This window comes from Eleginops maclovinus, chromosome 9 (genome assembly GCF_036324505.1).
Source record: "Eleginops maclovinus isolate JMC-PN-2008 ecotype Puerto Natales chromosome 9, JC_Emac_rtc_rv5, whole genome shotgun sequence".
Lineage (NCBI taxonomy): Eukaryota > Metazoa > Chordata > Actinopteri > Perciformes > Eleginopidae > Eleginops > Eleginops maclovinus.
Window position 1 is genome coordinate 1,229,253 of NC_086357.1, and position 218,931 is coordinate 1,448,183.

Sequence of the window (218,931 nt, forward strand, 5' to 3'; positions counted from 1 at the left end):
CCCACCATCCTCTCATGTGGTTTGGTTGGTGCCCTGAGTAGAGGATGGGAGCACTGGTTTACTTGTTTTCATATCTGCGACCACACCCTGTGGTAAGCTGCTTCATGAATTTTCGCCAGATATTGATCATAAATGCAGCCATTAAACAGCTACAGATAAGGCTGAAAACAGTGAAGTATTCCTTTATCTAACAGGACGAGCAACGAGTCCATTATGATTATATTCTGGCTGTGACCGCAAACTACAGGATGTTCCCTGCACTGAGTCGGCTCTGCTTCCTGCTCATCATTAGAAGAACGCCTCCAAAAGAGCTAAAGGTCTTTACCCTCCACATTAACAGCATGGCCGGTCTGATAAGCTGACAGACTGCAGCAAACAACAGACTCTCTTAATACATCAGTAAAGTCAAAATGGCTTCAATGATTTCCACAAGCACAAGCTGGCCTTCCATTGTTGTTTTCATCTCTGTCAGTCTCTCTGGAGACAACATCCGTAAGCATAAGCGGGACAAACTGTATATATCATTTAAAGAGTCAGGAATTATCACTTGTTTCATTTTCATCACCCAACAATCTCCCAAATGTTTAAAAGCAGGTGCATTTTGGGCAGAAGGAATTTTGTGTGGAATAAAATAAAGACAAAATTATTGACGTTCACTAGTCTGACAATGTTGAGTGCTCTTTTAAAAATAGCAGAGTTCAAAGTAGAGATCAATTGTGTGGCTCCACGGAGATTTTGAGCACTTTAAGGACTTTTTTGGCTTCAAGGTTCAATAAAAAGCTTATAAGACAAATGAAACATGTTGCTTTTGTCAGCTGTAATAAAAGTGTCTTCATTGTTTGCCAGGACCAATACTAAAAGCTTTCCGTGTTTCATGTCAATCGGACAGATTTTGAGGGTGTGTTTGCTCTCTCCTGATGGAGTTAGTTCAAGGCTGTCGTTTTTAAATGGGTTGGTTTGGATAGGTCCTGCCCCACGTGGTCTTTGCTGATGTAGTGCCACTTCTTATCTTGTTTCTCTTAAGTTAAACAAGATAATTATATTTCATAACAAAATTGTACTTTGTACTTCTTTCCCCCCTGCTTAAAGTCTCCCTGTACTGATATCCCTCTTCTGATGATATGTATGATATGTTCTGATATGATGTAAAAAATGATTGAATTGTTCCTTTAACTATCAGTAAAAGGACTGTCCTTTGTGCGAGCAGCAGCTGTATATTTCAAATGCCTTTCCTACCACTTTACTTGACAGTTTAATATATTCTTGAACATAAGTGGGCTTAAAACTTTACAAAGCACAAACACAACAAACTAAAGCAAGCACACGTTGATCCTGCAGAACATCTGTTATATTATGTCCATGTCAGTCCATACTGATCACATTTATGCACTTTTGAAAAATGCTTTGTGTTTCTTTCCACTGTAAAAAGCTTTATGACAAGTTCTGTGTCCAAGAGGTCACCACATCCTCCCTGTTACATCATTTTGGCTTCAGCAATATTAAAATGTCTTTACTCTGTATGTGGGGAGCGCTGGGGCTGCAGGAGGGAAATAAATAACTTTACATTCCAGTTTTTAAATTGTTCACTTACCTTGGAATGAAAATGTCCTCAATGCCTTTTTTTTGGTCATGCACAATGTCATGTCATTCTCAGAACAGATAAGTGCTGTCACATGGCAGGTTTGCACCAAATATTACCTTTGCTGGATATGAATTGGAATTTACGCGGAAAGAATTTTGAAAGCAGTTGTGAATTTCCAGAGAATGTTCCTTAAACAAGTTCTTCATTCATAATAATACTGCTCCTTATTTAAATAGCACATTTTAAAACATACACATTGCTTTACAGTAAAATGTAATAATAAATAAGACAAAATTCAAAACGCAAGACAAAATAACATTTCAATCATTTCAGCAGGTATTATCAGTTAGACAAATCCAAAAGAGTAAAGTAAGTTCTAAAAAGAAAAGCAGGTGAAGAGAAGCTATATAATCATGATTAATAATAATAATAATAATAATAATAATAATAATAATAATAATAATAATAATAATAATAATAATAATAATGAAATGATCATGAATAATGCAAGCCTGGAGGAGATAAAGACATGGATAAATATTCAGATATGCAAATGACAAAAGCAGTGTATCACCAGTGTAAAAATGAAATTCACTATTATGTCGAATCATGCCCAGGGGCAGCATGTATTTAGTAAATAAAAGGGGGCCCAGAATAGACCTCTGAGGGACCCCAAAGTAGATTTATCATTCAAGTATGTTTTGCATATTGTATTTCTTGTATGTTGAACTTTGTGTTTGCTGCCAACTCAACACTCCTGCCTCAGATCAGGTCCCAGCAACAGGAAAGAGAAGGAACTATGATCCAAAACAGTCGAGCAAATCAAACAAAGCTTTCAACATGTTGGTAGCTGCCCACAAACTTCTATACACTCAACTGTTGTGCATTTCGCTTTAAAACAAATCAAAAGTTGGTATATTTAATCAAAAGAAATGTCAGGATCACAAACATGTGATATCGAAAAGTTCATCACAAACACAGTAGGGGGGCTTAAGGTTGTTTTTTATGGCTTTTCTTGCTGAGTTTTTTAGAGGACAAACTGCTGTGACCGTCCCTGACGCTCTGTTCTATGACTTCACATCTGTTTTGAGGGTAAATGGAACTTTTCTCATGTGAAGGAAGTGATTGAATTAAAACAGCGCTGTTGTACAGAAAATATCTCTGTTTCTTTTATACCATGCTGATGAAAAACCTCAAACTAAATATTTCACAACTAAACTTTTATGAAGTTCAGTCTCATCACAAATCGTCAATATTGTTAATGCAAGATAAACAAAAATCACATTAGATATAATATTTTGTCTTACACCAAATATTTTCAGGACAATACTCAATTAAACCGTTTGAATACCTGTGTGTTCAGGGATTTAGCCCTGAGCTGTGCCTCGAAGGCAGAAAGACTTTTTTTTTTTTTACAGAACAGGCATTCAAGGCACGATGGTCCTTCAGAGCCAGGGTTCACATCCGACCCAATGCCCCCACACACTCTCTCCCCATTTTCTATCTTCATCTTTAGCTTATTATGCTGTGGTGGTGGTGGCAAAGTCGGTAGGGTCTTAGCTAGGGAACTGGAAAGCCCCTAAAACTAGGTCAAATGCAGAATGTGAATCTCCCCTCTGTGGGACCAGTAGGGTTCCTTCTTCTTCTAATGAAAATATCTGTTAAAGAACAAAATACTTTTGACTATGATCCAATCCTCAGCCCTTCATCAGGTAAAATTCACACAGAGAAAGTGAATAAAGTGGAACAGTTTTTCTTCTTTGCATTTTGTAGTTTAAAAAAATGCTGTTGTTTATTAATACCCAGATGGGGGAATGGTTTTGGGTGTAGAACACTGACAAATTAGAAATGACCCAGAGACAATTACATTAGTGCGGCCCAGGAGCCCAACTAAAAGTGTAAATGATGCACCTAGACGACTGTCAAACAGACCATACACAAATCCAACCCACGTAAGATACAACAGAATATGAAATCATTCACACGCTTCAGATTCTAACAGTCTACGACATCAAGGTTTATCAAATGAGTGTTTTCATTTACTATATGTTTTAAGGAAAAGAGATTATTCCTATGCACTTACTTTAAAAGAAAAATCAAAAGGCTGTACCCGTAGCATTGCTTTAGAAAATCATTTGACCACTGCGTGGCATCTGGTCTTCAGAGTCACGTCAGTGTTATTTTGTTAACATTTGAAGTATAGTATATGTTGTTCTCAAAGTGTGCAATTTCTTAAATTTTTATTTATCAATTGTTTGTATATTGATCTTGTGTTTCATATAAAATCGTGATTTTTAACATTATTTAGGTAGAATAAGCCTAATGGGTTTTTAGCCTCTTCCTGTACAGTTTCTCATTTCTTATCTGTGATGTTTGTGTATTATTAAATTGTGCAAAACCATCAGAACCTTAAAAACATTAAACCTTCTGAACTTTCCTCCAAAGCTTGTTCCACTGTATTAGTGGTCAGACCACTTTTATCGCCAACCTTCTTAAAATTCTTGTTCTTCTGTTGCAGCCATTCCAAGTGGAGCTGTTTACCTCCACCTGACGATGTGTGAGGGCCAGTGCTGCCAGCTGCTGGCTGATGTGTCACAGGGCTGCTTCCTCGATGGGTGGAGGCTGAGGAAACAACAGGAAGCTCTTACACTGTGTTGCAGCCTCACAACTCCCCATCCTACTAATCTGTTTTGGTAATAACAGAAAGAAAACTGACAGTGATACAAATTTGACTTTGCTAATGAAAAGTTTAAAATATACTTTTACGATTTAGTAATTTCATTTTTCTTCTTTTTTGAGCTCCTCCATTTCTGTTGCTTTGTGTGATGATGGTCTCTAGAGACAGTGGTGTCAACTATTTTTACTCCAGCACTTTATTTGAAGATCATTTTGAAGTATGTTACTTTTTTGCTACTTCATATTTGTACTTCGTTACATCTCAGAGGCAAGTACTTCTGCAATACCTTTGTCTGATGGACCGCTTTCAACACAACCCTGGACAGCAATCAATGTTGAGATCTATTGTGCTTATTTTAAGTGCATGCTTTTAAAACTTTAACTTTATTGTTAAAACCAATATAATGTGGGATTCCTTATTATACATTCACACATATATGAAAAATAAAAAGTGCTCTGCCGCCATCTTGTGGTCTGCAGACTGAACATAAACTGTGAGCTGGTAACATGCTGAGGGTATGTGAGAGGCTCTCAATAAAAACATTGCATTATGGGAAATGAAGGATCGAGAATTATTAAATTCAATGTCAGGATTTAGCTCTCTGCTGCTTTTTAATGTTTCCAACAACAACTCCTGACATGTAATACATCTTATGTGGTACAGTGACATACAAACAGTATAAATCCAACCGTTTGTACCGGATGGATGTTTCAAATTATGGCCAGCTGGGAAGACAAAGTAATAACTTTTAAGTCAAATTTTGAAAGCCTGCATGAAATGTTACAGTGCTTGTGATTCCGTCAGATAAGCGGTCACAGAATAAGCTCTAATTGTGCGGTGCGTGAATGAATCCATGCTGCTGTCCGTGGTGCTGAAGCAGCAAACTGAGTTGTATCCGCTACTTTTTCTCTGAATCCTGCCCATCAAACTACACTCGCCTCTATTATGCTCACACAAGCAAAACGTTGGCCGAGGTGCTGTTGGAAGTAACCTTTCGGGTCTGGTTGAATCGGTATGCTCTTCCTCGTCCTGTGCCCTGTCGGTTTCCTGTCACCTATCACCCCTTTTATACACCTTGTACAGCTAACCCCAGCCACCAAGTGTTCAAAAATAAGATTGCACTCTAAATATAAATTAGACAAGCTGACATGCCAACAACACACAAAATGGCTCCTACAGTTCTGTTTCTGGTGTTGATTGATATAATGTCAGCCTGGCACTGAGGTGGAACAGGGTCAGGAAATGAATTCAACTTCAGGACCAGCTGATTGAGGAGACTCTTTTCTTTACCCAGCACTTTATGGTGATAAAAGATGGGGCCACCATTTTTTTAGATGAAGCCAAAATGTAATTGCTCTTTTTAGAATTTTCAGATGTAATATGATTTGGCCTGATTCCGCTCTGCAGGCATTGTTTGTGGTTATTCTGTGAGAGATCTCTCTCTCTGAGGACAGTGTCAGGTCTGATTGTCAGTAGGTGCCAACCAAACACTTGAAAATGATTCTACTATACGACTTAATAGGACTCACCCAATATGATACATTTTTTTCCCCATGCGTACATAACTCTTAGTAATGAGTAATTAATAATGTGTTTGATCTGGCAAAGCCACAGTTCAGTCCAAGCCATGTCCCCCCCTCCACCACATTACAAACTATCCACATATCTGACAAACTGAGCAATATAGCAATGAGTATGAACCAATGGTTACAAATAAGGAGGAGTGAAAATATAGAAGCAGCAGCCAGTAACAATAAGTCATTTCATTAAAAAAAAGTGTCATTGGCACAAGCAGTGTTATTTCAACAGCTTTTAAAGTCGTGAGAAGTTTTATGACCATCAAGGTTGTTGTAATGGCGTGTACAAACTGAATATGCTGCCAGTCGTCCGCTGGCTTCATCGAGATATTAGACTAAAAATATCTTAAACTGTTCAAACATTGGGAAAATATCTTGGTTGTTAAATGTCACCTATTATGCAAAATAGCACTTTTTGATGTCTTTTATTCATAAAGTGTCAGAAAATACAACCCTCTCTCTTAACCTCCTTAACCATAACTCTAAACACGGAGGTACAAACGAGCTGATCCAGATTTGCTGCCGATATGACGTCATATCGGAAATGTGGACTTTACATTGAACTCCTGGCAACAAGTTCAGCAGGATGTCTGCTGGAGGGACTTAGAGTAAAGTTGTTGTAAATATAACTCATAAAATGTCACTGTTCTAGCGGTAAACACTGGTGAAAGAACAAGCCACAGTATGTGCTGTATCAGAAACAATGCGCCACATCCACGGATGATGAACAGGTCCACGGATGATGCCATCTCCCTCACCCTCCACACTGCCCTCTCCCACCTGGACCGGAGGAACACTTATGTGAGAATACTGTTCATTGACTACAGTTCAGCATTCAACACCATTGTGCCCTCCAAGCTCATCATTAAGCTCAGGGACCTCTGGCTCAACAGCGCCCTCTGTGACTGGATCCTGAGCTTCCTGACGGGCAGATCCCAGGCAGTGCAGATGGGGAACATCACATCCTCCACCTTGACCCTCAACACCGGAGCCCCTCAGGGTTGTGTGCTCAGCCCTCTCCTCTACTCCCTGTTCACGCATGACTGCATGGCCACACACAGCTCCAACACCATCATCAAGTTTGCTGATGACACGACCGTCATCGGCCTGATCACAGACGGCGACGAGATGGCGTACAGAGAGGAGGTCAGAGCCCTGACATCTTGGTGCCAGGACAACAACCTCCATCTCAACGTCAGCAAAAAAAAGGAGCTGATTGTGGACTACAGGAAAAGGCAGAGAGAGGCACACACACCCATCACCATCGACGGGACTCCTGTGGAGAGAGTCAGCAGCTTCAGGTTCCTCGGGGTAAACATCAGTGAGGACCTGACATGGACACATCACACCAGGGTCATATCCAAGAAGGCTCGACAGCGGCTCTTCTTCCTCCGCCGGCTGCGGAAGTTCAACATGGACTCCAGGATACTCTGCAACTTCTACAGGTGCACCATCGAGAGTATCCTGACTGGCTGCATCACCGCCTGGTATGGCAGTTGCACCGCCTCAACCGTAAGACTCTACAGAGGGTGGTGAAAACTGCTCAGCACATCACCAGGACGGAGCTGCCATCCATGGAGGACCTCTACACCCAGCGGTGTAGGAAGAAGGCTGGTAGGATAATAAAGGATCCCTATCACCCCAGCAACAATCTGTTCTGTCTGCTGCCGTCTGGCTGACGGTCCTGCAGCATCCGGACCAAGACCACCAGACTCAGGGACAGTTTTATACCACAGGCTATAAGACTGCTGAACTCCTGAGCTCTGTGAATGTCTACTCACATCTGTTTATAGTACACATATCTATATATTAGATAGAAGATAGAATCGGAGGATGAAACCCTTTTTATTGTCACATACAGTACATGCACACAGCAGAGCACACACAGTGAAATTGGTCCTCTGCATTTAACCCATCCTAGTACTAGGAGCAGTGGGCAGCTATCGTGCAGCGCCCGGGGAGCAATGGGGAGGGGGGATTGGAGGTGTCCGGTGCCTTGCTCAAGGACACCACAGCAGGGCCTAGGAGGTGAACTGGGACCTCTCCAAGTAGCAGTCCACCTTCCATATTTTCAAGTCTGTTCGGGGACTTGAACTGGCGACCCTACGACCCTTCGATTCCCAGTCCAAGCCCCTAAACACAGCAGCGTTTAGCTGCGTTTCTCCTAGGGGTACGGTCGAATTGTCTAAAAAACAGCTCCTATCGTCTATTCGTATCTACTATTCCTTGACCTTTGTGTGAAACGTCACGGGGTTAAGGAATAGTGGACAGGAGAATTCAAAAGGACTTAGGAAAAGTGACTGCAGTGCTTTGAGAATCCGACTGCACTTACACTATCCCACATACCTATTTATGATGAAGGACGTTATAATATGCCTCTGCTGTGGGGGACTACAGCTTCTATAAAGCGGACTACTGAAAGCGCATCTACTCTGCACCTTGCTCTCTGATGGTGCTGTGTTATGCTTTATGAACGAGGACAACAGAGAGACATATATTCTTCATTACAAAGGCTGGAATTGAAATAAAAAAGGAAAGTGAAACTTATGCTTGTCACCCTCACCCTCCGATCCACACGTATTAACCCACATGAATCCCAATACGTATGATTTTATGAAATTATTTAAAAAAAAACACTAATGTGTTTATAATAAACTAGTTATGCCAGTGGTTCTCAATCTGTGGTACGCATAACCCTCTATAGTGGTACGTGGAGTATTTCCGATTTTTTAAATATAAAGTTGAAGCAATCGTTAATAAATAAATATGTATGTACACACACACTAAAAACATAAGCCACACGATCTGTAAACCCTGGAATTAAAATTAAACTAGGCTTTAATCTTCCTGTACGTATGTTTGTTTTTTGCGTTTATCCTGCTAGCTCTTCTTTGGAATATTAGCTATGATGTTAAACCTGCATTGACTACTCTACTGTGATGATGAGTGGGGGAAGCAAAAATGGTGCAAAATCGTTGGAATCCTGGCTCCAAACGGGGAATATTAGGATTAGAAATGAGGTGATTGTGTCAGGCAGGACAGCACAAGATGAAGTTGCTGACAGTGAAGGTTTTAGTGATACTCGTGCAAGTGCTAATTGCAGCAATAAGAGCAGTGCTAGTGATGCTTCAGCACCGGCTAGCAAACGACGCAAAACTGTAAGGAGATACGACTCAACTTACATAAATGTTGGATTTTTTTGGAGTGGGGCTGAGGATGAACCAAGACCACAGTGCGTTGTGTGCGGAGATGTTCTCAGCAATGAATATATGAAGCCAACACATCTCATGCGGCATCTTTCCACAAAGCATCCATCACTGAAAGATAAGACAGTTGTCTTTTTTCTCAGAAAACGTGATGAGCTAAAACAGTCCAAGACAACAATTCGGCACAGCGCTACACCCGTAACCAAAGCACAAGAAGCTTCCTATTGTGCCAGCCTTCGGATAGCTAAAGCTGGTAAGCCGCACACGATTGGAAAAGAACTATGTTTACCATTGGCCAAAGAGATAACGGGCATTATGTGTGGGGAGAAAGCTGCGAAACAACTGAGCTTGGTGCCGCTCTCTAATGACAGTGTCACGTAGGATAGACGCAATGGCATATAATGTTAAACACCTTCTGATTGAACAAATTAAATGCAGTACTTACTTTTCCAAACAACTTGACGAGACCACAGATGTTGCGGATTTGGCTCATTTGCTTGTATACGTCAGATACGAATATCAAAGTGGAACTCATGAGGACTTTCTGTTCTGTCAGTCCCTTCAGACATGAACCACAGCTGAACACATCTTTTTTGAGCTTGAGAATGCATTTTTCCAAGATAATGGGCTAGACTGGAAAAAGTGCGTTGGTGTCTGCACAGACGGCGCAAGGGCCATGACAGGTTGCCACAGCGGAGTGGTAGCCCGAATCCGCCAGGTGGCACCTGATGTACAATGGGCTCACTGCGGTATCCATCGCGAAGCTCTCGCAGTGAATAAAAAATGCCCGAAGAACTTAAGGCTGTGGAAACAGTACATTTCACCAAAGCCAGACCGATGCATTCTCGCCTATTCCATGTTCTCTGTGATGAGATGGGCAGCGACATGTCCAACTTCTGTTGCATACAGCAGTAAAATGGCTCTCAAGAAGGAAGGTGTCCAGGCTCTTCGAATTGCACAGAGAGTTCCAATTGTTCTTACAGGACAAACACTTCCCCAGTCAGTCAGCTGGCCTATTTGTCACACATTTTTTCCGTATGAATGAGCTGAATTTGGGACTGCAGGGACTCTCTACCAGTGCCTTTGATGTGCAGGACAAAATCAGTGCAATGCGGAAAAAGCTGGAATTATTCGAAATAAAAATAAGGACTGGTGAGCGTTCCCTAATCTGGACACTTTTCTCCCTGACAATGACCTCAGGCTCGCTAATCAAGTCAGGGACAACATTGCTGAGTACCTGAACTCTCCGACAAGAGTTTGCTGAATATTTCCCTGCGATTGCGCAGGGGAATAACTGGATGCGAGATCCGTTCTCATTAAGGCTTCTGGCGTCCTGGAGGAGGACTTATCGGCTCTTGAGAAGGAACTTTTAATAGAACTGTGCTGTGACGAGACATTGAAGTCTGCCTTCAGAGGCCAGACATTGCTGGACTTTTGGATGCAGCGACGCAACAAATATCCTGCGCTTTCGGACAAGGCCGTGCGCTTTCTCATTCCATTTGCGACCACGTATTTGTGCGAGAAAGGCTTCTCTTCCCTCGCCTTCATTAAGACAAAATGTAGAAGCAGGTTGGATGCTAAACCAAGTCTGAAGCTAAAGTTAACCTCAATCGACCCAGACATTTCAGAACTCTGTTAACAGAGCCACGCACACCCTTCTCACTAAACATGATAGAGTCGCCATTACCAATTTCTTTTTTTATTGTTATTCTTATGGGTACATTCCCTTTGAATGCATTACTTGAGAAGGTCACAGTATGCCTACTATTCTTAATTTTCAATGTGTACAATGAGTAGCCTACATTTTCAAACCTTCACTAGTTACTATTCTGACCTTATGGCTCTTACTGCAGTATTTTTAATACTGAAGATGAAATATTTCCTTTGTTTTTCTATAGTACACTTGATCTTATTCATGATTGTTTGATTACAGTGTTTTTGGTGTACACATTATTTCTCTCTTTGCTGTGAATGATTAATGCACTGCAATTGCTTATAACAGGATTGTTTGACTCCAGTATTTGAATATTCATGTTCAATTCTTTGAATGTTTTGATGCAGTACAATTTACCTCACATGATTGGTTGACTCCAGTTTTTGAAATGAATATGCAGTGCTGTGAATGTTTTAATGCAGTACACTTGTTAATAACCTCACTAGATTGACTGGCATTTTATATGCAAGATGATATCCACATTTGCTGGGTAGGCCTATGTTTTGATGCAGTAGTTGTTATATTGTCACTTGTTAGTGTTTAAATACAATACATGAGTTTGCATATGCACTTGGTTGCTTCAGTCAAGTAAAGTTATGTGAATAATAAACAATATTCTTAATATTAATGCCTTCTCTGTAAACTCTTAAAGGCCAACGCTACTTTATTTTATTTCCGGTGGTACTTGGAGAGCCAAATCATTTCTAAGGTGGTACTTATTGTAAAAAGTTTGAGAGCCACTGGTCTAGAACATAAAGCAAATCCTGCAGAGCAAACAGGAGGGTCAGAAGTGCTGGAAGAACACACAGAAAAAGGGGCGCTGTGTGACAGAGAAAGCAGAAGACTAACACTCTGGCAGCAAGCAGGTTAATCTGACGGTGTCCCGGGTTGTAGTTTTGATTTAAAGAGGAGCAATATTGTGTAATAACAGAAATATTACAGGATTAGTTAACGATTATTTTACTTCTTCCTGCTTACCTCATTTTTAAAATGAACATGCTGCATGTATGTGTGTGAGTTCCGTCTATATTTGGTTTATATAAATATAGACAGAACGTAATTTGTAAAAAACAAACACTATTTGGAAGGGGGTTTACTAAAGCGTGTTTAAGAATAAGCCTCGATCCTTTTTTTAAGGAACATTTCTATGACCAAGTGCTCTGGCTTTCTGGCATGGCGGCAAAAAACGATTCATAAGAAGACAAAATGTGTATCGAAAGAACCAAAGACTCAGACAGGAGGAGGTTGCCCAAGACAAGAGAAAGCTTATCCTCAATCCTGAAGAATCCCACACTGTACTCACAAATATGTCAATTTAACAAATATCTTTTATTTCTCTGTGTTGCTTTAGATCCTTCAAGATGTCAGCCTCGTCTTTGGAACACAATTGGCGCATAAACTGCTTGAGAAATGGTACTTATGCTAAAAAGGGAAGATCATAAGAGACGCAGAGAGCCTTACTGCTACCCCAGTTCTCCAGAGTTTGCTGAAGTCTACCAGGAGAGCTCATTGTGAAGAGTCACCAGTGGAGGGTCCAGGTATGGGCTTATAGTCTAATAAGCCATGGACCCTCACATGTAGTTGATTAGATTGCTTTGAAATGTACTTTTCATATCTTACTGAGTGGGACAGTGATATGGCATCTTTCCTGCTGCATATTCTTCCACCAAAGCCAACGTTTTTTAAAAAAGAAAACACAGAAGATCAGCGCAGCATAGCCCCAGACCTCTAGTAATGCTTCACAAGGTGTGTGTCAGACTACATCCAGGTGCTTGGCCAGCTTCTGATGTACTTTTCAAACTGCACTTTGTTTTTGGTGTAAGTTATGTTGACCCTTTGAGTAACAACTACACATTCCCTCAGACAGCTGTGTACGGATGTGGACACCACAAAGGAAAGTCCAACAGTGAAGGAGTTCGGAGGTAAATAAATGAACAGTCCGTAGAGTACTGTAAGTGCCACAAGTTGGGGTTTTCTTCATTTAAATGTTCATCACAGCGAAAAAAAAAACTAAACAATGTTTCCTTGCTACGTTTGTGGTTTGTTACATCCTGCACCAAGTGTGCTAATTCAGCACCTAACTTTCTTTGGTGGCTTACCCTGGCAGAAAAGTTCTTGTAGTTTGTGCCCAGGAGGGATGTTCACTACAGGTCAGAGGTTTTGCAGGGTTCACAAAGCATCTCAACAGTTGTCATATGTTAGTATTGGCCCTAGAGGTAATGTTAATAACCCGACAGCACATCAGTCAGTCTCAAATAAACTCAGGAAAGGCCTCCGACATGGACTTTGATGATAAATGAACCTTCCTTTTCTTGTATATCAAAACACCAGGAAAAACAAATGCATGCTTCAATCCGTGAAATGACAGGGCAGCGGGGCTGGTAACATTATAGGTATCTTATCTAGTTGAATCTAATTATTTTTTTAATCAAACACAACAGTGTGCTCAATTCTTTGTCGTACTTCAATGTATCAGATGACTCTGTGTGTGACATCATGCATGACATACTGGAAGGTACATACAGTCAGGTCCATACATATTTGGACATTGACACAATTTTCATTATTTTGGCTCTGTACCCAACAACAATGGATTTGGAATTAAACAATAAATATGTGTAGGAATTACAACACATTTTATCCAGGGTATTCCCTTTTTAAGGGACCAAAAGTAATTGGACAAATGACTGCTCAGCTGTTTAATGGCCTGGTGTGTTATTTCCTCATATAGTGTGTTATTTGAATTTGGAATGTGTTGCTGTGAACTATCAATGAAGTCCAAAGAGCTGTCACTATCAGTGAAGCAAGTCATCATTACGCTGAAACATTAAAAAAAACATCAGAGACATAGCAAAAACATTAGGTGTGACCAAATCTACTATTTGGTACAATCTAGAAAGGAAAGAACACAGTGTTGAGCTCAGCAACACCAAAAGACCTGGAAGACCATAGAAGACCACTTAGGTGGATGACACAATAATTCTTCTCCTGGTGAAGAAAAACCCCTACACAACAGTTTACCAGATCAAGAACAGTCTCCAGGAGGTGCGTGTATCTGTGTCAAAGTAAAAAATTAAGAGAAGACATCACCAGAGTAAATACAGAGGGTTCCCCACATGATGTAAACATTAGTGATCCTCAAAAGCAGGAAGACCAGATTAGAGCTTGCTCAAATCCATCTGTAAGAGCCTGTACCGACCTGGAAAACATCCTATGGACAGATGAGACAAAAATCAACTTGTACCAGAATGATAGGAAGAGAAGAGCATAGAGAAGGGAAGGAACTGCTCATGATCCAAAGCGTACTCCTCATCAGTGAAGCATGGTGGTGGTAGTGTTATGGCGTGGGCATGTTTGGCTGCCAATGGAACTGTCTCCCTTATATTTAATGATGATGTGACTCCTGACAAAAGCAGCAGGATGAACGCTGAATGGTTTCGGGCAATATTATCTGCTCATATTCATCTAAATGCTTCAGAACTCATGGTGCAGCACTTCACAGTGCAGATGGACAATGACCTGATGCATACTGCTAAGGCAGCCAAAGAGGAATTTCTGCAATGGCCAAGTCAATCACCTGACATGAATCCAATTGAGCATGCACTTCACTTGCTGCAAACAAAACTGAAGGGAAACTGCCAAAAGAACAAGAAGGAACTGAAGACAGCTGCAGTAGAGGCCTGGCATAGCATCAGCAGGGATGAAACCCAGCGTCTAGTGATGTCTATGGGTTCAAGATTTCAGGCTGTCATTGACTGGAAAAGATTTGCAACCAAATATTAAAAGTGACAATTTTATTTATGAGTATGTTACTTTGTCTAATAACTTTTGGTCCCTTAAAAAGGAGATACCGCGTGTTTTCATTCCTACACCATTCATCTGATTTGGATGTAAATACCTTCAAAATAAAGCTGACAGTCTGCACGTAAAGCACATATGGAGTTTTGGATTTCAAGTCCATTGTAGAGGTGTACAGAGCCAAAATAATGAAAATTGTGTCAATGTCCAAATATTTATGGACCTGACTGTATGCATTCAACTATGTCTTTATGGATAAAAAGAAGCATCCATCACACATACAGTACATCTGTTTAGCTCTGGCAGTAATATTGGAGTTAATGCTAGCCAAACATTATGGATCATGAGGAACCCACTGATCGTTGATGTTATCCCTGAGAGTGGCAGGCATTGGCAGTTGTTCTTAATTTTATTGCATATTATAAACATATTTTGTCCCCATGTATTACAGAGGGAAGGACAATTTGGAGTCACAGGCTGTTCACAGTTTTGGATCATCAAAAGAATTTGCTCCCAAAACATCACTCGATGATCCGTTATCCTGACTCTATACGCCAAACTGGACCTTTAGTTCCTGTTTGGAGTATGAGGAATGATGCTAAACATACATTCTTCAAGTCCAGTATTAAACATTTAAAAACATTAAAAAATCCCTCGCCAGAAAACTCTTGGGAATCTCTTTCTGCAGAAGGTAATGTGTCTGGACCGGTCGAATCAAAAACACTGACTGATGCTGAACATGGTGATTTGATATCAGAGCATTTTCAAATGGATATGGCGAGTGAAATACAGACACTTTGGGTTAAAATTCAACACTGGTCTTGTTTGCACAGATTTCATGAATGAGATGCCAGTGTTTAAGAAGACTGTATTATTTTGTATCAGAAACTGAGACATCTTTTGTAGAACATGTACTTGCCTTTCATGTTGTTAACAAAGAGCTTGATCTCTCAGTGATTACCCATCAGAACTTGACTTACTATAAGCTCTTGCTATACTTTTTGGGCCGATTGCTGCTAAAGCACAGAGCGTGTGCAGCGAGTTAAAACCTGTGCTCCTGTCCCCCCCTGAGGGGGTCTCCGCCGGTGATGTGTCCAAGGCTGTGTCCCACAACATCTGGTAAAAGGCCTGGTAAGTAAGCTAAAAACATCTGGCTAAAGGGACCGAGATTGACTTTGTTAAAAACCGTCATGCAGGTAAGATTATTATTAAGTGATAAATAAAAACATAAAATAGCTTTGTAAAATAAGTGCTGGTAAAAAAATCACATCAACCCAAATTACATTAAATATAAAATATATAAAATATAATATACAACTATAAAATATAATATATAAAGTATAAAATATAAAATATGTAAAATATAAAATACACACGGGTTAATAGGCACATAGTGTGGGAAATATTTTAAAATAAATTAAACCAAGTGTCGCTAAAAGTGTTTCAAACCCAGGCCGAGGTTTATAGGTGGTGCAGGTGAGACATGGGACACGCTCCGGATGATGTTTAAAAATACTTTATTTAAGGGATTGTTTCAGGGTGTTTCTCTGCGGGAGGCTCTGACATCCATTTAAAATAAATACAAATAAATAGTAATAAAAAAAATAATAATAAATAAAATAATGTAAACTGTTTAAATAAGAAACCGGGGATTAATAATATATAAAAAGATATATCCTCCTCATTAGGAACTTATTTAAATAAGGAAAACATGCAATAAACCGTGCAATAATATGGAATCAAGTATAACATGTGAAATATAAATATGATTTACCACCATTGGCACATCGGTAAATAAGGTGACATCACCGATGGCAGTCGCCGATGTTTATGTTTTGCTACGTGACCGGGAGAAGTCGCATTAGTGTCGTTGTTTTTAAATCTGACGGACCAAATCTGAAGTCATTTTAAAGAATTAGAACAGTGGGGTGGGGGGGTTGGGGGGGACTTCTGCCCCGTGTACCGGGTGTCTGGTATCCCCACTCTCTCTCTTAAAGGGACAGGCTGCCGTCTGCATTGTGCTACTATTACAGTTCAGCGTTAATGTTGGCAGCTATTTTAGATTTAGTCTTAGCCTTAGTCTTTGGACGAAAATGGTTATTAGTTTTAGTCACATTTTAGTCTCTCTATAAACTAATTCAGTTAGGCAAATACAGGTATCTGAAATTGGAATCAAGTTGACAGTATTAAGGAGGAGGAGATAATAAGCCTGAGCTGAACTGGTGTGGGTATTTACACACCAATAAACATTTGTAAATTAATTTCCATAAACCTGGTGTCCTGTCCCTAGATCTATCAAATTAAGACAAGCAAGCTCATGTCTTAACAAAAGATGTTGAACGTGCTAGAAGTGAGTCTAAATAAGTGTAATGTCAAGTTAAATGCATTCATATTAAGGATAAGGATAATATAAAGTCATCTAAGGACCAGATGGGTTAAATGCAATTACAAAGGGTTATCACAAAAAAAGTGAGGGAGACCATTTCAATGGTTGCACGAGACAAAAAGGGTTGTGGACCACTGACCTATGGAACTGAATAAAAACAAGACGTGTCATTTTTATGGTTTTGGCATCGACTTGGTCCAGAGTATCAGTTCTTCTGACATCTGTAGCTAGCAAAGTCAGGTCATTTGAAAGCAGATTTAGTTTTCCATAACAACATATGTTGGTACTATATTTTATAGTTGCGAGGGTGAGTGGATTTGAAGTTTCTCCAAGTGTCTCATAGCACAGTGGCAGTCGGGGGACTGCATTACAGGACTGCAATGTAAACAACAAGCCTCTGTGCCAGCGACACTTCCACGTTCACTCCTTCATGCTGTCTGTGTTCACTGCTGCCACGGCAACAGATGGAAACATGAGAGGTGACAAGAAGGGAAAAGTGCCACACAATACAATTAATGGAGTTGGATGGGCCCTGCAACCAGCATTCCTGACAGGGGCAACATATTTACCGGACAATGAGCCACACAGATGTCAGAAAAATGAAAACCGTGACTTTAGGCTGCAAGGCAAAAGGAAGGAAAAAAGGAAAAGGAAAAAAGCCCGATATCCGGGATAGCATATCAATGAGGTCTGCAGGTATTTCAGAGAGAAGAGAAAGCTGCATGCTACACCAGGACTGTTAGAGTGTCTAGCCCGATTAGTCTTATGTTCCTCGCCCCCCAGCAGGCCTGGTTGTTAGCTAGGGTCATCTTACAACACAATCAAGCAACACAACCACTTTGACCCATGAGGTTAACTAGGAGACTTTCGATGTGATCTGAAAAGATACAGCATATCCCTAACAGAACTCCTGTTGAAGGGGCAGTGTTTAAACATGGCCAGGACTTTGGATACAAATCCTTTAAACAAAAATAACAGAACGTGAAGAGGTCACAGCGTACGTTTACATTATTTCAAAGACATTTTTTATTTCGAAAATATGTCTACTGACATGAGCATGCTAACCTACAAGCCTCAACTTTTCCGGTCTAGTTATAGCACAATCTGTCACGATCTGTCACACCAGTTTCCTGCTTTATTTAGACAATTCTTCCCCCCCGTTTCATGTCTATTTTCACTTCCTGTCTCTGTGTTTTCCCTCTTGTTTGATTGCCTTATTGTGTTCACCTGATGCCCTTGTGCTTTTCCTTCCCTCCCCAGCTGTGTGTTTCTTTGTTATTAGTCTGTGTTTTAAAGTTGTGCTTTTCTGTTGGTGGTTTTCAGAGAGAGCATTTTTTTTGGGGTAGTTTTTCATTTGAACCTCTGTCTGTCTGCATTTGGGTGTGCTCTGCTCTAAACCTTGAAACTATTTCCTCAAGAGGCGACAGAGTGTCACTGCAGCGTCCAGTCTGAGAAGACGAAGAGGTGGAGCTGCCTGAATGCTTTCAATCATAGAAGGAACAGCAAGCCCTGAATCCAGAAACACTTTGATGTTTGGAGTCAGCTTGTTATCCTGCCAGGAGTTTAATTGAGGGTCATTTCATCTTTGCTGTGAGGTTTGGACCAGGAGAGTAATGTACACGTTGACCTCTTTTTTCTTAACACCTCAAAATAATTTCATTATTCATTTGTTGTTATATACAGTATATAACAACAAATGAATAATGAAATTATTTTTGCTTCAAACTGAAGGTATTCATGTCTCCAACAAACACTAGGTTGCGACTCAGGTATATGTTTTATCATTTCATACAATACGTTAATTGATGCGAACAGAGTTTAGTTCCTTTCCAGGAAGTACATTTAATTTCTTTGCGGGTTCATGACCAAGTCTTTGGACCTGTGAAGACTTCACATTAAAAGCGTTCAACTGCCATCACTCACATTAAAAACTGGGATTTGTGTTTGTCACTGAGGTTAGCACGGACCATGATAATTTCATCAAAAAAAAAAGAATCAAATGAAGCTCAGCGCAAGTTCAGGCAGGACCACTTGGTAAACATTCATCCCTCCACAGCTGCAGATCATCAGCTCATCATGGCGTCCACTTAAAGGTAGTTTTGGGCCAGAGGCATACTAGGCAGCGGTGACCGGATATGGGCCGCCAGCTCTAACCACTGAGCTATCCAGTGGCCCATGGGTGTCGACTTAAACCAATAACATTTCACCACAATTTCCAGCAGCTAATCACTGTGCTGCAGTCAAACTTTAAATCTGTTCTCCTCTCTCCAGCAGTCAGCTGTGATTTCAGGCGTTAATGCTTCACTCATAATCTACAGATTTTATTCCACCACAAAGGAAACAGAACCAAATATGCAGGCCTTTATTTTTCTTGTCTGTCACAGCTCAACAGAGAAACAGGTGATGCCAAAAGAGGCAAAGCGACACTCAACACACAGGCACTGTATGCACTGTAATAACACACTTTAGATGATAAAACTAAAGCATAATATGTGAATCTCAAGGGGCTGAGAGCATGGGAATGAGAGACAGAACAAAGGTCCCTTTGAGAAAGAATCAGATTAGCATATGACTGAGGAGCCAACACAAAGCGCCTTGAGAGCAGCAGGGGATCCGGTGCAGAGCCGTGTTAGACGTGGATACTCGGACACCACACTCTGGTACAAACAGTGTGGGGGGGTATGCAATCCTCATACAGAACATCCTGAAAATCCAGGCTTCAATGTGACACTAAACACAAATCTAATCAAAAACAATCATCCTTATACAATTTTAAAATAAACTCTTTGTGAACAAACGTATCTACAACACAACTATCGTATACATGCAGACGGTTAGAAGCCAATGTTTCCTCGAGCCATGCAGTATCCCAGTTTGTTCTGGTTCCCCAGGAAAGACATGATGCCCACGTAGGCCTCGATGTGAATGAGCTGGTTCAGGACCAGGACCCCATTGGCCTTCCCAGGAACTGGCTTCACAGCGTGGACTTTCTGCGCTGCATCCCTGAGCTGCTCTTGGAACTTCTGGATCTGTGGGAGGTGAGAGGATCAGGAAGATATCAGACAACTCTTTATTTCCTGTTTACAGAATCATGTCTCTTCAAATCTTCTCCATGGTCAGGTGTGGTGTATTGGAGGTCACAAGATCTTATTTCAGAGTAATTCTAACTTATAGGATGAGTAATAGTGTCAAGAACCATCTGCATTACATCTTAGACTTGTTTTAAAGTAACTTTAAAAAAATTGTATTGACAAGGAAACACAACTAACCAGAGCAAGGCATGGCAGTCAGTCATGTGGAGAAGCTCGATAGAAGCCTAAATAGACAGATTTGATTTCAAAACGCCTCGATAGTTTCTACAGTGGTCACCAACCGGTCGATCGCAATCTTTAAAGGTCCCCTATTATGCAAAATGCACTTTTTGCTGTCTTTTATACATAAATAAAAGGAGACTCACAAAGTGTCAGAAAATACAACCCTCTCTCTTTTCCTCCTGACCCACATCTCTAAAATCATATTGGAAATGTGGGCTGGCTTTTCGCTGGATCCTGGCAACGTCCCGCCCAAGTGACACGTGTCAACCTATCATCCCCCATATACAGTCATGGGCTGAATCCCCTCTGCACCTCTGTGTGTCAAAAATATATATGAAAAATATATGGAGAGCTGGGCCACTTATAGAGGTGGATATGCCTCATAAGTTAAGTTATAAGTTAGCAAAACAAATCAAATGTAGGTGCGATACTTTCAAATGGTTTAAGGAAAAAACAGCCTACATCCCATCTCTTTATGGTTTCAGCTCATTCCTTAAAACATAAGCCTCAGATTGCTTATAATAACAGTAAATATAATACATAATTTCAAGCTCGTTATAAAAATAAGTTATTGGGCTTTTTTTTTATCGACTAAGATTTGTTAGAAAATGTTTTAAATTCTAAATGACTACATTTATTTGAAAATTGGGCTCATTCATACATTTTAATATATAGATTTGAGAAGTACAATATAAGACAAGCAAAAGGTTAATTTGCGGGCCATATTGCATTATACTTTTAGAATTTGCTGAGGGCCCATTCAAAATGGCCTGCGGGCCGCATTTGGCCTCCGGGCCGTAGTTTGGACACCCCTGATTTAAAGTTACAGTCACAGAATCAGCACTTCAGACACAGGGCTGAAATAGAGGGGGATGAGGCATGCTACAATGTGGGATCTGTTTGGTATTTTGAGAGAAAAACTTCACATATGTATGCATTGTATAGATCTGGCCCTACAATATATTGTTCAAATATAGCATAATAGGAGACCTTTAAGATATTCCCTGTCGATCCCGAAAATAATAGAAACCTGGATACACAAATACATTATGAATTATTAATGTTTGTTTTAACGAGCTCCCTTGAATCAGCCAATTTTTTTCAGGGTAGCAATGTGACCAATTAGAACTTGTAAGAATTGTGTTAATAACTAGTTTTAATGTGAAATGTTGTAACTTGCATGAAGCTTCAGTGGATAAGCCTCACAGCTGAAAATCCGCTCACTGCAAGACGTTATTTATTTCTTTGTGTTATTTAATAATTTGCTCATTCATTCAAACAAACAGAAAATAAGCTACATACATTTATATTAAGGATTGTATGAATTAATGAATGGAACTTTAAATGATAGGTATGATGTAAATATATATATATATTAATCCTTTCTGACATGTTAGTTCTGTTGTGTTCCTAGTTTAATCAAATTGGAAGTTGCATCAAATGATTTTATGTAATTTACTTACAATTAGCCTAATTTAAAGGCCTGAAATTGGAAGTACTGTCTTGGATTTTCACTCAATTCTGCAGTAGTTAGATCGCGCCTTTCACCAAGGCCAAGGACAGGGATCTTGGGCTTTTAAAGGTTGGTGACCACTGCTCTACAGTATGTTTCAGCATTAGAGTGAGCGATTCAACCTTTAGCTCCAAACTAAAAACTAAAGCAATAAATATTTCACAAGTCCTCTAGCATCATGTCATTTAAACTCACTGCATTGTAGTTGTTTAACAAAATAAAAAAATTGTGGCAGCAACACGGATCTCATGCTCAGAATCATCAAAGCGGCTCACACTCGCACCTCTTTGCTCCACACCAGGGAAAAGGCAGGGGTAAATAAGAGAGTGTGTTCTTTGAGGATTGAGTAAACTGCCAGCGGGTAATCTCTGGCGGATGGACTCACGTCGCAGAGAGCAGAGAACGAGTCGCTGATAGACCCGACCGGGTGGTGGATGAAGGTGACAAATGGGAAGTCCGTGGCGAAGGGGTTCCACTTGGAGGTGAAGGAGGGCTCTCGCAGCCGGTCCCAGAACACTCGCACCCCCTCCCCTTCTCTCCTGAACACATGGAAACACAGGAACACACATGAAGACAAAGTGTCTCTTTGTCAGTGACACATTTAAGTCAAACATGAGACAAACGTCAGATTCCACAGTTCGTGTTGTCACCTTTTCAGTGGCACTGCTTTCTACAAACAAGCTTTTCTTGAGCTTCCCACAGAGAACGATTCACCAAACACTGAATATAAATGCTTCGTTTGCCTCCGGCCACATCCACAATAGCTGCAACTTAAAGGCTGTCATTCAGAAGTGACACTTATGTGGATTATAATTTATTTTTTCGCAAAGAACTTTCATCCCAGGCATCATGAAAGAAAGTCATCATGTAATCATAAACAGAGCTACAAACCAGACCAAAGTGCAGCTGTGTTGCCGGTACGCTGCTCAGACTAAAGGTATCTGCGCCAGAACTCTCAAAGTGAGTTGAAACCTTGAAACCTTGTGAGACCGCTAATCAAGTGTATGTTAACTATGATCCCTTAAAATAACAGCTCCAAAACCATGTTCCTGCTACACTCACTTCAGAATCAGAATACGTTACCTACACTATATAGACAAAGGTATTGGGACATTCCTCTTAATTATTGAATTCAGCTGTTTCGTTCAGTCCCAATGCCACAGGGGCATATGGGGGTGTTTTTCTGGGGTTGGCCTCGGCCCCTTAGCTCCAGTGAAGGCGATTCTTAATGCTTCATCTTACCAAGTCATTCTGGAGAATTCTATGCTTCCAACTTTGTAGAAACAGTTTAGGGAAGGCCTGTTTCTGTTCCAGCATGACTGTGCCCCAGAGCACAAAGCAAGGTCCATAAAGGCCTGGCTGGATGAGTTTGGTGTGGAAGAACTGGACTGGCCCGCACAGAGCCCTGACCTCAACCCCACTGAACACATTTGGGACTATCTAGAACGGAGAGCCAGGCCCTCTCGTCCAACATCAGTGTCTGAGCTCACAAATGCTCTTCTGGATGAATCGGACACACTCCAACATCTTGTAGAAAGCCTTCCCAGAAGACTGGAAGCTGTTACAGCTACAAAGGGGGGGCAAACTGCATATGAATCCCTGAGAATTTGGAATGGGATGTTATAAAAGCTCCTGTAGGTGTAATGTGTAGGTGTCCCAATACTTTTGTCTATACAGTGTATCTCAGTGTTAATTGGGTTTTGTAACAGTTGCTCTATTTTAGAATCAAAACACAATAAAAAGCTCAAGTATGAATGTACTTAAAGTAATTAAAACATACAATACAAATATTTAAATAAACATAAGAAGTTATGGTAAGAATTTTGAATAAGAGATATAATGAAATAAAATAAAATATTTACTTTATGACCCTGTTGCACTGTGTACCGTTGGTCAGCGGGTACAACCAACGAGGAGGCGTATGGTTTTACAACACTACCAGAGTTAGACGAAACTAACTGGGTACTTTCAGTGAGGACATCATGGCAGCTGGATGGAAGAGAACGTTGAAGGAGGAAGACAAAGAAGACTTATGCAATCTGTAAATACTGTCCTCAAAGTAACAAATGACCTTTTCTGCATCAGATAATGGAATTGCCTCTATCCTGGTTCTGTTTCATCTGAGTGCTGCCTTCGACACTATTGATTACAATACTACTACAAAGATTAGAATTGTTCATAGGTATAAGGGGAATGGCACTAAGCTGGTTCAGGTCATATCTATCAAAACGGTCTCAGTTTGTATCTGTAAACAATGAATCCTCGACACAGACTATGATCAGCTCGTTTGTACCCTGTTTTTAGAGATGTGGGTAAGGAGGAAAAGAGAGAGGGCTGTATTTTCTGACACTTTGTAGGTCTCCTGAAACACCGGGGACACATATTTATGTATAAATGACAGCGAAAAGTGCATTTTGCCTAATAGGGGACCTTTAAAGATAATTTTACCTTGGAGCTTTGTACCAGTTTCGGGAGAAGTCTCTTATATCCCCCTGACTGGATATGGACATTATTTTGTTTAGTGGTTCTACTGATGCTGCCTTTGTGATCCACTGGATCCATCAGAATAGGAACATATAGATACATTTATTAATTGTCTGACATCCACAACGACCTCCATGTCATGCTGGAAAGCAACTCCAGTCATATATAACTGGCCTCATATTCATGGAGCAAAGATACAAGTAGATTTAAACCATCACGACCACTTACTGCCCTCCACTTTCCGAGTAACAGAAAAATAATCAACCACTATTTTTGAAAATCTATGAAATAAAAACAGGGGTCTAACTCCACACCGCCAGGTTAACTGTGTATTATCATCGTGGGTCATCAGCACCAACAGACAGTCAAATCACATCACTTAAGGACATTTATCAGAAGTCATAAAGCTCCCACAAAAAGCTTTTTACATCCTTTTGAATCATGTACAGTGGTGCTCTCAGACATTGGCGACTTAATAAAATCACCTTGAATGACAACTGTTCAAAATTACATCATTACATCGTTGAAAGCTGTTAATAGGGTTAAAACTATTATTTTTTGAACAAAGTTAATATAATTTGTAATAATGGGACATTGTGCTGACTTTACAGATACAGTTCAGTTTACTTTATCAGGAAGAACTATACTCAGTTTTTATAAACAGATGTGTGATTTGATTCAGTCTGTAGGATCCAATATTTATCCAAACTATATATGCGGAGTATGGGTTGTATCTCATTATATACAGTGACAGTCTGTGACGGTCTGTGTAACCCGCAAGGTGAAACTCACAGTAAAACAAACTGCTTCAGAACTCTGACTACCCAGCAGCATCAATGGTGAGCACTAAAGGTTGACCCACTGACCTGGGAACTCACCCAAATACTGTTTTAGAGTTTGATGTGGTTAAGGAACTAAGAAAGTAGTGACAGTGCTCATTTACAGAGAATTAGTTGTGTGTGACAATCATTATGAATGCTAAAGGTAGAAAAAGATTCCTTTACATTTAACATATGGAGCTCTGACTGAAACAATGCCTGCTGAGCTGCTCTGCTGTGTACTGACTGCCCTCTGCTGTCTGAGTGTGTGAACTCGTGTTATAGTACTGGAGACCTCTGCCCACACCTTCACACACACTCAAATATCTTGGAATGAAGATGTCGGGGAATTCAACGATAATTAAATTTAGCTACAGAAACCACAAAAATGTCCCTCATTTACTGTTTGTAAATGAAAAGAATCCCTTTTTGAATATATTTGATGCGGTTAAATTGATATCTTACTGTTTGTTTGTCGGTCTTTTTATGATGATGTGGATCTTTCACATCAAAATGGTCTTCCACATTTTACTGTAAGTGTATTGTGCAGTGTTGGATTCACACTAGTCTGGTTCCAGTCTTGATTCGGTCTCACCCTGCCTTGGTCTTGGTCATGACTTGGTCTCGGTTATGGTGGTCTTGACTACAACATTAGTGTGAACTGGTTTGCGTGTGAGTGTTTGGAGTGACTGTTGTAAACCATGTCTAAAGGAACTCATGCCACGACTGTCTCAACTACAGATTTACACCCTCCTGATGCTATACTAAAACCATGGGATTATTTCCAACCTTTGTAAAGATATATACAGCATATCCTAACTGGAACTGAACTGGAACTGCCTCAGCACGCATCTCTCTCAGACAGGAACAGAGAAACAGACGATGTGCTGGGTACGTTTGTCTAGACAGTTTGGAAAGAAGGCTCTTAAAACACATCCTTCCCCACAGATACTTTTCATCTTGGGCGCACCTGGAGAACACACAATGAGAAACAAAGCGTTAGCACTAAAAAAAACTGACGCGCACTTAAAAAGCTCTGCTGGCATCATGCAGATTGGCGAGACTGATGCAGCCGAGAAGATGGTCCTGACGGAAAATCACAGGAAGTCTTTTCTTTGATCTGAAGCTAGTTTGCCAGGGGACACTGGGGTCAAATGTTCACCAAAGTGCTGGTTGCACAGTGGAGAACAATATTATCAATTTATTATAATTATTATTATCATATTCTAACAAATGACTACTTAAAAAAAACTGAAGGGATAAAAGATCAACAACCAACGGATGTGAGCAAAACGTCCATCAAGGCTGCTGTAGGGAAAAATGCTTTGTAACAAGTGTTCAACATTGAATTGAATTCCTAGATGTAGCCAGAAATGACTCCACTTTTCAGACATAACTGTGAAGATTGGAACTCTCATGCAGCCCATACAGAGCACTCTCTAGCAACAATGATAAACGCTTCAAACAGATGAAGAAATGTGATGGCTGCTGCTGCCAAGAACCGGTTCCAGCGAAGCTGCACGCTGACATGGAGTGGTCAGGTGACTCCTGCTGGCTGCAGATGTGTTCTCCCAGTCCAATGTGCACAGTAAAAACAAGTGTCAAGAAAAAGCAGCTTAATATACAGTATATTAATGTAGAGAAAAGGAGATTCTAAAGTTGTAGTTATATTTATTTGCTTTTAATAAGCAAAGGTACTGTAGGTTATTTTATCACTGTCAGCTTTTTGATCAGCTGAAGAAATCTTTAATTTATCCTTTCTTTGTATTTGAAAAGTCATATTGCGGCCTTCTTTTACGTCCTTTGTAGATAAAACCACAAGCCTCAATGTGGAAGATGCAAACAGACACATAGACACTCTCAGATTTCACATGCCTTGACGGATGAGTTCAATCTTTCAGGGAGTGTGCTCATTCCATTTAATGCCGAGGCTGTGGCGGAGCTCAATATCGCAGAATCAATACTGAAATCACAAATCTACAGGGGAACTGAATCAGGGCGGGGCAGAAATCACAAAAGGTGGGAAGACGCAGAGACAGGAAGTAGAATCAGACAGGACACAAGGAGAGTATTCTAACAAAGTAAAAATACATACATCAGGACCATGATATAATCGGCTGCAAAGATGTCACAGCTCTTCCTCTGACTCATGAGTAAAAAAGAAAAAAAACTAACCTGTCATTAGGGTCCTTCCCAGAGATGGCAAAATACACACATCCTTTACTCAAGTAAAAGTACAGATAATGGTGTTTAAAAGTAAAAGTACTGACTAAACTTCTTTACGCAAGTAAAATAAAGAAGTATTGACTTCCAAATGTACTCAAGTAAAAAAGTACCGATAACTACCAACTGTTTTATACAGTACCTGGTAAATGGACCTCACTTTATATTAATAGAAGCTCAAAGATCTTCGATTTCAAATTGTAATAATGTCATTGTTAGCTAACGAATGTTTCAACGGTGAACAAACACCATTTAGAACACAAGCAAAGAAAATCAGAGCGGGGACAAAGGACAAACGTTCCTGGGTTTTGGGTCGTCACAATTCGCATCACATTCTCCATGAACGCTTTTGTGCGACTTTAATAACGAACATTTCCCTCACGTATGGCCATGGGTGAGGGTGATTAATATCTCCGCTGCTCTCTGTATATTCACTAAATTCCTTCCCCTTCTCTGCCTCTTCCGCTTTTACCCTTTCGGCCGCAATTATTCTGCTAGCTGTGGTACTGGTACTGGTTGCTTCCGGTTCAGAGGACGATGGGAATAGCCTCAAGTTCTCATTGGTCCCTCTTCTTTAGAAAAGACCGGGGGCCTCATCTATAAACGTGGCCTATACGTATGCCAATTTCTTTTTTGGACTGCATATTTATTTATTTTGTTGACAATCGACTTTCTGAGGCAGCAGCGTTCACAGAGTGCTCCACATGCTGCAGCTCTTTGTTATCTTCAAACTGCATCGACCAAACAATATGATTAACTTGTCTGCACCTCCCCAACAAGAACCAAAATCTTATTCGGTGAGAAATGGGTTTTTATCTGTTCTGTCGGTATTTCCTGCGATCGATCAGGCAGTCAGTCTAAATGAATATTCATACGGGGCGTTTCTTTGACTATTGATAGGCAAATATGGGTGAAGTCCGCAAAAGCTGCGCCGCATTTCGAGTTGATTGGGATTTATAAAGCAAAACCGGCGAAGAAAGTGCGTGCGCAGTATTTTATGAATCAGAATATTCTTTTGCGTATTTACTTCCGTTGTTCGGATTAAAAGTGGATTTGATTTCAATCGTCCATTTACATTCCCTACTCGGAACAACATCATACGATGTCCCTGATTGATAGTCAACTCTTTATGTGCTTATCGATCTACCTGATTCAAATCACTGGCTATGACACAAGAGTCTATGATTTAGCTCTGTTTTAGAATAATTGATAATTGCTGTGGTTCATTGTGTGTAGTCGTTCTGTGTAGTGTGCGTGTTGGTTGGCGTGCTCTCCATGGTACTGAAAGGGCACTGACACCACAGACACACTAGGTTGAGATAGAAACGTTTCCGATGGTATTTTGGCCAATTGAAGAAATCAATGGACAGAAGAGAGAGTCTTATTGTGCCTTAGTTTTTAACCTTCCTGAGTAGCCACAGTATCTGCGTGCAACTCCTCATGGTGATTTATTCATACCTACTAAACTAAATATAAATTATTTTATAAGACATAGACATAACAAAAGGTCAGCAGGTGGAAGGAATCAGACAATCACACAGGCGGGAAAACACAAAGACAGGAAGTGAAAAGGGACATAACACAGGGGGTGAATGATTTTCAAAATAAAAGAGAAAACAGTGACAGATCATGACAGATAGCAGCTATAAAAAAGTTCTAAAAAAGACTTCTCCTACTTTCCTCTCATAATGCCTTTTGAAAAGATATGCACTATTGCAGCGGCGTATAATATACCCATGAACTTTCCTGCAGATCACTTTCTGTCAAAAATTAGACAGAATGACCTAGACGCACAAAAGGAGACACTTCCTGTGGGAGAGACAGAGAGGAGGAGGAGATGAAGAAAGAGAGGAAATGTTTGACTCTTTCTCATTTGAATCCGTCTCTTTACTGTTGGGACTCCCGGGCGGCTTTCACCAGCGTTTTATGTATAATTCAGCGTAATGTGCAGAGATAAAGCCTCCAATAAAGGCCGAGCTCTCTAAGCTCTTCACAGCGCATTACGTTTTATTCATCAAATTAGTTTTAGTTGGTTTGGTATCCCCTGAGCCGTCTTTAAAAGGTTTGGATGAAAGGACTACATTAATTTTGCCACTAATCAGTTAAGCAACAGCTCCAAGTGACAGCTATGCACTCCTTACCCTCAAAAAACTCTCTGCACACTTGTTCTACTGCCGTGCCTTTTTCAGGCTGTTCCGTGTGTCCCCAGTTGCACCCCCCCCCTGCATGTGTCCCCTGCACAGCACTGCCCTCAGCATCGTGTCACTGTCAGCCCTGACAGCTCCTATCACTGTCAATACTTTGAAGTAAAGCATACATACTTTATGCATCATTTCCACCAAGTCATTAAAAAGGCTGCATGTTCCAGTCCTCAAAACACATTTACCTCTTCCCAAATCCCTACGTATGTGCTGTATGATACCTTTCTGTAGAATAGTTATGAAGCAAATACATACTAGCAGGTGATGTCGGCAGGTTTTGTGTTAGAGATTGAATGGCTCATGATGTTTGATTTGATGTGTTTTCTTTTGTGAAGCAAATGAGGGCACAGCTCAGAAAAGTGAGCGAACATTTGTAATTATCAGAGTACGGTTTTTCCTTTTTCAAAAAAATTGTCCAATGAAAAGAGCTTGCTAACAGTTTCTTAAAAATGAGACGGGCCACCAGAGATCTAAAGGTTTCACGAGGACAAGGAAGCTTTGCACACTTTCCAAAGGTCAATGAACATGTCTCTATCAGTATCAGAAGTTCCCTGGTAATCACCACACATTACAGGACAACACTAACCCTGTGAGGGTAAAGCTGATGGGGGGGAGACTTACTGCAGCAAGGAGTGCTTTGGGAAGCTGAATTTGCCGCAGGAGATGCGGTCCACAAAGTTGAGCGGGATCCTCTGGATTTGTTCACAGTTGAACATGACAAAGTCGTACTTGAAGACAAGGAGAGAGCTGTCTGTGATGAGGACAAGGCGCTCTCTCTCATTGTTCCAGTGATCCACCCTGAAACACCAAGAGGGACAGACAGTTGTTAGATCAAGGGGAAAATCATGTCCATGAGTCTATATTTTAATGTTATTTAAAACTTTAAACTACAACACATTTCTTAAGCATGCTATACGTGTCCCGTGGTTTGAACACGGTTTAACCCTCTGCGACCCGGTCTTTAGAGGTGGTACAAGTACTCAGATCTTGTACTTGAGTAAAGTAGAAGTACTCAGATCTTGTACTTGAGTAAAGTAGAAGTACTCAGATCTTGTACTTGAGTAAAAGTAGAAGTACTCAGATCTTGTACTTGAGTAAAAGTAGAAGTACCAGAGTGTAGGAATACTCTGTCACAGTAAAAGTATTCTAAATGTTCCTCCAGTGAAAGTAGAAAGTACTCTCATCTAAATGTACTTAAAGTAGCGACAGTAAAAGTAGTCATTGTCTGATTGGTCCATTTCAGAATAATATCTCTGATATGTTTTATAATTATTGATCATTAAAGTGTTCTCAGAGCTGGTAAAGGTGCAGCTAGTTTGAATGGCTTTGTATACTGCAGGGTAGCTGCTGGATTTACTGCAGGTGAACTAAAGTCTGATTTAAGGGCTGATTATATTTACCATCATTAATGCAGATCTGTAAAGTAACTAAAGGGATTAAATACATGTAGTGGAGTAAAAGTACCCCATTTACCTCTGAACTGGCAAAGTAGCAGAAAATACAAATACTACAGTAAAGTATGAGTATCTCAAAATTGTAATTAAGTAGATGTACTTAGCTACAGTCTCTAAACTGTTATAATTCTGCAACGGTTTGATAAAAAACATGCCCTCTTTCCTCTTTAAATACAGAGAGTGAGCCATTTACTTTCCGTGAATAAAGTGAAGACACATACAGTAGTTGTTAAAGATGAGGATACTCTTTTGCTTTCCTTGGAGGATTTTCTAAAGCTATCCATATGCACATTGATGCATTTTCATCCAACATCTTTGTTGTAGATGTTCTCAATCAAACATTTCTGTTGGCTCTACTGTGTGCCACACACACATCTGAGCTGTAAATATAAACAGCCAACAACAACAGAGGGGAAACGGGAGAGAATGAAAGAAGCGAAACCGAAGCTTTGGATGTTATTTTGTGATGGAATGAGCTTATATCACCTATCACAGTGTTTATTTATTGTATAGTCTATTTATATATATAGTTTAGTAAGGGAGCTATACACTACTACTACAACATTTCAATTTTACAGCATGAAATCTAAATGTTATAAGGTATGCAAAAGTGAAAATGTCTTAATGTGGGTCTCAGAGGGTTAATTGAGGACATTTCTTTACTAGAGTGATGTGAGTGGAGCTGAGGATGGCTGATGAAAACAAAAGGAATAGGAAATACTGACTTATTGACTATTTGACATGTGACTGTTTGTGTCTTCTAGTGTGATGTTAGTATTCTGCAGGAGGTTATTAAAACCAAAAGAAAAACATGTTTAACAAGCTCAATTATGTACTGTAAAAGCTTCGAACTTCCAAAAAAAGCCCTGGGAAAGATCAACCAATATGCATGTCATCATTTCTGAATCTCTCAAAAGAAGTGTGTTCAAAGATGTCTGTAATATTATATAAAGTCACCAGAAGTATCACATCACACATAAACACACACTTTGTCCTTCCCCATCGTGCACACTACTGATTCGTGGTGCCATGGACTCCCTTCTTATGGCCCTCTGAGCCCGGATCATGCGGTCAAATCCAAATAAAGCGTCCTGAGTGCCATGGCAGCCGCAGGTCACAGAGAGACAGCCCAAGTGAACAGGCATCATGGGAAAGGTGTGGGTGAAGAGCTTTGACTGTGCTAATGTAATGAGTTAACCTTGACTGGGCACGGCACTGTGCATGGTACACAGATCCAGGGTCAGTCTGTGGGTGGGCTGAAGAGTTGCTTGCACTTGGCTTGACACAACAACACAATGGGCTGTGCCGGGCCGAGCTAACCGGCTGTTCTGAAGCTTCATATCAAGCATACAGACACGAAAAGGGTGTCTGTTGAGGAAAATATTTTCCATCAAGTTCCAGTTATACCGTGTTTTCCATTACACACTGAAAAAACTAAAAAGTTGACTTTGATTAAATGTCTTATGTCAATGAATTTCACATAACTTTATTAGGTTAGTTGAAAGCAATAATTTTATGTTTAAATAGGTGCACTTACTTAATATTATTACTTTTAACTAACCTAATACAGTTATGTGAAATCTGTTGACATAATGCATTTAATTAAAGTCAATGGTTCAGTATTTTCAGTGCAGTGTCAATATAAAATAACTGTCAGCAGGAAAGTGATTTATTGTTTTCCCCGAGTATCCCGTCCAATGATCTAGAATAGGGGTGTACAAACTTTTTTTACTGAGGGCCACGTAGAGAAAAACATAAGAAGGTCTGGGCCCCTCACTAGAGGGGCCTCATAGGTTAAGTTATAAGTTAGCAAAATAGAACAAATGTAGGTTGGGTATATTTCAAGTTTTTATGCAAATAACTTATGAGGCTTTTTTTTATGAACTAAGATTTGATAGAAAATGTTTTCAACTTTAATTGGCTGGATTCATTATTTCAGAAGTATACTATAAGACAAGCACAGGTTTCATGTGTGGGCCTTATTAATTATACCTTTTGAATTTGCTAATGTAATAGATATGACAAGTCACGGTTGATGACCTTCCGGGCCTGTCCAGCAGAGGGCGCGTGTTGCTTACCACTGGACATGAAGCCAGAAACAACGTCTCTGCTTCTTCCCTGATATTTTCCCCATATTAAGTGAGTACAACCGTGACAAATGTTACATATAGATTGACTGTGTGTAATAATAATGTGATAGTTGTTAGAGGGTCTTTTTCGAGAGTTTGTCTGGGTTCTGTAATTCTTGCAGCTGGGTTATGCTAGCTTTGCTAGCGCAGTTTAAAAAGGGGATTTTGTGTGTTAAATTGGATATGTGTTTGCAGTCTGCATTGTTAGTGTTTGCTTTGTGTCAAGAATCTATGTTTTGTATTACACAGTGTGTACTCTATGTGTACCATGTTGTTGATGTGTTAAAAAATACATTGGACTTGAAGCCAGTAACAACGTCTCTGCTTCTTCTCTGATATTTTCCCCATATTAGAGGCAATTAAAAATGGTACAGGCCACAGTTGGCCACCGGGCCGTAGTTTGGACACCCCTGATCTAGACCATCTTCAGGTGTTTTCAAGTATCTTCAGCTACCTTTTATCTTTTCTTAAATAATAAACTGTAACTGCTATTTGTAGGAAGCCTTATTTTATGTTTAGATTTATTTTTGGGCAACCTACAGTGACTTTATTACAGAGACAGACATTTTGACGGAGGGAGACAGCTCATCTGCCAGCGCAACCACATGAGCAATACGACGGACCAAGGCACTTTGTTCTGGTCTTTCACATTAACTAAACAAAATGTCTCTTGTAATAATGTAAAAGATATCCTTTCTGATAAACACAATCACTGAAAAACAAATCAAGGGCAGATATTAAAAACAAAAGAGGACCTGTCTAAGTAATAAAAGCAGATCAGTTCAGATCTCCTTGCTTTTTTTAAAGTCAGCGGCAGTCACCAGCAAAACCAGATTTTAGGATTTTCTTTTCTGACATCAGCAATCCTGCGGCTGCCTTCTGTGGTGACGGTGACTGCGACCAAATGTAGGACAAACTTTAACGTGAGTTGGACGGAGCTGCATAAACGGGATGTATTATTCATCCTCACATGGCCAGCCTTTTAAATGTTTCCTGAACGCTTGTGCAGGAATGATACAATCCGACATCTGTAAGTGCACTTGGCAAATGTCCTGCAGTCACTTCAACTTGCTCTGCATTCGAGGCAGAGAGTTCACTTCCACTGCTTTGACTTGTATAATATTCTAATGATTTCTGTATAAAACATTGATATTTAGCTTAATAATGAGAAGGTCTCATCATCATGCTGGACAAAATGGCCTGTTCTGCAGTCAATCACATGTGTTTAGAATTTAAGAAGAAGGAACATCTCTCCTTATGCACAGGAGGAGTTTCCATGGTTATAGTACATGGAAATGATGGATTATGGATGAACAACATGATACAAACTGTGAATTTATTGTCATCACTCATATCAGAACCTTGTAACTCCAGTTAAGAGAGCGCTTTAATTTTATTAAGCTGAATGATCCCAGATTTGTAATTATTTTTGAAGAATTTCTCTGACTGTTACCCCATTTAGTATAGGCAGTTGATGAAGATTAAAAAAGGATTATAACCATTTCTGACAGATAATGTGACAGAATCAAAATTATTATTTGAATATTTAAAGTATACGTTAACTAGAACTCAAACCATTAGTTGATCAGAAAAAAAAAAGAAATTACAATGAATTGATAACGGTGTAAAACCAATTTCTTTAAGGATAAAATGCTAAAAACTCACTCTGCCATCAGCCAGACCCCATGAACACTGCCATCCACCTCTCCATCCACCAGCGCTTCAACGTCTCTCATGGCCTGACTCAGAGTTCCAGGCTGAGGAGACAAATGCACGGCGTCACTTTCTAATTTTCCATTGTGACAATAACAATGAGGCACACAAAAGTGAAAAGATAATCTTTGAGGCAGAAACGCAGCTGGGAATTGTACTCCAACAAAATGTCAGCATGTCTTTGTGTCAAACAAAATTACTTTAAACAAAAACACGAAGCCTCTGCTGCATATGAAAATGATTGCAAATGAAGAAAGCTGACTTTGCAGCTACTGTGTATAAATCTGAGAAACTCCAGCGTTTGAGGAAGACACAAGAGAAAGCTTCTGTACACAATACACCAAACATCCAATTGTCAGCTTTGAGATTTCCATTTGCTAATAAGATCTACACTCAAACTGTCTTATAACATACTATCTTTGCACGTTTTATTGTTTAATGGCAGGTTAAGAACATTAGGAGTTCATAGGTTCAACAGCAATGTGAGCATGGTGCTGAGCTGCCAACATGGGGCCAAAAACCACCCAACACCAGCCTGCAACCAACACTACTGTGTGGCGCTCATAGTATATCAAATGTTAATGATGTGTCATATAGGTGTTTATTAATCACTATGGATAATTGATCTATAGATAACACACTATAGTGTATAATATAGAGGTTTATCAACATATGTTCTGACACAGCTCTGTTTAAACATGACAGTCAGCATGACATGCAGGTGCAGTGCTAGGTAAATTGATTTGAAGGAGAGTGCAGTTTAAAAAAACAAAAACATTTGCATTGTAGTCTACAGCATTTGCCTATGTTTATCAGGGTTTTTGTAATAAACGATGGGCAATTCCTGCGGGAAAAGTGAAATCTTTCGTTCTTTGGATACCTTAAAAAGTAATGTAGCTTTATTTACAGAGCAATTACTCGAAAAATGAGCGCGCGCGCGTGTGTGTGCGCGCATTTAAAACATTAGCTTTAAGATAACTATGGTACAATATATCGTCACGCTGCATAGCTTTAGTAACATCCTTCTAGAATGTTCACACATTTCAGCTGCACGTGATGGGACAGTTCTAAAACTGGTTTCGTTTCACCAACAAGAACCCGTAGCAGGAAGTGTTTACCCTCAACACGAAGAACTTTCTGATCCTGAACTGGTCCAGAGGGAGCTCCGCAGTGATGTCCGGGTGCTGGGGGCGGGCTGCTGCCACCTCCTCTGCCCGCTCCTCCGTGCCCTCTGTGGGGGCAGCAGGCAGACTGTGCTCCGAGCCCCCGGGAGAACAGCTCAGCGGGGGCTGCTGCTCCTCACTGGGCGCTCCTTCCTCCGCTACGTCTGTCATGATGGGGCTTAAAAACACCAACAGCACTGTAACAGACGGCTTAGTTCTTTCAGTACATTTAACTGAACTGCAGGCAGGATTTAAACGACCTGTCAATGTTCTCCTGTGACTTCCCTAGCATCGAAACATCAGTTCCACTTGTATTTAATTTCTCAATCCCTTTTAGTCAACATGTTTTAAACTTATTGTAATATAAAGTATTCACTTACAAGAAATGATCTAGGTGGCAGAAGGTGTTAAGATAGAAGTAAAGAAGCAGCGACAGGTGTAGCATTAACTTCCTGTTCCGACTCCAACGTTTGTTTAATGGGCGTGCTCATCTCAGTGAGGCACAGCAGGCTGCAGCTGTTATTGCCCTTACATACCGTCTGTGTTACTACCTTTATATAGTCTATGTTATTAACCTTATAGTCTGTGTTACTACCTTTATATAGTCTATGTTATTAACCTTAAAGTCTGTGTTATTACCTTTATATATGTTATTACCCCTACATACAATCAGCACCTTTATATTTACAGTGTATGCTATTACTCTGATCTGGTTTACAGTGGGCCAAACCAGAAACATTCCACACTCACTACCGCCCGTGCTGCCAGTTTGGAACTCATAATGGTTTGTACGCTCCTGAACTAATATAATGTCAATTTTTATTTATGAATGTTTAAAAAGTGGTAGGGACTTTGACTCCATGCACATAATGCTCAGTTCACTATTTCCATGTGCTACTATTGAATGACTGGATTTACCGGTTAGGTTAGAAGCCATGGACCAAAAATCCCAACCCCCCCACCCACTTAAGAACCTGTTTGTTCCTGTGTTTGAGAACATTTGATTTAGATCTACATGCACAGTCACTTTAGAACGTGACTTATTAAAATAAAAATAAGTCAACAGCAGTCTTTGGTTTCAAAGACAGCAGACAAAGTCAGCATATAATAATAATGCTTCACACTGTAGTTCAAGACACAGATATTTCTCTGTGGAGTTGAGACAGAAAATAAGTGTCAAACTTGGACTTTTAAATAGTTAACTTTACAGTTTTAAAGTTTGTTACAACAGTTTCATAATACACAAATGTGTCTTTTAGCCCCTGGTTACCGAATATAACCATTACACTTGAAATATTTAATGGCCACATACAAATATGTTCCTTTAATTTACGCAATGTACGTACATAACCAATAACAACAAAGAACAAGCAGAAAACAGTACACCATGATGAATGGATCCAACTGTGCAAAAACGAAATACTGCATATTTTTACAAATATTGGCAATGTTTACAAGTTAAACCCAAATCTTACCAATTTAAGCAGCCATGTCTTCTAAAAATGATGTTTCCATAAAATAAACTCACAGTCACTAACATTTTGAGGGAGTTATTGGATATCCCTTAAGCACCAGACATACTTATTATAACCAATACCATGATCTTTCACTAAACATCGGTATTTTTTTCCAATACACAAACCTTAACAGTGTATTTAACTGTAAACACACAAGTGTCCTGTGTAAAACGAAATGTCCGCATGACTCAAGTTAATTTATTTAACATACTTCACTTGCTTGACTTAATACTCATTTGAACCCAAACAATTATCTTTTAACACAAATGTTACCAAATACTTTGGTATTAAATCATAATGTTAACCGGATGTTTAAAACTGCAACCGTTATCTGAGATAAATATGTTTCCCTCGAAACGTTAATTAAGAATGCAGTTTCTTGGATTGGAATGCATTTTTAATGTTGTGGTAGGCATGTGTCACATTGAATAGGCATACCAGTTAAGTTCACTATTATCAGATTGTCCTACGCTGTACAGTGAGGTTCAGGTCTAATCTAATTATTATTTCAGAGTTTATTTCAATCACAGTTCTGTAAACACAGATCAAGACCGATTACAAATATTCATATATTATACTATTTATTCATATATTATACAGATTGGTTTTGATTTTGTGAAGCACTTTTCTGTTCATAGATTTTTTCCGCTTTGATTTCCTTTTCAAACTTACGTTCCTGTCTTGACAGCTTTTCCTAAAATACCAGTGAACGGCATTCATGATTCAACTGGACAATAACACAATCAAGCAATTGTGGCTCATTATAATTCCCTCCCACAAGTCCTTGAATAGCATCACCATTTAAACATCAGTCTGCGTGTAAGCTGATGTTTTCTGACATAGCATACTGTAAGGCCACTCATCCTCAATCACAACTCTGCCAGCTCTCCGCTTTGTTGGAAGTTTAAAACCAATCCAGTTGTAATCTGCAGCCGTCAAATAAATGTAAACAGATTTCTAAAGGCGTTCTTTCTGCACAGTTGCTTAGCTACTCCCACGGACCACAGGCTGAGATTTCCATCCTCTTTTGTATTGTGTGAATGGCCAGCAGCTTTCAGTCCACATCTCATTTAGGTTGTTTTTTAGTCTCCAGTCATGTAATTACGTCTGATCAATCTAGAGCTTTTGCTTTCATGATTGTTTAATAATGACTTTTCATAAATGTTCCTCTGCTGAGATATAGAAGGTGCGGGAAGCTGTATACAGTATCTGTATATATATCCCTGCTGTTCTTCCTTTATTGGATTCTCTGATAACTTCAAACCAAAGACCAGAGCATAATTATATATCTCTAACCTGGTGGTAGTTTAATGGAAAATATAGCAGCATGACAGCACCGGAACATGAGATTGCCGCTGCTATGCTTTACGTAAACCAGTGAACTTAGAAACCCTTTGCCCTGTGATGCGTCACATCATTCGGAGAAGCGCGGATAAGAATAATCCATATTGTTGTATCTAGGCCAAGTAAATCAACACTGCATAACTGGGACTGTTCACTGTTGCTACGACATAAGCGTTCAGTTGGTATCTCCTTTGGTTTATGCTTCAGTCTCTCCGTGCAGTTTTTTGGTGCTCTCCAAAGACATATATGTTTATCACCGATGGAATTTATCATGCATTAATGATGGGTTAAATAATGTATGTCATATTTCCAGTGGATGTTTTAGATGAAACAGTGCTGCATGTAGTCCATTATGCTGCTTGGTGAGCATGTGTTTCCGATTGTAGCTAAGTGCAGTTAATGTTACCTAGTAAGTTAACTAGCCTTCATAGTTGATGTATCTATTGTTGCGTTGTGGTAGTATGTCAACAACGTTACTAGGATACTGTATGTATGCACTGTGTAAACTACACTCATACAGTGAAGGAAATAAGTATTTTATCCACTGCCGATTTAGTAAGTCTGCCCACTTACAAAGAAAGTAAAAGTCTGTAATTTTTATGGTAGGTTTATTTTGACAGTGAGAGACAGAATATCAAAAAGAAAATCCAGAAATGTAGATAAAAAAAAGATATAAATTGATTTGCATTTAATTGGGGTAAATGAGTATTTGATCCCCTTACAATCACAGAGCGGTTAAATAAGTCCTCTCGCTTTAAGAAAGTACTCCTGATGTCAACTCTTTACCTGGATAAAAGACACCTGTCCACAGTCAATAAATCAGATTACAACCTCTCCACCGAGGACAAGACCAGAGACAGGTCTTGTGATCATTGTGGAACTAATTTATAAGGACATCAGGGACAAGATTGTAGACCAGCACAAGACTGGAATAGAAGACAAGACCACCAGCAAGCTTTCTCACCACTCGGTGAGAAAGAGACAACTGGTTTGATTATAAGAGAATGGAAGAGGCACAAAATGACCATCAATCGCCCTCGGTCTGCGGCTCCACCATCTAAGATCTCACCTCTTGGGGCATCAATGATCGTGAGAAAGATGAGGGGTCAGCCAAGAACTACACAGGAGGGACTTGTTAATGATCTGAAGGCAGCTGGGACCACAGTCACCAAGAAAACTATTGGTAACACACTGCGCCGTAATGGATGAAAATCCTGCAGTGCCGGCAGGGTCCCCTGCTCAAGAAGGCACATTTACAGGCCGTCTGAAGTCTGCCAGTGATCCTCTGAAGGATTCAGAGAAGGCTTATGAGAAGGTGATGTGGTCAGATGAGACCAACATCAAGATCTTAGGCATCAACTCCATATGTCGTGTTTGGAGGAAGAGAAATGCTGCCTATGACCAGAAGAACACCGTCCCCAGCATCAAGTATGGAGGTGGAAACATTATGCTTTGGGGGGGGTTCTCTGCTAAGGGGACAGGACGATTCACTGCATCGAGGGGATGATGGAGGGGGCCATGTACCTTAAAATATTGGCTGATGACCTCCTTCCCTCAGCCAGGACAATGAAAATGGGACATGGATAGGTCTTCCAGCACGACCATGACCCAAAACATACGGCCAAGGCAACTAGGAGTGGCTACATAAGAAGCCCATTAAGGTGATGGAGGGGCCTAGCCAGTCCCAGGACCTCCATCCCATAGAAAATCTGTGGAGGGAGCTGAAGCTTCCAGTTGCCAAGCATCAGCCTCCAAACCTTAAGAATTTTGAGAGGATCTGCAGAGAGGAGAGGACCAAAATCCCTCCTGAGATGTGAGCAAACCTGGTGAACAACTACAGGAAACATCTGACCTCTGTGCTGTCCAGCAAGGCTTTCTCCACCAAGAACTAAGGCATGTTTTGAAGGGGATCAAATACTTATTTCCCACCATGAAAGGCAAATCAATTCATATCTTTTTTTAAATGTACATTTGTGGATTTTCTTTTTGATATTCTGTCTCTCACTGTTTAAATAAACCTACCATTAACAGTATAGGCTGTTCAGTTCTTTGAAGGTGGGCAAACAGACACAATCAGCAGGGGATCAAATACTTGTTTCCCCCACTGTATATAATGTATGACTTCATCAAAAATCATTAAAACACCATTTGCCATATACTCCAGAATACCTCTAATGACACTCAACTTTCACTCACACACACAGGGTTCATGTCCTGTGTGAAGACAAGGTTTATTTATTAGTAATTGCCACTTCTAGTTTCATAGAATGCACAGAGAATGAAGTAATAATTATGTTTAATATATCATATGACAGTTCAATGACAATATCTTGCTATTTGTAAAGTGAAAGGGCTCGCTTAAACCTGATCCAACAGAGAATGATTACCTGACCATACAGTTCAATCAGGAGAGACTTCATTTTGTTTGAAGAAGATTTATTGACACATGTTCCATATGATAGAATGTTAATAGTCTTTGGTGATTAGACCCCGATTCTGATATCGGATATCTTAAGGGGTAACTGGATTTGATGAGGAGATGGGATGAGGAGGAGGTGTGATGAGGTATTGGGATTAGCTCTCCTGGGCGCTGGATATGATGAATAGAGGTTGATGGGGTGGAGGCGGGTCTCAGCAGAAGCACCTGAAGTCACAGCTGACTGCAGGAAAAAGGAGATTGATTTTAAAGCTTGACTGAACGTATACCCGGTCTTCTTGAAAGAACTTGTGCTGAGCATCATAGAACGATTACCTGACCTTACAGTTTCCTAAAACTTAATGGAGTATTTTTGTATCTTTCAGCTTTGGTTCTCTTCTCAACAATTCACTGTTTTGGTTCACTCTGATTGCTGTCTAAGTGTAAGAGGCAGCTGCTTTTAACATGAAAAAGCCCTCAGAACACACTGTGCACCATCTCCCAGGCTCCATACGCACACAGACAAAATAATCACCCCGTAGCTTGTGAACATTAAACAACTTCACTCAGGAGTTGGTGGAGGCTGAAACATAGCTGGTAGAGAGCGAATATAGGAATAACAATAATCCATCGGCCAGAATTGTGACTTCATGATTAAATTGTGCCTGTGGGGATATTTTCTTAATATAACTTGGAAAACAAGAATAAATAAATACAATTTGAAATACGTAAATGCTGTATATTACAAATCTATTTCTATGTTATGCATGCAGTACACTTAACCGACATGGGTTGTTTAAATCTGGGCCAAAGCAGCCTATCAAACATGACATCAGTTGGCTTAACAGCTCTAACATACACACAAACATGGCCAGGGGCATCCACCCTTCAACTTCAATATTCTTGGTGGATGGAAATAATTCAATTATGCTCCAGCATGTTTGTGTTTGTTTATCCATATCACAGCAAAGCCTGATTGAACTCTCCTGAGATATCACACAGGATCAGCAGATGTTGCATCGACTTCTGTGACCCCGTGAGTTCCATAGTCATGATCTTTGTGTGTGTGTGTGTGTGTGTGTGTGTGTCTGTGTGTGTGTGTGTGTGTGTGTGTGTGTGTGTCTGTGCGTGCGTGCGTGCGTGCGTGCGTGCGTGCGTGCGTGCGTGCGTGCGTGCGTGTGTGTAGTGGCTTGCTGAGGCGTAGCAACACTGGCAGCTTCTGTTTCCCATGCTTACCCTGTGAGTAATGTTCAGACCAGAGCACGGGGGCTGGGCCATGCGGGGTTCATTAACTCAGCTGAAGCCTGATGAGCTGGAAAACTCCTAACCTTCAATGTTTTAGCCCAACAAAAGCTCACAGATGACTTCTATTTTACCCAGCATGGCAAATTGCTTGAGTTTATGTTAACAGCTTTTTCATTTTTGACAATACATACAGATTATTCAAAAACCATCCAAAAACAAATCTGCATTGTTGTCAGAGCATCCTTATGAGTGCCAGGATTTGGATATTATGCCATAGTTCTATGAGGTGACGTGGCATGAAACTAGTTCTGTTTCAAAAAACAAATGGATTCTTTTTGGTCCAGGTACGGACATATCCAGAGTGAATCTATCTGAAGTTAGCTTTTGCATAATAACTGAACTACACTTAATTCTTTTAGACATCATTGTGCATCTCAGGACCGGTGTTTGTCTGGAGTTGACAATGATGTGGCGTGGGAGAGCTGCACATACTGACCGTGAGCTGACCGCTGTGTTTACCGCCCAGAGGCTCCACTTCCAGATGACTGAAGACAACTGTTTCAGTTGACCTTGGTGGTTATGACCGGCAGGCCCAGACCTGACCTGACTGCTCCGGTTCACAGGGACGTTTAAGGTCAGTGATGGAGAGATTCAGGAGAGTCTGCCGGGTGCCTGCTGAGCCTGAAAGTGATAGTATACTCAGAAATCAGTGTGACATGTGGCTGTCATTTCTCAAAGATAAAAGGTTCAAGGTCATGATCCTCTTCGTCCAGACCCAAGACCGTTTCAACTGAATGGCTTGTGGTTCATTCCTAGCATTTGGGGTTAGTAGATGATGAGGTGAGGTGATGTGTTTGGCAAACCAGCAAGGAAAACAAAACTAACATGTAAAACGTTTTTAAAAGCTTGTTTGAAGGGGGAGATTACCATTTTGGAGATTCTGCTTATTTTCTTGCTTGAGAGTTTGATGAGATGATTGATACCATCTTATGTCTGTCTTTTAATTGAAAACTGGAAGTGTTAGCTAGAACAAGGCCACGGTGAGCATCAGATAGAGACTGCCAATTGGTAGAAAGACACATTGCTAAAAAAAAAACTGCAATAGTTTGTAAAGGCTCATTTGATTAGGCCTGTTATACGGAAAAATAAAGCCCACTGCTCTGAAAGTCCATCCTGGAGTTCGATTCAAGTCACGTCCGGCCGTCGTACTTTCCATACTTCTTAACATATTGATACATTTACAAGACTGCTTATCAAATAAAATCCTTAAATCTAAAGGAAGACTTTTGTTTGAGATTATATTTTACTTTAACAGCTCTTATACTAAAAAGTAAATACAAAAAAAAGGCAGTTTGTTTTCACTCAAATATGAACTTTCAGTCCAACAGGACATTACTCGCTGTCAGACAGATGGCATGGCACCGACAGGAAAGCATGCAGCGGGGAGAATAAAAAGCCTGGCTCATTCAGAGTTCAAAAGGACACCAGCACCTCCGTTTAGGGGGGTCACAGAAACATTCCCAAATCTATTTTTTCTTTTTCTACATTCCTTCATTTATTTCAAATCAAATGACCATGCAGTAAATGTGGGACAGTTTCTAGCACAGGAACACAGTGGTCAGCTGAGGCCCCCCAGCAAGGCTGGCACTGATACTGCAGGGTCAACCAAGGACTGATTGCTCAAGCAGAGCTATGTCAGAGAACAGACAGTTTGATACACAATTGTATTTTGAAAATGTTTACATAGTTCCAGAGGCTGAAACCTAGCAACCGTGAAGTTAGAAAAGTTGGTAAGTAGGCTTAGCAAGAACTGTGTAAACACCACTTGTGTAATAAAAGATAGCATGTTATTAAATCATAACAGCAGAAGGGGGTATACAAGCAGCTCAAACAAGTCTGCCGCTACAAATTCCTTCCCCATGCCCCACATTTAAGCATTTCCCCCAAGGCCGCAAACCTCAAGTGATCCTCATGAGTTCAGTTATGGTGCAAATATCACACAGGGCTGAGAGCTGTATGAGTGTGCTTCAGCCAAGCCTGCAATGTTTTGTCCAGAGGGAGAGGGGGTGCAGCCACTGAGTGGCAGTGTTGTTCCACTGATGACACAACCCCGGCAGAACAGAGCGGACTAGAGGGAGCACACTCATGTTACATGTGTGATTACAAGATGTTTAACATGGATTCACTCTCCAGCCAAACTGCCTATTAGCCAACTAACTGACAGGGAATGCTACGTGGTCTTTTTTATACAGTCTATGGATGTGATTCATATTGATCCTTTACACTCCAGCTCACTGTGCATTTGAGTCAACATGCCTTGACTGTCTTTCCTCCCTCTCTGCCATCCTGATTCTGTCTCATCTTCATCACATCACCTCTGACTATAGAGTAGACAAGCCCTCCTGGCAGATGTCATTACCAATCCAAACGGTGCTCTTTGACAACTGTCACATGGGACTGACTGCTCCCACTTGGCCCATCCACGCAACAGGAGGCACCAATATCTGATAATTCATGATAAATATTGTGATGTTTCTGAGTCATCTGAGGAGCACTTTAGCCTTGAGCTCAGAGTGTGACTGGCACGGAGAGATCGCCAGGAAACAAATGCTGTGATATGTTCTACTAACAGGAGGAGGATGAAAGCCAAATCTGAGCTGATGAATTAAGGGTGGCAAGTAACACATTTATTCTTAACTGCTGCCTTTGAGCAAGGCAGTCTATTTTGGGTTGTATTAGTGTCCTGCCACACTCATTACATAACCTCAGCTCTATTGGAATTCCATACAAGCATAATATTATTTTACATTTACTACTCAAACAACAGAAGTGTGAGAGTTCCACACTAACACCGAGGTTTACTGGACTTTACATCACAGGAGTTTTCCTCAAGGTGAGGAATATAGGTAGAGATTCCTGGAAACATACCAACTATGACTAGAAAGAGGAAGGCTTTAGACTGGGGAGATTATGAAACAATGGGCCCCTGGGAACCGACATGCAGAAGGGCCCACCACCTAAGGAGCAGGACACACAGCATTCGAAGGGCTTAGGGTCACAGGATGGGTCGGGACCCAAAAGCTTTTTCCCCATGATGTTGTCTTTCTGTGTGTTTCACACTTGTTTTGTGTGTCTTTGTAGTCAATTTGTGTGAATTGGTTGTTTCATGTCTCTTTGGAATTGTCTCGTCTTTTTCAACAATATTTTGTCTGTCGTTGGTTTGTGTGTTTTTGTTGTTGTTTTTGTTGTTGTTTTTTGTTTTCTGTAGTCTTTATTTTATTATTTAATGTGTCATTGTGGTTGTTTTGCCCCTCTCAGTGGTCTGTGTGGGGAAAGGCCAGGAAGGCCCCTGATACTTGTGGCCCCTTGTAGCCCACTGCTGCTGTGGTTCTACAACACTAATCTCCCTCCTAGCACCCAATAGCTTCACAGATTCCCTCCGGTCCTGAGGTTTGAGCAGCATATAAGTAAAGTATTTCAGTCATTCCTGTGAATACTTGCTCTGCAAAGTGCCAGCTCTTTCTTTAAGCATCAGCTACATTCCACCTTGGTTTGATTTCAAATTTAAACGTCAGTTGAGGACCTAAAAAGTGCCATCATTTGTTAATGTTTCCTTTGCCTGAGGTGAAGCAGCCATTCAGGAATTCCTGCAAACAATGCTCCATCTCTACTTAGTGGAAGTTCACAGATTTGTCATGCAATGCCTGTAGGAATACAGTGCATTTTCTGCTCTGCTGCAAAATCCCTTTCTGCTCCACTGACATTCTCTTGCCGTGTGTTGGGGCAGCGCACAGCCTCATGTGATTTATTGAGCTTGATTGCAATATGAGCAGCAATTCAGTGCTGTCCCCACCATGATTAACAGTGTATAATCCTGAAACAGACCTAATTTTTATTTTACCCTTGCGCTCCTTCCTGAATAAATAGGGTTTTCTGCTCAGATTTGAGTTCCAACATTTGCTCTGTTTGGTTGACAAACTTTTGCGCACAATTGTGGAACATTAATCCTGTAAGGTGCATGTGAGGATGTTGTCTCTGCTACGCCTCCATCACATCATCGCCCACAGTGTCACTTCTAACACTGGAAAAGGCAGCAAACACTTCCCTTTCAAGTACTTCCTATCAGAATGAAAAGCCGATATGAGAGAGAAACCGAGAAAACGAGGAGGAATTACAACAAGGTAGCCACGCAAGGCAGCGGCACTTGGAGATGATGAAACAGAAGCCCACTTTAGAACAGAGAGCCCAACAAATCTTACAAGTTCCCTGTTTATCAAAGCCAATCCAGGAGGCAAAGCACCCCCCCGTCACTCCCTGCCCTCACTCTGCCTCATCTCCACAGGAAGATGATCTTTGAATCCAGATAAATAGTTCACCCCATTTACTGGCAAGATGAACACCTTCATTCCTCTGCATATTTGTTTTCAATGAGACGTTTCATCCAGAATGTGTGCCTTTGCTTGTTTGTAAAAAGGGGTTTGCAATGGCTACTAAAAATAGCTGCATTGACCCACTTTTTAATAGGACTCACTGGCATTGTTGAAAGGGATAGATCGGATCACAAAAGACCTATAATAGAAACATCCAGTCATCCTCTTCTCAGTATAATGTTGAGGATGCAGTGACATCACCTGCAACATGCTTTCTGCTATTTAAAGTCAGCTAGGCTCTGGTTTCATTTGATTTGCTACAAAGGTCAATCTTCACTGTAGTCTTTAAACACAGATATGACTGCTTTGCAAAGTAGCCGTTATTAAAAGCACCTACCATTTTTAGTATAGAATAATACAGATTGACATCCAACAAGGATATGCTTTTAGTTTCTTTATTGTGTTTGTGAGCATGTTTTTGGGAAACTCTTGGCCTGATTTTCATGAAACTTGATGAAAGGTTGTAGGCTAGGACGAAAAAGAAGTCATTACCTGTTGGAGCAAAATCACATCACAAGGTAGATCCACGCAGAGCAGAGTCGGCCTGGTTCTGGTCTTCTTTTCCAGCAATCAGCTAACCACAGGCATGATTCAGTGGGTTTGTAGAAATATTGTTGAGTATTCAACTAGTTAAAAAAAAGGATTTCTATGTTTGTCCAAATATTTGCACCATGGAGGAAAACATCAATCTAATAAAAGAAACTAGCTGTCATAATCTCTGGAGCTGCAGCTTGGGTCCACATGAGACAAACTGGTGATAAGGCTGCAGAAAGAGTTCAATGATTTATTAACAAAATCGACTTACAGTCTGAGACCCCAAAAGTCAAATGAAACAGCAGTAAATCCAGAAAAGCACCAGGAATGCTAAACACTGCAAACACCTCACACTAGCAACTAAGGCTGCAGCGTTGAGCAAGAATGACAACCTGGCAGAAGGAAAAGGGAGTCTGAAGAGATGACAGGGACAGGTGGACACATCAGGACGGGGTGGGAAAACACACAAAGACAGGAAGTGAAGTTGCGTGGAGTACCAAAGGACCAGGAAACACTAACAATGAAGTAATTACACTAGACAAAAAACAGACAGAAACCCAAAAGTATATTATCAAAAATAGACAACTTATAACTTACCAGCTACAGTTCTGCAAATACACACCTCCACCAAGTCAGTAACACCACGAGAGTGCTTTAAAGGGTTACCGAGCTAGCAGAAGAGTCTAAACTCCAGGTGAACAGGTGAAAGCATCGGCAGAATGGTTGGTATTTGAACGTTATTTATATATAGTTCAAGAAAATAGCTAAAAGCATTGGATGTTTAAATACTTAGCTAAATGTAAAACCTTTGTTTGTAACTCAAACCGCAGCTGATAGACAGATGCTTGATGTAGTTTCTATTATGCTTAACGGTTGATGTAGGGATACTAACTTGTCGAAACACTGAATATTGCGTTGTACAAAAACAAAATACTTATTTTTGTGACGTCACTTCACCCATGTTATTGAGCTGAGAGAAAACATTTGTAACATGAACATGTTGGAGATCAGATGATCCTCAGGGATTCATTTTGTGCTGAGGAAAGGTCCACAGCAGTGCAGGTCAGTGAATGGCACATCCAGGAAGTACTGATTTATCTTTTTAGGTGTCTTTGACCTCTTCACTGGTGGTGTGACAAATGGAAAGCAACAAAGGGGAGCTACGAAAATATATATTTAATATTCCAAAACAAATCAAGGCATGTAGATGACAGACGACATGTGCACTTTACATTGAACACAGGAGACAAATCTTGTCTTCCTATGCTGTAGTACATATATGCTGTTTTATTAGGATCTGCTAAATCCACATCACTCTGTACTCTTGAATGGATGTGCAGTAATAAAGACATTCTGAACAAAACATTTTCTCCAAAGTGACGGCAAGTCATCTAATGGAAGCGATGATAAGCGTAAAATCCTGGACAACTCCCCTGACACCTTCTTGTAGATCTGAATCCAGACAGTGTGCTCTGAAGTGCTGCACTTTGATGGGAGAAAAAAAAAAGACGCCTGCTCCTATGGCAACAGAAAATCAGTTAAATGAAGACAAACAGCAGGCCTCTGAACCTCCACCTACGCGCGCACTAAAAAACACAACCTCCTTTCACAAATGCATCACTGCGGTAACTTTGTAGACTCGCTGAATGCTAATGGCTCATAGCATGCACCGTTTAAATAGGTCACGACTGGGAATAATTGTATTAACTGCTGTAAATAGAAATAAACAGGGGAAAGTGAAGAGCAGTAATGGCTTGTCAGGATCTTTTTTGAGGATTTCCCAGAAATGGCAGAGGGGTCTTGAGGGAGACACTCAGTGTCACAATTTGGCTTTTTGTAAAAACCTGCTATCTCCTGAAAAAAGCCCAATTATGAACACAGAGACGGGAGAGCAAAAAAGAAATCTTTAAGACTACAAGCTTACATCTGATAAAATAGTTCAGAAAATGAGTTTCAATCATGTTCATTTATATCTGAAAAACACAGACAATATGACTTTAGAGCTCTTATTCTACTGCACCCTACATCTCTGAACAATTACACTGGATGCATTAAACGGTGATTAAGTGTTCTGTTATTCAGAGTGGGACTATGAACTGATAGATTTAGCTGTTTCAGTCAAGGCCACTTTCTCTGTGTCTTTGCATCTTCCCTGAATGTTCTGTCTGGTCTTGAAACAAAATGCCAAGAACAAGCTGTTCCCTGTGCGGCCCACAAATATGTGTAGCAGAGGCTGAAAACAGCAGGAAGTGGATCAATTCTTGAATCAGCCCAAAGTTAACTCAGCTGGTCAGATGCACACAATTAAATCAGACACGCTCTTCAGTAATATCCCCAGGTCCTGTGCGTTTTCTAGGAGTAGTTGCCTTTTATTTCCTGGCTTGTCTCAAAACAGATTTCTTTACCCTTCCACTTGGGAGCTACATTTTCTCGACAGCACATTCTTAATGTTTGATGGTCAATCTGCTTTATGCTCTCGGGCTGGTGAGAGCAAGGTATTTTTTAAATGTTTGAACAGATGGCTCCCAAGAAGTCTGGAGGTAAAAATAAAAACATGTGCGTGAGTCTTCAGAGCTCAGAATGCCATCTATTCTTCATCCCTTATCTCCTCTGGGATCCCGGCCTGGGGGCTGATGGTTTTGGAAGCACATGCACACTCGGCCAAAAACAACAACCAACCAGTAATATATAATTCTGAGGTGGCCTACAGTATGAAAGCATTCCACTATAAGTGTTGGATGCAAAAAGCATGACTCCTATTTCCATAACTGTAAAGTAATAGAGATCTCTGTAGCAGTCATTACTCTCTGTGTTTAACCTCTTAATGGTGCACCCAGAGAAATAGATGGATGAACCCACTGAAGGGTTCAGATGTCTCATTCTGCAGGAAGTCTCTACAGCTGCAGGCCTGTGGATGTTTCACTCACTGTGCTCAAGAGCCAACGTCTCTCTTTCTCATATCCCAAATCATCAGGCTGCCCAAACTCTGCCCCGAACAAAAACATTGGACAGAAACAAAACATAGATCCTCCAGTTTTTCAATGTATGCCTGGGGAACATGCAAGATGAAGACACAGTGTGAAGGGTGCCATGTATAAAACATAAGCAGATTGGGAGAACGAGCTGAGCACTGCGCATTGCCTTGGAGGAGAGACTAAATAGAAAGTGATTTATGACCCCCTAACCTTTTAACCTGAAGATTTTGAGATGTGATTGTATATTTTGAACAAAAGAGATGTCAGTTGTCTTGCATCCTAATGTTCTCTCCGCTTCTTTCTCCTAAAAGAGGATTCAGTACATCCTTCCTCACAGCAGAACCTCTTATGCACAGCCAGCACATCGTGTTAGCAGATAGACAAGCTCCTAGTTCTTTCTTTTTGTAATGCAAATGTGGAATAACATAGGAATAACATTTGTGACATTCCATGTTCGGATGGATTTTTTCCATTTACTGTTTCTGTGAGTAGCAACGGAACATTATCTGCATTTTTGGAATCCCACGTCAAGCCACTCAAAGGATATGAGATAAGAGAGCTGACAGCTACACAGGAAAACACATTACTATTTCAGTTGGCTTTGCTGCTTCCGTGTGGATCTGCTACCATTTTGAGTCATCCCGTTCTCCCGCTCTTAATTGTTAATGATTTCTTCAAATGCGAGCCGGCATCGCTAACACTTTCCCTCGGAAGGTGCCTCATTTCCAAGATGTAAATCTGAAGGTAATCCACAAATTAGGTTTCTGCTCGGAGCATGCTTGGATACTGTGAGTATGGCAGATCGTGCCAGTAGCATGAGTGTGCTGTCTACCATGCAGATCTGAACCACTAACTTAGATCTTAAAAAGGGCTTTGTTTATGTAGTTCAGAAAAATACACCACTGAATGGAGTGCATGTGAAACACTCATGGCCAGTGAGGGATGAGGAGGCTAATGCTAACATGGAAATAATGGTTATCATCAGAAGGGCTTTTTAAAATGTAAGAATTCAGTGGGGGAAGGGATCTTCTTATGGGACATATCTGAAGGCTATAGTCAACTACATACCATCAACAACTTACATGCAGGCTTACACATGAGGCTTAATGTCTAAGAAACTTTTTAGGCACATAAAGCTACATTTTAGGCAGCCTGCAAACTATGACATACAGTTAAGGAAGTGTAGTTTCGCGGATTGTTTGCCATGAAAGGATTCAGCGAGTATCACGTTGTGGAGGATGATGATGATGATGATGATGATGATGATGATGTATGAAAAGCGTATGCAGTGGAAACACACTGTTTGTTTACTATGTAGTTGCTAGTTTGGGTTTTAGTTAGTGAGTTGGATAAGAAGAAGTGTTAGTTGAGCCAGTTGGCAGATATACTGAAATCACTTCCTTTACTCTAGGAACAAAATGCAGGAGATCCTTGGATGAATTAGCATACTAGCTTACAATTTACAACATACAAATATGTATTTTTGAGCTATCCCAATGAACAAACACAGCACACAGAAATGAATCGGTCGTCACAGTTTGTAATTTGTTGCTAAGATGTTGAATTTCTCTCCTGATTTCAGGGGACAAAGTGCATTCTGGGATTCCTTACAATAGATAGGAAACAGGCCACAAACAGTGACATTTGATGGATGGTCAACAGATTAACGGATAAGCTGTTATGTTGATAACTGGTTGGAATCAATGCAACACTTTAGATCCTGATTTCAGTTTCACTTCCTTACAGAGCTGCACCAACGAGCTGTCTTTAAATTTAAAGAACATTTGGACTCCACTCAGCTGGCCGCAGTGTCTTCTTCACTGTAATTACCTGGAATAACGACAGTGAAAAAGCAACAGGTTGCTAGGAGACTGTGGCAGAAAGAGCCCAAGGAGGGGTAAAACTGACCTTTAGTTATCACAAGGCAAGAAAATGATATGGTGTATCATGTATTTCATGCCACGGATCAGATATTTCTGAAAAGTGACATTATAGAAATAAGTGTCTCAACCATCACAAATAATTGAGAATTGAAATTGAAATGAATATTGCAGGTTGCTGTTTGGTACTATCATCAGATGCTTGACTCACTGTTTCCATGCTATAAACAACAACACTTAACACTGTGTAGTAATGCATAAAGCTGGATTACGTTCCCTGAGTCCTGGGATGAATCTAAAATGTGCCTCAGAAACACTGACTGTTGCTGCAGACAACACACACATCCTCATATTGAACATAGCAGGAGATTTTCCATGAATCCACCAGTCGTGTGTGTGTGTGTGTGTGTGTGTGTGTGTGTGTGTGTGTGTGTGTGTGTGTGTGTGTGTGTGTGTGTGTGTGTGTATGTGTGTGTGTGTGTGTGTGTGGTGTGTGTGGTGTGTGTGTGTGTGTGTGTGTGTGTGTGTGTGCGTGTGTCTGTGTGTGTGTGTGTGTATGCGTGTGTGTGTGTGTGTGTGTGTGTGTGTGTGTGTGTGTGTGTGTGTGTGTGTGTGTGTGTGTGTGTGTGTGTGTGTGTGTGTGTGTGTGCAGATGGACTCAGGCCTTGCAGTAAGAATTGTGTGGCTCTTTCGGATTGGAAATATATCATTATTTGTGTTCTTTTGAGACTGGCATGTTGCAAACTATTGGTTGTGTTTGTATGCCATGCACAGCTGGTGTTTCACCACCAGAGTCTCGTACATTGTCAATTTTCTTTTGTACGTATCCAACCCTGTTCAGGTGTCATCAACACTTAATGCCTGACATGTCAAGCGCACAATATTTATGGTTTTGTTGAGGAATGGAAATGTAATGTATTTCTGAATCAGAAACCGAACCCGAAACAGGTTTATCGCAAGGTGGTTAACACATAGGAGGAATTTGTCTTGGTGCTATGTTGCATACATGTACATACATAAAAATAAAACAAAAATTGGAACTGTGATAAAAAAACCAAGATAACTAAAATAACATTAAAAATATAGCAATATTTACTTAAATAATATAAATGTAGGTGTACCCGTAGAGTTTTGAATTAAAATTGGAATAAAATATGTACATTTATGATGTGCAGAATTCAGGGATGTGCATTACGTACAGTATTATAATGAAAACCAACATATTATAAACATTGTGTGCATTAATGCAATGCATAGAGTCTATGATGTGGCTGAGGGGTCAGTGTCAGTGGGGGTCCCTGACATTTAAGAAAACATGTTATTTTTCTTTCCTTGATTTAAGCTCTTAGTGCTTCAAACATGAATCACTCATTTGGTGGGACCCACAGTGTCAAAGTCTGGTCACATCATGTACCAGAGTGGATCCAGATCAGGTGATTTTGCGTGGTGATGCTGAGGGGGTGCTCTGCAGGGCTGCCTGCTGTGTTCCTGGGAAAGAAAGGAGTCAACTTTGATTCACACTCTCAGAAGGATATCCTGATGGAACGATGGTGAACAAAACAAGTAGGATTCACTTTTTAAGACTGCAGCTTTGCAAGAGAGAGGACATCACACTGAATCTCTCAAATGGCCTGTGTAGGAGCCAAAATGCTTGCCATAGTTTATTATTTATATTATTATCTTCATTTCAGTTTACATCACGTTTAATTCCTATTGGTTATCACTCCCGGCACTTGTCACATGAGTGTGGTTTATTGGTAGTTAGGTCATCTGTTTGATGCCAGTTTGATGGATGACAGAGGAGAGAGCGTGCATTTGCTCCGATACTTTCTGTTGACCATGTGGTCTGGAGTTAAATATTGTTTTTTTTGTTTCTTTATTAAACACCGTGAACTCTAAATGACTAAGGACTCTTGTATGGAACACGTCACAGCAAAGAGCAACTTGTAGCCTCTCAGTAGCATTACTCATAGGGAGTTATTGCCGCTATAGCCTGTACTTAGGTGATTGATGGGTTGCCATGGCTGCATTTCGTTTACTGCTTCCAGGAATCTATTTATATCCTGGGACACATGATATTTGAATAACTTCACAAAAAAACACACTTTAATTTGAACTTTTTTCCTTTTTAAGCTATCAAACACACAGGTTATACCATGAAAGAGTTTTAGAGATGCATATAGGCGTTTTGTTTATCCTTTGGAAGAACCATGACACCAGAACACCTGCTTCCATTCTGTGTGCTAAGCTAAGCTAACTGGCAGATGGCTTTAGTTTTTAACGCACAGACATGTGAGAGATATCGATCTTCTCATCTAACTCAGTAAAAAGGTACATTTCCTGAACTGTCAAACTATTAATTTAATAAGCTTTAAAATGATATCTGCTCAGGTATAAAGATATCTGCACTGCCAACTCAGATGATAAATGTTAGAATACATGTTTTAGCTGAGACATTTGTGTCATAGTTCCCAATGTATCGAAGGGAGAGTGACAACATGTAATTAAGACATTAATTATGCATTCAAATTATCTCTAAGAATGTTTTGATTGGGCAAAAAATTGACATAAATACAGACAAGAATAGGTAAAGACTTTATATTGCAAGCCAACACTTATTACAAATAAACCCACAAATAGCTTATATAAAAATGTCCCATTAAAATAATAATTAACAAAAGACATCTCAAGGTATTAATTAAGAGTTCATCAGCTTGCATGCTTAACCTGATCTACACAAAGTCATGTACGTTTATAAAGTCCTATACGGCTTTCGACTGTCGTGAATCTTCTCACCAAAGATCTGAGAGCACAAACGGCTGTTCATTAAGTGGTGATGCATTCGTGGCTGCTACACTCTGCCATGCAGACAAAATCAATAATGTTGACTGCTCCAAAAAACACAGAAGAGCAAGGAGATAGAGAAAGAGTAAATAATATCTTATGCAATCCCCAAAGCAGTGTAAGAACTGGCATGCAGTGTCTGATTGAGTCCATTTCTTGGCTTTTCCTGCATTTTTATAATTGCACTGAACCATCACATTTTTCTACAGCTACAGAACCCACAACAAACAATAATAATAATCCACTCTGTGAAGTGAATGGACTCGGTCATGAGAGTACACAAAACCTGTGACATTCAGCTGTTTATACACAAATGTTGAAGTGGTAATCCACAAAATCCCCCCCACAAATCCCCTTAATCACAGCTGGCTGATCCTGAACAAAAACACTGAATCACTCAGTCAAAGCGTTTGATAAAGTGGAGGCCTCAGCCTGACAGAGGGTGCAGGTTAATGGAGCGGCTTAACACTGTTTACTGTAAGTGTAACGCCCCGCTGAGTCATCAATGCACTGTCACACTTCAGATCTTTGTGTCATGTACATGTATGTCGTGTATACGTCATGTTGTGTTATTGTAATGTCACTATATAAGCTATGCATAGGACAGCCGCCTTTTTATTCCCGCCTTCAAGTGTGGCCATTTGGAACTGCCGTAAAAACTGTTCACATGAGGTTAGCAGACGTATGGTTCACACTGCGTCTTTTCCAGCATCCCTAAACTAATGTTGAAAACCTTAATGCACTAAAAACAATGAATGAAAATGATCTTCATAACCAAGTTTGACCCTAACTTGTGTTCAATGACTGGAGAGCACTGGACATCAGCTGATCCATCACTACCTCCCTCTCACACAGCTGATCCATCACTACCTCCCTCCACACAGCTGATCCAGGACTGATGCTCTGCTCTCGCTCTCCAGCTGTGGTGAAAACAGCGGAAAGGCATTTTGCAGAAGCATGCAAAGTAGAGAGAGATATTGGACAGAGTCCCACTGTAGGAGCAAACAGAGCTGCAGAGACAGCAGCAGAGACAATCTGTCCATCATACAGAGGGCAACCACCTCTCTGACAGCAGCTTTATCCATGATGTAGCTAAGTGTTGGTAATCTGTTGGACTTCATGCCAGTAACTAAGAAATCCTTTTATTTTAAACTAAAAAACTATGGCATTTTGCTGACCAGTTTGTCATATATTTCTTTATTACAAAACCACACCATTCATCCATCCATCTTCTCCCGCTCCTCCGGGGTTGGGTCACGGGGGTAGCAGGTTCCCTTTCCTTTCCCTGGCCACATCAACCAGCACTGACTGGGGGATTCCAAGGCGCTCCCAGGCCAGCGAAGACATATAATCCCTCCACCTGGTCCTAGGTCTACCCCTCGGTCTCTTCCCAGCTGGACGTGCCTGGAACACCTCCCTAGGGAGGCGCCCAGGTGGCATCCTCACTAGGTGCCCGAACCACCTCAACTGGCTCCTTTCAACACGAAGGAGCAGCGGTTCTACTCCGAGTCCTTCCCGGATGACTGAACTTATCACCTTATCCCTAAGGGAGATGCCATACCTGCACCATGGTCCTTTCCGGATCCCACACCGACTCTCTCTCCCAATTTCCTGTCACTGTCCTATCCAATTAAAGGCAAAACCCCCCCAAAAATATATATATATAAAAAAAAAAATACTAGAAAATGGTCAACGCATGGTGGGTTAGAGGACAAGTCAGAAAAGCATTATAATACATCATCTGGGAACCATGAATCTCTGCACTGAAGAATAAAGGTTTTATATTTTCACATTTCATAGATACGTGAAATCTTTAAGCTGCATGTGGTGCTATAGAGAAGTTAAAGAACTCCATAGTGGGTAGGATTCATGCTACAGGCATGAAGGTGCGCTCCACCTTTAAAGGCGATCCATTTTACATTGGTTTAATCTAAGTGTGGGGTGGAAGCTACACCAGCAGCTCCAGACTATATAACTGATGCAAACTGGAAACTTTTTGTTATGAGTTGTGCATTTGGCCAACACAATGTAAATACACGGAGCGGGCACCAGACGATGTAACAGATTGCATAAGGTTGGCAACATCAGTTCAACAACACCATAAAAAGAAGGCACAGACGACCGTATGGGAACTTTGTGCAGTAGTTCAGCAGCTCCAGTTTCTTCTCCAGTAATTCAAACCAAACAGGCTGGAGTTGAGTGGATTAGTTTGGAGTGTCTGGGCAAACAGTGATGGGGGAAGGAGGGGCGACAAGTTTGATGTGAATAATTTATCACTGATGTTTCCACTGCCTTTGTTCTGGGTCCAAAGGATTCACTTTTTCAGTGTTGTGGCCGGACTTATTACGTGTGATCAAAAAAAAGTCCTGGGATTAATCAAATAATTATTCTTTTTTTTTTTCTTTAATTGAGGCCACATGGTTACAGACATTTCTCTCTACCCATCACCCTCTGCTTTAGCTATTGCAAAACATACAGATGTGTTCCAATGACTACACACTCATCACAGTTGTTGAATCATTCATGGATTTAAACATTTACTTTTGTAAAAGTTGACATTATTAAGCCTAGCTGGAAACAACAGATGGATCCAGTAAGACAGTAAGTTACACTTGTTAGTTCTTAATCTGTCTCATAAGACTCCGTGTTTAATGCTGTGTGGTGAAAGGAGTGCTCGTCTATCCTTATACAACCTTCTTGCAAAAATGTTGCATATGTTATATGTGTTAACGCTTGAATTAAACCACCCAGTGGTAAGAGAACTAAATACTACAAAGATAGAAACACTGTTGTATAGTTTAAAAATATTTTGGAATAATTAGAACTGATTATCACATGAGTGATGAGTTCAGAGAGACATTTAAATGCACAATACAAAAGCTGTGGTGATCAAGAAGCACCTTTTTTAATCAGAATCTGGGGTTAACAGTTGCACTCTGAAATCTTTACAACTCTATCTGCATTCTGCACTTTAGAAATACTTCAGGGACCTCAAACAAACAACCACTATAAGCTCATGACCTCAGGGAGAGATTGCTAAATTGCTGTATGCCAGCTTCAGCAAAATAGTTACTTCTCTGGCATTTCACCAGAGGCAGAAGTTGAATCATACTTCTTGAGAAAAAAAAGGAATCTTATCAGAGTTTAGAAGCTGATGGCCAAATCTAAATCAGTTCAGGTCTGATTGATCAGAATGATGCATCACCTGCTCGCTGTGGATTCCTTAGCAGGGGAACTTCTGGAATTGCCGCAGGCCACATGGTCAAATTGAGAAGCTCAATTAAAAAGAAAGTAAGACATTTCAATTTTATCCAAATAAATAAGTTAGTTTAGGGTTGGGAAAATGACAACCCGAATTTGGGTTATGGTGATCTTTCAGTAAATGTGTCAAACTGACCAGTAGGCTACCTGCTAACAGGCTGACAGCACAGTACCTCCCAGCACTTGTATTCCATGTGGTCTTTGTGAATAAAGAGAAGTGGATACAGTATCAGGAGCTGTCAATATCTATCAGCTTTCAGCTGTCACCCGTCAGATGTTTATAATCAGAAAGGATTTAAAGTATGCACAAAATAAAAGATGTCCTCACAGAGAGAAGCTCTGGATGGAGGCAGAGGAGTGTTGTTTAGGAATGAATGAATAGAAGAATGGTCAAAGGATCTTGACACTGTTCCTGATGTTGGTGCAGATCTGCTGTTTGGATTTAGTGCCAGTCTGCATCTCTCTCCCTGTTGCAAAAGAATAGAACGTAACCCCATGATCCTTTATTTTATTTTCTTCGAAGGTTCAGGGATTGGCTGAGCAACATAACAGTGCCTACCGTCTATGTTTAAAAAGTTTAAATTCGAGGCATAGTGCTACTTCGCTGGCCCTGCTGGTTAGTCATGAGCGCTGGTACCCTTCAAAGATGGCAGACTTGCTGTTGATGACGTCACATTACCATTCACTATAGAAAGTACTGAAAGTGGCAAGATACAAGGTGCTGATACAATCATGAACAGTAGTCCAAATAATTAGCTGTAAGTAACATTAAGCTGTTGAAACTGGTTGCTTGTTAAAATTATAAGCCAAAAGTAATAGATAAACAGCTGATATAGTATCTGCTAGTTACTTCTAACAAGTCATTGATAGAAATGATCATGTTAAATACTAACGTTGTGAGTCCAGTCTGCCTCCTTAAGTGGGATTAGCTTCATGCTAAGCGCATCAATGTCTGAAGATGTTTTAAAAGCAGTTTGAAAAGTTTGAACTGTTATTCAGCAACTGTTCAGATATGAATATCATCAGCCAAATAACAATATTATCCGTAACTTGAGGATATAAAACCATAGGATATGTTTCCATAATGTGTCACAGGAAGAGGACAAGCTGAAGCTGGCAACACAGACACACACCCCTCCTCCAGTAAGAATGTAGCGTTGACCAAACTGACCTGATCAGCTTTTAGATGACGGGTGGTGTTGAAGGGGGATTGTTCCCTCTGGTAGGGCTGTGGGTCAATCAGGCAAATGTAATAGCTAACGAGTTGTTCAACCATATTAATAGGATATTTCTGCATTAAAAGTGGCTCTTGTTTGCACTATGATATAACAGCTACGGTCCTGTTTGTGAAAAAGCAGTCTTGTTCACATGGAAACACGTGGCTGGTGGATTCCTGTTAAAAATGTATCCTTGGAGGTTCAGGTATAATTGGTCGCACTCAACAATCCCACCAACTGTCAAGGAAACGAGAAAGTGGTATTCATTTTGCATCTACTGTTCTAGCATTCACCTTCAGCTGCTTTAATCTGCCGGCCTGCTTTAGTGTGAGAATGAGGGTTGGTAGTGAAACACAAGGTTTTGCATTAAATCCAGGGACGACTCTCTGCCTCTTACCCTTAGGTCAAGAGGTGACAGCTCAAAGAGCTTTAAATCATGAGAACTGCTTTACCTTTCAGTGGAGCTGCAGATACGCACCTACACTAAGTCAGTAAAGTCTGTGGATTTATCTGGATCTGAACCCCCCCCTGTGCTGCATATAAATCAGCTGTGGCTGCTGTGTGAGCCTGACAGTCAGGATGTGGCAAGAGTGGCGAGGGTGAGTGATTGGGGGGGGGGGGGGGTTGTGGTGAGACAAAGGGCAACAAGCAGCTTTATTACCCTTCAACAGTGTAAGACACACAGTATATAAAGTCAAAGACACAAATAGCTCAGGATCTAACTCTGACATCTTGCTGGAGTTCAAAGTCATTATAATAAAATCTCCTCATAGCACAGTTATCACAGTTTTAATCCACATTATTTACCTACACTGTGTGATGTCAATGTGTGTGTTTCGTTAAGTTTTGGGTTGGGCGGATCAGAACCACCAGCCAAAAAAACAAATAACGTTTTACTTCCATTGACATTACGAAAGGAGGATATCTGCTGCATTCATTTTGTGTTCAAATAATTGGGTAATACAGACTAGGAAACATTCTTGTGAATGTCTATTAAAGTTGGAACAACAAGTGGAACACATGTTTAAACACACTGAGCAATAACATACACACATCATCTTTGGAGTGTCCCCGCTGTTTCAACGGGCTGTGGAGGGAGCATGGAGTGAATGCACCAAAGACTTCTGCAGAGGTCTGTGCTCGTCCAGTGCCATCCTGCTTCACTTGGGATCACATGTATCTCTGCTCGTCCAGTGGCTTGTTGTTGTGTTTCTACAGAGCACACATCAGAGGTATTTAATGCAGATCTGTATTAAATAAGTCATTTTAACAGTGGGAGTTTGTGTGACATGATTTCTCTATGAGCATTAGTTAGTGATACTGGAGCGTCTCCAAAGGATCTCAGTGATGAACAGAGCAATTTAAAGACATATTAAGATAAGATAAGATGGAACTTTATTTATCCCGTGGGGAAATTCAGGAGTTTAAAGCAGCAACAGGGTCAGAGTGAAATACAGGACAGTACAGATTCACACGTCCAATAAATACAAAATAATATAGTAACTGTTGAAACAAGATATCACGGGAAAACGTTGATCATTTGAATGGACATATAAACATATTTGGATTGTTAAATATATTTACATGGGGTGTGAGAGCAGGTTAAAGTCTTGTACAAACTGTACAGGTTCTATGTTGTACTGTCCTGGTTAGTATTAACGGGTTACAGGGTTAGCCCCTGGTTGTGCAGCGTGATGGCTACAGGTGCACAGGAGTGTCTGATGAGGGATGAACGTGCTCCTCATCTTCACTATTATTCAATACTCAATATTATTCAACATTGTGTAACATATGCAATGACAAATGGACAGTTGTAAGTGACAGCACGATACCATTCCGTTCTCCAGCTGATTTGAAGCCTGTACCATCACTAGCAGCTTAGCGACTGTTCACCCCCCCGGCTTCAGTCAGTGACTCAGGTAGCATGAACTCATTCCTCTCAATGTCTGCAGCTGGCTCCTCAGTAAATGATGCTCACATAAGGACATCTGGACTACAGTTCTTTTTTAATGAATGATACTATTTGGGTATTTCCCCTTTATGTATTTCCACAACAATTGTGTTGTGTAACAGAAGCCCTGAGCTGCAGGGGGCTTTTTCTTATTCTGAAGATCAAATTTCTAATCTGATAAAAATGTTGTTGAAAATGTCGATTCATTTTCTACATCCATTATTTATTATAAACATTGATATGTTCATAATAAGACATGCTAACACACACAAAACTCACATGTTGAAGCCCCATACGGAATATGGGGCATAAAAGCAGCTCAAATGTTAAAAACCATCATATTTAAATGATTTTACCTGTTTCATATATGAAATGCTTTAAGTTATAAAAACAGGAGAGAAAAACATTTAGCTCAGACTGTTAACATGGACCCAGCATTTGTAGTTTATATTCTATTTTTCAGGTTTGAATGTTCAGGATGCATGAACCCTTCATAAAATAAATAAGCTGAAATATGTGATCCTAATTTTAGATTTGGAGCATCACTAATTCGCAGTTGGCGCATTCAAACAAAACAAAGGGTAAGAACATTTTTGTTGTTGAAAGCACATCTTTTACAGATGCTCTGTAACAGGCATCACATGTGTTCCCTCTGATCTGACATGTTTGCACAAAGAAGCTTCTGGAACTTTAAGGAACAAATCTGTAAAGTCTGAATCACAGTTCCTGAAGTTATTCGAGGTAGTGCTGTAATGCCTGGGTGGCAGGAGGATTTGTTCAGTTGTACCTGACAAACTAACAGTCGATCTAGCGGTTTTATGTAGCTGTATTAAGGCCGAGCAATGCGTCAAGCTACATGCTAAAGTGAGCATGCTTCAGTGCTATCATCTTGATGTTGAGCTGCTGATGTTTAATTGGGAACTATAAAGTACACCTTATCTTATCTTATGGACACTTTCACATAATTGCACTTTTGAAAATATAAATTGTACAAAATGCTGATTTAATAAAACTGTTTAGATTATATAACTGGTCACATTTGAGGAGAATTTTTATTTAAATTAAATTAGTTTTAATCTTTTGCATCAGTAGAATGCTGGCATACACAGAGGAAAGTGTTCATTCAGTTCAGTATAATAGTGATTTAATTGTCATTCTTTACATGAACAACATGCTTCAAACATTATTTAACCAACACATCATTGTGTTTTATTAACTAATTGAACATTTTAACGCAAGAAAAAGGTTAGTTGTATAATTATTATCACCATCATCAAGTAGATTATGTTTTCGTTTTGTCGGCAGGATAAAATAAAAACCTCTGGCCTGATTTCCATTACACTCAGTGGAAGGGTGTAGCATGGGCCAAGAAAGAACAGATTTGATTTGAGGCATTACAACATTATTTTTTACTCTCTGCTCTCAGAGTGCCCGTTAGTAATAAATGTAGCTAAAAACATTCTGCAGTTCAGTAATATAAATCAGTATAGCAAAAAATCTGAGGAAAAACTTGTTTGACAGAGTGATCCCCAGAGTTAGATTAACGTTTTAAATTGCAGTTGTGTTAGACACCATGCTGCATGGATACTAACACTTGAAATGTTAATTTCTCATTTGCAAATAAGTCATGCCACATTGAGCATAAGGGTATAAGGAGAAGTAAGTGTTCTGAGTGACCTCTACATGAGTAACTTCTGCTCTATGTTACATTACTCTTTTCTTTTCATAAGTTCTGAATGAGAAATGTACTTCCATAGGAAGTATCACAAACATTTAGTCATAAAGATGGGGGCATGCTTGAACTCTGTGGGCAGCTTGGATGCTCACAGAACAAGGCACTAAAGAAGGTTTCATAAAAGGTGCACAGTGGAATGGTTTGGATTTGTGTCTCAGAGTGATCTGTCTATGTTCTTCAGAGAGCAACACTGACTCAGTGATTACATCACTGCCTTTAGCCAACTCAAGGACGCACAAAATCAATGCTCCTGATGCAAATGCACAGTGGGAATTCACTTTAAAGCTAATAACATTAAGCTGGGAGCGCTGCGATGTCGGCCCACATTGTAATGTTATGTAAATCTGACCATATGACAGCTTCATTTAAATGGGAGTGTGCCAGATTATGCACAATAGTGGCCCGTTTTGCTCCCTCCTGCTCATCTCTGCAACCCGGTAAATAACTCAGGCAGTAATTCTGCATATTAGAATACAGGGGGAAAAAAAGCCAGAAATGCAGAAGCAGGCCCCCGGAGACTCGACGCTGGGATTTCATATAGAGGAAGAAATTGGAGAGTACACAATGTTGGCTGGAGGGCCCATCACTCAGTTTGTTGGTAAACACCAAATTTATGTTCAGTAAGTCCTCGGCTAAACTGCTGAAGGGCTTCGCCCTCCCTCCCTCCCTCCCTCCCTCCCTCCCTCCCTCCCTCCCTCCCTCCCTCCCTCCCTCCCTCCCTCACTCACTCACTCACTCACTCACTCACTCACTCACTCACTCACTCACTCACTCACTCACTCACTCACTCACTCACTCACTCACTCACTCACTCACTCACTCACTCACTCACTCACTCACTCACTCACTCACTCACTCACTCACTCACTCACTCACTCACTCACTCACTCACTCACTCACACACACACACACACACACACCCTCCGGATATTTAGGAAAAAATTACTAGGAAATCAGAGAATCAGGGTAGGGTGTGAGAGTACGCCGCTGCATCTACTGTAAGCATCAGGTTGGCCATAGTTTAATATTTGTTTAACAGCACTGGTGCTGATTTGTTCCTGACAAACAAAAGCATTTCTTGTTTTGTCCACAGACATCACTTTGCCTGCTATAACATTTCAGACGGCTGTTTTAATTTAGCAATCTGCAGAGGAGAGAATGCTCAGTGACTTACTGCTGATATGCAGCACACAAGTAAAGATGACAAATGGAAAGGATTAAGACTAAAGGGCCTTTGGAAGGCAACAGTATCAAAAAAAAACTTTCAGTAGCTCTTTAAATTATTCTAACACCTCCATCAGGCTGATCCCAGCAGTAAGCACACTTGAGTGCATTAGCTGAACATGGCCACAAGAAGAAAAAGAGGAGGAGGAGAATGCACACTGCATGTCTGTAATTACACGTCGTCCCAGAGGTACACTCAAACACCAGAGCCCTGTGGGACTTATATCAAGCAGGTGATTGTCCTGTAAAGAGTGTTTGGGGTGCCGCAGCCTGACATGGGCTACGAATCGAAGCTGTGTGAGCATGGGGCTTTCGCTGCCACTGAAGGGCCTCTAAATGACTGTCGAAGAGCGGGAGGTAGCCCTGGGTTGCTTGTTGGGAATAAATCCCTCTCATCTGCAGTTAGGCTGCTTTGGAGGTCACGGAGGTTTCAGGGAAGCACAAGGAGAAGTCAGAGAGAAGGAGGCCCATTACCTTGATGCACACAAAGGGAGGGGCAGGGGCTGAATCAGGAAGGGAGGCGTTTTAATATTGTTTCACATAATTGTATAATTAAATATACTGTAAAAGACCGAAAAAGAGACATGACGCTATTGCAAAGCTTTTATTGAAGAAAGAAAAAAGAAACACCAGTTGACTACATGCCTCTTCCAATGACCGATAGATGCTTTACTAACCCCACAGCGTCCAGCTTTCACTCTGGACTGCTGCCTCACGCCCCGCGGCTGATTGAAACGTCTTCTTTGGTAAAGAAAAGTAAACATGGCAGCATCTTCGAGGGAGGCAACATGTGGAGCCCCCAGCAACAGAACGGACACTGTCTGCTCAGCCAGAGGCACCGACACAAACACAGGAAGAACAACACATTAGACAACCCTAATACATAAAACCAAATTTAAAAAACCATTACAGTCGTTATACTTATCAGCTTTGCATCAGATGTGTTCACAGACTGTCCGTTATAACATAGCAACAGGAGAGTTTAACACAGCTTTTATGGCACATGAGCTTTAACTATGTGAACGAGCACACTTTGTACAAACGTGCTAATAAGCCAATAATAAAATATGAAACAATAAAAAACGCCTAAAACACAAGAGAGAAAACCATTTCAACCACACGTATAAAATGCTTCTCTCTTGCCTCTCAGGGCTTCCGTACGTCAGACATAAAGTTTTGTTCATGTTTTTTATACTGAGCAATTTGAAGCCTATGTATTAAAATGGAGCTTGCCTACTATCTTTCGTTATGAAATAATCAGCTTAAACCTGTTTGGTCCGGCCCACTACAGACCCACTCCCCAGCTGGCTGCTAACAGCCGGCCTGCTGTGATAATTCTGTGGGTCCCGATGAGTGACACACATTTCCATTGCACATTTTAGTGTGTGGCTTTAGAATAACCTCACATACTTTACCAAACCACAGCTCTTTCATCTGGATTTTAACATGGCACAAGGTGGGAGCATGTGCTGCAAACAACACTTCTGATTGGTCCAACGTACATCAAATAAAATAATGCTATTACATTTGCCAATCATCATACTGAATTCCTAAGGGGACAGTAACAGTCTGCAGTGGAAAGCACATGTTGTCCTGCAGACACAGAGCCAGAGGAGGATCTGATACAATGATATGCTTCAGAATATCTTTGGGAATAAACCACAGCACACTGGCTCCTTGTTTCAAATGAGAATTGTATTAAGCACTACTGCATGGCTTTTGTTCAGCTGTAGGTTGTTTTTATTTTATTTTATATTTGACTGTTTAGTCCCTTTGAAATCAATATTGTGATGCACATTTAACCCTGTGGAACGATCCCAGCCCATCAGGAGGACCGCTGTCAATGCTAACTTAGCCGGATCTGCAGTCACTTCCCTGTGCGCTGAACACCTAGCAACCAATGTGACATCATGATATAAAGAGGGTCTTCTTGCCCTTTGTTGCCTGACAACCATCACCATCATATGACTTACTGAGTCAACGGCCTAACAGCCAACCTCATGACTCGGTGGACCTGGAGAAAGTGTTTTCTGTTACTAGGGAACATTTTGTCCTTAAACTAATTATAGTTATCTATTTTAATAACTGGTTATATAAAATAAAAGGTGCTAGTTATGACAGAACATTGTGTTGCCAGCTAAATTTGATATTTATAACAAGCCTTTAAGATCCATTACAAGTGCGCTGGTGAGTTGCACTGAACTGTTTAAGGGTTTGTTCATTAAACTAAGGGTTATTAAAAATTAAGGGTTAGGGGTTTCTGTCTGTGACCTCTCCAAACACTGATGTAAAAATGGGGTGCAGTTCGCCCTGCCTTGAATGGTTAATCAGGTGTTCTCCTCCTCATGTAGAAGATGCGTCCTGGCAAAGGTTTGATGAATGTTTGTTTATGAATTATTTATATCATTGGGCTTATTGGCAAGGTTATGTACAGAGTGTAACCGTGGGTAACACATGGCTCAAAGCTGTGGTGTAGCAAAGGACCTGATTACAGTACACACACGTCAGTATGATCATGTGCTACCCTAATGGCACTAAACAGAGTCTCTCAATGTGTGAAGAAAACAATAAAGAGATAATAATGCTTTGTTCATAATATATCCATCACATTCACAACACATGTGTTATCGGGCTGAGAAACACTGTAGACCTCCAGCAAACCGGCCTTAATATTACACACACTGTTGTTTAAATGCACTGTGATTCATGTGAATCAAACACCCTTTGGCAATAAACATCTGTGGAGTCGCCTGTTTGGACACTTTGAATGGTAACATGCTACATGCTAACAGCTAACGGGTAGTCTGCTGCTGCTCCTTTTTAAAACACGGCTTCCACCAACTGTGGGTCAGTGGAGCAGCAGACCATCTTAAGATGTTTGCATCACATCACCCCCGAGCTGAGAGCCTGCAGCCAGGGACGGATTACACTTCCTGTCTTATTAGGGCTGCACCGTATGTTGTTCTTAATCGCGTTAACTTGGGCCAGGCCTTTGCTCAATGAGAACCCAATCTTAAAATCATGGTTCCAGCTACTGGTGGTGAAAACTCCACAGGGTTCCTATAACTCACAAACTTCACATTGCTCTAGTAATTGTAAAAAGTAACTATCAAATCAACAGTGAATCTGCTGCTCAATGACTGACTCTTGGATGGAACAAATAATAAAACCACTTTGTGGGAAACTGTCATGGCTCCTTCTTCGACCGTCACCTTTAAACATACTGAGTGTCACTGGTACGAAGTCACACAGATCCACATCATGGTTTCCATTAAAGGATCATTATAAGGGCACTTGTGCTTTAATCTGTACAGGTAAAATATTTCCTTATTCATAAAATTTCATATAAAGTGTCGATGCAATTAACATCAAAAATTGCATAGACATTCCTAATCTGTTATTTCTATCAGACAGAACAATCCCTAATGTAATCTATGACATGTAAATGAGAGAAAAAGTTACACAATTCTCTGCTCAAAAACCATATAATAAAACTCAGGTAATAGGCCCTTTCTGTTAGAATGATGATTGTACTCTTTAGGCCGACAGAAAATAATGAAACATAACAGCAAATTCAATTAGAGAGTAAAAAGATGGATGTTAAAAAGGGAATGGCATTCAGCAGCTGCCTACTGAGGGCTTGTCTTTGACACTCTACTGTTTAGGTTTACTGTGGTCCCGTTATATTTAAAATAGTTGCGGAATATGTACACAGTGAATACGGCAGATTAAATTCTTTGGTGTTCAGTTAAGTGTTTTGCAGTAATAAGCTCCTGTGATAATATGTACCGTATGTCTGTGATCTGTGAGAAATATTAGAATTAAAAATGTTCAGACCAACAAAATGCACGCTCAGGTTTTCTAAATACTGATACCGCTACAGTCATACACATCTGCACCTGTCATACATGTCACATGTTGGCGGAGTCAGACCCCCTTTCAGATCCAAAGAACCAATCGGCAGGACATTTAAATACACACGCACGCTGGTGAGGACATGCTGGAGGATTCTGATATGAGATAATAACACTGAGTGAAGACATGCTGTTAACTGAGTCCTTTAAAGATTTGAGATTTTGGGAAATATTTGTTTTTTTCTTTTGAGTCAGAACAGAAGATTGAAGTCGCTTTTCTACATGTGGACATCTGAAGCTGAGCTTAGCATAAAGAGTGGAACCAGGGGAACCAGGGAGTTTTGGCGTGTGAGCTTTTTCATTTCACCTGCTCTTACGTCATAATTACGTCCAAATTGGATCTTGTGGGGCGGAAGGCAGTCTGTATCACGGCTTTATCCTAGTCTGAATACCTGCTGACTGTATATCACATAAAACTTACTGACACGAAGGTGGCCTCAGTCTTCTAGAACCCTGTCACATCAAAGTGTATTTCCCAAAATCTCGAACCAGTCCTTAGCTCAGTTAAAGCCTCACATCTCTCTGCTGTGATTGTACCGACTCTATAGATACACGTGATGCCATGAGTGTGTGCTGAGGAATGCAAGCTTCTGTGGATGGGTAAGTTTGTGAGAGAGCGAGCGAGTGGTGTGGTATCACAGTTGGGGTGGGGGGGTTTAGGGGGGCTGGTTCAGAGGTCAGTGGTAGCCTTGGCGGTCAGGTCCTGGATGCGGCTGCTGTTACAGTTCTTGCAGAGGACGTGTCCGTCCAGGGGGTAGCATCCCTGGTTATCCCCCTCTGACAGCAGAGAGCCACAATCCTGCAGGACACAGAGAGACGTTAGTACACGTACGTACGTACGTACGTACACACACACACACACACACACACACACACACACACACACACACACACACACACACACACACACACACACACACACACACACACACACACACACACACACACACACACACACACACACACACACACACACACACACACACACACACACACACACACACACACACACACACACACACACACCTTACAGAGTCATTGTATGCTCACAGCTCAGACACAGTCCCTCTCTCTGTGCTCACTCCCTAAATGAGACATTTGGAGCATTTAAACTCCAGCCAGTGTATTTCAGGAGGCTCTGTGAGGCGGGACCAGAGTTCACTCTCTACCAGCTACTGATTCTGAAGTCAAACCACTTCCTATTTCTGCACTCATTCCTGAGTGACAGTCAGACAGGGTGTCCTGCAACCTCTCAGTTACATTTATATCAATGTTGTGGGAAAATTAATTTAGACGTCAGGGCGGGGGTCATTGAAGTTATGAAATAACTAAAAAGTCAAAAATTCACAGGGAAATAACTGAAGGAACCACATTGCTAAAATATTCCAGGCTGTTATCTAGCTGTGCTCTGATTCCACCAACACAAATATAACAGACCTGGGGGGGCTCCTGCTCTGCCGAGGGTCACCTCACAATGCTTAGGGAAGAAATGTTTCTCTAAAGCAGTGTGTGCTCTTCAGGGTAACAAACACAGAAATATACATACATTTCTATTTACAATATTCTTACACACACACACACACACACACACACACACACACACACACACACACACACACACACACACACACACACACACACACACACACACACACACACACACACACACACACACACACACACACACACACACACACACACACACACACACACACACTCTGAGAATTACAAATTCATCTACTCATGTCTCCGTGGTAACGAGAAAGCCTCTGTTGGGGCTGAACTAATCCGCCCTGCTTTCCTTTGACCTTTCTGTCTGCCAGGCTCTGTGTGCACACACACACTGGCATGGCTCTTTGACAACGTGACACGTTACGCCTCTTTTCGCCGGGCACGTAATGTCTCAGTGCTTACTGTGCGTCTGAACTTTGCAGAGGAGAGATGGAGCGCTATCAGGACCGGAAGGATTCAGTCCTGGCTGCAGTGGTGACCCGGGAGACACCATAGTGGCTGTCTCCTGGAGCTGAGAGGCACAGCTCCTACAGAGCTCAGGACTCACCTCGCAGCGGTAGCACTGCACGTGGAAGTCTCGGTCCAGGGCTACGATCCGGACGGTCTCCTCCTGACCCGGCGCCGGCATTATGGGCTCAGAGCACACACAGCAACGCGGAGCAAACTTCCTGTCACACACAAGCAGGAAGAACAGAAATGAGCTCATATTTTTTACAAAATGTGACATCCAGTGGTACAATTTAAAACAAATGCCATTTATAATTACTTCTCATATTGATGCTCTTTGAGCTTTTATTCTGGAGGACAGCCTGGTACTCTCTTAAGTAATCAGTTACAACTGATGGGTTCAATGACTAATAATAACTTCCTGCTGTAGTAAAGAACATATGGTCTTTCTTGCCACAGAATCAGCTCTATCTACAGCTCTGGAAAAAATTCAGAAACCATTCACTGGTAAATAGTTGAAGTTATTCAGTAAAAAAATAAACATACATCTTTTTATGTTAATTACGTAATGACTGCTCAGGTTTATCTTGCCACCTCTTGTTGGGGTCCCAACTAAAAATATGGAACCACTGGCCCATCAATCGGTCAAAGTATGGTCTCCGTTCTTCACAGAGTAAACCGCACGATGACTTAGAGCGATACGGCCCACACACACATGATTAAAGAGGTTTCAAACAAAGGCACAGCCTGAGCATGTTCCATTATTCATTCTCCTAACCATGGAGGTGGCACCAGAGGCTAAACTGTGTTTCCTCTGAAATGCTGCATATAAATGGTGTATTTGAGGAAAAGCTAAACATAGTAGGACCTTTACAAATACCAGAACTGACTTTCAAATGAGTAAGTGTGGGAATGCCTTCAGCAGGAAGAGGTGTGTGTAACGGTCGGATCAGTGAGGATATGAAAGCAGCCTCAGACCTTTACAGTCTGAGGCTCAGACCCCAGGTCAGCTGTCTGATGGCTATGGACTCAGTACCTGATACTCTGACTGAATGATGGGAATCAGGAAGTGAAGGAGCTTTGAGAAACCGAAGTATTCTCAAAGTGAGTGCTCAGGCCCGGGCGTGACCGTTCCTCGACGCAAAGAGGCGCGCTGCTCAGGTCACAGTTGTCATGTGGAATTAAACAATGGCCCAGTGCAGCTCCTCACAAAGCGAAAGCTGAGCACTCACACCAAGAGCCCGCTGTTTACTTCTGTTTCCCTTCTGGTCACTGACTAAAGCAACATTTCTGGGAAGGTTAGGGTTATGCAACAGCTGAGTGAGACACAATGACAGGAATTCACTATTAAATTCACGTTAGCCTCAGATCGGCAGGTCATTGTGCTTGTGACATTGCTGGCAATATTTCCCAGAAAAGAATGCACTATGATATGAAATATAACTGAGTGTGAATGATTTAAGAGCATTAGTTGATTCTGAATTTTGGTCTTAAGTAAAAGTATTTTTTTGTTGTTGTACTTTTAGTGTTGCATTTGATATTGAGGTTATCCAAATTTAATGGAAATGTATCAGGTTCATAACTTTAGATTTTTGGTCACTCATGTATTGTTCCCAGGGGGAAATTCATTTTCACAGCACTGTACATGTACACAATATACAGGTCCATAAATATTTGGACATTGACACAATTTTCATTATTTTGGCTCTGTACACCACCACAAGGAGATGAAATTAAACACTCAATATGTGCTTTAAGTGCAGACTCTCAGCTAAATAATACTATGTTTTGTATTTCCTACACCCTTCACCTGACCTGGATGCAAATACCCTCAAAATAAAGCTGAAAGTCTGTACTTAAAGTACATATTTATTGTTTAATTTAAGGTCAAATGTGGAAGATTATGTCAATGTCCAAATATTTATGGACCTGACTGTAAATACACTTTATAAACAACAACAATAACACAGACAACAACATATAGCGACACACTATACAGGATATAATTACATATTGAAAGGAGCCCTCTGTTTGGGTCTGCAGCAGCTCCTGAGGAATAATGAGCTGCTGCCTGTTGCATACAGGGAGGATAATGACACAAACAGTAATGTTGCATCATGCAACCTACATCTCAACTCATGACAGAGAGCTGCAGGGACAGTTAGTACTTATGTTTGTTTGTTATTTTCACATAGCCTTCAACATGCTGCTGTGACTGAAGAAATTCCAAACGTGGGATTGTTAAATCTTATCTCATCTCAACTACATACTTGTGGAAGTCCTCGATGCAGTGGATGTGGTTAGAGGCGTCCACGGTGAAAGGCACTCCGTCCAGGCTGCGGCTGCACACCACGCAGGTGAAGCAGTGAGGGTGGTAGGCCTTCCCCGTGGCCCGCAGGATGCGCTCCATGATGGGCTTACTGCAGATGGTGCAGGTCTCAAGGGTGTTCTGCACACACACACACACACACACACACACACACACACACACACACACACACACACACACACACACACACACACACACACACACACACACACACACACACACACACACACACACACACACACACACACACACACACACACACACACACACACACACACACACACACACACACAAGAAATCTCATGATGAATGTCACGAATCATTTAGAACGAGCACTTGTCTGCTAATAGAGATGAATCGGCAAAATAAACAGTGAAAATGTTTTCTGCATTTCCTCGAGTCTTGTGCCTTCCTGTTGCCATATCTCTGCCATATCATACATATAAATCCATGCTCAAGACCTTTGGCTCTGCTGTCCTCGAATGCCTCTGTAGCTGAAGGAATCTGATCAGCACTCCTCTGGAAACACAAACATGCTCATTTCTCAGCCGCCCTAGCCCACTGTTCATCCTCCTATATGCAGGAATGTGAGCAGTAAATATTTCCACTTTGTGATGACTGCAGGTTTTCTGCAGCCAGGCAATTGGGCAAGCGGCCCGGGGGGGGGGGCCTCTGACTTATCTATGGCATCTTTCTTATATCTGCCGGGAGACGCCGTTTGTTATTTCAATATTTCATTCAAATAACGAGCGGCCTCTCTAAACAGCAATGCAATTAGTGGAGATGGATATATCATGTGAGGGTGGTCAATGTGCAGCGTGAGAGAGCTGATGGGCACCGCTGCCTCTCGCTCAGGCATTTCCTGGATCTCTGTGTCTCTCTGCCCCCCCCCCCCCCCCTCTCTGTGCTTGGCTGGGCTAACAGTGCACGGTTCAGCTGCTCATTGGTAGCAGAGCTGCCTCAGTGTTTCCAAACACAGCTCGCGGTGTGTAGCAACACTGCGCTGCGTCATCGGCTGCCTCCCAGAAGCACCGCTGGGCCCCACTGTTTGAGATGACACTTGTGTGACCACTCGGCCGAGGTGAACCCCCCCCCCTGTCCGGCTGCTGAGCACGTGCACTGACATTTAGAGTTTCTATGCAAATGAGCAAAGCAGCTCTACAGGACGGGGGTCAGTGAGAGTACAGTGTAATACTGGCCCAGACATACCTCCATGTGGTGACCCCCACAGCCCTGATCCTTGGTCTGTTAGGGGGCAACATGAGAGCAGTTGACTCCAGGCTGCAGAGAAAGGTGGTCTGAATAATGGCTGTTTCTTCAAAGCACTCCTGGCGAGGCATTATTTCATGAAAAGCAATGTGTGCAGACAAGATCTGCGTTCTGATTCCTCTCTCTCTCTCTTTCTCCCCTCAAAGAAGGTAATAGAAATAAACATTATTCCCAGGGCAACATTTGTGTGTAAACAATGTCCATATTGCAATCCTGCTCGATCCTGGAAGTGGAATGAAGCTTTTAATGAGCTCGCTGCACTGAGCCCCAGAGGTTTGCCCCACACACACACACACACACACACACACACACACACACACACACACACACATACATACACAAAGGTAGAGAGAGAGAGAGAGAGAGAGAGAGAGAGAATATATATTTGCAACCTGAGAGTGTGAGTGAGGTACCGGGCCAAACAGCACTAAACCGTTCTCAACTCTTCCTCAGCGTCTGCAATCCCACTCACTTATTCTCATCTGCCCTTCATGTGGGAATACCTTGCCCTTGTTTAGCTTAACTAGAGCATATGATTTCACAGCACACACTTCCTCCGGGCCATTGTAATGAGTACAGTACTCAAAAGACAAAATTCCTCTCTTTTTCTCTGATGGTAAGATACTATGACCTCAATTCATTCATTCTGCTCAGCATCTGTTGTGCTTCAGTTACTCGTGCTTTTGTTTGGTGACGGGTAACATTTAGCAGGCCTGTTGAATCCAATGTCAAAAAAGAGAATGTACGTGTCTTCTGGTGTGAGTTTGGGTCCGACCTCCACAGATGGTTCAGGATGTTCTACAGGAATCACTTCATGCCCTTTCTGTGAGGCACCCAGGTCCACTGCAGTTTGCCACTAGAGGGCTGTATATGTCTGCGGATGTCCGGGTTTTGCTTCTCCCGTGACTAAATGTGATGTATTCAAGCATATGTACCCCCCCCCACCCCTTCCTCTCTGCCTCATACATTTCTCTAAGTGTTTGCCCAGAAGGCTAAACAAATGTCTAGGCAGATGAGGTAAAAGTGAATTTAGGTCAGACAGCCTCTTGCTGAACTGAAGGGTGAGTGGAGTGCGTTAAAGTCAATTGTGGCCCTCTTTCTTCAGCGAGAGCTGCCAGCTTTTTCTAAAAAAGTGATCTGATGATCTCACAAAGAGCAGTCCGGCACAGCTCCCCACTATTTAGCAACAAGCTTCCCAACAGCGTTGACCCAGCGTCTGTCAGAGGGGATGCGTTGGCAAACAGAGCATGTAGGGGGTGGCAGATAGTCCTTTATTTAAAAAATGTGGAGTGAGATTGTTTAACTTATGTCTGGTTTCAATCCACTTTCACTAATTTGTTATTTCATTAGATAAAATGATACTGCCTTTAAGTAAAATTTATTTTAAACAAGTTGATTCCAATGAGAAACCAGCCAAATATATTACTGAAAACATCTACAGACCAGTAGCCAGTGCAGGGTGAAACAGCCATACAACATGTCCACATTTATGTTAACCAGCGAGAAAGACAACATCAAATAAGTCAAACTAATTTAGTCACTACCCACTTGATGGTTAAAAAAGCTAGAAAACCATATTGCAAATAAAAAGTGCTCCTCTTCAGCTAAAGGACAACACGTCAGTCTCAATAGATTTTTTAATTGCTTCATTGTAATTATGTTGCATGCATTTGTAAGCTTTCACCAGGCCACAAATATTAGTCATGTCAAAAATAAGAATCCTACAAATACATAATAGTACAAATGACTTACTATTATTGATATTTCATATTTCTGCAGTCTACAGTATAATGCCAAGTACATCATGTAAATACATTCATCACTCGTTTGCACACAATAGGGTCCAGAATTCCTCCCGACTATGAAATATTGCAGCTGATCCAGCTACAGGTGCACCAAAGACATATTGTCCGTGTTTCCAGATGAAACAGTTGGAATCTGCGTGGCATACTGTTAACTTTAAGCTGTTTACCTTTTCTTACCTCTTTTTTTCTTCACACAGCCAAGTGGAGCTGACAGGAGGGAGGCAGGAGTTCAGAGGGACCGCACGCGATTTATGACCTGGCACTCTGAAGTCAGAGCGGGCCAAAATTACAGATGATCTGATTCAGTGTGTGTGTGTGTGTGTGTGTGTGTGTGTGTGTGTGTGTGTGTGTGTGTGTGTGTGTGTGTGTGTGTGTGAACGTGCTGGTCAGTGCCAGGCCACTCTGTGTGGATTAACTCCACCCTACTGAAGGCAGCCCGGAGATTTCTAACGAGAGCTGGTTGAAAGGGAAGGCCCGCTCGCTGCTGCTGTGTTTCTCTGGAGAGGAACACACGCTGTGGAAAGAGAGGCAGATCCTGGACCGACTGCTGAGGGAAGGTGTCTGCTGACCTAATCATCCTCGACACGCAGTCTCCTTTTTATCGCCTAATATGGGTCAATCAAGCAGGACAACAGAGAAAATGTTGCCAACAAATGTAGAACTAGAAGGGCACTCAGAGAACCTAGAGCTCAACCCAGGCCGCTTCCATGAGAGAAAAATAATAACACATCCGCCCTGTGTTTTGAATCTGCTCCAACAAGAAAGGAGTTCTTCTTTGGCCAATGCTGCACAATATGTATAAGGAAAATGAAACCAACCACCAAACATACAAACAAACTAACCAAAAAAGTAGGAGGTCAACTCTGTTCTCGAGTGGTGCATCTCTCAACAGGAAGCACTATCACACACACATCAGGAAGAAGGATTGAATAATGGAGAAGAAGAAATTGTGACTCATAGTTGATACTAAATAAAAAGAAACTGCATGGGTCATCAAACATAATGTCGCACTGTACTGCAGTCTCGCTGCGTTTCACTGCACGGCACGGCTCTATGAGACAGGGGATGGACAATGCCTGCTTATGGTCCGCCTGCTTTAACCACTGAGCCGTCCCGCAGCCCCTTTCATCACATTCAGACAATTAGTGAATACCTGGTGCTTTGGATTGGTACCTCAAACAATCTGGGCGATGTTTTGTGGGTGGAGTTATGACACCGCTGACCACTGATTGGCCAGACAGCACAAGCAGAGACATAACGCGCAAAACCAGATCCATAAATACACATCACTTATGACCACTTTTTTACCAAGTAAAAAAATAACGCAGGCCTGTAACAACACATCATGAACATCACAGAGGAAGTATTTATTTGAATGTTATTATATTGGATTGCATTTAAATGTTAAGGTGTTCCTGTTATTTTGTCCATGCAAAAGAACCCTTTACAACTGCTGCTCGCTGCCCATCAGAAAAACCCCACCAAAGCCATCTCATGCACCCCCCCCTTACAACTCCTCAAACTCCAGGACCAGGATTGAACGCTCTCAGTTTACAGAGTATTTGAGTGAGTTACCTCACTCACAGCTGACTTGGCATCAGCTTCAGTCCATGCATATTTAAAAAGCAGATTTGGCAAAACTTTCCGCATGCCAGTGTTTACATACACTCTTGCAGCTGTGTGGATCCTGATGTAGACACAGTCCCAGTCTTTCTCTCACCCAGGGATTTGATGAAAGGAGAGTGCAGATTGTTTGAGGTGGGGTTGTGTGCCGTAGAAATCCAAAATCAGTGTCTTACCTACATTTGACTGTACTGCTGTGGACAGGGGGGGAGGGGAGGGGGCAGCAAAATGTTAATGTTAAGAGGCCCACCTAGAAAATCAATATCAGTTTAACAGTATGCTATATTTAGATTTATTCCATACGAGAAAGCCCTTTCCAACGGGGTACTGATCCTGTTTAAAGTCAGATGTATCTAATGTATCCAACTACAGGAACAGAGAGGTCATGTGGGATACCATGAAACTTTATTGACAGCATCACTGTGATCAGAGTTAGAACATTCTTTAGCCCAATCAGGTAGTAGTTCTCGGACTGCAGAAAACTCCAGAAATTGGATTTTATTGAAGCAAGTTGGGGGCTCATTTAAATTTGAACACACATCAGCGAAGGGATTGAGGGAGCACCCCTCCCATCCTCTGATCTGTGGTCTGCTCAGGCCGCCGAGTTGGAGAGGTGTGTGTGTAACTCTGTGTGTGTGTGTGTGTTTCATTTGAGTGGCTGATGATCATCTTTCCCACCACATCCTACGAAGGTTAGTGAGAAACCCCCTGCCATTTCCCCTCCCTACGGCCACTCTCCCCCAACACCCAAGCATGATCCCCTCCCCAGCTCCTTGACATTCAACTCAATTTTATTTTACATATCAGTGATGGATTTCCCGTGGCCCCCTCCCACCCTCTCTGCCTGTGCATCTGTGTGTGCAGTGTGTAAGCACAGATATACAAACATGACCTGACTCCTTTATAATCCCTGTCATATTCACCCTGTTATGTAAATCACCCACTGTCTTGTTTTGCTGCCTGGATGCAGAAGACTGAGGTGTGTGTTTGTGTGTGTGTGTGTGTGTGTGTGTGTGTGTGTGTGTGTGTGTGTGTGTGTGTGTGTGTGTGTGTGTGTGTGAGGGAGCATGTCACGCCACTGAGAGCGATTCTCTTAATGGTTTGGTAACTCGTGAGGATCAGTGACCTTGAAACTATCAGCTGTATAATTCACACAGGGAGCATTTGTGACACTCATCTGTGTGCAGCCAGTCAGTGAGGACGAGTGTGTCTGTCTCTCTGTGTAATACACTCACACCGTATGGATGACCCGCATCCTGTCAGAGCCTCGGTCCTGATTTGTTTTCTAACATTTTGTTTTTATCCTGAGCAGCTTCCGCCTGCAGGTTTCCACACATGGGTTTCAACAAAGTAACAAAAACTGCACGTGTCAAATGAGATTTAAATATTCATCCGTTCTGTTACGCTCAGCTGTGTCACATATTTTTCCCACACAGTTCTTATTTTAGCTGAGTGATAATATCAGGCTGTAACCAACGTGAGGGGACGGGGCGACACGCAGGCCAGGCCTTGCTCAGGCCTTTCTTTAAGGAATAAAAGGTGGCAGTGGGGGTCCGGATCCCTCTCTCTCTGCAGCTCAGGAAGCGGCAGGCCTGCCTGTCTGCCTCTCTGCCTTAAATTCAGCTCTGCAGCAGAATGTGACCCCTCTGGACTTTGGGCAATGTCTCCTACTCTGGTTACAGAGAGAAACTGACAAAGACCCGGCAGTAGTTCTCTCATACCATGAGTTAGAGTGACATTGTGGTGGGTCAGCACTGGGTCACAGATATTTTTCTCCTGCTCGCTCCTGGGGGTGGGGATGTGCTGAGATAAAAAGCATGAGGGAGGTTTAGAGGGCCGGTGTTTGTATTCCTCTATCTCCTCTTGTCCAAGCAGTGTTTTCTAATATCAGCACGTTCATCGACTTCCTGCTAATGGATAGGACTGCTGCATTTCCTGTGTTTCGAATCACTAATAATAAATAATGACTTGACCTGCTTGGGTTTTGGGGGCTCACACCGACTGTACAGCGGAATTATACACACACATAATTGTCTTGGCAAGACTGGAGACGTACTAAGATGTGAAATCCTATTCATGCAAGTGCTATCTAATTTGCTCACTCCTTTGAGGAATTAGACCGAGTTAATCACGTCTGAATATACAGAACTCAATTAGAACTCTGCAAGCTAATGCAGACAGCCATGAATATTTGATGACGAAGTCAGCAGAAAGCCAACCACTGCTGTGTTGGAGAGCGCGCCTAGACGACAAGTAGAGCTCGGAGTGTGTTTACCTGCTGCTCCGCTCTCGCAGATAGCAGAGCCAACAGTGAGCTGCAGCGGCACAACTACCAGCATATGGGGGCCCTGAACCCCCACGCTAGCTGCAAGCCTCGGGATCTGACTACCTGGATATCCATCACAGAAAGAGACAGGTGTGTGGGTGGTGTGCAGTCATTTCTAATCAGAGCCACATTACTGTCAGAGAGGCAGCAGAGCTCATGAGCTCCATGTTGTGCGTGTTTACATCTCTGTGATTGGACATATTGTATGGTGTATCCTCTCTCTCAATGACATCGGGGGCTTCAGGGGAGTTCTTGGGGATATCCCATTGTTATGTGGGAGCAGGGTCTGCTATGATGTGCTGTGGAGGACATCCATTACCAGGAGCCCCGATACAGCTGGCCTCTGGGGACCGCCCTTTGGAAACGTCCCCTTACTTTCTAAATTAATTTGTTCCAGTTGAAACCAATTGTAAACACAAATAGAGGACTGGTTCCCAAACTTTGTTCTTTAACACATCACCTTTTAAAGTAAAAGCGAGCTTGCGCACTAACACGCACACACACATTGTTAATTTCCGGCTGATAGAAAGCCAAAATTGTGCTGTGAATGGCTTTCTAAGACAGACCAACAGACAGAGGGTGAGAGCTCATCAGCCCATCAGGCAGGTTTCCCGGTGACGGGCAGGTCAGGGCTGTGTGCAGCTCTCTCTTTACAGTAGCACAATGGAACATCTTTTTGAAAAGTGTAGCCAAAGAGACCAAATCCCATTTATTTTAAATAACAGAGCCATAGTACAACAGCAGATAATGAACGTAATTACATTCAAGCAACTTGGCGTCCGTGACCTAGGTGGTCTCTGAAATTATGTCAAAAGAAGAAGAAATAGATTAGGGTTTTTGTGTGGGCAAGTCCCTATCTCTTTATTACTGCTCATTCAACATGAAGCTCTGCTCCTGGCATGACCTTGTGTTACTGAAATCAGGCTCATTACAGAACACTTAAATTGGCCTGCTCTTTGGATGATGTACATTCACAGCAAGTGCTGATATAAACAAGAAAAAGTGGAGATTTGATTCTGCTTCCAACAGGAAACTGAGAATTGCCCACAACACTTTTGCCATTGGCTGGTGTCAGAAAGCAGCCTGAATGGATCTGTTTACCAGGTTGCTCGATATAAAGCAGGGGCAGCGTAGGAGCCCCTTCAAGTCAATTAACTTGGCAAAAACAGCAGCAATGGTGAAGCTGGCGAACTTTGCTAGAACCAATGCTTAAGGACAGTTGGCATGGTACCCGGTGTAAGCAATTAACCTCAGTGACACTGTATTCCTCTGCTGGACTTCTTCAAAGAGAGAGCTATCAGAACAGGATGAGTCCCTGCATCCCTCAGCTCTCTTAACTAATATGCTCTTGTGGTTAAAAGCAGACTTCCCAAGTGCAAGGAAACTGAAAATTACTCTTCATTTCTCAGACCAGGATTTCAAATAGATGTGCTGACATTTGGGCTTGATTCTCTGAAGGTGTAATGACTGCTGGAACATAATGTCTTCATTTGCTAAACTGTTTTTATGTCAAGTTGTGAGAAATGACCCTATAATCACTAGCATAGTTGCTTTTAGTTTAGTGAATACTGTGAGGAATGAGCTTTCACAATATATTTATTTAGTGTAGATGGGAAAGAATCATATTGAACAAATATGCAGGAGGTCAGTAAAGATGCTTGGTACGTTGAGAAAAGGCTTTTTTGACCATCCTTTTTCCTTTTTAAAATGTAATCTACAACTATTTAGAAAGTCTTAATTGCCTTTATAAATGAATGTTTTTTAAACACGTTTGTATATGTTTGAAAACATAAATGCGTTACAAACGTAACAGAGTTACAGTAATGTATTACTTGTTGCTGTAACGCAGTAATATAACGCATTACTTCTGAAATGTGGGTAATATAATACCCGTTACAATTCTCAGTAACGCAGTTACAACACATTTTAACCCGAAATGATGTGCTGTTTTGTTTCTAAGAATTCACACACATCGCGAGACATTCCGACACCAGAGAAATAATTGTGCAGGTAGAATAGTAACTCAGTAAGCCTGTTTACTATTGGTTAAGAGAGCTGCAGAAACAGATTCACAATGCAGAGCTGCAGGCTCACAATGCAGAGCTGCAGGCTCACAATGCAGAGCTGCAGGCTCACAATGCAGAGCTGCAGGCTCGGATAAAAGAACAGAGAAAGACAGGAGTGCGCGCAGGTCGAAGAAACAGAAGGTAACTTTCTCTGGTCTGCTGCTTGAACCCCGAGAAGTTCAGAGAAACGTGGCAGAGTGTTGAAGATCTGCAGCCTCTGTCCTCTGTGGAATCGCCGGCTTGGATTGGTGACTTTTAAGAAAAAGCAGATGGATATGAACAGCTCCAGTTCCTATCAGAAGGGCTTTCGTACAGCAAGTTACAATGATTTTTAAATAAAGCATCACTTTGAATTGATATAGATTTTTTAAGGCATTCATATGCACTGTGGATACTGTTATGTTTTAATGTAGCAGAACATGAATTGGCCCCTGCGCCTGTACTTTTGTCTGCTTGATCCACCTCCACCATCTACTGTATACTCTTACTATGGATGTGTAGCTCATACAACCCCACGTGAAACAATATAAACTCTCCCTTTAATATGCATTTAACTGAAAGATGACTAAGTCAATGAACATCTTCAAAGGTTTCCTGTATTTTAAATCAAACATACTGCCATGGTAGAGCTGATTAGATTATTGGATCTCCAATTATGAGAGCCCTGCTGAGACCCCGGCTGCAGGATAACACTACTGTTATAAGCTCCAGCCCCACTGCTTTCCTCCCATATTTGTGCACTTCCAGATGCACTGTGATTAATTGTTAGAGAAAACACACAGTCAGCGGTACTTGTCAATCTGCTGGAAAATGCTTCACATGAGAGCTTTCTTGGAAAACACTTAGTGGCACTAAAACTCAAAACTGCCGTCTCTCCGTGACACTGATGGACGGCTCGCACAGACACAAATACTTTAAATCTAATCACGTGTGCAAACATGGAATGGGGGAAGCTGTGGGACACCTCAGGCAAAGACACATCAGACAAGTAAAAAAAAAAGCCCAATGGCAACCCGATGTTGTCACATTAACACGATTACAGTACACTCCATGCAAAACGAGACATGAATCGAACGTCTGTACAGTTTATCAACCTGGTAGTGTATTCAAATAGGCAGTGATAAGTGTTCTTTGGAGGAAAGCCACGGCAGTGCCAGGGACAAAGGCCGATTACTGGCCTGATGTCTGTGTGTCGGTGCTGTGACTGAGGTTGGTGAGGCACAGAGATATCAGGTTGTAAAATCAGGAAGTAGCTGTGCAATGATAACAGATGTGGGAGAGTTCCTGCACATTACTAAAAGGAATTAACGATATCTAGACAAACAGTTTGAAAGAGGCAAATCACCCAGCGGAAGAGATGGATGTCGCTAACACAAATGTTGCTATTGTTCCACAGAACATGCAAAGTAGATAAGGGGGTTGCTGATCGCCTACTTTGATACACGGCAGAAACTTTATTGGATGGCAATCAGTTTGCCGTTCAAAATGTATTCCTACAATTCCTGGCAAAATAATTAATAGATATTTGCATACTATTACACCATTTTACACACAGGCACCAGCAAGATAGAGGGTGTTAGAAACATCTATTTCATACTTTCTGTACATATGGGATCAATACACACACTACAAAAACAAATTCATACACATGTTCCACTTTTTACAGTTAGTTTGATTTAACTAACATGCATCTTTAGTTTAGCTGTTAGAGCACCAGCATCTCAGAACGAAACACCTAGGTGACCCCCCGTGTGTTTGTGTTCTCAGCATAGGAGATGAATCAGAGTGTGTGGGCCCTGAACATCTCATACAATAAGATAACCATCATGATAAAGTTTCCTTTGAACAAAAACTAAGAAGGCAAGAACATGAGGCTAGCAAGAGTCTTGGTTATTTCTGGTATGTTTGATTACAATTTTAATTAATAAAATGTTTTAGGTAACATTATATATAACTTTACAATCATTTGTACAGTAATTACCTTTTTAACTACTCTGGCTAAAGGGTTTTATTGAATTTTTGGCACCATAGCTCTGTGGAAGAACATTTACACATGTATCTTTACATAAAGCATGGTTGTTTGCTGACATAACATTTTTAAAACATCATTTGAGAACTTCATCACTTTTATGAATCAAGTAAAGATAAGATAAGAATAGGGCAGGTTGAGAGCACAATCTGAATCTACAGTAAAATAAATACACATTCATTTTGAATTACTCAGAGAAATTCCTAGACTGACTGACTCGGAGGTTAACGTGAAGTTTTCACTTCCTCTCTGGGATTTAACATTTTCCTTCAGAGACTCAACTCTCACGTTCATTCTTTAATCGTACAGAGGCATATGACCCTGAGGATGGGAATAAAAGAAGAAGAAATTACTTTCATTAAGAAATTCAGATTTCCCCCATCCTTTTGATCTTGTGCCAAAAGAACATTTATGCTGATGAAATGCATAAATAAAGTTCCTAAATTATCCCGTGCCTCTTTAGCGCATGTATCAGAGTTGGAGAACTTCCAGACAAGACAACTACAATCACAGAGAGTGCCTCTGGAAAAGGATGATTTAAGAGATGTCCTGCCACTGCTTCAAATGTCATGTAGCTCAACTCCAGACTTCACTACACATCAATCCATTTCCTGCAGGCCATGTGCTGTGTCAGGAGAATCAAGGATAGGAGTGTGTTTTTAAATGTATTTCTTTAGGACCAATAATCATCATTCCATTTTCATTTCATAAAAAGCAAACACTGTATATACTGTATCAGTAATAATATATCAATTGCCCTGGTCATCAAGATGTATCTGCTATCAAAAACAATGCCCTCAGCTTTTCATTAGCTAGCATGCTAAAAAGGTTTAGATACAGGCTCATCATCCCGCTGTAAAGAGTCTTATCATCTGCAAAGTGGAACTATGTGTGGTCAAACTAATGCCTGACAACATGTCTAAGTGTGTTTATGTGCTGTAGAAAAACAGTGTTGTCTTACACAAGGCACAGCCATGAAGATACAAAACAAATACTCGAAAAGTCAGATCCTGAGTTTTGCACTGCTGTATGCTTGAGCGTTGTTAAACTGTAAGTGCAGAACCGCACCAAGATCAATGCGTGTCCACGCCCAGTGAGTCCAAAATTAAATAGGTTTGTATTTGGCTCATGCCACACCCTTTCACCAATCTACATCAACGTCAGATCATTAATAATCCTGCTGACAAACCATCAAACAAACCAACAAACCAAAACTGATCAATTGTGCTATGATCCAGAGATTTGTTTTATTTTCTGATTTAAAAACCTGTTGCCTACATTGCCCACTGTGCAATTTGGAAACTTGAAACTGCTGGCCTCAAGCAGAGATGAGGAGGGGTGGTTAAAAAAAAAGTTACTTCTTCCTGAGTCCACAGATCTTCTTCATTTTTCATAATTCCTTTTGTTTTAACAAATTGCTTTCGTTAATCTGAAACAAATAGCTCTTAATGAGAAGGAAAGCTGATTACATGACTATGTAAGCTATATTTCTTTTTCCAGAAATGACCCACGAACCTACCCTTAATATTGCTGGCAATAACAACCCTGGACAACGTCATATCCAGCAACTGGACTGAGGCTGTATCATAGACTAATGAAACTGAATGAGGCAAACACTTCTGCACTGAACTCTTTTCTGGTGGCTTTGCCAGATGATGCGTCTTTCCTGACAATATTGTGAAAGAGGAGATAAGACAGAACCTTGTTTAATGTCAAAGTAAGGTCTAACATGATTTTAAGTGGAAGTGCATTTAAACCATAACTGAGTGCTTATCAGCTGGAACTGCAGATAGTTATGGATCAGCTCACTGAAAGATGTGCCGGTGAAAACAATATAATCATCGTCTAATTCACCAAGGAACAGATGTGTGAAATTCCTCCATTGTAAAAAGACAACGATGACATCGCTGATATCATTATTGAGCGAGAGCATATTAATCATCTTGCAGGTTGTGTGCGGCTGGAAGAAAAAGTAGTGGGTAGCCAAGACAAATCTGAAGATGAGCTACTACTATGTCAAGCTAGCAGGAGTAGCAGGTGTCTATAACCTGCATTCATTGATTTTAGTCACCACACTGTAACATTAGCAGTTAGCATTAGCTGGAACAGTTTACATGTTAGCAATCAGTTGTCTATTTTGCAGGATCATGTTTTTTTTGCTAGAAACAGCAACTATGCTGGTAAGGGCTTTGTCTCTAACTTTATTAAATATTATAGGCTGAATGTAGCTGGTAGAAAATGAAATAATAATGTCTTCCTTCAGTGGAATGTGCAGCAGGACTGACTGTAGTTTGAGCTGAGGCAGAAATGGTACAGTGCTAATCTAATTTTCTTCGATAGGGCCGCTGCTAATTTGAATTTAATGTACCCAAAAGGAGATTTGCTAAAATGTTTAGGCATTCTGATTGGGCCTGGTGCTGTATGGACCGGAGGAGAAGGGATGGCAGCAGGGCCAGTCTCCACAGATTACAGTTGAATTATCTGACTAAAGAGAAAGTCCCTCAGCACTAGTCAGTAGCTTACTGGCTAGCACCTACCGGTACTGAGCCAATAATAATTATAGGTCTGCTAACATTTTGATATCAAACACCAGCACTGAACACTTTAACAGACTTACCTGGTTTCATGACCTTGAGCACATTCATGTAATTCCACAGTATTGGTCACTATAAGTTGAACAACTTCAAGACATCCCTTACAGAGAATGAAAAAGAGGAAATGAAGACGTGTGTGGTGAGAGTTTGGAGCCTTCCGGGCATCAATGATGAAATGTGGTTGTCTGAAGTAAAAATAAGTGAACATTCCAGCACAGAGCTACCAATGTGCCCGTTCTGATATCATAAAGTGCTTACTTGTAACATGAGACATACAGTGGGGCAAAAAAGTATTTAGTCAGCCACCAATTGTGCAAGTTCTCCCATTTAAAAAGATGAGAGAGGCCTGTAATTTTTATCATAGGTACACTTCAACTATGAGAGACAGAATGAGAAAAAACAATCCAGGAAATCACATTGTAGGATTTTTAATGAATTAATTGGTAAATTCCTCGGTAAAATAAGTATTTGGTCACCTACAAACAAGCAAGATTTCTGGCTCTCACAGACCTGTAACTTCTTCTTTAAGAGGCTCCTCTGTCCTCCACTCGTTACCTGTATTAATGGCACCTTTTTGAACTCGTTATCAGTAGAAAAGACACCTGTCCACAACCTCAAACAGTCATACTCCAAACTCCACTATGGCCAAGACCAAAGAGCTGTCAAAGGAGACCAGAGACAAAACTGTAGACCTGCACCAGGCTGGGAAAACTGAATCTGCAATAGGTAAGCAGCTTGGTGTGAAGAAATCAACTGTGGAAATGGAAGACATACAAGACCACTGCTAATCTCCCTCGATCTGGGGCTCCACGCAAGATCTCACCCCGTGGGGTCAAAATGATCACAAGAACGGTGAGCAAAAATCCCAGAACCACACGGGGGGACCTAGTGAATGACCTGCAGAGAGCTGGGACCCAAGTAACAGAGGCTACCATCAGTAACACACTACGCCGCCAGGGACTTAAATCCTGCAGTTCCAGACGTGTCCCCCTGCTTAAGCCAGTACATGTCCAGGCCCGTCTGAAGTTTGCTAGTGGGCATTTGGATGATCCAGAAGAGGATTGGGAGAATGTCATATGGTCAGATGAAACCAAAATAGAACTTTTTGGTAAAAACTCAACTCGTCGTGTTTGGAGGAGAAAGAATGCAGAGTTGCCTCCAAAGAACACCATACCTACTGTGAAGCATGGGGGTGGAAACATCATGCTTTGGGGCTGTTTTTCTGCAAAGGGACCAGGACGACTGATCCGTGTAAAGGAAAGAATGAATGGGGCCATGTATCGTGAGATTTTGAGTGAAAACCTCCTTCCATCAGCAAGGGCACTGAAGATGAAGCGTGGCTGGGTCTTTCAGCATGACGATGATCCCAAACACACCGCCAGGGCAACGAAGGAGTGGCTTCGTAAGAAGCATTTCAAGGTCCTGGAGTGGCCTAGCCAGTCTCCAGATCTCAACCCCATAGAAAATCTTTGGAGGGAGTTGAAAGTCCGTGTTGCCCAGCGACAGCCCCAAAACATCACTGCTTTAGAGGAGATCTGCATGGAGGAATGGGCCCAAATACCAGCAACAGTGTGGAAACCTTGTGAAGACTTACAGAAAACGTTTGACCTCTGTCATTGCCAACAAAGGGTATATAACAAAGTATTGAGATGAACTTTTGTTATTGACCAAATACTTATTTTCCACAATCATTTGAAAATAAATTCATTGAAAATCCTACAATGTGATTTCCTGGATTTTTTTTTCTCATTCTGTCTCTCATAGTTGAGGTATACCTATGATGAAAATTACAGGCCTCTCTCATCTTTTTAAATGGGAGAACTTGCACAATTGGTGGCTGACTAAATACTTTTTTGCCCCACTGTAAGTAAACAGAGTCAGCCCAAACTACAGTATGGGGTGAGGCAGAAAGAAAAGTGACTTACAATATAGCAAGGCTCACAATACGCCTTCTTCTCCACAGCGTAGAAAGGTTTGCCACGCAGCTTGCTGCTGCAGGTCATGCAGACGAAGCAGTCCACATGGAAGACCTGGTCCATGGCGGTGCAGCCGGTGCCTTCACCCACCACGTTGTCTCCACAGCTGGCGCAGCGCCCTGGGGAGATGAAGAGGAGGGGAGGCTGAGAACATGTTCAGTAGAAACCCACAGATATTTGAGGTCAGATAACATCCACCAGGAAACCAACACATCCCACTCACTGCAAACACATCCAGCTCCAAACACAGGATCACACCGTGGATACTGTTAGGAGCTGGAGAGTTTGACTGTTGACCAGACCCTGCCAGAAAACAGTGATCCTATAAAAGCTAGTGATGATACATGGCATCCTGCAGTGTTACAACATTTGAAACACACCAGGTCAGATATATTTTTCTCGTAAAAGTGTTATGTTTATTGAATCATTTCATGATACAGATAAGAGCGTAAGGCTGCCTGGAGCTATAATATGGCTTTAAAACATGCAGCGTCTTAATTGAGCCTGAATCAATTCTGTCAGACTGAAACCTGGGCCTGGACCAGGGCAGTAGTTTTTGGCCTAAGACGATCAAAAACTTTAGGCTACTATAGCGTAACACCGGTTCTCAGAGTAACATGATGTCTCACTATGGGATTGACTGGTGATCTTTGGAATCCAACCACTCTTAAAGTAGATTGTTCTACAACGCAGAGTCATTCAAACACCTCTTCTCGCTTCACCTCAAGAAGGGTTGTCTGCTGAGACATCCCACTCATGATACTCTGAGAGGCTGGTCCTCCCTCTTTATACTTCTCATTTAAACATTTATTTCAATGTCTCACTATAGGATATGGAGACTCCCGTATTGCCAGACTGGCTTATCTAAAAAAAAAAACACCAGTACTCAACAGGAAATGCCTCAACAGGATGTCACTGACTCGCGAGGGGGACGCCAGAGCCAGCTACAACACTGTCTTCAGTGACAGGTGTTTCATGTCAACTTTATCCAGTGTTTCAAATGGAGGTCCAGTGAGCCCTTCTAAAACCACTGCCAAGTCCCATGGGGGCACCAGTGACCTGGTAACAGGAAGGAGCCTGCAAGCCACCTTTATGAAACGGCAGACCAAGGGATGTTGGCTAGCCTTCTTTCCCTCAAAACCCACATGGCATGCAGCAATAGCAGCTGGGTAACCTTGAATTGTAGAGAAGGCTTTGTGTTTGTCAATCAAGCCCTGCAGGAATGACAACATCATACCCATAGGACATTGGAAAGAAAAGTGTCCCTTTTGGAGGCACCACAAACACTCTCCACTAGTCATAAAAAGACCTGGTGGAGGAAGCCCTTGCACCCTGAATAGTGTTTATCACATTCTGAGGAAGCTCTACTGTGCTCAAAGTAAATCACTCACGGGCCAGGCCCATAGTGCCAAGCGTTCCGGGTGTGGGTGAAATATTGCCACACCCGCCTGGGACAGCATGTCCCTACATAGTGGTAGCTGCAACGACTGCCCGCACAGCAGCTGATATATCTCCACAAGCCATTGCATTGCGGGCCAGTGCGGAGCAATCAGGATCAGTGTGTGGCGTTGCTTTCTCTTTCTGGACGGAGTCGGAGGTATTGGAGCCAGACGTGGCAATGCGCATCCTTGCCTAACAGCGCGTCTAGACACACTAACGCGAACAGAACCGCAGCGACAAGGCCGTAACGTATCCACAAATGACTCTGCCCAATCTGCATATAGTGGTGTGCCTCTGGACAGATCAAAGTCAAAGTCAAAGTCCACTTCATTGTCAAAGTTTCCACATGTGCTATACATACAGAAAATTGAAATGCAGTTTCTGGCAGTCCCACAGTGCAAATATAAACAAGAACATATAACATAAAAAGATAAGAGCGTAGAAAAAAGGAGGGGGTAAAAAGGGGTGTACAAAAAAAATAAACTAAGTAATACATATGTTAGACACAATCAACACAGTTTGACGGTAGTGCAAGTAGTGCTTTAGTGCAAAAAATACTTTGTGCAAAGTACATTTTCAGTAGCACGGAGAATAGAAAGTGACTGGTGCCGGGTGAGGGACGGGTGTGTGAGGGAGGGGGATTAATGTCCTGGTACATTTCCATTGAGGCTGTGGGGAAAGGTGGGTGGGACGGAGGGCGGAGAGGTCAGGGGAGATATGGGAGCGGGGTAGAGGGAGATGAGAGAGGGGGAGAGAGAGGGAGGGACGGAGAGAGGGGGAGCAAGAGGAGAGAGGGAGGGAGAGAGGTAGGGAGGAGAGAGAGACAGAGGATTGAAGGAGGGATGGAGGATAGAGAGAGAGAGGGAGAGAGTTCAGCATCCTGACCGCCTGGTGGAAGAAGCTGTTCCTCAGCCTGGTGGAGCTCGAGCGGAGGCTGCGGAACCTTTTCCCTGAAGGCAGGAGGCTGAAGAGGCTGTTCGAGGGGTGGGTGGGGTCCCCTGCAATGCCGAGTGCTTTGCAGGTGAGTCGGGTGCTGTAGATGTCCTGTAGTGTAGGGAGTGAGACCCCGATGACCCTCTGGGCAGAGTTCACGATGCACTGCAGGCTCTTGCGGTTGGAGGCGGTGCAGCTTCCAAACCACAGCGTGATGCTGCTGCTGAGGATGCTCTCAGCGGCGCCTCGGTAGAATGAGAGCATGACGGCGGGGGCGGCTCCTGCTCGCTTGAGCTTCCTGATGAAGTAGAGGCTTTGCTGGGCCTTCTTTGCCAGTGCAGTGGTGTTGTTGTTCCAGGTGAGGTCATCTGTGATGGTCACACCCAGGAATTTGGTGCTGCTCACCTGCTCCACAGCAGCACCACTGATGGTCAGAGGGAGGGGGGGTTGGGAGTGGGTTCTCCTGAAGTCAACAACACTCTCCTTTGTTTTCCCCACATTGAGGAAGAGATTGTTATTTTGGCACAACGGGCCAGCTGGTTCACTTCCTTCCTGTAGTTAGTCTCATCGTTGTGGCTGATGAGACCCACCACGGTGGTGTCGTCAGCAAACTTCACGATGTGGTTGGAGCTGTAGTTGGGTTTGCAGTCATGGGTCAGCAGGGTGAAGAGAAGGGGGCTGCTGGGGGATGATGGTGTTGAATGCTGAGCTGAAGTCTATGAATAGTGTTCTGAAGTAGGAGTTCTTAGTGTCCAGTTGTGTGAGGGCTGGGTGTAGAGCGGAGGTGATTGCATCCTCTGTGGACCGTTTAGCTCGGTAGGCAAACTGAAAAGGGTCCAGGGAGGGAGGAAGAGTGGATTTGATCTGCTTCATGACCAGTCTTTCGAAGCACTTCATGATGGTCGAGGTCAGTGCGACGGGGCGGTAGTCGTTGAAGCAGGCTGGAGATTACTTCTTCGGCACAGGAATGATGGTGGTTTCCTTGAAGCACGTGGGAACAACAGCCTGGCTCAGGGAGGTGTTAAAGATGTCTGTGTGGACATCCGTGAGCTCCTCTGCGCAGTCCCTCAGCACTCAACCAGGAATGTTGTCAGGTCCCGCAGCCTTGCGGGTATTAATCCTCAGCAGTGTGCTCTTCACACTGGCTGGGGACAGACACAGAGCCTGGTAGTCGGTGGGGGGGGGTTTTCTGCGCAGTTGTGTTGTTCTGTGCTTCGAAGCCTGCAAAGAAGCCGTTGAGGTTGTTGAGCAGGGAGGTGTGACTGTCACAGGTCTGCGGTGGTAGTTTGTAGTCCGTTATGGTCCTAATACCCTGCCACAGGCTCCGTGAGTCCCTGGTGTCTTTGAAATGTCCTGTGATTTTCCTGCTGTACAGACGTTTAGCTTTCCTGATGCCACGGCACAGGTCAGCCCTGGCTGCTCTCAGCCCAGCTGGGTCTCCAGCTCTGAAGGTGTCGCGGGCCTTGAGCAGCATGCGGACCTCCCGTTAGCCATGGCTTCTGGTTGGCTCGGATGGTGATGGCTCTGGTGGTGGTTACATCATCAATGCACTTGGTGATCCCTTAGCCTGTGACTGTCTCTGTGTATTCTTGTATGTTGATGTGATGGTTTAAGTTGCTGCCTGCTTGAACATGTCCCAGTCTGTCGTATCAAAGCAGTCTTGAAGTGCAGCAGTACTGTCCTCTGTCCACACCCGTACCTGTTTTGAAACCGGTTTGGCAACCTTTACCCTTGCTCTGTAGGCCGGTTTCAGCAGGACAGTGAGGTGGTCAGAGAGGCCAATGTGGGGGAGGGGGGACGCCTTGTATGCTCCCTTGATGATCGTGTAGAGTAGGTCTAATGCAGTGGTTCTTAACCTTGTTGGAGGTACTGAACCCCACCAGTTTCATATGCGCGCTCACTGAACCCTTCTTTATTAGAAAAATAAAATATGATTTTTTCAAATTCAAGATATAGGTATATGTTTTACTGGTGCAAAATGAACCGTGCATCAACATCACTGTGTTCAAAGAACAAAACCAGTAAAACATGATTTTCACACAAAAACCAAAACATAATAATGAATACTTACTGCAAATCAGTGTGTCTTCTGCTGTTGCCTTTGAGAGACCAGGTCAGAAATGCGCGGCTTCACCTTGGCAAGTGCCACTCTCATGTCATTTTCGCAACAAAGTCTCTTCCTTTTCTTCGTTTTTATGTCCAGCATCCTCGAAAAGGATTGCTCGCAAAGATATGTTGTAACAAACGGTATGAAAATCTCCAGGGCTTTCTTAGCAATAACAGGGTACGTTACCATTTGTTGACATCAAAACGTTGAGAGCGTTGTTGTTCTGAAGAGTTGCTGTTGAACCTGGCTCTGCTGAATTTCAATGGTTTCGTCGAGGTATTCATCATTGACATCTGCTGTCTCAACACCAAACGTGAACGGCTGTCTCACCCATGCTGGATATGACTGTCTTGTAGGGAAGTATCCGTCAAGAGACTTTGCAAGATCATCCAAGTGCGTGGCAATTGTTTGCTTCAGTTCCGCGGGTACAGAAATGTCTCCAATTCCAGACACATCTTCGATCTTACTTACACAGTAGTCCAGCAGGGGAAAGTTTGCGAAGTTATCGTTCTCTGTTCGTCGTTTCCATAACGGAAGCTTTTTTTGAAAAGCCTTCAGGTTCTCTTCCGCTTCGATGATGTTGGCTCCACCTCCCTGCATCTGCTGATTGAGACGATTGAGAGCTGCGAAGATATCAGCCATGTACGCTAAAATGAGAATGAACTCAGAATTTTTGAAGCAATCTGCATGACAATGTTGGTGCTCTTGCAAAAACGGCTAATTCCACACGCATGGCAAAAACACGATTCAGCACCTGTCCCCGGGATAACCACCGAACGTTAGAATGGTACAGAAGTACCTCGAATTCAGAGCCCATTTCTTTACAAAGCTCACTGAAGATGCGGAGCCTCAGAGCACTATTTCGCACATAGTTCACGCATTCCACTACAATTTGTAATACTTCTGCCAGTTTTGGAGGCAAGGTTTTTGTAGCCAACGCATGCCTGTGCAGAATACAATGCGTAACAATGATGTGTGGTTCATCGGCTTTCACTAGCGCACCACAACCACTTTCTTCCCAGCATTACTGGAGCTCCATCCGAACAAACTGCAGAAACCATATCCCACGAAATATTGTTGTCTCTGAATCTCCAACTACTTGAGCCAAGATGTCTTTGCTCATGTCCTCTATTCTGTCGCTGATGGTGTCATTTGAAAGAGGAATTTGGGATAACTTAACTTCAGCCGCTTTTCCCAGCATGATATTCGCCATCTTCAACACAGCTGGTTTTATGAGTGTGTCACCAATGGTGTGTGGTTTGCCCTGCTTTGCGATCAGTTAAGCAACTTCGTACGATGCTGTGAGGATCGGTTTGTTGATGGGTACAAATCCGAGAACAGGCAGAGTAGCCTTTTCATCGAATCTGGCTCTCTTCACCTTGAATTCAGCAAGTGTTGTGTTCTTGTATTCCCCATCTCCATGCTGCTTAAGGAAGTGTTCCCTTAGTTGTGCCGGTGCTAGACTAGAATTGCTCAACTTGGCATTGCAAATCATGCAGTTAGGACGCCGACTCCCATCACGTTCCATTATACATGTGAATCCATATTGTACATATTCGTCCGACCACTTTCTTTTTTTGCTCGACATAGTTAGTATGAAGGGATTAAAATATTAAGAAATAAATCACACGACGTACCATCATGACAGTCACAAGTCGTCTACTGAGCGCACAAAATTCCCTGCAGCACAGATAGGCCAAGCGATGTAGCGTGATCACCTGCAGCCAGTGATGGCCAAGCGGGGCGAGTCATCACGAATCCTATCAGTCGGGTGTGTGTCTTGACCTCTGCCGAACCCCTGAGACTGACTCACCGAACCCCTGGGGTTCGATCGAACCCAGGTTAAGAACCACTGGTCTAATGTGTGGTTTTCCCTGGTTGGAAAATCAACATGCTGGTATATTTTAGGCAGAACAGTTTTTAAGTTACCGTGGTTGAAGTCTCCAGCTGTGATGAGAAGGCCGTCTGGGTATGCCGTCTGTTGCTCACTGATGGTTTGTAAAGTTCACTGAGTGCCTCCTCTCTGTCCTTGTTGTTGGGGCTCGGAGGGATATAAACTGCCACCAGTAGAATGGCGGAAAACTCCCTCGGCAGGTAAAAAGGACGGCACCTTAGAACCATAAACTCCACCAGCGGGAAACAGTGTTGGTTAACAACAATAGCATCTCGACACCAAGCATCACTGATGTAAACACACACACCGCCGCTGCGGGTCTTCCCCCCGCTAACTATGTTTCTGTCTGCTCGGTAGCATGTTAGCTTGTCTAGTTGAATAGCGGAGTCTGGGATGTTGTTGTGGAGCCATGTTTCCGTCAACACGTAAGCACAGCAGTCCCGTACCTCACGTCGGGTTGTTCTAAGTAACCATATGTAGTCCATCTTGTTGTCCAGTGAACGGACATTTGCCATGAGTAGTGTTGGAATTGCCGGCTTGTGTGGGCTAGCAGCTAGACTCGCCCGGATACCTCCACGCTTCCCCCTTTTCTGTTTCCTCTCACACTGCTTGCGGCGTCTCCTTTCCGGGTTGGGGTCGGCACAATAGGGGGAGCAGAGTACTCCCAGGCTGCTGAGTTCCACGGAGAGTTTGGCTTCCAAATTGAAGAAAGTTGTACTTTTTCCAAGAAGAAACTCACGGCTGTATTGTTGTACTTGACGAACACAGCGACAAACTCGAGAAACTACACGAAAACGACAAAAACACTGTTTTTTCGGGACTGCTCGCGACTGCTCGCACCGCCATCCAGCAACCAAAGATCTGCTCCGAGGTTTACCACCCCCAGGACGTGCCCTGCTCTGAGAAAGGAGACCACTGCAGCTCCATAATATCAGTTTGCGTGCCAACGTGTGTAACAGACGAGAATGCAAACCCCCTTAGAGCTCCAGATAGTTTATATGTGACCACTGGAGATCTCTGCTCCCTTTAAAAAAAAAAAAAATGTTTAATCGAATTTTTTGGGCAACCAGTGCCTTTAATATAGTGCAGTTCAGAAACAGGGAGACAGGCGGCAAAAGGACTCGGAATCGAACCTGGGTCCACCGCATGGGGATCAAGCCCCAGTATATGGTCGCCTGCTCTACCCACTGAGCTATACGACGGCCCTCCCTCGTATATTCTGCCCCAGCCCGATGGACTTGCATCTGAGGTGACCACTTTTTGTGATAAGAACAGGAAAGGTCATAGGTCATTGGACTGAAAACGCTCCGCTTTTGACAGCAGTGTGGCGATCCTACGAACGGTAAGTGGGCAGTGTCCGCACAAACCGGCGGCGTCGATAGCCTGCCAGGCATGTTCCAGCCCAAGGCAGCATGAGCAGACCTTGTGTGTATCCGTGCTCGATATTGTATTCCCGCAGACGCAGAGTCGAACCCTGGAGCCGAGCCCCAGAGCCTCCGTGTCCTCTGGTGTGAGGGAGTGAGACATCGAAACGAATGGTTTGAATGAGAGCCCATATTTCCACCGCAAAAAAAAAAATTTAGGCATTCAATCTCCAACATGAGTCTTCTACTACCAAATGTTTAGTTTGACCCAAACTTCCTATCGTGATTCCAGCGTGGATGTGTCCCATGAATTGCAGGGAAAGACAAAGACAGCGATCCATAAGCTTCATGTATTCAGAACAAAAATGCTGATCACAAGTTCTGGAAAGGAAATGTTTAACATGTTTGCCCAATAAATGGGAAAAGGGCTAATTGATTTTCAACATGTTTATTGATTACCTTTCTGCTGATTAGTCTGAGTTTTTGTTCCTGTTACCTCCTTACATCCACTACTGTGTTCCAAACACTTGGAGCTATCACTTTAAATGCTTCACATCCTGATGTCAGGGCATAATCTTAATTTCTATTTCAAAGGCTGGATAAGGAAGGATTAAATACTATAATTATGCCACATTAAAGAAACCATACACATCACCAAAGTGTGACATGGGCGACATCTATTTAAAAAAAAGAGTCAGGCTTTAAATGATAAAAAGAGGAAACTTTAAACTTTTGTCAAAGGGCCACGAGTGAACTGATACTGTTGCGCCAGAAAGAGCCTGATTGCATATTGCGGGACATGGCATTTGGATATCTTTAATTGAGTTGGAGATATCTTTAATTGAGTTTAAGATGTCCTCGACTCAATGCAAGTTATCTTCAACCAAATTAATAACACTGACAATTTAATTACTGGTATCTTACAATAACAGGGTTTAAAAAGATATCTGAGAATGTTTTATTTTTTACACATCTGAGGACAGATGCAATCTCTCAGAGGAAACATGATACAGTATATTTAATTAATTCAAGTTGAGTTGTATGGATCTTTTTTTGTTCCTTTTTTGCTTCATCTAAAGGCTGATTTGGGCGATGATTGACACTGTATGTTCTGAACAGAGCGGTTCAAGCGTGTTACAGACAGAGGCGAGACACTAACCGGGGAGATAGAGTATCTGATGCTCGCATTTTCACAGTTCCACTCGCTGTTCTCATATCGAAAAATTCAAACGGAGTGTAAAGCGGAATCTTTCTAAGGTATCAGCACAACTTTTGGAAGTCATATGTTGTTGAGATCAAATATCTGCTTGACAGCGAGGCCTGCTTAATGGTATTCTAATCTCAGATAACTCATTATCTCTTTGTCAGCCTCAGTGAAAAAGTTGTTTAACGAATGACTGGATGCACAACTTTTCCCCAGCAACAGATCCTTACTAAAATGCTGATATTTGTACCTCTATTATAAGGCGACTCACCGTTTATTGACTGGGGACACATTAAGAAACAGAGCTGACAGATCGCTGCTGAAGACATTTAGCTGCTTACGTTTTAACTTCTTATCACAGCAGCATTTTGTTCGTTAATTTAGCAACTGCTGTCATCCAGACAGAAAGCTGCTATTGGTTTCATCTGCTCCCACAGCTCTATCCACACCTCAATTATGGCTGCGTTACCTACTGTACAGGGAGGCAGATTAAACAAACTAGTGAAGGCACGTCTCCAGGGGACATGTGGGTGTCAGTGGAATCACAAGCAGGGTAATCACTTCAGGGAGCCAGAGGGGGAGAGAAAGGGAGAGAGCGAGCGAGAGAGCGAGCGCCGAGCCTGTTAGTGGCTTCAGATCACAGGCCATCTTCAGTGAGTGGATGAGAATGCCAAACATGTCCCACAGGGCTCCCACTTTAAATAGCGAGAAGGAAACCTCTCGGAAATCCTTTTCCTTTTGGCAGTCTGTGATCGGAGGGCCCTCAGGAGCTATTTGTGAGCGACTGTGTGTACACAGTCTTTGCCCAACACACACACACACACACACACACACACACACACACACACACACACACACACACACACACACACACACACACACACACACACACACACACACACACACACACACACACACACACACACACACACACACACACACACACACACACACACACACACACACACACACACACACACACACACAAAAACCTCTTTGCAGCAGACATGCCACACATGTAGACGGGTATATACAAACACAGACACATGTAGCATATAGTGTATGCAGACATGTCATGCCAGGCTGCGTGCACCAGCAACCCACACTAAATCCACAGGGAACAAAGAGCCGGGCCTCACACTGCACGCCTCAATATCATCCAAAGTTTAAAGGATTCAATTGTATAAATTGTATAAATAAACATGACCCTTCCATTAATATGGAGTATTTCTGTGATCCCTTTATTCATCTTTTAGACTACAAATCATACATTACATTTAATATAACTCAATTGATAGATTCAGACAGCATTCAGTCCAAAATAATAATATTCATTATAATATTATATAGTATAATTATAATAGACCGGCGGTGGCTTCAAGACCCTGAACAGACTTTGATGGAAAGTGGACTGCTACGTTGACTGCTACTACCAGTTCACCTCCTGGGCCCTGCTGGCATATTGAGTTTTGAAAATTGTTCATTTCAAATTCCATGAGCCAATCGACATCCTTCTTGTTTTGACTGACCAGTGATGTTAAATTCACACTGATACTCTAGAAACGTAGAGAAGAGGCTCATTGTTTTATTTGCAAGGGGAGAACTTCTGAATGTTTGAAATGTTTGCTTTGATAATTACTTAAATAGTTAAATGATTAACCAAATTGTTGTCATGGTAGTACATTTTTTACATTAACTTCACATTTTAAGACTTAAGTTTTCCCAATTGAGCTAAACAATTCAATATTGTGTTTCATGAACTTTACGGCAGAACATTCAGCTCCAAAGCATTCTCTGGCTGGAGCGTCTTTCATTCTGAGGTGAGAAAATTATTCAACAAAGTCTCAAAATGTAAAGCTTTGTAGGGTGTCTGGAACTTCTTTCCTCTGACACTCTTACAGTATAACAGACAGAGTGTTTTACAATGCTTCACATCAATTATTTCACACATCTGTGTCGGAAGTGAGCATTTTCAATTTTGGAGACACTACTTCAATTGACTTCTTGAATAATACAGGACAGCAATTGAAGCAACATCGTATTTACCCCCTTGGAGATGATCGCAAATACTTTCGAACTATTTCAGCTGGGCATAAAGGAATCATGAAAGGCCTCGCCGCTCCCCAGCGTCCCTTTGCGCGGGGAATGAAACCAGAGTCTTAATATCAAAACTTCAAATAGTTCCTGTAGAACCAATGCAATGGTGACGGGGCGGGAGGGGGAGTTCATTTACACTTTACTCACTTTCTTTCCTTTCATTCCTCAAGCCTCAGAAGTGTCTCTCCTCTGTTACATCGAAAGTCAAAAGAAGGACTGAAAAGAAAAATCTTTTCTTCTTTTTTTTTTAAAGAAGCACATTCCCTGTGAGCTATAGAGGCTGAGAATGGTTAGACAATTTAATTGGATAAAAGGAAAAGATTAAAGGGGCCCTGACTCTGTTCCATAAATAATTGATTTCTAATGTATTTGTAGTGGCAGTGAGACGCTGTTGTTTGGGAATGGGGGATGTTGAGTGGCAGAACGCTTCAGATTTCCCTCAGTCTTCTCCTTCTTTGTTTTTTCACGCCGTGATATTGAAGCAGCATGAAAGGCAGAGAGGGAGCACACTTGCAGCTCAATTTGATCTTACATCGTCAGAAATCAAAGATTGTGCATGTAAAGAAGATCGCAAGGAACTTTTTTGTGGGAGACCAAAACTTTTCACACTATGTTACTAAGGAATACAATTCTGCTGGTGCAACCCTTGCAAACCCCAAAGGCAAAGCCAGCCACTGCAGATCGTATCCAAAACTAATAAAAGAACCACAAAATCCATTTTGGGACTTCCACTAAAGTTTTGTTCTTGCATTAAAAGTATCTGATAGATATGGTGGTAAGAACACATTCAACTACTGCGTGCTGTGGTCCAATAGCATGGGTAAGACAGCGGTGGCATTAAAAACAACTACTACAGATGCGGCTACAACTAATTATCTTGCTCTACTTCACATTTTTATTAGGTGTAATTAAGTTTCCACCTGCTAATGCAGCTTTAATTTATTGTGACATGTTAAAAAGATGGGCCAAACAAAGGCATAAAGTTGTGATAAATTCTTCACGCTTAATTAAAGACATAAACAATAGGTCAGCGCGTGGTTTACAGCAGAAAATAAACTCAGTGGAACACGTTTGGAGTGTAACTGCCAGCTACTGAAGTGCCACAGGCTGGATTTGTGTGCTGTTTCATCTCTTTCCCCTCTAGGTTAATCTACTTTGTTGCTTCAGATTGCCGCCCGCGCCGCCTGACAATGCAGTGGCCTTCAGTCGCCTTGGTATGACAAGAGAAAAAGCTGTCATCGCTGCATTTCAATATCGGAAAATGCCTCGTTCCTAACCCCTGCCTTTAATCTCATTCCCAATGTCAGCAAACAGCAATCTGCAGAACTGCTGCGGCCACGGTGCAGGAGGAGGAGAGGCGAGCCGCTGCCACTAAGCATTACTGCTCTTCCTGTCAGGGCCCAGGGCCGCGCAGCGAGGGGGGCCGGGTGTAGGTTACATGTTTTGGAAGCAGGTTGGCAGGAGCGACATGGAGGGGTGCCAGGAAGCAAGTGGGGCTGACGCATGGGGTGAGAGAGAGGGAGAGAGAGAGGAACAGGTGAGTGTGTGTGCTGCACAGTATGTGGGCAGGCTGCGAGTTCAAAGACGTCTGTTTGTTTGTACGCTATTTATCCGTGCGCACTCGTGTGTGCTGGAAACTGTGCCTGCGTTTGCGTGCATGAGCATGCGGACGTCTACTGATTCCTGAGGTCAAACGCTCACTCACAAATGAAATCTAGCAACGTGAGTGCCCGGGAGCCTCAGCTGGGCTCGCACGGCAGCTGATCTTGCAAGCCTCAGTGGAGCTGTCTCAACGAGGCAGGATAGCAAGCGCCGAGCCTGGCGGGGGAGGAAGGGGTGAGGAGGATGAGGGAAAGGGAGGGGGGTCGGTCACCTCAAGTGAACTGCTGCCAAAAGCAGACTTCTGTCGCGAGGAGAGAAGCCTCATGCTGGCACTGTGCATCAGCTGAGAAACTAGAAAGCAACACAGAGAGGTCAGCGGCAGCGCTGGCATCGGATAATGAGAGGACACAAATGGCAGAGAGGACCCATAAACTATGCTGCAAAAACATGTTTTATGGAACTGCCACCGCTGCCCAAAACAGAAATGGATATGATGAAGTACTGAAAACAAAATGGATACAATTACAAGATGATGACATTCCAAAAAACTGCTAAGATTGAATTCATAAAAGAACAGGATTCTAAACCGTAGAAACAGCGGGAGAATTTCTTCATTTTGATACATTTGTAAATTTACCATCAACATTATTTACATTAGAAAGAGGGGTCTTGGAAGTCAGATCCGCAGCCTCACACTGACACACATACTGCGTTCCTCTTGTAAAGGCAGCTACGATGGATCATCCCGGGCTATTGTGTTGTATAATCTGGTCTTTTGCAGTGGTACATTATAATCCACTGTAGGAGGTATAGTGATGCATAGGATTTAGACGAGTTGCCATGTCACCAGACCGCCTCACATGACGCCCCCTGCCCCTGGGTGGTCGCTGACCTCCTTCCAGCAGCATTATGCTCCTCTGTCTCATAGCGGAGGCTTCAACATACACAGAGCAGTGAGCAACAAAAACCAACTCTTACAGCCAAACTAAAGGGTGTTTGAGGAGAAAAAAGGAGGCAAGTTAAAACTAATAGCTAAGGAAAAGGACAACTGTTTCATCCTTTTCTTTATTTTGCACATGTACATGTAATTTATTCTTGCTCTTTGTATTTATAAAGGTATAATGTGTTACATTCCACATTAAAAATGTCTAAAAACGGCCAAAGCTATTATATCTATGTGGTTGAGTTGTGTACTAACATTATCCTAAATGTTGTCTCACACAGAGAAATCGGTTATTTTAATGCGTTTAAATTGGTTGCCTTTGTGCATGTGTCAGCAGTGTGGTCGTCTGACAGATCCAGTTTTAAGATGCATTTATATGTGGATTTTAGAGCAATGGATGCCACCAAACTCAATCTAATGTTATTGTTTTAAGTATATCTGAAATTGCAATGTTTCGTTATTACCATGTAACGTCATGTTTATCTTGGTGTGTTACTGCAGCAACTTTGGCTTCACACTAAAGTACTGAGATGAGTGTAAGAGTGTGTGTGTGTGTGTGTGTGTGTGTGTGTGTGTGTGTGTGTGTGTGTGTGTGTGTGTGTGTACACAGCAGCCAGATCCAGTCACAGTGTTTTAATACAGCAGTCAGTCAAATGAAAAGGCAACCATGATGTGACCTCCTGCAGCATGAGCTGTTGTGTTTGGTAGAAATCCGTCCTGCCGGTTGAAGCTTAAATGTGAAGCAGCTGTAGCAGGAAGTGAGGCTGATCAATGAGAAAGAATGAGTAGAATCAACAGTAACAATGGTCAGCCAACACGTACGACAAACACATACCTTTAGGCATGATGGGTAATTAGAATCCTCGGTGGGCGTGGTGGTCGCGCCACAAACTACATTAAACCACAGAGGTGCTTAAAGGATGTAAATATATGGACTGGATTTAGCTGAAAAAACAGATAAAATCAAATACTGGGTGTGAATAATACAACTTTTACGCCCCCCCCCGCCCCATTTCTACAATTTAATGTAAAGTAGTTAAATCTGCATTTCCTGTACGGAGAGGTCTATACATCTAGATGTGGCATCATATTGGCCCTGCATACAGAGCCTTTGTTTTCTTCGTGTAAACACGCAGAATGAAGCCGACTTTAAAGGAACACCTTCACACTGATGGAAACAAAGCTGTTTTTGGGGAGATGGTTGGCCAAAGGCATTCAGAGACTGTGGAGGTGGAGTGTGTGTGTGTGTGTGTGTGTGTGTGTGTGTGTGTGTGGGGGGGGGGGGGGGGGGGGGGGGGGCAGTCTTTTAATACCAGTAGAAAGGTTTTACTCTGACACACATCCCACTTGTTATGACATGTAGAGGCACATCTAAAAGCAAACTCCTGAGAGGTTGCTGAGGGCAACCTTAGTAATATGCTAATGAACTCCACCAGAGTATCTTAGACAATACACAAAGCTGTCTAAATTGGAAGCCTATTAATACATTAAGTTATGATGCTCAGTTGTGTTGTAAGGAAACATAAGCAGCTCCACAACAAGCACTATGTGAACCTAAACTTTCTCTGACCCAATTACCTCGGCTGAATGGAGCACTCCGGCCTGTGCTGCTGCTGGAGCTGCGCTGCCATTTGTATCTCTTCCAAGATTCCTCATGAACATTTCATGTGAGGTGTCTTATAAATTATGAGGATTCCTCCAGCTGACATTATGAGGGAAAATGGCAAAGCCTGCCTTTTCTTCTTTGGCTCTTATCATAAAACAAAGGCTAGCTCAAACAGCAGGAAAGGCTTTCCGACAGCTCTGGGTCCTGCGCGCAGTACAGTATGCCCTGATGATCTCCTTTCCAATGACTAGCTCTCTACCATCTGAAACATTACAAAAACATTTATGCCAATGCTCACCGTAAAATCCCATCAATATTTATCAGATATTAAAATTTCACATCTCTCTTAATTCTATACAGTTGAACACTGAGTCTGGGATGCATGAAGCAACTCTTAACTTGTCATTTTGTTTTAAAGGAGGAAATAAAAACAGATTCTCTGCGGCAGTGTGAACTACACTGCATAAGTATCATCATAGCTAATTGTAAATAATGCAAAGCATCTCATCCTTTCAATTATTCAGCTTTATGTCCTGATTTTGGTTGACAGGAATGTAGCGATGACAAAATGTTGTAAGTTCCTCCAATGCACAAACGCCAAGGCATGTGTACTGCAAGCTGAGTAGCTGTGTCTTATTAGATTTCCACAAACACAGAACACCTACGCACAACCTAAGTGGATTAAATATGACGGATGATGACATTTGGAGAAAAGGCTCTTTCAGATTACTCAAATCTAATCTGGAACTCTAAATCAGGACTAATCAGTTGCTTTTCAAAGAAGCTTCAATCATAGGAGGAATTTTTGGCTCGCTAACTGGGTTTCTTGCAAGGCAAGCCGTTCTTTCAAAGCGCATCATTTTCAGGTTTTTACAGTTTGAGGTGTGAAAACGGCTGCTTTTTAGGCCCCTGTTTGACCACGAAACAGACTTGGATTCCGTGACTGGTGTAATTTTTCACTGAAGTTGATAATGTTGCGTAACCCAACTGAAAAGTTTCCTTGTGATATGATAACGTTAATTCAATTCAATTAACCCCCACTGGACCAATGGAAGCTCACTATAGTGGATTCAAATTAGAAGCTCATCAAAGAAATTAGTGGCACCAATAAAACTTTTGCTATAGGAAGACAATGATCCAATCCAGAGATCGCAGCCCCACTTTGATTAATCTTGTTAATTACTAGCCTTAGGGTTTCAACTGCTAGCCCTCTTCCCCTTGTACCCCGCACAAAAAAAGTGTTGTGTGCTATTAGATTCTTTGTAATTACAAAAGGCTTGTGCTCTGGGACTGATTATTCCTCAGCCCTGGATATACAGTTAAGAAAACGCCGGACTAAAGTTAATTTTAACGTTACCGTTGCGCTATATGTACATTTTTCTCAGCGGGGGAGGACAGGGGCTCTGAGGAGTTGCAGAGCACCATGCCTGTGCTTGAACTCGCTCTTAATGAGTCCCTGCAGTCACCTCAGTCATAGGCCCATCCCCTTCCTCTCTGTCAGTGAATTCAGCTGTCGCCTTGTTTAACCACAAGATGACCCCCCCCCCTCCCAAACCAGTAACATCCAGCCGCTGTCAGCTAGGGACGCACACGCTATCCCTAACTTGTTCTGGCTACCTCAGCTCACATATGACCCATTTCTCAACTCCCTTGTCCTTGCTTCACTTGCCTTGAGCCACTCAGCCTTATAGCTGCACAGTGGCAGCTGCATGGTATGGCAGTGCACAGTTCAAGCCGGGACGGCGCGCATATGCACTCACCTAAAAATGAGGCCAACCACGCTTTGAGGGGCCATTCCTCTGTAAAATGACTACACTTTGCTTAAGCCAGCAGATCCATTTGACCTATGTTTAATGTGGACCAATTAAGGTCTTTACATCAGCGGAACCAACGTGGAGCCGAATATCCCTTAATACCAGTTAAATACATGTCCCTGTGGCTATAATACACCTACACATGCTCTCATGGTGCGCTGTGTGATTATGTGCTGATATAAAGCCTGCTGCAGAGTCCTATTGAATGCATTGAGTGAGGTATCTAATGGGCATGGGAATTAATTCCAGGGCCAAGGGGATTAAAGGCTAGAGCAGAGCAGAGGGATGGCACTCGCTGGCAGCAGAGGGTACAGAGGGCGGAAAAACACAAATGAAATATACACGGAGCGAATCCTTTTGCTTTTGAATCATATTTTGCGCAATAGTATTGAAATTGGTATTTTGTTTAATCCCAGTTTTATATAGTTTTAAATTAGGGTAAATTCAATCAAGAGCTACAGAGAAGGAAAACTGTAAAAAAAAAAACTCTGGACAATCAAACAAGATACAGAGTTTTATCAAATCAGGATGTTTCATCTGTCCAAAGCTTTTATCGCTCTTTCTCATTAAACCCCGAGCAGGAGTCGGGGCTCATCCTTTGATCCCGCAGATACAGTTATGAGACTCTACCTTGAGGACTGCTTCCCAGACTGCTTGATATGCTGCGGTGTCTGCACTTGGAAATCAACAGATACGAGGCACCAGGAATACGAGGTGAACCTCCTCGCTATCAGACACACCTGTACTGTAGCCTGGAGCCATTCTCCACAAACACTGTTCCTGTGAGACAAACCGAAGAGGTCACCAGGTGGGCTGATGGGGGAAACCTTACCTCAGTCTTATTATATTGACCCCATCACATTGTTTTATTACTAAACGTGGCATTGGTTTGCGGATACTTTCTATATCACCTCTGTTATGCAGCTTCACTAATAGGCAATATATAAACCGCTTTGTAATAATAATTATTACTGGCTGCTATCTCTTAGTCAAACAATTCAACTTCTGTAATTACCTGTGCAATATATACTACTACTGTTACCTGGCTGCTATCACACTATTTCAAACATGCTACACTCATTTAAGAAAACATTTCAAATATTCCACCTGGATGTGTCATTTTCTAAATTGTAATTTCTATTTTGACCTTTAATATTTTATGATGTCTCTTTGTCTCTTCACTTTTGCTGTAACAGCGTACCTTTCCCCTCTGTGGGACGAAAAAATGTCCCAGAGGAATGAGACACAGGGCACAATTACCACAATTAGCTTTATTTTTCTTTGGTTTCCTTATCCTCCTTTTCCCTTTGTAAGTCTTTGTTATTATGACAACATTTTATGTTCATTCAAAACCCCCAAAACGTTTAAAGGAAAGAATAAAATGGACATGTGGAAAGCGTTTAGTTGACTTATTGTGACATGTGACTCAAACGGTGACTCACGGGATCATTTTGGCCACATTGCTGCTCTCACCTTGGAATAGTGAAGAGACGGCTGTGGTGTCGGAGGCTGGAGGAGCACTAACAGCAGAAATTATCTTTGCTTCTGTACATCTGTGAGGAAGGAGCTAAAGAAGTGCAACAGTGTGCTGGTGAATAGATGCTGTCTGAACTGGAATGTATATTATCGATCAGTAATTGAAGAGCTCCAGACTGTGTGTTAACTCAGCCGTTTGATTTTAAAGTTATGATGATTTCATTTGTGTTACTGGCTAAAATGCTCCTTAGTAGAAAAAAGCAGGTAGCCCCATGTATCGGGACCCTGAAACCAAAGCTGCTGCTGCAACATTAACACATACTAGCTTTTCCTCCTGATGTCCAAAAGCCTAAGTGTGTGTGAGATGAACCAGGTTTCTTACCAAAATATTCCTCAGACGGTGGGTGGTCCATGTCAAACAGCATCTTCTTGGTCAGGCGCTCCAGCTCATCCTCAGGGTGGGCCATGTGAGGGTTGCCCTGGGGGGGGAGAAGAGTTGTGATTTACAAAAGCCTAGCAAGGCAATCAAGAACGTCTCAGTCATCTCTTTCACTTATTCCCACCACCCTGATGAATGTCACCTGTATTTAAACGCAGAGAAATGTGCGAGGATATCTGGCTGAACAAAAATATGTCCACGTCGAACTTAAAGATTAAAAAAAAAAGCCTGACTTCAATAAAACAGGATAAAGCACTCTCTGAAGGTCAAACAGAACACACAGAGTGTAATTAAAATGCAGTGGATGGGTTTCAGTCTGCCTCCTCCCTCTGAGATACCTGACCCTGGCTCAGGCCCCAGTGGTGTGCAGCCCAGAAGGCTGTACATGTCCTTCTGTGAAATACAAGAATGTGGAAAAAGCTGTGACCCTGAGTAATCCTTGTGTTTTGGAAAAAAAATGATAAGGGAAGGGAAACAGAAGGACAACATTAGAGGGGAACTACTTTTGAGTCTGCTACATTTGGGTGATAGGTCAGGGATATTTATTCAGTCACACAGCATGAAGGTGCAAGCTGGGCCTAGTCTGGGAGGATCAGAAGGATGACATAACTCTGTGAAGACGCCACTTCCTGCCTTCCCTTGTGACCCTCCCTCTTATCATGCAGTGTCTGACATCTGCCCGCTGTGTGTCTGTATGTGGTGGACGTCTTGCTCCTGACATTTTCTGCCAATCATCTGCAGAGCCATAGAATGAAGCCCCCCCCCATTCCCCCACGTGCCCCAGCTCACGGCGCAATCCCGTCACAGGTGTGTGTCCTTTGCAGACACCCAGGAGGCCTGAACCTGACTCTTTCCGTGCTGCACGGCTGAGCTTTTTCAGAATCAGTGACACTCCGTTGACCTTCCCTAGGTCTGCGGCCGACAGGATCTTTAAAGTAGATTTGATTTTCAATATTGTGACACGGCCGGATCTGAGCTGACCTTTGAGGTCTTCCTAATTGTGACATCTGGGAGCCGGCAGACGTTAGCCACCGTTCTGATTTAGTGTGTCGCGTAGAGCAATCCCATTTATCAATATCAGACTGAGTGAAGAAAGGTTTTTGTGTTGCCTGAAAGAGTAATTACTCCTGGCATTATTGATGCAAAAGTACAATAATAAAAACAATAAAAATCGTGTTAGGTGCTTCACATACAGGCGAAAATGCAAACATACAGATATAAGTATACACGTGGAGAAGAATTAAAGCATATGAACAACATGATCAAAACTAAAGGCAACAGCATGCCTTCATCAGAAGGCCAACCTGTAGAAAGGATCACTCAGTGAGCCTGATGGAGCAGGGAAGACTGTTCCAGAGTTCAGCAGAACAGAAGAAGGATTTAAAAGAGGACGGGAACACTATGAGGAGCGGGTCAGATGATGGGAGCGGGGGCCAGGCTTCTTCAGACGCCATGACATGCAGCGCCTCGCACGCCAGATAGTTCCTACAGCTTAAGGCAAGTAAAACAGTTCAAGACTTTATTGATTCCACTTGGAATAAAACATATACAACTTTAAAATAACCAACAGTTAAGGAACAGTTTAGTCCAAATGTTATGGATCACTCAACACTTCGTCCTGCTGCTTGCTGTCAGGCGGTTTATCGACCTTTGAGTGTCGCTGGATCCGCTAACCTCATCTCCATCAAAATCATGCGAGAACAATCAGTAAATAATAAAAAAAAACATGGATGGTATTATTTAGTTTTGGGATACTAGGATATTTCTGCTGAGAGTATGGGTTGATTTGTGCAATGTTTTCCAGCTAAGAGAAACAACACTGAATATCTATGAATTTCAAGTTGAAATGAGGTTATTAGAAGGCTGTCTTGATGTTGCATGGCGCAGCTCAGTCACTACATGAGCGAAGTGAACCAATCAGGGCAGATCCTGAGGAATGATTGAGACAGGAAACAGTTTGTGTAATTTTAACAATACATGAACAGTGGTAAGGCTGGTTTGTGATGGCGTTTATCTCCAGAGACAAGGAGAGCTCTGAGGTCTGATCACCATCCACTGTGTATCATAAGAGAGGTTTACAATGCATGGCGGTGGCTCGGCCGCCAGGACGCAGCGGGCCGATAATGGAAGCCCAAACAGAAGGCCTCATTAACCCTGAGGGATCGACAACATGCAAATCTTCCTACACTGAAATCAGCTGGACCCACATCCTCAGGATATCCAAAAGGAAGAGTCAGGGTCACATCAGCAGGATCAGATAACAGAATCCTCAGTGGCTGGATATTGTCGCTTCGCTTTAAACTTAAATAATACACAATGGTCGATATAGCTGGGATTTATTCTAATACAAGAACCTGAACAAAAGAAAAGTCTGTCTAATGTTCACAGACTTTAAAGAAGCGCTCTTGTTGTCAACAACCTGCTCATTATTCCCGTGTTGTTCCTTTGAGACAGTGGAGAGGACGATTTAACACTGTTAATCTTTGCTCCACATCAAAAGCACATTGAAGAGGGAACGAAATGCTGCTATTACCAGAAACAGACTTTTGAGTTTAAGCTTCATTTATAGCTTATCCACTCTTTGACACCCCGCAGCAATGCACTGCCAGAGAGTTTAAAGCACCTTGTTAGGGAGTCTTTTGTGACAGCACGGAATAATTTTTCACTTGAATAAGAGAAAGAAATTGCTTCCCTGCATGCTTTATGATTGCTTCGCAGTTCCTGTTCATCTTTTCAGCGGCAACAATAGAAACCATACAGCAGCCATACGTGCTGCTGCAGACACGATTTCTCAAGTTATGTCTGGCTCTGCTCAGTAAATTGTTTTCCTACGCCCTCAGGACACTCAGCCTCTGTTTCATTGAAGTTAGTGCTTAAATTCAGAGTCGTCCGGGTTAAGAGCTGCACCTATTTTCCACTGTTTTCTCAGTATGACGGGGCTTATAGTTCCAGGTCATCTGGCTTCTGCTTTATAATGGCAAATCGGTTGTAATACTACTTGAAGGCATCCTGATGGACCATCAAATGCCGTCCCCTGGACAAAACTGTGGTTAAATGCCAGACCACTCAGAATCAGAAACAACACCAGTGTGTGAGTGCTGCGAGCGGCCTGATGCAGCAGGATGGGGGACAGAGAGTGGGAGCTGATCACTGCCCACTGTCACATCCAGCAACACAGCCGGCTGTTGCACACTGTGGAATTGGCATTGTGTCAGAACTGATTAAGTGAGGAGTGGAGTGGGGGGGGCTCGGTGCGCGCTCTCACCTGACAGCACCGTGTCCCGCTAAGAACAAACCTCAGGCTCTGAGTTTTCCCTGAGTGAATGAGAGAGACAACTGTTCTCATCACATCCACACCTCTAAGGAGAGCAGGGGAGCAGGAACTATCAGCAGACCACCGACTGCTGTGGAATAGATCTGTAAGACACATCAAAGCCAAGTGCACTCTGCTTGTGGCGACATATAAATGTGTTCATGACTTTAAAAAAAATATGAGACCAAAAGCACTTGATGCCACGGCTTATTGACTCGATGTGTATATGTTTGTAGTTTAACAGCTGCTCCATGTGATAACTTTGCACCAGTTATCTTATTAACAAATATCGAAGCAGTTTTATAGTATATAGTGTAGCATGTGAAGGGCTGCCAGAGAGAAATGAGACATCAGTCTGACAAATATTGGCAAACATTTTCACAACATCTCTAATAAGATCCTATGTCCTGTTCTGTGCCGTCTGTCCACAGCTAGTCTTACACAGCACTGTACCCACCAGTTGTGCTCATTTTTGACTGTACGATCGAGGACCTGTCAAGCCTCACCTAGTCTGCTGCAGGCCACATCCTGGCCTTTAGTGAGGCTCTTGAAGTCTGCTCTCATTTTAAGCAGAGCCTCTGTAGATTGATGATATACTGATTATATACTGATATGTTATTATGCACCTAATTTAGGCACAACAGAGAATAAATAAATCCTGTTCATTTGTTCTCTACTTTCTTATTTGGCTGTGAAGGATGCCAGCATCTGTTAGTCAGCTTTTAACAACAAAAAAAAAAAGAGTAACAAAGCCCGGGTCGGGGGGGACTCAGGGTGGATGGATGGATAGGTCACAAGCACATTCACCAGGGGGAGCTCTGTGGTTGTCCCGTGTGAGACAAAAGCTCAGCAGTGGCCTGTGATAACAGCTGTTGAATAGGCTGGTGTGCAGTATCAATATCGTGTATTTCTTTAGAAAATAATTTCTTCTGGAGAATAACTCTGATTTCGTTTGAGCTTTTGAGCAACTGTGAGCTGTATCCTCATATTCAAGCCAGCACTTTTTGTGCTAAAACAATGAAAGCCAGAGCATAAACAGCACTTCCACTGAGCTGAGAGAGAACTAGACGAGGAAAAGTAGGAATGCAGTGGAGAGCCTGCAGCCTGTCAGCTGTGCTTCAGTTCAACTTCCTTCAGCTCCGTAGCACCTTAACCAAGAGCAATTGTCTTACCTTTCACAATAGCTTCAAATTTTTCTGCGCGATCGGCACAAACTAAAGAAAGACATAATCACTCACAGACGTATTTATTCACAGATTAAATGATGATGGACTTAAACAAAATGCTCCTCAGTGGCAAGGGAGCTGCAGCTCTAAGTCGGGCTTTAAGAGAAGCTTAACTCTCACTCACATCCTGGCTCTTTGTCTCACATAATCACAATGATGTCAATGAAGTGGACACGGAGCCTTTGAAAAGGAAATGGCTCATTAAAATAATAGTAATAATAACAACAAATGGACATTAATAGTTAGGGTTCATGAGGGATTGGATTTTGTGTTGGATTGGGATATCTGAAAAAGCATTTGTTGCAGCAACACTAAACGAGTGATTAAAGCAGCTTAGGCCACTCTGTTTGAGGGAAACAATGAAGGGATTTCTGGATCAGTCACAGGATCCCTTCCCTGAGAAAGTGTGTGTTTGCGTGTGTGGTTGTGTTTTGGGGGGGGGCTGTAGTATGCCGTGTGTGTGGAATCATACATATGGGTTAAACACTTAAAAAAAGCTTTGTATCTTAAAAAAAAAAAAAGAGCAATTTAGAGTGGAAGGCTTGATTTGATTCCACACTGCAGAGACACATCTTTAACACAGCTCTGAGCCGGTGTGTGTTTTTACATTACTGACTTCCAGACTGACCGGACAGAAGCAGGACTTATCTCCGTGATAATAAAAGTCTGCCGCTGTTTCGATCCCACAGCTGATGTCAGGATGCTTCAGCAGCAGCAGGAGGTAATGCAGTTCATATAAAAAGCCTTGTCTAGACATAAATAATGTTTTTTACGGGGAAATGTTCTTCGTCATTTTTCTGGCAGCTGCATGTTTAATTGAAGAATGTGTGAAGTTTGTGAAGGAATCACATGTTAGTGTCCTTATGTAATCCAGTTAAACAGGTTATGAGTAATCTTGAATGCATTGAGAAGAATCATCACAGCGCTGCATATTAAGCTCAAGGCCACCTTCTGAGGAGGCACAGATAAAGTATACATTCTCTCCAAACAAAATAGGTCATGCTGTTTCAGCTCCAATTAAATGCTGAGAAAAAAATAACAAGTCAACTGCAGAGCAGCTGTGTACAGAGCAGCCGACGATAATTAAAAATTTACAAATTCCATAATTGACATTTTCCACAGCCATTCAAATCTTTGCTGTACACTGATTTCCTATAAAAGGGATGATGCATTTCAGAGTGTTCGCAGCAATGCAATGTATGTAGAGGGGCCTTTCAGTGTTTGTAAGATTGTAATGTGCGTGTGTAAAAAACTAGGTCATCTGTTCGGAACTGACACATCCCCCTGCAAACAGATATTTGAAAATCTAAGAGCAGAGAGGGGAGCCACAAGCAATGGGAAGAAAACTAAAAACTCAACAACAACAAATGACTGCACAAATCGACGGGATAGAGATAAAACTTATTTGGCGTCTATTGTATACCACTACAGTCCCGAATGGAGCAAACAGCAGCGTGCACAGGATGTAGGTCGGCCTGCATGGGTTTGGAGAGACTTGAACTTCCTGCTGCTTCCTCATGTGGTAGCACGGGGCTAAATTAAAACACATGTGGTGGCCATAATGAAGATTGCTACAGGGTATGTGTTCAGATCCCTGTATTGGCGACCTCTACTTCCCTTTTGTAACACTCAGTGTTGTCCTTCTCCTGTGTCATTTCGCCTCCTAACTGACCATGATATATCCTTCTGCTTTCCACCTTAACAACCACACGGTTTATCTGAATGACACCCTGAAGGATGTGTTGACCACTGAAACGCTGGTTGCCAACAATACACAGAGGCTGACCCGCTGAGGGATGAGGTGACAGAGAAATGTTTAGAAAGTGCACACGTTCCATGCACTCTGAGCCGGGGGCAGAAAATAAGAGGGCTTTGTGGACAGAGGAGAATGTTAGAGGGCAGAGAGTCACAAACTGTGAAACTTGTTTATGTGGAGGACCAGTGAGCTGTTGGAGCTGAGACCATGTCCCAGAAGGAGCCAGCAGGGGCTGCTGTTTACGCAGGTGGTTGCTTCTGTACTTTACTATAAACAATATAGTGCACCTTCATGTCAATTGTACCTGGAGGGCAAACTGCAGATTCAATACAGCAGCGAAGGCCACTCAGTCCATCCCTTTCTCTCAGGTTCACTGCAACACTCAGTCCTGCACCTCTAAACAAACAGCAGTCATTCATCTTTCAAAAAATCATTTGATCATCTGTTTTACAAAATGTGGAAAAATAAAATTGATGTTGTATTGTTAGTAAAAAAGGGGGCTACAGATGCTACACATAATGAAATATTTATATTTTTAGAACCTCTCTCGTCCTCTGCTCAGTGTCACTGAATTTTGGTCATGTGCTTGTTTGTGACGTTCATAGTTTATCAAGTGGCTGAGGAGCTTATAATATAAAATGTTAAACAGCACCTGCAGATGGTTTCCTTTACGTCAACATTTTAATGGAGACATGCCGGATAAAGTTATTTAAAGGATCACTACTTTGTAGCTTAGTTTTGGTTACATGTCCTGACGAATTGGTTCATGGATCATTTCACTTGATATAGTGTCTGGCTGTGATCAGCGGTGTGATCACCAGTGGGTTGAGGAGTTCAGAGGGTGTCATGTTGTTGTTTACCTCCTCTCACACTATCACAAAAAGAGGTTAAAATAGCAACACATCTGCATGTTTACATGTGTCAACAGAAAGTCCATACTGCAGGATACAATCTGCATCCCTCCACTGCAGGCCTGCAGGAGAAAACAAGAAAATAAACAAACTGCTCAGACATTTCAGATGGCCGGGCTCACTGAGCTGCAATGACAGCTATCGATCCCAGCAGTTATTTAGCAGCCATGCTGTCCGTCTCAGAGCAGGCCAGAGGAGAGGGGGCTGGCAGGGCCTATTATTTATGAACACTTATGTGACAAACACTTGTGATCTACTGAGGGGTTACCACGGACTGTATGAACTGGCCAATCAACACACAAACAACAAAAATAACCCACAGAGAACACAGCCGGCTATTTCTGAGTGAAACAACATAGGAATGTAGAACAAGCAAAAGGGCTGACCTTGTCTTTTACATTTTTGTAATAACTATATCAATGATTACAGGTTCATCTCAATACATCAAACCATTTGGTGCTCGTCTGTTTTATGTGCTCGAGCTCATGTTATATTGAGAATGGGAGAATAGCATCAGACATTGTCATAATAAACTAGGGCTGAAAGCCGGGGACTCACTTCCTGGTATTTCCTGGTGACGAATACCTGGAGAAGCTGGGGTTTTAGTGTGTGTGTGTGTGTGTGTGTGTGTGTGTGTGTGTGTGTGTGTGTCTGTCTGTGTGTGTCTGTGTGTGACCTTGTGTGTTTGAAGTCCAAGTGGTTCTTTCAACATTTACCAGGGTTGAATGTTGATTACCAATGCAAAGCTCCTGACTGGCCCTGATCATGTGGTTGGAACAGGGGCAGTATGAGGCACAGGAGATGGTGTCCCCAGTTTGTAGAAACAGAAAGAAGGACCAGGTGGAGTCAGTATACTACTGTGAAGTTAGGCAGCAGTTAAACACACACACACACACACACACACACACACACACACACACACACACACACACACACACACACACACACACACACACACACACACACACACACACACACACACACACACACACACACACACCGTACTTAAGTTAGCTGCAGCTGTGTTCAGCAACTCCAAATGTCCTCTGTGAGAAAGGCAAGCACCCCTGTCCTACTCCAAACTGTAAAACTGCCAGCATTTTAGGAACTGATGTGGGGTCAGTAGACTACATAATGTTCAATTATATGTTAAAAATACTTTTTTAGAATTTACAGAGTCCGGAAACTCCAGACTTCTTCACTCCTTTTTAACGGTGGAAAGACAAAGAAAAGTAATTTATCAATATTATTTTTTATTTATTAAGCAGTTCTTGAAAGGGCTTTGAAAACACTAACTCACTAACCTGAAACACGATGACAATCAAAAAAACACAAGAGCTATCAGAAAACCCTTATGAATCAATACTAGGCTTCTGCCCCCCTTAATGGGCCCTGTCTGTTTGGCTGTGGCTTGTGGCTGTGTTAGCCTCTGAGATGTGTTACACGTTGAAGCCTCAGGCAGCTCCATCAGGAAGCTTCGGATGTGTTGGCATGAAACGGTGAAACATGAGGACTGCATCACTGACCTCAAGAATCAGGTCAACAGACTGACCTTTAGTACGTGAAACATCCAGTAACTGGAGCCTGTGTGGACCACCACCAGACACCATGTCATCCAACAACCTGTCGGAGCCCTGGCACACACTATATACAGCCATGCGTACACGCTACAGGCATCTAGCTGACCCCTGCACACTGTGACCTGCTCACAGGACAGCAGTGTGTGCTGCCTGGCAACAAGGTGAAGCAGGAGCTGATATAAGTGACATTAGCAGGGAGGGTGAGAAGATCCAAGTGGAGCTTTCTCTTCAGTATGCAGGGTTGGGATGATTACTTTGAAATGTAATTGGTTACTATTGCTAGTTACATGTAAACAAATGTAAACATTAACGTAATCTAAGTATCACAATGTAAAAATAATGTAATCTGATTACTTTCTGTTACTTTTGGATTACCTGAATAATAGAAATCTGATTACTGATTTTTTTATGTAATCGTATACAGTTACCTTCTGTGTCCTGACTATTAATCTCGTTACATGTAATCCATTACTTCCTAAACCTGGAAGTAGAGTCTCTGCATGGCTCCTGTTCAAATGTTCCCTGATGGAATGTTAAAGGCATGGAGCGGACGTAGGGAGAGGGTTAGTATTAAGTATTTGTTTATCGTAAGTTCCTGGAGTACCTGGAGCAGGTGGCGGTTGGTGCAACCGCAGTTTGGAGAAGCAGAGAGGGCTATGAACAAAACATTTAAGCAATGTACTGCTGTGGAGCAAATAGGGCTGGGCGATATGGCTGAAAACTGTATCACGATATATGTGTTTCATATCGGTCCATATCAATAATTATTGATATATTTTATGACCTATTTAAAATAAGGACTAGGAGAAAAATATACTTTAAACATTTTATTTTAAACCTAACCTTCCTCTGATTTTAATCACCTCATTAGTTATCAAGGCATAAGGCACTGATGCCGAGTACTTCTCCATAGTGGTCTGCTGCTGCTGCTGCTTTTGCGGTGTTGCAGCGACAGATGTTGTTGGCCGTTGTCGAATGCAACTGTGCTCCAAAGGGTGAGAGCGGCTAAGGTGGTAAACAAGTTGGTTGTATTACCGGTCTTGGTGGGTACGACGGTCTTGCATAATTAGCAGACAACATGACTTTGGTCTGACTGATAAAATCCAAAAAACTGCCATACTGGCGAGCTGACCTTTCCTTTTTTGTGGACAATTTCCTCGCTCGCTGCGACACTCATCTGGTTCTGTTTTTCAAGAAACACAAACACGACACAACGAGATCACCCCATACGTGTCTACTGTAGGTACCAGAGGACGAGTGCCTTTGTTCGTGCAACCAACCTTGCTTCGCAACCTAGGGTTGTGCTTAGGAAGGCTCCTAACGGAGCGAAATGACTCAGAAGTACCTCAGTGGCCGCCATGATAAGAGCTGTTTGAATTCTGTAGATGATAGAAAAGGAGCTCTGAAACCTCCTTTATAACTTCCTTTATCTTAGGGAACACTGGACCTTCCTTTAGAAAGGAAAGGAGAAAATACTGTCCCACAATGAATAGTAGATGAGTAGTAGATTTAGGAATAGACGTTAGGAGCTGATTTTTTTTACTATTTGACCGTACCCCTAGTGTTGCAGGCCTGGCCTGCTCCTTAAAGGAAGGCAGCTGCAAGGGGTTGTGGGATTTGGAGTTGTGCGGGTGCATGTGTATGAGGAGGAGTGCAGCCGAGGCAAGAGTTGGAGAGGTGTGAGCAGAGAGAGGAAAGTTTAGAAGAAAGCAGAGAAAACAGAGTTAAACAGTGTCTGTATCACCATTACTGTACTGAACAGCAATACAACGGAGGTGTTCAAACAGATTCCGAACATCCCAACGAGCAACAAGCCTTGTCAGAGTCACGGTGAGCATCCCAGCTAGGGCTACGGAGCCTAGATAGCGGTGGCCAATAAAGGTAACACTCTGGTTCAAAGAGGAGCTACACTCTTTGAAAAAAAAAAAAATCGAACGTTCTATCGAAGCATGTTCTATTGATATTGATTACGTGTCTATCGCGATACATATCGTTATCGTTTTATCGCCCAGCCCTAGGAGCAAACATCAGCAAACAGACTGATCTGTAGTTTACCAACAGCTCCTGTTTTGTGCATGGTAAAATGATGGTTTTTGTGAAGAGTCTGGCGGCTTTGAACAAAGCGGACAGGCATACAGTATCGGTTTCAGAAGGGTTGGGTTTAACTGTGTTTACAAGAGGAGTCAACTGGGATGATCCACTGCTGTGGTTTTCGCTGCTCAGTATCACTCTGCTTTCAAAAGGTGAAAATTGCTGTCCAATAGCACACAACTTAAAGGTCCCCTATTATGCAAAGTGCACTTTTTGCTGTCTTTTATACATAAATGTGTGTCCCCGGTGTGTAAGGAGACTCACAAAGTGTCAGAAAATACAACCCTCTCTCTTTTCCTCCTTACCCACATCTCTAAACGTCATAACCGAAATGTGGGCTGGCTTTACATTGAACTCCTGGCAACGTCCCGCACACGTGACACGTCCCAACCTATCATCCCCCATATACATTCGTGAGCTGAATCCCCTCCGCACCTCTGTGTGTCTGTGTGTTCAGCAGGATGTCTGCAGGAGGGACTTAGAGTTGTTGTATATAATACATATAATGTCTCTGTTCTAGTGGTAAACACTGAGAAGTGTTTCAGAGATAATGCTGGATATGGTTTGGAACATAATATGGCGTTTAATCACGGCAGCGTTTAGCTGAGTTTCTCCCGGTAGAAAACTCTCTTCAGAGGAAAGATCATGACGCTCCAGAGGGGCGTGGCCAGCAGCAGCTAGTTCATCTAAAGCTACAGTCACAGAATCAGCACTTCAGGAACAGGGCTGAAATAGACGGGGATGAGGCATGCTACAATGGGGGATCTGTTTGGTTTTTTGAGCAAAACACTTCACAGACATGTTTTGTGTAGATATGGCCCTACAATATATTGTTTAAATATAGCATAATAGGAGACCTTTAAAGGTACCCTGTAGAGTTCATCATTTCTAGTAACTCCCCTGGGAACCGTTTTAATGTGTTGGGTCCTGGGTCGTTTTTTTTTCATGCATAGCACCAAAGATGAATGAACATGAGGGGGTTTTTCTGTAGTCTGGATGAGCCAAGAAACACATCCGTGTGCCAGAAAGGGCAGGGAATACTGGTGTTGGTATAACATAAACATAAATATGAACAATGCAGGTTTCAAAATGATCTGCAGATGGAGGGAATAATATTCAACTCATTGTCAGGACTAAAGGATGTATATAACATACTGAATGTAAACACAAACTTTGTTACGATAAAAGCTCTACAATGTATCTTCAAATCACTCAAACTGAAAGCACATTATATATTGGACTTCCAATGTCAGTTCTGTCTACTGCAACAGATTAAAGATAATACACATAGAGCAAATTTGTGTACCAGGGATTCTTGAGATGAGGGACAAAACATGTCCGAGAGATAAAACTCATTGTAATTCTTAAAATGTGTTTAAAAAATGTCCAATAATTTGATTAAACAATAAAACAAGAACTTATTTATACCACAAAATGTGAATTAATGCTTTTTTACACATATATTTTATTTTACATCACCTAGTGTGCTGCCTGAACCCCAAAATACCCTTGTCCGAAAGCAAGTTCCATGACTTTACAATACTTAAATAATTGTTAAAATTAAAATAAAACAAACACAATAGCTACTGTGATCATGTATTTTAAGTAATTATTCAAACTATATAGAAATTTACAATTAAAAATATATATTTATGTACTTTTTACGTGATTGAAATCGCGTCCGGAGTTTCTGTCAACACCATAAGATTTTTCTAAAAATGCAAAAAAACAGGCATTATATTTGCCAACTCATACTCTAAGGACCCCTTTTCCACTTGCTGTTTGGTGGACATGCCATGAGGCCACTGCTCTGGTAAGTAAATATTTCTCATATTTTTCCTTAATTATCTTCTTTTACAAAACCAGCTATGTCACAACCATAGAGTGTCAACACCATGGTCGATAAAATTCAAGGTTTATGTGATTTTATCAAGAAATAAAAGTTTAATATAACGTTATTGTTGAGGCCACTAGCAGCTAGTGATAAACAAGATGGCTTCTGCAAAGAAATCACATGTTATGATGAAAAATTGAAGATATCGTCAACTCCGTAAGATTCCATCAGACGTCAACTCCGTAAGAAATGTTGTCTTATGGAGTTGACCACTTACCTTATGGTGTTGACAAATGGGATTTAAATGTATCATTTGCCCATTTAATTCAACACCACGGCATCCACACACCACATTGTCTGGCAAAATCCTCAAAAAGTATCGCCTGATGCATCAGGTTCGTGAATTTGGCCTTAGCTACAAAACACTCAGAGAAAACACACCAATCCAAAGAAAGCCCAGTTACCTCCAGACAATCTCCTCAGTGGTTCACACATTTTTTGAAAACAATTCAAGAATCACGACAGACAAGCAAGACACCATCACAAGAAAAAAAGTGAAACGTCAAAGGATGGTAATGACAGACACAATGCAGAATCTCCACCAGTCATATACTGAGCAAAACCCCAGCATTCGCCTGAGTTATTCCTCTTTCTGTGCACTACGTCCCTTCTACATAACACCACCCAAAACCTCAGATCGAAACACTTGTCAGTGCCAGATCCATGAAAACGCCACGCTCATGCTTGATGTTTTGAAATCTTTCCAGGCTGTGTCAACCAGCAAGCTTAAAGAGAGTTTTCAGCTTGTCTGTTGTTCTCCACCAAGTGAATCGTGTCTATTGCGCACCTGTGCAAGATGCCTTCACAAATCATCAAGTCTGCCTTTAGAGCAAGGGAAAACAAAAGTGGACTGGAAGCAGTGGGAACGGGTCGAAGAGAAAACAGAGGATGGAGTTCACTTTCATACCAGACTACAGAAACGTACGGGTACTCTGTCGGAGCTGATGGATCTCTACCAAGACAAATTAAGAAACGAAACAACCACCCATGTCCATCTTGTTCAAAATCAATCCAAAGAGTACCGAAACATGATTGAAAATTGCAATGAAAGAACAGTGATTGTGCATATCGATTTCTCTGAAGCATGGAAATGCAAATACAGCTCCGAAGTACAATCCTGCCACTATGGCCAAAATCTCCCACTGATAACGCTCCATACAGGCATGTTTTACACCAAGCAAGAAAAACAAGCTTTTTGCACAATTTCCGAGTCCAAGCGCCAAGACGCAGCAGCAATATGGACCTACATGGATGAAGTTCTGAAGGACATTCATACCAGATTCCCCCACATTGACACAATTCACTTTTGGTCTGATGGTCCAAGTAAACAATACAAAAATAAAAAGAACTTTCTCCTCCTCTCCACCATCCCTCCTCGACTGGGGTTCAACAATGTAACATGGAACTTCTTCCCTACATCCCACGGAAAGGGCGCCCCGGATGGTATTGGGGCAACAGTTAAGCGGTGTGCTGACAGAATGGTTCTTGGAGGAGTGGACATCGTCAATGGCATGACTTTTCATCAGCTTGTGTCCAGCAGGCTAAGTGGAGTCCACCTACACTATGTCAGCACTGATGATTTCCTGGCTTATGATGCTGTCCTCCCCAAGTCCCTACGACCCATCTCAGGAACAAGAAAGGTTCATCAAGTGGTGGCTCGGGGCAATACCATCTACTGTAGGCATAGTTCATGCTTTTGTAATGAGCCACAAATCTGCCGCTGTTTTAATCCAGTTGCACACCACCACAATCCAGTTGCACACCACACCACACCACACACACCACAGCATGCAGATGAGCATCGGGCTGTTCAGAGTCCTCTTGCCATGTTAGTGGAGGCAATGGAGGAGGAGCCGACCAGAGCACCTGAGGGCTTAATGTCAGCAGTGGGGCCGAGTGACATCAACACAGAGGATTGGCTTGCTGTGGTTTATGACTACAATTGGTGGCTGGCTAAAGTGCTTAAAACAGATCAAGAACAAGGGGATGTTCAAGTGGATTTTTTCCACCCTCATGGGCCATGTAGTCGTTTCCAAAGGAAACAAGGGTGCCAGGATGTCTGCTATGTTCCATCTACTGACATCATAGTCAAAATTCACCCATCATTACCAGTCCGCACAAGCCGCACAAGGGATATCTACCAGCTCTCCTCAGAGGTCATGGACTTCCTAGATGAGGACCTTTTCAATCGGTTGTTGCCAGGTGTTTAAATTCATGCCATGATATAAGATGAGTTCAAGATTTACAGAGAATTTTCCATTTCCAAAGGCTGAATTAAATGAATATTCTTAGTGTTTTTCTCCATGATCTGTAAATTTGATGAGTTTATGGACTGTTCAAGAGATCTGATATGAGTTTATGGACTGTTCAAAAGATCCAATATGAGTTTATGGACTGTTCAATAGATCAGATATGAGTTTATGGACTTTTCAAGAGATCCGATATGCCTACTGCCAAGTTCCTGTTTTTAAAGTGGGTGTGAGTGCAAAAATAACGATTGATATTAAATGGCCTTTTATCCTGAAATGTTACAATTGAAAAGTTGAGTTTTTGAAGTTCAATGGCCATGTTAAATGAAGTTATCTCCAGTTCTCTTCTAATTCGTCAACACCGTAAGATGTGCGTCAACACCGTAAACAGCTGGTCAACTCCATAAGATGAGTTTTCTGTTCATTTTTGTTTTTAAAAAGATATTTTATTACATTTTCTCACATTATCTCAACAAAAGCACTGCATTTCCTAAATAAATGTGTAATTTCTGTATTGCTGACTAACATTGTTTGTTTTTGAGATTAAAAAATAAATGTGAACATGTATATTTCCCCAGTTATAATAATTGGCAGCTTGATAATATATATATTTTAAAGTAATAGTATTAGTTTAAAAACATGGATTGAATAACACAGATTAAAATAACCTCCAGTAGTCAAAATAACTGCAATAAGTTTATTCAAAATACATATTTCTATGTTTCTTTGTGTCTTACGGTGTTGACAAAATCCCAGGCTTGTCCAGCAAACATGAAAAAAATGTTTAAAATGTTAAACCTGGGAGATTGTATTCCAACAGCATCAAAAGGCCAGCACCTGGGACAAATATAATATATAGATATATTTTGGAAAAATCAACATTTTATTTTTAGAAATTAAAAACCCATTTTGTCCCTTGTCTCAAGAATCCCTGGTACTTTATACAGTCTCAGAACAGAGATGCTGCTGAGGGCAGAGCAGCTTAGATATGTAGGTGTGCTTCTTCAGAATAATGACTCTTTAGTCTTTTTAAATTGTAATGTAAAGACAATATCACTGACTAAAGCTCTAACAAGAGTGAACAACAGCACTTCCTGTGCAAGACTGGGTTTAATCCAATTCAAGGTTGTACATCGAATACACTGGTGTAGAGCTAAGATATCCTCTTTCTATCCTAATGTAGATAGCAAATGTGTAAGATGTCATGTTAATGTAGCTGACTTGACACATATGTTTTGGTCATGCAATACATTAGTAGGATACTGGTCAACTATATTTGATGTATTATCTGAAGTTCTAGAGACGACTTTAGAACCATGCCCTATGATTGCCATATTTGGTGTACCTGACGTAGAAACAAACTTGACACGAAAACAACTCAACATCATAGCATTTGTATCTTTATTGGCACGTAGGCAAATTTTACTGCTTTGGAAATCAAGCGCTCCACCCACTGCAGCACAGTGGCTTAAAGATGTAATGATGTTTTTACACCTGGAGAAGATCAAATTCACAATAAGAGGTTCTAACAAATTCCTCTCAGTGTGGGGATCACTAATGTCATATTTTAGTAACCTCCAAGCCTTACCGATGTAGTGAGTGGACATTTTAGCTGAATCTACAGTAATTACTTCCCCACCTCTATATTCAAGCTACACTGTAAACACCTGACTATATAAATCACAATGGTTGTCATGATATAGCTTTGAAAGCGTGCCATTCTTCACAGAAATCATATTTGTATGTTTATGTTTCAATTTCAAGTATGTTTTTTCATTCTAACTATCTGTATTGTAAAACTTCTATATACATATATATATTTTTATTTTTATTATTTGGTCCAGTCAGGGTGGGATGGGATGGGAGGGGGGGATTCTTGTGTGTAAAAAAAACAAAAACTCATGTAACTGTACTGATGTGTCTCTGTTTATAACCTATATTTTTCAATAAAAAGAAGTTAAAAAAAAAAAAAAAAAAGACAATATCACTGTCGGAGAAACTGCATGGAACACACACACACACACACACACACACACACACACACACACACACACACACACACACACACACACACACACACACACACACACACACACACACACACACACACACACACACACACACACACACACACACACACACACACACACACACACACACACACACACACACACACACGAGTGTTGGCTTTAACATTGATTTGGCAGAAATTGCTTCACAGAAATAGAAATCCCGACGTTGTCCCAAACATAGTGGCATGTGAATGGCAAATAAACAAATGTGTCGGGGTGCACGGAAACATTTTAAAAGGCTGCTTTTTATGGTTTAGCAAAAATAGAAAGCAGCAGTAAAATATTCTAAAGAAGTATTTCTTTCTTTTTCATGTAGCCAGAGGGAAATTCTGTACATAAGACCAAAGAAAACCAAATACAGAAACATATGTGGAGGTGCATTTATTGCAATGGTTCGGTGGTGCTGTGAGAGAAATGAAAATGTATCGGGAATGGATTTATAGCAATACATTTTTTTGAACAAATGTCCGATTTATCTTTTATTTAAAAGGCAATTAACATTTGTCAATCGAGGCGTCTATCAATACATACCCATTGTGTTTGTTTTGTGCAGAAAAAAGTGCAATTTGTTTCAAGGTGCATCTACAAACAGAAAGATCACAGGGCTGCAGATAACACGTCTTCATCTCGTCAAAGCCCAGGGCTCTCACTTTGTAGTTCCACGTGGTAACTCTGCACCGAGCACACAATCCTTTGGTTATCTGGAGCAGAGCTGGTAACCCTGCACTCCGTCTGAGGCTTTTTAAAGAGCTGCTCATAGCTCTTAAGTGCAGGGCAGCTGGGGTCAATCAGCTGAGGAGAATGCCCCAGTATGAGCACAGCAGGTGTCCACACCTGATCCATGTATGTAAACGCCTCGAACTGAAACAACTGCCCTTTGCACTGTGATATGCAGACACTGTAGATTATTACGAATGGTAGTTTCCGTAGAAAAACAAAACCCCAAGTTACAGTCATTGCCACCCCGGGGGTCTGTCATGGATCCCCTTTCATTCCTGTTGCAAATGCAACCCTCTAGTCTAGGGCATATCTTCAGTGACATACAGTAGGATTGATTTCATTTAATATGAATAATATGTACAAAGGTATGCCTGCTTCTACTTCAGTCATATATCCTGGCTTGATGATGATGATGAGGAATGGAGGTGAAAAATGTCCTGCCCTTGAATGACTCTAAATTACAGATCCTTTTATAAACCCTTCCTGGTGTCGTGGGTAGGATTATTAACAGTATCTGGTTTAGTATGGGTGTCTTATCTCATCATTTCAAACTATGAGCCTGTAAACTCACAGCTAGTTTTTGCTTCTCAGGTGACATAAGTCATATTTGAGTATTTCTTTAGAACTTCAAAATGTATGTTTTTATTGCTATCATCATAATAATTGCATTATTCATGTATTGGATTCTTTTGGTATTTGTATTCCTTGTTTTACAGTAAAGCCCTTAATACAAATGAGAGGAAATTGACTGAAATTGTATTATTTAGCCACACACAATATGCTTTGTTGATTTTGGTTGATCTGCACAAAAGTTAAGAAGCATGTTGGCATTTCCATGATGAAACATATTAAATTAGCATAAGCAAGGAGCTGGTTTTTATGATGCAATACAGTTGAAGGTGGTAAAATAGGAATGGACTGCATTTATCTAGTCCAGTCGGTACGACCCCTCGGGAAACATTTACCTCTACGTCAGCATTACCTCATTCACACACATTCTGTCACGACTTGTCTGTTTGTCTGGGTTTTATTTTGAAAAGTGTGCACTCTAGTTATTTCCGGTTTTACTTCCTGTCTGTGTTCCCCTCTTGTTTGATTACCTGATTGTGTTCACCTGGTGCTCCTGTGTGTGTCTCCCCTCCCCACCTGTGTGTTGTCTTTGTGATCACTGTTCTTGTATTTAAGTTCTGTTTGTCCTTCACTTGTTGTAGGATCCTCCATTGATTTGGGATGTTTTATCCTAGAAGAGAGTTCCGATCAGTTTGTTTAGTTCTTTAGGCCTTGAAATAAAGGTATTTTTTAGTTTAACCCTGTGTCTTCCCTGCATTTGGGTCCTGCCTGCTTCGCTCTTCCTAACACATTCATACAGACGCAAGTTCACCTGCCCAAGGAAATTAACATTCACACACATTTATGCACCAGTCTTTGTCATGTTGACTGCAGCTGGAATTGGACCCCCAACCTTATGATTGGAAGACGACCACACTACCTCACACTCACAGCTGAACAGCTGACTGACCCCCAGTGCATTGTTTGTTGTAATAGATTTTCACAGGTAGTTCTAAATGCATTCTTCTTGAGGTGGAATTCAGTTTTACAATTTTAATTACAAATTATGCTCAATGCCATGCCATGTCACATGTGTAAACATGATCTTTTGGACACGTCCTGATGGCACCATATGCAAATTCTCTTGAGGGTCAAAAGGCAAAGTGGCCAAGACTGGAAGGCAGAGAAATGCCAGATATTTAAACATGTTTGACAGTTGAAACCATCATTGACCTTCGAGGGGGCTTTAACTGGCTGCAGAGATTGAGCAGTGCAAAAATAATCCTCCCCTGTCAAACGTCACTCAAGCTCAGTATAACACAAGTCATCATCCAGCTTAGCTTTCCTCCAATTTCAGGATAGGCGGAGAGACTCGTGGAAATTGGTATGTTAACCGGCAGCCATGAAATCTGTGATTTTTTTGTACTACAATAGAGATCAAACAGAGCTGGATTTGGGTAATTAGGCATCCTTGAAGCCTGTTGATGTGAAAAGCTGTTCTTACACCTCCATTCTACGGGAGTAAGGACACGTTGGGAAGACTGGTTGCTGGGCGGCAGGGGTGACAAAGAGTGAGGTGGGGGGAAAGATCAGGCAAGCTCATCAGAACAAGTTTAGATCATAGAATTTCATCCAAGGACTTCTTGTTGGACTTCTAATGACACTGACCTTCTATGAATACCCATAATTATAGGGATGATCTCTTGAATAAAGTCCTCAATCAAAGTCACAGACCCCCTACTAAGAGAGTCTTGGGTGCTACATAAAATAAACACTAATTCTGCGACTGAAGACGGACAAATGTGTAAATAGTTCCTTTAATTGACTATGTTTTGGTTTATTTACACAACAGATTAAGAGAGGCACAGCCCACTTCTTTAAAGTGGATTTATTATCATTTATGAGGGGTTATGAACATGTCACGACATCGGGTCGCGCAGAGTGATGATCACAAAGGCAGAGTTGACAGATTTTGCTTTCAGTATAATCTTGCTTTTATAGTGTCTGGCTTAATTTGGCATTAAATAGCTGCTGTACTGGATAGAAATAAACAAAAAGTCAGATTATGGCTAAGGTTTGGATACAAAAGATGTAAGGGAGGGGGGGTCAAACACGATGTGACACCACAGTCTCAGCAGCAGCGGACTGAATGTGGCATCGAGTTTCCCAACATGTTTTCAAAGGATTCAGATAAAGCACAGGGGAGCAGGCACGGAGCCCATAATCCTGCTGCAGAATATCCTGGGGAAAGTAAGACAAATATATATAGCTTACACGCTATATCTGTAAAATTAGTGATTTGCTTTTATCTGAAATCAAAGAGATGCTCACAAATCTATTAAACGCCACCTTTTGTTTTTTAATAATGCTTCATCCTGGGACCAAAGCGAGCTTTTCAAGCAAAATGTAGACTTTTGTTCTAAACAAATATAATTAGATTTATTTTTAAGATACTCTGTGCAATGTTGAAGCTAATTTGTATTTAGTAAAGTACAGTCCTTGATTAGATATTCCCAGAGGCTGGGAGGCCCAGTTTGTATTTTGAACCAGCATAAAATCCTTGAATTAAAGAAAACTCAAGGGCCTTGCACTTTCCAGCGATTGTCTTCGGCAGAACGTATCGAGATTAGAACAGATGTCTCTGTGGCATTGACTGCTCTGTTCTCAGAGATGACAGTACTTTGTAATTCTTCCCAGTTTCTATAAAAAGGTTTAACGTCTTTCAATGCTTTTGAAGGCTTGAGGCCAAGCCTATGACAGTCTCATTCCGCTATGATTAAATACAATGCCTTTTAAACATATTATAAATGTGTTTCTTTGTTAGTGGGTATTTTATTGCATGGGATTTATTGGTACACCTATGAAGGTGTTTGAAAATGCACTATGAAGCAAACATGATAGCAGACAGAGGTAGACAGAAGCCAGGCTTCAATCCAAATGAATGTCAAATATTAACAATGACATTTGGTGAAATGGTGTTGCCCCGTCGTGCTGGTACGGAAGTCCGACGGGTCCATCCGCTTCTGTGTGGACTGCCGCAGGGTTAACGAGGTGTCCAAATTCGATGCTTATCCAATGCCCCGGGTCGACAAACTCCTGGATCGGCTAGGCACGGCTCGCTTTTTCACGACACTGGATTTAACCAAGGGCTATTGGCAGATTCCCCTGTCGCAAGAGTCTAAGGAAAAAACGGCCTTCTCCACTCCGTATGGTTTGTACCAATTTGTTACGCTTCCTTTCGGGTTGTTTGGGGCTCCAGCCACCTTTCAGCGGCTCATGGACTGGGCCCTGCGTCCCCACTCCTCATATGCTGCCGCCTACTTGGACAATGTTATCATTCACAGTGAGACATGGGAGCAGCATGTGCAGCAGGTGGGGGCAGTGCTCGAGTCCCTGAGGCAGGCCCAAGACGAAAAAAGAGGTCAGGAGGTTCATGGGGCTGGCCGGCTACTACAGGCAGTTCATTCCGTCCTTTTCTGAGCTGACCAGTCCCCTGACCGACCTGACCCGAAAGCGTGCTTCAGATACTGTCCAGTGGATGGAGCGGTGCCAGCTGGCGTTTGAGAGGGTTAAGAAAGCCCTCTGTAGAAAGCCACTGCTGTACACACCTAACTCTCTCCCCTTTGTTTTGCAGACCGACGCCTCGAACAGTGGGGTGGGGGCCGTTTTGTCCCAGGAGGTGGAGGGGATCGACCGCCCGTACTGTATATCAGCCATAAGCTCGCTCAGCGGGAGGTGAAGTACAGTGCGGTGGAAGAGGAGTGCCTCGCCATACGGTGGGCGGTCGGCACCCTGCGTTACTACCTCCTGGGGCGCCCTTTCACCCTCTGGTTGGACCATGCCCCGCTCCAGTGGCTCCACCGCATGAAGGATGCCAACGCCCGGATCACTCGGTGGTATCTGGCGTTACAGCCTTTCAGCTTCAAGGTGATCCACAGGCCGGGTAGCCAGATGGTCGTGGCTGATTTCCTCTCTTGCTCGGTGGAGGGGGGGAGTCGGCTTTCGGCCGGCGAGGTCCTGGCCTGAGTCGGGCGGTGGGGGTATGTGGCAGCGGGGTGTGGTTAGGGCGCCGGCTGCTGGAGTGGTAGGAGTGGCTCAGCCGAGGCCAGACAGCTAATCGGGATCAGGTAATCAGGCACTGATTAAAGTCATGGTCGTAACCTGGTTCTGGTCTGTTGCAGTAGATGGGGGCCTGAGTGAGGACTGTTTCCCTTCACCCGCAGGACGAGAGCCACTAGCCGCCAGTACCATTGCGAAAGTACTGTTCTGTAATAAAGATTTCATTGTGTTTCAAAGTACCGAGAGGTCCTTTCATCATTGAACACTCACAATGACTAAAAATAGGTAGATAGGCCCCGGCCGTGGCGCCACTGGCTGGGGCACCTGCACCGTACGCCGGCAACCCGGGTTCGATTCCCGACCCATGATCCTTTCCGGATCCCACCCCGACTCTCTCTCCCACTTTACTGTCACTCTCCTATCCGATTAAAGGCAAAAAGCCCAAAAAATATGTTGGTTAATAAAATATCTAGTCTGATGTCAGCCAGCTGAAGTTAGCCTTCCTGAAAATCTCAGCGCAGTGAGCTGCTGGAAAACACTGTCTCCGGCTGACCTTATTATCTTTTGAACAATAAACATGTAAAGGGGTCTTAAATATGCAGTTGACCTCTGCATTGATTGAAGACCTGCAGACATTAACAAAGTTGCATAACTCAGGCCGTACAATCATTATTTACTCTTACATAAGCAACTGCAGCTTCTTAGCTTGCTCACACCTTTGATAGATTATAACATTTGGACATGTTCCATATTTACAGAATTGAAGGGAAATTCTAACTAGCTGAAAGTAATAGGGTTAGATTTCAAATGCAAAGTGGGTACAAGCATACAGTACAATATGAGCAGCTGTTCATGAAACAAATGAAATTGGATGGTGTATACCCGAGAAGTCTTTCAAAAATTCATAAAGGTTAAAACAACAGTTTATTCTGCTGATCTCAAAGGAAGATGGAAAGCAGCTCCCCACTGCATTGCCATGTGATGCTGCATATATGTATGCATACTTTACACTCAACTGCTCAACTGCAATACACCCTCCCCCACACGCACACACACAAACACAGATCTCTATTTTGTCGAATAGTTTATGATAAAGATGCTATTCTTGGCCTCACAGCTTGACAAACCTCATGTTTTCAGTCCTGGTCTTTGACCACCTCTGCTTTGACACGTTATGAACAGGTGGATGGAAGGAGAGGTGCAGAATTTGTACTGAAGTAAACCAAAGTTTTTTTATTTACCTTCAAATTCTACATTCTCAAACTACCAACTAAAGGACTTGAGTAGTGACTGAAGGACAAAGTTCTGCATAAGTGTCTGAAATGAGTTTTCTTCCCATGGTGTCTGGGCTCAGTCTTTCAGAGGAGCTAAAATATTCCAGAGAGGTTTGAAGACTGCTACGCTTTCCATTTAACAAGAGCAGGTTGAGGTGGTTCAAGTACCCAATCAGGACGGCTCACACACTCCTCCCTGTGGAGGCATTCCAGGGATGTCCAATTGGAAAGAAGCCCCAGGGCTATACTAGAAAAAGCTGGAGGGATTAACCATCCAAGCTGCCCTGTGAACGCCTTGAGGTTCTCCAGAAGGAGCTGGGAGACGAGGCTGGGGAAACTGATGGCTTGGCTATTCCGTGTAGCCCAATGTCGCCATTTTTGAGAATGTAAAGTGGCCCAAAAATGATTTTAAAAAAAGGGACGACAGAATAAAGGAGTGAAGGTTGAATATGGTGTTTTATGAGGGATAACATTTTCTTACCTTTGGTGGAACAGCTGGTCCAACAGTGTAGGCAGCCAGGCTTGGTGGAACATCTGTGATGTAGGTCTTTCTGGGGCCTGGTGGCTGGTATGCTTGGGCAGGGGCAGGCTCAGCTCTTCTGGAGCTTAAACCACCCACTTGATGAACTCCTGGATGGTGCTGATCTTGATATGCACCCTGGGCCATCTGGGAAAAGCCAGGCTGTGGTGGTCCATAGGCAAAGTCCGGACCTTTGGGCTGGGCAGGCATGTACTGCACCTGTGCAGGGCTGCGAATGGGTTGCTGGCCATAATGGTGCCCTATCGGGGCCTGATGCTGGGGGCCGGGCTGGGCGGACCTCACTTGGACATTGAAGGTGGGCTGGCTGGGGGTTGAGGCTGTGGCATAGGAGGCTGGCACCGGCTGAGGAGCTGTTTGGACTTGAGGCTTGGTCAACGGGCTGGCAGAAGAAGGGAGGGTAGACAAGCCTCCTCCTGGGGCCTGAGGTTTGGGTGTAGATTTCTTGGTGGCAGTCAGAGGTGGCTGCGTTGGAATGACCATACGCTTGTAACCAGTCACTGGAACATTGGGGGTGGAGGGTGCAGAGGGGACAGAGTTCTGAAAGACAGCACAAGAGTTTGGCTCTGGTTAAACAAACAGCCGGAGGACTACAGCGCAGGAAAATCAATAAAAACCCGTCCGGGCTGGCAATCTAGAGCAAAACATTTAAAATGCTAATGTCAGCATGTCAATATGCTCCCAAGGTAAATCCAAAGATTCTACAATGTTCATCATCATGATAGCATTATAATATTGACTAAAAAGGAATAAATACAAAGCATTGCAGAGACTGATGGGTTATTAATTGTGCAGATATTTGGTGATAAAGCGTGGAAGATCTTCAATGATGACCTGATGATGATGCTTGATGAAAAGTCAACGATCACAAAAGTAATATCAATTCATTATTGTGTGTCACGAAATTCATGACAATCCTTCCAAACATCTTTGAGAAAATCTCACTGAAAAGCATGAATGGCTTGGCTTTCATAGAATCCAATGGTGTGCTTATTTTCAGTCTGATCTCTGGAGCCATGCTGCCAGCATTGGTGAGAACACAACAGGACCAGCTGAAAACAGCTGTATTGAACAGCTATTAACTGATACTGTGGTTTACACTCAAATGATGCACCCTGCCTCCCCAGAGCCAATTACAAGGCTACCTCGATAGCAGATGCTCTACACCAACCACAAGCACCCATAATCTATAGCTAATAAAGCCTGGGAGGAAGGGATAAATTGTTTGGTAGAGGACGCCATGACAGCAGATTGGCAATGGCACTTGACACTTGTGCTGACTTCAGCTGCTAGGACGGGAAGGATGTTAAATCACTGAGATTTGTGGCGCTGGTGTTCCTGGGAAGAGACGGCTGTAAAGCAGCAACACAAGCCACTGCAGGGATTGTTACCGTCGGAACAGTTGTGGCATTTTGATCCAATGTCCGATGGTTACGTTTGATGCAAGGGCCAAACTAACGGAGAATACAGCAGCAAGTATCTCACAGAATAACAATGTTTCACTCTGATGTCAGAGGCTTCTACCCTAAGTGTCTCTCATGTAAGTAATAATTGTTTTTCACCACCACTATATATCGGTGTCAGACATTCAGCCAGTCTAAAAAGGGTCTATCATTAACCTTGGATGGCCTTATTAGGTTACTGCCTGAAGCCAAACAATCTGAGTCAATTACTAAATTTACAGCACTACGGGAACAAAAGTGAACACTTGTAGTCTTTAGACCTTTTGCAACTCACTTTGATGGGGTCTCTTCTAAATTGGGGCAGAGCAACAATTTCAATTGATTTCCCCTAAAAGTTTATCAAAGCATGCTGCAGAGCAATGCCCCATATAACTGTTCCTCTGCACTGCCGCACCACATAACCAGACACTGAGAGACCCTTTGTTAGAATTTAATCAGTAGAAGTATGCAGTGAAATTCCGTGATCCTAATAATGTGTTGCCTTTGGTTTTTTTCTGAGTTTTGGTTGGAGGTGCATGCATCAACTTTGTCTAAATCCATCTAATCGAAGTGAGAGGGGAGGCCTAAGGAGCTGTTCAGAGCTCCAGAAGAGATGTTCTGCTCTCACTCCGATTCCTGTCTCAGTGATTAATGCTGATGTTAATTTGAAAAAGTGTGTCTGTCTGCATATGTATGGAAAAATCTCTTCGATGCCCTTTAGGAAGTAAAATGACTTAATTTAAATGTTTCATGGGTTTTAAATACTCTAGATTATTAATGTATCTTTAAGGCCTTAAAACGTACAGTAGCGATTAGTTAGCAAAGCAGTGGAAATGCAAATTGGCCCCTGAAAATAATTACACTGTCATGGTACATTTTCCACAAATTACATAAAGAGAATAGATTCATGCCTTTTAGAGGGTGATGAAACTAATCAAAGGCATATAACCTGAACAAAACTGTCTGCTGGAGATTTGTTAATGAACTGAAGCTCTGGGCTGCTGCACGCCTCGGTCCTGTCAGCGCTTATGACGTCTCAGACAACATCATGTGTTCCACAGGTATGATAGGACAATATGCGATGATAATGCCACTCTCTGCTTAAAGAGAAAGACGATTATCTTATTCATTTTCAAATGGTTGCTTCCTGTTCCGTCACTGCACATCTGTTTTCTCCTGTGTTTATGTAAACTGACTCAATAAGGAGCACTCTGTCACTCTCCTCTTGTATTGATAAAGCGTATTTATTGCTTCCCGTTTGCACTTTGTGTGGTTATATTTGAAGAGGTTTCAATAAATGTCTTTATCATAGAAACCTGGAAAGTAATATAGGTTTAACAAGATCCTTATCATATAATATTTGTTTTAACATTATTTTGACAGATTTTGATATACCAAATTCAATATTTATACTAAATATTGTTTTATTTGGTTATAACACAATCATCGTTAGATACTTTTTCATCATTTTAATTTGAAAACTTGGTATGTTGTTAAAAAAGTTTTTATAATTAATTGTGCTAGTTTTACGACTAAGATCTATTTGGCAGGATTATATAAAGTCATATCACAATTTATTTCCACTGAAGGTACAATATGATATTGCATTATTACCAATAACAATTTAATAATGAAAAGGCTGGTTATCATGCACACAGAGATGAAGACCACATCGTTCCTAATCCTACAGTCTGCTTGTGAAGCCAGTTTGTATCTAGAGGTCCGAGCTCAGATAAAGCATCACACAGCGGTCTCTAACCACACACACACTCACACACACACACACACACACACACACACACACACACACACACACACACACACACACACACACACACACACACACACACACACACACACACACAGTTTTAGAAAAGTTTTCCCTTTTGCCCTCAGTGAAGTGAGCCCTCACTCTACACTGTAATTCAGACTGACTTTGCAAACAACTTAAGTGTGAAATTTCACAGAGCCTCTGAAGAAAGCCTTTTGACACATTAAAACAGATTAGGAGAGACTATACAGGCCTCAGGGGGGGGAGTAAAACTGTTAACTTTGCATTCCCAACCACAAGGGTGGGGGGATTTTTTAAAGCAAGCTTGGGGAAAACCCCTAAAGAGGAAGAAGTTCTGCATCTTTTCAGACTCATCTCAGACCTTGGATATTTTTCACTCAACTTTTTCCTGAATACAAAGCGGACCCTCTCCACTGTCCATCAGTCTGTTTCAGCAGCTTGCACTCAGAGTGCGGGAGAATTCACAGCCAACACTAAAGCGCTCACTAATCTTCCTCCACTTTCAGTCATCTCCTGTCTTCACAATCAGGCACAATAGTCACATTAACAATCCATCAGCCTCGCGCAATTGAGGGTATCAATTTGCTTCCTAAAATAGTTGGAGATAAGGCACATTAAATATGATTAAGCAATGTCTCGGAGGAACATGGCGAGACCTCTAGCTGTTTTCAACTATCTCTGCGTTTGCAGATAATGTGTTTTATACACACACTGCCTATCTTATATCTGCATATCGGCTTCTTTTTTTGGCTGCTTCAAGTGATAGCTGCATGACAACCCCCGTCTCTCACAAGGGAATATTTCAACTCTGTATCATCCACAACATATACTGTACATTAAAGCTATTGTTTACTCTATTATATTATCATCAGCCCTGAAACACTGCCACATTGACTGGTTTCATTCATCTCAAATTCAGTCTTTTGAGACAGTGTTTTTTTTATTTAGCTATTGTACTAAATTTCTATCTCTGAATGTACATCAACATTGTAACTCTTCCATACAAATGAATTTCAAAAAATTAACACGGACGCAATAATACAGGATGTTTACTTTTTTACGCTAATTATTAATAATAATAATATCAATATTCTATGTAATATTCATTCCTTACACACTTAATGTACACACAATATCCTGCTATATATTATGTTTACTGTACATTTTATTTCAATATGTATATTTTCAACTTTTTTAATGCTATGTTATTTCTATTGAGATGTTTACATTTTGAATTGTTTATTTGTAGTTTTATCATTTCTCTAATGCCTTGTCTTTTTATGCTGTTGTAACGCAAACATTTCCCAAATTGGGATCAATAAAGTACTTCTTATTTTATCTTAAATAAATATTTTTAACAGTTAAAATAATTCTAAATTTCACTTGCAGCGCACAATAAACCTCAACAGAACACATATTACAAGAATCCATTACATTTCGTAGCGTTCTTTGCATTACGGTGAATTCCTTTTGACAGCATGGACAACGACAGTGTCCGCAGATGCATTGCCATCCATCTGTGTCAATGTGCATCATTCACTCGTGCAAAACATAAAAAGAATTGGAAATGCTGGATATTTGAAAAGGTCAAATATATTTTTCCATTCTATACCTTCAGACTGGCTTAGTGGTTTTTAACTTTGTGATGTACTATACAGAAAATGAATACACACTTAAAATAGAGAGCGAGATATGAATACACAGCATGACAGGCTCTTTCTTCAGTTTTACCACCAACCCTAAACACCATACATTTGAACATGAGGTACATGTTTCGAAATTCACGTCATTATGTAATCCACTAAAAACTGGGTTTCAGAAAAAAAGGATGTAATATTCCTAGTATGATGTAACAACATCATTTAAAGTAGGGCGTGTTACTCACTGATGCAACTAAAACACTTTTTTCTGGGCTTCTGTGTGGAGAAGAGAAAAAGTCCCCGGGAGTCACCAGTGGTGAACTCCTGCAGGCTATCGTAACAGAACAGCGAAATGTGTGCTTTGTGGCTCTCACACAGCACAAACTAATAGTTCCATTCACTTCCTGCGGTCCTACAGTCTCTCTCCACACTGACTCACCCCTGTAATGAGCTCTTTTTCATGCACTTGTTTTGACCCGTTGGGCTCCAGGAGGTGACATACTGCACAGCAGAAAATGTCCATCGCTTACAGTGTGTCGATATCATCAATCCCAGAGACTGGAACTCTAACTCTGTGTGTGTGTGTGTGTGTGTGTGTGTGTGTGTGTGTGTGTGTGTGTGTGTGTGTGTGTGTGTGTGTGTGTGTGTGTGTACTGTAAGTTTGCACATGTTATTGGAAGGATGGATAATGTGCAATGACAGCAGTTGATGCTAAGCCTTTTAGCATTGTTGCTAGGACTTCATGGTGTAAAGAGGCAGGTTATATTGACTGTCAGCTTCCTGGCTCACACTGAATGTGTCATTGGTTTACCCTGTTAATAAAGACAAAGGGCTGATACTGTGCGGTTTATTTGACAAACAAACATTGACGGAACACACTGAGCGCCCAAAGGCATGCTCCTCTCCACAGTTGGCTGCCCCTGTCAAAACTCAGAACCTGCTGCCAGATTGACCTTAAGGTCAACGGGTGCCACCGGCTCTGTAGCTACATCTCTGCTTTCATGCAGCAACAATGCAATCAAAGAGAAAAGCAGCATAATAAACAAACAGAGAGAAAAGTTAAACGCCACTGAGCCCTGTCATGACAGCGCTGGAGTGTCAACTTGACACAGTACTAGCAGCTCCAGGATATAAGTTGCAGCAACACACACTCGTGGCGTCAGAGCCCTGAAGAGTTCAAATATCCATTACAAAACAGCTGCCTTCGGCTTTGACCTTTTATGAGGAATAAAAGAGGCTGGTTAGCATAGCAGTGTCATGCCTGGGACAGCAGCAGAACATTCCTCAGCTGACTGTCATGGGGAAGAGAAATCTGGATTTTGAGAAAACTCTACTGTTCAAACAAACTTTTGTGTGCACTGGAGATCCAATGAGAAAGCAGCAGTGATATCTTGAACGTGTCACTACATGTACATTACAACATGTGTTTTAAGAGAGTGTCTGAGTTTTGTACGAGCCAAAACTCATCACGGCCGTTCAGGTCACAACAACAGGACAGCAACACACATGGACATCGTGAAAAGAACTCCTAACAAACAAGGGAATGAAAGGCCATATTATAACAATGCGAGGGCTCAAATCTTCCACATGCCACAAATAGGCCATAGCAAATGTGGTATTGAATGCGTTTTAAGAGTTTTTCTTTATGTAAAGTTTATCTCAGGACAACAATAACATGTTGTTTCCTCAAATTAAGATGACTAAGAGCCTGGAAACCTGTGATGTCAAACACAATACAGGATAACTATCCATAATCATGCAGCATTACACACCAAAAGAGTGCTAACATTAAGTGAAACTTGGTTACCAACAGTAGAAATTAGAAACATATATTGAAAATAACCATGACATTTATAATTCAAAAGAATCAACGTTGGAGTTGCATTGCTCCAAAGTACGTTAGCTGAGTTTACTTCATAAAACTCTCTCTATGCTCTTTATAGTGTATTGTTTTCTTATCAGATGACATTTATGAGGGAGGAACACTCAAATAATGAAAGAATATCAGTGCAAAATGACTTTAATAGAAAAGTCCGGACTGACAGAGAAAAACTCAACAGCATCTGAAAATATTTTTGAGGCAATTCCTGTGCAGCATCCTCCAAATGTCTGTACCCGTTTACGGTCTTCTTACGGCCTTCTTCTTTGCTGAACAAGGTATTTCCCGTGAAGGATCGTGGTGCAGGCATGTGCACGCACTGACATGCTGTCACTTCTCCAGGTTCTCTGTTCTCCGTAAGGACATTCTATTGAAAACCTGGGACCATAGAAGGAGCAGAGTCCATTAAAGTCATGTATTACCTCGGCTGAGGAGGTACGGTTTTTCTTTCACTTTGTTTGTCAGCAGGACCATTTCAAAAATACTTGTCAGATGTATATGAAACATGGAAAAAGGGTGTAGCATGAGCCAAAAAAAAAAAACATTTACATTTTGGAGTGGATCAAATTCATTGGGTGGATTCACCCATGAGTGCTCTTCAAATTAATTCTGTTTTTAATGGCTTTTACCAAACTCCATTTCCCATCAGCCCAACAGAAGAGGCCTTTATTCTAAGCTAAAAAACCTCGATCAGTGCTCCCGTAAATATGTTGTTGTCGCAGTTCCAGGCGTTGGTGCACCTTGGAGGGTTTTTTTTCTTAGCGGAATAAATAAGATCATTTTTGAGTCAATAAAATTCAAATCGTTAGTATGTTTAGTATCTGGCCGTGTAAAAAGCGGGCTTCCTTCGCGTCGGGCTCCCTGGTCAGCCTGTCTGGTGTTCTTTTCCCCACAAGGACCGCCTTGCTGCACATTATCCCTTACATATATTTGGGTTCTTTGAGTCAGGTTTTACCAGCTATCTTCTATGTTGTAATGTCTACAATATAGTCCATTTGTTTTTGCCAAATAAGAACTGGCTTTCCCCTATGGTGGCTTTTATTTAAACAAAATTTAAATGATTATACGTGACATGATGTTGATTCAATGGTTATCCACCTGTTTATAAACCTCCCCACCCCTCTCATAGAGATAAGAGTTGAAGTGAAAGAGAGGATGTGCTACTGAAGGCATGTAGAATTGAAATGGAGGCCATCCCTTGAGAAGCTTCCAGACTTTGAGCCCCCTAAGGGGGAGCAGAAGAAAGGTCACACCCCTAACACACTCTCAGGGAGCTGAGACACAGCCAGGGTGGTCCGGAGTCTGCATTCCCTGCCACCAATCAGCAGACGTCATTATCAGTGGGAGCCTTGGGATTGAGCAGCCTATCATTGTGCCATGTTGTGACAGTGAGTGCCATCCACAGTGCTCTGCCTGGTGAGAAGAGGGGGTATCATGGCATGGCTGGACTGACACTGGGTGATGGGAGGCTCCTCAGGGCGCTCATTGGGAAGGATCCATCTCAGCCGCATTCCAAGCACTTGGCTTCAGCTAAACTGTCGGGAGACTTCTGTAATGCCTGTTAGTTTTTATTGGCATGAAAACTTATCGCACAGAAAAGCTTTTTGATCCAAAGAAGAGGGAGACGCTTTGGTTCAATTGCCGTTTTTGTACTGTTTGAGTAGAAACCGAACTAACAGGAAGAAGCTCTGAAAGTTCCAACAACACTGATTCTAACCAGAGCCTCTCTTAGAACTCATCTGCTATTGGTCAGATGGTGATTTAGCCTCTGGGGGCAACGGACAATATTTGAGTGGTTCCAGTGTAGCAAGACGATATACAGATAACAGATATTGGACCAAGACATTCAACCAAGTTTGAAATGAAACATTGACGTCCTTGTTGTTTCAGTGTGTAATGCAAAAAGCGAAAATGTCGATGGCCAAGATTCAGCAAGTGTGTTTCGCCCCTTTTTCTCTCCGTTGTCTCAAACTGTTCACGTGCATGCAACCAAGGCTTTCTAAAAAGTGATTGGCCCATACTTTTCTGACTACAAACGCACTACTGATGGAAGCGAAAACATGTCCCAGACCAAAGTCTCGTCCTGTTGCCTTGAGATTCTGCATCCATATGCGGTCCATATGTTCATGGAGATTAAAACAAAGCAAACGCCCGTAGATCCTCAATTTGGATCCTTAATTGCAAGAGTTTCTGAGCCTATTTGTTCGAAAAGGACCAATGGCAAAACCACAGGGACTCACTGCGAAAAGACATGACCCCACGCCTCACTATCAAACCAAAGTCAAGTCCCAAGTCAGGGGACAAATCCTACCAACTGAGTGAAACCGTCGGTTCTCCCTCACATCACCATCTAAAAACAGTGACTGCTGAGTTGAATAATGGACACATGAACTCTGAAGTCCATGTCACACGGTCACAACCTTTTCCCTCAGAGGCAGTGAAGAGCTTAACAACCCGGTTCATTGAATTTTCTAGACAGCATAAACAAACAGACACTTCAGTCTCCGACATGGACACAAACAAAGAGACTTCAGTGCACTTCGCTGACTGACTGTTAATTGAGGTGGAACCACGGCTGTGACTCACATGTCTTTGGTCCCAGAAGTTCTGGCACCGCCAGAAGGCAGCCTAGTGACAGTTGAGTAAATCTCCCTCCTCAGTTAAAGCAACCTCCCTCTCTCACACACACACACAAACACACACACACACACACACACACACACACACACACACACACCCCCTCCCCCCTCTATGCAGGGAGATTTACTGAGCTGGTAAGTTTGGGGAGCTCAGGCTTTCAATATTTTATTCACAATGCTGCACATTATCGTTACACAGCGTTTGGATGCATCAGGACAAGGAAGAGCTTTTTAGTTTCAACTTAGATCTCATCACACAGGACTGAATCAGATCAGAACGAGGTTTTAATGGCGGCAGTGCATTAGAGTTTAATTGGGATGAAAATGTCACGACTTTATGTGGAACTAAACGGTAACTTTGTGGGTATTACAGTGGATAACTACTACAGGGTCAGCTTCTGTGGAAGCTTTCTCCTCAACAAATGCACTGCATGATAAAAGTTTCAGTGACCATCGCAATACAAAACATAATAACATTTTACAGAGCTGGACAGGCACAGAAAAGGTGCTTTTTCTCTGTGCTTGTTAGCAGAATAGGAATGCTTCAAAGCCACCTGCTTCAAGCTCAAACGATCAGTCTCTGCCATATTAAGACATATGTGTAAATCTAACCTGGACTAAACATGTTATTCAGAGAAATACTGAAACAAATCAGATGTGAAAACGGTTTTGTGGGTTTAATTCAGAGATGGAGGAGTACTCAGGTATTGTACTTGAGTAATAGTAGTAGTACTCAGATCTTGCACTTGAGTAATAGTAGTAGTACTCAGGTATTGTACTTGAGTAATAGTAGTAGTACTCAGGTATTGTACTTGAGTAATAGTAGTAGTACTCAGGTATTGTACTTGAGTAATAGTAGTAGTACTCAGATCTTGTACTTGAGTAATAGTAGTAGTACTCAGATCTTGTACTTGAGTAAAAGTAGAAGTACTCAGATCTTGTGTTTGAGTAAAAGTAGAAGTATTCAGATCTTGTACTTGAGTAAAAGTAGAAGTACTCAGAACCTGAGTAAAAGTAGAAGTACTCAGATCTTGTACTTGAGTAATAGTAGAAGTACTCAGATCTTGTACTTGAGTAAAAGTAGAAGTACTCAGATCTTGTACTTGAGTAAAAGTAGAAGTACTCAGATCTTGTGTTTGAGTAAAAGTAGAAGTATTCAGATCTTGTACTTGAGTAAAAGTAGAAGTACCAGAGTGTAGGAATACTCTGTCACAGTAAAAGTATTCTAAATGTTCCTCCAGTGAAAGTAGAAAGTACTCTCATCTAAATGTACTTAAAGCAGCGACAGTAAAAGTAGTCGTTGTGTGATTGGTCCATTTCAGAATAATATCTCTGATATGTTTTATAATTATTGATCATTAAAGTGTTCTCAGAGCTGGTAAAGGTGCAGCTAGTTTGAATGGCTTTGTATACTGCAGGGTAGCTGCTGGATTTACTGCAGGTGAACTAAAGTCTGATTTAAGGGCTGATTATATTTACCATCATTAATGCACATCTGTAAAGTAACTAAAGGGATTAAATACATGTAGTGGAGTAAAAGTACCCCATTTACCTCTGAATTGTAGTGGAGTAGAAGGAGAAAGTAGCATCAAAGCATCTCAAAATTGTACTTAAGTACAATACTGGAGTAAATGTACGTTTTACTTCACACCTCTAATTGTTACACACAATGTACAATATAAAGGCCACATGATGTTGTAGAACCTCAGCAGTGGGGCTGGGGATGGGTCTGACTTCTAGAAATGCACGAGAGCTGGGTGTGAATGAGAGGTCACAGCTTCTGCAGCCTCCGCCGCAGAGCGCTGCTGCTCGGCGCTTGATGAGCGCACTATTGTGACACTCATCTGGGCCTCCTTGTTAGCTCCCCCACAACAGATCTGATATGCTCAGACAGGCCTGCGCTGCATATTAGTGGGGCTGGTTGGGCGCAGATTGCTGTGGAGCACGATTCAGCATGAACACACTCTCTCCTGTTTCCTCCAATCAACAGGCTAAGGACAGGAAGCCATATTAACATCTTGGAAAGGGATCTTGAATCTGAGTTCACCAGGTGATCAATAGGCTCACCCTATCTTGTTAAAAGTGTGGTAATCAGTGAAGGTGATATATGTTTAACCAATAATTCCATATCTTTTTTCAACAAATGATTATTGGTAGGGGTTAAAAATAATGTGTATGTGTAGGATTTGTTTTGTAAGGAATACCCATGCATAGCCGCCTCCAGTGGAACAAACACATTGCCGTTATTCAATAATTCATACGATACTTCTTTAATATCACTCATACCTTCTACTCAAACAACACTTAGAATAATATAAAGTAAAATAATAAGTCATATTGCATGTCCTGCTGCAGGTGCTTAGCTTCCTGTTTCCATCACAGCTGAAACATGTTGCTAAAACACCTCCAGATTTTTCAAGTAAAGAACTCAGCTGGTCATGAAGGTAATTAACACATTGAATAAATTCTCTGGAAAAATGGGAATGGGTCTGCATCATCATTTAAGCTACAAAAGCAAAGACCTATGTGGTGGTAATGAGCCAAAGTGAAAACATAAACAAATGTCTCATAATATTCATGCCATCCTGCCCACTCAGACATGTTGGATGTAGACACAGAGCTCTTAGAACAAAGAGCAGTGTCTTTCTAATCAAGGCTGGCTTCATTTGTGCTATCGCAGGATGAAGCAAACACACTGGAACACAAACTTAGTTAACTGTGTCAAATAACAAATGGCGCCTAAGATAGAAGTGGAAAGAGAACAAATGGGAATTATATAATGATCACATTTCATTACCCACTGTTATGCCACAGAGAATACCAACTAAAGCAAACAAAATTGTTTTGATGTCTGTGAAGCATCAGTGCCGGCTGAACATTTGCAGGAATGCTGCTTTTTATGAATGAGCAGCAACGTCCACTGCAATTCCATCTGGGAGGTGGGTGCACATAAGGTCCTTCTGCTGATTCCAAATGTAACGTTGGGGGGGAGGTTTCCCGCGTGGAGTGGCTTATTGATTTTGGAGAGCTGGCTGTAATTGATTGTGCACAGAGAGCTGTAAATCGAGCTAAGTTATTACTCTTATTTATACATGCAGGAGACTCCTGTACAGCAGTTGTGCCAACGCTGGAAACCTGAACCATAACACACACACACACACACACACACACACACACACACACACACACACACACACACACACACACACACACACACACACACACACACACACACACACACACACACACACACACACACACACACACACACACACACACACACACACACACACACACACACGAGAAGAAAGTATTGAAGAACCGAGCACAGGCTGACAGGAGCAGCTGGGGAGGGGAAAAGGTCAACCTGAGTTAATCAGCTAGAATCAGCATCAGCTGAGGAGAGAGGAACACTGTGTGTGTGTGTGTGTGTGTGTGTGTGTGTGTGTGTGTGTGTGTGTGTGTGTGTGTGTGTGTGTGTGTGTGTGTGTGTGTGTGTGTGTGTGTTGCTTGTAGTACACAATCAAAAATGGAAAGCAACTCCCTCCCTGTGAAAGCTCTCAGAGCGCAGACAGTGAATGGGCATCATGGCAGCGCACAGAGGCTGCTTATAGACTGCAGAAACAGGGTTAAGTCAACAAAATGTCTGATACATAACATTTCATGATTTATACATGATATGGCATGTATGTGTACTCTGCTGAGACACAGGTGGTGTGACCTCACGCCCGTTCCTCAGGAAGTTGCAGCAGGTGTTAAAAATAAACGCGCTGTGCCTCTGACCCTGCAGGTAAGAGCAGCGCGACAGCCATACATTAGTTAGTATGACTGTTGGCAGGATGGGCTCTCACCGAGCTGTACAGGTGCACATCAATTTTTTAAGTCTTGTTGACTAAAGCTTTCAGACTCCTGCTCGGACATACAATGCACGTTTCTGACCCAACAAAGGTGTGCACTTATACTATATTTTATTTAAGGCGAAGATGGCATGTGTTTCAGCAGCTGGTTGCCCCACAGCCTAAAAAAGGGTTTGTACCTCTGTGCCATGTGAATATGTGGCTTGTGTGTATGCATACTTCATTCATGTCAAACTAGGAAAACAAATAAATGTAAACAGATGCCTTAATATTCGGCGTGGATTATAAAAATTCTAAATGCAAAACGTTCTCCATAGCAGGATAGCTCTTGACTAGTGTATTTGTAGTTGTGTTTCTATAAACATATTGTTTTTAATACAAAGTTTATTCATTAGAGTCATAGTAGAGACTCCAAACAGAGTTCATTTTAATGTTGAAGGCAGAATCCTGACATAGGTCTGTCTTTGATTCCTGAGAGCATGAAACATGGCCAATGCTAGAACAATGAAAACGTAACCCAAATTTCGGATGTCCCCTCCCTTTTCTCTCGTTGGATAGTCAGATTAAAACCATGACAAAAATACACTTTGCACCTCAGAGTGTATTCCTTCCAAACCAAAAACTCAAAATGTTCTGAAACACGACTGCCAACACACAGAAGTGTGGTAAAGGAAAATGTATCTATACAATGTACTTTGGGAATGTATGTCTTTGCTTTCTGAACAGACGTTCGATAAGAAGATGGATTCCTCTCTAACAGACAGCCAGTATGAGCCAGCCAGCAGCTGGATATCCTAGCTTAGCGTAAGACATAGTTTCATACATGTGTGGTTGTTTGTTTGATCTGTGCATTACGTGGGTGTAAAAACATCCACTTTAGGTTATATCAGCTGTTAAGTGCCTGGATATTAGTTAGTCACATGACCCCTGTGAAACAGAGCGTTGTTGTCTCACACAGATTAAATGAACAAAACAGAGGTGTGGAGTAGTAAGCATTAAAGGTGAGGGGGTGGTGGATTTAGGTAACTTCGGACCGACCCAATCTCTCCGGTTTGTTTCGACCAGTGAATGCATCAAACTGCAATACAGCAGAGCAGAGAGCATCAGTGTGGTGGGGGCCTCTGACATGAACATTGCCAGGTTCTCCCTGCACAAAAGCTGCTCTACGTAGACTGTCAGCATTATAGACATCTGAATTCTACTGCAAACTGCTAAACGTCTGTTTGGTTGGTCAGAAAGACATTTCACCATATTTACGGGCACATAATGTTATATTATTACAGTATGGCATTTAACACCGGCACCCATGAACACAGGGACCCACCACAACACTAAGCATAGAAATCACAGCGGCATATTTCACCTCTAATGTGTATCATTTCAGAACCACATGGTTCATTTCTTTTCACTGTGTATCCGTTAGGTTTCCACTGTGTGGTGCAACAATTTCCTCTGTGTGTGGTTCACCCATTCCACTCCCTCTGACCAGGGAGCTAGGAGTCACTAAACCAAAGGAGGGAAACACTCGGGGCCGGCGGCCTCCGTCTGTCCATGTCACGCTGCACACTCACCCCAAAATACTGTTTTTAAAGTCATTTTACACATCTAAAAATCTAATCTGTGCCCTCAACTAGAGAAAAAAAGTACTGTTAGTAAGGTATTGTTACGGTCTCTATCACTATATTTTGTAAATCTATATATTTGAGTAAATCTCTGGTATTCTGGAAAAGTACAGTTTATTGTCACTTTTGAGACAGCTTGTTTGTATTCTGGAATAAAATGTTTATGAAATATTCAGAAAGTGCTATAAAAAGCAGTTATTCCAGCTGCTGGTTCTGGCTACATATTAACCAGATGTGAGAGCGTATCAATCTTGTTTGGGAAGAAAACTAAAATAACATCCTTCAATATATCACAGTAATACTTGAAAAAAGTGCTACTGAAGCAGAGAGAAATTCTTTAAAAAATGAAGGTCAGACATGCACGGACATAATAGGAGGCTGGATGTAAATATGTTCATCTTGCATGAGGGCACAAACCCTTATCTGGAGCTAAATGAAAAGCTCTGTCAATAATTTATCCTCTTAACTCTGTTTTTAGTGTTACGTATGCATCCTTTAATAAATAAATAAAACAGACAAACTGTAGACATGGTAACTAAACAGTAAATAATCCACAGAATAAAAACTGGAAAAGCTCAAAGAAGATTTAAAGTACGCCAGCGAGGCCCTCCCAGAGAACGACCTTTCAGGTATCACATTATTACTGGAAAAAACCTCACTAGAGATGATCTGTTAGAGAACCTCAGAGCCCTCCACCTCCAAACAAAAGTGGTTCTTTTTTTTATCTGCCTGTCCTACATTTATTGTATGTCAGACGATTTAGTGAACTGCCCAAGGCTTTGACTTTTTGAAGTTGCTCTTGATATCACTTAATTTCAACTAATGATTTAGGTCAAGACTCATTTTGACATGTTTGAAAGATGCAACCTGTGGTCTGTTTGCTGCAGGAACCTGCTTTGCTACAGTTAGTCATTCAGTTTGAATCCATTATCCAACCAGTGTGTCTTTCATCTCCACAGAGCAGCTGAGAGTATCATCTCTCCCACGGTGTCCTGGATTTAGAAGAATTCTCTGTGCTCTTACAAAAAGATCAGTAAAACAATGTCAAAATACTTTTCAGGTATTTTCAGAAAAATGCTTTGGTCTATTTGACATGTTATACTGCTGTCTGTTTAGTTTGACTGTGTCACTGCATAGTGGTTTCCAATAAAGGAGAAACTGCTTTTAGCCCCTTCAAATATAGTAAGGTAATAAAGGGGCCCTCAAAAAGGTCAAACATGTCCCACAGTTGGGAGATTGACAAGCGTAACAAAATAATAACAATAATCCCGCTGCACAAATTAAAGTGAATTTAAATAATTACACTCAAAGTACTTGTCAGAATACTTGAGTAAATGGACTGAGGCGTGTGTGTATATGTGCACACATTTCTCTCAATGAAGACAAAAGCGCCAGAACTGCAGGCTGCCCTCAGTCAAGATCTCTTTCGTCAGTTCAGGCCATAAGTCCTCACACGTTGATGCTATAGTCTGAAATTTAAATAAATATATATATTTCTTTTTCTGCTTTCAGAGAGAGAATGGTATAAGTTACATCCCGGGACATTATGCAATAAAAGATAATATACAACTTGAAGGATGAGCATGAAGCTTAGCGCACCACATGGACAAAGAGAGGATCCTTAATGTGTGGAACAAGCAGCGAGCACACACTGGACATTTAGTTCAAGTATTCTCAACACACAAAAGTTACATCACACACAACCTGTGGATGTTGTACACCAACAAAACAACAAATCAATTCATAATAAAAAAAATAAGTGAAATAAAAATTTGATACATTTAAAATAAACATTTGTATAACAAACAAATACATTAAATACCGCAAACAGAAACACTCTCCATTCTCTAAACCTCTGATTCTGAGAAAGGAACACTTGTGAATAGTCGGAGAAAGTGAGCTGGCTTTTAGGAAGACTTGCTCCGATGGCATGGATGTGGAAGGCGACTTTTTGAGTTTGCATGTGGCCTTCATGGGGAGGTCTTTACACACTCAAAAGTATCCCACACTTTCTTACCACCAAAATCCGCTTATTGACCAGGCTCAGCTCTGGAGGAAGTTTGAGGGGTTTCCAGCTGATGTGGCAAAGCACACGCAGCACGCAGACTGGGGGTTTTTGCTTCTTTTTATTTCCATGCATCATAGTCTAATGAAGGATAGAAGACTTTTTCAGCCAACTAACATTTAGTCATCTATTTGCAGGGAACCCTTCTGCAGTTCCTTGAATGGCCACTTGGGGATGGCTCTGAGATGCTCTCCAGGAACCTTGCTTACCAAACTAGATAGCTAAGAAAAGGATTTTTTCTGGAGTTAAATGTTCACTTGTGGCAACAACAAAAAAAGCAAAACTTGAGGCTTCAAACTGGCATGTTGAAGTCTCAGTGACTTCATCCACTTCTTAAATATAGTGTAAACATACCTGTGTGACCCGGGGCTTGTAGGGCGAGCTGCTCTCCAGGTCTGCCAGGATGCTGGTGAGGGAGTCGATCTCAGCGTCCAGACTGGAGCGTCTCTCCTGCAGGGTCTTCTCTGGTCCTTTCACCTGAGGGCAAACAGCACAAGTAAATTCAGAACAGTGAGCAAACTTAGCAAACAGCCTGTAACAACGCAAGCTTATGTGTGTCTAGTTGCAGTCAGAAGTTAAGGAGAGATAATCATCAATGACGAGTAATTCTGCGCTCCGAGACATTCTCTCCTGCTTTTCTCTCCCTTCCTACACTTTGGATTTCAGTTTCTAAGTTCATTTTCACCTTGACCCGAGACAATTCTTTTGAAAGCCACACATCAATAGCAGAGACTTCTCTCGAAGAGAAGTGCGGTGAGAACACAGGAGCAATGTATTGTCTGTAAGACAACTTTCATAAAGCGGTGCACTCTTCACCTCCTACTTTTCAGCGAGCTTGGATTTACAGTAGTTCATTCTTCATGCATTATTCATCAAAATCACATCAGCCAGTATCTCAAACAAAAAGGTCACTTTCTTTTTTAGAATTAAAGTCTATTTTCATACTATAAACATGTACCACATAAAAGACGATAAGAATTGTTCAGATTTCTAACTCAAAGCGTCAGAGTATCTGAGACAGCACTCTTTTTTTATTTACATCCTTTCAGTTTCACTTCAACTAAAACACAACTTCAACTTGGAAGAAAAGACACAAATTATAATAAACTGTTGCAGAATAATCTGGAAACTAGCAAACAATGATTTGACCGTTAGTGGCACTGGAGTTTCTACTAAATTCCCGGGAATTTCTCTACGGAATGACAAAATACTTTTAGTCTTCTGAACTATGCCGCAACTGCAAGAAGACTTCTTGCAATTGCCTGCGGGGGCTTTTTGAGTCGGCTGGATCAGTGACTGCTTCTTATTCTAATGTTATGTGTTTGGATTACCTGTCACAATCTATTACAGGCATTACAGGGCTTGCCTCCATTTGGAGCCGAGCTGCTGCTGGAAAACATCTAAGGCAATCATGAGCGGGGGTAAACAAAGCAAAACACTAATGGCTTGTCTCAAATCAACAAAAGAAAAAATAGATGAACTTATCTAACAGGGATAACGAGGAGGATGAAAGAAAACATCGCAGTCTTTATGATGCGTAAGAATTTGTAGGGCTCCATAATGTAGACAACAGCCATGATCGAGCTGCTTCTGTCTCCCTCTCTCCTGACGAAGGTTCAGAGTTAACATGTCCTAATCCAGACATCTCTCATTCAGGGTGATAAACGCAAAAGAATACTGCTGCCTCCTCCTGATGAAATAACATTTAAATGACTGATTTATTCACTCAGGGTGTCCGTTCTCTGCTGAGGCACAGAGAGGAGATACAAAGACATTTTGAATGATATCTATCCCACCTGCAGTGGAAGGGTCCTTCTCTGGCTACAGGACACATAATTAAGATACCAGCAGTGTATCAAGGACTTAAGCTGCATGGCCAGTTTCTACAGCCAGTGTGAGAAGAGAAAAAAACGTTCAGATAAAGAACTTTAAACTAAATGTATTTTCAGGCCTCAGATATCTTTTACTTATCTTGTTAATACTGCTTAGAAGGGGGGAGTGATGGCAGAAATGACGGCGGTAAATAGGTAAAGAAAATAAATGGACTGCTTCCCACAATATAACTGTTAGGTCCAGTTAGAGGTGTCATTTTAAAACATGAATGGCACGGGGAAGCAGTCAGGCATTGGACCCAACACTGACATAACATTTAATTTGATAGAATATCTAGAATAATGTTACTATCTATGTAACCATGTGTTTTTATCCTATCTGCATCATCAGATCCATGATACTAACTCTCCATCAGCGAACGTTACCAAGCAACCAACGGCAGATCCATGCTGTGTAGCAAAACTACAGCTAGCTGGCTAACCTTAGCTAAGGTGATACTTAGCTAGATGGCCATTTATTGCTATTGGCTAGTAGAAAGCACCTGCTAGTTATTCTATTTTGCTCTGTACTTTGACTTTATTGACTAAATGACAAAACTGTCAGCCCTTTTTAAGCCAATAAATCGAATCATGCATAAAAATGTTTACTTGAATTATATTTGCACACAGAACACTTTAGAACATTGTATCCAAACCAAGCCAGACAGTAATATTGTTGCCTGAGTGTCTCTGTTTACAGATAAGAAGGAGAAGAGGTTTGCTGAACATTTTCACACATTTCATATATGAGAATGTTTTGATGATGCCTGATCATAAGCGTAAGTGCTCGTGTGTCCCTTCCCCCTATGCTCATGTGCAATGTGTTTGGGGATAGCAGCTTTTAGCACAAGATTCTAATGGTTCAAAACTTTGGAATTGTCCGAGCTGCAACATTGCACTTTTGAGAAATAATTGTGTAACTTTGAAAGGTGGTTTACCCTAACGTCACTACAGCACATGAGGTGCATGCGGTCCATTTTTAGGACACAGGCTTAAACTGTCTACGCATACAGCAGTTTTGGACGAGCTGTGAATTTACACACATTGCATAACTAATTTATATTAGGTAACATTCCGTCTCCAAACTAACAAAGGAAGCATTCATTTAAGATGAGAGAACGGTCAGATCAGACGAGGGGCTTGAAGAGGGGACATTGAGCAAAGGAATGTGAAGCACTTGGAGCATTTTGCAGCAGAGGTCAAGTGCTGAGGGTGTCAGTGAGATCGCAGAGGCCAAACATCCCGGGAGGACGAATGCCTGCGGGTCTTATGACCAGCAGAGGAGAGTGACCGGGCTCCACCAATAGGTGTCAGCCTTCTATCCTCACTGCATCGGAGCTCTCACAGCTGAAGAAAGTATGTTTATGTATGGGTTCCTGGGTTCCCGCGGCTGGCTCCGGGCAGCATTTGGAGCCGGACTCTGCTGCAGTTGGCTGGAACTCAAATGGACGAACAGTTTGGCTGAACTCTGTGTATGAGCTCAGTGAAGAGCTCCAGGCTCTCTTTGCTTTCCCTGCCGACTCTTCGAGAGTTTTTCAATCCCAAGAAAAGGGAATGCAACAGCACTTTCTCTCACCTGATAGTCGCACGAGTTCATCACTGGTGGAGGAGGGAAGGAACCGGAGGGGGGAGAGAAACCGGTTGACTCTTCCGCAGGTGGTGGAGGGGGGGGGTAGTCCGCTGGGATGGACACACACAAACAAAAGACATAGGCAGAAACAAAAACAGCTTATTAAATACTTCCTGTTTTACACTACATTCAAACTGTCACATATAATGCATCATAATAAAACACAGACATATTTTGCAATATCACTTATTTTTAAAATTGTATTTACAATCTCAATAACTGTGACAGGAAATCTAAAAATATGTTCATTACAAAAAACAAAAACATATGGTTAAAATCAAAGCCACAAAATGGGAAATGTGAGTGATATAAACTCTTTCAGTGACACCAAGGACACAGTGGACATGCTGCGTGGTCAGGTTGGAAGTAGACTACACTGAGGGATCTGTCTTTAAATACTGCGTCCGAACAGAGGCTGATGTGTGGAGAAAGATCACCCACATCACTGCGTCATATGCTGTGAAGTTATTAACCTTGCTCTGTTATTTGTGGAAGGTACAACAAATTAAGCACGCATTGTGAAGTTTGTATTCGATCTGAAGGTATGAAGAAAGCTACAATAGCCACACATGCTGTTACGTTACATTCATTAAAGTGCTAAAATCAATACGTCTGTATAAGCAATGCATTAAAAAGATACAAAACATGAAAGGGTTCACTCAGCGTGAGGAAGAAATGTTTTTTGCAGGTTAAAGAATTTGTTTGATTATGTTTAATAGTGTATGTGAACACATTTGATGCTGTATCGTTTAGCAATACTATGTGTGAGTTGTTCAAATTGAGTTTAATGCAAGTTATGGCTGTGATGTATTATTGTGTTCAGTGCAATAAAGTGAAGCCGCTGTAGAAGTGAAGCAAACCTGCATTCTTTGTAACGGCCAGCAGTGGGCCAACAGGTCTGACTGTATAGATTACTTTTTATATATTTGCTCAGGAAACATTTTCCTAATAAATGTATTTAAACACTTGTTTTAAGTTCTCTTCACTAAAGCATGATGTGTATTTTGAAATGACGGTCGCATGTAGTCAAATAGACGGTGGAGCAGCGTTTGCTTCAGAGCAGGGCTACCTGGTGTTTCACAGAGTTCTACAATACGTATGTCAGCGTCAGTCATTAAACATTAGACCTTGAGTTATCAGCTCACAGAAGTCTTTCTCTTGCTTTTACTTCTGGTTTGGCAGTAGTAATAAGAATGTCCCAATCTGGGTTGAATAAAGAATCTATCTGTCTACCAAAAAAAACAGAGGTTGTGAAAGAGTCGAACTCCTAACTCAAGGCTCTGAAGCGGTCATCAACAAACCAATGGTTGAGGTCATGGTGACTATGTCCACTTCTTTCACACCATCTCTAAATCCAACAGAGCTGCAGTGCTCACTGTGACTCTCAGGTCCTGCAAACCCTGCTCAAGATTTGACTGATTATGATACGAGACAATATTTAAGAAACTCTTAAGAGTTAAAAATGTCCACACTTAATCAACAGATGATTTTTATCATTAATTTGTGCAAAAGATATAAAGATTTCTTTAAAATGCTAACAACGCAGGATTTTTCATCATCATTTCTTTGAACTGTTAAATCAGATCCAACATTGGAAAGGGGTTAAAGCGTAATTACTAAAGACAGAAGGAACATTGAAGACAATGAAATGAAATGGAGCCTCATCATCATCCCATGTCAATGGATTGACACACTTAATCGTAGCAATTTGGTTAACTAAGAAGAACTAATCTGAAGTAAGCATGTGTCTCTTCTGGTGGAGATTGGAAATGTAAATGTTGTTACAAATGGTTTAGACAAGGTGTTTGTTCTGCCAGAGAAAGAAGCCAAATGTGGAGTTCTAAAGTCCACTAATCCAAGGATTGCATCCAACCACATGTTTCAGACAGGATAAGGAGCTACGTGCCAAATTAAATTCTGATTTGGCTTCTCTTGGCACTCGACTTAAGACCGCAACATTTGACCATGTACATCTAAGTACCAAACCAGACATGAGCTCTGCAAATTGAAGGCTTTTTATGAGACGTAATGGGAATTTGTTCCAATGCTAAGACTTTGATGAGTCCTGTTCAGAAATTCTATTTGCTTTCCATGGCTTTTATCTGTTTTCATTAGAATCTAATTGATGTCATCAATGTAGTTTATCCAAGGCAGCTGACCAAATTAATTAAGCGCGGTTTCACTTGTCTTGACAAAACAGCGAGCAAAATAAGAGAAGGAGACAGAAAGATAATGCAGCATGGGTAAAATTGGACACATGTCTGCATCTTGAGCATTACAACATTTCAGAAAGTGTGAGCATTGCATTAAATATTCCCTCTGGGTGCTTGAGGGCCTCTGTGTGAATTGTTTATATAATAACCTTGTGACCTCCGCTAAATCTCCAGAGTGTAACAGCTCCTGTAAACCTCTGGGGGAGGAAATAGAAATATGCTGCTCTAGAACAAAGCTGTCCCTCCCTCACACACATACTTTTTGCCAGAATATAAGTCACTTGTAACTTGTGGCTTACAGAGAATTAAAATATTTAGTTTCATGTACGCTTCTCTCGAACATCAAAGATGTTTCGGATTTCTCATTTCAGGAAACACCAGAGTTGTAAATGCTACAGAGGAGCATGTTTTATTGAGAAGGATTCTGCATGTGGAAGAGTGGAAAGCCGAACTTGCCACTGGATCAGGAGTCGGGAAGCATCTCTGCTAAGCAAACTTATTCTTATAGTATCTGTGATCCTGCCAGTCATTAAGGAGGGAAATGTGTTGATGTAAATCTACTAGAGCTGTGAGCACTTCCTGTAAGCCTTCCAAGCAAAGCCATTTTCTTGATAAACGCCTGCACTCAACCTTGAAGATGTTGGGCTGAATCAGGGTCAGAAAAGAAACAGAAGCCAATATTTAGAATTCTTTTATATCAGGAATTCTCGGGCTTTCAAAGAGTTATAAACAAACGGCATGTTAGAAGCAGAATGGTTTTCTCCGTGAAGCATTTAATGTGCCCGACTACACAAAGCTTCGAAGCCATCGGTGGGGAATCTTTGAGTTTGTTATAAAACAAAAGAGGAAAATCTTTTAGGCTTGTATTAATCAAAGACCTTATTTCAGACATCTTAGCGAAAGCCCATTGAAAAAGATTCAATATTAGCAGAGGGGATGCACATGTGGTTAAAGTTATTCATAGACGAGTGCAGACCGAGAGGAGAGGAGGAGAATGACATGAAGAGAATAGGAAGGAACCCTTTTACAAATAGCCTGAACTTTCCAAAACATGGTGGCTATGTGATGAAATGGGTGAAATTCTATTTTAAAAGAATTAAAATAAATATACAATTTGCATGTAGTATGTGCTTCTTTCTCCCCACTTCTCCTTCATTTACCGGCATATTTTTCTGTACAAATGAAAATGTGAACCTTCTTCCCTTTTAACCACAAAACAGCCGTTTAATAACTGGAGAACAAACTTCTCAAAAAAAAGGAAGTAACATATTTTAAACTGTGAAGATCTGTATGAACTGGAAATGATGACTTTCATTGACAGCTTTTGTTATTGCTATCCTTTCCACCCAAACTAACCGTTCCATCCCTCGCTGGCTTCCCACCAGTAAACAGCCAAATCAGTTTATTGAAAAATATGTCCAACCCACAGGTCCATGCCGCAGTCCAGGGAAACATTGTCCCATCTGCGTCAGCCAACCTTTCAATTGTTCTAATGGATCTGAAAGGGACAGGGTTGGATCTGTTAAGCGCTTTCTGCTGTGCAGGTCTGCGCCAAGCTTACAGCGTCATGCCATGTCAGAGCAGTGTGAGGGAGGAGAGGGAGAGCGCCTCTGTGCTGTGAATGAAGCTGGCTCCATTTGTGACAATGGGGAGTTGATAACTCCAAGTGAGCGCTAATGAGAGAAGCAGCAGGAAGACCTACTTAATACGACAACTTCCCCTCTCTTTATTGAGCAATTACTTTTAAGTAGCTGCTTTTTGAACAAGGAATCCTAATCAGTGATTAAAGTTATTTGAGAGGCCATAAGAGGTATAATTGCTTATCGGGATCCGGAGTATTGTTAAGGGGGAGATAAAAAGGCTGGAGACGGATCCAGCTGTGACACTAGGACTAATATTAAACTTTGTTTTTCAAGTAAGTGACACATTCATAAACACTTCAAGTACTGTATATGCCTGATGACTGACAGAACCATAAAGGGAAAAACCAGGAGAACAGTTCTTTGTAGGAATAAAAAAGGATTAGTATATATTCTGTGTGGGCTGAAGGTCGAGCATATGTTTACAGATTTACATATGTACAATAATATCAGAGTTACTCTTGTGTAAGCGCTGGCCATCTGGTCTTTAAGGACTTAGGACAAAGCCCAGCACGTCTGCCTTTTCACATTATGCATCCAACATCAGAGAAGGGTTGGAAATAGCAGACAAATAAACTGAAGAGACCTCAGAGGGATCTTTCCCCACCATTAACAAAATAAAAAATAAAAATCACACCATGTTTGCCAGTGTGTTTGGGCGCACAAAACGTAAATTCTTCCAGGATCTGATCTTGATTTATAGCTGAGAGCTGGGTGTTAGCACACACACGCTGCCAAGAGCCAGGATCCAGTCAGGAGGGAGACCGTGGCTCCCCATTATTCACTACCTGAACCCTGAAATCTAAACAGCTCATTCTTTTATTTCAGCACAATCCTAAAATGGCACACAGAGCCAGGAGATGGGGGGGAAAAGTCGTACATTTAGATGACAAAATCTCCTAGATTAAAGTCCTCATGTACGAGCTCAGAGCATCCATATGCATCAGTCGATGTTAAGATGCATTTGTTCATTGATTTATTTTCCAGCTACAATAAAAGCATTGGAACAAGAGACATAGGTAACACGTTTTATACTTCTCCTGAATATAATCCCACTACCGATTTGTATTTTGTACATAACGTGCACATTTCCCCTCGGTGGGACTCATTTGATGTCATCTTAGTAAACATAGAAACCCAGACGTAGTCAAATTAATCCGTCACCAGCTCTCGGTATCAACCACTCACTGAGAACTTTCTGACTCTGCAACGAGAAGCAATACTGCTCAATAACAGAACACCAGTTGTCTGAGCATTTTTCAAAAGTGTGTTATTTAATCAGTGTTTTGTTTTTGATTATCTTTTTAGCAAACATACAACTTTAATCTCTGACAACATTTAAGTTCTGTTCCCTCATAAATCTATAACTTTAACGTTAATGCTGGGTTTTTCCTCAGAATACCCTTCCCTGGCATGTTTTTTTACATTTTTGATATACCTACAATGGCCATAATACCTTTTAATCAAAACGTATCTGTAATAAAAGAAAATAAGATCTGAAAAGCGGCTCTTCTTTATTCAGCAGCTGAACAGCTTTAATCCCTCGCAGACAGAATGTCCTGTGTGTCTCAGAGCTGTCCTCATGCTTTATCTCCTTCCTTTCCAAATGCTCTGTGGCAGAGGCTGAGAGCAGATTGTTTTGACATAATTATGGAGCTGTTTCACTCCATCTTCCGCTGCAGCAGAGCAGCTGAGCCCTGCTCTTAATTAGCATGATATGTATATAGGAGTGATTTATGACTCCATTTGGTTTGGGGATGGAAGGGAGGGATTTGAGGTCTTTGGAGATATACTTGTTTTAAGTGTAAAGGAGCAAACCCAAATTGGCTCCTGCTACTCTGAGGAGAATTCTCACGGGAGCAGACATTCAGATCAGGAACAATACACGGATTATGTTTCTGTATGAGAGAGAGAAACAAACACAGAGAACAGGTGAATGGTTGGAGAGCCAGAGTTGCTCTTTTTTATCTTAAAGCGTGAAACGTCAGATGGGCCAAACGCTGCCTCAAAGTGTGGAGTGAGGAGGGTCTCTGATGAGTGAGGGTGTGATCCATCAACATGAGGAGAGGTGAGCTAGGCCGTCACTTCTTATAAACAGACAGGAGGGTGCAGAGGAAGCCAGGCTAATGTCAACGCTGTGTAAAACTCACACACTTTCATTACATGAACACTGTGCAGGCAGCGGGGCCCAGAGAGCCTGCAGCCTGGGTAGGGAAATAGAGACACCGTCTGATGGTGGGAGCATATCAGTCATTCTGTGCTCTTATCCCTCTTATTAAGAACCCTTTTTAATGGGCTTCTATGTAAATACCTTAAAACCCCAATAAATATAATAAGCTAATGCAATGTGTGAAACATGATACATGTACTGTAGAGCCAGGATAACTGACTAGAAGCTCAAGTTGCACATATTGTTATTGGTGTCAATGCAACACAGTTTATGAACATTCTGATTTTTATAAACTTGCTCATAACATATTTTGTTAAAATGCTTTGAAAAAACAGTTTTATTCCAAATGAGATTTGAGTTCCTGGCTTTTTTAAAGGAGACGATAGTGCTCAGGAAGAAGACATGAGGGGACATTTCATCTAGATCAAAATATTAACTACACGTATAACATATCACATCATCTGTACATTTATATTTAATTTAATATGCCATTCTTGCGCACTACATGTAAATAAGATCCTACTTTAATATTGAGTTAGCTGTATTTAGCCCTTCAATAGTGTTTGATTTGTCAGATACTTTAAAGATTTTTATCTATTTATGTTTTCACTCTTTTAGTTCCATTTTACCTTCTATTTTAATATTGTATAACTGTTTATTTATTATTATGTGCAATACTTTGTTTTACTTAATGTCTTATTAAGAGCTTTTGTTCTCTTAAACTAAACAAGTTAGGGTTTTCTTAAACTAATATGGAGTAAAATGCCCAGACTGAAGACCAGCAAACAGGACAAGGATGGCTTAACATGATCAAATCAACAAAACAAAAAAGATAAACCACATAGGAATAAGACTTCATTTTTTAAAAATGCTAAAAATAAATGTAAGTATCTGCTTTAACACACCAGCTTCAGAGTTTCTGCATATTTTAAATATATAGAATGCGTTATGTCTTGCGTCATGCTCATATTCCAACCTCCTCTGATGGCAGTTCATGCAGTAGCTGAGAAGAAGCTGCTAATTCCGGTAAACACGGTTCTTTTTTAATCGTATTCAACATTGAAATTTCTTTGATTATGTTTGAAAGAACAGACAGGATATGGAGGAAAATATTTTCACAATGCTCCGACCCGTCTGGATGGAGCTGAAGTTTTGAGGAAGTGAAACATCTCGTTCTGGCTGCGGAAGAACACACATTTCAGACCGTGAAAAAGAAAGTTCTACACTGTGAACAAACTAATTGTCATGAGAACAAAGAAAAGTTTAAAAGGGAAGATTAAAATAATCACATAGTTCGCTCGTGGAGACTTCACAACATGCGGCAGACACAACACGCTGTGAAGGTGTGTGTGTAAAAAGTGGCCTTTGTGTACGCTCTCAGCGCAGGCCTGTGGGTTCTACAGGGACTCACACACTCATTGGTGGATTTCCTGTTAATTCTCCTGGTGACACCCATGAGAGACTCTGACATAACAACCGGTAGTCAGTTTGCCTCTGGCCACTCAAGCAGGGAGGAATAAAAACAGCTTATGCACATGGTCGACACTTTTGAACTGCTCTGAGCAAACAATTAGCGGGTCTCTGGCAACTTGGCCTGAAAAGTTTCGATCAAAAACAGCACTTCACGGAGGTTTACTACTTTCACTATCTCACCAGAGAAACTTCAGCCCTCATCGCCACATGGAACACATCTGAAATTAAATACTAAGTCAGATTTTATACAATATGAACATATTGAGATAAAGATGCTGGTAAAGTCAGGATGGGTTTATTTGGTCTGTTCATGGGTCTTTATAATAAGTAATACAAAATAAAGCATTTAGACACATGACTAAACACATTTAAACAAGTTGCTTTAGTCGCAACAATAACACGTTTTAATGGAACTATTGAGCAATATAACAACATCAATAAACATGATATTTCTGTTGAGTTGAGAGGTAGATTTCTGAAATTGTATTTTGGCATAATTGTTGTGTTTCCCTGGTTTTAAAGGCTGCATTATAATAAACTGATCTAATATTTTATTTCTCCTTAAACCACCACATTGCTCATCCTTATTCATCAAGAATCTCATTGTGTAAATATTGTATGAAAGCACAAATAGTCCCCATTCAATATGGCTGCTATATTGATGTTCTGGTACAAGGTAAAAAAAACATTGGATTTTCTCCATATCTCAGCCCTGAGAGCAAGGCAAAGGTCCTGGAGAGCGCTCAACAATATTGATGTGTGTACATATAGAGGGCAACATAGAATAAGAAGACGTCATTGGCCTGAAATGAGACACAACTTTTGTCCTCAGCTTCACGGCCAGCAGCCGGCCCTCTGCGTGGTTACCACTGAGAGTTTGTAAGAGAAGACTTAACAACTGCACTCCATCCAGCCCAATAGCACATGTGCTAAATATTTGGCCCAGGATACATTTCTGCAGCTTTCAGTAAAAACCTAAAACGGTGTCAAGGTAAAATGGAAGCTATTAACATAACTACTCTGAGGTCTCTTTGTTTACAAGAAGGCCATTTTATACCACAACGCACCTGTGGACCTGTTGCCTCCGTCTGCCAACAACTCAACTGTTCTCAGAGCTTGCCAGCGCACGATAAACAACGCACTGGTGTGGATATGTTGCAGCCAAACTGGACCTGATAAGTCTGAGAGAGGTGCCGTTTCTCTGGAGGTCCGCTGCACTCCACGGATTTACATCGTATGGGTATTTGTGATGTTTTGTCGACCTTGCTGCAGACTCTAGCAGAGCTGATACTGATCTAAGCACACACACATTAATATGCGTGAACGTTTGAAGAGGGTAACACACACTTTTAGTAAAAGTTACATTAGAGGGTTTTCAAGGGGCATTTTTACTCTCTTCCAGCACTAGTGCGGTGTTAAATGACAGACTTTAACCAGTTATGGGTAGCCCAAAAATATACTGTATACCTATCATTTGACATCACTATATGATTTCTTTATTTTTAAAAAGGACACTGTTCAGCCAGTGAGTGATTTATTATGAAAGTTTAAATATTGAAAATCAAGAGTTTTTAAATGATCTGCATCCTCAGAACCTTATTTCAAAATCCCATTAAAATTGCAAAAAATTCAGGGAAAAGTAGCAGAAGAAGGTGCATAAAGGAGAGGAATGCTGACCTGTGCAAAAAGCAATCAGGCTGACCTCCCTTCAGCCCGTGTCCCTCAGAGATCAGCTTAAAGCCTCACATCTGAAGGGTCACTTCCTCCTGCTGGGACTTTAATCAGAACAAGTTCTCCCTGAAACATGTGAGGGCAGAGCTTTGTCTGTGCACCGCCCCGTCTCTTTGTTCGCTCCGTAAACACGGCCCCAGACACTCACTCCGGCCCCGATACCGGCCCCCGGCAGACAAAAAGGACAGCGAGGCGCCGCGCCAAATTGACTTGTCCCTAATTTTTATGCTAATCCACAATTTTACATCAGACAGTCCCAACAGCTGATATAAAAGATATTAAATAAATAAAAAAGGGAGAGCCAGATAAGCCGTTCATAAAGACATCTTATCCTCTGACAAGTGGAGATGTCTGCAGATGGCTTCACATATGTCCAGTCATTATTTCATGTTAATGTTTAATTAAAAACATGTTGTTGTGGTAACCTTTTACCTTTCGAATTCTAATACAACATGCCACATTTGTTAGCTATTAGAAATAAGATGATGTTAAATAAGAAATATATCAGTTGGTGTTTCGTACATATTTCCCCGTTTTGATCAAAATGATTGATGACCACAACTGAATCTCTATAAAAAAAACCTATTCTAAACATTTCAAACTTTATGCAATTACTGTCATAGAACAGTGTAAAAGATAGAACAGAGAGAGTGGGATCAGCAGCCGCTCACTGAGGTCAGGAGATATTAACAGAGACTGTGAGAAATGTTCAACATGGATATAATCTACAGACGTCTCCCCTCCCCTTTATTCCATTTCATTGATCCTCTTAACACCCAAACAATGATTAATTGTGGATAAAATACTTTGGATTAAATATTTTGTATTAAAATTTAAAAATAACAAGTCTTTATTGATGCCACAAATCATCAACGGGGGAAATAAAATCATTTTTTAATTTGCAGAAATAAATAACCTGTGAACATGGAGGTGCAGAGGAAAAGATCATGACTATAAAAAAACAATGTCCCCAAATGATTGTGTAATCGATAGTAACCAGTGGTGTCACAACCATCTATCTGCTGGCTTCAAACACAGGTGTTACACCCCCCCCCCCAGGGGTGTGCAGAGCTCTCACAGGAGCCGTCTAAGAACTTTTTTTGAACAATACGTAACATCTGGAGCAGACAGACAGGTCCACCATCTAGACCACAATCCCACCCAACCCCACCCCCACCCCCTCCCCCTCACTGCTGGCTGCATTTCTTAACCGTTTCCCTGTTTTGGAAATGTAGGGCTCTCTGGGGGGTTTGAGGCATTGAGTTTTAGATAATGTCTTACATATTATATGGGGGGGGGGGGGGTGGATTAAAGGCTGTGTATCTTATAAGTTTCATGTTTTAACATTACTATGCAACATCTTTGACTGAAGACTGAAGCCAAAGTATACACTCAATATAATATACAAATAATATACTTCACAATCAATGTAATCAGAAATAAACCCGAAGTTAATTGCTATAACAAAGATATCCTTTGCTAGTTTGATAACAAAGGAAAATGAACCAGAATGTATTTATTCAGTCGGAGCACACCTTGGCAATATAATAATAATTATTATTATAATAATTGTGTTTTGAAAGTAATGGAAGAGTTGCTTTTAAACTGAAATATTTAGACGTATAAACCTGTGGTTTTCTCTGCTGTAGACTGGACCCTACCCACAATCAATACAAGACACATGGTCCTGACGGAGAGCTGCACACTTCATCGTTCTGAAAAATAACTCAGCTAAGAAGAAGTGGAGCCTGATTGGGGACTGAAACTCAAAATGGAGACAAAGTCAGATATTGGTAATGAAGGGAATTCTGGACCGTTTGGCCCGGGTTTGATCAGGCAGTGTGGACCGTCTATCCTCAGCTGCTTCACAGGAGCAGCTCTGCGCTAACGTTGCTGTTGTTCCTCCGCAGAGAGCCGGGCCACAATTGTCACTGAGCGCTGCACTCCAAGTTCAAATTATTTTAACTATGACTTTGATTGCCTTTAACCTTTTGACACGCAACCAATCAGCTGACAACTTTATGGAGCAGGCAAGCAGGGGAGGTAACCATAGAAACAAAACTAACTAGCTGTTTTCACTGAGCGGCTGTGTGCCCAAAATCATGTGAACACTGCTTCAAGATAAACTCCAGCTAGTGATGTGTTCCTGATTGATACAAAGTGATGGCTCCTCTCATGATAAAAGTGATTGAGTGGTTTCTCCTGGTGTTACCTGCTGGGTCCGAGTGGGTGGGCTCCCCCCCCTGTTTGTAAGGGTTGAACTTGGGCTTGGGCGCGACCACAGGGGCAAATTTCTTGGGTGCTTGCTGCTGGGAGATGGAGATGCTCGCACTGCCCAGAGTAGTCTCCATCCTGGCAGCCACCTGTCCCGTCTGGTCATCATTGTTCCACATGGTTCTGATAAAGAAAGACCAGAGTTAATAAAAGTGGAGAAGGTACTTGTGAACTTATTCGTTACTTCCCGGATTGATGACTGCAATGCACTCCTGACTGGCCTTCCCACCAAACTCCTCAATAAACTGCAAATAATTCAGAACTCTGCTGCCCGGATCATCACCCGCACCAACTCATCCGACTACCCCGATCACCCAACTTCTTATTCAACTACACTGGCTTCCTGTACGATACCGTAATGACTACAAAAACATTCTACTCACTTATAAAGCTCTCCACAACCAAGTCCATAACTGACCTCTTTCAGGAGTACACCACCTCCCGCACCCTCTGCTGATCCTCCGTTGGACTACTCTCCATCCCCAGCTCTCGTCTCAGCACCATGGGTGCTCAAGCTTTCAGCTGCTCGGCACCCAGACTCTGGAACTCCCTGCCACTACATATCTGACAGATTCCATAACAACATTCAAAACTCAACTCAAAACCCATCTATTCAAACTGGCATTCTCATTAGAAACTGTACTACCACTTCCTGTTGTGTGTCTTGTTTTACCCCGGATGTCCACTGTTTTAACTCTCCCTATGTTACCCTAGGCCCTGTACGGTGTCCTTGGGTGATTTGAAAGGCGCCCCCCAAGTAAAATGTATTATTATTATTATTATTATTATTAACATGATGTCAGTCAGCATAGAGTCCCTAAGGACCGTAGCGCCAATGTCAGAAGTGAGCAAATGTCACTACAGATCACAGTCAGATGAGTCGATACCAGAGCATGAAATAATCTTTATATTGAAATCAGATGATGCTGCACATTTTACTTCAATCTATGTTCAAACAAATATTAATTGATTTTATTCGAATGCCAACTGTGACAAAATCTAATTTCCCCCTGGGATTTATAAAGTATTTTTGATTGATTGAAGAATAGTTTTAGACGTGTTTACATACGCAAGTTAACTCTGCTAAGGTGGAATTGTTTGACGAACGATGGGCTGTATTAAAATGTTTAAGTTTTAAAAAATGATAAAGAAAAATAAATCAGACAATATGAAGTAGACTTTTGAATGTGTTCTGGTTGTGTGTGTCTGTAGGTATTTGTAAATACTGTGACTTTATTTTTATGGTATATTTTTTTATGGTTATTTCATTGAGGCAGGTCAAATAAGATTTTCTTTCCACCATTGGCTATAAAATGTTTGTTAAGTGTACATGTTTCGTTTTAAAGGTTCTTCTATACATAAATATGTGTCCCCGGTGTGTAAGGAGACTCACAAAGTGTCAGAAAATACAACCCTCCCTCTATTCCTCTTTACCCACATCTCTAAAATCAGGGGTACAAACGAGCTGATCCAGATTTGCTCCGGTCATGACGTAATAACCGAAATGTGGGCTGACTTTACATTGAACTCCTGGCAACGTCCCGCCCACGTGACACGTCCCAACCTATCATCCCCCATATACAGTCGCGAGCTGAATCCCCTCTGGAGCACCTCTGTGTGTGTGTGTGTGTGTGTGTGTGTGTGTGTGTGTGTGTGTGTGTGTGTGTGTGTGTGTGTGTGTGTGTGTGTGTGTGTTCAGCAGGATGTCTGCAGGAGGGACTTAACACTGAGAAGTGTTTCAGAGATAATGCTGGATGTGGTTTGGAACATTATATGGCGTTTAATCACGGCAGCGTTTAGCTGAGTTTCTCCTTTAGAAACTTCTCTCTTTAGAGGAGAAATCATGACGCTCCAAAGGGGCGTGGCCAGCAGCATCTCCAAAGGGGCGTGGCCAGCAGCAGCTAGTTCATTTAAAGCTACAGTCACAGAATCAGCACTTCAGGAACAGGGCTGAAATAGAGGGGGATGAGGCATGCTATAATGGGGGATCTGTATGGTATTTTGAGCTAAACACTTCACAGACATGTTTTGTAGAGATATGAGACCTATAATATATTCTTCAAATATAACATAATATGAGACCTTTAAAATAAGTGCCATGTGTGGAATAAACAAATAAACTAAATAATTATGTGACATAAATCAAATATCTAAGTCCACTTTTCTAACCAGTGTCCTTCAGGTGCATAGTCCTCGCTCAAAGTGTGTGCTCCCTGTAGCTGCCCCGTATCTGAAACAACAGCCGCAGCCTTGCTAACAGATCTGTGTGGCTGTGTTTTACGCAGCATTGTTTGAGCTAATTGCTAACTTTAGCATGCTAACATCCTCACTATGACCTTCCTAACATGCTGATGTTTAGCAGATATGTTTACAATGAGAGTTTAGTGTCTCATACAGCCTATATTTGCTAGTTGGCTTTAGAAATAAAATGGTTCTACATCTGAGGCTGATCTGTCTTTCATTCTGCAGGTATTAAAAAGGATACCAGCTTGACAGAGGAGTTACAAGCAGCTGTAAGTCCTAATTTGACTGCCGACACTGTACGGTATAATCAGGTCATACAAGTCCAATTCTTAAACCCAATATGGCCTTCTTTTTGGCAGTGTAAAACAACACCTTGTTTCTGAGTATTACTAGGACACGTGCATACCCTGTCTTCATAATTAAATGTGTACGTTTAAAGACTACTTTTTATATTTCAACTATTGAGTCAGATTATTAAAGCAGTTGGTAAAAAACCAAGGTAATACACACACTGACATGCATCCATGTGTCTAATTTAATAAAGAAACAAAGTGTCAGGGAGGAAATGAAATCACTTTGAACTCAGGAGCTTTTTTTGCAATGCCTACACCAGAGCCAGGGATCAAAAAGTGAAACAAAGAGCGGCGAAAACAACAAAGTATCTTCAAACCAGAAAGACTTCAGAACAGAAAAGCATTAATAAAGGACCCTTCAGTGTTGTTACAGCCGTCACAGAGGTTCACATCAGTTCTATAAGAGATTTACAGAGGGATTCATTAATCTCAAATGACTTATTCACAATGATTTGATTCATGTTTGTAAGGTGGGGGACCCTTGAATTGAAGTTATCACATCAATATCTAGCTAATATAAAAATCTAATCAATATAATGACCTGTATCATATTCTATTGGACTTCTGATGGCCTTACTACAGTTACAGTGGAGACAGAGGGAGAGACTTTGCACGGCTGAGGACACACACATCCAGTATTTCACCATCGCATTCTGAAATCACTTGAAATATTTGAACTATTTATACGGCGCGCTTTTTCCCATCATTCTTTTTGTTTGTGTTTGTTGTGCTGTGTTCTGATGTTTTTTGCTGTTTATTATCCTCAGTCTGACTGATACAGGGTTTACATTCTTTCTCCGGAGCAGCGGAGAAAAAAGCCCACGCACAATCATCTTTTAATATCTGCTCAAATCCCTGCTCCTCCTGCCGCCTGAATGCCTCTTACTTTTGATATTTTTCCTGCTGTTAATGCTGCGATTCAGACACGCGCTGATGTCTCACACCCACCTGTCCTTTCAATGCAAACGCTTTCATTTCTCCACGCTCAGATGGCTAACAAAATAAAAGATGAATTAAAAAAGGAGGGAAAAAAGGAGACATGATCTTAGAATGTGTGAGTAATACACAGCATGTTGAATGGGAAATGTCTGTTACCCTTTTTCTTTTTTACATGATAGCAAATAAATCTCAGCGGGGTGTCACTTTATGCATAGTGAGCCCTAAATTGCACATTGAAACCCACTAAAATCACTTTGTCTGCTATTTAAAGTGAGCTATCTTCTAAATAGAGTGTTTATGAGCCAGTACGGGATCACAAATCTGATGAGCACCTCATATAGTTATCACCTTATTCATAGATTTCTTATTGCTTTGTCTCTATTTTAACTTTATAACCATAAGCACCTAAAAGTCTTAATCGGTCGGCACCAAAGTTGTTCTGGAAAACCGTCCGACACCTCAGGAGGGGAAGCAGGGAACCATCCAAGCTGTGTACAGTAAGGATAGGACGCTGTTGACCTCAACTGATAGTGTGTTAGGGCGGTGGAAGGAACACTTTGAGGAACTCCTGAATCCGACAACTCCGCCCTCTATGTTAGAGGCGGAGCTGGAGTATGAAGGGGGATCAACTCCAATCTCACGGGGGGAAGTCACTGAGGTAGTTAAACAGCTCCACAGTGTCAAAGCCTCGGGGGTGGATGAGATCCGCCCAGAAATGCTGAAGGCTCTGGGTGTTGAGGGACTGTCATGGTTGACACGTCTCATCAACATTGCGTGGAAGTCGGAAACCCCTTTTTAAAAAGGGGGATCAGAGGGTGTGTGCCAATTACAGAGGCATCACACTACTCAGCCTCCCCAGGAGAGTTTACTCTAAGGTGCTGGAAAGGAGGGTCCGGCCGATTGTCGAACCTCAGATTAAGGAGGAACAATGCGGTTTTCGTCCTGGTCTTGGAACGACGGACCAGCTTTTTACTCTTGCAAGGATCCTGGAGGGGGCCTGGGAGTACGCTCATCCGGTCTACATGTGCTTTGTGGATTTGGAGAAGGCGTATGACCGGGTTCCCAGGGAGATACTGTGGGAGGTGCTGCGGGAGTATGGGGTGAGGGGGTCTCTACTCAGGGCCATCCAATCTCTGTACTCCCAAAGCGAGAGCTGTGTCCGGACCGATTTCCGGTGAGGGTCGGCCTCCGCCAGGGCTGCGCTTTGTCACCAATCCTGCAGTTCAGTGGGCTAAGGATTGCACCACTGCTTTTTGCAGATGATGTGGTCCTAATGGCTTCATTGGTCTGTGACCTTCAGCACTCACTGGATCGGTTCGCGGCCGAGTGTGAAGCGGCTGGGATGAGGATCAGCACCTCCAAATCTGAGGCCATGGTTCTCAGAAGGAAAACGATGGACTGTCCACTCCAGTATCTAGCCAGGTAGGGAATGAAGCCTTACCCCAAGTGAAGGAGTTCAAGTATCTCGGGGTCTTGTTCTCGAGTGAGGGAACAATGGAGCGTGAGATGGGCCGGAGAATCGGAGCAGTGGGAGCGGTACTGCAGTCGCTTTACCGCACCGTTGTGATGAAAAGAGAGCTGAGCCAGAAGGCAAAGCTCTCTGTCTACCGGGCCATCTTCATTCCTACCCTCACCTATGGTCATGAAGGATGGGTCATGACCGAAAGAACGAGATCGCGGATACAAGCGGCCAAAATGGGATCTCTCCACAGGGTGGCTGTCATCTCCCTTAGGGAGAAGGTGAGAAGTTCAGTCATCCGGGAGGGACTCGGAGTAGAACCGCTGCTCCTTCGTGTTGAAAGGAGCCAGTTGAGGTGGTTCGGGCACCTAGTGAAGATGCCACCTGGGCGCCTCCCTAGGGAGGTGTTCCAGGCACGTCCAGCTGGGAAGAGACCCAGGGGTAGACCTAGGACCAGGTGGAGGGATTATATCTCTTCGCTGGCCTGGGAGCGCCTTTGAATCCCCCAGTCAGAGCTGGTTGATGTGGTTAGGGAAAGGAAAGTTTGGGGCTCTCTGCTGGAGCTGCTACCTCCGCGACCCTGACGGAAAAGCGGGAGAAGATGGATGGATGGACATAAAAGTCAATCAATCTGAACTGAATTCCAAAATCCGAAGTCTATGTTCTATTGGAGAAATGCTCCCTACCAAATATTGTTAACGGTTTAAAAAAAGGGATTAAGGACGCTGTTTCTGAATAGAAATGTTGTGGATTTTTTTTTAAAGTTCACTTTTGAGCTCCATTGTGTAGAGAGGCAGGGACATGTAACTGAAAATCACCAACAAAATGATAACAATAAAGATAATATTAACTTTTTAATATTTCAATATACAATATCATAAGACCATAGCTTAAGGCTGATGTTATAAGTCAATTTCTCAATATATCAAATCTATCAATCATGAGACATAATTGGAAATAAATAACTGACTGTAGTCACATTTGAAGGTGGACTCTATACAGCATTATGGTTTTTCTCTCTCTGCAGAACAGTGAAAAAGCTAAATATATATATTGCTATTTTATAAATGATTTCAGTTTAGTTTTAATAACCTGCTTTATGCCTGGTTTCACTTGTTCAAAGATACAGTGGTATGCAAAAGTTTGGGCACCCCTTAGGAAAACCACTGCATCAGTTTGTCACTTGCTGAGCTTTTGAAGCAGCAACTTCATTTTAACATATGTTATACCTTATGGTAACAGAAACATCTCAGTAGTGAAATAACTTTTATTGGTCAAACAGAAACATGTTTATGTGCATTCAAACAAAAATAGGCATGTGCATAAATTTGGGCACCCCTAAGAAATAATTCCATTAATATTTAGTATTGCCTCCTTTTGCTGCAATAACGGCCTGTAGACGCCTCCTGTAGCCACAGACAAGTCCCTTAAGCCTGGCAGGTGGTATTTTGGCCCATTCTTCCACACAAAACGTCTCCAGTTCAGTCAGGTTTCTTGGCCTCCGTGCATGGACAGCCTTCTTCAAATAAATCCATACATTTTCAATGATGTTAAGGTCTGGGGACTGGGATGGCCATTCCAGAACATTGTACCTGTGCTTCTGCATGAATTCCTTGGTGGATTTTGATCGGTGCTTAGGATCATTGTCCTGCTGAAAAATCCAACCCCGGCGTAGCTTCAACTTTGTGACTGACTCTAGAACATTCTTGTCAAGAATCTCCTGGTACTGTAAGGAATTCATGTGGCCCTCAACTTTAACAAGTTTTCCAGTACCTGTGCTAGCCACACAGCCCCATAACATGATAGATCCTCCACCAAATTTTACAGTGGGCAACAAGTTCTTTTCATTGAATGCAGTGTGTTTTTTTCGCCATGCATACCTGTTCATGTTATGACCAAATAACTCAATCTTGGTCTCATCTGACCACAGTATTTTGTTCCAAAATGCTTCTGGCTTGTCCAGATGTGCTTTTGCATACCTCATGCGACTCTTCTTGTGATTAACACTCAGGAAAGGCTTTTTGCACATCACCCTTCCAATGAGCTCTTCCTGGTGCAAAGTACGCTGGATTGTGGAACGGTGAACAACTACACCATCAGCAGCCAGATGTTGTTGTAGTTCTCTGGAGGTGGTCTGTGGCTTCTCTGTGACCATTTTCACCATCCTTCGCCTGTGCCTTGCCCCTATTTTTGTCGGCCTACCACATCTTTCCTTCACACGGACTGTTCCTGTGGCCTTCCATTTCACAACTACGTTTCTGACTGTGGAGACAGACAGTTTAAACCTGTCAGATAATTTTTTGTACCCTTCTCCTAATTTATAATGTTGGATTATCTTAGCTTTCAGGTCAGTGGAGAGTTGTTTTGAGGTCCCCATCTTGCCATTCCCTAAGAAAGAACCTAGGCCAGGCACAGCCAGCTATTACCTATGTTAAATAGCCTTTTTCATGATTGGTTCCACCTGTCTTTGTAATTGAAGGTCTAATGAGCTAATCAAAGCAATTTTGTGCAGCAACCTGTCAGCTATAAATCGTACAGGTGTTGAAATGAATGCTATTTATAAGGGTGCCCAAACTTTTGCACATCCCATTTTTTGCATTTTATTTTATTATAATAAAACTATGTAATGCTACCCTAAGAATTTTGGTCTGGAAAACACTAAAACGTCTACATCTTTGTAGGAAAACAAATGTTGTTGCTGTGATCTTCTATTATAAAGGAAAAGCAAATTGTCATGAAATCTCAGAGGGGTGCCCAAACTTTTGCATACCACTGTAAACCCTGGGTAATGGTGGAAGTTAACATGACAGTAATTTGATGCGTCTCACTTTTCACACGCTACGACCACTGTAGTGCAGGAAATCACTTCCCTTTTTACCTGTTTTTAGGTAACATGACCAGGCAATCTATGATCCAATTCATTATTATTTATGATTTTTTTTAAATGAGGCTAGATCAGGGGTGTCCAAACTACTGTCCAAATGCGGCCCGCATATATCTAAAGGTATAATGGAACATGGCCCATAAATAAAACCTGTGCTTGTCCAATATTGTACTTCTTAAATATATATGTAAAAATATACAGTATTACACAGTAGTATTCGTGTGTTAATGAGCCCAGTTTTCAAATAAATTCAGTCAATTCAAGTTAAAAAAAAAATCTAACAAATCTTACTAAAAAACCTAATAACTGATTTACATAACAAGCTTGAATACCCTTCATATTTCCTCTTATGATAAGTCATCTGAGGCTTCTGTTTGAAGGAATGAGCTGCCAACAAAATAAATGAAACCTTACGGAGAGCTGTGAAGTAGACAGTTCTGTCTTAAAGCATTTTCAAGTATCAAGCATCATTTACCTATGCCCAGCCCTTCTTATATTTTTCTGTTTGTGGCCCTCGGTGAAAAAAGTTTGGACACCCCTTGGGCTAGATACTCTACCAGGTGTTTCCAGCATACAGTAGTAGTTTGCATTTATGCATCATCTTTATGAACCACACAACTATTGAGAGAGAGACTGACTTAAAATAGGTCTTATAAGAAACCTTTCTATGTATAATTTCATACTAATGTCAAGGTTGCCGTTCATATTGGCGAAACACTTTAGGACCTGAGAAACTGTGAGGGGTATAGCAGTGATTCATGTCAGGGATTACATTCTGTTGTCAAAACCACCCACAGCTGCTCAGTCACAGCCACATGATCGTCTTTGTTCCATCCCGTTAGATCCATCACTACTACAATAGCTGCCTTTAAAGCAAGGCCTTGTTCAGAGCATAATGTGCTGCATGTTATTGCTCCTTCCCTTTGCATGTGAGGCCTGCTGAATGCTGCTTTCTAACCATATCTGAATGAGATCTAGATAACATGGGGAAAAAATGAGAACCCAGGGAGTACAAGCAACATATCACCTTCACTTTTGGTTTTATTTACTATTACATTTACATTTTCCGTTAACCACTTATGTGGTTACATTATCCGTTCAACAGGCCATTTAACTTCAAATTTTAATATCACCATGGCTCTCTTTCACTTGATTTTTCTTTAATTATTTATTTAGTTTTAGCTTACACTGCACTTTGTTTTGTATTTCTTTTCTTAAAATGTATTATAATTATCTCTGAATTTAATTCAATCCACATAAGCTCTATTGGCCTGACCATATCAACATACTGCCAAAGCACCCAGAACAAGGTCGTACAACCGTTTAAAAACCACCATTCACAATATTATGTGATTCATACTCTACGAAAGAAGCTGAAAATAAATGATGGACATCTTCAACCAAGTTTGGGACGGCTGGGGTTCTGTGCCTCTCTGTTTCCACACAGCTGGCAGAACTTCAGACTGGTTCTGTGTGTTCTGTCACTGAGCAGGTACTCTGCTCACTGCGGTCTCCTCAGGGGCAGATGCTGCATTTTGCTTCAGTATATACCCATGTTCATGTTTCTGTCTGGTGTTGAGGATTTGAAAGACTGAACTCCTGATCCATGAACATATGGACAGTGCGACTCCTCCAGGGAGGCACAGAGTCCATGTAAATATTTGTATTCAGAACTATTGTATTCCATGTGTTTTTCTCTCAGTGTATCAGTCAAAACTTCCTCCTGTGCGTCAGGAATGTGGAAAGTAACTTACTACATTTTATCAAGTTAGTAAGTACTTTTGATATTTACTTTACTTGCGTATTTCCGTTTAAGGCTACCATTTTAGTCAGAGGTGAATATTGAAGTTGTTACTCCACAACATTTATTTTACACCAACAGTTACTTACTTTGTACATATGCAAATATAATATGGTTCTACTTATCTACACTCATTTAAGTATCTACAGTTAGTCCACATCGATAACATACCATACTAAAATGCTGTTAAGTGTAAAAAATATATAACCATTTTAAGAAAATAAATAGGACATTCAGCTGATAGTACATAAACGGGACATTGTGCAGAATGAATACTTTTGTACTTTCACTTTAGCAGTATTTCAGGACAGAAGTGTATGTATTTTTACTGGAGGTAAGGATCTCTCACAACCCTGGAGGAGACCCGGAGAAAGAGCAGCACAGAGCAGGTGTAGCATTAGCTCCGTCCTGAGAGAGGGCTGAGAGGTCTTCGCTTTCTTAACTTTGACTTTGTCTTCGGTGATCTCCCGCTACTTAATCAGCTAAATAATTTTCTTTCCACTCCTCTGTTTCAGCTTTGATGTATTCAGTGATAAGATTTTTAAGTCCCTCCCTTGTGCAACAGGAGAAGACTGGAAGCCTGCATAACCACAACAGATCGATATGAGTGGCCCAGGTCAAAAGTGCACACACAGTGGCAGTATTAAAGCCTTCTGAAGGGAAAGTGAACGGTGATGTCAGGACAGCTAGAAGATGACTCACAGAAGCTGACACCGTTTGAAACAGTTTGCTTCACGGGGCACGGCAGGCTTCTCACAGCTGTTCTTTTACAGCTGTCATTGAGGAACTGCTGCAGGTGTTTCTGCTGCATTAATCTTTCATATCCACCAAGAAAACTATCAAACAAAACCATCCAAAGAGGACCACAGAGAGTACAGAACTCCAGTAGAAATGGCAGGGTTCACTGTTCTACTTTTTGGGAGGGAAAGCCTGACATGCTTTCTAGTAAAGCTTTCCTGTGGCTGGCAGACAGAATCAAACACAGAACTGCAGAATCTGATCGGCATTGTTCAGGATCTCATCTTTTAAATCAAGCTGCAGTCGCTTTGGAAGCTTTTTCTTTTGTCTCGTGTTTTGACCCTGAAAAGTATTTCGTTATAAATGTTACATGTATGCAACAGATGAACTGAGCAGTTAAGTCAAGGTGTTGAATCTAAAGCTAGTTCCTACAAAAGCTGGGGAATGTAAAAATACCTTATTCAAACAGGAATTAATAATGCATTTGTGTGGGACTATTTCCAGCTTTAACACACATTAAGTGCTTCAGTGAGTATTCAAAGAGGCAGGATGGTGTCCTTTGTCTTGTTTTTTGAATAGTTTAAGTAAAAAAAAGGTTAAAGTTGTACAATAAGTCATGACTTAATGTTTAACAAAGCCCAACTAAGAACATCCTGTCCACTGCTGGTGTGTGATTTGTGTTTTACATTTGGAACCATTAACTCCAAACGTCTGCTGGTTTGCTTACACAACACTACAAACATTGCAAATTAAAAAATGTGTACGTCTTTTCGAAAATAATTGTACAACCCTTTATATTACATGATTGTTTTTTCCAAAATACTGTACATGTTCCAAAATATGTCAATAAAGGGCAGTAATGCTGCTTCTCCCCCACATTGTGCCCTGTCCCCTGAGTGTAGTTTGGTTAAAGCTACACAGCCCTCGCTTCAGTAGGCACCGATCAAAACATAATTTCAAACAGACACTGCAGGGATGAATATGGAGATACACTTTGGCTGGCAGATTTCTTCATACCAAACAGAAGGGTGGGAGGCATCTGGGATTAGCACTCACGGTTCGTGACGCAACGTGCGGAGGGTCGGCCATGCGGATGAAAAGGCTTTAAAAATTAAAGGTTCCCATCTGCGAGAGGGTGCTGCCGAGGCTTCCAGCACTGGACCCGCTCGGCTTTAGAGGGCCGGTTGAATGAATGAACAGGTTAATGCGACATTACACAAACAAGAGCTCGCTCCACAGGCTGCGCCGTTTGGAAACGGGAGAGAGCGAAGAGTTCAAGTGGTCATTATGGATCGAGAAATGCTTTTGTGCAGGAGGGTAAATATTTGAAAGTGCCGGAAGTCTGACACCATGTGATGTGTTGCCATATTAATAAAAGCAAAGGACTGTTTTGGACGTCTTTCATGTGTTGAAAGTTTAATGCTGGAAGAGCAAAAACAGTGTCAGGTCAAACATCATGTTCTGAAACATAGCCACTGCAAACAGCACAGCGACATGAAAGAGATCATCCCAACACGGGGAAGAGAGGGCACTCATTTACTCCCACTGATCGGAGCTTCAATTTTGTTTCTTTTTCCTTTATTTGTATTCCTTCAGTATGGACTACTGCAACACACAAATCACAGTAAGCGCAATATTTGGTCAAATATGTGAAAATAACTGAAAGTCATTTAAATAGTGCTGCAGAGTATTCTACTCTTTATTTGGTCCAGTTCTTCTAAAATCCCAACATAATCATTTTATTATATTTTTCAATGATATTGTAAAAAATAAAAGTCCCTCTAATATTGCGAATCATATCATCAAAATAATGGCAGTGGGTGTGTTCACCTATCATGCAGACCAGAATGATCTGTCACACAGGTACAGTTACAGTATCTGCTGAATGGATCTGTCCACAGTTCTTCATCAAACAATGACCTAGAAAATAATCCAGTTGACAAATGTAGGATATTAATGCATGTGAATGTAAGAAAGTAAGAATGTACTGCTTCATCCCTATAAAACAGGAATTAGGTCTTTACTTATCCCCATTAACATGTAGGGTCTGGATTAAGTAAAGTAAAACACGACTGTTAGTCCCCACACAGTGAGAGGTCTCCATAAGTCTCCAGAGGGATAAAAGAAAGAGGACAACTTAAAAGTGGTACATATACACACATGAATATTGCATGTTTTACATCCCAATGAGGCACTGGATATTATCTTTTTATTAATCAATCCCCCCCAGGAGAATCAGTGGAACAAAACATTTTAAGAAGCCAATGTCATACTGCCGTCTCTTCTTTCTGAGAAAACGCAGCCGTAATAAAAGAACGACATCTGTAATGTGTGTTCTTTAACTCTACATGCATTTTGGCTGAATAACGCTTTAGAATTACAACATTGAAATAAAGCCATAGAGTTTTGTGTCGGGCTGCAACTGGCAATCATTTTCATTAATGGATCATAAAGATACCCAATATTTTATCAATTAAAAATGTACCCTTATGAGTATATGACAGTTTCAGAATGCGTCCAAAAGCTAGCAATTAGCCGGCAAGGAGAATATATAGCCCTGGAAAAAATTAAGAGACCACTCCATATTTTTCTTAAATCGTTATCTCTACATGTATGGCAGCCAGTCCAGTGTCTATTGAATTCCAACACGGAGAAAAAAAATGGCAGTTTATAGAATACAATAAAAATAATAATAAAACAAAAGAGAATGATAATGCTGGAGTGCTCTGTTCATTTTTTCCGCAGCTGTATATATAACTGCAATGAACTCTTGAATAAATATAGAAACAATGCATGGTTTTAAATGTATTTCAAAATGATTAGCATTGAAATGTTGTGTGAGTAAGGAAACGTAGAGGACACAGAGGTATGTGCAATACAATTCTATATCCACACTGAATGACTGCACAAGGCATCTAAAACGTCAGGAAATAGTCAAAGATAAATTACAACATTCCAGGATCCCAATGTGATGACTTACAATATCTTCTTCTGTCCAACTAATATTTTAAAATATTATAAAAACACAAACATTTTTGTAATTAATCAACAATGAATGACGGTTTGTTAAAGAGATTAACATGTAATCTAGCTCGTGAACGTCTTCTGCTGATCAGATGATAAAATACAGGCATTTATTTAGAGATTTTAATTGAGATTATAGTTTTTACCATCATATCTCAAGTGATTTCAGAGGAATCCTTGTTTGATGTACTGTAGCAAATAGAGGAAAGTGTTATTGTTGTGTCGTAGCGAAATTGTGTAGCGGAAGCTTTCACAAACACAGAGGGCTCTGCCTTAAACGTGACAAAAAGGTGTTGTGGGGTCATTACTGTGAAGCATCTTCACCCCTAACACCAACAACAATCCGTCCTGTCTCCACACTCCTGTCTCAGCGTCAACTCGATCTCTGCACCCCCAACACAGAGCGGCCCTGACAGCTGCAGGTGAGAGAGCCAGCAGGCAAAAACACCTGCTTGTTGTGTCAAAGCAAGTGTGCGCAGAGTTTTGTGAAGAAGAGGGTCTCAATCCCATCTCATCGTGTCCACATGCAGACGCTAACCCAACGAGAAGGAGCTGATTCCAATGTGTGTTTGTCCTCTCCCCAGAGAGGAGAGGACAAACTTGTTTTGCGGGTTGCATCAACGGCCGTCAACGGTTACTCCTCTCCCTCTACATCAGCTATCTACCATGATGAGCACATTATCAGGTGCTCTGTCACTCTGCTCCTACAGGAACAGTTTACCAATGTGTTAGAGTCTACCTTGCTCAGAGTCAGAGGAGCGCTCCATTTGCTTAAGGCCAGAATATTTCAGACGTAATTGCACAAGCAACTATCAGACAGCCAGTGCACAGCCTCTCATAATTAGGCTAATTACAAAGACGGGTAATACGAAGGTTAATCAAATGATAAACATTGCACATACAGATTTGTTTCCCCCATTAGCTATTGTGGAGAACCCCAACCAGTTGATAAGCATTACAAATGAGATTTGGAGCTTTGACTACTACAAAGAGCAAAATCCCAAGCCCCACCCCCACGTCCCTGAGCGAAGCAGGAGGGAAAACACAGCAGAGGCTGACAGGTTGGAAATGAAAAGGTAATGCGCTGCTTTCATTTAACTTGCTTAGACATCATGTGCGATGCTTTTTGTACTCCAACACAGCTTCAGAACGAGAGCTCTTACTGTAGCACTTCATTACAGCCATGTTACATTGCCATTAAAAACCAGAGGTGTTCAAAGGGCCATTTCCAGCTTCCTCTTTTTACTTCAATGGTGAATGGAGTGCATTTAAACTTCCTTCTCACTGACCAGCTGCTAAATCATTTGCCTCTCGTTCACACACATGCAGAGGTGCTGGTCTACCCATTGTATGTCAATTGATTTAAATATTTAATCTTGAGTAAACGCATAATGTAAATAGTTAACGCATGACTTATCGCACTAATCGCAATATTTTCACATCTTTATTTAATGTTAAGGTACATTAAATAGAGATGTGAAAAAAATTGTGATTGGGACATTTTGTAGGTTTTCAATACTCTTATCACATGGTAGTGAACAAAAAAATGGCTTTATACAAAATGTATTATAATTGCAAACTCAGAGACATTTTAGATAATTCAATTTAAGCTCATTGGCCTGCAAGCAGTAGCCACAAAGTAACCAAGTAAATTAACTCAGGTACTGCACTTCTTCATTCTGGAAGTACTTGTACCTTAGCTGAATATTTTCATTATATGCTATTTCATACTTCTAAATTTAAGAAACCAATATTGCACTACATTTATCAGCTTCCATTACTTTACGGATTCAGATTATTTGTCAATTCTAGAAATGGCATATCCTCATTGGTTAAACTATCCAGCAGCAGAATATAAAGTACTGACAGTTAGTTCCACCTTTACCAGCGGCGATGAACACATTAACGCATCAACAATCATAATCCAGTAGATAATATATACAGTATGACTCTGAATTGAACCGTAACCCATGCATATGTATACGTATTATTATTCATATAGATACAACATTTACACAACTAAACGCAAAATGATCACCACGAGATGCAAGATACCAAGTGAATCCAAGTTGGAAACTAAAATATGGAAAACAAGTAAAAATGGACATTAAAGAGAGGCAAAATGATCACCACACAATACTGAAGAAAGAATCTAAATAACTCCAGAGACACTAAGCAGCCACAAAGGGATGCTGAAGGACAGCAGCAGCTCCTTTTGTCCTTCTGCCAGGGATTAAGGCTTTAACCCGCTACATTAGAGATGTATTTCACCGTTATTAAACTGATCATTCCTATCTTTTCAGAACTTTAAGTCCTTGTACATCTCTGACCTTTTAGTACCATAGGAGCCTGAACATTATGTGAGATTCTCCGACAGGTAGATGGCTTTATCTGTTCCACACTCTCTCTCACGTTTCTACAAACATTGAGTCTTTAGGCAAGCGTACGCTAACAAAACCTTTTTCAACCTCTCCTGCACCTTTTTTGGGATGCCATTGTGTATTTGAGGTTTTTATCTGTGACAAACAAAAAATATTTTACCATTATACACAATAAAGAGGCTCAGAGAAAGTTGAAGGGTCAAAATACTAAAAAGATTAACCATTCAATTATCTACACTTCTTTTGTGCTCAAAAGCGTCATCAATTAGAGCAAAAAACATCATTACATTCCTGCATCACCTTGGCAAAAAAAGCCTCTCATTCCAATAGATAATGGCCATCGTTTCCAAAGTAACACCTCAAAACTTCCCAACCAGATCTGCATGACTTTCTGAACAGCTGTTGAGTTTACTGGAGTTGTTGGCCTTTGCTCCCTAATGACAGAAACGCAACTTTTTCAGTAAATATGTGAATGTGACTTTAATGCTGACTGACAGCTTGTATTGACTTGGGATGTATCAAAAAGAATCGGATGGCTTGCATGACTGGAGTATGTGCTCCTTTATACTGCAAGTGGTAAGATGCGACGTCTCAGGAGTTTTATCTTATCTGAGTCTCAGGAGGTTAGTGACTGACAGCTGTAAATATATCACAAAACAACCATAACCCTCTCCCGCATACCTCTGTGGTAGATAGCACACTTGAAAGAATAGATTTGCATCAACAATAAACAAAGAAAGGATCTGTAGATTTTGTATTTTCAGCAAATCAATAGCTAATGACAGAAGAGGATCTACCTTCACTTGATTCTGAAGGCTAATGCTCTGCTACAGAAACACACAGAGGCCAGCTATAGATGACACCCGTAGCGCTAATGCAATTTCACAACCATTGGCAGCTTATTTTTTACAATATTAAGATTAGAGCTCAAAAAGGGCGCTCAACTCTAAAAAAACTGCTAAAAAACGGTTCCATTGTGTAAGGCAGTAATGAATGTCATCCTACAGAAGACTAAAGGGCCCGACGTTAAAGGCAGACAGTCCACTTATATAGCATTTACTGTTCAGATTAGGGGTTATCATATTGCAGAAAGAAATATTTGATAAAATGTCACACATTTCTTTTAAAATACTCATCACTTTCTAGCTAAATTGTAAATTCCTTTCTACACATTTTTAGCCTTACAAATGCCAGGGAAGTGTTTAAGTTGAACTGAGCACTGTATCCCACAGAATGAGTCTTAGTTAGGTGCTAATGAGTTTATGTAAAAGGTGTTAGCTTCTTACAATGAGACGTGCTGAGCGTCTGAGTGTTAAACTCAAACCATAAATAAAAACTTTGCCTTTAATAATCCCATTTCAAAAGTTGGGTGTATAGAAATAATTTAGATTTGCAAAAAATAAATAGCAGCCAATATATCCTTAAACTAGAATTCCAGATGTTAATATCGACCTCAAAAACTTGACGCATTATTAAGCATTAGATAACTATGATAAAGCATAGTTCAATGGAAACAACAAAATGAGTCTATTGTTTATCGTCATGTTTAAAGTCCTGCTCTGTGACAAGTATTTGTTCAACAGGTTTTTTTAAACAATTTGTAGACAAAAATGATCACCTCATGCTTCCTGTTGTGGCATCCATCGCTTCAGCACATCAGAACACAGATTGTGCGTGATGATAACATCCAAAGCGCCCGGTGAGCCGCTGCAGGGAGGATTGGTCCTCATCTTAAACATGCCAAACAGTTGTGTTGTGGTTATGATGGCTCCAAATTAAATCAAACTGTTAATCCAGAAACTACGGCGGTGGGGATGGAGGGCCGCTATCCAGCACTGGCCTATAGCTACGCATGTCCCTCTCAGATAGGTAGCTGACATGTGCCTTTGGTGTTGGAACTCGTTGGGCAAAGTCAACAAAGTAGAGCTTCTCTGGGAGGGAACAACAGTGATGGAGATGGCCTTGAACAAATTAAACATCACATCCAGCCATCATTAATTGGTCTCATCTGACAGCCATTGTGCTGGGGTCTCTTATCACAGCAGAGGAAATGCTTAGCATTCAACAGGGAGGCTTTTTTTGCTGAAGCTACCTGCATGGACAGGAGGGAGAAAAAAGGACATACGTGTGGTGCCATCTTCAACCTCTATGTGATAATTGCTGCCTTTCATTTCCAAAATGAGCACTTGATGTTAAGAAGTGACTCTCACTGGGGTCTGCTGGCAGACTGATGCTAAAGGAACTGCTCTCCATTTGAAATGCGTGTTCACTGTGGTGTGAGCCGTTAAATTGGTGAAGAGAGAGGGCTATAGCAGGGCGTTTCAAGGCCATGATAGAAGTCTAGGTAATAATTAAGTGTCTGGGGTTCCTCCGTAAAAAAACAAAACAAAGAGTCTCTAAAAACTTTCCGAAAGGTAATTTATGAAGACGGGGACAGGCTGGAATTCTCATCCCATGAGAAAGTATGAACTGTAAGGACAGGTTCTAACGACGGACATATTTAATTATGATGCTGAACTCACAAACAAGTCAGCGAATGGTCGTCCAACACTACGAGTGGTGAAATATGATAAAAGTGAAGCAAACGTGTAATTTAGGGGATCTAACTGTCAGCTGTGTGTGTCTTTATAATGACATGTGTGTGGTGCACGGGTTGTAAATCAGCTTTGAGTACATGTTTATTTCAGTTTATGGTGATTGGGGTGGAAATGGTTATCTCGCTTCATTTTTAATCAGGTTTGAAATGCATATAGCATTGTCTCTGAAATGTTACTATGATATGATGGCCATGTACATGGTGCATCCCTCAGCAGCTCACCCTGAGGGTTCCTCCGGGTTTTACCTCGTTAATTGTGGGGTTTTATTTTGAGAGTTTTTCCGTGTGCTCTGCAAAGTAATAAGGACACAGGGTATCATACTCTGTAAAGTCTGTAAAACCCCTGAGACATGTGCAATTTGGCAAATTTATTTAGATAAATTCAATATTACAGTAAAGCTTTATCTGCAGAAAATAACTGAACCAATAAACAAGGAGGAAGATAAAACTTTTCTCTACTACTTTCGGCATTTTGAATAAAATCAATATTTTTGTATTTGCATTATTAGAAGAATTTGCAATCAGTAGAAATTATATTGGGTCCCCGTGTTATTTGGAGCATAAACAGTCAGTGATATTTAGAGAGAAATAGAATAAGAGGGAGAATGAGGCTTTAGATTTCCAAGAGTTGACAGAGATGTTTAAAAGGATTTTATGGATAACTGGGACGAAAAGAGATCGTCACGGTGCTTTCACGTCCAATCCAATTATGATCAGTTCAGACCAACTCTGGTGTGTTTGCTCTTTCGGGTGTTTTGTTAAGGGAAATGCAAAAGTTGTATATTGAATTCTGTGATGGATCACACAAACACACCAACAGTTGCTAAAAAAAAGTTGGCGCACATCTAAAATGATTTAGGGAATTCAGGCCGCGGGGTACAGATGTCACTATCAAACAAGATTGTTTTTTGACCGTGGGAACACGTATGCGTATTTGTTGAATGAAGGGATTTTTTTTTAAAATGTTTAACAAAATGTCTTATTCGGCTGAGGATTTTCCCAGTGGCTCATTGAAATAAAGTATTTTAAATGAGGCATCCTTACAGGAACCACCCCACCAAACAGTCCCCAGAAGACTCCTTTTGTTGTCCCATTTTTACCCGTTTGTCACTATTCATCGTTTGAAATAGACAATAGCTAAAACGCATTTCTTGGTGTCTACCAAATGAAACTCAAACACAAGACTAGATTGCTACAAGTTAGCCTGACATGAGCTGAAGTGCCACAACTAATGTGGGCAAGATCCTTCCACCTGACCTGAAAGGATCTCACTGTATTTTCCTTATTCCACTCTGCTGTAGTATTGGTACGCAATAAAGCTCTAAGTTTCAACTTTAATGTCGTCGTAAGATCTCACGTTAGCAGTCAGACTGAACAAAAACAAACCTCTAAAAGGAACATGTGGGAAACCTCTGTGAAATATGCGATTTCTTGTTGTTCCAGTTCTGCCCTTGTTGTATTTCTTAGAGCTGCCAGAGATGTGTCAGCTCTTATTTATGTTTCGAAACTCATTACGATATTGACATGCATTTCTAAACAAAAGAAGCATTTCTGAAATTATACTACAACCAAATACGTGTTCTCCTGAAAATATATTCATAAAAGCAACATGTGCTAAGAAAAGTTCAGTCCAATATTGGTTGCTCTAGCAACAGTACATTTTATTTGAGAGGATTACAATTTATGAGGTCCATGGCAAAAGATGCCAACACTAAAAAGCAAGTGTCATTAAAATACTCCAACATGTGGAGTATTTTAATATTTGGCAGATTGGATTTTGACTGTCTTATTTTATTAAAAGGTTAAAAAATCCCACATTAGATTGTTGCACATTTTGAAACCTATATTTAATGTTATAGAGCAGTCATGTCTTCAGGGGCTCTAAGATTTCTGAAATGCTGTTATTCCTAGCTAATCTCATACAGGAAACACACTCCCTGCAGGATAATCTAAGGATCATTTGCTGCCCAACTGTTACAACACACTATAAACCATGAAGCTAAGTGAAAAGACGATCTGCAGTGGTTGTAAAAGGATACATCCTTAGCAAATACCTGCTGACCAGGCGGAACACTAAACAGGAAATAACAACTGCATAGCTAAATAACAGTGTTTGGAAAGCAAGACGTAAAAGCAGAAAAGTCTCTGAAGGTATAATCCCTGTACAGCAGGAATGGTGGATTAGTGGATTTCTAGATTCCTCACAGTGTCTGCCATGTACTGCTGTAGCTACACCTTCACAGTCTCACTCTGCGGATGTAAATCCTTCAAACTAAACCTCAATAAGGGTCTTCAAAACAAAAAATCCTTCATTTACAGAACCTCTGTAAACTGTTATCATCACAGACATCAAATGAGACAGTGATCCAAGACACTTCAGTGGCCTTTAGTACTCTGTTAAAAAACTTTGGTGGATTTACTTTTATGACAGTAAACGGAAATATTCCTCACCTTAGTGAGCCTGAGATTACCAAACCCTTTTCATATCCCAGGTATTGAGCTGTTATTTTAATGTTGAACACAGCTTATCCTCCACTGCTACAATGAGCACTGCACATCTATCCTTTCATTCAAACTTCTATTGGGTTTTAGCTTTGGGACATAATCCCTTCCCCGGCTCGCTCACTGGCAAAGCCACATAGAACCAACTCATCAATAACACTTTGTTGACTGAATACAGATGACTTGCTGGAGAATCCCCTTAGCGCGGTGTGGGATGTAGTGAATGAGTGTAAGCTCATGACAATTTCATCCAAGCTTTTTTAAATACTTGAGCGTTCATTTAAGCAATTCCACCAGACAAAGATTTTGCTTTGCAATTGTACCTAAATCATTTGGGCTTGATCCCGCTAAAAGAAGCTGAGTTAAAACAAGGGTTCTTTACCCTTTTGCCTTGACTTACAGGTAGTGCTCAATTTCTACACCTCTTCAGAAGCAGAATAGGCCCGGTGGGTTGGCAGCCATGGTGCCGTTTCCTACTCCCGCTCTATATTCTGCAGCATTGGGCTACAGGACCACAGAAACATAACAATGAGGAGCTTTAGGTCCAGAACTTCATCATGTCCCCCTGGGCCGAAATGTCCTCATACTGTCTTTAGCACTCACAATGCCAGTGGCTTAGCTCAATATGAAGACTCTCAGCCGCTGAGGGAGATTTATAACTAACACAACAATCAGCCACGAAGAGCCTGACATTGATTAAAAGTTGTTAATCTCCATTTTAGGTTCTTATAAAAACAGTGTTATTTTCAGTTGCTGGTTATACACACTACATATCAGAGTGTAGCACCAAAACATGACTGGAATACCTTAATCTGGTACCAATGGGGTTTGTTTTTTAAGAGTTGTTTGACAAGTTCAGCCTTTATTAGAGAATAAATTGGTGAAAAGGGGAGAAAGAGGCGATGAAACAGGCCAGATTTGAACCTGGGTCTGCCGCAGCGGGGACTGGGCTGCAGTACATGGGCCACCTCTCCAAACACTGAGCTAGTTTTTTTTTCATTAATAACAGTCAGGTTACTGGATCAAAACATCCACTTGTCTTGGGTGGTTTTCTACCCATGGGTGCTAAGTTAATGTTACTAGAGGAGTAACAATGCATCAACGTGGATTAATGTATTCATTCAATGATCAACAATCCAAAATCATGCAAAGGATACATGGAGAAACGCCTTTATTTGGATATTACCTTGATGTCATGATTCCTGTAGAGAGCTTTTTGTGAGTTTATATAAGTCTGACCATTTGTGTTTAATAAGAATATGCAGATGTATATCTGTAGTTGGCTGTAGGCTGTGGGAACATATAGGTTAAAGAAAATGGATAAAGAAAGCGTAATTAGACAGTACGATGATGTCAGGTAACCTGTTTTGCTGATGTTGATTGTTGTGTTGAATTTTGATTGTGTTTTTGGTTTCATGTTTCTGTGAGCAGCTGTCACTGACAGACCATTAGTTTTTATTTTTTCACATAAGGGGAAAGTCAAATAAGATGTTTTTCTCTGTGCTCCTTTCCATCATGGGGTACAAAAGCTGTGTATATTGTACATGTTTTGTTTTATAATAATTACCATATGTGTAATAAACTAATAAATATAATGATAATAGTGATAAGGAATCATTCCGATTGCATGGCCCTGAATTGAATCAATTCAAATAGTATCATGACTGACGTTTAGATGTCAGCAAATGCAGGTTCAGTAGATTTCTAGTGTATACAGAAAGACGTAGTACTTGTTTGTTACTTAAAACTCATTTTGGTCAATAACATTTCCTGCATTTGTAGAGTAAACAATGTGATTTGACTATTTAAATCCACACCAGAGTACATCCCAGAGAGATTTTCTCCTGCAGCAGCTTGGGATTTCTTACAGATCGCTTTGGCAAACATGTGGCACAGATGTGTTTTTAATGGCCAAACATTCTTGAAAGGCCTTGGTAGGAGAACAGAATAATTTAGGATGTTTGTGTGATGTAAATCTCAAAATTGGACCCCATGATTCATCCATGGATCACTTCTTAAAATAAATCAGATTTTGTTCCTGCTCGTGAAGAAAAACAAAGTGCTGAAATCCTGCAGGCCAGAAGCATCTGTGCAGCATCAGTGGGCCGGGTTAAATAACGTGGCCAGTTGTTTGGAATCTTTTTTTAATCTTTCACTGCTCACACTGCAGCGCTGTGACCCTTGGTGACACCCACAGAAGATTAATTGAAAAGCAAAGTTAAACTAGTTGTTTTTGGAAGGATTTATGCTTAATTGACTGATGGCTATTGCTGTTTATGTGTCCCTGCTGCTTAAAACCAAATCCAAACCCACTCACTGGTCCATCTAAAATTCCAGCCGGGGTATCTATGTCAGCTCTCTTAATCACTCTGGGGCTGTGTTAATCTGCCCATCTTAAGCACATCTTATTTACTTGTATTCAGCTCCTCACTTTCCTTGTAGAAAGTGATCACAGCTCAGCAGCATGTCATCTTGTGCTCCATTTTCTTATGTAAAGCACAGTAATTATTTTTATATCATTCTCAGTGTGTAAATATCACAGCAAACATCAAACATATCTGCAGAGCGGTGAACAAAGGGCACAATAGCTCTCTCTTATGCCAGTTTAACACTCCATTATTTTCCATTGAATGGTTACGGCTTGTGGTCCCGCTCAGGCAACAGAGCCGCCGCATCCATTCAATAAAATAGATTCACACTCGCAGTGTTTGCTTTCTACATGTGCCAGACAAAAAGTTAAACAGATGAACAACTGAATGAAAACAAACTGAGGTAAACAAATATGCTGCACCAATTTCCCTTTGCTTTTCATGTTATTTCAAGTCAGCCTAGAGTCAACATCAGGGAAATAATCCAGACAAAAGTGCAGAAATTCTCTCAACCAATAAGAGTAATTACATTTTATATTTTCTTTCAGACAACACACACATTTACACAAACTTGTTCTGGCTCACTATCTTTACAGTACAAAGGTATTATTAATGAAATACTTACAAATACTAGCTAAAATCTTTATCTTTATAAAATAACTTGAACAAAATGCATGGTACAAACAGAAGCTGTGTATTTAGACATACTTTGCATGCTTTGGTGAACATTTGGTGATTGGAACATACTAAGTATACAGATGGAAAGTGAGAGAGTAGATTATATTTTGTATTTTATACTTTGAACCCACAGTGGAAACGTGCTAGCATAGCTGTGGAGAATGAGGCTGACCAGAGCCCAGGCTTTAGCCAGGATTGTAGAGTGAATGCTGGTGTTCGGATCAGAAACCACGAGAACTTCCAGTTTTTATCTCATTACTTCGGTCTTTATATGTTATTTAATTGCAATGTATTTAAGTGCTTTCTAAAGTGTCCTTCACACTACCAGGATAACATTCTGATGAAAAAAATATTATGAATTAATCTAAAATCAAACCTAAACATACGAGTGTAAAATTACTGAAATTACCTTTTATGCAAGTGATTCAATTGTAAAATGTACAGTTCCCTCATGTTGCTCCAATTCCCAAAAGTGTTTCATTGTTTCCATAAACAACAACACAGTGTGTGACAGAATACCTCGCATCTTTCGGAAAGAAATCCCACTATTGTTTCTTTCAGACACAGAAATGTAACCAAGCTCAGACCGTCTGGGCTCGTACACCTGGACCCTCAAAACTGACTGATTCTTATCTACTGGACTCAGCGGGCAGAAACTCTGGAGGGATGTGTAGCTATATTTTTCCAGGAGAAATCAAAACGCACAATTCTTCTAAAATAATAAAAAGGCAGGGTGAAACTTTTCTAAAGTGGTGTTGCTATAGTATATGTAGGACTGGCTGCAATAACTCAAACAGTGCAGACTTCCGCTAAGCTGTCAACGAGAGTGAAAATAATTGGCGTTTCCCCCCAGTCATCGAGATTAGCAACAGAATGTCATGGGCTCTTCATTGGCCCTTGCTACATCCTTCCACCAAGTTTTATGGAAATTGGACAGGAGGATTTTCTGTAATACTACCAATAAAAAGACAAACCAAAAATGTAACCCCAGTGGTGGATGTTATAAAAAAAAACAGCTTGAATCTAGAGGGATTTTTTACAGGCTAATTTAAATCCACTAAATAATCAAAATAGTTTAAATAACCTAAATAAATGCATCAAAAGGCCTCCAATGTGGTGTGACCAGCTCAACCCTCAAAGAACAATTTTCATTTGAACATTTGTTATACCAGCCATACAAGGCTTATGTCATACATCACTTGGGTAAATGTTCCACTTTACAACATTATAGCAGGGCTCGTGGAAGGGTTAACGACAGCCACAAAACAAGTTCTGGCTTTTGCTAGCATCTGTAAAAAAAAAAAATGAAACTGGGAGACAATTTAGAAGATGCTCTAAAAATATTACCAATCAGAAATATCATTTGACAGGATATGAGCAAAATAAAGACGATTTCATGGCATTTTGCAAGTAAGCAAAACCAAACAAATGTGTATATTGGATGAGTTTCTACATAGATTTTTCCTTTCAGTTCTGAAAGCGCTTTTAACACCAACATGTTGTTGAGATTATCAGCTTGGAGAAGCTCTGAAGAAAATGTGCGGGAACACGATAAATCAGAGTAAAGACTTAACTCTGACTAAAAGAGAATACTACCTCAGTATTCAGGTATTACATTGGAAGCCAATACATGGCTATTGAAACGAACCAAAAAAAAGTTACCATTATATACCTTTTACTGAGAGTCCAGCTCCACTGAAGGCTTTGTCCCCTTACATAACGCCCTTATATTCCAAAATGAGTAAAGGAAAGCCGTTTGGCTAAAGCTCTAGTCAAGCCCAACGAAGAGTTAAGTATTTTAAATTCTACAGCGAAGCTAAAGTGTTCTTGAAATTCAGCTGGCAGACTGCCTCGCTAGTCAACCGTCCATTTGATGTGTGCTTCAAGAATCTGGCCCAAACAGACAAACTGTGAGCCAGGAATCCAAACAAACAGTGAGAAGTGAAGAAGTATCTTCGGCATGTTCAGTTCAAACCATGGCTGCAACCGGCCATGTAAGGAGGTTTGCGTCAGTCCGCTCTGTGGAACTACTGCATGGAGCTACACTTTGTCACCTTGACTCTGTCATTAGGGCGCAGGGATGTAACGCAATTTGATATGTTCCAAGAACGTCCTGTTTCCAATCAATTGTCAAACTATTACAGCCAAAATTCAGAAATGTCCCCAAAAAGAAATGTGAATTATGAGCTTAGAAAACAAAGTATGCAGAGAATAGTTTTGTGCAACTAAGGATGCTTTATTAGTATTTTGGCATTTTCAAAAACTTTTCTAAGGTGATACTTCAAAATGCGCTTAAAATATGTTAATAGAAACACGGCTACTGTTGCAATGAAACACGGCTACTGTTGCAGAGGTTGGAACTCTGTTACTGATTCTTTAGGTGAAAGTGATACACACAACTTCTTATTTACAGTTTAAATCTAAACATATGCCAATAAGACTGTAAGCGTAGACAAACAGAGACCGAAAAGGAGCTTAAGCACAAAATAAACACATGCTTCTATAAGAACAGACTTTTGGACACCAATCACATCATAGATCAGTCTCACTGGGGGAGGGGGAACTTCTTCAAGATGTTGTTTCAGAGGGTTGTGTCTAATAATACATATCAAGGCCACAGTTTTGCCGGTTTTTGCCTATTAAAAAACGAACAGCTCTTTTGTCTGCCCTATATCTCAGGGCACAAGTAAGCTTATTATTACTAGAAGAATAAAAGTGTGTTAATGAAAGCCGGAGTGGGGAAGGATACTTCTTTAGACCACCTGTTCAACATTTTCATATTCAGAGAAGAAGAGCTTAGGTTCCCATACGTGCACCTCGCCATCTGTTTCAGAAATATAGCACATTTTGGTATTCAACCATTGTGCATGCTTCACTAAACAGAAGACCCTTAAAGCTCACTAATTCCAATGTCTGCGTGTTATATCTTTCTGCTCTGTATTCCATGCACTGAACTAAAAAAATCAAGTCTACACGTCAAGTGACCAAAACACTGATGAAATTGTGGCTTAAATCAATTATAGCGAGGACCATTAGTGTTATCAGGACATGCAAACACAATTCTGATCAGCAGCTTATCAGGAATAATGAACAAAGAGTCAGCTAATCAGGACAAAAGACAAAGAATCGCTGTAGGCTTAACTAGTGCATCAAAAGCATACTTAATATGCAGCAATGAGGTCTACCAGCATGGATTTCTAGTGGATTTCAAATGTCAAAACATATTCAAGTGTGCTGACGGTACATTTGAGATAGGCAGCATGGAAACTTCGTATTGCTGTTTAGCAAGTATCTCATCTGGATCTCAAGAACTTCTTACCCTTTATTTGTGTGTTTTACAAAGCAGAATTGTCTTATTTATAAAAGTGTGAAGCACAGTGGGTGTTACTGTTTTACACCTGTTTCTTTTTTGTGTAAGATTAAGTCTTTCAGGACCATAAAGTGTCAACTATTTTCAATTTTGATCACCATATCCATGTAGTCGTGAAGCGGTGCTTTGACAGATTCAGACATATACCACCACTAAATATTAAATCCATAACTATGCTCCAGGCAACTTCAGCCGGATGGTTGGAACACTGGATCTGATCATGTCTATCAGAGGACAGGAGAGCAGACTGAACATGTGTTTCATGACCATTTCAACAACCTTCTGCCCTTTAGACAACACTTCACGCAAATGCATAAAGGCAGAGGAATTTAGACTGAAAAACATTCTCATATAATATAGATTCAACAACTCAATGATACATTTGTCAATCATGTGCAGAATAAAATAACTAAAAAAAGCAATAAAAAGCAAGTTCTGAGGATGAGGAGTGAAATAAAAGGTGTTTGTACATCGTGTCATCATAATGACAGAAACATGCAGCTTTATTTTGTGCAACTGTTAGACTGGTGCAGAACGCATGTGTTCAATTCATGCTACATTTCCACTTGGCTATACTGTGAACAGATTTACAAAACACTCTTTAAATAAGAACCAGAGTCAAGTTTCAGGAGCCTTCGATGAATTATAAGAGAAATCAAAAATACTTGTGTCCTGGCTGAATGTCTGCACTGCAACATAGAGCTCTCAATGACCACTACTGACATTATATAACCTAGTTCATAAACCAAGGTTATATATTTAAGATAATATTATATTTAAGCATGAATCACACACATTCACAGATAAATAACTATTTCCAAGCAACACATTAAAGTTGCACCGCATGGTCAACAAAGGGGATAACAAACATAACTGTAAATTATGAGTTTTTTTGTCATCGCATTATCACGACATCTGGAGAAAAGTGGAGGAAAGATGGAATGGTAGAAATAAAATGTCTTAAGATCTAGTCTTTAAGTAGGTTAACTCATACGTAATTTGTCATGGTGATTTGCTTCATACATAAACATACATAAAAATAAAGCAAAAAGAAAAACACTGATAAATTCATGTGAGATGTGAAAAACACTTTACCTTTACTTGACCTATACAGTTAAATATATCCCTACCCTTAGCTAGTGATGTAACTTAAACGTAAGGCAATTATATACATACTTATATTGTCTGCAAAGAGGAAAAATGTGGTGAAGAATATAAATTAAAAGAAAAACAGACAAGAGATTTCATGGTGAATGGCACATAGAAAGGAGGTAGAAATGAGGGTGAGCACTTACCCAAATTTGAAGTGATGTTGGGGACTTCAGGATCAGACACCTGGAAAGAAACATAGCATAATTATACAGCTCAAATTAAATTAAATAAAAAATGAAGTTTCCCAGAGAGACAATGATTTAGGGCAGAATGGATCGGGAACACTTTATTTACACTGCCCCCCCTTTGGTTGCCGCTCCTGCTCATGCCGCTGCCTCTCATTGGATGTTTACTTTGAGAAAGTTAGTATTAAAGTGCAGCTCTAACTGCTAAAATGAGATCCTAACTTTTGACTGCAGGGGATACATTCCAAAATGATAATTGTGAGTGAAATTTCTATTTCTGGTGTTGTGAATGTCCTACATTCTGTTTAGATACAGGTAAGGGTGGGGGTGGAATGATTTTTGTCTCCAGGGCCCGAAGATGTGTATTCCTCTTGCTGAGGAATTCTTTTGTTCTGATAAATTGACAGTTTCCCACATTGCCACAGTGTGGCATATACTACAGGGAGCAGTGGTGGGAACACAGATACACCAGAGTGGCGTCAGTCAATGTGACAGTTGTTGTTTCTTCTTTTCTTTTGAGGGAGGGGGGTCTATTTTTCTAAATCTGAACTTCCAAGTTGAGGGAGCAGGAAGACACAGGAATTAATACACCTACACTCCCCTTCTCCCTTTAGAATGGCAAAAATCTCTTTGTACCCACACCATAATTATGGGTGGGCGCCAGTTTGGGATTGTTATCCATTCCTCCTTCACACTTTTTTTGTTTGCAAGTATAAAAACAATGTTTGGGAGAATTTGCAACTGACAACTAAGTCGTTTCTAAACTTCCCCCTTAGTTTCTCCACGCTGCGCTCATGGTAAGGAACAAGTATTTCTTGAAGTGGCGTTCCTTGTTCTAGCATATGCTGCTTATTTTCAGAGGAGCTGCTTTCCACAAGCACAGTGAGTATCAGGCCGGGGAGGAAAGTAACCAGCAGTGGGGGGGCAGGGGACACGTCTCTCCGGGGACACCGTGTTGATGAACACCTTTTGGTTCCGCGTCTTTTCATGCAGTCTCATTCTGAGTCTGTTCAAAATGCAGTCTCCGTGTTAATGATGCTACCTCTCAACCTGTTTTACTATCAGCCAGCAGTTTTAGTATTGAACATGTAAGACTATAATGAATGTCACATCACAGGAAGAGCACCTTCTCTTTTCCACTACATCCATTTACATGTGGAAAAGTTAATGAATGAAACTTATAAAATAACCTAATGAAGTTTAAATGTTCTGCAGTTAATGTTTGATGAGAAAAGAAAATGAATGAATAAAACAACAGCTTTATCAACAGCTGCACAATATACTGTATATCTTTTTTTGTATTGTCTTCACTGTCCACATTAAACAGGTTTCAGACTGATACAGTGATGCACGTTAAATGAGTATCAGTAGAGAAGAGTTCTGCTACTTCAACTACCGTTTTTTCTGTAGATCTAGAGAAAACTACAATGTGTTCAAGAATTGTCATTTGTTCCTCGATGATATCTACCAATTAAATCTCTGCTTTCAACACAAAGGTAGGTATTTATTGTTGTTGCATGCTTTAAATGAAAGGAGGAAGCATCCTGCCTTTCAGAGACATTGTGGGTTTCCTCAACACCTCTCAGTCAACACTTGGTGGGACGATTTTCTACTAAAGGTATAGAAGAATGAAAACACCAACATCAGCCCCAACAAGTACCACCATCACGGCCAAAACCATCGTGCCACATATCCCCACAGTCACAGAGGAAGGAGCAGTTAGCAGAGGACCCTATCAACTATAAAGACATATGCCTTACTTCCTGTGCTTGTTTTCACCTAAATTGAGCACCATTCCAATGCAGGTTGGATATTTTATATGCCTTCGTTTACTGAGAGCTAATATTTTCTTTGAGCATGCCTGGAACATGCAGTTCCACTCCTGCAGCCATCCTCATTAAGACAGTCACTCAAGAAATACAACATTTAACCCGGTTGTGTGAGTGTTACCAAGCCAAACCAAAAAAAACCTGATCTACAGTAGCATCAACATCCGACCCAAAGCTTTGATCTGTTCTTCCCCCCGAGAAGCGTATCCACTAAATGAGATTGTCTCTGAGCTACACAACCACACACACACAGAGTGTTCTGCACATTGTGTGCTCAACATCTGGAGCGGGAGCAGACAGAGGAGCAGTTGTGTAATACGGTGGTGTGGCCAGAAGGAATGTGTTCTCGCAGGTCAGATGGGTGTTTGTCTCTAAGTCTGAAGCAGCGTTGTGGGGCTGAGAGGCAAACAGCAGCGCAAACTATTCTCACACATCATAATTGAGAGGATTTTATAAATGTACCAGCAAGCTATGTGGCTGATGGATTGTAATACATTTTAACTTGTGACAACATTAAGAGTAGCATTTAAGCTCACTAAATAAATAACACAAATGTATAACAGCTTTGGATTATTTAATTATCACAAATATGTGCGTTTCACAAACACAAGCACCAGGCAGTAACAAGAGTGGCCTGTTGATGACTTTTTCTCTTGTTCAATGAATATCAGTGTACAGAATGTAAAAAGGCATCTCAGGAAAGTTATTGAGATACGAGGAGCATCTTTTTCTATTGTTTCCTCAATGTATAGACATTAATTCAATATAACTGAGAGATTTAAATCTGATTTATCAAAGTCTGTACCATGTCTGTAGGGATGGAAATGTGGATCAGTCATTTTATAAATCCCTTTTCATAAATGTCACCATGTTTTTCTGACAGTTGCAAAACTCATGTGTCATCACATCAACTCTGCATCTACGCTGCTTGAAATGAGCAACAATCAGGAGGAAGAAAGGGTTCCAACGCGTACCTACATTTTGTTCAGTAAGATGACAACGGTGCTGCTTCTAATGTCCGTACAACTATTGTAATTTATATTGCTTTGAAGACACTTTGAAATATGTTCTGACTTGAAGGCATACACGTTCAGATTTGATGGAGACATGAGAAAAGTGAACATTTTGACGCACAGTATCGATCAGGCAGGATTCAATGAGTCTCCATTGCCTCCATGTGCTGTGTGTCAGACACGCCGCCTCTGTCAGTGTTAACAGCTCAAACTACACACACCCCTTCTGGTTGTTTTCAGAACGCCACCTGCCCTTTCCTCTAAGACATTCCCTGTCCCACCTCTCTCCATTAACGTTCACTGGAGTGTGTTTACCTTGTGCCCGTCCTGCAAATATAACCAGGACTTTTTATTGAATCTGACCTTTCACGTGTGCATCTGAAGAAGCACGCATTTCCTATAGGCAGGGCATTTATTTACATTACAACAAATAGGTGATTCATAAAGATTTGCAGATCCTTTCAAGTGTTCAGACATTTATTTTTTATGATCAAATTAATTGAGCCAATTTCCGTCAATGCCAAATCCATTATGTTAACTTAGGTTCAACTATTTTCAGCAGTGTAGACTGAGTGAAAAAGACACAATGAGCTAAATATTCAAATTATCAGAGCCATTAAACATTCAGATGGAGCAATTTGCTATCAAACACAAGTGATCATCCAAGTACATTAGACCATTAACACATTTCTAAAGAGACACAATCTGTCAAAGAAACTCATTTTAGGCCCTGAAAAGGTCTTTGTTTATCGGGTTATGATGGACAGGTTTGAAAGAGACTGAAAAACAAATGAGCACACCCTTCTTTTAACCTTCATCTTCATCTTCATGCTTCACTCTGGTTTTTTTATGGGCTTTACGTGATGTGTTTGAGTCCTCATGATTTCTTTTTTACTCGGGCTGACCCGATCATTCCTCTGTGGACACATGCTTTCTAAGTGCTCCTACATGGACAGCTTGATTTGGACCTTATGTTTACAATCTGTAAAGGTAGACCAAACCAATAAAAAATACATATCCCTGAAAACACCCTGGCCTTTATCCCGGGCTCTATAGTGTATTTATAACCACGTCTTTCCAGCATGGCAGTAGAGTGGAAGGCATGTTGAGGTTGAATTAGTGCACGTTTACCTTTCCTGAACTAGGTATAGCTCCGCTGGGCTTACAGGAAACTGCCTGAGGGCTTATGGGAGTGCAGGAAATACCCTGCACAGGAAACAAAAGGCTCCTCGGATTTATAGCTCAGGAGCGCTTCACCTGGACCAGTTTCAAGGTGAGCAGGCTCCCAGACTGAGGGACTTTCAAAGCCCAAGTTTGACTCCCTTTGTAGCTGTGAGTAACCATCAAGAGGCATAGAATTTTTCTGAATGACCATCATCTTGTAAGTTTCATCGACACCTAAAAAAAAACGTTATCCGTTTAATGGTTTTGATATATTTTTACCTTGCCGTCAGACTTTCCAGTGGCATCCATCTTTCCCTCTTTAAACAAATACAACACTTTTACCTTGTAGAACACAGGATGTGCTGGTCTTCCACTTCGTTGACCGGTTAGTTTTCTCTTTTTTTGTGTACAATTTGAACTAAACCTTCAGAATGCCGAAGTCAAAGAATCCCACAAACTAACTAATAACTGATCAGCGCAGCGGTAAACCAGCAGCAACCTCCCTCTCCAGTTTCAGACAGACACAGCCCTCCCTAATCTCGAAGTGGTTTCTGGAACTTCTCTGTGTGTCATTCCTCACCTGCCCACAGGTTGCCTCCACTGGGTTTCAGCTGATCCAGTTCCCTGCCTGCTAGGCCTGTGTAGCCTCTGTGTTGGTCCAGCCTCTCCCGTGTGTCTGCTGCTGTCACCGCTTTGTTCCCTCACCCCACTGTGCCTGCTGCAGTCTGTGAGCCTGCACATCGAGCCTCTACAACCTCACAGCACATAAATTATGTCTGCATTGTGCACTCCCAAAGTCCACTGTCACTGGCCCTTTAGACTTTGACATTCATTTCTGATAAGTCTGTGAGGGCAGGCGCTGTACTACGCTCAACATGTCTTTGAGAACTCTTCTTTAACATTTTGTGCCAGTGTGCTCACTTTAGTTTGCAGAGCTTTAGTCCTAATAATGGCAACAGAAGAGGCTCCGGGCAGGTGTTTCCAAAGAAGTTAAACTTCTCATACAGCATAGGCAGCCTCCTGTTCTAAAGCATGAGGCTGTGTCAAAGTTCTCTGTTCAGGGCAGATATCAACCAATAAATCTGGAACTTTAATACAGCAGTATGTTCTATTTCAATACAAAGGCATTGTCACCGATGATACTGCAGTAAATTCACAGATTATGACTGGTTAATGGTTACTATGGCTCAGCTTTCATTGACAACAGTGTCATAAAGATGAGATTGACTATGATTCAGCTTCATTTACCATACACAAGCTCTTTGGACCATGGATGTATAATAAGAGCTGGGTACAGCGTTAGAGGCGGGGCCTCGTTCATTCTTATGAGAGCTGCTCATTGGAGCATGAAGACAAAATGGCCTGAGATTCTCAAAAGCAAAACTTCACAAATTACCCATCATGCCTGGCTGTCGAGAGCATAGAGCAAGCACAGTTGAAGTTCCCCTTAAGCCCCGCCCCGATCTCCCACTCTCGGCTCAGTATATTGAATGGAGAGAGAAAATAAATCTGGATTCAGCTTTTAGCGCATTTTACAACTTTAAGGACCTAATGTTTTTAATAAGGGCTACAAAAGGATTCATACTGGGTAGTTTATTTAGTTTAAAAAATGATCCACTGATTTACAGACGTCTCCTTCCCAATGTAAATCAGTGGGAAAAGTCTTTCAGGGCCGAGTGACGTCACGGACTGATACAGAAGTTGTAGTACTGCTGTTTGGCCACTATGAACTAAACAAACCTTAAGTACCACGAGAGCAGCACAGGGATAAGGAAACAAGCCCCCGTACTTACATCTAAAATGGCATTACTGTTGTCTTGACGTAAGAGGACATTAAATCTTTACAAAAACTGTTTTCATTGAGATACAGTTACTAAGAGGGGGGGGGGGGGGGGGTTGTTTCTAAAAGTTTTTATCATTAGCAGGAAACTGAATGTAAAAAGCACATAGCAGAGCAGCGGGTGTATTCTCTGAAAGCTGGCTTGGTTTTGTGTGCTTCTTCCTAAATTGATGCTTCTACAACAAATGAAACTTGGGACAGTGGAGCAATTTAAGAGATTAATGCATATAATGGGACTGGATCTGTCTGATATCACGTGACCTCAAACCTGACACGTAAGGTCCCTCCCTGCTTAAACTCACAGTATGCAACCTAAAACAAAATGCAGCCAGGGAGCTCAAATAGAAAGCAGCCATCTTTAGAGTGTCAATGGCGAGTGGCTGCACTTTGTTACTTGATCCACCATGCACGCTCCATCATATACAATTGGATAATCCATTAATGAAGTTGATTCTGGGGCAATTCACTTAAACCCAGATCATAACCTTTAACGTCCTGTGCATTTAGACACGACATGAGAATAGTGCAAGTAGATGCACATGTGGAGACACAAAGAAGCTTTTCTCTTTACGCTGTGACAAACCAACATGTATGTGGAAGACTGCTCCGCCTCTGCCTGCACACTTGTAATAGCATTAGCAGTGCTTTAAAGAAGACATCTTACTGCATTAGTGCTCTTAGCAGCACCATGAATAAATGGATTCCATTTAGTTAAGCCTTGGATTTTTACTTTTGTTTGTTTGTTTCCATATTTGGCTTGAAATCCAATTGAGGTTAATCAGTAAGAGAAACTGACATCATATACAATCACATATACAACAAACATCGCCTGTCAACACTACCATGATATCCTGTTGCTCTAATAATTACAATGTCAAGAACATCAATAAAGGAACATTCTGCAAACCCCAACATACAGTATGTTGAATTGTGTTTAAGGTTGTTTATATCCAAAGCAAATGCTTTTTTAAAAACAAAATCTGTAAAGGCAAATAAACTACTTTTAAGATGTGGTTAGATTTGGGCATCTACAACACTGAGTTAAGGGGCTTATTTGACACTTCAAAGTGTGTCTACAGGTGTTGGAGAGTACTACCGTATTTTAGAAAAGCATGTTGTGGGTCCAGAGCAAGTCAAGTGTAAAGCCCGATAAATATCTTCAAGTGAGGTCACTGAGCGTCAGCTGGGGCTTAGGACTTCAAGGTTTTTAAAATGTGTAATGTTTGCACCAGGTATTTACAAGAATTATTTATTAGGAAAATATGACACCTCTGGTTGTGCTCTCATAATGAGTGACATGGAAAATTGGTAATGTTGTTACTGTTTAAAAAAATAAAAAAGCAAATGTACATTTCCAAGGTGACATATTGAAAAAGCTTGTTTGCCTTACAAAACAGCCGTGGACCACAATATGAAGAAACCTGTGAATCATCACATTTGTAAGGCTAGAATCAGAGAGCTTTCGGTATTTTTTTTTTCAAAATGTTCGCAATGGTTAATCGAGTTTCAGCGTTTTCAGATGGATTCTGGTTGTTTTTACCAGAGATGTGCTATTGCGTTCTTGGAAAAGAGTCCTTGAGAAGGAAAACAGCTTAAAAATATGGAGCAGCAGCACTAGTTATCACAGCTTTTAATTTGAGAACGCTCAAAAAGTACATGTTTTCACTCAATTCTAATGCCTTAAATTTCTTTTAAAATGTAATTATGAAAGCAAGACTTAAAGTGTTTCTGTTTACGCCTTCTTTCTGAATGGCAGAGCTTTCAATAACATCAACAGCCCAAGTGAGGAAAGCCTCATTTTAACAGATATGATCTGAATTCAAAGTACATTTTTCCCTAAAATAGTATTCTAAACATTGCAAAAATCAGGAGGTAAAATTCTTAAATAAAACAATCAGAAACTGCCCTTGTGTGAGCCTGCAAGGAGAGGTGAGTGTGAGGCTAAGTGACGTCCCAGGTGTGCCACTGCCAGAACAGAGGCAGTGACTTCCAGCCAAGAGGATGATTTGGGTCAGTAGGTAATTGCCTTCACAGACCACAGGGGACTTGTTGGCAATTAATCCTGCCAATGAGCCACGTAAAATATGCCTGTGTACAGTGTGCCAGCGAACTGATAAATGCAGCCCTGTTACCACAGATCTTCAAAGAGTGATATAGGCCCATTTCTGCTGCTATCACTTGCACCATGCAGGTACACAGACACAATAAGAACAAATAGGTGTTGTGCAGGATGTAGCAAAACATCACAACTCTTTCTACTTATTTAAGCACAGCCCTAACATCTCAAACACCAGCACAAAGTTTTAAAATCCTCCATCATCAGCTACCTAAAAGTGTCAGGAGTATCTCAAGCCGTTCTTCGAGAATTAATACTGATAGTTGGGTGACAAATGACTACAGAAGGACAATAGCACCAGCTTGTATTTTTTTAACCCAACACTTGCAGTCTCACTTTTCTTTTCAAAGTGCTTTGTGAACATTTCTGAAGTCTGCATTAAAGAGTTTTAAGTTAAGTTAACAGGGTAAGAATCACCTTGATATCTACCAATATTTGCATAAGAAAAAGAGATATAAAGAGATTGTGTTTCAATTCATTTAAAGAAGCTTCAAATATCCAGTTTTTCACAATATTTGTGACCCTGTACATGTTAATTGATAGGTTTCATTGCTTTTTAGAGTTGTATCACTAACATCATGTATCCTTTTGTCATTCTAAACTGTTTATGTGGTATGCAGTTTATACGTTTGGCACATCCTTAATGGCTCTATGTTGCAACAACATGCTTCAGTAATTTGACCATCGTTAGAGGCTGGCATCTGCCACTGCATGCCGAGCAAGTGTATCACACACACATCGTGTAAAGTGTCCCATTAGCCTCCAGCTTCTGCCTAATCTGAGATGAATCAGTTAGTGGATATCTGATCCTGAATGATGGGGGACAGACAGTAAATGTCCCTTTAGTCACACTATCACTCCACTGTCATGTTCACATATTACTGCTGTTGTTTACTGTTGATGAACAGACAACAAGCTGAATGCAACAAATAATGGGCTCTGGAGGTGCTAACATTCCGACTGCTGCCGGAACCTTACCATCATTTGCACTAAAAAGTTCTGGATTTGGTCTATGGCTATAATTAACGCCCAATTTATCTTATCACGTAACTATTATTAATATAAATATTAGCCCTGAAAATGGGAATTCTGGGAGAGAGATAGCGGATAGAAAGAGAAAACAAGCAATAATCATAAACTAAACCTTCCTTTGTTGGATATGTCTAAGTATAAAAATACACACAAATATAGCGCCAACGTTTCAGAAGATCAAAACTTCTTTAGAGACAGACCTTTCTTCCCTTTCAGCTTGTCTGCTCATCAAATACATAAGTCTCTGTAAATCAGTTATGTTGGAAATAGCCATTGCTGACTTGGCTTTTCCTAATTAGTCATTAGAAATAAGGCCATGAACAAAGTCAAACATGCAATAGGGCTAGAAATAATCGATTGTTTTTATAAAAGGCAACTTCAACTGGACAAAGCTTACTTCATTTGTTAATTCATTTAAAAAATAATAATAATCTTGGACTTTGTTTAAGTGACATTATTTCGAAAGCAAGTTAAATTATAAATACAAGTGCTCTGAGAACTGTAGTCCTATTTTTTATTTCATAAATGCCATATTTTAATTATTAACATCAAGCTTATTGAGAGAGCTTTCCTAAACAAATGACTACAGGCTGATCATCATCATCATTGATGCCGACTACAAAGAGGAGAAACATCAACTTATTGTGAGTCAATCCCAAATCCAGAACTGCCAAGCAGACACTGACATATAAAAGAGTTTGTGAAGCTGTCATTGTTGCCAAATATTCTACCAGACAGTAATAGAACATATTCAGAACCATTCTGCAAGGGTTAAATTCTAAAGCATTTAATCTGCACTCTAAAACTCTCAACAGTACGGATGAAAGTAGCTGTTTAGAAGTTAAAGAGTAATCTAGAGTTAAACACAAAAACAGAAAGCAATCAAACCCTTAAAGTGATACTCCTTAATAAGAGATCATCTCCTCCACTTTAGAATGGATCTCCAGCTCCTCGCTGTAATTGCTGTTGTTAATCATGCCTTGATTTGTTGACGAGATTCATTAAGAAGACTTGTCTTGAAAACATAAAACCTCTCCCAATCTGGGGATGCAAAAATCTTGAAATTAAGTGGAGCGACCGCAGATTAAGTCGTTTTAAGAGCTGTGGCCAGAGAGTGATGTAACTGGGATCAGCGTCTGTCACTGCTTATTAAACCAGTAGCCAGTGAAATATCTCTAAACGCTCCTGTTGACAGGGTTTTGTTATAGTAACATGTTGAATGCACTGCATTTATGTGGCGTCTTTCAGGTCTCTGCGACCTCTCAAAGTGCTTTGACAAGTCAGCATTCACCCATTCATACAGAGGTAGAGGCTGCCATACAAAAGAGCCACACACACACACACACACACACACACACACACACACACACACACACACACACACACACACACACACACACACACACACACACACACACACACACACACACACACACACACACACACACACACACACACACACACACACACACACACACACACACACACACACACACACACACACACACACACACACACACACACACACACACACACACACACACACACCAGTATCTCGCCCAAGAACATTTTAATGTGTTGACTGCAGGGGCTGGGGATCAAACCACCAACCTCAGGACAGTTGCCCAAGTGTTACAGAACTGTACGCTGGATCTTTCCCAATACTGTGATAAATATATATAATATAACTAATTCTAATGAATTGTAGTTGTTTCATATAAATATAAATCTTATAAATGTGATATGTTTTCCATTCACAAAGTCTTCTCATAGTGTGTGTTAAAATAAGCATGATACACAAGGATGTGTACTACAAAAGACATTAGTCCATCAGACGTTTCCCCATAGTTTTATATTTAAAGAATCAATCCGACAAACTTCCAGTAGCACTGCTCAGCATATAAACAGCTATTATCCACAGCGGTCTGCCACAACAAGTAACAATGACAATGATGATGGTTTAGCAGAAGTAGACAAGAGTCATCAAGCTGAAAATCAATCACACCAGAATATCAATTTAAACTTTGCTAACATTTATTGCGATAAGCCACCATTATGCTAACGGTCATATCAGACGAAAAAAAATAACCCAGTCTGCTGAAACAAGCAGGTGTACATTTCATCTCAACTGTTCAATTTGGGAGTAAAGGTTATAATGCTCCTTCAAATTTCAAAGAGTTTCACCTCAAACCTAATGAATTCCAAAAAGATAGGATGTCATGTTTTGCAGATATAAGGTCATTACATAATTGGACAGACAAAAGTGTTTACCTGAAGATGTCACTAGACGGAAAGTAAAACTGTAAATGAATATCTGGACCAGCATGGCAATCCATCCAGTAGTGAGCTGATTGAGACTTAAAATCATAGATAATGTGGTTTTAATTACTTTTAACATGTTTATCAGTCGTTGCACGGTAAGCATAAATATAACTGAACATGTTTCCAGTGCATATTGGATTCAGTGGACGGTCCTGTACTTCACTATGTAAAGAAACGTACATATAGCACAATATAAAAGCAGCTCCAATTTCTGAATGCCATATGAAAATTATAAGGACAAAATGCTTTACCTATCATTTCATAAACATATAAATAGATTATAGTTTCTCATATTCAGTAATGACTGTGCAAGCATATACAAACCAGTATCCGATAAAACAATTTGGGCAAAAAAGAACATTGACTTAGACACGCAAACAGGGTTACCAGCCCTGAGGCTGAACGCTGATACATTCCCAGCATCATTTACAGATAAAAGTAAGAGATAATCACACTGGAGTGTGCAGCCCCAGCCCTTAGAGCCAAGTAAAATCATTTACCTCTTACCTCACCTACCACTGCCACACCTGCCACTAAACGTTTGAAGTGTGAAAGTAAGAGCCAGGAGGAAGGTCAGACCTGTTGAGGTGTACATATTAGTCCGAGTGGATGCTTGCAAAACCAGGATTCTTCAATGACCTGAGCTGCCCCCAACTCAGACATCTGCAGGAAAACCTTCGGAGCTATTTCACTATTTTCTATCCTACGATGTGTATTCCGTTTTTACAGACACAACCCATCTGTGTGCTTTCATCTTCAGCTCTGACCTCCTCTCATCGCTGACGGACAATATAAGGTCAGCTCACAGTGCAGAGTAAGTATGACATTTCATTTTATAAATATCTGTCAAACAGTCGTTATAAGTGTTTCCTTTTCCTTGCAAAGATGGACAGGAACATCGTGTGTCTGTATAGTGTCTACAATGACACAGCAATAGCACTTCCTGATTTGTCAAACATGACAAATACTGAGTTCCACCAAATCAGCCTCTATACACACAGTGTTGGACAATGGCAAACAATACATTATACTATGAATGGCCATTTTGACAGAAGTAAACTGCATTCTCTCACTGCAAACAGACTACGATAAAAATAAAACAAGAATAAACATAGCATGATACTCACAGATTTTCTTTAGATTATTGAAGCACAGAAAAGTGTTAGCTTCACTAAGGGGAAGTCTCCTCTCAGCCCTTAAAGCCTCATGCAGCTGAAATGACTCACATTCCCTCTCCCAACCTCTGTCAACTATCATGGAGGAGGTAAACATTTCCAAATATGGTGAAAATATGAAGACAGTATTGGAGGGCAATATCAGTTTGGTTTTCTTTTAACTTGGAATGCCATACTCTGTGAGCCAGAGTCACTCAGCAGAGCCAGTTCTGTGGTGCATACCTTTCACTAGCAATAATACAGATCATTGTACAGAACATTTCACCATCACTTTGGGTTCAGACTGACCTAAGATGGGTAACACAGTGAGCCTGCCCAACAAGCGCCAATTTTAACAGAATAGAAGTAAAAAATTGTAGAGAAATCAAGTTAGCTAGCTATAAAGATGTATGGAAATATAGACATAATTGACTTTTTTGTTAATCAGGTGACCAGGGCCCGATTAGAAGGTAAAGATAGCCCATTTACTGTGAAAAGCTGTCGTGTCACACAGATTGTGTTCAAGTAATTAAGAAGGTATAATTAAAGTCTGATTACTCCCCATGCGCTCTGTGGGTCAGCCCAGATCACGGTAATATTCACAGCTGCTTAGAGAGCGCATTACACCTCCCTGCCTGCAGTGGAACACTTTTCAAGGGCGACTGGGCTGGGAGTGCTCGTTTCTCAGTGCATGACCATCTGAATCTTAAAGTAAAGGACTGTGTTCACACGACTGACATCTTAATATGTTCATAAAGTCTAGGAACACAATTCCTAATGACTTTCCCAAATTCCTTAAGTCCTAAAACTAGTACAAATCTGATGAAGCGGAACACAAAGAAATGTAAATAACTACTACATGGAACAGACTGATTTGCCACAATTTTGGAAATGTGATTTGAATCGAAGTCACACCCGAATAACCAGAAATGTGGCATGTTTTGAAGTGTATTAGAAGAGGCAGCAAAACAGGGTCACATGACAATGCAAGAACCTTAAAAAGCCTTGAATAACAGAGGTGTCCTATCATGTGCTCCTTACAATGAGCTTAACCATATTAAATGCAATAAACTTAGCTAGCCAGCTAACAGAGACACATGATGACATCACTAGCTACGACTTTACTGGATGCTCATGCACACTTTTGAAGCATCCATGCTTTGCCCCATTTGTACTGTTGCAAATGAGTGATTTGACCCTGACTTGCCATATCCATCTTTGATGTCCTCAAAATACAACGCGTGACTCTCCAAACACAACACCGAAGCACAAAAGCCATCTCACCTTTTCTCCTGTCTGGAAGTAACGGATTCCTAGAAAGCTGATGAAGTGATGCCCTTCTGTGTGTGTTGAAATCTGTTGACATTGAGAAATAGTGACAATCTGTATTACTCAAGTATTACATAACTCCTATAAATCCTGCATGAACCCAAGTACGTTTTCCACTTAAATGTGAGTCAGCTGTCACAGCCTGTAAGAGTAATTTGTCACTGCAGAGTTCAGGGAAAACACTGCTTGTTGTTGAGTGAATAGACTTAAATAAAATGATATTCATTATAAAAGGTGTCTCTATCAGAAAAAGTACAAAGCAAGCGTTTTTCATAGCAACATCAAAAGGTTTAAAGTGAATATTAAATATTCCTGCGGTATCTGTGGGTTTTATATCATAACCCCTTACATGAAGCCTCCTTACAGTATTACACGTATACTCTGCAAGAAAACACCCATCTACACTTTGAATTTAGCTTGAATTTAAGTTTGTTTTGTTCTGCAGGTTTCGTGCATTGTGACTTTTATGTAATCTACATAGATGTATACGGAAAAGGTACCGTGTTGCTAACTAGCATGTTACATGTCACACCCTAACCTGAGAGCCCAGCAGGCACCGACATGTCCACACTGCAGTACGGTCTGCTGTCTCACGATGTTGTCTCAGAAGTCTGGTGTCATTGTCTGTTTTTGCTGTTGGTCTTCTTTCTCTGGTCAATGCATATTTTAGTGGAGGTATATTCTTTAAAAAAATGATAAAACATTATTTTTTTATGCGGTCAACAGTTCTAACTGTCAATAACTCACTACATTTCGACTTTACACATATATACAACAACAGCAAATAGGGCTGTTGTTGAATCATTTCAGGAGAAAAAAATAATATTTTCTGATCATAAAAAGTCAAAAAATGTACTAGATCAAATTTGGGAAAAATAGTGGGAGAGTTTATTTGTTTGGAAAAAAGGGGGTCCAACTTGGGAAAAAGGTTAGAATGTTTTCTGATACCGAGACGGAATATTATATCATCCAGATGACCGGAAGGGTCTCTGACGATTCTGGAAAACCCTTCAGAACAGCAGTTTGTTAAATGGTCCTGTGGCAAAGATTGTCAGTTATCTACAGATACAGAAGCAGGCCATGTCTTGTCTTCATTTTTGGTACCAATAAACCAAATGTAGCAAGCTTATAGAAACAACACTAGCTGCAGGTTATGGTAACGCTTTCTGAAAGAGCACCGGCTTCTCAGTTCGCTCTGCTCAATTTGAGTCTGGTGAAACTGCTGTTCCTTCCAAAAAAGCACATCCTCATTAAAGTAACACAAATAGTAGAATATCTTGACTAAACCTACCAGGGGGGCCCTGGCTCAAAGGCAGTTGATGCACTCAGCTTTTAACTTTAACATCATCAACACTGTCAAACGAGTTCTTTTTAACCAGAGATTTTAAAGGCAGTTCCGTTTAATGTTGCCTGAGTCCTGAAATGTGTCGGAGCGACGCAGATGTATTCGGTTTGATGACAGCACTCAGAAGGGACCTTAGTGTTATTGATTTGAAATTCAACATCTAAGTCAAAGTCTGAATTCAGTCTTTTAACCAAGATAGTGAGCCTTATTTTTCACACTAGTGACATTTTATGGACAGACGTTCTCATGTATAAAGATAATTGACCATTTTAGAGCTATAATAGGGAGGTTTTCAGAACTCATCTGTGTGTGATGTATGACCCTTGTAAACTTTAGAGGAGACTGAATGCACAAAAGAACTTCACAATACATGGACTTACATTCCATACTAATACACAAGACTGGGATACTATACATCACACCTAATGAATGGGGTTTCATTTTAAAATGTAGTTGTCCTTAAGAAAATTCCCAGAGGACGTTATCAGCAGGGTGGACAACCGCTTGGACACAGGGTGGGGTTTTCTGAGACATTGTATGTGATAAAATGTCACTTATCTTAACAGTCTGAGGTAACATGTTGCACGGTCAAGGGGCCAACACAGTACCTGACCTGGGTCTTTAGAAGTAAATGAAGACTTGACATAGAGCCAGGCCTGACCTGTGTGAACATGTTAATGTCACAAGTCATGCCTATGATGTTTTCCTAGCTTGTGTTTCCTACAGTTTTCATCCAGACCCAGGTTAAAAGTATTCTAAGGCCTTCACTGTAGCGCCAAATTAGTTCTTTATGGGCCTGAACAAACGTATACGTGTATGGGCAATGAATTATAATGGAAACAGAAGTCCCAGCCACTTTACAGAAACAGTATTCTGCAAGTTAATGATAGACAGCGTCATAAAAACTTCTTAAACAACGTGGCGAATCTGTGCTGCCGTAAACTAGTCCGCAAATGTTATTTTGTTGAACGAGAAAGCTAAAACTAGCAAACACTCAAGTGAGCTAACTGTTATTCCTGTAATGGGACACTTGGTGAGTGGATGCTTATGAGCCTGCTAAAGGAAATATCAGCGACATATTTCTCCTCTCGTGTTTCTGCACTGACAGGCAGTCTTCCGCATTGCTCAGCAGCAGAGGGCTGAGAACAGACCGAGCAGAGACGCCAGAGTCCCGCTTCACAGGGTTACAATCAACCAGGCTGAGCCGGGCTCAGGACTAGCTAACCGACACGTTAGCTTTGCTTTTTTCCTCATGTAACATTAGTACAAGCCGAGGCTATCGTGTGAGTCCACGCCCTCACTGTGAACTCAGTCCGAGCTACAGTAAAAACGCATATCATAGCCTAACAAGGCCGAACACATTAAAGACGAGCCACACTGAGTTATCACACACACACATTAAACTACACAGCCGACAGACGCACATGTGTTTAAAGTGCTGTAAAGTTGTGCTTACCTCGCTTTCTAGTGAATATTATAACAGAGGTTCCAATCCCACCCAAAAAGTGAAACTTCTTGATCCAAATTCTGGGAGAGTTGTAGGCCGTGACGTCACGCTCTGAAATTCCAGCCGCCTGCAGTGAGGAGAGGTTTGCCCATGTAAGGCAGCAGGCCAGCGGGGAGAGGAGAGCCTGTGTTTACACCGGGACCCGTACAGCAGGACAAAATGCACAGGGAAATGTAAACTGGAATTCGGTTTTTTTCTAAGCTAAACCCTGTGACTCTGTCTTAGTACACATGATGATATAATCGTGTTGTTATTTGAAACATATCAGGAAATATATTGGAAATTGTGTAAGTATACGCACCTGCAAAAAATTGCATCCAATTAAATAGCAATGCAATAATATGGAGCACACACAGTGAACCTTTACACAAGAGAAACTTGAATGAACTACAACTTCAGCTTGAACTACTATTTGACATAATGTTTCATTATTGACCATGGAAATGTTGATAACATAATGTCCATGTTCAATAATGAAACATTGAGTCAAATATTAAAATAACTATGCAATATAAAGCACTATATATGTACATTGCATATTCTAATACTTCATACTGTGAATATGTTGACATTTGTTGGACCTCATTCGTGATATTTTATTCGAATACATACTATATGATATTGTTTTTATATATATTTATTCTCTTTTTTATTTATTCTTTTTTTTGTCTACAGATGTGCTGTATTTTTTAAACACATTTTTATTGTAATTTTTCAATATCTCTTATTATGTTTATGTTATGCATCAATAAACCAAAGCAAATTCCTTTTATATGAACACCTTTATGGAATAAACTGGATTGTCATTCTTGTCACTTCAGAAATTGCAAGAATAGACACTCTCTTAACCACCAATATTCCACTTAATTTTAGTTAGACTATTATTGTCAGCCAGAGTAGAGTCTTTTTTTGTGTTGTGCTTTATTTGTTTGGTTTTTATTAATAATATTACATGGAAAGTTTAAGAATAGTTTTAAGAATTTGTGATTTTCTTAGGGTATCCTGTTAATTGGACAAAGGACGTTGGAATTGCAAGGTGCTGGCTACAAAAGAAGCTTAGCAAATGTAGGAGGACTGACAGTGCACTAACCCAATAAGGTCTGGATTTACACATGCTGTAATTTGAACAAATTCAAATTAATTTGCTGTTATGTGTTGCATGCTGCAGCGCTACCATCCACTGTCACGCATGACTATCTTCTGGAACCATAAGTAAGTGGAAAATACTGGCTGCTTAGTTAATACTAACCCTAACCCCAGTTATAAACATCGCTTGCCAATATAATGTTAGAATCACACAGCCACACAAGACACATGTTAACACATCTGAAGGCTAATGTGCCACAGTGTAAGCAAACTTTCATGACACGCACTGTCTATGACTAAAGAGCAAGTGATTCATTTATTCCTTGGTTTGTTTGTTTGTTTGTTTGTTTGTTTGTTTGTTTGTTTGAATGGTTGAGTCATAGAGTTGTTCCTCTACTTATGGTTTGCAAGCTGTATTTGCATGCATGCACTGCAGATGTGAAACACATATCTTTCTTGTCAGTGTGAATGTAGTGCAATGTATTTATATGTGTATGATAAATATGGGGGGAAATTCTATCCACAAGACAGTAATACTTTAGTGTATAATGTTATATTCATGTGCTCCTTAACGTGGGTGTGTTTATGAACTTCAAGTCATAATGTGGAAACAACATGTGTTGTATTTTTTGGAGAGTGACAATGAACATCATGGGATATGGGTTGTCTCTGTAATACTAATAGATACTTTTTTTTTTTTTAAGTTATTTTTTGGGGCTTTTTGCCTTTAATCGGATAGGAGAGGGACAGGAAAGTGGGAGAGAGAGTCGGGGTGGGATCTGGAAAGGACCACGGGTTGGGAATCGAACCCGGGTCGCCGGCGTACGGTGCAGGTGCCCCAGCCTGATGCGCCGGGGCCAATAGATACATTTTTAAAATAATCTAGGTCCCTATACGTGGAAAGCAAATCATAATCATAACCTAACCCCATATTACAAAAAAATGAATACATGACTTAATACGTTTCCTACCGTCAACCCAACATTGACTTTTATCACACGTTTACAGTGGGGCAAAAAAGTATTTAGTCAGCCACCAATTGTGCAAGTTCTCCCATTTAAAAAGATGAGAGAGGCCTGTAATTTTTATCATAGGTATACCTCAACTATGAGAGACAGAATGGGGGGAAAAAATCCAGGAAATCACATTGTAGGATTTTTAAAGAATTTATTTCAAATGATTGTGGAAAATAAGTATTTGGTCAATAACAAAAGTTCATCTCAATACTTTGTTATATACCCTTTGTTGGCAATGACAGAGGTCAAACGTTTTCTGTAAGTCTGTAAGGTTTCCACACACTGTTGCTGGTATTTTGGCCCATTCCTCCATGCAGATCTCCTCTAAAGCAGTGATGTTTTGGGGCTGTCGCTGGGCAACACAGACTTTCAACTCCCTCCAAAGATTTTCTATGGGGTTGAGATCTGGAGACTGGCTAGGCCACTCCAGGACCTTGAAATGCTTCTTACGAAGCCACTCCTTCGTTGCCCTGGCGGTGTGTTTGGGATCATTGTCATGCTGAAAGACCCAGCCACGCTTCATCTTCAGTGCCCTTGCTGATGGAAGGAGGTTTTCACTCAAAATCTCACGATACATGGCCCCATTCATTCTTTCCTTTACACGGATCAGTCGTCCTGGTCCCTTTGCAGAAAAGCAGCCCCAAAGCATGATGTTTCCACCCCCATGTTTCACAGTAGGTATGGTGTTCTTTGGATGCAACTCTGCATTCTTTCTCCTCCAAACACGACGAGTTGAGTTTTTACCAAAAAGTTCTATTTTGGTTTCATCTGACCATATGACATTCTCCCAATCCTCTTCTGGATCATACAAATGCCCTCTAGCAAACTTCAGACGGGCCTGGACATGTACTGGCTTAAGCAGGGGGACACGTCTGGAACTGCAGGATTTAAGTCCCTGGTGGCGTAGTGTGTTACTGATGGTAGCCTCTGTTACTTTGGTCCCAGCTCTCTGCAGGTCATTCACTAGGTCCCCCCGTGTGGTTCTGGGATTTTTTCTCACCGTTCTTGTGATCATTTTGACCCCACGGGGTGAGATCTTGCGTGGAGCCCCAGATCGAGGGAGATTAGCAGTGGTCTTGTATGTCTTCAATTTTCTAATAATTGCTCCCACAGTTGATTTCTTCACACCAAGCTGCTTACCTATTGCAGATTCAGTTTTCCCAGCCTGGTGCAGGTCTACAATTTTGTCTCTGGTCTCCTTTGACAGCTCTTTGGTCTTGGCCATAGTGGAGTTTGGAGTATGACTGTTTGAGGTTGTGGACAGGTGTCTTTTGTACTGATAACGAGTTCAAAAAGGTGCCATTAATACAGGTAACGAGTGGAGGACAGAGGAGCCTCTTAAAGAAGAAGTTACAGGTCTGTGAGAGCCAGAAATCTTGCTTGTTTGTAGGTGACCAAATACTTATTTTACCGAGGAATTTATAATTAATTCATTAAAAATCCTACAATGTGATTTCCTGGATTTTTTTTTCTCATTCTGTCTCTCATAGTTGAAGTGTACCTATGATAAAAATGACAGGCCTCTCTCATCTTTTTAAATGGGAGAACTTGCACAATTGGTGGCTGACTAAATACTTTTTTGCCCCACTGTATGTGTAACATGATGTCAAATCTGCCCACTTTCCGAGTTGCTGTTCCAAATTGAGGAGGCGTTCTGGTTAACTTTCCCAGTGTGGAACTGATATTTACAATTATTAACAATGCATTAATGCATGATCCAAACTAAACAGTATAAGTAAAAGATGCATGTCAGAAAAGCAAAACATGAGCTAGAAGTTGCTAAAATGCTAGAACTGGGGGGACCTTCAAACTGTGTGCGCCATTTAATCCAACTCCATCTTTAATGTATTCTTTTTTCCGAGATGTGAGTGGATTCCTTCAATTACCTTAGTGTTATGGAACACTGGTTAACATCCACATAAAAAAAAGCAAACTCAAGCATTTGGTTGTCTGCATACTTAGTTTTTCCTTATACTTATTTTTGACACTTGCTGTGTGAAAGCACTGCATTCTCAGAAGCTCATTACACCTGCGCTTCTCCTGCTATGGCATGTCAGGATCTCTGCTGTGAAAAAGCTGTGAAAGCACCTTTAATCAATATTTTCTAACTAAAGGGATTTCACCATTTTTTTCTGTGAAATGTTCCCCTGATAACATTTTTTTCAGACAACAGCTGAACTTGTTCCAGTTTATAATGATGGCGCTCATTCGCTCTCTTTTGTGAAAGCTTCTGATGTTCGATGCATGCGAGACACTATCAGATGTCCAACAGAGCTCTCGCTTCATTTGGGCTTCACCTGGCCTCAGTGATCTTTGCCATGCAAACGAGACAATTAGAATGAGTGCTTGTGATTGCACGCAAATACAAAAACTGCTTTTTCACCTCTGATTCTCATTTGTATATCACAGTGTTGTCATTCATAACTCTGGCATTGTGTGTGTCATGTATTTGTAAATGCAAATATATCCAGATAGTGTTGCTTCTATCTCTGGGATGAATGATATCATTTCTGACCAGTTTCTATTACTGGGTTTAATGAAAACATATGTAAGATTGTCAAACTTGGTCATTCTTTTTAGATGCCACATTTAAAAACAATATATACAGCTCCGGAAAAATGTAAGAGACCAGTCCAAATGTTTCTTAAATCTTTATCTCTACATGTATGGCAGCCATTCCAGTATCTGTTGAATTCCAACACAGAGAAATGTTGTCAGTAGTTTATAGAATACGATAAAATAAGAATAAAATCATTTAACTCAAAGACAAACCTATAAATAATAAAACAAGAGAAGATGATAATGCTGAAGTGGTGTCTTGATTTATATATATATACTACATATATACAGTAGGCTATATAAAGCAAGCACGCTTGTTTCTCTCTTTAACCTGCTAATTCTTACTTTACTGCAACAGATTACTTTGTGCTCCAAGCCCTGAATATATTTTTTACTGTGCATGAGGAAAGCATAAACAGCGCTTGCAGATCGGGCACGCTGATAAAAAAAAAAAAAAAAACGATTCGAGCTATTTTAGTGTGTTACCCATGCTTACCAAGTTCCAGGGCACACTGCAAAAAGGTAATCTCATTTGTAATGTGTGACAGCTTATTCGCAAATGTGTACACTGGTAATTTTTTTTAATTGGCCCGCCAGTGATTTTTGTTCAGCTGATTTCAAAAAGACACCCTGGAACAGTTTAGACGACACATGACATTGCCTGTGAACTCGAGTTATCAATCAAGCGCCAATTAACATGCTCGGTTAGAGGAAACCAAGGGCTCTTTGAAGTGCGGCAGTTAGGCAGTGTAGATACGCATATCATTGATATGATGGGCTCTGAATTTGATCCTCACTTTATCAAAACATACAAACTGAAATGTGCTCAAAGGGTCCACCACAACAGATAATCCACTCTGGAGATACGCTTGATGTTGGATCTAACTTTGGGGTATTTAACATTTCCTTACAAACGAGTCAGAGAAAACAACCTAGTTTTTCATATCTAAGTGTTTCAATTGTTCCATCGGATATCCTGTTTTATTTGCTGGTTGTAACACTGTCTTCTCCCCCACAACACTTCCTCTGAAGTAGGTAAACCGCAAACACGACACAGAGCAGCTGCACCGTGCTGTGTACTTCCTCATACCAGTGTGTGTGAAGGCACGTGTTTTGCACCTACACGTTCAATATGAAAACCAATTGTTTTTTTATTTCAAAGAAAGCCCAGTTTTCAGGTTCTGACATATGAATCCTTGACGAGTGGAGAGGTGAAACTGTCCTTTTGGTGTATGATTTTAATCATTGTCAGCAGGCAGACAAGTCCAGGTGCTTTGCACAAAAACAGCACAGAGATCTTAGCAGAAGAAAAACAACAAATGTGGCAACTGTGTATGCTCTGTTAATTAGAGCTGAGATAGCAGAGATTAGTCTTCAAGCACAACCATATTACAGAAAGTCATGCCAAATAAGGAGAAACAAAAGTAGGAAAGAGGCAGACTCAGTACAAAAACGATGTCCCAAAGCTACTAATCAAACAACTCCCAATCTAGATCTAGACCTTAGATTACACTAATGAATTCTAATTATTGTGTTTTAGCATGTAAATATGTATTAAAATGGTAGACAGAGACAATCCCTGCCTACAGCAAAGCTTTGAGCAGGAATGAACTGTACGGTGAGCTCATGCTGCACTTTAAAGTGTTTTTAAAACAGGATGTTGTTGTTGTATCCTGAAATCAGATTGCTTTTTTAATTTATTTTAATTTTTGGGGAGCGGGTCATTTAACATAGCTTACTTGACATCAATAATCAACATTATATCTCTGAGAACAAAAATGAAACCAACTGCCTCTGTTCCTCAGCAACAAGAATAGAGAGTAAGCACTTTGTCTGCTGGAGGTTATCGACCAAAAACCTGGACATACAGCAATCATGACAGCGTGGTTTCAGTTAGGCAAATATTAAAATGAATCTATGTTTTCCAAACCAAAACCAGTAAATTAGCCCACCTCATATTTACTGTGTAAGTAAGCCTATTGGGTTCAGGGGGTCAACAATGTTTCTTGAAATAAGAAACAATTAGCATTGCTATGGTGTTACATCTGTTTAAAGCGGGTATTGTAAGAAGATTTGGAGATTTGAAGCTATAGCAGTGTCTGCCGATGGACGCAGAATATTTAGATGTTGTTATCAGAGCATTCTGGTTCTCTTTTGCAGTCCATATTGCCCAATCATGTTTGAGCTATCTTTGGTTGCATGCAGGTAAACATTCTATGTAAAGAGCAAACAAGGTCTAATTTATGGACGACATGCAATCTGAGAACCCATCAGCATTCATCTGACAAGGATTTATTTTGTATTAATCTCTATAAACCGATCCCTGCTAAAAAATGCACATACAGTAGGAACGTTGAACCCCTCCAAACTCCAACTGCATTCTCGCGTTTCAGGATGCAAATAGAGTTTAACAATGACCTGGGCAGATCATGGTTACCTATATATTAGTGTTTGCTTATGAATTGAGCATTAGATCTATAAAGTGTTATTTCTATTTTTGAAAGAGACCTTGTCCCACGATTAAATTATTCAGCATTTTTTCCCCCTATGTGACACATTAAGAATCATGATTTAGCCACACACCTTTCTTTCTTATGCAACAACTCTTTGGTTCAGGTCCAGAAACCTTTGTAACATCTTCCTTCCAGGATTCAACACTGTTATTGTAGTAAGAAAAAATAAAGTTTTGATCCCTGGACTGGCTTCTTGAGGAAAACAGGTGTTTTGTGTATGTTCACTAGAACAGAGCAGCGAATTGCACAGCCACAGTCAAAGATTAACTCATTTAAAGAAGACTCCTGTTAGATTCATCTTCTCTCCTCCAAACTAAGGCTTTGAATTCAGTGTATGTGGACATTGCTCCGGACGCGGATATCCTTACTGCTGTCTGTCTGTTCTCATATCAGGGAAACAGAAGAGGAATTCATGCACACAGGCTTGGAAAAATGAATAAAAAATAAGGTGGAAGTTACTTGTTATCACTTACCTTTAAAGGATAAGAACTCTAAAAAGATGTCACCGTTTGTTTATCGTGTTTGGTTGGAAAGACTGCAAAATGTGATATTTTCCTCCCAGCAACAAACATCATTAATTATTCATACACTGTTAGTTTATAGTAAAAGAATTGCGGAGGAAGTATGTAAAATCAAGTAATATGCTAAAAACTGAGAAGATACTACACAATCAAAAGCAAGCATTTTCAAGGCTTTGAGAGTAAATCTTTTCTTTTGAAAGACAACATTTTGATTAACAAGAAATCAGCATGTAACATTTACATGTAAAAGGAAGCACATGCTAAGAAATAACCTTCCAAATGAAGGGCAGATACAGCAGCTTGGAGGGGATATCGCCCGGGGTGTAATCCCATGTAGAATCGCCACTGCATCTACTGCAGCCACCTACTAAACACTAAATTCCATGAAGTACATGGGTAGTTGTTTGGTTGAATTCATGATCAGATCTACGCTGAGATTGGTTGTGAGGATCTCCGATGGAAAGGTGAGCTTCTGGTCCAGGTCAACCTGCATTTGCCGGCCCAGAAGTGAGTCCAGGAGGTTGGATTCCCCTCTTACAGAAGACTGATTTGGGATGTGTTCCGCTGAAACAAAAGAGATCTTTGAGCATCCGGATGTTGGTGGAGAGAGGGCATTGGAGGTAGCTCTCCTTCCTTTCAGGATCATCTCTAGTTGTTGGAGAGTCTGGTTGTGCCTCCAGGTGTAGTGGTCTTGGACAGAGTGGTTTAGCAGCCAGTGAGGATATGCTGTGTTTGGCAGAGAGGAACAAAATCTCCTTCAGACCACTGGTTTAGGTTCTTGGGAGTGGGAAGAACATCGTAGGTGGATCTGAAGATGAAGTCTGCCTTATTCCATCTCCAAAAGATCTCTTGAGGGCAGGTTTTCAATTCTCAACAGTTATTGCATCTAATTTGCATTTCTTTGTAGCAATTAAAAGATTACAATTCAATGGAAACACAATTGCTGTGTTCTTAAGAAAGGCCTGTGCATGGATATTCTGTATTGTAAAGAGTTTCCATTCACCCTCTAACGCCGCATTCATACAGAGCTATGTGACATTTTGCTCAAGTAAGCCAACAATCACACACATCCAAACACAGTTGGCCATGGTCATGCTGACTTTGAACAAGGCCTGTGATAGTACCCACAACCTTGCGAGTGAAAAAGGGTCGCACTACCTCGCAGCCACAGTCGAATTGTATGGATACATTTATAAAAATAGAAAAACAAAAGCATTCAATACATTTGAACACTGATTTCTGATCCTCTGAACATTTGTTCTTACAGGTTGGGACATTAAATAATGTGTTTGCTATGGAAGAGAAAGCTGTCACTTTGGATCATCTGTTGTACGTCTCTCTCAGAACTATTTTCTCTTCACTCTATAAATGGCATCTAATGCAAAGCACGAGATTAGGACCTTGTGACCTTTATTAAAGCTGATAGCTGCCGCCATGGATACGGGGGGAGCCACATGTTGGCACAACAAAGTCGCGCAGTGCAGCTGGATCACAGATCTACATGATATCACGTTAGTAAAAATGACTTGCCAGCTCTGATGTGCTAATTCCCTGCAGTCAACAGCCTCACAAAGGTTATCACACAGAGGAGCAGGAAACGTTTCAGGAAACTGCACCAACGCAATACAGCAGGGTGGTTATGGGAGGTTTTAAATCCAGGTGATGCCAACACAATTGATAGAATGATTGATTAATAATCCACAAAGTAAAGGCTTTTATTAAGTGTTTTTCTTGGAAAAGACAGTAGGAGTAAATTCCTCAGCAGACAGTCAGGGTCACCGTTTTTTACTTCCAGACTACTTATTTGCAGCTGATATGAATAATTGCAGGGCATACTTTAGAAAACGAGGATGCTGTGAATGTTATATTTACAAAGGAAAGGCCAACGCCAGAAATGTCCTTCTCTATCTCGGCTTTAAACTTCATGAAATCCACTTTGCATCTAGAAGGTTGCAACAACACTAAACGGTCCCTTTCTAAAGAATTTTGTTGATCCCTCTTTTGTTAATTTGATGCAGTCCGAAATTACATCAGATGACAGCATAATCCGACATCATTATCAACATCAAAAAAATGTGTTTGGTGCTGTTTGGTGCTGTTTGCCCCCGGGGCCCGGCGGCAGCCCAGCCGCTGTAACGGGATGATATGGATTACTCTTTCAAACCGACCTTGCCCCTCTCTAATTTTTTCTGCCTGCCAGTCAAACAGAGCGATGACCGCCGTGCAGAATAAAACCCAAATATCCCTCTGATGATTAAGGTCACTCTTACGCTGCTCTACACAAGCCGTCCTCCTATAAGCCCCACAGAGCGGTGGGGGTGGGGGGGGGTTTACTCCTTGGGACTCCGGTGACTTGATGTCTTTACTGTCATTCGTCTTGGGGCCAGGTTCCATTTCCTCACCGTG

At 41.2% G+C, this 218,931-nt stretch overlaps 3 protein-coding genes and 1 long non-coding RNA gene across 11 annotated transcripts in view; 1 reads left to right on the top strand and 3 right to left on the bottom strand.

Moving 5' to 3' along the window:
• The window catches only part of diras1a (DIRAS family, GTP-binding RAS-like 1a), an 8,463-nt gene extending 6,890 nt beyond the window's left edge, over positions 1 to 1,573 (top strand). Inside the window, exon 4 of the mRNA XM_063892358.1 lies at positions 1 to 1,573. This exon is cut by the window's left edge and continues 992 nt beyond it. The gene's annotated coding sequence lies outside the window, so the exon portion shown is untranslated.
• A 17,714-nt stretch (positions 1,574 to 19,287) lies between these two features.
• Positions 19,288 to 36,431, bottom strand: tprg1 (tumor protein p63 regulated 1). Of its 2 annotated transcripts, none has more exons than XM_063892144.1 (6): positions 36,333 to 36,431; positions 35,908 to 36,149; positions 34,742 to 34,833; positions 30,115 to 30,291; positions 22,153 to 22,306; positions 19,288 to 19,969 (listed from the first exon to the last, which is right to left on the bottom strand). In XM_063892144.1, the coding sequence occupies exons 2-6, from the start codon at positions 36,121 to 36,123 to the stop codon at positions 19,775 to 19,777; spliced, it is 834 nt and encodes a 277-aa protein (XP_063748214.1). In that variant the 5' UTR covers positions 36,124 to 36,149; positions 36,333 to 36,431; the 3' UTR covers positions 19,288 to 19,774. The 2 variants fall into 2 exon arrangements, with proteins under 2 accessions (XP_063748214.1, XP_063748213.1); XM_063892143.1 differs by having other exon boundaries at positions 35,908 to 36,130; positions 36,333 to 36,419.
• Positions 36,432 to 41,292: 4,861 nt separating this feature from the next.
• LOC134869306 (uncharacterized) lies at positions 41,293 to 47,819 on the bottom strand. Its single transcript, XR_010166398.1, has 3 exons — positions 47,397 to 47,819; positions 42,971 to 43,155; positions 41,293 to 41,473 (listed from the first exon to the last, which is right to left on the bottom strand). It is a non-coding gene; the product is annotated as an uncharacterized LOC134869306 (long non-coding RNA).
• A 17,296-nt stretch (positions 47,820 to 65,115) lies between these two features.
• Positions 65,116 to 208,906, bottom strand: lpp (LIM domain containing preferred translocation partner in lipoma). Of its 7 annotated transcripts, XM_063891010.1 has the most exons (13): positions 208,780 to 208,895; positions 206,517 to 206,660; positions 205,934 to 206,005; positions 192,138 to 192,177; positions 163,443 to 163,627; positions 151,950 to 152,053; positions 148,857 to 148,979; positions 131,510 to 132,106; positions 107,278 to 107,374; positions 88,365 to 88,534; positions 72,669 to 72,847; positions 70,499 to 70,619; positions 65,116 to 69,238 (listed from the first exon to the last, which is right to left on the bottom strand). In XM_063891010.1, exons 5-13 carry the CDS (start codon positions 163,621 to 163,623, stop codon positions 69,110 to 69,112), a joined length of 1,701 nt encoding a protein of 566 aa, XP_063747080.1. In that variant the 5' UTR covers positions 163,624 to 163,627; positions 192,138 to 192,177; positions 205,934 to 206,005; positions 206,517 to 206,660; positions 208,780 to 208,895; the 3' UTR covers positions 65,116 to 69,109. The 7 variants fall into 7 exon arrangements, with proteins under 7 accessions (XP_063747080.1, XP_063747079.1, XP_063747081.1 ...); XM_063891009.1 differs by lacking the exon at positions 206,517 to 206,660 and having other exon boundaries at positions 208,780 to 208,906; XM_063891011.1 differs by lacking the exons at positions 205,934 to 206,005; positions 206,517 to 206,660 and having other exon boundaries at positions 208,780 to 208,899.
• Between the last annotated feature and the right edge of the window lie 10,025 nt (positions 208,907 to 218,931).

Excerpts from the sequence above, each read along its gene's own strand:
- lpp (XM_063891009.1), bottom strand. The coding sequence starts at position 163,623 with ATGTGGAACAATGATGACCAGACGGGACAGGTGGCTGCCAGGATGGAG. Across the intron at positions 132,107-148,856 it reads ACAAGCCCCGGGTCACACAG|AACTCTGTCCCCTCTGCACC; the intron begins GTATGTTTACAC and ends GCTGTCTTTCAG. Across the intron at positions 107,375-131,509 it reads GACCAGCTGTTCCACCAAAG|GGCAACCCTCACATGGCCCA; the intron begins GTAAGAAAATGT and ends CTCCCCCCCCAG.
- tprg1 (XM_063892143.1), bottom strand. The coding sequence starts at position 36,397 with ATGCTACACCTGTCGCTGCTTCTTTACTTCTATCTTAACACCTTCTGC. Across the intron at positions 30,292-34,741 it reads GGGGTCTGGCTGATGGCAGA|GGTGGATCACTGGAACAATG; the intron begins GTGAGTTTTTAG and ends TTGGTGTTTCAG. Across the intron at positions 19,970-22,152 it reads CGTTCTCTGCTCTCTGCGAC|ATCCAGAAGTTCCAAGAGCA; the intron begins GTGAGTCCATCC and ends CACCTCCCACAG.